Source organism: Halichoerus grypus, chromosome 13, assembly GCF_964656455.1.
Source record: "Halichoerus grypus chromosome 13, mHalGry1.hap1.1, whole genome shotgun sequence".
NCBI classification, from domain to species: Eukaryota; Metazoa; Chordata; class Mammalia; order Carnivora; family Phocidae; genus Halichoerus; species Halichoerus grypus.
Genome location: NC_135724.1, coordinates 67,541,012 through 67,767,637, shown reverse-complemented (window position 1 = coordinate 67,767,637; position 226,626 = coordinate 67,541,012). Strand labels below are relative to the sequence as shown.

Genomic DNA, 226,626 nt, shown 5'->3' with positions numbered 1-226,626 from the left:
CAGCATGAGGGCGTGGGCCACTGTGAGCCTGTGCAGGGGCTGACAGGAGAGGGGTGAGGCCCCGGGGGGGCACCTCACAACATGGGAGCCTGGGGCAGCCGGGAGTGGCCCAGAGACACAGGATGGGGACCCTCCCAGCAAAACACTCAGATGGGAGAGGGCAGGCCAGCAGCTGCCAGGGGCTCTCTTGTGCTCCTGGCTGAACTCAGACTCCAGGGAAACAGGAAAACATCCAGAATGCCTCCATGCAGACACTGCTGAGCCATGGCCCCAGAATGCTGCCCGAACTCCCCAAAATGTAAGGGAGGCACCTGTGTTTTGGGTTAGTTGGGGCCAGCTAGCCAGATTGCTGCGTCCCTGCCCCCCTCCCCCCTGAGCCCTGCCCTGGATGCCAAGCCTTTGCCCATGTTTGGGCCTTGCCAGACCAGCTTCTAGTCCCTTCTCAAATCACCCTGAGAGCTTTCCGTGCCCCTCCCACTCCAGGCCTCATTGCAAGGGAGGCAGCTTTATCTGTCTCCAACATGTCACCGAGAGGGGGCTGGGGCTCCCAACCAGGCCCTGAGCACCACCCCCCCAGCCCCGCCTACTCACCCATCTGTCTTCCCCCTGCCCGGTCCTCTCCGCCTCCTTGGCGGCTCCCTGCAGAATCTGCCCAGCAGAACCTCGTTCTTAAGTATATGCTGTCTTGATTGTTCACAAACGAATTGCCTCATGTGTGAATCTCATTGCTACAGCCAGATGGTGGCTCCACACTGCCCCCCCACCCCACTGTCACTGAGCTTCGAGCCCCAGAGAGCATCCTCTCTGGGGCCATTGGGGAGCGAGAGTGGGGGGAGGCCTGAGGGACCAGGCACCAGGCAGGCAGGGACTGAGTGGTTTCTGGGGCAGCTGGGTGTCACTCACCTGCCAGACCAGCCCATCGTGATGGCAGGTGGGAGCTGGGGATATCAGGCTGTCTGCCAGCAGGGAGACAGACCTGCACGCAGAAGCCAAGTCTGGCACAGAGAACTGTCTGCCTTCAGGAAGTGTGAGAGCAGGGTGGTCAGGACTGGGTCTTATGCCCCGGGGGTGGGGGGTGGGTGGCGCTCAACCTGGGGAAGCAAGCTCAACAGTCAACAGAGCCAGGGAGACAGAGACTGGAAGCCAGCTGGGAGGGCTGATGACTACCTTGCCCCCAGAGTTCCCCTCAGAGGGTCCCAGAATGCCTAGCTACCTCCCTCTGGTCCTGCGTGGTGCTCCCATTGTTGGCCGGCTGGTCTGGGGCAGAACAAGGTTCTGAACCAGTCAATGACAGGGCCTCAGGCCCACACACAAAGCCACATTTCATCTGGGGTCTGCTTCTGGGGACTTGGGCCAGTGGAGTCCCAGACATCTGAGTGCCCAAGGCCAAGCAGTGGGCACAACCTCCTCAGAGCAGCCCTGGGGTTGCTCCAACCCGGGTAGAGGGTCCTGGGCAGGTACCAGCTCTGGCCACAGCGCAGGGGGCCTCGGTGGCCCCGCTGCCCATCCCAGGCAGGCCCCTCAGTCATTACGGCTGTGGCATCCTGCCCCTCCTTCTCCCCCCTTTTTTTCTCCCCCTCGCTGCTCCTTCCTGAAATTATAAAAGTAATAGAACAACATGACAAAACTTGGAAAAAAGAGAAGAGGACGAACAAGATTTGATTTCGGGTGTAGAACAAAATAACTAAGGTAAGTGTTTAGAACTGCAGCTTAAAAAGGAAAACCTCTTGAGGGGCGCCGGGGCGGCTCAGTCCATTAAGCATCTGTCTTCAGCTCAGGTCATGATCTCAGGGTCCTGGGATCGAGCTCCCGAGTCAAGTTGGGCTCCCCGCTTAGTGGGGAGTCTGCTTGTCCCTCTCCCTCTGCCCCTTTCCCACAGCTCGTGTGCGTGCACTCTCTTTCTCTCTAATAATTAAATAAGCTTTTTTTTTTTTTAAAAAGGAAAACCTCTTGAAATGAAAGGCACCTTTTTGCCCAGAGAGACGAAAACAATATAAAGTCACTGACGATGAAACATAAAATACAAAAGCTATAAGTCGTGGAGTCAGAGCTATATGTACACAGACTGCCACGTGCCCCATTTACTGTCTGTTTTGCAGCATTATGTTCTCGGGGAACAGAGGCCTCCCATCAGGAAGCTGCCACTCGAACCACCCGTCTCTCCATGCCCGATCCTGACAGCGCAGCACGCCCAGGTGGGTTCTTCCCTGGTCAAAATACGCAGTATTCAACCTAAACAGCTCGAGAATCGATGTCCTAGATATAACGCAGAATAATTACAGACCCACCGACCAAACTCAAGAGGGTCTGGCCAACAATGTCAAAGCTCCACATGCGCCTTTGAGGGCCTACCTCTCTGCATCATCTTTATAAAGGATTTTTTTTAAGATATTATTTTTATTATTTTTTTATTATTTTTTTTCTTTTTAGATTTTATTTTTCGACAGAGAGAGAGACAGCAAGAGAGGGAACACAGCAGGGGGAGTGGGAGAGGGAGAACCAGGCTTCCTGCTGAGCAGGGAGCCCGATGCGGGGCTCGATCCCAGGACCCTGGGACCATGACCTGAGCGGAAGGCAGACGCTTAACAACTGAGCCACCCAGGCGCCCAAGATTTTATTTTTTTAAAGATTTATTTACTTACTTTAGAGAGTGAGAGTACACAAGCTGGGGGAGGAGCAGAGGGAGAGAATCTCAGACTCCCTGCTAAGTGTGGAGCCCGATGTGGGGCTTGATCTCAAGACCCTGAGATCATGACCTGAGCCGAAATCAAGAGCCGGCCGCTTAACTGACTGAGCCACCCAGGCGCTCCATGATTTTATTTTGAAATAATCTCTACACCCAACGTGGGGCTCGAACTCACAACCCCGAGATTAAGAGTCACACGTGCCACTGACCGAGCCAGCCAGGCGCCCACCACAACACTATTCTTTTTGCTTGTCTTTTTTATGAAAATGGGACTTGGCTGTGTGCGTCTTCCCATTTTTGTCACTCAGCATTCTGTTTCTCCAATTCATCCATGCGGTGTGGGTCTCTGGCCGTTTGCAGAGATGGAGCTGCTCTGAACATCCCTGCTGGGTCTCCTAGTACCCGCATGCAAGTTTCTCTGGGGTGTATACCCAGGAGTGAAACCAAGGGACATCACCTCTCTGAGCCTCTGCCTTCTCATCTGCAAATGGGGATGATGACAGCCCCCTCCCAGGGTTGCAGCAAGGATTAATTTAGATGTGGAAGCCGTGGTTACTCTTTTCACCCCGCCTCTGGAATTCTAGGATGCATCCCCCAGACCCGACCTTGAGGGGTCACTCTTCTCTCTGGGCATCAGATCTTTCCTCTGTCAGTGAGGGGAGGGGGCCGTCATTGATTCCCCACCGATGGGCCACTGAGTTACAGAGGCAGAGGTTCGAGGTTGGAAAGTAAAGCCGGCCAAGCTAGAGCTCCAGCTGAGACAGCCCCTTTTTTTGGACTGAGGTACGGGTTATAACAATGCTGTATTTCAGTGTTGACCATCTGAGACCTGTGTGTGATAAGCTTAGGGGAAGGTCATGATAAATTGCTGGAAACTTCAGTGTCCCGTCTCCTCCCCCTCCCCCACTCACTGGTGCCCTAACACAGGTGTTGGTGAAGTGCTTGGGATGGCTTCTTCCTTCCACCGAGCTGCTGAGCAATCCATGGAAAGCAAAGTCCACCCCCCACCCACACCGAGTGACCTCTGCTGGGTGAGGAATGGGTCTCCAGCTGCCCCTAGAGAATGTCCTGGAAAGTCTCCTGGACACTTCTGACTCAACCTATCCAAACCTCATCACACTCCCTGCAAGCTCCACCACATCTTAGGGACTGGCATCACCATCCTCCAACCAGGTGCCCACAGCATAACCCAGGAACCACCTCCATCTGCCTCCCCCCACCCTGCCAACCCCTTCTTCCCTGTGGTGCCTGAGTCCTCCTAGGGAGGTCCATGTAATCTATTCCCCACAAGGTGATACCTCTGACAGTGAGCGAGGGCCCTATTAATGACTGAACTGGAACAAGATGCAAACACTCCCATGTCTGAGTGCCTAACTGTATCACAAGAGGTGAGGACAATGAGTAACATAATTACCAGCGGCTGCTACTGTAGCCGAGGATGGAACACAGCCTAGATCTCCACCAGCTGGAGTTGCTCATAGGGTGGAATCTTACTCAGCCTTTGAACTGCTGTTCCTGAATTTTAGAAGGCTTACATAGGAAAATAGGAAATTTAAATAGTCAGAAAAATAAAAATTAGGAGAAAAATGATGTTAAATGACAAAAGCAGAACACAAAGCATATGAAAGCATGTGCTAATTATATACATAAATGTACAAATATACAGAGAAATATATATATATATAGCCTACAGACACATAGAAAAGGCTCAAAGGAGGGGTGCCTGGCTGGCTCAGTCAGTAGAACATGCCACTCTTGATCTTGGGGTTGTGAGTTGAGTTCAAGCCCCCCGTAGGGTGTAGAGTGAGTTGAGTTCAAGCCCCCTGTAGGGTGTAGAGCTTACTTCCCAAAGGAAGGGGCACCTGGGTGGCTCAGTCAGTTAAGCGTCTGCCTTCAGCTCAGGTCTTGATCCCAGGACCCTGCTTCTCCCTCTCCCTCCGCCTGCTGCTCCCCCTGAATGTGCTCTCCCTCTCTCTCTTTCTGTCAAATGAATAAATAAAATCTTAAAAAGAAAAATAAAGACCTAAAGGAATTACCACAATTGGAGTCACAATTACCTCTGGGTGGTTGGATTTCTATTTTGGTTTTGCATTACTATTTTTGTATTTTCCAAAAATTTGGTAAGTATGTTGTACTTTTAAGATCAGAAGGGGGGGAAAAACTTTAATGTTATTTCAGGACACCAAAACGGTTCATTCCTTCACAAGTGCTTGCTTGCTGAGTCCACTCAGACTTCAGAGTGCAGAATCTGGGGACAGAGGCCCCTTCTTCTGGGTGCACACCTTGATAAAAAGTAAAAAGGCTCTGGGGCGCCTGGGTGGCTCAGTCGGTTAAGCCTCTGCCTTCCTCTCAGCTTATGATCCCAGCATCAAGCCCCTGCTCAGTGGGGAGCCTGCTTCTCCCTCTCCTGCTCCCCTTGTTTGTGCTCGCTCGCTCTCTCTCTTTCTCTGTCAAATAGATAAGTAAAATATTAAAAAAAAAAAAAAAGTAAAAAGGCTCAGGCCAGACTTTGGGCTCCCCTGGGGTAGTGTGGTTGGGAGAATCCAGAAAGCTGAGAGGGAAGGCCTCCCAGGGAGGGAAGTGCTACAGTAGGGCTGTGCATGGAGCTATGAGGTGGCCACAGGGGCGGTGGTCAGCAACATTCAGTGGGCCAGCAGCCCAGGGTACAATGGTGGTTAGACCATGGTCTGTGTGGAGAGATGACCCCTGGGCCAGGAGAGACAAAGGGAATCCGAGTGAGCCCCTGAGGAGCTTGGGAGGGAGTTAGCACTTGCTGAGCGCCCTGGGCTTGAGAGGCTGTGCCGGCCTCATTCATTCATAACCGTGGCCCTGATGGTCTTCGTGATCCCTGGGGAGAGGCTCCCGGCAGCAGGGAGGCAGCCAACTCAAGGTCATGGCCAGTATGCAGCAGAACCCAGGCCGCCTTCTCCCAGACAGTCGGGACTGAGCTTCCCCACCTGCTGTGGCAGGGGCTGCCAGAGAGCTGTGCGGTGCGTGTGTGTGCCCGCGCGCCTTAGAGACCGAGCCCGCGCTGCGTGGCTGTCCATGTGGCTGAGTCAGAATAGAAGAGACCTGTTAGAATTCTTTGTGTGCTGGCAATTAGCCTCAAACATGCTTTACTGAGATCTGACGTCTCCGGGACCTGTTCCCCCTGTGTGGCTGGAGCAGAGGGTGTGGTACGTGCAGACGCCCGGCGGACCAGGGGCCTCCGGTGCTGCCCCCGAGGGTTTTTGTTCTCTATTCTTCAGCAATAACAAGCCCGGGATTGTCTCTCGGGGTGGGGGCGGGGCAGTAATTGCATGCACATTTTAGCGAGCCCTCGGTGGGTGGAACTGCTTGCCATGGTGTGTGTGAGCGCTTGGCAAACGGTCCCTGAGACCATGCTGTGCTGTCCCCATGTGCAACCGTCCCGCACATGCAAATAAGCTAATCTGAGTTTGATAAAGGGACTATTTACTCAAGTGTGGGAAAGGTGGCGGGAAACCACAAAGTACCGGGCAGTGGCTGTAGCCCTCCCTGGGCCTGGAGGGATGCGAGGAGGAGCTGTATGGAGAGCGCCCCCTGCAGGAGCTGTGAGGGTCATGGCCGGCCGGGTGCAACCCTGCGGAGAACCGAGGTAGTAAGCACCCACAACTCACTCTCCTTCCCCTTCCAAATCCCTGCCCGCCTTCCCTAACCAAATCCGGGCAAAAACCCGCCTGCCGATGCTGAACAGGGTTCTGGGGTGGGGTGGGGGGGACAGTGGTTATGAAGGGCATCCGGCACCAGTGAAAGTTACCTTTAAAAACAGTCTGTAGGTCAAAGGATAAATTACTATACATTCTTTTAATGGATTCCAATGTGTTTAAGATTGTGGCAGATGTGTTATGCTCAGACCCAGAAAACAAGCAATGAAAATATATCAAACTAGCCTATGAATATTTAAAATTGTATAAATATACATGAGTGCTCTTAGAAGCCCAGGAAAGAATTCTAGTTCTCTCTTGGAGGTGGAGTCCGGGGGGCGGCTATACATTTTCATGCCTCACTTTACACGCTTTGCATTATTTGAATTCGTAAAGATGAGCATGAAATGTTTTTGTAATTAAAAAAAAATTATAGGGGCGCCTGGGTGGCTCAGTCGTTAAGCGTCTGCCTTCGGCTCAGGTCCTGATCCCAGAGTCCTGGGATCGAGCCCCGCATCGGGCTCCCTGCTCAGCGGGAAGCCTGCTTCTCCCTCTCCCACTCCCCCTGCTTGTGTTCCCTCTCTCCCTGTGTCTCTCTCTTCAAATAAATAAATAAAATCTTAAAAAAAAAAAAATGTTTAAAAAAAAAAATTATAAAGCGCCTGGGTGGCTCAGTCGTTAAGCGTCTGCCTTCGGCTCAGGTCATGATCCCAGGGTCCTGGGATCGAGCCCCGCATCAGGCTCCCTGCTCGGCGGGAAGCCTGCTTCTCCCTCTCCCACTCCCCCTGCTTGTGTTCCCCTCTCTCGCTGTGTCTCTCTCTGTCAAATAAATAAATAAAATATTTAAAAAATAAAAAAATCATAAAATGGAAAGAAAGAAACTCTCTCAGGAGCCAGAAGGAGTGAAGGGGCTGAAGAAGAGGCTGAGGCAGAGAGAGCCGAGGGCCCCTAGCCACAGAGACCTACTGAAGCAGGGGAAGTAGGGATGGAGTGGAGGGCGAGCTTGCCAAGTGCTTGAAACCCTCCTCCTCTCCCCTCTCCTCCCTCCCTCTCCCTTCCTTTCCCTTGGAGACGGCAACATGGCTGGAAGCCAAGAAGGCAGCTGGTATGGTTGGAAAATCAGTTACACACAGGGGATTGAGCAAATCTATTGAGGATAATGGGAGCCAGGTTTTTCTCATTACTGGAGGAGAATTACAAATGTGGAAAGGGGGCAGGCCTGAGGAATTGGAGCTGTCAGGGTGAATTGTATGTAGGTATTTGTATGTATGTGTATATATATATAGGACATAAATTGTGTGTAGGTATTGTATGTATGTGTATATATACACACACACATATAACAAATATATATTATATAATTATATAAATTATATATTATACAAATATATTTGTATATGTGTATGTATATGTATATATGTGTGTTTGTATAGGTGTGTGTATATACATACACATGTGTTTGTATGTGTGCACTTTTCCCCTGGCACTGCCCCCTGAGAGGGCCAAGAAACATTGTTATCCCATTAGCAACAAGCACATCAGAACACCCAGATCCTGGTTTCTAAACATCATCCTTCACCAAAAGGAATTAGGTCTTCTTGAAGAAAAGGCTGATTCCAATGTTAGTGGGGCACCTGGAAAATAAGAAAGCATTCAGAGAACTATAGTGACAGGGCACCTGGATGGCTCAGCCGGTTAAGTGTCCAACTCTTGATCTCAGCTCAGGTCTTGATCTCAGGGTTGTGAGTTCAAGTCCCACATTGGGCTCCATGCTTGGTATGGAGCCTACTTTTAAAAAATAAATAAAAATAAGAGAATAAGGGGTGCCTGGGTGGCTCAGTCATTAAGCGTCTGCCTTCGGCTCAGGTCATGATCCCAGGGTCCTGGGATCGAGCCCCGCATCAGGCTCCCGGCTCGGCGGGAAGCCTGCTTCTCCCTCTCCCACTCCCCCTGCTTGTGTTCCCTCTCTCGCTGTGTGTCTCTCTGTCAAATAAATAAATAAAATCTTAAAAAAAAAATAAAATAAGAGAATAATAATGAGATGCCAAAAGGACATAAAGGGGCTCCCACCAACCAAGTCTGGGGCAATTAGAGCATCAAAATAAAAATGATGATAACCAACTACAACACATTGTAACTTAGAAATCCATGAGTCATATTGTTTAAGGAGAAGGGAAACCTCTTCCTTACAGTACAAAGCCAACCAATAAAAATAGAGGGAGTGATGGAAATAGAGAAACCATCATAGTTGTTGATTGATTCAGGCCGGAGACTTCATGGATGCTCTAAGGCTGGTAGGTGAAGATTTGATGAGGAACAGAATACTGCAAAATACAGAGTGTATTTTCCAAAACCAAAATTGATGTCAACAAAATCTCCCCACCCCACATGCTCTTTGGCACACCCCTATCAGAAGGTGAATAGTTTCCCTCTCCTTGAATCTGGGCGGAGCATAGAGATTCACCGGTAACCAAAAGAACATGGCAGGAATGACACTGTGAATTCTAAGGCCAGACCAGGAGAACCCTGCAACTTCTGCCCTTGTCCCCTGGAACCTCTTTCTGGTGTTCTTGTGAACTCTCAGAACCACACAGTCATGCTGTAAAAAGCCCAAGCCACAACAAGAAACCACATGTTGGTGACAAGAATCCCCACCGAGCCTATCTGTCAGCACCCCCCAGCCTGGGTGCCATCTTGGAAGTGGATCCTCCAGCCACCAGCCATTTAAGACACTTCCGGTAGTTTAAGTCATTTCAGCTGAGACCCCAGATCATGGAGGAGCAGAGACAAGGCAGACCTGTGCTTTGTCTGAATTCCTGATCCACAGAATCCAGAAGCACAATAAAATGGTTTTTGTAATGGCAGTAAATTTGAGGGTAGTTTATTAGGCAAATAGAGACAACTGGAGAATTGGCAAAGTCTCAGATATCTCCCCACAAAACTTATCTGGCACAAAGGAGAAAATGTCCAGCAGGCAGCAATTTGACAATGGAACCAAGGTTCCTATGACCAGTCGAGGTTTCCATGATGATCAAGTCATCTTGAGATTTATTTATTTATTTATTAGAGAGAGAGCATGAGATGGGGGAAGGGCAGAGGGAGAAGCAGACTCCCCGCCGAGCAGGGAGCCCGATGTGGGACTCGATCCCGGGACTCCAGGATCATGACCTGAGCCGAAGGCAGTCGCTTAACCAACTGAGCCACCCAGGCGCCCTGATCAAGTCATCTTGATATGCTGAGAATAACACAGTATCATTTCAGCAGTACCCTGACACGTTCTGGGTCTAGTCTCGAGGAAACATTGAACAGACCCAGACTGAGACGGCGCCAATTTATCCATGATATTTTTAGAGACCCACAAAAATACTTTAGTCTTAATTTATTTTGAAATCAGAAGAAATAAATGAATGTTAATAGTAATGAATCCAGCCTGGATTATGTTCATCTTTGTACCAAAGCGATATGAAATGTATTTTATTTTTCTTTTATAGAGGAAGGAGCCCACAAATGCAAAAGTGTCTAGGACCTACCAAAGTCATAACGCATCCCTGTGTTGGGGACATCCTACAAAATGAAATGTTCCAGATGAGATGGAATCAGCACACTCCACCCTGTCTCTCCCACTGAATGCAGATATAAAACCTGGAGAGAAAAAATAAACCATAATGGGCACATTGGGGAAGAATGCCAGAATTCGAAGTATTACTGGACCAGCAGTGAATTTCCTCCTTTTCCCCCTCAAGTATCCCCTAGTCTAGACTCAACACAGTCTGAAATCTGGAAATGCACACAGCACGAACGGAGAGCTCCAGGAGCTAGAGGAGTGGGAAAGGGCACTCTAAACATGGAGAGAAATATGGGAAGATACCATTCTTCTTTTTGTCTTTTTTCTGGTCTTTCTTTTCTCACCCCCTAGGCAATTTTGAGTTGATGGTGGCAGCAGCAGGAGCAGTGACAGCAAGGGACCTTCGGGAGCCTAAATTCTGAGTGAGGAGAATCTTCATCTCTGATCAGAGGGGCTGTGATTCCCAAGAGGGAGAGCCTTAATCTCTCTCCCCCACCCCGCCCCCCACCCCTTGGCTCCAGATATGGGTCCAGTCATGGGAGAATGTGGCAAAATGGGGGAAATAAAGCCGTACCTTTCTGGCCAGAGGACCACAAAAGGGAACCAACCCCAAGGAACTGGAAAGGACTGGGAAGATTGCAAAGTGGTTTATTAACTGTGTGGGTCTGACTCTACACAGCACACCACAGATTTTGAAAACTAAACTAGGGCAGACACCACCCAGGTTCCAGATTGGCCACTGGATGGTGCATCTGGAGGACAGAGCTGAATAGCACTGCGAAGACTTTGTAATGGAACCGATACCAATTCACAACCCACAGAAAACTGGATAAAACTTGCAGCCTGAACTCAACCAAGTCAATTGCCTATTTAAACGAGAATAACAACATTCTCATAGGATTTAGACAGAACGCCGAGTCCCATGACATAATATTCAAAATGTCCAGGATACAATCCAGTGATTTTGTAACAATGAACATGTATCACTCAGCCCAAAGAGAGCCAGGAAAATCTCAATTTGCCTGGCAAGCGGAATCCATAGATATCAACACTGACATGGCATAGAAGTTGGAAATGTCTGACAAAGACTTAGAAGCAGCTGCTATGTCTGTCTGTATGCCAGTATGTGTCTATGTTGTTTTGATTACTGTAGCTTTGTAGTAAGTTTTAAAATCAGGATGCATGAGTCCTACAATTTTTTTTTTTTCTTTTTCAAGGTTGTTTTGAGTGGTTGAGGTACCTTGGAATCCCCTGTGAATTTTAGGATGGATTTATCTATTTCCGCAAAAGACATCATTGGAATTTTGGTAGGGATTGCATTGGATCTGTATATCATTTTGGGTAGCATTGACATCTTCACAATATTGTCTTCCAGACCACAAACTTGGGATGTCTTTACATTTATTTGTGTCTTCTTTACTTTCAGCAATGCTTCATAGTTTTCAGCATACAAACCTTTGGTCTCCTTACTTAAGATTTTCCTAAATATTTCATACTTTTTGTTTTTTTTTTTTGTTTGTTTGTTTGTTTTTTTAAAGATTTTATTTATTTATTTGACACAGAGAGAGAGAGAGACAGCGAGAGAGGGAACACAAGCAGGGGGAGTGGGAGAGGGAGAAGCAGGCTTCCCGCGGAGCAGGGAGCCCGATGCGGGGCTCTATCCCAGGACCCTGGGATCATGACCTGAGCCGAAGGCAGACGCTTAACGACTGAGCCACCCAGGCACCCCTATTTCATACTTTTTGATACTATTATAGGTGGAATTGTTTCCTTAATTTTCTTTCTGAATCATTCATTTTCAGTGTATAAATATGCGATTGATTTTTGTGTGTTGATTTTGTATCCTGCAACTTTACTCAATTTGCTTATTGGTTTTAACAGTATTCTGTACGATCTTTAGGGTCTTGTACTTGTAAGATAATGCCATGTACAAACAGAAAATAATTTTATTTCTTCCTTTTCAATTTGGATGCCTTTTTATTTCTTTTTCTTGCCTAATTTCTCTGGCCAGAGACCAGAGAATTGATGTTGAATAGAAATGTTGAAAGCTCACATCTTTGTATTGTTTTGATTTTAGAGAAAAAGCTTTTAGTCTTTTACCATAAGTATGAAGTTAGCTGTGAGTTATTGTGTGGCCTTTATTATATTGAGGTAGTTTCTTCTATTCCTAGTTTGTTGAGTATTTTTTAAAAGATTTATTTATTGGGGTGCCTGGGTGGCTCAGTGGTTAAGCATCTGCCTTCAGCTGCAGTCATGATCCCAGGGTCCTGGGATCGAGCCCTACATCGGGCTCCCTGATCAGTGGGGAGCCTGCTTCTCCCTCTTCCTCTGCCCCTTCCCCCCTGCTTGTACTCTCTCTCTCTCTCTGAAATAAATAAATAAAATCTTTAAAAAATATTTATTTATTTGTAAGAGAAAGAGAGAGAGAGAGACAGTGCATGGGGACAGAGGGAGGGGCAGAGGGAGAGGGAGAGAAGAAGACTCTGCTAAGATGGAGCCTGACATGGGGCTCGATCCCACGACCCCAAGATCATGACCTGAGCCTAAATCAAGAGTTGGATGCTTAACTGACTAAGCTACCCAAGTGCACTTTGTTGAGTATTTTTATCATGAGGAGTATCAGATGATCATGTAGTTTTTCCTTTCATTATATTAATGTGATGTATTATATTGATTGATTTTCTTGTGTTGAACCACGCTTTCATTTCAGGGATATTCCCACTCAATCATAGTTAATAATCCTTTAAATGCTGTTGGGTTTTATATACTAATATTCTGTTGGTGATTTTTGCCTATATATTCATAAGGGATTTTGGTCTGTGATTTTCTTTTTTGTGATACCTTTATTTGGCTTTGGTATCAGAATAACGCTGGCCTCATAGAATGAATTAGGAATTGATCCCCCCTCTTCAGTTTTTTTTAAGATTTTATTTATTTATTTGATAGAGAGAGAAGGCAGATGCTTAATGACTGAGCCACCCAGGCGCTGCCCCCCCCCCTTCAATTTTTGGGAAGAGTTTGAGAAGGATTGGTGTTAACTCTTTTTTAAATGTTTGGTAGAGGCAACCCTGTCGGGACCCCTCTCACTCTTGAGAGCTTTTTCTGTATCTTCACTTAATAAACTTCTATCGGTTTACTCACACACACACACACACAAGGTAGAATTCATTCGCAAAGCCATCTGGTTCAGAAGTTTTGTTTATTGGTAGGTTTGATTTTTTTGTTTTGTTTTGTTTTTTTAATTTTAAGTACGCTCCATGCCTAACATGGGGCTGGAACTCAAGACCCTGAGATTAAGAGTTACATGCTCTTGCTCTACCAACTGAGCCAGTCAGCTGTCCCTGTTTATTGGTAGGTTTTGATTACTGATTCAATCTCTTTACTTGTCTTAGGTTTGTTGAGATCTGCTATTTCCTCTTGAGTCAATTTAGGTTATTTGTGCGTTTCAGGGAATTTGTCCATTTCTTCTAGGTTATCTAATTTGTTAACATACAATTGTTCACAGGATTCTCTTATAATTCTTTTCCTGTCTTTAAAGTCAGTAGAAATTTCCCCAGTTTCATTTCTTTTCTTTTGCTTTCTTCTTTTAGAGAGAGAGAGAAAGAGAGCCCACATGAGCAGTGGGAGGGGCAGATGGGGAGGGAGAGGGAGAGAATCTCAAGCAGACTCTAAGCTCAGCATGGAGCCCAGTGTGGGGCTCGATCTCACAACCCTGAGATCATGACCCAAACCAAAACCAGGAGTTGGTTGCTTAACCAACTGAGACACGCAGGCACCCCTTCCCAGTTTCATCTCTGATTTAATTTATTGTCTGCTATCTTTTTTTTTTTCCTTTGTCAGTCTAGCTAAAAGTTTGTCAATTTTGTTGATTTTTTTTCAAAGAACCAACTTTTGGTTTCATTGATTTCTTTATTGTTATTCTACTCTCTATATCATTTATCCTCATTCTATTTGCTATTATTTACTTCCTTCTCCTAGTTTGTTCTTCCTTTATAATTCTTTAAGGTTTCCAGTTGATTTGAGATCCTTCTTCTTTTTTAATGTAGGCATTTATAGCTATAAATTTCCCTCCAGGGGCTCCTGGGTGGCTCAGTCGGTTAAGCGCCTGCCTTTGGCTCAGGTCATGATCTCAGGGTCCTGGGATCGAGCCCCACATCCCTGAGCAGGGAGCCTACTCTCTCTCTCTTTCTCTCAAATAAATAAACAAAATCTTAAAAAATTTTCCCTCTGAACACTATTTTCACTGCATCCCTTAAATTTTGGTATGTTGTGTTTTCATATTCAGTCATTTTTTTTTAAGATTTTATTTATTTTTTTGACAGAGAGAGACACAGCGAGAGAGGGAACACAAGCAGGGGGAGTGGTAGAGGGAGAAGCAGGCTTCCCACAGAGCAGGGAGCCTGATGCAGGGCTCGATCCCAGGACCCTGGGATCATGACCTGAGCCAAAGGCAGATGCTTAACCGACTGAGCCACCCAGGTGCCCCCATATTCAGTCATTTCAAAGTATTTTCTAATTTCCCTTGTGATTTCTTCTTTGACCCATTTTTTTTTAAAGATTTTATTTATTTATTTGACAGAGAGAGAGAGAGAGACAGTGAGAGAGGGAACACAAGCAGGGGGGAATGGGAGAGGGAGAAGCAGGCTCCCTGCTGAGCAGGGAGCCCGATGCGGGGCTCGATCCCAGGACCCTGGGATCACGACCTCAGCTGAAGGCAGATGCTTAACAACTGAGCCACCCAGGCACCTCGACCCATTGGTTTTTTTAAGGGTATATTGTTTAATTTCCACATATTTGTGAGTTTTCCAGTTTTCCTTCTGTTATTCATTTCTAGTTGTATTTCATTGTGATTGGCAAAGATGTTCTGAATGACTTTAATCTCAAAATTTATTAAGTCTTGTTTTGTGGCTGGGATGCCTGGCTGGCTCAGTTGGTGGAACATGCAACTCTTTTTTTTTTTTAAGATTTTATTTATTTACTTGAGAGAGAGCAAGGGAGTGAGTGAGAGAGAGAGAGAGCATGGGGAGGAGCAGAGAGAGGGGGATAAGCAGACTCTGTGCTGAGCACAGAGTCCTATGCGGGGCTTGATCCCAGGACCCTGAGATCATGACCTGAGCCGAAATCAAGACTCAAACACTTAAGCAACCAAGCCACTCAGGCACCCTGGAACATGCAACTCTTGATCTTGGGGTTGTGGGTTCAAACCCCACATTGGCTGTAGCGATTACTTAAAAATAAAATCTTTTTTAAAAATGATCTCTTTATGGGCGCCTGGGTGGCTCAGTTGGTTAAGCGACTGCCTTCGGCTCAGGTCATGATCCTGGAGTCCCTGGATCGAGTCCCGCATCGGGCTCCCTGCTCAGCAGGGAGCCTGCTTCTCCCTATGACCCTCACCCCTCTCATGTGCTCTCTCTCTCTGTCTCAAATAAATAAATAAAATCTTAAAAAAAAAATAAAAAAAAAAAATAAAAAAATAAAAATGATCTCTTTATTTACTTTGGAGAGAGAGAGAAAGTGTGTGAGTGAGTGGGGGAAGGGTCAGAGAGAGAGAATATCCAAGGAGACTCCTGCTGAATATGGAGCCTGATGCAGGGCTCCATCCCATGTCCCATGAGATCAGGACCTGAGTGGAAACCAACAGTTGGACACTCAACCGACTGAGCCACCCAGGTGCCCCTTAAAAATAAAATCTTAAAAATAAAAGAATTTTTTATTTGTGGCCAAACACGCAATCTATGCAGGAGAATGTTCCATGAGCACTTGAGAATAATGTGTATTCTGCTGTTGTGTGGTGTTCTATTTATATAAGGTCTAATTGGTTTATAGTGTTGTTCAAGTTCTCTATTTCTTTATTGTTCTTCAGTCTGACTATTCTATACATTTTTGGATGTGGGTATTGATGTCTCCAGCCATTACTGTAATACTGTCTATTTCTCCCATCAATTCTGTCAATTTTTAAAAATTCTATCAATTTTTGCTTCATATATTTTTTAACTCCTTATATATATATACTTTTTTAAAAAAGATTTTATTTATTTATTTGACAGAGAGAGACACAGCAAGAGAGGGAACACAAGCAGGGGGAGTGGGAGAGGGAGAAGCAGGCCACCCACCAAGCAGGGAGCCTGATGTGGGGCTCGATCCCAGGACCCTGGTACCACGACCCGAGCCGAAGGCAGATGCCCAAAGACTGAGCCACCCAGGTGACCTGAAGATTTTATTTATTTATTTGAGAGAGAGAGTTTAACAGACTGAGCTGCCCAGGTACCCCTATGCATTTACCTTTACATATATAAGAAAAAGAGGTAAATTATAAGTCAAACCAAGAGTATTAGCTTTTATATTTACTTTTGAAATTATCATTACCAGTGTTCTTTAATTTTTTCTGATGTCTTCAAGTAACTATCTTATTTTTTTTCATTTCAGCCTGAAGTACTCCCTTTACCATTTCTTTTTTTAAAAACATTTATTTATTTATTTATTTATTTATTTATTTATTTATTTAAGAAAGAGAGAGAGAGAGAGAGAGCATGAGCAGGAGGGGCTGAGGGAGAGGGAGAGAGAATTTCAAGCAGACTCCATACTGAGGAGCCCCACACAGGGCTCAACCCTAGAACCCTGAGATCATGACCTCAGCCAAAACCAAGAGTCAGATGCTTAACCGTCTGAACCATGTAGGTACCCCTACCATTTCTTGTAGGGTAGGCCTACTCTAATGAAATCCCTCAGCTGTTGTTTATCTGGAAATATCTCCATTTCTCCTTCATTCTTTAAAGATAATTTTGCTGGATATAGAATTCTTAGCTGACAGTATTTTTCTTTCAAGGCTTTAAATATGTCATTCCGCTGCTTTCTGGCCTGCATGATTTCTGATGAGAAAGGAGCTATTAATCTTATTGAGAATCTTTTGTACATAATGCATCACTTCTCTCTTACTGTTTAAAAAAAAATTTTTTTTTTCATCTTTGAGTTTCCACCATTTGAATATAATGTGTCTCAATGTGAAACTCTTTGAATTTACTGTGCTTGGAATTCATGGAGTTTCTTGGATGTATATATTCATGTCTTTCATCAGATTTGGGAAGTTTTCAGTAATTATTTCTCAAATATTTTTTCTGCCCCTTTCTCTCTTTCTTTTCCTCCTTTAATTCCTATAATGTATATGTTGGTATGCTTGATGGTATCCCACAAGTCTCTAGGCCTGTTATTTTTCTTCATTCTCTTTTCTTTTCTTTTTTCTTCTTTTTTCTTACTTTCCTCAGACTAGATACTTTCAAATGTCTTATTCTCATGTTCAATGATCCTTTCTTCTGCCTGCTCAAATCTGTTCTTGAATCATTGTACTTTATAGTTCTAGAACTTTTGTTTGGAACCTTTTTTATAATTTTTTTAAAAGATTTTATTTATTTATTAGAGAAAACGAGCAGTGGGGAGGGGCAGGAGGAGAGGAAGAAGCAGACTCCTTGCTGAGCAGGGAGCCCAGTGCGGGACTTGATCCCAGGACCCTGAGATCATGACCTGAGCCAAACGCAGACGCTTAACTGACTGAGCCACCCAGGTGCCCATAATTTCTTCTTCTTCTTTTTTTTTTAAGATTTTATTTATTTATTTGACAGAGAGAGACACAGCAAGAGAGGGAACACAGCAGAGGGAGTGGGAGAGGGAGAAGCAGGCTTCCTGCTGAGCAGGGAGCCCGATGCAGGGCTCAATCCCAGGACCCCAGGATCATGACCTGAGCCGAAGGCAGATGCTTAATGACTGAGCCACCCAGGTGCCCCATAATTTCTTCTTTTTTTTTAAATTTACTTATTTGTTTTAGTAATCTCTCCACCCAATGTGGGGCTCGAATTCACAACCCTAAGATCAAGAGTTGCATGCTCTTCCAACTGAGCCAGTCAGGCACCCCTTTTATAATTTCTATCTCTTTATTGATATTTCCATTTTGTTCAGACATAATATTCCTGATTTCCTTTTGTCCTTTTTCATGGTTCCCTTTAGCTCATTGAACATATTTGAGACAAGTGATTTAAAATCTTTGACTTATAATTCCAATGTCTGGACTTCCTTGGGGATGAGTTCTGTCAAATTATTTTTTTCCTGTGAATAAGCTATTTTCCTATTTCTTTATATGTTTTGTAACTTTTTGTTCAGAACTGGACATCCTGAGTACTGTTTTGTGGTAATTCTGGAGATCTAATTCTCTCACTCTTTAGGGATTGTTGGTTTTGCTTGTTGATAGCTGGAGCCATCCTTTTATGACTTTTCCAAACTATTTTTTCAGTGTGTATTCCTTGTTGTGGTGTCCACTGAAGTTTCTCTTTCATTGTTTCTAAGGTCTGCTAATGATCTGATGAAATTTCCTTAAATGTCTGGCTCCCAAGAGAGGAAAAATAAATAGGTCCTATCTCTTTAAATACTCTCAGAGTTGGGAAGCTGCTTCAGCCTGTGGGGGTTGAAACAATGGCCAAACTCAGTGCTGGCCTCTCAGCAATCAAAAGCAGCAATTAGTAGTCAGACCTCACAATCTCAATTTTTGGAGGACAAGGTTGTTGTTGATCACCTTGGGTCCAAAACGCTGTGCCAGGAATGCAGGCTACAGTCCCTGCAGCTTCCTGCTACCAGGACAAGGGAGAGGGATGGCATCTGCTACCATAGGAAAACTGAAATTGACTGAAATTTACCAGACTTATCAACCCCTCCCCTTGCTACTGCAAGGGTTCTATTAGACTCCAGAGTTCCAAAATAGTTGCTTCAGGCAGTTCTGCCACTTCAGTTTTCTGTAAATAGATGGAGTCCTGAAACTTCCTACTCTGCTATCTTCTCTGATGTCACCTCTTGCCTATTGATTTTGACAAAGCTGCAAAGGCAATTTAATGGCAAAAGGACAGTCCTTTCAACAAATGGTATTGGAATAACTAAACTTCCATAGCAAAAACAACAACAACAAACAAACAAAAAATGAAAAACAAAACAAAAAAACCCTCAATCTAAGCCTCACATGTTATGCCAAAATCAACTCAAAATGGATCATAGATTTAAATGTAAAATGTGAACCTATAAAACTTATAGAATAAAACATAAATGATACTACTATACACCTATAAAAAAAAAAGATGACACTGTAGTGAAGGAAAATAGATCAGTGGGTTGGAAGGGTAAGGGATGGGAGAGAGTTTAACTATAAATGGATAGCACAAGGGAATTTTGGGGGGCTAATGGAAGTGTCCTATAGCTTTATGGGGGTAATAGATACACAAATCTATATATTTATTAAAATCCATAGAGCTGTACATTTTATTTTTATTTTTTTTAAGATTTTATTTCTAAGTAATCTCTACATCCAACATGGGGCTCGAACCCACAACCCCAAGATCGTGTTCTACTGACTGAGCCAGCCAGGCACCCCAGAGCTGTACATTTTATTTATTTTTTATTTTTTAAAAGATTTTATTTATTTGAGAGAGAGAGAGAGCATGAGCAGGGTGGGGTGGTGTGCAGAGGGAGAAGGAGAAGCAGACTCCCCGCTGAGCAGGAAGCCCAGTGCGGGGCTCGATCCCAGGACCCTGAGATCATGACCTGAGCCGAAGGCAGACGCTTAACTGACTGTGCCACCCAGGCGCCCCAGGGCTACACATTTTAAAAGTTAATTTTACTGTATGTCAACTTAAAAGATTACAAAAATTTAAAAAATAGGTCACTAAGCATACAAACAAAACAAAACACATGGTCATGAATGGTAGGGAAAGACCAAGGACTGTTACATACTGAAAACTAAAAAGGCACAACAACTAAATGCAACTTATGGTTCTGGATTGAATCATAAACCAGAAAAATAAGAGACATTGTGCAGCTATCGGTGAAATTTGAATAGAATCAGGATTGGATGCCAGTGTTGCCTTGGTATTGAGTTCCTGATTCAGATGAGTATACTGTGGCTATGTAGGAACCTTCTTGTTTGGGAAATACACTCAGAGGTATTTCGGAATGATGAGGGCATCAACTCTTTAACTTTCCCTCAAATAGTTCATGAAAGAATTATGGTAATAATTATATATATTAATAAGTAATATATAAATTATATATCTTTATATATTATATTGTATATATGTTATGTGTATTATATATTAATATATATTAGTGTATGTTTATTAAGCTATACATATATTATTATATGCATAAATTATATATATGTATATATGGAGAAAGGAGCAAAGAAAGGAGATATGGAAGTTTTTATACTGTTCTTGTAACTATTAAGTTTGATATTATTTCAAAATAAATTTGGGTGAAGATGATGGCTACTCTGGGATGAGTACATCATGTGAAAGGAGTGGGATAACCCTTTCGGTGGCCTATCTATTCCCTCTTTCTTGCTGAGTACCCTGATATGATTGGGGTGTCTACCCTTCCCCATGCAACTAGGGGAGAGTTACCCTCTTCTAGGTTCCAAGGGTAAACCTTGATTGGCTTAAGGCACTCATGATAGTCTCCTTATTCTTAAAGATTTATTTATTTATTTTAGAGTGGGGGAGGGGCAGAGAAAGAGAGAGTCCCAAGCGGACTCTAAGCTGAGCACAGAGCCACACACAGGGCTTGATCTCACGACCCTGAGATCACGACCTGAGCCAAAACCAAGAGTTGGATGCTTAACCGACTGCACCACCCAGGCACCCATCCTTCCTCAGGATGATTAGATATGGTGCGCACATAACCCCATCTGTTGATGAGGCATGAGCAGAAGCCTGCTAGGTGGCTCTGTGGTTTCCTCACTTCTAAGGAGACTCCCAAAGACACAATCCCTTTTCTGCCTTTGAATAGTGTAGCACCATGTGCAGTCTGGAAATGCTACAGCCATCTCCCTGTTTGCCTGAGGATGATGCCAATGCACAGAATTGGGCAGAGGCTGGAAAAGGGCAGAGAGGAGGAGCAAGAACCTTACCTGTGGGATTCCTGTTAGATGAGAAAGTTCTTACTGTTTATAACAATTTGGTTTGGCAGGGCCAGGAATAGGGTGAGGCAATTGAGGAACCCAGGAGGCAACATTTAAGGAGGCACCCTCCCTCGGACGCTGTGGCTATATTTGCCTGACCCTGGGAGTGATTGCCTCCTTAAATATTGCACCTTAGGTGCCTCGCAAACCTTATCCTAATCCTGACTCTGTGTGATTCCAAGTTTCCTGAACCTACAACTGAAAGCTTCTATCTGGCAAGCAGAGGATACTGATATTTAAGGAATGGACAGATAAAAGGAACCCAGAAAAGGAGATGAAAAATAGCTGCTCTGTTTGGGCCAGAACGATGTTACATAATAATGGTGCCCGTGGCCAGCCCAGCCTTCAGCCTATTATTAAAGAAATTGCCCTCCAAGCTTTCAGTAGTAGCCATCTTATTTTCATGATTTTCTTAAGTGTGTGACTGTGATCATGTTTCCTCCCTGACTGAAACTTTATTTAGTAGAATGTTTGTTAATTTCCCACTGGTTGGGGATTTTGAAATTTAAGTTTGTGTTATTACTTACTTATTTGTTAAGTTGTGCTGACCAGAGGGTTTTACCTGAACAATATTTGCTTATTTGAATTTGTAAAACTTCTGGTGGTCCAGTGTAGGATACTTTTTTATATTTTATGTAGGTGTAGAATTCAGCCTGTATTTTTATGCCTTATCAAGTCTATTATTGAATTGATCTTTATTGTTGTTTTATATGTCACAGTCTGAATGGTATATAATATAGTTTACAATAACTGTGTTTCTATTGTATTTTAAAAAAGATTTTATTTATTTATTTGACAGAGAGAGAGAGAGAGCACAAGCAGGGGAAGCAGGAGAGGGAGAAGCAGGCTCCCCACTGAGCAGGGAGCCTGATGCAGGGCTCAGTCCCAGGACCCCGGGATCATGACCTGAGCTGAAGGCAGACGCTTAACGGACTGAGCCATTCAGGTGCCCCCATTACTTGTATTTCTAAAGATTATTGTTTCCTATTTAATGTTGCTATGTTTCTTGGTACATTTGGTTTCACAATACCATTTTATTTTATCTTATCTTATTTTATTTTATTTGTTTGTTTTTAAGTAGGCTCCACATCTAGCATGGAGTCCAATGCAGGGCTTGAACTCACAACCCTGAGATCAAGACTTGAGCTGAGATCAAGAGTCGGATGCTTAACCGACTGAGCCACCCAGGTGCCCAGTGCCTTTCTTTACTATATGTATTTTTTTTTTTTAAAGGTTTTATTTATTTATTTGAGAGAGAGAGAATGAGAGCACATGAGAGGGGGGAGGGTCAGAGGGAGAAGCACACTCCCTGCCTAGCAGGGAGCCTGATGTGGGACTCGATCCAGGGACTCCAGGATCATGACCTGAGCCGAAGGCAGTCGCTTAACCAACTGAGCCACCCAGGCGCCCTACTATATGTACTTTTTAGCACTTTTTTTTTTTTTTAACAACAGTGCATATTCAGAGTTTGTCTTTTGATCCATTCTGAGATTTTCCTATTTTTATATGAGAACATTAGCTACTTACATTTTTCTTTCTTATTTTTTTTTTCAAGATTTTATTGATTTATTTGACAGAGAGGGAACACAAGCAGGGGGAGTGGGAGAGGGAGAAGCAGACTTCCCACGGAGCAGGGAGCCCGATGTGGGGCTCGATCCCGGGACCCTGGGACCATGACCTGAGCCGAAGGCAGACGCTTAACGACTGAGCCACCGGGGCGCCCCTATTTACATTTTTCTATTTATTTGCATTTGCCTTATTTGTTACACCTAGTCTAACTTCCATCATCTAATACTAATATTCTGGTGTTTTGATTTTTTTTTTTTTTTTTTTTTTTACTCTTCATTCTGTGGTGAAACTCTGTCTTCAGTGATTTAAAAAAATTTTTTTGGGGCGAGCGCCTGGGTGGCTCAGTCCATTAAGCGGCTGCCTCGCCTCAGGTCATGATTCCAGGGTCCTGGGATCGAGTCCCGCATCAGGCTCCCTGCTCAGAGGGGAGCCTGCTTCTCCTTCTCCCTCTGCCTGCCGTTCTCCCTTCTTGTGCTCTCTCTCTCTTTCTCTGTCAAATAAATAAATAAATAAATAATCTAAAATAAATAAATAAATAAATAAATAAAATTTTTTTGGGTGCCTGGGTGACTCCGCTCAGCAGGGAGTCTGCTTCTCGCCCTCTCCCTCTGCTCCTCCCCACCCAAGTTGTGCTCTCGCTCGCTCTCTCAAATAAATAAATAAAATCTTTACATATAAAAAAAGAGTCTGTTTTTTTGTCTTTTTTATTTGTTCATTCGTTTTGGTTCTTAAATTCCCCATATATGAATGAAATCATATGGTATTTGTCTTTCTCTGACTGACTTATTTCACTTAGCATTATACCTTCTAGGTCCATCCATGTTGTTGCAAATGACAAGGTTTCATTCTTTTTTATGGCTGAAGTAATATTCCATTGTATATATACCACGTCTTTATCCATTCATCTATGGAAGACACTTGGGTTCCACATCTTGGCTATCATAAATAATGCTGCAATAAACATAGGAGTACAGGTATCTTTTCAAATTAGTGTTTTCATTTTCTTTCGGTAAGTACTCAGTAGTGGAATTACTGGATCATATGATAATCCTCTTTTTAATTTTTTAAAAAAGATTTTATTTTTAAGTAATCTCTACACCCAACACAGGGCTTGAACCTAAAACCCCAAGATCAAAAGTCACATGCTCTACCAACTGAGCCAGCCAGGCATCCCTCTTTTTAATTTTTTGAAGAACCTTTAACTTATACCATTTTCCACCATAGCTGTACCTCAATTTGCATTTCTACCAGCAGTGCATAAAGATTCCTTTTTCTCTACATCCTTGCCAACACTTGTTTCTTGTGTTTTTTATTTTAGCCATTCTGACAGGTGTGAGGTAATTATCTCATTGCAGTTTTGATTTGCATTCCCCAGATGATGAGTGATGTTGAGCATCTTTTCATGTATCTGTTGGCCATCTGTATGTCTTTGGAAAAATGTCTATTTATGTTCTCTGACTATTTTTAAATAAGATTATTTATTTTTTTGGTGTTGAGTTGTATAAGTTCTTTTGATATTTTGGATATTGACCCATTATTGGATATATCATTTGTAAATACCTTCTCCCATTCAGTAGGTTGCCTTTTTGTTGTTGATGGTTTCCTTTGCTGTGCAAAAGCTTTTTATTTTGGTGTAGTCCCAATAGTTTAATTTTGCTTTTCTTTCCCTTGCCTTGAAGTAATTTTTTATGATTCCTTGCTATTTCTTTTCCATTTACAATGTGACAAAAGTGTCTGGTACACTTCTTTGTAAAGGCTCTTGATTTTTGCTGCATGAATTACATTTTCCCTTTTATCTGTTATAATAATTTATAAAACAGACATATGGCTTCTTACAGTGAAAAATATGTGAAATTACACTATTTTTAAAATAACTTTTGGGGCGCCTGTGCGGCTCAGTTGTTTGACGTCTGCCTTCGGCTCGGATCATGGTCCCAGGGTCCTGGGATTGAGCCCCGCATCGGGCTCCCTGCTCCGCAGGAAGCTTGCTTCTCCCTCTCCCACTCCCCCTGCTTGTGTTCCCTCTCTTGCTGTCTCTGTCAAAAAATAAATTAAAAAAATTAAAAAATAAATAAAATAAAATAAATTTTATCTTCACTGTATGTAAAACAAAGACTTAATGACTTGCTTTTTCTACCCTATTTCTTCCTTTCTGGTTTTCATTGTATTAATCTGAGGTTAAAAATCCAATTTTTACAAAATCCTCTTACTCAGTTTTTTCTTTTGCATTTTGTTTGTTACCATAGCAACAAAGATTATTTCAACTTATCAGCATCAAACAGTCTCTACTGAGTGGTGTTTTTATTCCGTTATCTCTCTATCTTTAGCTAGTTTCAAGGCTTATTGCCAGTTCTTTCCCCTCATTTAATCATTCATGAGTTTCTGATTCATGTCTCAGTGGCTTATTATACAATTCTGAGCAATTTTTGCAGAAAAGGGAGTTAATTGGGTAGTGTATTAATCAGAAACTCTTGTGGTTTCAAGTGACAGAAACCTACTTCAAACTGACTACAGTAAAAAAAGGAATATATTGGCTCATGATCCTGTGAAGTCCAGATTCAGTTGAATATGGCCTCAAAATGTGTCATCAGGAAATTGTCTCCATTTCTGGACTCTGCTTTCCCTATCTTGCCTTCATTCTCAAAGGGCATTTTTCACATCGTGGCATGTTTTGCTCCAACTCATACTCACTGCCCTAGAACCCCAGCAGAAAGGGAGCACTCTTTCCAATTGTTTCTGTAAAAGTCTGAGCCAAGTGTCATTGGCCTGGATTAGGTCACATGCCCATCCTTTGAACCAATGTCTGCGACTCTGATTGGGGAGCCCTGGGTCACATGCTTACACTTCATTTGGGGGTGGGGCCAGCCCTCCAAACCATATAAGAGTATAGAAGGGACAGTTCACCAAAGAAAAATTGGGTTGTTGCCTCCACAAGGAGGAGTTGATGCTGGGCAGGCAAAAATAACAGACACCCATGGTTTTCTAAGATTCTACAGATCTGTGAATTGTCACCACTCTAGACAGACAACACAGAAGACATCCAGGTGGTCAGCTGCCCATCTAAGCAGGGTTTTGTTGTTGTTGTTTTTTAAAGATTTTATTTATTTATTTGACAGAGAGAGAGCATGCGCAAGAGAGCACAAGCAGGGAGAGTGGCAGAGGGAGAGGGAGAAGCAGGCTCCCCACTGAGCAGGAAGCCCGATGTGGGGCTTGATCCCAGGACCCTGGGATCATGACTGCAGCTGAAGGCAGATGATTAACTGACTGAGCCACCCAGGTGCCCCTCTACGCAGGGTTTTGTACTTAGATAGTGATTTCATATGGTCTCACAGTGTTCCAGAACCTAGTTCTCAGCTTTGTGCTTCCAAATATTTGTTGCTGTCAGTGTAGCTAGATGGTTGTTCCCTCTGGGCCTGGCTCATGCTAACCTGACTCAGCAGAGACTGATGTATATCTAATTCCCATCTTAGAATAAATAGTAATTGCCAAAGGACCTGAACAGGGCTGTCCTCTGGTTAGTGGACTTAACCTGTTGAAAACCACAACAGGCCAAACTCTAATCATAAGTTTACTGAGCACCCATGGAACCAGGCAAGAGAAGTTCTCTGGAGAAAATTAGTGGTCAGATGCATCATGCTATGATAGTGTGGTGGCTTTAAAACTTCCACAAATGCTGGAAGACTGAAAAGAGAACATGTTACAGGAAGAGAGATTGGTATGTGGTGAGAATGAAAGACAAGAGAGAACTGAGAGTAGTCCAATCTGGCCAAAACATGGAAAGTAAGGAGGGCAGATTAAGCTGAGCTGGGGTGGAGGGGTGGTCGGCAAAGGCCTCACTCTGAGTGCAATGGGGAGCCACTGATTTGCTTTAAGAAGGAAAAAGACATGGTCAAATTTGTCATGGAAAGATTGATCTGGGTACAAAGAGAAGCAATTGGAGATGGGCAACACTGAAAGCAGAAGGACTAAGGTTATCGTGGTACTCTAAGGTGAGAGAGTTGATGCAGCAGGCTTTAAAGTAGCAGAATGGCAGTGGGGATGAAATGGGTACGTTTAAAACAGTGCTTTTCAAAAGTCTGTAACCATGTGTGATGCTTGGAGTTAACTAGACTTACGGTGATCATTTCACAGTATTTATACATATTGAATCATTATGTTGTACACCTGAACTAATGTAATGTTGTATGTCAGTTATACCTCAATAAAAAATAAATAGTGCTTTTCGAAGTTTAATATGCACACAAACCACCTGGGGATCTTGTTAAAATGCAGATCCTAATTCAGTAGTTCTGGGGTACGGCCTGAGATGCCACATTCCCAACAAACTCCCACATAATGCTGATGCTGCTGGTCTGGACACCACACTTTGAGTAGCAAGGATTTCAGAAATATTATTATTATCTTTATTTTTAAAGATATTGTTTATTTTTAAAGACTATCTGTTTATTTATTTGCCAGAGAGAGACACAGCGAGAGAGGGAACACAAGCAAGGGGAGTGGGAGAGGGAGAAGCAGGCTTCCCGCGGAGCAGGGAGCCCAATGCGGGGCTCGATCCCAGGACCCTGGGATCATGACCTGAGCCGAAGGCAGACACTTAACGACTGAGCCACCCAGGCACCCAAAGATTTTATTTTTAAGTAACCTCTATACCCAACGTGGGGCCTGAACTTACAACCCCGAGATCAAAAGTCGCATGTTCCACCAACTGAGCCAGCCCCAGCGTTTCAGAAATATTAAAGAAACAGAATTACAGGAGTTTGTGATTGATTGGTTGGATGGGGGGAGAGTTGGCAACGAGGGAAAATGAGTTGTTCAGGATCATACTCAAATTTCCAGTTTGAGTATCTGGGTGGTGATGCTATCCACAGATACAAGATGAGGAACAGGTTTGGGTGGGGTAGATAACAATAATAGATAACATTTATTGAGTACTTGCTATGTGCCAGGTTCTTTACATATTTCTTCTGTACAAAAAACTTATGAGGTAGGTACTATTGTGATCGTCATTTTAAGAGTGAGGAAACTGAGGTCAAGGTCATACAAGTAGTAAGTGGAGCAGCCAAGATTGAAACCCTCTGGCACTCTTCCTGCAGCTAACCATGGGCAAGTTGGATATGTGGAGCTGAAGCACCCGTGGAGATGTCACATAAAGATGTTCAGGTAGACAAGCTGGCCTGGAGTTCAGGAATGAGATTCTGAGCAATGGTTGAAGACCTGGGAGGAATTCAGGATTGGAGAGAATGAAACCATCCAAGGAAGGTTACAACCTACCACCTCAGAGTGCTGTCAGTCTTGTCCCGTTTTCCTTTTGCTTGATTATTACAAAGGAAGAATCTGAAAAAAAGTTTTTAAAATAAATATATTTTTTTCTTATTGGATACTGTGTTTGTTCTCTATCCCTGAAATTTAAGAAATTTTCCAGATTACGTCTTGAAGTTGGTTTCTGCTTATTAATTTTTCTAGATCCCAGTGAATTTACTCAAATTTCTACCTGCACTCAGATCTTTTTAGACCTAAGGAAAATTTTATTATCATTTAAATTATTGCCTGTAATTGATTTACTCTGTCTTCTTTTGAGGGATGCCTATAGCTTGAATCTTCATGACATTCTCCTACTCATTTTTTCTCAAAGAATTCCACCACTTTGAGTATTTCTTATGTTTATCTTCTATATTGCTGATGTGCTCTTCTGCATTGTTAAATCTACTTTTTACTGCATTAACTATTGAATTTTACTTTGGTTATTGTGGTTTTAATTTCATAGTACTCCCCATTTATCTTGGCCTGTTCTTTAAAAGATGCAATATTCTCTTATAAGCAAGAATAAAAATTAGGTGTATTCTAAAACTGCGTTCTGCTTAGTGGACTAAATATATTTCAAAGGAGTAATTTTTGGCGCTAGCACTTTTCTTATTTCATGTGTCACATATTTTTTTCCTACCAGGTTTTTACATGATTTGCCTATTCACCTTTGAGACTGAACTTTGCTGACATCTAGAAGTCCAGAGTTGAGGGCTTTCAAGATCACAGTGTGGGATAATTGAGATGCAGGATCTTACATCCTTATTCCCCCTTCAAAGATGGCCTGGGAAATGCTCAGAAGCAGTGGCTGTTTCATTGTCTTATTGTCTTAGCTATTCTTGGTATTCTCCTGCTTTAGGATTTATTTTTATTTTTCATCCTCTGCTGTTTTTGAGTACTTCAGGGCCCCAGTGTGTCTCATTTTCTCTAGATCTTAATGTTTTGGTTTTGGTGTTTCCACCTTTGCATTCATGTTTTGGTATGTCCTGAGATTCTGCCCATCTGTACCAATCTGGGTCTCAGTCTCTGAATCTCCAGGTCTTTCTCCACTACCCTCTGACCCCTTACTCTGCTTTATATTTCTTCACAGTACTTATCACAACTTGAGTATTTTTTTTTACCTCTCTTCCTTCCTTTCTTTCTTATCTACCTGTCTATATCCTCACTCTAGAATGTGGATGCCCAGGAACGTAGATGCTCAACAACACTGGTTCCTGAGTCTCTCGCTTTAGTCTCAACCTTTGCGTTTCACACTTTCTCGGTATGCAAATATCTTTCGCGGTCTCGGTCTTGCCTTTCGGTTCCTGTCCTTGTCTCGAGGCCTCTAAGTTTGTGTGTGGGGTACGGAGTCGCGGAGGCCTGCCGCAGGCCTGCGGCCGGTGTGTGGCGCGTCGGCGTCCCTCACGCGCGGTCCCAGGTCGTTCCCTGGCTCAGTCAGTGCCGCGCTCCGGGGTTTTCCCTGCCCCGACAGTCTCTCAGGCTCAGTGTTACCGCTCCCGTCCCGAAGCCTCGGTGTCCTGCGTCTCGAGAGCCGCCTCCCGCGCCAACTCCCCCGCGAGCGCACGTGACCAAGCAGGGCGGTGACTCTGTCGTCGCCGCCGCAGTGCTCCGCCCCGACCTCCTCGCTTCCGCCGGCCCGCGCAGCCCCGCCCCCAGACGGCGGGGAGCCAATCCGCGTGCACGCTTCTTGGCTCCGCCCCGGCGCCCTCCTCGGCGCGCGCCCCTCCCTCCGCCCGCCGGCCCGCCCGTCAGTCAGTCAGGCAGGCCGGCAGTCGGTCCGAGTAGCCGTAACCTCTTCAGCTGTCCTAAGCCGTGCCCTCCTTGCTCCTTCCCGGTCGGCGTCCGCAGCTGCATTCGCAGCGGCGCGGTCCCTCCGGGAGGTGCGGCGTGGGCCGAGCGGCGGCCGCGGAGCGTCGAGCCCTTCGCGGCGGAGGCGGCGGCGGCGGCCCGGCAGCCAACATGGCGGCGGCGGCGGCGGCGGGCGCGGGCCCGGAGATGGTCCGCGGGCAGGTGTTCGATGTGGGGCCACGCTACACCAACCTCTCGTACATCGGCGAGGGCGCCTACGGCATGGTGTGGTGAGTGTCCGCGCCCGCCCGCAGGCCCGGCCACGCCCGCCCACCCCATCGCCCGGGGACGCAGAGGACGCAGCCGCGGCCTCGTCCGCGCCCCGGCCTCCCGGGCCGCCGCGACCCCAACCCTTGGTTTCACCGTCGTCGGTGCGCCAGAGGCCTCGGGCGGGGCCCGGGGGCTGGTCGGGGTTTGGGTGTTGCTCGCGGCGTTTCGCGGGCCGGCCTTCGCTTGCCGCGGGGAGGGGCATAGGGGGCGGAGGCCAGTACCCGGGGACCCCCAGATTCAGGCGCAGCGCGGATTTTAGAGCCAGGACGCCGGGAAGGGAACGGAAGGGGTCCCGCGTCCCCTCAACCCCCCGGTTTGCTAGCATCGTGGCCTTCTTTTTGACATCCAATTGTAGAGCTGGGAATTCCTTCAGAAGCTTGTCGGTGGTGGTGTTGGCCGCGGTCTTAAAAGCGCTTCGCCTCGGCATGTGTGCAGAACGCCGAAATAATTACCTTCTTCCCCTCGCCTGTATTTTGAGAACGGCTTTCATTAAATATTTTCAGTAGTGCTAACGGTGTTCTCCTGCGCAGACTTTCTATAAAAAGCGTCAGTAGCATCACTGTTAGTTGTGAAATATTTTAATCTTGAAGTTTTTAAAATGGATTTTAATACCCTACTGTTTGCCTTTCAGGAAGGATAAGCCCGCACTGCTCTCTTGATTTATTAAAGAGTCGTTTGGAGTTGGGCCTAATTTCACTTTTTTTTTTTTTTTAAAGATTTTATTTATTTATTTGACAGAGAGATAGAGAACACAAGTAGGCAGAGGGAGAGGGAGAAGCAGGCTCCCGCAGAGCAGGGAGCCCGATGCGGGACTCGATCCCAGGACTCTGGGATCATGACCTGAGCCGAAGGCAGCCGCTTAACCGACTGAGCCACCCAGGCGCCCTAATTTCACTTTTTTTCTTTACCCCGAGTGAGCTCTCTTAACAGCGTAAATGTATTCAGACGTTTTAGCACAATTGTTGTGGACTTTTCCTGTTAATGTTTTAGTGGTCAGTATATATGCAGCTTTAATGGAGTTCTTGCAGAATTACATGCACCCTCCCTTATCTTGATCCATATCCCCCAGAAACGTTCCTGGTTCTTTTTATTAGAATTAGCTGTATTTTGTGCTGATGAAGACTTATGGAAGTGTAGACTCCCTTACACCTATTTCTTCTTGTGAGTGTGTCTTGTGCTGAGTGAAGGAGGCAAACTAATATTTATTGAACACTTGGTGGCAGGTACTGTACTAGGTATATTATCTCATTTTATTTGAACAGCCACCTCGAAGGAGGAAAGGTGGTGATATCCCTCTTTCAGAGGAGAAAGTATTTCGAGGTGAAGCAAATTCTTCAGGTCATACAACTAGAGAGACTGGAGATCGTAGACTGAGATCCTGTCTCAAGTGCTGCAGCTCTTTCCATTATACCCTGCTGTCTTTAAATAGTGTTATTAATAGCTTTAGAGTTTGGCATATTTTACTGTTGTAAGCAAGTCTATTTTAGAAATGTATTCAAATTTGAATGATTGTGATTAGAGAAATGCCATAAAGGGCATGTTTTAACGAGTATCTTAGATAGACTAGTTAAATTTTAAAAAGACTAATTGAATCTTGACTATTTTCATTCTCTTGAGCAAAATGCTTCACATATACAACTGTGAAAATTAATGTGAACTCAGAGGTTTAGGAGCCAAAAGAGGAATTAAATTAGGTCTAAAAGAAATAAGGCCCTAGAAAGTACTGCCCACAGCATCACTTCTCTGTCATACATCTGATTGCTATTGCACCAGCTGGTAAGTATGCTAGTAAACACGTGTCAGGAGAGGTTCAGAATTGTCCATAATGTCCTTCAGCTTTCTTAAAAAATTTAACATCTAAAATATGGACTGAAAAAATCTTTAGGTTTAGGATACTTTAATTGAAAGGGTTTTTTTCTTTTTTCTCCTGATGAGATTCTTACTAGTCTGAAGATAATTTAGATAGGGTAGCTATTTCTGTCATTGCTGTAGACATATTTGACCTTCCAAGTCTCTATCAGGGGAGATGCTGAGTACTTTTACAGTAATTTTCCTTTCCTAAAATCCAAAAACAAGTATAATTGGAAGTAGAATCCTCGGTCCAGGTTATAGCTTTTAATCTTCATCTTAGTAAGAATGTAATCTATGTTGCACATTATTAGCATTTAATAAATGTTGATTAAGAATGCTGGGTTTGGGGCGCCTGGGTGGCTCAGTCATTAAGCGTCTGCCTTCTGGCTCAGGTCATGATCCCAGGGTTCTGGGATCCCCTGCATTGGGCTCCCTGCTCTGCGGGAAGCCTGCTTCTCCCTCTCCTACTCCCCCTGCTTGTGTTCCTTCTCTCACTGTGTCTCTCTCTGTCAAATAAATAAAATCTTAAAAAAAAAAAAGAAGAATGCTGGGTTTATGGAGGGTTTCTTGAATGAAATGTTATTTAAATAGCGATATTTTTAAAAATGTAACGCTTCCAGACAGATTTGAAGATTTTCAGGTAATTAGGAATTTTTCCTTTTTTGTGCAGAGCCCTTTCCTAATCATTGTATGGAGGGTATTAAAAGATGAAGAGTGGAGTTTGAGTTGGGTATTTTAAGAGTGGTTATGATTTTGATGGATGATAGGCTCAAGTGACAGTTTGAGCTGTGGAATCTAATCCTGGAAAAGTAGGTAGCAAATGGTAGAGGACTCTAAAGGCAAAACTGAGTTTGATTCTATATTTGTGCAATGAAGAAGCATCAATGATTTTGAAAACAGGCAGTCATATGGTCAATTCTGAGATTTTGCGGGGGTAGATCAACACTGGTGGAAGTGATATAGAAAAAACTGTGATGTTACAATTAAGCTATTGTAACTGTCTAGAGGTGAAGTGATATAGTGGTATTGGAAGGTAATAGATGGAGATGTTGAGAGACCTTATTAAGATAGAATCCATGGGGGGTGCCTAAGTGGCTCAGTTGGTTAAGTGTCCAACTCTTGATTTCAGTTCAGGTCTTGATCTCAGTGTCGTGAGTTCATGCCCAGCATGGAGCCTACTTTAAAAAAAAAAAAGAAAAAGAGGGGCGCCTGGGTGGCTCAGTCGTTAAGCATCTGCCTTCGGCTCAGGTCATGGTCCCAGGATCCTGGGATCGAGGCCCGCATCGGCTCCCTGCTCTGCGGGAAACCTGCTTCTCCCTCTCCCACTCCCCCTGCTTGTGTTCCCTCTCTCTATGTCTCTCTCTTTCAAATAAATAAATAAAATCTTTAAAAAAAAAAAAAGAAAAAAAATTCATGGAGTGCCTGGATGGCTCAATCAGTGGAGCATGTGACTCTTTATCTCAGGGTTGTAAGTGTGAGTCCACCGTTGGGTGTAGAGATTACTTAAAAATCAAATCTTAAAAAAAAAAAATCCATATGGGCTCTTTATCAGAAGAATGGTAGAAAGACTGAATTATGGCAAGTATGGGAGGAAGCAAAGGATGATGAGATCTAGAAGGGTAAGAGTCTTAATGAGGTGGGATTTGGATTTAAGAGGGATTTCTGAGACAAGGATTTTTGAATTTGGATATGGGTATATTTGTTAATTCCAAGGCTTCTATTTTGGGAGCCTGGGAGGATGGTTTTGCTGTTATCAGGGAAGAAATACTGCAGACAAAGCAGGTTTATTAGGGAGAAATAGTGAGTTGAGACTTACTAAGTTGTGATGACTGTAGGCCATTTAGGCTATTTCCAGGAGGCATCTTGAAATTTAGAAGAGGGAAGTAGAATCTGGAGATGAAAATTTATGAAAGTGGTAGTCTTGCGTGGAAGAGCACAGATTCTTATCTGAGGTGACCGTCGAGGTGAAATTGCAAGCAGATGTGTATATTCATCTTTTTTTTTTTTTTTTTAATGTTTTATTTATTTATTCATTAGAGTCAAAGAGAGAGAGAGGCAGAGGGAGAAGCAGGCTCCCCGCGGAGCAGGGAGCCCGATGCGGGACTCGATCCCAGGACCCTGGGATCATGACCTGAGCCGAAGGCAGACGCTTAACCATCTGAGCCACCCAGGCGCCCCTATATTCATCTTTTTAGTAAACACTCCATACATTCAGTAGATTTTCAAAGGGATCCATTGTCCCAGAAAGGTTAAGAACTACTGAGGTAGAACAGGAAGACCACAGAGGTAAACCAGACAAATTTTTTTTAAAGATTTATTTATTTATCTTAGAGGGAAAGGGAGAGAGTGAGTGCAAGCGTGCGCAAAGGGGAGGGGCAGAGGGAGAGTCTTAAGCAGACTCCTTGCTGACTGCGAGTGTGACTCAGGTTTCAATCTCACGACTCTTGAGATCATGACCTGAGCTGAAACCAAGAGTTGGATGCTTAACCGACTGTGCCACCCAGATGCCCCCTTGACAAATATTTTTTTTAAGATTTCATTTGTTTATTAGAGAGCACGATTAGGGGGAGGAGCAGACTCCCCATTGAGCAGGGAGCCCAATGTGGGACCTGATCCCGGAACTCTGGGATCATGACCTGAGCTGAAGGCAGATGCTTAACCGACTGAGCCACACAGGCGCTCCCCCTTGACAAATATTTTTAAGAGGTAGGCAAAGGAATGAGAGCCTTAGGACTGGTGAGACATATTACAGTCAGGAAAAAAAAATGTATGAGAGGAGAAACTGAAGCTGTATATGCTTGATCATTTATTAACTAAGATAAGTATTTTGAGTAAGTTGAGTTTGAAACACTTTCTGAATATGATTGCGAGGTCATCGGGTTATCTCCATAGAGATACTAATTGAAATAGAGATACTTTGAGAGTGGATAAGATGGGGGCGGGGGGATGTGAGAACTGAGCCAAAGGAATGCCTGACTTTAGGTGTCAACAGAGGGCCAGTTACAGAAGAGGACAGAGGAAGTGTGGCTAGAGAGACCAGACAACCAGGAGTGCAGATCATCAAAGGAGCCAAGAAGACTGTGGTCATAAGGGATTGACCTTGGATACTATAGAGGACAGACAATGCAACTTGAAGACAAGCTATTGGACTTGTTGATTTTTAACTCTCCTAAAAAAAGATGGTTGCAAGCAAAATTTCAGTGTGATCACCTTCCGAATGGTACAATATCCTGTCTTATTAAGGCTTTTTGATTATGGCAGACTAGTAGAACTACCATTTAGTCAACACTTTGTTTTATATGTGTCAGTTAATCCTCACAACCACACTGCAAACATGGTTACTTTGTACAAAAGTGAGGAAACGTGAGACAGATTAGTTAACTTGCCCAAGGATACCCAAGGATAAGTGATAGTGCATCCCAGTCTGTCTGGTTCCTAAATGATACTCAACCAAAGGTCAAAGTTGAGAAAGTGTATGTTTTCATACACTTTTCAATAGGAAATACCTATTACCTGCTTTTCCTTGTATCACATTTTAGCCTTGTATTTTTTTATTTTTTAAATTTTTTTATTTTTAAAGATTTTTTATTTATTTATCTGAGAGAGAGAATGGGAGACACTATTTTTTAAAGATTTTGCATTTAGAGAGCAAGTGAGCACAAGTGAGAGGGGCAGAGGGAGAGGGAGAGAGAATCCCAAGCAGACTCCACACTGAGCCTGTAGCCCGACGTGGGGCTCAATCTCAGGACCCCAGGATCATGACCTGAGCTGAAACCGAGTCAGGTGCTCAACTGTGCCACCCAGGCGCCCCACTTTTTAGCCATTTATTTATTTATTTATTAAAAGATTTTATCTATTAGAGAGCGAGCGTGCGTGCACACACACAAGCAGGGGGAGGGGCAGAGGGAGAGGGAGAAGCTGACTCTTTGCTGAGCAGGGAGCCTGATGGAGGGCTCCATCCCAGGACCCTGGGATCATGACCTGAGCCAAAGGCAGATGTTAACCAACTGAGCCACCCAGGCGTCCTCTTTTTAGCCTCTTATTTTATTTTAAAGTTTTTAGTTTTTTTTAAGATTTTACTTATTTATTTGACAGAGAGAGAGACAGCGAGAGAGGGAACACAAGCAGGGGGAGTGGGAGAGGGAGAAGCAGGCTTCCTGCTGAGCAGGGAGCCCGACGTGGGGCTCGATCCCAGGACCCTGGGACCTGGGACCGTGACCCGAGCCGAAGGCAGGCGCCCAATGACTGGACCACCTAGTGCCCCTCTTTTTAGCCTTTTATTTTTATTTATTAAGATTTTTATTTATTTATTTGACAGAGAGATAGCGAGAGCAGGAACACAAGCAGGGGGAGTGGGAGAGGGAGAAGCACGCTTCCCGCGGAGCAGGGAACCTGATGCGGGGCTCGATCCCAGGACCCTGGGATCACGACCTGAGCCGAAGGCAGACAGTTAATGACTGAGCCACCCAGGCGCCCGTCTTTTTAGCCTTTTAAAAAACTTTCCACTCGGGGCGCCTGGGTGGCTCAGATGGTTAAGCCTCTGCCTTCGGCTCGGGTCATGATCCCAGGGTCCTGGGATCGAGCCCCGCATCGGGCTCCCTGCTTGGTGGGGAACCTGCTTTTCCCTCTCCCTCTCCCTCTACTGTTCCCTCTACTGTTCTCACTCTATCAAATAAATAAAGTCTTTAAAAAAAATAAATAAAAAATAAAAAACTTCCCGGGACGCCTGGGTGGCTCAGTCGGTTAAGCGTCTGCCTTCAGCTCAGGTCATGATCCCAGGGTCCTGGGATCAAGTCCCGCATCGGGCTCCCTGCTCCGCGGGGAGCCTGCTTCTCCCTCTGCCTCTGTCTCTCTCTCTGTCTCTCATGAATAAATAAATAAAATCTTAAAAAAAATAAAAAAAAATAAAAAAAAAAAATAAAAAACTTCCCACGCAAGGTCATTCACTCAGAAAATATTTATTGAGCACCTGTTATGTGCCAGGATTTACACAGTCCCTGCCTTTTAGTATCCTTTAGTCCAAGTGGTTGGATGGAGTAGTAAAGAGAATATACCAGTCCATTCAGAAAGAATGTGTGTAGTGCTGTGAGAAAAAGAAGGCCTGAGTGATGTGGGACTGTCTTTGTATGGCTTCATAGACTTTTGACCTGGGTGTTGTAGTATGACTAGGAATTCGCCTTGAGATGTTCATTCTAGGTAGAGGAGAATGTACATGCAAAGGCAGCACATCAGGTCAGGAAAACCACAAGTTTTTTGGGATGGCAGGAGTGTAGCGTGTCTGAAGGACAAAGCTGTTGACAGCTGGGATGGACAGGGCCAAATCCTAAAGGACATTGTTTACTGAGGAGTAGACTTGATTTTGTAAGTGAGAGTTATTAAAAGATGGCCTTGTCTCTGCCAGTTCCTCGTCAAATTTTGTGAATTAAGTTTCCCTCTTTGTGTCTCTTATGCTTTCCACCTGCTGTGCTTACTTTCTCTTCCTTCTGCTTATCTTGGGTTACTCAGTGGGTGTAACTTCTATCCCTTTTCCAGGGGCATTTTGAAATGTATATGGGTTTTGTTTTTTGGTTGTTACATTGATTGGGGAATATTATAGGCCTTCCATGTGTATATGGTGGAGGCAGGTATGCTAAACGACCTACAGTGCATGGTACAGTCCCTGTGCTGGAGAATCATCCTGTCAAGATGATAGTAGTACACCCCTCCAGTCCACCCCCAAGAAACATTGGGCCCTGTTCAAGTCCTGTGTTCCTCTAAGGCTCATCTTCTCCATAAACTTATCCTTACTACTGTCGGCTGTAGCACTCCCTCCCTTCCTGAAACTGTTGGGTATTCGTACCACCTGTTTGAAAGGCAAGACCAGCAATAGTATGTATCATCTGTAGAAGCTCAAGACTTAAAAGTGGATCTGGATTCAGATTCTTAGTTTTGCTTGTTAACATATAATAAAGAAGTGTCTTGTACGATTTTGGGAGCTCAAAGATCTGAGTACACCATTTTACATGAGCAATTGAAAATTCAATGTTTCTGAACAGTTTTGAGTACAAGTAACTCAATGAAATTAATTTTGATATTAATATCCCTGTTGATGGTAGAAATCTGGTGGTTAGCTATAACTGATAAGCCATTTCCATGAATTTAATTTGTAGGTTTTCACTTCTCAAGTATTTATGAAAAGTTTTTTATGAAAAGCATCCAAGTTTTCTTAGAAACCATACATAATTTATTCTCTACCTTGTTCACATTAAGGTACCTGCTAATTAAAAACTGATTCCCCGGGGCGCCTGGGTGGCTCAGTCGTTAAGCATCTGCCTTTAGCTCAGGTCATGATCCCAGGATCCTGGGATCGAGCCCCGCATCGGGCTCTCTGCTCAGCGGGAAGTCTGCTTCTCCCTCTCCCACTCCCCCCTGCTCGTGCTCCCTCTCTTGCTGTGTCTCTCTCTCTGTCAAATAAATAAATAAAATCTTAAAAAAAAAACAACAAAAAACTGATTCCCCAACAAACATCCAGATCTGTTTCACCCTGTATCCAGTTCACTCTACCTACTCATCTAACCCTGAGATGCTGTTTTTTCCCCTTTGTTTCTCTTTCACTACTTGGGGCTTCCTCACATTGGAAAGCCAGCAGGATAGATATTCTCCAAGGTCCTTTTCGGATTCTCAGTCTTAGGACAGTCTCTGTGTTCTGAATCCATGGCCAGTAGGAGCTGGGAAGTAGGGTGTAGGGGTGTGCCACGATCAATTAACTGACATTAGTTGCATGCCTACCTTGTTTTAGGTCACTGTGGTTCCAAGTTCATTTTCATTCTCATCTTTGAGGTAATTTTTTTTTTTCTCACTTTATAGATAAGGAAACCAGGTCTCATGTAATTTGTCCAAGGTTCACAGCCAATAAATATATAGCAGAACTGAGATTTATCTCGACCCCAAACCTGTGAGTGGGTTATTTATTTATTTATTTATTGGGGTTTACTCTGTTATACCAAGCTACCTGGAAACATGCTTCCTATAGCCCAGATTCTTGAATGCATTGGCACCAAAGTATGAAATGATAATTGTCATAGATGACTTGGGCCTGTAGAGAGGTAGAAGAGGGAAAAACTGGATACCTGGAAAGGATGAGAGAGGTAGGGTCAAACTTACTTTTTATCCGGAGGGTAGTGTTGATTTCTTCTCATCCATTCTGCTTACCTCCGTCCGTTTCTTTTTTTTTTTTTTTTTTTTTAAAGATCTATTTATTTATTTATTTGAGAGAGAGAGAATGAGAGAGCAAGCACATGAGAGGGGGGAGGGTCAGAGGGAGAAGCAGACTCCCTGCCGAGCAGGGAGCCCGATGCGGGACTCGATCCAGGGACTCCAGGATCATGACCTGAGCCGAAGGCAGTCGCTTAACCAACTGAGCCACCCAGGTGCCCCCTCCGTCCGTTTCTTGATTTCCATTCACTTAATAGTATTAAGTGGGTAGTTGACCTATGTGCTAGGCAATAGGATCAAAGTGGTGAACAGAAGAGGTAGTTTTACTCTGTGGTGTTTACTGCAACAGGAAAGGAATAACTTTTTTTTTTTTTTTTTAAAGATTTTATTTATTTATTTGAGAGAGAGAGAATGAGAGACAGAGAGCATGAGAGGGAGGAGGGTCAGAGGGAGAAGCAGACTCCCTGCCGAGCAGGGAGCCCGATGCGGGACTCGATCCTGGGACTCCAGGATCATGACCTGAGCCGAAGGCAGTCGCTTAACCAACTGAGCCACCCAGGCGCCCAGGAAAGGAATAACTTTTACTGAGTTTGATGAGGTGCACATTGCTACTGGAGAGTATAAAAGGTGGAGCTAGGATGGTTTTGAGTAGTCCAGGAAGATGTCCTCGAGGAAGCGGTATTTAAGTTGGGACCTGAGGAATGACTTGGAGCTAGCTAATTAAAAGGTGGTGTAAGGGGCGCCTGGGTGGCTCAGTTGTTAAGCGTCTGCCTTCGGCTCAGGTCATGATCCCAGGGTCCTGGGATCAAGTCCCACATTGGGCTCCCTGCTCGGCGGGAAGCCTGCTTCTCCCTCTCCCACTCCCCCTGCTTGTGTTCCCTCTTTCGCTGTGTCTCTCTGTGTCAAATAAATAAATAAAATCTTTAAAAAAAAAAAAAGGTGGTGTAAGGTGCTGGAGTGTCTCATGTACTATCTTGTAGAAAATAATTGTGGAAAGTGAGTTTATGATTAAGATTCAGGGATCTTTCACATGGTACTGCAGGGATGGGAAGTGCAGTTAAAGCTTCAGGATACGGTTGTAACCAAGAACTAGAAAATAGACCAACTCCCCTACCTCCCTCTATCTTGATGTTTACAAAATCTTCTTGCACTCTGCATCTCTGCACAGCTGGGGCTTTTTCTTTTCTCTTTCACCACATCCCCATGCATTTGGCAGAAGAGCGCTTATCCTAGCTTCCTCAAGGTATGTGTCTTTAGTACATTGACAACCAGAGGCTGAGAGCACTCTGAATCCAATTCCTGGGAGAGAGAATTTGATCCAGCTTGGGATAGTGTCCATCTCGGGTCCAGTCAGCTGGTGGAGTCATTTGAAGAGGCTGAACTTCTCTAAGGTAGGAGGAATGAGGTAGGGGTAGTCAAAAGATGTTTCCTATTGACTGCTGACTTGCCAGGTTCAAGTTCTTGGTGCTGCTTCCCCTGCTGTTCTCCAGGCTGGAATTTTCCCCTGCTTTTTGGAGCCTGTGGGGAAGGAAGAGAGGAGAGGAGAGGGAGAAGTAGTTGAGACAGAAGAGCTTTGCTTTGCTTTTAGAGTTCTTTTGTTTTTCTGTCTCTGGTATTATGGGGGTGGCAGCTAAACTGGGTGGTATCTTTAAACTTTATTTGGTATTTGATACATATGTAGCATGTGTAAGTTAGATAGCCTAACAGTAAACACTTAAGAACCTACCACTCCGTGAGTGACTTTTTTTTTTTTTTTCCCAAGATTTTATTGATTTGCACAGCGGCGGCGGGCGGCGGGGGGGCGCAGAGGGAGAGGGAGAAGCAGGCTCCCCACTGAGCAGGGAGCCCAATGCTGGGGGGCTCAATACCAGGACCCTGAGATCATGACTTGAGCCAAAGGCAGAGGCTTAACCCACTGAGCCACTGGGGCGCCCCTTCCTCAGTGACTTCTTGACCACATTGTCTGAGGTCAACATTCTGATCTTCGGCCACAGTCTTCACTCCAAGGTTTAATTTCTTTCTGGGAGCCTGTACAGTGGAGCGGGTAAGGGCATGGTTTTTCACCATTTATATATGTGGCTATGGCAGGTTATCCAACCTGAGCCTTGTTTTCCTCATCTGTAGAAAGGGAGTAGTGGTGTACACCTCAGTATTGTGAGGATTAAATGAGGTATGTAGGTGAAGTGCTGAGTGCTCAGTATCTGGTTAATGCTCTAATTATTCCCTTGAAGTAAATGGGCCTGGCAAGACCTGGATCCTCTCTCACCTCAGTCTCTTTGAATATCCTTTTCTTTTAAAATATATATATATAGAGAGAGAGAGAGACAGAGAGACAGAGAGGGCGCGAGCGCGCGCGCGCGACTGAGCGCGTGAATGGGGGAGGAGCCTGGGGGAAGGCAAGGGAGGGGGAAAGAATCTCAAGCAGACTCTAAGCTGAGCTCATGGAGCCTGACGCTGGGCTGGATCTCATGACCCTGAGATCAGTCATGGCCTGAGCTGAAACCAAGAATTGGATGCTCAACCGACTGAGCCAGCCAGGCGCCCCATGCACAAGCCTATTTTTTAAGTGGGTTATTCTTTTTTTTTTTTTTCTTAAGATTTTATTTATTTATTTGACAGATAGATAGAGAGCACAAGTAGGCAGAGAGGCAGGCAGAGGGAGAGGGAGAAACAGACTCCCCGCTGAGCAGGGAGCCCGACGCGGGGCTCGATCCCAGAATCCTGAGATCATGACCTGAGCCGAAGGCAGCCGCTTAACCGACTAAGCCACCCAGGCGCCCCTATTCTTTTTATTATTAAATGAAAATAAAGCATCTCTGAGCAGTTTTTATACTAAGCAGATATTTGTTTTTTTCTCACGTCCCCTAAAATAATTTTTGAGAATTTGAAGCCATATCAAAGTTGTCCTCCCTATTTAAGAATCATATTCTATTGTAAGAAATAAAACTGTGGTTGACAACTAGAAGTTGGTAGGATAGCCTAACTAAGAAAATTAATAGTTTTTTTCTCAGCCAGTCAGTATCCCGTACACAGATTCAAACTCTTTAGCTCAATTTTGTAACGTTATTTCAATTACTAGCATTAATGGATTTGTTTTTCCAAGCATAGGTACTCCCAGAATCTCTTATCCTGGGTGTTGGAGAGATGGCCAGGTATGACTCTGATGCAGATTCTGAGAATTCCCTTTAAGGCCAACTTGAGGGGTCAAACAAATGGACAGAATATGAGGGTTGCAGCTTCTACTAATTATTAGGGTCTCCGGTTTTGCAGTTTGGACCTTAATTTGGTTTAACGAGCTCTTTTAAAATGTTGATATCCCCTTCCAGGATGTAGCCCTGTTCATCCTTCTATACGACACTTGATTTTTAAAAAAAATTGACCAAACAGCAAGCAAAAGGAGGCTGTGTCTAGCTTTCATTCTACCTTTTTTATTTTTTATTTTTTAAAAAGATTTTATTTATTTATTTGACAGGGAGAGACACAGCGAGAGAGGGAACACAAGCAAGGGGAGTGGGAGAGGGAGAAGCAGGCTTCCCGCAGAGCAGGGAGCCCAATGCGGGGCTCGATCCTAGGACCCTGGGATCATGACCTGAGCCGAAGGCAGATGCTTAACGACTGAGCCACCCAGGCGCCCCATCGTTCTACCTTTTAAAATAGCTGTATCAATATACTATAAAATTCATAATATTTTAAGTGTTCAGTTCAATCATTTTTAGTAAATTTACTGAGTTGTGCAGCCATCACCACAATCTAGCTTTAGAACATTTCCATCATTCCAAAAAGTTCCTCCTTGTCATTTGCAGTCAGTTCCCACTCCTACTCCCACCCCCAGGCAACTCCTGATGTTTTCTGTTTTGCCTGTTTTTGAACTTTCATGAAAATGGAATCATGCAAGATACAGTTTTTTGTATCTGGTGTTTTCTTCACTTACAGTGGTTTTGATATTCATCCGCGTCATTGCCAGGATCTGTAGTTTATTGGTTTTTTTTTTTTTGTCATTAAATAGTAATTACTTGGATAGATATACCAGATTATGGACATGTGGAAGTTTTTGGGTTTTGTCTGTTATGAGTAATGCTGTTATACATTCATCTATAAGTTTTTGTGTGGACATTTGGTTTTATTTCTCTTGGTTACTTGGGAGTTGCTGGGTCATAGGACAAGCTCTGTGTGTGTTTTTGGGGCAGAGGATGGTAAAATGATTTTAGTTTAAACCATAATAAGAGTACAAATTAATTCATTGAACAAATCTGAATACCCTGTGTACTGGCCTTATTCTAGGTACTGAGAATGGTGTGGTAAACAAAACTTAGTCCCTGACCTTGAGGAGTTAGCTCTTCAGTGAAGGTAGACTAATGTTTCACTTACTGATAAGTGTTATGAAGAAAACTTTTATAAAATAGGTTAAGAGTATAGAGTGGAAAGGGGAAGGCATTTTTTTTTCTGTAAACATTTTTAATGCTACACACTTAAATTTTTTTTACATGTAACTTTTTTTTTAAACAATCTGAAATGTTTAGAAATATTGTAAGGACAGTACAAAGGTTTTTCCCTATACCAGTTGAGAGTAAATGGTTGATACAGTGCCCCATTCTCACCAGAACACTTCAGTGCGTATTTTTACCAAACAGGAAATGTCTCCTACGTAACCATAATATAACCATCACTATCAGGAAATTAACACTGACACATTATTACTTCTTACTCTTGAGACCCTGTTCAGCAATCTTGTTTCATTTAGTTGTCCTGTCTCTTTGGTCTCCTTCTGGCTCATCAGTTCCTCAGACTTCCTTTGGCTCTAATACCTTAACACTTTTGAAAATTGTTGTATTTTTACTTTTGAAGAAACCATCAAACTATTTTCCAAAGCAGATACACCATTTTACATTTTCCTCAGCAGTGTGTGAGGCATTCCATTTCTTCACAGCCTTACCAAAACTTGGTTTAGTAAATCTTTGATTATATCCTATCTATTGAGTTTATAAGTGGTATTGCATTATAATTACACTTTTTATTTTCCTCCCGATTAATGATGATTTTTTTCTGTGCATATTAACCAATTGTATATCTTCGTTGATGAAGTGTCTGGTCCTAACTTTTGCCCACTTAAAAAAAAAATCATGTCTTTCATTTGGTTTTGGTATATATAGTTCTGCTCTCTCCATGTTTTCCTTTAGAACAGGGACAGCTAAAATTTGAAGCATAATCCAAATCTAATCATGAGGCAACACCAGAAAAACCTGGTGTAGGGATATTCTACAAAATAAACTAGCCTATAATCTTTGAAGATGTTAAGGTCATGAAAGTAAAAAAAAAAACAAACAAAAAACCCAAGGAATTGTTCCAGACTGAAGGAATCCAAAGAGATGTGACAACTAAATATGATCAGTGAATCTGAATAGGCACAACAGAATGGGGCCTGGATTGTAAGAATGTATCAGTGTTAATAATTCTGATATTTGCAAATTGATTATGTGGGAAAATGGTCTTGTTTTGTTTGTAGGAAATACACACTAAAGTATTATGGGTAATGAGGCATCATATTAGCAAATTTACTTTCAGATGCTTCAGAGTACAAATTTGATGAACTAAATTTACAATTTTTCTGTAGTTTGAGATTTAGTTCCTTTTCACCGAAGAGTTCTGTCTCTGGAAGGTGCTTGTGTGAGGGTGTGCTGAAATTTGGGGCAAGTCACGAAAGGCATCTTTCAGCCAAGTGAAAGAGTACTGGCCGGGGTGTCAGGGGACCAGAGTCTCCATCCCTGCCATCATTGGCATGTTTCGTGGGCTTATGCTAGTCACTTTGCTTCTGCAGATTTTAGTTTTTCTCATCTGAAAATTAAGGGATTAGTAAAACTCTATAAAGTCCCTTTCACCTCTAATGTTGTCATGCCCTCAGAGACCTTCCGTGAAGTTAGCGCATATATATATACATACACACATATACATGTACATACACATATATAAAGAGGACTCATGCACAGATTATTTCCCTGTTATTGGAAAGCTATCTATTTTAGTGTAGTTTACTAGGGAAACCTCTGGGTAGTCATTACTGAGATCTAAAAGAAATGGGGAAACTTCCTATTAAAAACTAACAAAATAGGGCAGTCAATAAGTGGCTGCCTTCGGCTCGGGTCATGATCCCGGGGTCCTGGAATCAAGCCCTGCTTTGGGCTTCCTGCTCAGTGGGGAGTCTGCTTCTCCCTCTCCCTCTTCTTCTGCCGCTCCCCCTGCTGTGCTCTCTCTCTTACTCTCTCTCTCTGTTAAATAAATAAGTAAAATCTTAAAAAAAAAAAAAATGGAATTAAAAAAAACGCAACAAAATAATTTAATGTTAAGCTCAAAATTAAACCCTGAGGAAAATGATTATTTTTGTGCTCTTAAGTTGGAACTTTCTATACAGAGTACTGGTTTACCTCAAGTGATTAGATTATTCACGTGTGTTTGAAGAGAGTTTTTAAAAACTTGGTGACTGGGATGAATGTTAATGCTGTCATAGGCATTGGGAACAAACAGGTAATGAAAATGTAGAGTTTCAGAGATAGGAAATACTTAAATAGAACTGATTATAAGTAAATCTTTTTTTTTTTTATGATTTTTTTATTTTGGGGCATCTGGGTTGGGTGGTTCAGTCCGTTAAGCATCTACCTTTAGTTCAGGTCATGATCTCTGGGTCCTGGGATAGAGCCCTGCAGTGGGCTCCCTGCTTGGCAGGGAGTCTATTTCTCCCTCTCCTTCCCCCCCCACCCCCCCCCCCACTTCGTGTGTGTGTGCGTGCGCTCTCTCGCTTTCAAAATCTTAAAAAAAATTTTTTTTTTTTATCTTTAAGTAATCTCTACATCCAGTGTGGGGCTCAGATTTATAAGTCTGAGATCAAGAGTCACATGCTCCACTGACTGAGCCAGCCAGGGACCCCTGATTACAAGTAATTCTGAAAAAGAGAAAACTTAGTACAGTATTATTTATAGAAGAAATAATTTTAACTGAACAGCTAAAGAAAATAAAGCAAAACCAATACATTTTCCCAATTAATATCTAAATTTCCACTGAATACAGGTCAGGCTTGCAAAATAGGGAGCAAAACCTACAGAATTTACTTTGGCCACAGGGTTTTATCTTGAGTCAGTAACTGAGTTGAGGGTACTGCTATTTATTGTTTCAATAGAATGTGAAAATGTTTAGTTTGGGGCTTATTTGAAATGTTCCTTCTCTTTTCAATCTAGCAATGCTGAATTTACCTTCAAATGAAATTTTATTTCCTTCATTAAATCATCTTTGTTTCTGTCCCATAGTTGAAGCAGATTTTTTTTAAGATCAATGTAATCCTTTCCCGTAAGTTAATTTTTGCAAGACCATATAGGCATATAAAAATATTTGATATGATGTTTCACATAGTGAAAAACCAGTTGACAGCAACACTAGATTAATCTAAGACTATTGCCAGGAACGTTTATCCCCTTTTTGGGCCATTCTGCCTGTCATGTATTTTGCTAATGTTTTCAAGCGTCCTTTTAGGACAACTCTGATTCCTTACCATCCATGTGATAAAAGTGATATTCTTTAGAAGTGTTGTAAATTCTTTCTTTAGTCCAGGAGGAGCTGGAAAGAAAGGACATTTGTGATTCTTTGTCCACTCTGATGTAACTGCTCGGAAGAGCCATTTATTTCCTGCCACCAAGAAAGTATAAGACAGACTGGTCGTAAGAAGTTTATAGAAACTTCAAGAATGTTTCTGGTTAACCCAGCAGGCAGAATGTAGCTTTCAAGAACTGGTAAATATGTGTGTAGCATCCTAGAATTTAATGCTAATCTATACAAATGTAAATTGGATAATATTTTGGCCTTACATGGTTTCTGACTTCAACAGGAAAGTCTCATGTTTCCCTACTAAGTAAGCTGCTGGCATTGGGCCGAGGTATATTTTATTTATATAAGGAAGTACCCATCACTTCCTTTTTTTGTTGGTTTTTAACATAAATGAGTGAATTTTGTCGAATGTCTTTTCTGCCTCCGTGAAGATGATCATGTGATTTTTTTTTCTCTTTAGCATTATTATATCCATATTAATGGATTTCCTTATATTGAACCTCCTTTATATTCTTAGAATAAATTCTGCTTGGTTAAGCTGTATTCTTCTTTATAATGTACTGTTAGATTCTGTTTGCTAATGTTTGAAGATTTTTGTGTTGATATTCACAAGTGATGTTAGTCTACATATCTTTTTTTTGTGCAATCTTTTGGTAGGTGTGGGGGTTACTGTTACACTTTCTTCGTAAAGTGAATTTGGAAGTTTTCTTTTTCTGTGTTCTGAGATAACATTGGGATTACCTTATCTTTAAGTGGTAGAATTTCCCTAAGAAACCATTGGCCTGGTGCTTTTTTGTGTTTCCTTGAGGTTTTGTTTCTGTCTGGTCTCTTTGCCATCACTCTCTTGCTCCTCCAGTTTGTTCTGCACAACTGCCACCATGACTATCATTTCTTTGAGAGCTTATTATTCATTAAGCACCATCATATGTATGAGTGGAATCATACCATACATATTCTTCAACTAGCTTTTTTCACTCATTGTTAGGTTTTTCAGTATAGTTACTCATTTTCATGGCTTAATAAGTCTCATGTATAAATATACTACAATTTACCCATTCAGGGATTAATGGACATTTGGGTTGTTTCTTGTTAGTACAGTGGTTCTGGTGTATAAGAGTTTCTTTAGACACATCTCAGTAGTAGAATTGCTGGGTGGTAGGGCATATGCCTAACATGTTCACTAGGTAATGCCACCTTGTTTTCCTAGCAAATTTTTGTGCTATTATTTTGTACATCATTTGAAATGATGTGCAAAAATAATAGAAAACGATGTAAAATGATGTACAAAATAAATTTAATAAGTTAAATTTATTCCTGGGCTCCTGGGTGGCTCAGTCGGTTAAACATCTGCTTTCGGCTCAGGTCATGATCCCAGGGTCCTGGGATCGAGTGCCGGGTAGGGCTCCCTGCTCAGCAGGGGGTCTGTTTCTCCCTCTCCCTCTGCCCTTCCCCCCTGCTCATTTTCTCCATCTCTCTCTCTCTCAAATAAATAAATAAAAATCTTTAAAATAAATAAATTTATTCCTTGGTACCTTATATATGTTGTTGCTGTGGTAATTTGTATCTGTATCTATGCATTTGATTTTTATAGAATTGATTTTATGTCCCACAACTTCGCTAAACTCTTATTGCAATAGTTTGTGTTTAAATTCTTTTAAGACAAGCGTATCATCTGAAAATACTGAAAATTTTGTTTCTTTTCATTACTTAGATTTCTTTTATCTTTTTTTTTTTTTTTAAAGATTTTATTTATTTGACAGAGAGAGAGATAGCAAGAGAGGGAACACAAGCAGGGGGAGTGGGAGAGGGAGAAGCAGGCTTATGTGGGGCTCGATCCCAGGACCCTGGGATCATGACCCGAGCCGAAGGCAGATGCTTAACGACTGAGCCACCCAGGTGCCCCAGATTTCTTTTATCTTGAGAGCAGTGGTGATAGTGGCATCGCTAACTTGTTCTGATGTTAAAAGGAAAGCTCTTACCCTACGACCCAGCAATTGCACTGCTGGGTATTTACCCCAAAGATACAAATGTAGTGATCTGAAGGGGCATGTGCACCGCAATGTTTATAGCAGCAATGTCCACAATAGACAAACTATGGAAAGAGCCTAGATGTCCATCAACAGATGAATGGATAAAAAAGATGGGGTGTATATATATACAATGGAATATTATGCAGCCATCAAAAAATGAAATCTTGCCATTTGCAACGATGTGGATGGAACTAGAGGGTATTATGCTAAGTGAAATAATCAGAGAAAGACAATTATCATATGATTTCACTGATATGAGGAATTTGAGAAACAAGACAGAGGATCATAGGGGAAGGGAGGGGAAGATGAAACAAGATGAAACCAGAAAGGGAGACAAACCATAAGAGACTCTTAATCTCAGGAAATAAACTGAGGGTTGCTGGAGTGGAGGGGGCTGGGAGGGATGGATGGGTGGCTGGGTGATGGACATTGGGGAGGGTACGTGCTATGGTGAGTGCTGTGAATTGTGTAACACTGATGAATCACAGACCTGTACCCCTGAAACAAATAATACATTATATGTTAATAAAAAAATAAAAGTCTTAGCAAAGGAGAAAAAAAAAAAGGCAAGCTCTAATCAAATGGAGGAGGGGCTGTTTTAGGGTAGTTTTCCTTACTAGGTTTTCTTTTTCAAGGTTTGTTGTTGTTGTTGCTTTTATCCTGAGTGATTGTTGAATTTCCACATGCTTTTTTTTACTGTATCTACAGAAATTTTCATGTGATTTTTCTCCTTTAATCTGTTATAAACTTCAGATTACATTAATAGATTTTTCTAATGCTGAACCAATTTTGCATGTCTGGGATTAAACCCAGCTTGGTCATAATGTATTATCATTATTATATATTGCTGTATTTGGTTTGCTAATAAATAATTAGGGTTTCCTCATTGTATTCATGAATGAAATTGGCCTGTCGTTTTTCCTTTCTCATGCTTTCATGCTCACCTCTAGCTTGGGTATCAAAATTAGACCACCCTGGGGCACTTGGGTGGCTCAGTTGGTTAGGCATCCCACTCTTGATTTCAGCTCGGGTCATGGTCTTGGAGTTGTGGGATTGGGCTACATCTGGCTCCCCACTGCTGGGAGTCTGCTGGAGATTCTTTCTCTCCCTGTGCCCCCCCCTTCACATTCTTTCTCTCTCTCTCTCAAATAAATCTTTAAAAAAAAATTAAACCACCCTTACAATATTAGTTAGGAAGTGTTTCTTCTTTTTTCCTATTATTCTTATTTCTGTAAAATTGGAATGATTGATTGACATAAAGTTTGGTAGAACTTGCCTATAAAGAAGTCTGGACCTGAGTGGTTTGTTGTTTTGCTTTTGTTTTGGTGTTTTTGTTTCTGGTGGGAACATGTTAAAGTACTGATTCAGAGTTCTTTTTTTTTTTTTTTTTTTTAAAGATTTTATTTATTTATTTGACAGAGAGAGACACAGTGAGAGAGGGAACAGAAGCAGGGGGAGTGGGAGAGGGAGAAGCAGGCTTCCCGCTGAGCGGGGAGCCCGATGCGGGGCTCGATCCCAGGACCCTGGGATCACGACCCGAGCCAAAGGCAGACGCTCAACAACTGAGCCACCCAGGCGCCCCCTGATTCAGAGTTATTAAAAAAATGGTTAGATGACTTTCCATTTTCTATTTCTTCTTAATGATTCATATTTTTCTAGGAATTTGTTTCTGTATTTATTGGAGTATTGTATTTTCTTACCTCTTAATTTTATTTTGAGGTATTCAAACATATGTACTGTTTGAAGAATAATAAGTTAAATACATGTAACCATGCAAATTATAAGCTAGAACATTGTCAGTACCTTAGGAATGCCTCCTAGGGGGCGCCTGGGTGGCTCAGTTGGTTAAACGGCTGCCTTTGGCTCAGGTCATGATCCCAGGGTCCTGGGATCGAGCCCCCCATCAGGCTCCCTGCTCGGCGGAGAGCCTGCTTCTCCCTCTCCCTCTGTCTGCCGCTCTGCCTACTTATGCTCTCTCTCTATCTCTGTTAAATAAATAAATAAAAATCTTTAAAAAAAAGAAAAAGAAATGCCTCCTAAAATCCCCTTCTGGAGTCAACCACTATCCTCAAAATTTTGTGATAATTGTTCTTTTCAGCCTCCATCCCCTTTTTATCTTTTACTTTTATTGAAGTATAACATATTCAGAAAAGTGCACATATCATAAGATTACAGCTTGATAAATTTTTGCAAACTAAACACACTCATGTAAATAACCAGTGTCCAGATCAACAGTCAGAACCCCAGCAACTCAGAAGCTCCCCTTGAACTCTCTTCCCATCAGTCTCCATAGGTACATAGGTGACCTCTATCCTGACATGTAGTATAGATTCATTTTGTTTTGTACTTTACTTGAATAGAATCATATAACATTTTTTTAAAAAGACTTTATTTATTTTTCGACAAGAGAGACAGCGAGAGGGGGAACACAAGCAGGGGGAATGGGAGAGGGAGAAGCAGGCTTCCCATGGAGCAGGGAACCCGATGCGGGGCTTGATCCCAGGACCCTAGGATCGTGACCTGAGCCCAAGGCAGACGCTTAACGACTGAGCCACCCAGGCGCCCCAAATCATATAACGTATTTGTTTTCTTTTTTATCTGGCTTCTTTTATTCAGCATCATGCTTTTGCAGTTGTGAATTATTCATTCTCATTGTAGTATTAGTATTCCATGGTGTGACTATACCACAGTTATTCATCCTGTTAATATTCATTTGGATTCTTCCTCGTTTTTGATCATTATTAGTAGTGCTACCATAAACATTGTAGTGCAGTGTGGTTTGGTGAGCATATGTGCACATTTCTGTTGGGTATATACCTGGGAGCAGAGTGGCCGTGCCTAGGGATGCATAGGTTCAGTGGGGAGTCAGCTGTGGCTATTGCCATACAATTTTCCAAAGGGGTTAAATCATATTCACACCCACTAGCAGTGTATTAAGTTTGGACCACTCCACATCCTCAACAGCATTTGATATTTTCTAAAACTGAGGTTTGAGCCATGCTGGTGGGTGTGAAACGGTATGTTTGCACTGTGGGGTTTGTTTGCCATCTCCCTGATAATTTTAGCTCTTCAGATTACTTTTTGGTTAATAGTCTTTTAACCATCTTCTTGTGACGTGTTCAGGTTTTTTGCAGATTTTTATATTGAGATTTCTTTTTTTTTTTAAGATTCTGTTATTTCAGAGAGAGAGAGAGTGTGCACACAAGCATGGGGAGGAGCAGAGGGAGAGGGAAAGAGGGAATCTCCAGCAGACTCTATGCTGAGCTTCATCTCAGGACCCTGAGATCATGACCTGAGCTGAAACAAAGTTAGACACATAACTGACAGATTTCTGTCTTTAGTAAATAACAGGAGTTCTTTATAGGTCCTGGACATGAGTCTTTATAGATTTATGAATTACATATACCTTCTCCATTCTGAGAGTTGCCTTTTCATGCTCTTGATGGAGTCTTTCTGATTCTGTTTCACAGATTCAGGTTCTTTAGTGAACTTCATCATCTTGTCATCTATTTTCTGCTGGCTAGTTTGGCGGTGTTAGAAGAAGGGATATTTGTGGGAAGAAGGCCCCAGCGAAGGAAGAAGGAACAGGCCTTTGACAGTTGTACCTCCATTATCTCTGGTGCAGTTTTGCAGGGTGCTGTGGGAACAGATGTCACTGTAAAACCATGCCAAACTGAGTATATGTAAGAGATTTTTTATTTGCCAGATAGCCTTAGCTTCTGAGACCAGTAGGAGGTAAGGTCAGGCATCTGTTAAGAGTGCATTGCATGAAGGGTCAGAGGCTTAGAAAGTGGGAAGAAAGTTTGAGACAGCTGTTTTGTGCTTGAAAGTCAGCTAGAGATGAATCACTGGACTGGCCCTACTCCTTGAGAGCGACGACTTTGTTCCCTGATGTATCCCCAGCACCTAGTACACATATTGCACATAGTAGGTGCTCAGCAAATACTTGTGGAATCAGCCAGATATAATAGTACCAGTGATGGTACATTGAGGCTGGCTAGCTCTGTGCTGTCCTTACAGTTTCCACCTTCTCACATTTCCATTCATTTTCCTGTATTTGAAAATTCCCTCAATTTGAATTCAGCGAAGAAATAAGTTCCTTACTCAACTATAAGTCTCTTTAAGAGAGCAGGGAACCAGGGGCACCTGGGTGGCTCAGTCATTGTCTGCCTTCAGCTCAGGTCATGATCCCAGGGTCCTGGGATCGAGCCCCGCATCGGGCTCCCTGCTCTGCGGGAGGCCTGCTTCTCCCTCTCCCACTCCCCCTGCTTGTGTTTCCTGTCTCACTGTGTCTCTCTTTGTCAAGCAAATAAAATCTTTAAAAAAGAGAGAGAGAGCAGGGAACATATCTCATTTATCAATTTAGAAATTTCATTTAAAATCAGCTTAGGCATTAATAGCTGGGTGACTTAGAGCATGTCATTTAACTTCTCAGAGTCTCATTTCACTTTTCAGTGAAGCAGGGATCATGCCTTATGAGTGTTGAAGTGAACACATCAACTAAATCACTATATAATCCTGAGAGCAATTTTTCTTGCATCCCAATATGAGACCAGAGAATAAAGCATTGAAATGAAAACTGGGGGATATAGTCTGGACATCTGTATAAGTAGGTAACTTGTAAGGTTGGTTTGGGGGTTTTTAAATTATTATTTTTTAGTGGTAAAATGCACATGACATAAAATTTACCATTTTAACCATTTTTGGTTAAGTATATATATAAGAGTGTATATATATAAGTATATTCACATTATTGTACAACAGATCTATAGAACTTTTCACCTTGCAAAACTGAAACTCTGCCCATTAAACAACTGCATTCTCCCCTCCTCTCAGCCCCTGGCAACCACCATTCTACTTTCTGTTTCTGTGAATTTTTACCTCATAAGTGAGCATAATGTCCTCAGGGTTCTTCCATGTTGTTGCAAATGGCAGGATTTCCTTCTTTGTTATCCATTCATCCACTCATGCACACTTGGATTGCTTCCACCTTTTGGCTATTGTGAATAATGCTACTTTTAACATAAATGTACAAATGTCTCTAAGACCCTGCTTTTCACTTTTTTTTTTTAAAGATTTTATTTATTTATTTGACAGAGAGAGACACAGCGAGACAGGGAGCACAAGCAGGGGGAGTGGGAGAGGGAGAAGCAGGCTTCCCGCAGAGCAGGGAGCCCAATGCGGGGCTCGATCCCAGGACCCTGGGATCATGACCTGAGCCGAAGGCAGACGCTTAATGACTGAGCCACCCAGGCGCCCCCTGCTTTCACTTCTTTTGGATATGTAGTCAGAAATGGAATTGCCAGATTGTTTCATAGTTCTAGGTTTAATTTTTTGAGGAACCACCATACTGTTTTTCAAAGCAGTTGCACCATTTTACATTCCCACCCAAAGGTTCTGATTTCTCCACATTTTCACCATCACTTATTTTTGTTTTTTTTGTTTTGTTCTGTTTTGTTTTCTTTTTTGTTTTGATAGTAGTCATCCTAATGGGTGGGAGATGGAGAGCTTGTTTTGATGGGTCTTGTGCCCTGTATGTTTGATGTGCTTTCGGTCAGCAGTGGCTATTTGGCAGTTAAATGGGAGTGACTCTTTCAATAAATAGTGTTAAGCACTTGCTGGGATAAAAATATGAGTCAGGCCCAACCCTTATCTCAGAGGAGCCTTTTGTAAATAAAGTTAGGCCGCTTAAAATTTAGAAGTCTGTGTGTGTATGACTGTGTGTTTTCCCTAGCATGTCCTTTGTTCCTAGACAATTATAAAAGTACTTCTCAAAGTAGTGGTCATATAGTATCACCGTGGTTAGTGAATTAATGACGTTAAACATTGAAAGTTAAGGAATATTTTATTTTTATTCCTTGGGTTTTCAATGGAATTTTAAAAGACCTTATGATAAATTTTCCAATTATTCAGACTGTACTTCATAAATACTCTGAGACTCATAATCTTAGAATTTCCATTTTCCTCAGCCTTGTGATGGAGCCTTCAGGGCTTAAAACCTCCCTGAGGGTGGAGAAGGTAGGCATTGCCCTCAAGTTCTTTATTATCACTTAATGGGGCAGAGGGAGAGGGTAGTAGTATTCAGAGGGTAGGGGAAAGCCCAGCCTGCTTTATCTGGGGGGGTGGCGGGTGGGGGTACAGGTAGAGGTGGAGAGGTACTGCTTTCTTCCCTAAGTCTCAGAATTTTCTGCATAGAAAGCATTCTCCTTGCTGCTATAGTAAGTATGAACTTGATTATTTTTTATGGCTTAATGCATAGGATGAAACTGTCAAATTCCTTTGTGGTAGTCAAGTTTTTTATGAGAAGCCTGTAGCTGAAGAAAAGCATTAATTATGGGTTCAGTTATTATTCCTAGTAACAATAATAAATAATATTTTATCTGCTCAAAGATTTTTTCGATGATGTTTTATTGAAATACAGTTAGCCAAGTGCTATACGTATCTTAATTGTTCAGCCCAATGAGTTTTTGCAAACTGAACACACTTAGGTAATCAGTAGTCAGATCAAGAAACAATGTAATTGGCATTATAGAAGCCTGCTTGTGTTCCGTTTCAGTCACTACCCACCCCTCACCCACCAGAGTAACTATTATCGTGACTTCTAACATGCAGATTAGTTGCCTGGTTTTGTACTTTATTATTTTTTTTTTTTAAAGATTTTATTTATTTATTTGACAGAGAGACAGCAAGAGAGGGAGCACAAGCAGGGGGAGTGGGAGAGGGAGAAGCGGGCTCCCCACTGAGCAAGGAGCCCCATGCAGGGCTCGATCCCAGGACTCTGGGATCATGACCTGAGCCGAAGGCAGACGCTTAACGACTGAGCCACTCAGGTGCCCCTGGTTTTGTACTTTATGTAGATTGGTCCTACAGTATGTTTTCTTTTGTGTCTGTTTTATTTGTTTTTTATTCAGCATTGTGAGAATCATCCATATTGTGTATGTCTGTAGTTCAAAATTATTTTACTTTTTAAGGCATACTACTGACAGCCTAGGAAAAGACTTTCTCATTTTTCTGTCATTGATCCTGTGGCTTTGCAGTGCTGTTAATGTTCCGTATCTGGAGGAAGTTCTTGGGTACTCTTCATATTCTTTCCCTTTCTTTTCCAGACCACATTGTATCTATAAAGTTTTCCATTATCTTGTTTTCCTCATTCCATTGCTGTGTTGCTAATCTAATGCTATGTAATAAATGCCCTACAACTTAGTGACTTAAAATAACAATAAATGTTTGTTATCTCACACTTTCTGTGGATTAGGAATTGAGGAGTGGGCCTAGCTGGACAGTTCTGCCTCAGGGACTCATGACATTGCAGCCAGTTGCAGCCAAGATCTCAGTTGGGGCTACAGAATCTGAGGGCTTGCCTGAAGCTAGGAGATCTGTTTCTCACTCACATGGCTGGCAGTTTTTTTGGGAGGGGGGGGTAGGAGGTTAGGCCTCTGTTTCTCCCCCTGGAGGCTTCTCCCTAGGCTGTTTGAGTGCCCTCCCCACATTGTGGTTGGCCAGGCTCTCCCAGAGGGAAAGAATACCTTTATGACCTAGCCTGGAAAGACATACCATCACTTCCACCCCCCAACCCCCGCCCCTTTTGTTGTTAGAGGCAAGTTACTGAGTTTGGCCTGTATTCCTTTGGAGGTTAGGACAGTCATCCACTGTAAGATTGTCATGTAATGGAATTGTAACTAACACAGCAGCTATATTTGCCTTTTTAAACTCTCCTAAATAGAATAGAGGTTTCAGAGATTGTTGGAAATATAATGTCCACCACCTTGAGTGGACACCGCGTTGCTGGTTGTAGCAAAGCCATGTTAAAAAGTAAGCCTAGGGGCACCTGGGTGGCTCAGTTGTTAAGCGTCTGCCTTCAGCTCAGGTCATGATCCCAGGGTCCTGGGATCGAGCCCCATGTCGGGCTCCCTGCTCGGTGGGAAGCCTGCTTCTCCCTCTCCTGCTCCCCCTGCTTGTGTTCCCTCTCACACTGTCTCTCTGTCAAATAAATAAATAAAATCTTAAAAAGACTATTGCAGGGACGCCTGGGTGGCTCAGTCGCTTAAGCTCTGACTCTTGATCTCAGCTCAGGTCTTTTTTTTTTTTTTAAGATTTTTATTTATTTGACAGAGAGAGACAGCGAGAGAGGGAACATAAGCAGGGGGAGTGGGAGAGGGAGAAGCAGGCCTCCCGCCGAGCAGGGAGCCAGATGCGGGGCTCGATCCCAGAACCCTGGGATCATGACCTGAGCTGAAGGCAGACGCTTAACAACTGAGCCACCCAGGCGCCCTTCAGCTCAGGTCTTGATCTCAGGGTTGTGAGTTCCAGCCCCACGTTGGGCGTGGAGGCTACTTAAAAACAACAACAACAACAAAAAAAACACACAAAAAAAGTAAGCGTGTTGCTACAGTGTAAGGGTAGGTAATATTTTATTTACATTCTATCTCTATAAATATCAACACTGTGAAGGAGGTAAGTATAAGCTGGAAGGTAATGTTAAGTGTTCGTCTTCTGTAACCATTTGAGTGCTACATTTATTCTACATAAATCTCACTTGTTCTTAAAAATGTGCTAATAATTCTTAGGATTTTGAATCTTTAATAAATGGGTCTGTACATCTAAATTTTTAAAAATATATATGCATTCTGGCTAAATCTCCAGGGCTCAGCAGGGCTGTAAAATGACACAACTCAAGTAAAATATCAGACATATCAGAAGTATAGTCTCGATGGGCTTAGTTGAGATAATGATGATCTTCAGAGAGCTGCCTGGTAGCCCTTGTGCTCTTCCTCTGACAGGAGACCTCTGCCTTGCCCTTTGCTCAAGTGCATTCTCGCGTCTGCCTTCGGCTCAGGTCATGATCCCAGGTCCTGGGATCCAGTCCCGCATCCGGCTCCTGCTCAGTGGTGAGCCTGCTTATCCCTCTGCCTTCCGCTCCCCCTGCTTGTGCGCTTGCTCCCTGTCTCTCTCTCACAAATAAATAAAATCTTTGAAGTGTATTCTCTTTGCCCTTTTCTATTTCATCATCTCCGAATATTGTCTATACCTCTCACGCTTGGAACTACCGAGTTCTTGTTTCAGCAAAGCCATGAGGGGAGGGGCTGTTAATGCTGGAATTGGTTCTATGGGTTGGAAGTCCTCCTATGGACCAAAAGCCTCTTACAGGTCCACTGTCCTTATTCACATAGTTTAGAGTCTCAGGCCTTTTTGGATTCTTTTGTAACTCCTTCAGGTTAAAACATGACTTGAACTATGATGAGGCTATTTATAGCCTTTATTTTTCCCGTTCAGTGTAATTGTTCATATAATTTGCTGCAGAAATTACATGATGGATATGGCACCAGACCTTGCCAGGGGTGTCGTATGCTGCATCTATATGCATTCTATTACCTTTGTAAAATCTGAAAAGTACTAACTTCTGAAACACCTCTGATTCCAAGGGCTTTAGTAAAGAACTGATGAATGTGTACTTCTTCTGAACTTGGTACAATTTGTAACATCCAAATAATATGATTTGAGAATTGTGTCAGCTTTTTATTATAGAGAATTTGGAAATATAGAAAGGCACATATACCCCCAAAATTTCACCTGTAGTGCTAGTACCCAAGGATATCTGCTGTCAACATCTTGGCACATTTTTTCCTAATAAAATTGGGATTACATTACAGTTGACTTTTGAACAACATGGGGTTCGGGGTGCCAACCTCTTACATGTTCAAATCTGCATGTAATTTTTGACTCCCCCCAAACTTAACTACTGATAGTCTTAACTTTGAACCGGAAGCCTTGCCAATAACATAAGCAGGTAACACATATTTTATATGTTATATGTATTATATACTGTATTTTTACAATAAAGTAAACTAGAGAAAAGAAAATACATGTATAGTACTGTACTGCATACGAAAAAAAAAAACAAACCCACGTGTAAATGGACTCATGCAGTTCAAACCCGTGTTGTTCAAAGGTCAGCTGTATATAGTTTGGTGTCCTAATTCTTTCATCCAACATGATGTATTTTCTAAGCACTGAACATTTCCTGAAAACAGTCAAAATTTTAAAACCATATCATTCATGCATTGCAAAGCAATGTATTTAAATACTAAAATAAAAAGGGCTTAACTTTAAAAAAATAGTTTTAGGTATATAGAAAAATTATGAAGATAGTAGTACAGAATTTTCCCATAAACTCCACAACACCCAGTTCCCCCTTTTATTAACATTTCACAGTTGTGTGGTGCATTTGTCACAATTAAAGAATCAATATCGGTACATTAGCTAAAGTCCCTACTTGATTCCTTTTTCCTGAGTTTTTACCTAAGATTCTTTTTCTTTCTTTCTTTTTTTTTTTTTTTAAAGATTTTATTTCTTTGAAAGAGAGAGACACAGTGAGAGGGAGGACAAGCAGGGGGAGTGGGAGAAGCAGGCTTCCCGTGGAGCAGGGCTCGATCCCACGATCCTGGGATCATGACCTGAGCCGAAGGCAGATGCTTAACAACTGAGCCATCCAGGTGCCCCCTAAGATTCTTTTTCTTTCTTTCTTTCTTTTTTTTTTTTTTAAGATTTTATTTGTTTGACGGAGAGAGACAGCGAGTGAGGGAACACAAGCAGGGGGGAGTGGGAGAGGGAGAAGCAGGCTTCCCGCGGAGCAGGGAGCCCAGTGCAGGGCTCAATCCCAGGATCCTGGGATCATGACCTGAGCCGAAGGCAGATGCTTAACAACTGAGCCACCCAGGCGCCCCACTAAGATTCTTTTTCTGTTTCAGGATCCCATCAGGGTGCACCACATATTTAGTTGTCATTTCTCCGTAGGCTTTTCTGGGTTGTGACAGTTTCTGTTTGTTTTTGATGACCATGACTGTTGGGGGGAGTATTGGTTGGATATTTTGGGATTTATCCAATGTTTTTGTTGAGATTAGACTGGGGTTTTGGGAGAAGGACCACAAAAGTAAAGTGCTGTCTTACTATGTTATATTGCTGTCAACATGACTTAACACTGTTGATGTTGACCTTGTTCCACTGAGGTATTGTTTGTCACGTGTCTCCATCATAAAATTATTTTTCCTTTTCCATAATGTACTCCTTGGGAGCAAGTCATTTTGTCTACCCCTTAAGTAGTGGGAAGTGTGCTCTACCTCCTTGAGAGTATTTACATAAATTATTTAGAATTCTGCTTAGAAAGTTTGTCTCTTCTCATTTATATCAGTATGACTCGTGGCTATTAATTTTACATTTTGGGTTATAATCTAATGCTACTTTGTTTATTTTGTTCTCAAATTGTTGGCAGCTTTGACCATTGGGAGCTCTTTCAGTTGGTTCCTCTGTCCCTTTGACTTACTCCTTTATTTATTTATTCATTCATTCATTCATTCATTCTTTGAGAGAGAGAGAGAGAGAATGAGAGAGAACATGAGAGTCAGAGGGAGAAGCAGACTCCCTGCCGAGCAGGGAGCCCGATGCGGGACTCGATCCAGGGACTCCAGGATCATGACCTGAGCCGAAGGCAGTCGCTTAACCAACTGAGCCACCCAGGCGCCCCTATTTTTAAGCACCTTACTTTCTTGTACTCCAAGATGTTCCACGCTCACCTCATACATTTCCTGCCTCAGGGACTTAACTTAAAAAACAAAACAAACCACACTTTTGAAATAAAATTCATGGGGTGCCTGGATGGCTCAGTCAGTTGAGCGTCCAACTCTTGATTTTGGCTCAGGTCATGATCTTGAGGTCCTGACCTCAAGCTCGAGTCCTGCTGTATCGTTGCATTGCCCCCCCCCTTCCATGCTCAGTGGGGAGTCTGCTTGGGATTCTTTTTCCCTCTGCCCTTGTCCCCCTTCATGCACGTGTGCTCTCTCTCAAATCTTTTTTAAAAAAAGAAATGTAATTCGCATACTGTACAATTCACCCATTTAAAGTGTATGATTTGAGGAGCACCTGGGTGGTGCAGTGATCTCAGGGTTGTGAGATTGAGCCTGATTGAGCCCCCCCGCATTGGGTTCTGTGCTCAGCTTGGAGTCCGCTTAAGACTCTCTCTCCCTCTCTGCCCCTCCCCCCTGCTCTCTCTCTCTCTCTCTCAAAATAAATAAGTCTTTAAAAATAAAGTGTATAATTTGATTTTTTCTTTAGTATTCGCAGATATGTGCAATCATCATGAGAATCAATTTTGGAATGTCTTTATCATGAAACTCTGTACCCTCTAGCTGTCACTTCTCTACTATCTCCCCCTTGTCCCAGCGCTAGGCAACTAATCACATGCTTTCTGTCTGTATAGATTTGCATATTCTAAACATTTCATATAAACAGCATCATATAATATGTGGGTTTTTTTGTGACTGGCTTCTTTCATTTTGCATGTTTTTAAGGCTCATCCATGTTGTATTTATTAGTACTTCATTACATTTCAGGTTAAATATAATACTGCCACGAACATTTGTGTGCGTTTTTGTAGACCTATTTTTCATTAGCTAGGTTAATATGATAACTTGATGTTTAACCATTTGAGGAACTGCCAGACTGTTTTCCAAAGTGGCTACACCATTTTGCATTCCCACCACCAGTGTATGTAATGATATCAAACATCTTTTCATGTGTTTATTGGCCATTCATATTTTGGGGGGAGTGAGAAATGTCTATTTATTTAGATCCTTTGCCCATTTTAATTTTATTTATGTATTTTAAAAAAATATTTATTTGACACAGAGAGCACAAGTAGGCAGAGCGGCAGGGAGAGGGAGAAGCAGGCTCCCCGCCATGCAGAGAGCCCGATGTGGGGCTCAATCGCAGAACCCTGAGCTGAAGGCAGATGCTTAACCAACTAAACCACCCAGATGCCCCTCCTTTGCCCATTTTTAAATTGGAATATTTGCCTTTTTATTATTGAGTTGTAAGAGTCATTTATATATTCTAGGTACAGATTCTTTATCAGATATATGATTTGTAAATATTCTCTCCTGTTCTATGAATTGCCTTTTTACATTTATTTATTTTTAGGTAAACTCTACCCCCAACATGGAGCTCAGACTCACGACCCTAAGATCAAGAGTCACATGCTCTACTTACTGAGCCAGCCAAGCCCTCCCACCTTTTTTTTTTTTTTTTTAAGATTTTATTTATTTGACAGAGAGAGACACAGCGAGAGCAGGAACACAAGCAGGGGGAGTGGGAGAGGGAGAAGCAGGCTTCCCGCCGAGCAGGGAGCCCGATGTGGGACTCGATTCCAGGACTCCGGGATCATGACCTGAGCCGAAGGCAGACGCTTAACAACTGAGCCACCCAGGCGCCCCCTCCCACCTTTTTACTTTGATATTGTCGTTTGAAGCACAAAGGCTTTTAATTTTTTTAAAAAATATTTTATTTACTTACTTGACAGAGAAAGACACAGCGAGACAGGGAACACAAGCAGGGGGAGTGGGAGAGGGAGAAGAAGGCTTCCCGCTGAGCAGGGAGCCCGATGTGGGGCTCGATCCCAGGACCCTGGGATCGTGACCTGAGCCGAAGGCAGACACTTAATGACTGAGCCACCCAGGCGCCCATCATCTAAGAATTTATTGTCAAGTCTAGGGTCATGAAGATTTACTCCTGCGATGGTTTGAATTTTTGTGTCCCTCCCTTAACCCCCAATCCAAATTTATTTGGTGAAGTCCTAATGCCACTGTAATGGTATTCGGAGGTAGAGCCTTTGAAAGGTAGTTAGTTCATGAGGGTGGAGCCCTTGAGCTCTCCTGAATGGGATTAGTGCTCTTAAAAAAGAGACCCCACAGAGCTCCCTAGTCCCTTCCACCATGCGAGGATACAATGAGAATTCTGCAAACCAGGAAGAGGGCTCTCACCCTGATCTCAAACTTTGAGCTTTCAGAACTGTAAGAAACTGTCAGAACTTTCTGTTTATTAGCTACCCAGTCTGCGATACTTTGTTTTAGCAGCCCAACTAGACTAAGGCAACTATTGTTTTAAGAGTTTTATAATTTTAGCTCTTAGATTTAGGTCTTTAATCTATTTTGGGTTTTGTTTTGTTTTCTCAGGATTTGTTTTTATTTTTTATTTTTTAAAAAGATTTTTTTTTTTAAGATTTTATTTATTTGAGAGAGAGAGAGCATGAGAGGGGGGGAGAGAAGATAGATCATGAGCAGGGGGGAGGGGTAGAGGGAGAAGCAGACTCTCTGCTGAGCAGGGAGCAGGACTTGGGAATTGATCCCAGAACCCTGGTATCATGACCTGAGCTGAGGGCAGACGCTTAACTGACTGAGCCACCCAGGCACCCTAAAGATTTTATTTGTCAGAGAGAGAGAGCAAGCACAAGCAGGGGTAGTGGCAGACAGAGGGAGAGGGAGAAGCAGCCTCCCCGCCAAGCAAGGAGCCCCATATGGGACTTGATCCCAGGGTCATGACCTGAGCCGAAGGCAGACGCTTAACCCACTGAGCCACCTAGGCATCTCTGGGATTTCCTATATACAAGATTGTGTCATCTACAAATAGAGATAATTGTATTTCTTTTCTACTGTGGATGCCTTTTATTTATTTTTTCTTGCCCAATTGCCTTGTCTAGAGCCTCAGGTATAATGTTGAAGAGAGATGGTGAGGCCAGACTTAGACATCCTTGTCCCTTCCTATCCTTTCTTTTCCTTCCGTCCGTCTGTCCTTTTCACTTAAGTAATTTACATACCTGGTGTGGGGCTCAAGCTCACAACTGTGAGATCAAGAATTGTATGCTTTTCCAACTGAGCCAGCCGAGCTCCCCTGACATCCTTGTCTTGTTCCTGATCTTAGAAACCTCCTAAGTGACTAGGGATTTGTACAATACTTCTTTTTTATTTAAGATAATAATTATTTTTAAATTATATTCTTTTTCAGGGGCGCCTGGGTGGCTCAGTTGTTAGGCGTCTGCCTTTGGCTCAGGTCATGATTCCGGGGTCCTGGGATCGAGCCCCACATCGGGCTCCCTGCTCAGCGGGAAGCCTGCTTCTCCCTCCCCCACTCCCCCTGCTTGTGTTCCCTCTCTATGTCTCTCTGTGTCAAATAAATAAAATCTTTAAAAAAATAAATAAATTATATTCTTTTTCTGAAGTTGTGTTAGCCAATTTTATGGTGAAAAAAATTTAAATCAACAAAACAAATCTTTTGCTGTAAAACGCTTATTGAAAATATCAGTTTTTGTTATTCTATCCAGTACTTTTTCTTTGTTTAATTTAGTCTTGAACTTTCTTTCACTCTGCCCCAGAATCTGGAAGATGGAGAAAGGGAACCTTTTGTTCTTGCTACACTCAGATTCTCTCAGGAATGGTCTACTTCTTCCTTGCTTTCTGATACTTTGGGCTTGCTTCTTGTGTTCACTGCAGCCAGACTTCACACCCAGCACTTCATTCAGAACTGATGCTGTGTACATTTTTTTTTGTTTAAAGATTTTATTTATTTATTTGACAGACATAGCAAGAGAGGGAACACAAGCAGGGGGACTGGTAGAGGGAGAAGAAGGCTTCCCACGGAGCAGGGAGCCCAATGTGGGGCTCGATCCCAGGACCCTGGGATCATGACCTGAGCCGAAGGCAGAGGCTTAACGGCTGAGCCACCCAGGCGCCCCTGATGCTGTGTACATTAAGAAATGTGCAGGGCGCCTGGGTGGCTCAGTTGGTTAAGCGACTGCCTTCGGCTCAGGTCATGATCCTGGAGTCCCGGGATCGAGTCCCGCATCGGGCTCCCTGTTCGGCAGGGAGTCTGCTTCTCCCTCTGACCCTCCCCCCTCTCATGCTCTATCTCATTCTCTCTCTCAAATAAATAAATAAAATCTTTAAAAAAAAAAAAAAAAAAAAAAGAAATGTGCAGTATTTTTCAATTTTGATCCTTCTGGATTTGGTGGCTTTTTCCCGAAGGTCCCCATATCCCCCTGCCAAGATTTTGATCATTCTGGAGATGTGATGTTGTAAACCATTTCCTTTTTAAAAAGTTACCTTCACTCTTTCCTGAAATACACTGTTTTTTAGTCTTTGACCTTTTGTTCTTGGTTCTTGGGCTTTCACATGTTCCATACAATCTGTCTGGGTGACTTCATCCAAATTCCTATGTATTGGTGACTCTCCACTCCTTTTAAAAAAGGTAGGAGAGAATCATGCTCCCAGTTCCTTCCAGACACTGCCGTGCTTCTCTCTTCTCCAGGTCCTGCCTCCTGCTCTGCTCTCCTTCCCACATCGGGCTTTACCTCCCTCTGCTCTGCTGGACCTGTTCTCAGCAAGGTCTTTTTTTTTTTTTTAAGCCTGCCTTATGCTTATACTATAGGATTGTGTCCTTCTTCCCTCCCCTCCTTTTCATGTATCTATGAATCCAACATTTAATGTCAACATAGCATTAAATTTAAAAAAAAATCTTTAAGAAAAGATTTTTTTATTTTTTTTTAAAGATTTTATTTATTTATTTGACAGAGACACAGCGAGACAAGGAACACAAGCAGGGTGAATGGGAAAGGGAGAAGCAGGCTTCCTGCAGAGCAGGGAGCCCAATGCGGGGCTCGATCCCAGGATCCTGGGATCATGACCTGAGCCGAAGGCAGATGCTTAACGACTGAGCCACCCAGGCGCCCCAAGAAAATATTTTATTTTTAAGTACTCTCCACATCCAATGTGGAGCTTGAACTCACAACCTCAGAGAGTTACATGGTCCACTGACTGAGCCAGCCAAGCACGCCAACATAACATTAAATTTTATTAAAAACAGGTAGTTTATGTAACTGTTACCTAGGCATTTGGATTGATTCAGTTTTTAACTATTTTTAAGTAATGCAGCTTATAAACATTTTTAGTGCAAACCTTCTTTGAGGAATTTTCTTGAAATCTGTTTTTCAAAAATGGGATGACCAGGTCAAAAATAGGATTCTAGTAGTATGTGGCTAGATTGATCTCTAGAAATAGCATTTAAATTAATGCTTTTACTATTAATCTTCTAAAGTTCTTCTCCCCTCCCCTTCCCTCTTGCAGTGGGAACATGGTATTATTTTTTTACTTACAATGTAATAGAAGTAAGCTAGAACCTTATAGTTTCCTTGTCTGGTTTATTTCTAAGGCAAATAAACTTTTTTTCTAGGTTTTACTTATCTGGTGTTTCAACTGTATTAAAATAATTGGACTATTTATGCACAACAAACTGGGTATTAATCCTTATTTTCTGAAAGCTTTAAAAAATTTAATCAAATTCATCAACTAATTCTTTGATATGTTGTTTTTATTGCTTCAGAATTAGTGAACTATGCTAAGGCTTTTAACCTTTAACCAACCAGTGGAGAAATTACTGTGGAGAAAAATACTGCATTTAGATGCTTAATTTTATTTATTCCATTTAATATTTTAGGTTTTATTAGTATTTATTGCTTTCAACATAGTTGACTTTCAGTTTTCATATTAAACTTATAGATACCCTTTACTTATTATGTCTTTCTGGAACCTATTTGTTCTATCGGTCTAGTTTATTATTTTGAACTATACCTGGCATTATAAGGCTTTTTACTCTTATTTCTCCCAGATACCTTTTTTTTTTTTAAGAACTTCTATTAATTAGCCTGAGAGCACAAGCAGGGAGAGGTTCAGAGCGGGAGGGAAAAGCAGACTCCCCACTAAGCAGGGAACCAGATGCAGGGCTTATCCCAGGACCCCTGGATCATGACCAGAGCTGAAGGCTGATGTTTAACCCACTGAGCCACCCAGGCACCACTCCCTGCCCACCTACCCCCCGACCCCGCCGCAAGATGTCTTTTTTTAATTTCTTAGCAGGGCTTCTACCTTGAGTCCTTGTCAGTTTCTCTACTCTATAGTGAAATGGTCTGCCAAGATAAAAAAATAGCATGAAGATGTCTTTTCTCTCCCTTTTCCCTACCCTCAAAACTCAGAGCTGGTTTGTCTTCTTGCTTCAGGCTCTTGTGCCTTATCTTGGTTGCTGTTAGCTCTCCAGAGTGAAGAGGTCTCTCACATTTAAAGTGTTTTGTTTTTTGTTTTTTTTTTAATTTGAGAGCGAGCGTGCGCATGAACACAAGTGTTGTGGGGGGGGGGAGAGGAAGAATTAGACTCCCTGCTGAGCAGGGATCCCAATGGGGGGGCTCAATCCCAGGACCTGGAGATTATGACCTGAGCCCAGGGCAGACGCTTAACCAACTGAGCCATCCAGATGCCCCGAAAATGGAATTTTTTAAAAAATGAGACCATGCTTTTGTGGGGTGGGAGGACATATCTAATATGAGAACATTTTCATCACCCCAAAAAGAAACCCTGTACCCATTAGTGGTCACTCCCTTTTTCTTCCCTAACAGCCAACCCCTGTTTCTTTAATAGTACAGAGCCTGCCCTGCTGCTGTGGAGCTCTTTGAGTTTACTGTGTTATCCTTTTGCACTCTTGCTTCTTTATCTTTCCACATGCTTGTCAGGATTTACTTGTTACTTGTCAGGATTTGCTTTTCAGAGTTATTAGTTACTATTTGTCAATGACTCCATAAAATCTACTTGGAGAATAATCATCATAACTTGCTTTTAATTTTCTTTAGTTGGGCAGAGGTGTGTTGTCTTTCAATTCTCTTTTTACATTCTCAGATCTCTCCCCCGCCCCCGCATTTAAACTTTGTTATTTCCCCCTTTTTTGAGCTTCTTTCTCTTAGGTTTAACCCTGATTGGTAGGCACACTCTGTTCTTTCATTCTTGCCAATGATGCCCTTTGTTTTTTTTGTGTTTTTTGTTCAAATTTGAAAAATATTTGATTATTTTCTTTGTGAGTCTAAGCAGTTAATCTTCACTTTGTTTATGGGCCTCTGTTATTGTAGGTTAATTCTTTTTTTAGTGATTTCCAGCTCTGATGGTTTCACTTGCTTTGTCTTCTATTTAGTTGCCTGATTTCTGTCATTGTATAAATTGTCATCTTATAATTTATATTCTACTTGGCTCATTCCTTTTTTTTTTAAATCCCATTCTGCTATTTGCTGCCTTCAGAGGTGTTTTAAATTATTTTGTAATATGTCATGATTCTGCAATATATATTGTGGTCTGTTTTTATTTAGCATCCCCCTTACGTGTAACACTTTAAATGTTGTTAGTGAATCCCATTCTTTCTTTATCTCCATTCTTGTAGACTTGACTCTGCCAAGCCTTCTCCTTTTCTCCTGGGCCTTTATAGTTTGTACTTTGTTACCCCTCCCAGCTCCTGGGTTGCCCTTTAAAATATGCTTGCTGTGTTCCTTCATTTGAGTCTCATCTTTGTTCTTTGTTTGTAACATGTTTATTTATTTTGTTGGGTTTTGAAGGAGGCATTCTGTACCATTTCTCATTTAGCGCTTCCCAAAGTTCTGTTGTGTAAGACTTTCTGAGCACATTCTTGTATAATGGAAAGAACACAGTATTCAGAGAAAAGACCAAGTGTTGATCCTAGCCCTCTGGTTGGGTGACTTTGGCTGTCACTGAGACTCATCATATGATAGGACTTTAGCTCTTTTAAAGTTCTGTATTGTTGTGTTCTTAAAAACAAGTGTATTTTTTATATTTAATGGAAATGTAATGAAAATTAAAATATGCAGAGTTTATTTACAATGGCCAACAGAAAATTGATATTATTAAGTGATTTAATGGTTATTTTTAAATGATAATAAAATAATAACAGATTGTTGGGGCTGGGACTCTGATAAAAATTGTTGTCTTCTAGGTGGCAATGGTATTGTTTGCATATGTACTGAATTTATGAAGTGAGTTCACAGATACTTATTCTTCCAAATAACCCTATACAGTATGTGAGAGGTAAGTAGTATTTACATTTTTCAAGGGAAGATACTGAGGTTCAGCAAGGTTAAGAGACTTGACCAGTGTTACAAGTGTAGAGTTGTGGGGCACCTGGGTGGCTCAGTCATTGAGCCTCTGCCTTTGGCTCAGGTCATGATCCCAGGGTCCTGGGATCGAGCCCCGCATCAGGCCCCCTGCTCGGTGGGAAGCCTGCTTCTCCCTCTCCCACTCCCCCTGCTTGTGTTTCCTCTCTCGCTGTGTCTACTCTGTCAAATTAATAAATAAAGTCTTAAAAACAAAACAGGTGTGGGGGTGCCTGGGTGGCTCAGTAGTTGGGCGTCTGCCTTCGGCTCAGGTCATGATCCCGGGATCCTGGGATCGAGCCCCGCGTCAGGCTCCCTGCTCAATGGGGATCCTGCTTCTCCCTCTCCCTCTGCCACTCCCCCTCTGTCCCTCTCCCTGCTTGTGCTCTCTCTCTCTCTCTCTCAAATAAATAAAATCTTAAAACAAAACAGGTGTGGAGTTGTGACAGTGCAAGATCTGGAATTCAGATTTCAGGACTTCCAAGACCAGCCTTTGTAACTTGACCCAAAATAAAACTTGGGTAGTTTTAAGGTTATTTCTTCAAATACATGCCGCTCTATCATGTCAGTAGGTTTTCTGGAGTGAGTAAAGGCAGGAGTTTCAGCCGTTGTCCTGTAGATCATTAGTTACTTTGAATGTGCTGTGGGTCAGTATTGGGAGTTATCTGGGGGCAGCCACTCTCTGGCAGTATTTCCCTGCCTTGATCTTTGATTGTGTTTGGGCACAGATATATTTATGGCTCAAAGGTGAAAGTGAGGAGATAATACGGAGAGAAAAGGAACTGATTTCAGAAATAAGATTTCCACAGTAACTTGAGCAATGAAGAATTTGAGTAATTTCACAAAATTCATAATTCTGCTGACCGGTATCCTACGGAATTCTTGTAGGTCTCTGAAGTCCTCAGGGGACCCTGTGTGTACACTCTCGGATTATTGAAACAAACTCAGGCCAGGACCTGAGGGATGGAGGACTAGATTGAGGAATTGGGAAGTCATCAGGAATCAAGGCAGTGCTCTTGTCATTGTCTCTGGAGCAGCCGGCCCTTTCTCTGTGGCTCTGTCTGCTTCATACTCCTCTCTCTGCAGAATGAATTGTGAGTATGCGTGGCCCGTCCCAGCATTCTCCACCCTCCAAACATACATTTTCTCAGAAGAGAAGCTAGTTGGTCCAGCTCAGCCTTTGGATGGTTTCTCCGTATGCTGGGTATTACTTCGTCAGCCATGGCAATGGGGCAAATCTGTGTAGGTGAGGAGAATGTGAGCTGGCTGGGTGCCCTAAAAGAGGTCTCACAGAAAGTCACCTGGGGGAACTTTGTGCAAAGAGTTCCAGGCTCCACTTCCCAGACATTTTGTTCCCGTTAGTAGGTGTGGGATAGAAACGGGGTGCCCACACTTTTAAAAGCTCCCTCGGTGACTCTTAATGCCTACTTAGGTTTGGAAATCACTTTATTCCCAATACATGTAAATAAATCAATATGTGTTTGCATAAGGAAATAATGGAAGTATAAACAGAAAACTCAAAAGGTTTATGGGGTAGGAGTGGATAAAGACAGGGATGGGAACAAACAATTAGAAAACAAAACCCAGGGGGCATCTGGGTGGCTCAGTTGTTAAGCGTCTGCCTTCGGCTCAGGTCATGGTCCCAGGGTCCTAGGATCGAGCCCTGCATCGGGCTCCCTGCTCTGCGGGAAACCTGCTTCTCCCTCTCCCACTCCCCCTGCTTGTGTTCCCTCTCTTGCTGTGTCTGTCAAATAAATAAATAAAAAATCTTAAAAAAAAAGAGAGAGAGGGAAGTATCTTATTCCTTCCTCATCTGTATCACCCTGCTCCCAATCTCTGCTTTGTCTCTTTCCCACTCACCCCCCTATAGGTAGCCTGTCTCTAGTTTCTGGTTTATCCTTATATTTCTTGTATAGATAAGTAGATACATGTATATTTCCTTATAACCCATCTCCTCTTATATGAAGAATAACATAGTATAAATTGCTTTTGTACTTGCTTTTTTTTCTTTAACTTTATATCTTGGAAACCATTCTATGATCAGTTCTTAGGGATCTTATTTTTATAGCTGCATAGTACTCCATTGTGTGGATGTACCATAATTTATTCAGTGTTCCTCCAGTATATATGGGTATTTAGGTTATTTCCAGTATTTTGAAACTACAAATAATGCTTCCACAAATAACCTCTAACATCTATATTTTCATATTGTTGGAGGTGTATCTCCAGGGTAGACTATTAGGAGTGGGATTGCTGAATCAAAAGATAGGTATAGATACATAATTTTGTGGGTATTGCCAAATTCTTCTCCAGAAGATTGTACAGTTGGCATCCCCTTCAGCAACATAGAGTTAATTGCATACATTTTATAACTTGACATACATGTGAGAGATTATCAAATTTTGCCCAAGGTATTCCTTTCCTTGTCTGCTGCTTTTATCATGATGGGTTTTGTAAAACAACAACAACAACAACAACAACAAAAAACAGAGACAAACTTTTAACTGCAGAAACTTTTTTAATGAAAAAAAAGTAAATTAGTTTTCCAGAGCTGACTGGAGATTTTCTGACTGACATTTTAGTTATAATTACATGTTACATTTTTCTACTTTACCTACTTTAGCATCTGTTATATAACATCTCACCACCTGCTTAGTTGTGCAGGCAGCTCTTTTCAGTTTAGATAATAATACTGTATACTTCAAGCTTAAACATTTCCCCATCTTAGTCATTTTTTTTTCCCCATCTTAGTCATTTTCCACATGTCTGAGGCAGGTGTTTGATATTTCTGACAGTGACAGTTCATAAGAGACTTGCATTTCTTGACTCTGAAAATTAATAAAGGCAAACCTTGCTAAAGTGGAGTTGGGAGGCTAGAGCCAGACAGTACTACTGGATGTCAGTTACAGGAAGAATTATCAATTACAGATCCCAACAGAAGAGCTAGACCGGAAAGAATGCTTAGAAGCCCCAGCAGAGAAAGATACCTCGCATCTCCTGTAAGAAAGCAGCTACCTCTGCAATCAGCCAGTGAGAAACCATCCTTATCCTGGACTTTTGCTTTTCTCAAATGGACTTTTGTTCAAAACAACCCTTCCAACTTCCTGCTCCATAAAATAAAGTTTCTTTCTTTTGTCTGATTTGCCTGTGGTCTTACTATAGTTTGTATGTCCCAAATTATAATTCCCTGCTATTCCTGAATAAACCCATTTTTGGTGGTGAATTGACTCACCGTTTTATTTTTAAGGGTAGCAATTCCTTTATGTTTTAGTGATGGGGACAGTCTTCTGAGCTTCTTTTTCTTTGACTTGACTCGTCAGGGTACAGCTTACAAAGGTGTGCAAGGGTCGCCCTTGTGAAGTAGGTCATCCTCTTGTAGACCGTAGCTCTGTTGTGCCTTCTTTCCCCTGTGCCCCTTGGCTTGAGATCTCTATGGTTTTCCCTGTATATTAGTCTGGTCTGGCATTGGTTTGGATTCTGTCTGCTGACCTCTTTGACCAGATTCTCAACTTCTTATGATCTTTCCACTCCCATTTTACAAGAACCCACCTGTTTATTTGCCTGATCTTGCACAGGGGTAGTATGATAGATGCTAGAGACAATCACTTAATTGTCATGATTGGCACCACTGAAAATCTTTGGATTCTAATTTCTGTGGTTTTCAACATGATTTTTTTGCTTGTCTCCATTCAGGCCCCTTTCTCACCTCCCTTGTGTCTGGTTTGCCTTTCTATCTTCTGCCTTCAAGTCTACTCTCCCATCCCCACACCTCATTTTCAGCATATATTTGTCTGTTATTTCGGGGAGATGGATTTTGACTCATCCCAAAGAACATCTAAATAGCCATAACCATCAAAACAGGTAGACCACTTTGGGAAGCAGAGCATTTTCTGTATTGTAATCATGATTATTATTTTTCTTGTCTTCATTGTCTGCCTTTTTTTCAGTTGACCTGTCAAAATCTGGCTCAATTGTGGCCCTAATTTTGGTTCATCACCACTAAGAGGGCATGGCTGGTGAGGACTATTGGTCCTTGTTTGGTGTAGTGGCTGAGAACATGGGAGGTCAGCTCACCTGGGTTTGAGTCCCAGTTCTGTTAACTATTGGTTAAGTAATTACACACAACTTACTTGACTCTTCCCATCTGCCTCAGTTTCATCATCCATAAAACAGGGGTTACTTCATAGGGTTGTGGTAAAGACAATATGTAAGGAATTTTTTAAAGCTCTTGCACTGGGCCAAGTGCTAAGGACTATGGTCCTTATGAGTAACGAGGTCCTTTCTCCTTTTCTTAGTCTACTTCAAGTCCAGAGGCACATGGAGCTGCCTGTGCTACCATTCAATGCTCATCATTGGAAGAGACTTGATGCTCTTGGTCTTTGTTGATGACTTCTAGCTGTTATCATAGCTCACTACTAGTCATCTTGACCTGAACCATTACAAAATTCTTGCCTATGAAGGTAGGAGAGAATAACTGAGGAAGGAAATATAATAATCAAAAAGTAATCGGCCCATCTGCTTCATCAACGTTTCTGTCTCTTTGTCATGACAAGTTCAGAGCACAGTGGAATTACGAAGATGACTTTTTTTTTTTTTTTAAGTTCAGCACAGGGCTTGAACTCACAACCCTGAGACAGACAAGACCTGAGCCAATATCAAGAGTCGGATGCTTAACTGAGCCACCCAGGCACCCCGAAGATCACTTCTAAATAGCATTGCTTTCGATTAGAGTATCTATTGCAAAGAATACTAACTCTGATTTTGTGTTACCCTAACATGCTTCAACTTAAACAAGATTTCTTGGTTGTGAATTTTTAGGATGATGATAGTCACATTGGTACCTATTACAGTACCTTAGATCTGGTAGCATAGACTCATTTTTCCTATTCCTGAGGAGAGAAATGTTAGTTTTTCATACTCTTTCGGTAATTTGTGTACTATTTTTTTTAAGATTTACTTATTTGAGAGAGAGAGAATCCTCAGACTCCCCGCCGAGCATGGAGTCCAACATGGGGCCCGATCCCAGGACCCTGAGATCATGACCTGAGCTGAAACCAAGAGTTGGACGCTTAACCAACTGAGCCACCCGGGCGCCCCAATAATTTGTATACTTCAGTCCACCAAAAATTTGAGGAAACTTTACAGAATATAAGTCACTACAAATCTCCCATCTTTCTTTCTTTTTTTTTTTTTTTTTTTTTTTTTAAGATTTTTATTTATTTGACAGAGACAGCGAGAGAGGGAACACAAGCAGGGGCAGAGAGAGAGGGAGAAGCAGGCCTCCCACAGAGCAGGGAGCCCGATGCGGGGCTCGATCCCAGGATCCTGGGACCATGACCTGAGCCGAAGGCAGACGCTTAACAACTGAGCTACCCAGGCACCCCCGAATCTCCCATCTTTCTATGTTTATTTCTATGCATACATGTGTATATACATCCACATTATTAGGTGTGGGTTTTTTTTTTCTATTGTATGCATATTAGTTTTTTCCACTTGCTATGTTTAGAAGAAGCCTGAACACAGAATAATAGAATCTTCTCTTTTTTGTAACTTGTCCAGCACTGTCAGAGCAGACATGTAGGGCATAGCCAAGTTAGGACTAAAACTCAGACCTCCTAATTTGAAGTCTGGTGTTCTTTTCTAATGTTACTTCTTTTTTAGGATTCATGTGATAAATACAAAAAAATATATAAATACATATTATTTAAATATAAGTGATAAATATAATGAATAATATAATAAAGTAATAAGAATTACTTTACTTTTTTTTTTTTTTGAAAGCCTGATATCTTTTAGGCTTTGCATCTGCTATTTCTGCAGTCTTCACAACCCTTGGCCTTTCCTCATTTTTGATCCAAACAAATGGTTGTTCAGAGATACATGTTAGGTAACTCAGTGATGTCTCAGGAAGGGATAGGGCCAGAATGATATTCTTTGGCTCTTGGCTCCTGTTTTATTATTGAAGAGTGAAAAATGCATATATAGACAGCCAAACTTTTTTAATCTCTGGGCAGTCCAGAGCACGTTTTCTTGAGAGGTTGCATATGTGTTAATGATATCAGATCCTAAGCTGTGATACTATATTGGAACACTGTTTTTTTTGAAGGGGGGGGAGAGGGGGAACGGCAGAGGGAGAGGGAAAGAGAGAATCTTAAACAGGCTCCACACCCAGCATGGAGCCTGACATCTCGATCTCACAACCCTGAAAGCATGACCTGAACCGAAATCAAGAGTCAGATGCTTAACCAACTGAGCTACCCAGGCGCCCCTGGAGCCTTAAAATGATGATGGTTTTATAGCTGAAATGACTTTAGACTAGCTGTTTTTTGCTCACCTAATGGTTTGCACCCTCTTAAAATCTTTGCACTGGTTTTCTTGGTTAGTAAATTATGAGAGAATCAAGCTGAGGTAAGGAATACATTTTCTTTTAAAGCAGTCATTTGTATTATCTATCTTTTTATTTTTGGAACATTAATTTGGATCAGTCTAACTTACTTAGCATCTGAAGACAAGTTAATTTTTATCTGTGAAACGAAATGAAATACTGTAGTTTTGTTCAGATAATTAAAGTTCACCAAAATGGGTAGCTTGGAGAACAGCTTAATAGCTTTCCCTAAAAATAACCCATTCACAGTTGATAGGTAGCATTTTAGTTGCTTAACAACGTGTACAGTATATGGTGCTTGTGCTTGATAAGATACCTACTTTATTTAGACAAACTTATTATCCACAAATATTATTGAGCTTCTGCTAAGAAATGACTATAATGACAGGGGATTGGGGAGGATTAGAAAACCTGAACATACCAGAAATTTTATATATATATTAAAGCCTCAGAAATGACTGTGGAAGGCTGGGCATTTATTCTAATGATCCTGCCATTGCCCAAAACCTGTTTGGAACATTTCCCTTGGAATTGCCTTCAATATGAGCATATGAACTGTGAAAGAAAACCAACCGTATAATTTTGTAGCACAGCTCAATTTTTTTAATCACCTTTGAGGTATAATTTATATATAGTAAAATGCATCTTCTCTACATGTACAGTTCAGTGAATCTTGGCAAGTGGATAGACTTGTGTAGCCACCATAGGAAAGATAAAGAACATTACATAACCCTAGAAAGCATCCTTGAGCCCCTTTGCAGTCAGTCTTCACCTCAGGTAACTACAGATCAGCTATCACTGTGGCTCAGCTTGAGCTTTTCTGGAAGTTCATGTAAATGGAGTTTGAAAGTCTGTACTCTTGGGGCACCTGGGTGGCTCAGTCGGTTAAGCGTCTGGCTCTTAATTTCAGCTCAGGTAATGATCTCAGGGTTGTGAGATCGAGCCCAGTGGGCTCTGTACTGGGCGTGGAGCCTGCTTGGGATTCTCTCTCCCTGCTCTTTCTGTCTCCTTCTCAAAAAAAAAAAAAAAAAAAGGAAAAGAAAAAAAAGTCTGTACTCTTTTTGTGCCTGGCTTCTTTCACTTTACATGGTGTTTTTCAGATTCATCTTTGGTGTTACATATACCAGTGCTGTAGTTGTTTCCTTTTTTTGTTGCTGAGTACACTTCCATCATGTGGAGATGGAGCAGTTTACCCCTTCCTTGTTTTGAGGAACATTGGGTTGTTCCAAGTTTGTGGCTACTTGCATAAAGCTCCTACAGACATTTGTATACAAGTCTGTGTGGACATATATTTGCATTTCTCTTGAGTAAAGGTTTAGCAGTGGAATTGCTGGATTGTATGATCAGTGTACATTTAACTTTTCAGAAACTGCTAAACTGTTTTCCATGGTGGTTGTAAAGTTGCACCTGCAGTATGTGAGAGTTCTAGCTTTTATACATCCTCATCAGCACTTGGTATGACCAGTCTTTTTTATCTTAGCGATTCTAATGGGTATGTGGTTTTAATTTGCATTTTCCCCTATGATTCATCAGTCATTTTTTCATGTGTTTATTGTCACAAAAAATGTTTATTTTAAATACTGGGTTGTTTGTCCTCTTGTTTTGAAGTTGTGAGAGTTCTTTATATATTCTGAATACAAGTCCTGTGTGTTGCAAAGTTTCTTCTTACATCTGCACAGCTTTTTTTTTTTTTTTTAAAGATTTTATTTATTTGACAGAGAGAGACACAGCGAGAGAGGGGGAACACAAGCAGGGGGAGTGGTAGAGGGAGAAGCAGGCTTCCCGCGGAGTAGGGAGCCAATGTGAGGCTCGATCCCAGGACCCTGAGATCATGACCTGAGCCGAAGGCAGACGCTTAACGACTGAGCCACCCAGGCGCCCCTGCACAGCTTCTTTTGGACCCCAGTGGTATTATCTGGCTTGCTTACCCATCACGTTGGCCAGATCGTACTTGGCAAACTTTTCAGTCTTGCGAACTTCTGTCTCTGTGCCATTGTTCTTGTACATTCGGGGGGCTTTACCATTCCCCTGAGAAGGTGTGGTAGTTTTTCTTTTTCTTTTTAAAATTATTTTTCCTGGGGCGCCTGGGTGGCTCAGTCGTTAAGCATCTGCCTTCGGCTCGGGTCATGATCTCAGTGTCCTGGGATCAAGCCCCGTCTCGGGCTCCCTGCTCCGTGGGAAGCCTGCTCCTCCCTCTCCCACTCCCCCTGCTTCTCCCTCTCCCACTCCCCCTGCTTGCGTTCCCTCTCTCGCTGTCTCTCTCTCTCAAAAAATGGATAAAATCTTTAAAAAAAAAAATTATTTTCCTGACTTGGGAATGCTGCAGGTTCATAGTGCCCTTTGGCCTGGGATGCTAAATGTCCTGCAGTAGGTGGCACGGTTTTACACAGTAACTGACCTGCTTAAAGTGCCACTGATACACTTGTTGCTTAGTCCAAGCTGCTGTTCTCTCTCACTGGTACCATTGGTACCATTGGAGTGCTTCAAATGGTTTCTTTTTTTACTTTTTACTTTTTACAATTCATTCTGCGTATTACAGCTGGAGAGATTGTTTAAAAATATAAATTGGGCACTTTTAGTTCCCAGATTAAAGTGGAAGAACACTTAAGTTAAATCTTAAGTCCTTAGCAGAACTGCCAGGTCCACTGACTATTTCTTCAGGCTCATCCTGAAGTATACTGTGTTTAGTATGCTTCAGGCACAGTGGCCTTCTTTTGAGTCCACAAATACTCCAGCCTAACTCCTCTCTGCTTGTAGAATACTTGCTTTCTCTGCCCTTCTTCAACTTGCCTAATTCCCATTCATCCTTCAGGTCTGTTTTAAATGCTGCTTCCTTAGAGAGGAAAAACCTTCTCTAAACCATTTAAACTAAGTTGTCTAGTTATCCATGACAACATTAATTATACCATTTGCATTTTTCCTTGGTATCCATCATAATTTATATAGTCATATAATATATATCCTATTATGTAAATATATATTAATGCAGTTTCTTTATAGTTCCCCCATATTGTATAAGGTTAATGATAGAAGGGAGCTTTCTATTTTCACTGCTGTTTCCATAGCAGTCAATGCAGTGTGGATGGTTAATAGATATTTGATGAATAAATAAAATTAATTTTAACATTTGAATGTTAAACACATGTTTTTAAGGTTATCCAGTATGCCTCCTTCAAGATCCTAAACTGTCCTTTCTCTCTCTCTCTCTTTTTTTTTAAGATTTTATTTATTTATTTGAGAGAGAGCATTGGGGGGGAGAGGGAGAAGCAGACTCCCCACTGAGTCGGGAGCCCAGTGCAATGCGGGCCTTGATCCCAGGACTCTGAGATCATGACCTGAGCCGAAGGTGGGGGCTAACCGACTGAGCCACCCAGGTGCTCCTGTCCTATCTCTCTCTTTTTTTTTTTTTTTTTTTAAAGATTTTATTTATTTATTTGAGAGAGAGAGAATGAGAGACAGAGAGCATGAGAAGGAGGAGGGTCAGAGGGAGAAGCAGACTCCCTGCTGAGCAGGGAGCCCGATGCGGGACTCGATCCTGGGACTCCAGGATCATGACCTGAGCCGAACGCAGTCGCTTAACCAACTGAGCCACCCAGGCGCCCCCCCTGTCCTATCTCTCTTGAATATAAATTTCTATATTAGTTTTCTGTCTTTGTCACTTGCAGTGAATCTGTAAATTGCCATAGTAACAAGACTTCTTAATCTTTTTGTGCTGTGGATCTTTTAGGGAGTCAGTGGAACAAACTATGTAAGATTTTATTTTAATTCCAGTGTAGTTAATATGTGGTGTTATATTAGTTTCAGGTGTACAGTACAGTGATTCAACAGTTCTATCCATTACTCAGTGCTCATCATGATAAGTTGTACTCTTAATCCTGATATATGTGCCTTTTTATTAATGCCTTAAATAACAAGATCAAGCAGCAGGTCTAATAACTACTGTAATTTCAAAGTAGTGAAAAGTATAAGTATTTCAAGAATTACAATTGTAGTCTTCTCATTGGTCTTCCTGTTTCTAGGTTTAGCCCCCTTCATCACTTTATTTATTTTTAGAATTTATTTATTTATTTATTTATTTGTCAGAGAGAGAGAGCACAAGCAGAGGGAGAAGCAGGCTCCCCACCAAGCAAGGAGCCCAATGTGGGACGCGATCCTAGGATCCTGGGATCATGACCTGAGCCGAAGGCAGACGCTCAACCTACTGAGCCACCCAGGCATCCCGTTCTTCACTTTTATACCATATTTCTGATAGTGTCACTCTCAGGGCCTGAGGATTCAATTAGAAGAAGAAAGTACAGATTTCTCAGCTTTCTCAGTCTAACATCACATTTTGCTCTTTCCTTAGTTGGGTCCTAAGCTCCAGCCATATGGAAGGACTCAGCACTTGTACTCAGCCTTCCATGCTTTAGCTCCTACAGCTCCTTCCTACAAGCCTTTCTCATATACTGCCTATTTTTAAATTGTGCCTGCTTTTTAAAAAAATACCACCTTCTGAAAAAGATCCACAGATAGTAACACAGAGCAATGCCTGACATACAATAAGCACTCAATAAATTGTAGCACTTATTAAAAAAGAATTGTTCATAAACTTTTTATTATCACCACCACTTAGTTCCTAGTATAAGTAAACTATAAACATTTTGAGTGATGTACATGAAGGAAACAAGGCAAAGCAATATATCAGTAAGTATAAGCAAGCATAATGTAAAGTGAGTGCATAAATGATTAATACTTAGAATATTGTTTTGATCTTGGTTTGAATGGTTATCAGTTTTACATCAGAGCACAAGAGCACAATGAGAAAATGATTTAGTAGATATTTCTTATCCTTTATACTTGGTCACCCAAAAACCCACCTTGAATCCTGATAGACATGGTAGATTTAGAGTACTCTCAGTCATTTAAAAAGGCTCCACGTCCAGCATGGAGCCCAACATGGGGCTTGATCTACAACCCTGAGATCAAGACCTGAGCTGAGATCAAGAATCAGATGCTCAACCGACCTAGCCACCCAGGCATGCCCATTTTTTTATAAAACAAAGCCATCAAGTTCTAAGAATTCTTTTTCCTCCACATTTTTAATGTGCTTTAATTGCTGATCAGTACTTACTGCTTCAAATATAACATACACGGAAAACAGAAACCTTGAGGTGGGGCAAGCAAGAGTTGAAAATACTGTAGCAACAATGTTAACTGTTGTTGCTTTTTACACCATAGTAAATATGACTTAGAACGGAGAGGAGATGTGATCAGAAGCCGGCGGTATGAAAAGTTCTGCGGAGCAGTTCAAAGCCTAGACAGCTTGTGTTAAGAATGCAGTTAGCGGTATTGGAAGTGTAGCTGTAGGGATCAAGTTGGCTTACTGCTTGCTGAGCTTATACGGGCACTACTAGCACTGGAAAATGGTAATAGTGTGGAGCACCCTACTTTCAGGCCCAAATGTACCTAGGAAAAAGCAGGTACATTCAAGATAGCAAGGGGGAGGGATACTAATGTTGTAAGAAACAAAGAAATACTATCAGTGAAAGGAACTATACCACAAAGGTAAAGCTATCCAAATGAATAACGTCTTAAGAATAAAATTTAGTTCCTAAACTCTTAAGAACCAAATAATTAGAAATCTGAAAATATTTTAAAGATTTATTTATTTATATGCGAGAGAGCGGGAAGGGCAGAGGGAGAGGGAGAATCTCAAGCAGACTTCTCCCTGAGCATGGAGGGGGCTCGATCCCAAAACTGCAAGAGTAGACACTTGACTGACTGAGCCACCCAGGCGCCCCTAGAAATCTTGAGATTTTGAAGTAATGCTTTTTTAAAGTATAAAAGGTAAAGTTTTCATATGGCAATTTAGAGAAGGCTGTATTTTCTCCACTTGTTTTTCCCCCCAAAGAAGACTGTTGCTGTCAGTCCTAGTTGGCAAACAGCAGATTTGAAATGGTTCTTCTGTTTCTCAGAGTCCAGAATATATAAAAGTATTCCTGTGTGTCCAAGTGGGAATCTGTAAATAATTGTTTCCTTTTATAGTCCAAGATATATATTTTAAGTATGCAGCTGCAACCACTCTGGGCTTTTACTTGGACGTCAGAATACATTTTCACTCTCTGTTGTAATGACATTGTCTTTCCTCTTTTAGCTAGTGCCTATTGCTTAGTTTTAACCAGTGTTGAGAGAGAACTTGTGTTTCTTTTTTTCAGTACTTTTATAGAAATAAGTATTTACTTTCTCTCAGATTTTATACTTGTGAAGGTGTTAGATTCCAATTAAATGTATGTGAAGCCACTTGATCTTGTCCCACAGCTCACTGGTGCTGTTTTTCTCTCATGCCCAGTCTTTTTTCTCTTGGTATTACATTTTGACTAGTTTCTATTGCTGTGTCTGCTAAGTCACCAGGTTTTTTTTAGTGTGTAATCTGTTCCTAATTCCAACCATTGTATTTTTTTCATCTCTAGAAATTCAGTTTGAGTCTTTTATACCTTCCATTTCTCTTTATCATGCTCTACTTTCTTTTTCTTGTTATTTTTATAATTGTTTATATTCTTGTCTATTCTATCACCTCTAATTTCTGGGTCTTTTTTTATTACTGGCTTTCTCATTATGGATGTATTTTCCTACTTTTTTGAATATTGGTAAGTTTTGATTAGGTGTAAGACATTGTGGATTTTACATTACTGAGTGCTAGATTTTTTTGGTATTACTTTAAATATTTTGGGGCTTTTTCTCTGGGATGCAACTAAGGTACAGTTCAATTCTTTCAAAACTTACTTTTAAGCATATTTTTGGGCCTGTGTGGCTTCTTCCCCAGCCTTGGAATTTCATCATGCATGTGCTTCTGATCATTACTCAGCTGAAGACTCGAAGGGAACCCATCTGCTGATCTCCTCAACCTTCTCTGAGGTTCTCTCCTGTCCTAGACTTTGCCTGGCAAATTCTTTTTTTTTTTTAAAGATTTTATTTATTCACTCAAGACACAGGGATACAGAGAGAGAGAGAGAGCACGAGCAGGGGGAGAGGCAGAGAAAGAAGCAGGCTCCCCGCTGAGCCAGGAGCCGGACGTGGGGCTCGATCCCAGGACCCTGGGATCATGACCCGAGCCGAAGGCAGATGCTTAACCATCTGAGCCACCCAGGCGCCCCGGCCTGGCAAATTCTTACCTGACTTTTCCAAGTTTGAATTCTGTCCTAGACTCAGCCAGGCTCCATTGGTCTTCGCCTCTATGCATTGCAGTCTGGAAACTCCAGGCAGTAAGCTGCCCTGTGTTGGCCATTGTTGGGTGTCCAAAAACTTGTTTCACATACATACTGTCTGGATTTTTTTCATTGTTTAAGGTTGGAGAGTAAATCAGCCTGTGTTCCTTTGTCATGGCTAGAAGCAAAAGCCTGTGAAGGTATTTAGAACTTTAGGAATTCATTTAAATCTCAGGTTATTGCCTTATTTTAAGCTGTCTTGTTTTATATAACCTACACTTTATTGGTTATTTTTTTCTCCCAATGGAGTAGACAGAAATGGTGAGACAAAAGATAATTTAAATTATGTCTTAAATCACTCATGATGCCATCATCTTAGCTTGTTTCATAAATTGCCTCCTCTAGATATTTTAAGCTTCAGTCTTTGATTTTTTTTTTTAAAGATTTTATTTATTTATTTGACAGAGAGAGACACAGCGAGAGAGGGAACACAAGCAGGGGGAATGGGAGAGGGAGAAGCAGGCTTCCTACAAAGCAGGGAGCCTGATGCAGGGCTCAATCCCAGGACCCTGGGATCATGACCTGAGCCGAAGGCAGAAGCTTAACGACTGAGCCACCTAGGTGCCCTTCAGTCTTTGATTTTATTTTGAATCTTACCTCTAGTTAATATGGTATTCATACTCAGTTTAATAGCTGCACAATGACCTGTTAATATTCCATAATGTATTAATCCTTACGTTTGGCAATACAAGCTTTGTTCTTTTAGGTAGTGCTGCAGTATATATCTTCATTTATTGTCCCTATTCTTTTTTTTTTTAAGACTTTACTTATTTAACAGAAAGAGAGAGAGCACAAGCAGGGGGAGAGGGAGAAGCAGGCTCCCCGCTGAGCAGGGAGCCCAATGTGAGGCCTGATCCCAGGACCCTGGGATCATGACCCGAGCTGAAGGCAGCCGCTTAACCAACTGAGCCACCCAGGCACCCTATCATCCCTGTTCTTTTTTTTTTTTTTTTTTTAAAGATTTATTTATTTATTTGAGAGAGAGAGAGAGAGAGAGAAACAGCATGAGAGAGGAGAGGGTCAGAGGGAGAGGCAGGCTCCCCGCTGAGCCGGGAGCCCGATGCAGGGCTCGATCCCAGGACTCCAGGATCATGACCTGAGCCGAAGGCAGTCGCTTAACCAACTGAGCCACCCAGGTGCCCTCCTATCATCCCTGTTCTTAAGGATGCTCAAAGGGAGAAAGACAGGTGGAATGTTTTATTTATTTCAATTTGCAATGAATAGGCTATGTTAGATATTTATTAGTAAACGTTTATCAAATGATTGAGGTGGAATTTTTTTTTTTTTTTAAAGATTTTATTTATTTATTTGAGACAGAGAGAATGAGAGAGAGAGAGAGAGCACATGAGAGGGGGGAGGGTCAGAGGGAGAAGCAGACTCCCTGCCGAGCAGGGAGCCCGATGTGGGACTCGATCCTGGGACTCCAGGATCATGACCTGAGCCGAAGGCAGTCGCTTAACCAACTGAGCCACCCAGGCGCCCGAGGTGGAATTTAACTTACAAAGTTCAATTAGGGTAGGTAGGGGTGCCTAGGTGGCTCAGTAAGCGTTTGCCTTCGGCTCAGGTCATGATCTCAGGGTCCTGGGATCAAGCCCCGCAGCGGGCTTCCTGCTCAGAGGGAAATCTGCTTCTTTCTCTCCCTCTGCCCCTCCCCACCGTTCGTTCTCTCTCTCTCTCTCAAATAAATAAATAAAATCTTTTTTTTAAAAAAATTCAGTTAGGTAAAGTTTTCAGTTACCTTTTTAGGAATATTTTAATTCTGTCAAACATGCACTTATAGGAGGTTAAAATATGTACTTATGAATTATTTATTAAATTTAGCCCATATTATCTACATGCTAATCACTTCATTAGCTTTGGAGTTATCATTTAGTGGAATACCTTTTTCAGATGAACTTTTTTTTTTTTTACTTTTTCAAATAAATTATTTTTATTGAATTATACTTGATAAACTTTTATGTTGGAGTAAATTTAGGTTTGCAGAGAAGTTGCAAATATAGTACAGAGGGTTCCCATGTGCCCCCACCCACTTTATTTCTCCTGATGTTGACATCTTACATTTCTATAGTAAGTTTATCAAAACTAAGAAACCAATGTTAGCATGTTCTAGCTAAACTCCAGACTTTATTCAGATTTCACTTTTCTGCTCTGTTCCCAAGGTACCATATGCATTTAGTTGTCATGTTGGCTTCATCTCCTCTGGTCTGGGACTGTTTCTCACACTTTCTTTTCCTGACCTTGATGGTTTTAAGGAGTACTGCTCAAGTATTTTGTAGAATGTCCCTCAATTTGGGTTTATCTGATGTTCTCATTATTAGACTGGGGTTATAGGTGTTGGGAAAGAATATCACAGAGGTGAAATGCCCTTGTTTGACAACATTCACGTGTTACCACTAAGGGTATGAACTGTTATCACTTGGTGTAGGTGGTATCTGTTGGATTTCTCCACTGTAAAGTTACTGTTTCCCCCATACCAAATTCTGTTCTAATCTTATACCTCCAGCCTCAACCCCAGCATGTCCCCCCATACCCCACACTCCATTGCCCCAGGTTCCTTCAGGCCTCTGTACCTTTGCACATGCTTTGCTTGAAAAGCACTCTCTCTCATCCCCCTGGCTAGCTCTAGGGGGCCTTTTCCTTTCACCTCACCTGGTCCCCCAGCCTCCGACCACGCACTGCTTTCATAACACCCTGTGCCTCTCAGTTGTTCACCTGGATTTGCTAGTTGTTCTCCTCCTCCTTGCCTTCTTTAAAAAACAGTCAGCTGTACTTTTCCCACTGCTGTCGCCATTCCCCTCCATTTACTTACTTACACCCACATTACCACACATCATCTCATTGCAGATTCAGTAACTGCTTTGCAGTTTTTACCTTTCTTAGTCTCTCCTGTTTGGAACTCTTTCCTTCCTTAGCTTCTGAAACACCACCCTCTCCTGGTTCTTGTCTGTGGTTTAGCATGTGGTTTTGGAGTTTTACAACAAGGGTTCTCATTCCATTATTACTTACACTACTTTCTCTCTTTAGCCAGTTCCTCTTCACTGTTGTGAATTCTATCCTCAGACCTCTTTTCACGACATCTCTCTCCTCAGTAGTGCTGCCCAGTTGGCTTTTTTTTTTTAAGATTGATTTATTTGAGAGAGTATGCATGCGTGTGCATGAGCAGGGTGAGGGGCAGAGAGGGAGAGAGAAAATCTTAAGCAGACTCCCTGGTAAACCAGGAGCCCAATGCGGGACTCGATCTCACGCCCCTGAGATCATGACCTGAGCTGAAACCCAGGGTTGGATGCTTAACCCATGGAGCCACCCAGGTGCCCCTACCCAACTGGCTTCTGTTAAAGATTCCCATACCTTATTCTCAACTTTGATCTCTCCTTAATGCTCTTGGAAGAAGAGAACCTTCATTTCTCCATCTGAATCACCCACAAGCATTCTTAGATCTTTAAAATCAGGAAGTTCAAGACTGTCCTTGTGCCCCCCCCCCCCCCGCCCCAGTCTTCATTGTGTACTTCTCAAACCCAGCTCTAATGTGTGCAAGGCCTGTGTCAAGAATACAACTGGGGGGCGGGCGGGGGGAGGCGCCTGGGTGGCTCAGTCGTTAAGCGTCTGCCTTCGGCTCAGGTCATGATCCCAGGGTCCTGGGATCGAGCCTCACATCCCTCTCCCACTCCCCCTGCTTGTGTTCCCTCTGTCACTGTCTCTCTTTGTCAAATAAATAAATAAAATCTTAGAAAAAAAAAAAGAATACAACTGGGGGAAAAAATAATACAGATGGAGCCCCATGTACCATATACATCAAATTAAGAAACCTTAAATATAATATAGTCTCTCCTGCTATCACACAGATAAACCTTTTAAAGACCTGTAAGATCAGCTTCAAATTGGGGCACCTGGGTGGCTCAGTCGGTTAAGGTCTGCCTTCCACCCGGTCATGGTCTCGGGGTCCTGGGATTGAGCCCTGCATTGGACTCCCTGCTCAATAGGGAGTCTCCTTCTCCCTCTGCCCTCTGCCACTTCCTTTACTTGTGCTTGTGCTCTCTCTCTCAAATAAATAAATAAAATCTTAAAAAAAAAAAAAAAAAAGATCAGCTTCAAATGGAAAATTCTTGAGCTTCTTGGAGTTCCGTGCCAGCAGTTCCAGGAAAGCAGGCCTCCAGCACAGCCCTCTTCTCTTCCCGGCCCGAGCCTGCCCTGCCATGAGCTTGAGCTTGTGTGTGTCTCATAAATGGGACACCCAGCTTGACATGACAGTCCAGGTGCAGTGCACACCCTGCAAACAGCTGCCCTTTGGCCACTCTGTGGTACAGAAACTGGAGGAACATTCTCCTCTCAGCAGAGCTGCTGTGTAAGAGGCTTGCACAGCCTTGGAAGCAGACTCAGGCAGTAGGGAATTCTGGGGCTCCAGATGGGCATGTTCTCCAGACCCCATAAATACCTCCTTGTGGAGAGGGGCTCAGTTGGGTGTGGCCAGGGGTCCCCATAGATGTTCTGCTTGTTTTCCTCTCCATGTGTTACCTCTTGCCTTTCTTGGTGCCCTTGCACCTCTTTCAGAAGCCTGCTCATCCTTCAGGATATGGTTTCTATAGGTCTCATCTTTTAATCCTCTCCTAATACCCTTGTTTCCAAATCCAGCTTTGCCTTTTGTTTCAGAAGTGCTTTACTATGTTAAAGGCAGTCTATGTTGTCTGTTCCTGTTCATGTTTCTTAGCTTCTTAAGGGCAGGATCGTTACTTGTTTTTGTCACCAATCCTAACATGAAATCTCATAAATGGGAAGTACTTGACAAGTGCGGCTTGAGTCCACCACAGCTCTGGCGTCATTCTCGTGTTGTTGTGGTAACCCTATCAAAACAGGAAATGAAGTTAGTTTAGCATGACTTGTTCATAATTGACTCATGCTGGTTCCCTTTTCTTCCCTAAGTGATCACAAAACATCTGTTAAATAACCTACTCCAGAATTTTGTGGGCTTCTACTTCCACATTCACTGATCAGATATGTTTCTGGAATCTATCTGTTCCCATCCACCCTGTCCCAGGAATTGACCACATATCCAGGGAGCACATATTTAAAGTGTACAGTTTATATTTTGACATATTATACACCCATGAATCTATCAGCACAACCAAGATAAGGAACATATTCATCACTTCCAAAGTTACTTGGTCTCCATTTGTGTAGTTCTTCCATCCCACCAGCGCCCCTCCTCACCAGCTCCCAGCAACCCCTATGATCTGCTTCTGTCCCCAAAGATTAGTTTGCATTTTATATGAATGGAAGTACTTTTCTGGTAGTCTGGCTTTACTCAGCATAATTATTTTGAGATTCCTCTGTGTTGTTTATATCAAGTTCATTCCCTTTAATTGCTGAATAATAGGAATTTGTTTTGAATATTGAGTGTGCTCACCTCCAGCCTTGACCTATGCCTGTTCCCCACGATTTATGGATCTCAGGATTCATCTGGAAATTGAGGCTACATTTACATAAGATGACGGCTGTCAATAGCTTGAGTTCCTCAAGAACAAAGTACTATTTAAAATGTTTGTATCCTGTTAAAATAGCCCTCGATACATAGCAAATATTAACCCCAGACTGGATAAAAGTTCCCCCTTTTTGGGGGGAGGTGTGAAAGAGAGAGAAATAATATACCCAATTCCAATTTTTTTAAAGATTTTATTTGAGAGAGAGAGAGCACACTATTCTCTCAGGTGGGAACAAGGTTAAGTAAAGATATTTTGCACCTCGGGGCGCCTGGGTGGCTCAGTCGTTAGGCGTCTGCCTTCGGCTCGGGTCATGATCCCAGGGTCCTGGGATCGAGCCCCGCATCGGGCTCCCTGCGCCGCGGGAGGCCTGCTTCTCCCTCTCCTACTCCCTCTGCTTGTGTTCCCTCTCTCTGTGTGTCTCTCTCTGTCAAATAAATAAAATCTTTTTAAAAAAAAGATAAAATAAAAAGATATTTTGCACCTCTTTCCAATAATTATTTTTCAAGTATTTTTGTATTGGTCAGGAATTTCAAATAATTGTGCTTCCTCCTTTAAAGGTATTCCAGTATTCCACTAGTATTTCTCCTGTACATTTTTTCCCCTAATTAAGAAGTTTGTTTGTTTGTTTGATTTGAAGAGGTTCACATGGCTCTTCAATCAAGAGGTGTACAGTGAAGGGTTTTGCATAGCCTGGCATTCTGTGTCTACACCACCACTCGTTTACTTCCTTGTGTATCCTTCCAGACTTCCTTTATGCAAACACAAGCAAATACTAATATATATCTTTTATTATTTACTAGAAAAATATAGCATGTTATCCACTGCTACACCTTGCTTTTTTTCCACTTAACAGATCTTGGAGATCTTTATATGTCATTCCTTTTCTTAGCTGCAGAGTATTTCACTGTATGGAGCACCACTCCTCTGTTGATGGATGCTTTTTTAAATTAAACTTTTTATTTTGAGATAATTGTAGAATCACATGCAGTTGTAAGAAATAATACAGAGAGATCCCAGTTTCCCTCTCTGGTAACATCTTGTGTTACAGTCATACATTACAGCATACATTAATTACAACACAATACCATAGCTGGGAGATTGGCATTGATACAATCTATAGAGCTCATTCATATATCACTAATTTTATGTGTACTCATTTTTGTGTGTGTATTTTCTGTGCAATTTTATCACATATATAGGTTCATAAACCACTATCATTCTTTTTTGACATCTTTAAATGTTAAATTTTTTCTTGTTAACATGTCTTTTTTTCCCTTAAATTTTTTTTCTAATTTTTAAATTTTTTTATTTTTAAGTAGGCTCCACACCCAGCGTGAAGCCCAGTGCAGGGTTTGAACTCACGACCCTGAGATCAAGACCTGAGCTGAGATCAAGAGTCGGACATTTGACTGACTGAGCCACCCAGGCACCCTTTAAAAAAATTTTAATTGAAGTGTAATTGACAGTATTTTTTTTTTTTCTTTCTTTCTTTTTTTTTTAGATTTTATTTGAGAGAGAGCGTGTGCATGAGTGGGAGGAGGGGCAGAGGGAGAGGGACAAGCCGACCCCCCACTGAGCAGGGAGCCTGATGCAGGGATCAGTTCCAGGACCCTGAGACCATGACCTGAGCCAAAGTCAGACGCTTAACCACCCAGGTTCCCAACTATATTCTGTTTCATGTGTATACCGTAGTGATTCAACATTTGTATACATTGCTAACTGATTAGCACAATAGGTCTGGTTACCATGTGTTACTGTGCAAAGTTAATACAATATTATTGACTATTCCCCATGTTGTACATCACATTCCCATGACATATTTGTTTTATAACTGAAAGTTTGTATCTCTTGATTCCCTTCACCCATTTCACCCTGCCCCCAACCCATTCCCCTGTGGCAACCACCACTCAGTATCAATGAGTCTGGGTTTTGTTTTGTTGTATTTTGTTGTTTAGATTCCACTTAAAAGTGAAATGTATGTATACACATATGTACGTATATATTCATACACACACACACACACATCATCTTTATCCATTCATCAGCAGACACTTAGGTTGTTTCCATATCTTCACTGCTGTAAATAATGCTGCAGTGAGCAATGGGTGCACAGTGCACATATCTTTCTGAATTAGTGTTTTTTTTTCCTTAGGTAGATACCTAGAGTGGAATTGCTGGATCATATGGTATTTCTATTTTTAATTTTTTGAGGAACCTTCATACTGTTTTCCATAGTGGTTGTGCTCCTTTTAAAATAAAAAAATTTAGGGGTGCCTGGGTGGCTCAGTCGTTAAGCGTCTGCCTCCGGCTCAGGTCATGAGCCCAGGGTCCTGGGATCGAGCCCCACATCGGGCTCCCTGCTCCGCAGAGAGCCTGCTTCTCCCTCTCCCCCTCCCCCTACTTGTGTTCCCTCTCTCGCTGTCTCTCTCTCTGTCAAATAAATAAATAAAATCTTTAAAAAATTAAAAAAAAAATAATAATAAAATAAAATAAAAAAATTCAACTGTAGTAAAAACCACAACATTTTAACCATTTTTAAGTATACAGTTCAGTAATGTTAAGTATATTCACATTATTGTGCAACAGATCTATAGAACTTTTCATCTTGCAAAACAGAAACTCTGTAACCTTGCACACCATCTCCTCATTTCCTCCCTCCCCCGAGCCCTTAGTAACCTCTGTTCTACATTCCATTTTTTTATGAATTTAACAACTTAGGTACTACATATGAATGGAATTATACACAGTACTTTGTGGCTGGCTTATTTCAGTTAATGTCCTCAAGGTTCATCCACATTGTAGCATGTGATAGAATTTCCTTTTTTTAAGGCTGAATAATATTCCAGTGTATGTATATATCACATTTTTAAAATTTATCCATTCATCCATCAGTGGACATTTGTATTGCTTCCACTTGGCTATTGTGAATAATGCTGTGGTGAACATGGATGGGCCAATATCTCTTCAAGATCCTATTTTGATTCTTTTGGATATATACCCAGAGTTGGGATTGCTGGGTCTTATGGTAATTCTATATTTAATTTTTTTTTAGAAACGTCCATACTGTTTTCCATAGTGGCATTTTACATTCCCAACAATGCACAGAGGTTCCAATTTCTCCATGACCTCTCCAACACTTATTTTTTATTTTTTGATATTGGCAGTCATGATGGGTATGAGGTGATATCTTGCTGCAGTTTTTATTTCAATGTCCCTAATAATGAGTGATGTTTAATAACTTTATATGCTTGTTGGTCATTTGTGTATCTTGTTTGGAGAAATGTCTGTTTGACATGATGTCTCATTTTTAATGTTCTTTTTAATTGAACCATTCTTAAATTCCTAAGATTAAATATTACTTGGACATAATGGATTTTTAATGTGTTATCAAATTGTATTTACTCATTTTTTGTTGATTTTCAAGCTTGTGCTTATAAAAGAGATTGGTCTTTTTTTTTTTTTAAGATTTTATTCATTTATTCATTTGAGAGAGAGAGAGAACATGAGCAGGGGGAGGAGCAGAGGGAGAGGGACAAGCAGACTCTGTGCTGGGCACAGAGCCTGACATGGACCTCAATCTCACAACCCTGAGATCATGAGCTGAGTCAAAATCAAGAGTCAGATGCTTAACTGACTGAGCCACCCAGGTGCCCCTGTCTTTAGTTTTGGTTTTAGTTCTTTCTCATCATCATCAGTTTTTATTTATTGTTAAAGATTATTTGCTTTATAGAGCTGAGTTAGGAAGATTTTCCTTTTTTTTTTTTTTAAGGCTTTATTTATTTGAGAGAGAGAGGGCACAAGCAGGGGGAGAGAGAGAAACAGGCTCCTTGCTGAGCAGGGAGCCCAATGTGGGGCTTGATCCCAGGACCTGGAGATTATGACCTGAACCGAAGGCAGACACTTAACTGACGAAGCCAGGCACCCCAAGATTTCCTTTTTTTTTTTTTTTTTAAAGATTTTATTTATTTACTTGACAGAGAGAGACACAGTGAGAGCAGGATCACAAGCAGGGGGAGAGGGAGAGGGAGAAACAGGCTTCCCGCGGAGCAGGGAGCCCGATGTGGGGCTCGATCCCAGGACCCTGGGATCATGACCTGAGCCGAAGGTAGACGCTTAACGACTGAGCCACCCAGGCACCCCTAGATTTTCCTTTTCTTAATGTTGAACAACTTATTTAAATTTTTGTTTTTGAAAAGAGCAAGTTTATCAGTTCAAAGAAAAAAATATGAATATCTAAAATTAACTCATCCAAAAACTGTATAATCGCATACTGGATTTAGATCCTAAACTGCACCCATAAGTTGTTTACAGAGACACATTTCAAGCAAAAGTTGTAGCATGGTATTAGTTGTGGGGGAAATGGAGATGAGCAAAGATTAAATTCTTAGAGGAAAGAAAAAAAAAGTTGGTAATGCCAAAGTGATTTTAAAGCAAAAGCTAACACCAAAATGTCCATGATAGAAAGTATTGCAAAATAAAATAGAGAAAACAAAACTGAGAAATCCAAGGAGAAATCAGGAAATATAGAGTTGTTATGGAAGAGTGTAAACTATTTGTGATCAGTTCTATGACAGATTATATAAAACAAAAAGGAGCTGGAAAACAGATAGGAAATGACCCAACTCCATGGACAGGGTCATACCTTCTTTTCAAGTGGGAACCAATGAGGAAGATCTCATGCCTTCTCACTCAAAAGGGGTCAGTTGGTTATTTCATCACTTAGTGTTGGTAACAGTTGGAGGGGTACATTGACCATAACCCCCCCCCCCAACAGTCTTATGCTCAGAAGCAAATTTATGGCCATGTTTGACTACCCTGCTTCGGTAAAATAAGACATTTATAATGTTGATTTTAAACCAATATTTTAACCTGTATTCTCTTTTGGTGGACTCATGCTCTATGATTTTAATTACCCAAAAAGAATTTTAATTTCTAAAAATATTATCAATATTGAATTAGGTTGTGTGAATGACATATCCCTCTGCCTGCCTAACTGAAAATCGGTGGTTTAGGCCCTCATGCAGCAAACCAGAGCAGAATAAGATTTGAGTAGTGATTCTTTTTTTTAAGGAAATATATTTCATTTCAAAGTATTGGGGGCACCTAAGTGCAATATATTAACAGTAGTGTGGGAGAATTGAAGTTGAGTAGAGTAAGGTGCCTCCTACAGCATAGTTTTGTGATGGAGTCAGACAAATGCATCAGTAATTCTCAGAATAAGCAGACTGACAAATACCATATAGAAGCACAAACTTGAGAAAAAAACTTATTTTATTGTTTTCTATTTCTGGCACTTGAGGAAACAAGCAGTGTTTTATTCCCTGTCAATGTTATTTCATTGCTTCAGTCAGTGGACCAGGCGTTGATACTTATTAAAATGGAAAGCTCTTATAGAAAAGATTAAATAGAATATTGATCATAAAGACAGTAGTAACATTCAAGATTAAAATGCATCACAGTGGGGTGCCTGGGTGGCTCAGTTGATTGAGCATCCAGCTCTTGGTTTCAGTTCAGGTCATGATCCTCAGGGTCATGAGATCAAGCCCTGCGTAGGGCTCCACACTCAGTGGGGAGTCTACTTCAAGATTCTCTTCCTCTGCTTCTCCCCGACTCGCTCGCTCACTCTAAAATAAATAAATCCATCACAAAATTGAAGACATAATTACTGCTTCTGCTTGGAATTCTGTTAAGTCAGACCTTGAGGTCAGCTTGGAAAAAACTGGTCCCTGTATAACAGCTATGGAACTCTTTTTTTTTTTTTTTTTTTTTTTTTGTAATCTCTACACCCAACGTGGGGCTCAAACTCATGACCCTGAGATCAAGAGTCGCATGCTCTGCTGAGCCAGCCAGGCACCCCTGGAACTCTTTTTTTGAAGAATACTTTATAGGTTTTGTTATAAATTACCCAAATATTTTGGATAAATACCTTGGAAAAAAAAAAAAAAGGAGCCACCCTGGAAAGGAGTATGGAGGTTCCTCAAAAAATTAAAAATAGAATTACCATATGATCCAGTAATTCCACTACTGAGTATTTACCTAAAGAATACAAAAACACATGGGTAAAGAAGATGTGGTCCATATATACAATGGAATATTACTCAGCCATCAGAAAGGATGAATACCCAACTTTTACATCAACATGGATGGGACTGGAGGAGATTATGCTAAGTGAAATAAGTCAAGCAGAGAAAGAAAGTCAATTATCATATGGTTTCACTTATTTGTGGAACATAAGGAATAGCATGGAGCACATTAGGAGAAGGAAGGGAAAAATGAAGGGAGGGAAATCAGAGGGAGAGATGAACCATGAGAGACTATGGACTCTGAGAAACAAACAGGGTTTTAGAGGGGAAGGGGGTGGGGAGATGGGTTAGCCCGGTGATGGGTATTAAGGAGGGCATGTATTGCATGGAGCACTGGGTGTTATACGAAAACAATGGATTGTGGATCACTACATCAAAAACTAATGATGTATTGTATGGTGACTAACATAATAAAATTTAAAAAAAAATACAAAAACACTAATTCGAAGACACGTGCACCCCTATGTTTATTGCAGTATTGTTTATAATAGCCAACATATGGAAGCAACCCAATTGTCCATCGATAGTAGATAAGTGGATGAAAATGTATGTATATACAATGGAATATTACTCGAGTAGCCATTAAAAAAGAATAAAGTCTTGGCCATTTGCAGTGACATGGATGGTTCTAGAGGGTATTATGCTAAGTGAAATAAGTCAGAGAAGACAAATACTGTATGATTTCATTCATCTATGGAATTTAAGATACAAAAGAAATGAACAAAGAAAAAAGACAAAAAAATAGACTCTTCCTTCCTACACCCCTCCCACCAGTCTTAAATATAGAGAACAAATGTTATCAGAGGGAGGTGGCTGGGGGGATGGATGAAATAGGTGCAGGGGCACTTATGATGAGCACTGAGTACTATCTATATAGAATTGTTGAATCACTCTGTTGTACACCTGAATCTAACGTAACTGTACCTTAATTATACTGGAATTAAAATTTTTTTCCAAAAAAGAAGGCCTAGGATGCACAGAAACTAGCTTTTTTTTTTTTTTTTTTTTTGAGATTTATTTGAGAGAGAGAAGGAGAGCACACGTGAGTGGGGGAAGAGGCAAAGGGAGAGAGAGACTGTCAAGTAGACTCCCTGCTGAGCACAGAGCCTGTCGCTGCGGGGCTCAGTCACACAACCCTGAGATCATGACCTGAGCTGAAATGAAGAGTCAGATGCTTAACCACCTGAGCCACCCAGGTGCCCCCAAACTAGCATTTTTAACAGGAATGTCTGGTGATCCTGATGCAGGGGTCTGGGGACCACAATTTGAGCAGCACTTTAGTTGAGTGATGGGGGTCATCCACTGGTGGCAACGTATCAATGCAACATGTACCCAGATAGAGTGAGATAGAAAGAGAACTTCCTAAGAAAAGGATGTAAGCCTAAGGTACTTTGGAAAAAGAAGGCCTAGGGAGATTAATCCTTTGGGTAAATGAATTATCCTCTCTATAACTAAGGGAGTCTTACCTGGACAGTGTACATGAAAACATTGCTGTCCTCTACTTTTGAAGGTATTGTGAAGACAAAATGTAATTATGTATGTGAAGAGCTTTGAAGAGCAAAGTTTTTTTTTAATGTGTTATAATAAATTTCAAAACCATGTGGTATTTATCAATACCATCTTAAAATGTGATTTTTTTTTTCCTTATGGCTTTTGTGTTTTATGGTTAAAAACCACTTTAATACATATAGAACCATCATTTTTCTTCACCAAGAATAATTTGCTTATTTACATGAAGGTCAGTCCTGGAACTATATGAGCCTACATAAATTGATTACTTGAAACAGTTAAAAAAGAAAAAAAGAAGAAAGAAAGAGTCATGTCATTTTGCAAATAAGACAAAGATGCAAGCAATCAAGGCGTCCTCTTGGGTCCATTTTTGTTAGGGCTAAAGATGTGGTTGATGGTCATTTGAATGTTTCTGCTGAGTCAGAGGAATCTGATACAACAAGAGGAAGTTGTTTTGGAGACAGAAATGATTATTCTCACCAAAATGCAGTTGCTGTTAAAAACTGGGAAAATGTTTTGTGCATGTGTGTGTGACATAAAACCATGTTCCTGGGCTTGTGACAGTGGGCATCCACACATTTACCAGGGCTGGGCCCTCTTAAGTTTGAGATTCAGTATGTGCTGCATTGCGCCAGCTGCATCCTTCCTGCCTTGAGTCTTTTTTGTGGGTAATATACGTGCTGCCTTCATGTGTATGAGACAAGTATTTACCCAGAATGCTAAACATTTAATACTTTACCGATTTTTATTCTTTCTGCCAAGATGTTCCCAAACTATTCTAAATGCCATCTCTCTCTTCCCCCATTTTTTTTTTTAGCTCTGCTTATGATAATGTCAACAAAGTTCGAGTAGCTATCAAGAAAATCAGTCCTTTTGAACACCAGACCTACTGCCAGAGAACCCTGAGGGAGATAAAAATCTTACTGCGCTTCAGACATGAGAACATCATTGGAATCAATGATATTATTCGAGCACCAACCATCGAGCAAATGAAAGATGTGTATCCTTTTCAGACAGCTGACTCCACTGATTGGTCACTGTTTAGGAACTGTAACTTGAAATACCTGGATTTATCAGAGTAAAGGAAAAGTATATAAAGCACATTAAAGGGAAAATTATAATCTGCTTGCTATTTACTAGAAGACTTGTATAATTTTTTTCTTTGATTCATTTTTTCAGTTGTCAGTAACTATTCTTAGTGTCTTTTAGCAAATCCAGTATTTTCTCTGTCCGTTTCGGTAAAGATTTTGTTTAAGTGTAGTTATGGAAAATCTTAACACCATTTCTAGTCATGTTTTTTCCATTCAAGGTATGGTTTGTTATGGTAAAAAGAGAAGGAATGAACAGTAGACTAAGAAAGAGGGTGCCCTGGATATCACCTGGTCAAATCCAGACTATCCTGATCTTAGACAATGTCATTCACCTCTAGGTCTGTTTTCTCATCTTTAGAATTAAGGTACTAGCCTAGCCTTCATCATCTTTAAAGCTGACTCAGCTCTGAAATTATGTTATTAACTATCAGCAACATTTAGAAATCTGGACTAAGCAGATCCAGAGGATGCTGCCTGATTAAAGACTGCATTTGATAGATAGAAGCATTAAGTATACTGAAGAGGGTCTGCCAGAGAAAAGTTACTATTCGGGCTAGTACAGCATTCCTACCAGTTTTCCCAGTTTGCATTCTGCCCCTCTAGGGATAGGCAGCTCACTGTCTCTAGGCAGCCCTTTCCATTTTTAAACAGCCCTGTTATCAAGTTGTAGTGTTATTTTAAGTGAAATGCCTCCTGCTGCTACCACTTGTTGTCCTCCTTTACCTTTTACTAGGGAAATAAGTCTCTTTCAAGATGACAAGTTTTCAATTTCTCTTTCCTCTGAATCCCATACTGTGTCTCATCTAGCATGAATCTATAGGGGACATACAATAATATTTACACAGAAATGAATAAGAGAAATGCAAAAACACTGTTAATGAAATAATCTGGTGATGTTAAAGCTAAAGAGTTACAGAATTTAATTTCTGTAAGAAGGAAGTCAGCCACAGATAAAATTCTAGGTGGCTTAGATACATGGATCTAAGAAAGAAAGCAAGAAGAGCAAAACCAGCATGAGCCTCTTAGCATGACTTCCCAATACTCTCATTTATTTAGAGTATTGGGCCTTAATTGAAGAGTCAAGCACATAGAAGGCTGAATTTAGTAGCGATGTGTTCTAGGGCTGTATTTCCAAAGGTTTTAAAAGCCCTTTGCAGTAATCCTTGGAGAGGATTTGTTGATGGTGGACTAGGAGGTTGAGACTTAAAGATTAGCCAGTATTTCCATAACAGCATGTCTCATCTCAGTCTAGGCCTGTTATTGGTCACATCAGGTAGATATTAGTGCCTGTTGTTTCATAGGACCTAAGAAGGGGTTAACTAGGGGCGCCTGGGTGGCTCAGTCCTTAAGCGTCTGCCTTCGGCTCAGGTCATGATCCCAGGGTCCTGGGATCGAGCCCCGCATCGGGCTCCCTGCTGCATGGGAAGCCTACTTCTCCCTCTCCCACTCCCCCCGCTTGTGTTCCCTCTCTCGCTGTGTCTCTCTCTCTCAAATAAATAAAATCTTAAAAAAAGAAAAGAAGGGGTTAACTATTTTAGATTCCTTCCATAGACGTATACTAATTTTTCATCAGTTTCTCATTTTCCTTGCACTCCTCATGATATAATAACAGACCGTTTGGGGAGAGGGTTCATTTTGATTTCAGTGTACTTTGCTAAGTGTAACCAGATATTTGTTATGTTACCTTAACCTGTCTAAACAGATATATAGTACAGGACCTCATGGAAACAGATCTCTACAAGCTCTTGAAGACGCAACACCTCAGCAACGACCATATCTGCTATTTTCTTTACCAGATCCTCAGAGGGTTAAAATATATCCATTCAGCTAATGTACTGCACCGTGACCTCAAACCTTCCAACCTGCTGCTCAACACCACCTGCGATCTCAAGGTCTGCCAGGTTACTTACTCCCCTAGGGTGATATATGTTGGAAAAAACTTTCACTGGAGCATATTTATATTGTTACTCATATTTAAAATCATACCAGAAATACATGAAGACATTTTTATGCCCTCCCCTATGCAAGTAGGAAGTGCTAGTCCTCTTCTTCTCCATCCAATTGTTCCTTCCTCTCCAGAGGTAACCACTATAACATACTGGTATATTTCCTTCCAAAGTTCTTGCTATTCTCTTACATATATGTGTACATTTATGCTTACATATATAAAAGCAGGATCATGTGCATTATGTGTAAGTTAAAAAAATCATCCATTTCATTGGTAACCTTTTTCTTCAATAAATTTTATACAAAGAACGCTTAGAAAACAGCAGAAAACTTAACCTTAATGACTTTAGTACCTAAGACATTCCCAATAAATAGGAGAACCCTAGATCCTTACAGTCCTCAGAGTTCTCTTAAAAATGGGCAGCATTTGCATACATATATTTCTATTTTAATAGTAGCAGAGCTAAGCAAGGAGGGAAATCTAAGGATGGATTAGATATGAAGGGATGTGGATTCATCTAATAAAAATGCAAGGAGACCTAGATAAATGGAAAGATATCCAATGTCTGGATTGAAAGACTTAATACTGTTTCGAAGGCAGAGCTCCCCCAAATTGATCTACACAGTAAGTGTGATCCCTGACAAAGCTCTAGGTGGCTTTTTTGCAGATATGGACAGGCTGGTCCTGAAATGCATATGGAAATTCAAGAGACCCAAAATAGCCAAAATCATCTTATGAAAGAACAAAATTGGAGGACTTATTACACTTCTTGATTTCAAAACTTACTACAAAACTATAGTAATCAAGACACTGATATTGGTATAAGAGTGGGGCATATAGATCAATGAAATAAAATTGGGAGTTAATAATTAAACCTGGGCGCCTGGGTGGCTCAGTTGGTTAAACAACTGCCTTCGGCTCAGGTCATGATCCTGGAGTCCCAGGATCGAGTCCCGCATCGGGTTCTCTGCTCGGCAGGGAGTCTGCTTCTCCCTCTGACCCTCCTCTCATGCTCTCTCTCTCTCTCATTCTCTCTCTCAAATAAATAAATAAAATCTTTAAAAAAAAAAAAAAAAAAAAAAATAATTAAACCTGTATGTTTATGATAACTGATTTTTGGTGAGAGGGCCAAGATCATTCTTTTCAACAAATGATTGAAGTGCTGGGACAACTGGATATATGCTCATACCATGTATAAAAATTAACACAAAACAGATCAAAGACCTAAAAATTTCTTTGTAAGATTTTAATTTGAGGCGCGCCTGGGTGGTTCAGTCGGTTAAGCATCTGCCTTTGGCTCAGGTCATGATCCCAGGTCCTGGGATTGAGCCCAGCATCATCAGGCTCCCTGCTCAGTGGGGAGCCTGCTTCTCCCTCTCCCTCTGCCACTCCCCTTGCTTGTGCTCTCTTGTGCTCTCTCTCTCTCTCTGTCAAATATATATATAAATAAAAGCTTAAAAATTTTTTTTAATTTGAGCAAGCACATGTGCGCACATGCGTGCGTACAAGCCAGGGTAGGGGCAGAAGGGGAGGGAGAGGGACGAGCGGACTCCCTGCTGAGTGTGGAGCCAGTTGCCAGCCAATCCCAGGACGCTGAGCCAAAGTTGGACGCTGCTTAACCAACTGAGCACCCAGGTGCCCCTAAAGACCTAAATTGAAGAGCTAAACTAGAATAGGCTTGGAAAACCTAGGAGTGAGTCTTCGCAGTCTTGCATTAGGCAGATCCTATTAGACATGACACCAAAAGCACAAGCAACAAAAGGGGAAAAAAATTGGATTTCATCTAGATTAGAAACCTGTGTTACAGAGCAAACCATCAAGTGAAAAGACAACCCACAAAATGAGAGAAAATATTTATAAATCAGTTATCTGATAAGAGACTTATATCTAGAATATATGAAAAACTCTTGTAACTCAATAATAAAAGATAAATAGACCAGTTTAATATTCGGCAAAGGATCGGGGCGCCTGGGTGGCTCAGTCGTTGGGCGTCTGCCTTCGGCTCAGGTCGTGATCCCAGGACCCTGGGATCGAGCCCCACATCGGGCTCCCTGCTCCATGGGGAAACCTGCTTCTCCCTCTCCTACTCCCCCTGCTTGTGTTCCCTCTCTCGCTATGTCTCTGTCAAATAAATAAAATCTTTAAAAAAAAAAAAAAAAAAAAAAAAAAATATTCGGCAAAGGTTCTGAATGGACATTTTTCTAAAAAAGTTATGCAAATGGCCAGTAAGTACGTGAAAAATGTTTGGTATCATAAGTCAGTCGGGTAATGCAAATCAAAACCACAATGAGATACCAATTTATACATACTAGGATGGCTATAATCAAAAAGTCAGGTAAGTGTTGGTGAGGATTTCACTCCTAGGTGTATACCTAAGTAAAATGAAAATATGTCCACACAAAAACTAGCATACAAGTAAAGTGGAAACAATTTGAATGCCCATTTGATGATGAATAAATAACATACGGTAGATCCATACGATGGAATAAAAAGGAATGGAATACTGATACATGCTACAATGTGGATGAATTTTAGAAAATTATTATGTAAGTGAAAGAAGTCAGTCATAAAAGACCACATATTACGTGGTTCTATTTACATGAAATGTCCAGAATAGATAAATCTGTAGCACAGAAAGTAGATAAAATAAAATAAAATCCTAGGCAGCTGGGATTGGGGAGGAATGGGGAGACTGCTAATAGGTATAAGATTTCTTCTGTGGTTACAAAAATATTCTAAAATTAGATGGTGGTAACGGTTGTGACCCTGTGAGTATAATATCAAAACCATTGAATTGTATACCTTAAGTGGGTGAATTATATGGTATGCGAATTATATCTCAAAGCTATTTAAAAAGTGCATTTAGATGTATAGCAATGATCATTTCTTGGACTTCAGTTTAACAGACATTCCTGTGAGAAGCCCTTAGGGAATACCTGGCAAGGGAGACGGAGGAATGTCTGCCCCTGCAATCTGAAAATTGATAGGTCAGAAGTCTGATAAACGATAGATGATTGTAATAATATCTGCTGTAACTGAGATACTGAAAAGAATAGTGTACAAATGTAAAGGAGAGAGGTGGGTTAGTTCTGGCTTTGAGAGGCATCAGGAAGCAGGTGGTGTCCATGCTGGTCCTTTAGAGATGGGCAGGCTTTCAGTAAGGGAGTGGCTGTGTTGGGCAAAGAGTATCATAGTAGGCAAAAGGAACAACAGAAAGGGAAGTAAGTTAAGGGATTAGTGCATAAACACTGAGGCCTGCTTTGTGTGGCTGCAGCTTTGGATGAGTAATAGGAAGTCATTGATGCTAAGCTGGAGCTGTTGGTTGGAGGTAGATCTTGGAGAACCTTCTGGAACTGTCTAAAAAAAGGCAATGGGTTCTGTTACCAGGTGGTCGGTCAGCTTATTCACTATCACTGAGTGTCTGAAACAGGGTGACCAGCGTTCTGTGAGATGTGATAAAGGGTAGCTTCCTACATTAGATACAGTTGGGTTGGACTCTGTCACCTCTTGGGATCCTACAAAGTTAGATTCATGTCTTTCATGGGGTGTAACCAGATCCTTTCCCATGGATCTGCACCTAAAAGCCAGGTGGGCACAAAAGGAATGAAGCTGCTTGTAGAAATGGCCACACTTCGTTGGCTCTTAGTGATTTTCTTGAAAAATTACAGTATTTTTATGTCTCCTAGTTCTTTTTTCTTTCTATTTCTTAGCACAACTCTGTTACGATAGATTGCTTTTGTTTGTTTTTGGAGAAACATTCTCAATCAGTATTTTCAGTATGTAATATTTCTGGGAAAAGTTGACTCCTAACTTTTGTTTGAAAATGCTCATCCTTAAGAAGAAAACAAACAGAACCAGACTACTTTGTTGTCTGTTCACTCTTTGTGAGCTTGTCTTTACCTAGGGCCATTTTATTCATGCTCACCAAAATTTACACCCACGTTGATAGATCTGTGTTGTTGGCCATCTGCACAATCCATGTATTGTTTTCAAAACCCAGAATAACACAGAGATCCAGAAACACAATAGGATAATTTAGATATTTACAGCGGTACAATTCACCCACATTTTGAAATGTACATATGGGGTGTGCTTCATTCACATGGGCATAAATATTCAGGAGAGAATCTCATTGTAAAGATGAGTATGGTATGTCGTCTCTGATTTGTCATGGTGAGCATGTCCCAAAGGTAAGTCAGGGTACGGTGGCAGTTTAGTTGCGTATATGAGGGTTGAGAGAGCACCAGTGAGGAAAAGGGTCTTTCTTTTTTTTTTTTAAGATTTTATTTATTTATTCATGAGAGACAGAGAGAGAGAGAGGCAGAGGGAGAAGCAGGCTCCCAAGGAGCAGAGAGCCCGACGCGGGACTCGATCCCAGGACCCTGGGATCATGACCTGAGCCAAAGGCAGATGCTTAACCGTCTGAGCCACCCAGGCACCCCGGAAAAGGGTCTTTCTTGCTTAAGCCCTGAAATCACTGTATATCATTCACATCCTCAGTACCCTGGGGTGACCATGGTGCTTGTACCACAGGCCCCCGTGCCTAGAAAGTTTGTAACCGGTGATCTTACCTCTTGTTATTTAGGGTTTTTTGAATTTTCAAGGAGATAGTTATGTCATTTCTTCCTTTTTCCATGGCTTCTGTTACTAAAGTATTTCTTACTCTTGAGCCCTTGGGATATCAGCTGTTATTAATGTCTTTAGACCGTTAACTTTTGACTTTCGTACTAGTCAAGGTCAACAGCAATAAGATTTCTTTCTCACTTCCATAAACATGCTTTGCACTTGTTATTTGAAGCCCTGAGACAAGTAGATGTTGACCTCTTAGAACCCCTCTGGGAGCCTCTCTTGTAGACTCCTATTTTATTTCTCAGGGCCACAGAAATACAAGGATTATAGATCCTATTTGGAGATTCTGCTAGCATATTTCTAGTGGAACTACCAGGGGAATGAGGTCTCTAGCAGTCTGTGTCCTTGATGTTTGCTAGACAGAGCCCACAGAAATCCCAACTGGAGTCCCAGGGTGCTAGGATCACAGTGTTATTAGTTCGGGTTATGCCTGGGAAGGACTCTGGAAGATAGGAAATGAAACCTGACTTTGCTGGAAGTCAATTTATGTTTCTTGTACCATATGCTACTTGTCCATACCTTCCTTTGTATGGAATTATAATATTGTTTTTTTTAATTTTGTAGCCTTCATAGTTTTTAGTCAGTGCCATATAAATATGGCTAGCCTTCAATGTTGTGGTGTTTTTTGTCTGGTTTTTTTTTTTTTTTTTAGATTTTATTTATTTATTTGACAGAGAGAGACATAGCCAGCTAGTTAATGCAGAACAAATAACAAAACTAGAAAAATCACCATTTTGCAACTTCCAATGAAATAATTGGTTTATACAGTATAATCCGTGGATCCTCTGCTCACTTTGCTCAGACTCTCAGACCCTAGGTGGGCTGCTGCTGCCTCCCCACATGAATTCCCTCTTCATCTCACACATAGACTATGCCCTGATCTGGAGCTCCCTCTTACCTCCGCTTGGGTGCCTCACACCCACGTGGGCCACTGCGGTTCTCCCAACCCCACAGAGATCCTTATGTCACATGACCTCCCCCTTAAGGGCTTTTGGACTGGATTTCCTGCAGGGAGAGGATGAGGAAGAACAACTGCACATTTAGTTTTAATCTTAAAGAAATAGCTATATTGCAGCATTCAGCATGAGAGGTTATGTTGTCCTTCCTAGTGAAGGAATACTAGGAATTCCAGTTATTAATTTTTCCTTCTTCCTCAATATTGCCACTTTGGTGTAATTTTACTAATGTTGTTTAACATAAGATTTTAACCCTGGTAACTCTGTACCCTGATTTTTATTTTTTAAAAGATTATCAGTAATTCAGATATTGTGAAAAAAGGTCACCACTAGAGTCTGTGCCAATTAATCCACCCCAGTTGTTGTGCTTCCTATAAACACATAAAGTAAGTCATTTATTGACCAAACATCAAGTGTCCACCATGTATGTGACATTTAGAAATAACAGGTCAGTCAAGTGCTGCCTTTTTCTAGGGACTTGATTTTTAGCTGGGGAGATAGGCATATGCACAGCTATCAATCATGGATTGTGGGATGTACTTTAATATGTGTCTAACAAAGTATTAGAGGAGTTTAGGGGCGCCGGGGTGGCTCAGTCGTTAAGCGTCTGCCTTCGGCTCAGGTCATGATCCCAGGGTCCTGGGATCGAGCCCCGCATCGGGCTCCCTGCTCCGCAGGAAGCCTGCTTCTCCCTCTCCCACCCCCCCTGCTTGTGTTCTCTCTCTCGCTGTCTCTCTCTCTCTGTCAAATAAATAAAATCTTAAAAAAAAAAAAGTATTAGAGGAGTTTAGAAAAGTGAGCAGTCAGTTCTTGGGTGGAGGTGTTGTTGACTTCTGGGAAACTTCTCAGAAGGGGTAACTTTCAAGCTGGGTTTAGGGTAAGGGAATGGCATGGATAGGGCACTCAGTGGAGAGGTCATTGCATAGTTAGGTCATAAAAGCAGGTGTAGTGTGGAGTCAGTAGGAGCAGATGTGGGCAGAGAAAATGGTGGGAGAGGAGATCGGGAAGGTAGTTTGGTGGCAGCATGTGAATAGTCTTGAAGGTTACACTTAAATAATTTGGGTTTCGGGGCACGTGGGTGGCTCAGTTGGTTAAGCATCTGATTTTTGAGACAGAAAGGTGACTTATATTTTAGAAACAACATTTAGGCAGGAATTTAGAGGATGAATTAGCTTGCAGGTGGGTAACCAAGCTAGTCTCCCTAATTCCAGACAAACTAAACTGAATCTCAATTAAGGCCGTGGCAGTTGAGATGTGGAAGCAGTCAATTCAAGAGCTGTTTTAGGAGGTTTCAGGTCTAGTTGCCACCTCTGCCCCTCACATTTGCCTAGCTAGACTTTTTAGGGCATTGCTCTGGCTTTCCCCAGGTCTTTCCGTGGTTGGCATATTTTCAGTGGCTCAGTATCACTTCAGTGGGGCCTCCTCAGAGAGTGCCTGTCCCACCACAAGCACTGTGTTCACTACCACTGTATTAGCTGTTTCTTGCTCTGTAAAAAATCACCTGAAAAGGTAGTGGTCTGAAACAAGAATAATCATTTATTAGCTCATAGTTTCTGTGGGTCAGAAATTTAGTCAAGGGGTAGCAGTGATGACTGGTTTCTGCTCTTATGTCTGGATCTCAGCTAGAAGATGCAAAGGTAGGGGCTGGAATCCTTTCGTGTACCTGGCAGTTGATACTGGCTGTCACCTGGAACACCCACATATAGCCCACATGTCGGTTTCCTCCTGAGGTGGGCAGACGGTTCCAGGTATCCCAGTAGAGAGAGAGCCAGGTGGAAGTCATGTTGATTTTATGATGTAGCCTCTGAAGTCACATAGTATCGATTCTGCTATGTTCTCTTAGTTCAAGCTGTTTTAAAGGTTTGCCCAGATTCAAGAGGAGGGAAGATAGATCCTACCCTCTTGATACAAGTTCAAAGACCTTAAAAGAAGAGCATGGAGGATGGGGTTATAATGATGTGTCCCTTTTTAGAAAATAAATCTGCCATAGTTATTCCACTTATCCCGTGTCTTTGTAGTTATTTAGGAATCTAATCACCCCCTCTAAAACACAGCTTCCATTTCTTTGTCCACACTCTAAGAGGAGCATGGAAACATCAGCTTCAATACATGGCCTCTCTCATATGTGAATTTCTTATATCTGGCTCTCTAAATCTATCTGGGACTTATTTTTTTATTCAACTAGCCAATGAAAAGCTGTGTATCAAGTCTGGACCCATCCAGTCTCTGTCACACCGGGCACGGGGGCGATGAAGGATCTTTGGCCATGGTCTGGGGTTTGTGATGGTTTTGCTCTGCTGACAAGATGCAGTATTTCTTCTCTGTACAATTCAAAATGTGGCTTTTAGATGTCCATTTATACAACAGAGGGCAGACTGAATGGTGAGCTTTGGTTGAATTTGAATCAGATGACGTGTTAGCCGTAAAAAATAAGAGAAACTATGCGTCACAGATATATTGAAGAGTTCAAGCCACAGAATTAAAATGGATTGGTGGTAAGGCAACGTGGCAGGTGATAGCTCGAATGGCTTAGATGACTCGCCTCCAGATGTAAGAAGAAATCATCAATAGTTGTTTCTCTGAGTTGGAAATCATGCCAAAGAGGACCGTGTTGCATGAGCCTCCTGGGCATGATTACTAGGAAGCCTTCTGCAGTTGGTGTCACTGGAATTGATAGAAAAGGCTTGAAAGAAACAAACAGGGTGCCAGGTACATTGAAAGCCTCAAGGTCAGCCAGGCCAAAGTTAGAACTTACTATGATCCCGCATAAAAGCTTATAGCCATACATCAACCAGGTCCTCTGACAGGCCCATAACAATTGGAAGTGTAATGGCATCAGCAAGCAAGCCAGCTTTGAAAGGTGATGGTGGTGCTTATGGTGGAAGTTATCATAGACCAAAGTTAGGAGAGTACAGTGGCCAGAGTTAGCATCAGAGCTACGGAGCAGGACCCAGGGTTTCCTCACCAGACGACTCAATACACATAGAAAATGGCCTCTGATAGAGTAACTAGCAAGCAAATATGACATTTGCTTCTTTTGAAGACGCAGTAAGTTGGTGGGAATTGTGCAGCCGCAGATACATAACTCTTCCTGATGAATGGTATAGTTGAAATCTGTTGCAGGACCTGTGGGATCAGAGGCACTATATGGTGATGTCGGTGTCCAAGGCTAGAGGAAGACATTTGTGAGGTGGATGGGAGCTTTCTGAAGTTGAGTTGAGACACCCAACTCTGGGGTATTTAAGCAAAGATTGATGTCCATTTAAGTCCTATGAATATCTCTTAAGCGTGTCCTTTTCTTGTCTCCATTTTTATGGCCTGAGCCCAGGCTCTTACCATTTCTTAACTGAATTAGAGCAGTAAGGCTCCAAAACAGTCTGTTTTCCAGGCTGCCTTGTCCTATACTCTGGCCTGTCTTTATTAACATGTCTCTCTCTTTCTCATGTTAGTTCTCCAGATGCCAAGGAATTAAAATATCCTCCAATTGTATGAGTCTAAGTACAGTTGACCCTTGAACAACACAGGGATATGGGGCACCAACACCTGCCCCTCCCACACACAATAAAAAATCTGCATATAACTGACTCCCCCCAAGTTTAATAGCCTTCTATTGACCAGGAGCTTCAACTGACAACATCAAGTCAATTAACATATTTTGTATGTCATATGTATTACACACTATTCCTGCAATAATACCTAATTTAATTTTTTTGGTATTTCTAGGCCACACAGTTCATCTGCGAGTTTTTTCAGATTGTTGCAAATCTCCAAAAAGTTTTCCAATATGTTTATTGGAAAAAAAATCACATGTGAGCAGACTTGCATAGTTTAAACCCATGTTCTTCAAGAGTCAACTGTATATTATAGTTAAATTTTATATGTGTTGGAGTCTGGAGTAGCACCAAAATATTGGATGGTAAAGTACCAGCAGGTACTTTTGTGAGTCAGGAGAAATTAGAAGCTGGATATTTACCTAAAAAAAAAAATCACCTTCGGGGCACCTGAGTGGCTCATTCGGTTGGGTGTCTGCCTTTGGCTCAGGTCATGATCCCAGGGTCCTGGGATAGAGCCCTGCATCGGGCTCCCTGCTCAGTGGAGAGCCTGCTTCTCCCTCTTCCTCTGCTATTGCCCCTGCTTGTGCGCTCTCTCTGTCTCTGTTAAATAAATAAAACCTTAAAAAATAAATTCATCTTCAGTATATGAAACCTCTTGTAAGGCTTTGGGAGTGGATTTGACTACATGGAAGAGAAGGAAGTGGGAAGAATCTTTGGAGGTACCTGCATTTGTGGAACAGGTGGAAGAATGGCAGGAAGTGAAATCTGAGAAACAAGGCAAGTGCAGGTCAAGGAGCTGATCTAGCAGTGTTGATCGTCAGGGGGCCAGCAGGAGTAGGCCCAAGAAATGACCCTGGCAGTTTCTGGTGACTTCATTTTTACCCAGAACAGTTTTTGTCAAGTGACCTAGGCAAGATTTCTGTGGGATAAGCAGATAATGAAAGATGAGGATGCCTCTTAACAGACTCCTCCAGCCTGTTTCTCATCTCCAACATGTTGGATGGTCATCACTGCCTTCCAGGTTGTTGTAAGGATTATATAAGAATGAGTATATAGAATTCCCAGTGAAGCTTCTGCCACATAGTAATGGCAGCAACTGCTCATCATCATCATTATTGCTATTATATTTTTTATTTTTATGATGTTTTGATATTAATTTTATTAGAGTCTCTAAGGTGTCCCATTTTTTTCTCTCTTAGATCTGTGACTTTGGCTTGGCCCGTGTTGCAGATCCAGACCATGATCACACAGGGTTCCTGACGGAGTATGTAGCCACACGTTGGTACAGGGCTCCGGAAATTATGTTGAATTCCAAGGTAAGGATCAGAGGTTTGCATAAAAAGAAAACCAAGAAGCGAAAGAACTTTGGATGTGTGGTGCAGTAAACCTCCCTCTCAGTAAGCCTGTGTCTACTAGGTTGAGGCTTCACCTGTCTGGCCAGAACCAAGCTGCTGTCTTAATCTCCAGTTCAGCATCAACCTTCTGGGCCCTGGGATTTGGCCTCTCTACCTCTGCTGGAGTAGTGCTGATTTGTTGTAGAGTTGGGGGGACATGCCTGTCTGGTCGCTGTTCACAATAAATTGTCTGTGTCCTAGCCCTTGGTCAACTTTCCTGAAGTCCTACCTATGGCAGCTTTTACACCTGCTGCTGCCACAGCTGAGTGCAGGCTGGGTTTGTTAGAGGTTATCTGATAGTGCATATTTTTTCTGAAGGTGGACCAGCGCTGTTATAAAGGTCAGATTTATCTGGTAGTGAAGAATGTCTCTTCAGCAAAATTACACCATAGTTTGAAGAAAACGTAGGTGTGACAATAAAAAATTAAAAAAAAAACAAAACAAAACATAGGTGTGGAAAGAATAGGAATTACTATGGATTCTTTCAAAATTATTTGGTAGTCCTGCTTCCATATGCACCTCTTCATCTCAGAGTGGCTGTGGAGAGTGCATACAGGTGGGAGGCAAACATTTCTAACAATATCTGTGTCTTGGTTGTAAGAAATGATTGAATAAATTTATAAAAGCAAGAAAAAGTGAAGTATGACATCTTTGTTAGGTTTATGAGCCAGGTGACAATCATTGAGGACTGCTATGGAGATTGAGATTCAGTATTTTTAATATATCATTTGCAAATAGTATTGAATGAAGTGCCAGATTTAAGAAAGTAAATGGACCCAACATACTTCTATATCTAATATCTCAAAATTAGGAGATTTTGAACTTAATTCCATCTCTTGGTTTGCAAACTACCCCCAGTACAAGGTGGGCAAAGAAAACCTGAAGAGGCAGACCACTCCAGATTGGTAGTGGCAGTCTTAATACGTAAGGGAACTTATTACAAGGCTTGTCTTGGGCAGCCACAAGGTGAGTAAATCTTGGTACTCATCTGCCAAGCCTTAAAAGTTTATATAGAAGCCTTAACTGGGCTCAGTCACATATACTGCCCAGATGGTCTCAAAAACATCTATTCTTTCAAGGCTACATCCTTGAAAATGGCTCCTGCTGCGGGAACGCTGGGCAGAGCACGTATTCCAAGGGTAGAGGAGGGGGTGAGGAGCTTCCTATTGCCAGGGTCCAGCTCAGGGATCAGCTGGGAGTCATGGCATTATGATGACCTTCTTCAACACCATCTGTTGTTAGTGTAATGTTAAGATACATGAAGAAAAGCAATAGAAGTAGGCATTGGGCCTTGTGTCTCAGATCTAGGAACCAGAAATCGACCCAAGAAGCTTTAAGGGAATTAGTGAGCCCATGGGCTTCACTCTCTTCCTCCATCCTTTATAAATAGAAGGGCTTGAGATAAACACTAAGTTGCTTTGTGAGGAGATGGAATTTGTTTAAAGCAGTTAGTTATTCTTGATATACATTTGTTCAGTTTAGTTATAAAAGTAAAACTGCATTAAAATAAATTCCATTATAAAGAAGGATGTAGTGTAACAGATGTTTCAGAGAAGAAAATGCCATGTTGATTCTCATAATTCTGTATTACACATAATCCCAAATAGTAGGTTCTTTCTTTGGACTGGCCATGTGACAGCCATTCCAAACCAGAAGCATTTGCGTGCGTGCGTGTGTGTGTGTGTGTGTGTGTGTGTGTGTGTGCGCGCGCGCACTCTGCCTGCCGGTTATAAAGGAGAGCTGACAGTGTGCTTTTTATCCTGGTGCCTTGGTGGCCCTGCAGCCTCCATCCCGACTTGAGATGACTCCACTGTCTTCACCCTCTGGGGGGGAAATAACTAAACAGGATGGTCTCTGTGTTCTACAAGGTGCCCAGCACTTCTTGCTTGTAGAGTAAACTGTAATAACTGAGCGCGAATTCGTTTTATTTACAGCACCTCTAGCCTGAGAATGTTACTTCTAGGACCATATTCATTTTTTTCTTTTTATTAATATAGAACATTTTCAAACCTATAAAGAATTGAGAGTACAGTGAACACCCTTACACCCCTTCCCTGGGTTTACCAGCTATTAACACCCTACTACTCCTTCCCTGGCTGTCTCTGCCTGCCTCTCTGCCTTCTTCTCTCTTCCCTTTGGTCAAACCTTCTGACACTTCACCAACATAAACTGACTTTACTTGTAGACCCTTTGGGCCATACTAATACTCATTAAAGGCAGAGGGGTGTTTTTTCCCCATAGCCATAGTACCCTTAGCACACTGAGACAATCAGCATTAATTTAGTGACATCCCAGTTATCCCACCCAAAAGTATTTTACAGCTGTTTCTGTTTTATTTTCAGTCTATGATCTAATTCACGTTTGATGCATTGTGCTCACTCTAGAATAGTCCTCCCGCCCTTCCTGTCTTCTTCATGACATTGAATACTTTGCAGAGTACAGATTGGTTCCTTATGATTAGATTTAGGTCACACTTTTCTGGCAAGAACCCCTTGGATTCTTGGAACTCATGTATATGGAGCTTCTGTTTCCCAGCAGTCTTACCCTGGTGGTTTACCCCTGGATGACCCCTTGCTTCTATCATTATATTGGGGGTTACAAAATGGTGATTTCCAAATGTATTATTCTTTCTACATTAATTCACTGCCATTCTTATATGAAGAGCTTTCCATTTTTTTTCTCTTTCTCTTCCTGTCTCCCACCTTTTTTTTTTTTTTTTTTTAAGATTTAGTCATTTTAGAGAGAGAGTGTGCACAAGCAGGGGGGCAGGCAGAGGGAGAGAGGAAGCCAACTCACCACTGAGTGGGGAGCCCAGTGGAGGGCTTAATCTCATGACCCCAAGATCACAACCTGAGCCAAAACCAGGAGTCCGACACTTAACTGCACCACCCAGGCACCCCTCCCACCTTTGTTTTTAAAAACATTATTATGGACTCATGAAATATGTGCTGTCCATTATCATGTTTTTATTTTTATACTCATATTGTCCCCATTTTGGCTAGAGTGCTGTGTGTGTATTTGTAACATTTTATTTTCATAGAATTTTCAGCTTGCAAGAAAAGTATAAGGCAGTGGTTCTCAAATATTTGAGCCCCAAGATTCCTTCACTCTCTTAAAAAGTATCAGAGAGGGGCACCTGGGTGGCTCAGTCGTTAAGCGTCTGCCTTCAGCTCAGGTCATGGTCCGAGAGTCCTGGGATCGAGTCCCACATTGGTCTCCCTGCTCGGGGGGAAGCCTGCTTCTCCCTCTCCCACTGCCCCCTGCTTGTGTTCCCTCTCTCGCTGTGTCTCTCTCTGTCAAATAAATAAAATCTAAAAAAAAAAAAAGTATCAAAGATTAGGGGTTCCTGGGTGGCTCAGTAGGTTAAGCATCTGACTCTTGGTTTCAGCTCAGGTCATGATCCTGAGGGTCGTGGGATCAAGCCCCGTATCGGGCTCTGCACTCAACGTGGAGTCTGCTTGGGGCTCTCTCTGTCCCTCTGCCCCTCCTCCCTGTTCGCTCACACAGACTTTCTCTAAGATAAATAAATATATCTTAAAAAAAAAAGAAAAAGTATCAAAGACCCTAAGCAAGATTGTTTATGTGGGGTTATATATAACATCAGTATTTACTATATGGAAATTAACACTGAAATTTTTAAAAAGTATTAATATCTAAATAACAGTAATAAAGGTACTGCTTGTTAACATAAGTATTTTTTATAAAAAAGTATGTTTACTTTCCACAACAAAAACATTTTAGTTAGAAGAGCGACATTGTTTTCATTTTTCAAATTTCATGGGGCCTAATAGACTGTTGCTGGACTCTCGCCTAGTTCTGCACTCAGTCTGTCCAGTAGGTTGTTTGGGTTTAAATCCGTGAAGAAGAGTCTTCACATAGATACGTAATTGGGAAATACGTATGTTAGTAGTCTTTTCAGCTACTTGTGACTATTCCTTTTTAATATTATGGTGAAGCTCAACAAAATGAAAGATTCATTGTGGAATCTGAAACCATGCCACTGAACTTTTTGTACAGTCTTATTAAAACCCATTGGTCTACCTTACATTCACTGATGCTTGGTTTTATAATATTTAGCATTTGGAAAATACTGGTTCACTGAGTTAAGCAGATCTTCTAGATATTGTTATATTTCCTGTACAGTATCGTCACATGTTGTATAGCCTCTGGAAAAATCTCTTGTGCACTTGTGAGAGAATGAAAAGGAAAACACCTTAGTAGTACAAAAGTAGTGTCACCCCTCAGATCCTTAGAGGGAAGCCACCGGGGCTCTGGACCACCTGGGAGAAATGCTGGCTAGAATTTCACCTCAGATTCAGACTCACCAGTTCTTTATCCTTTGTCTTGTTCGTTGTATCATTCTCTCTGTATACATGTGTAGATTTTTTTCCCTCTGAATCATCTGAGAGTAAATTGTAGTTGTGCCCCTTTACCCCTAAGCATTTCAGCATGTATTTCCTTAGAACAGTGTTTCTCATGTTCCTGAGGACATCTGGCAGTGTTTGGAGACATATTTGGTTGTCACAACGGGGAGAGGAATGCTACCTACTGGCATGAAGTAGTTAGAGGTCAGAGATGATGTTAAACGTCCTACGGCACACAGGATGTTCCTCACAGCAAAGGCTTATCCAGCCCAAAATGTCAGTAGTGCCAAGGTTGAGAAACCCTGCCATAGAAGAAGGATATTCCCTAATATGACCATGGTGTATTAATCAAAAGTGAGAAATTAAAAAGAAAAAAAAAAAAGGTGGGAAATGTAACACTGATCCAATATCTAGTGTATTATTTATATTTGGATTTTGGATATTGTCCCAGTAATCTTTATAGCTTTTCTCCCCCTACTCCAGGCTCACACATTGTGTTGTTTCTATAGTCTCTTTCAATCTGAAATAATTCCTCGGCCTTTCTTGACCTTGATCCTTTGGAAGGGTACAGGTGGCTGTTTTGTAGAATGCACCTCAATTTTGTGTCATGTATTCTGGGCATGAGTACCACAGAAACAATATTTTGTTCTCAGTGTATTGTATCAGGAGGCATAGATAGTTTATGTCCGCATTGGTGAAATTCATGTTGATATTTTGGTTAAATGGTGTCCTCTGGTTCTTCACCATGTAATGGTGATAATTATTATTAGGTGAGTAGGAATTTGTGGGAAAATACCTTAAGATTGTGTAAGTTATCTTCTTCATCATACTTTCAATCACTACTTTTACCATCCATTGATGATTTTGTAGCTCTGTCGTTCCTTCTTTGTTTTAGTTCTCTCCATTTTATTAATTCATGGTTATCTTATTCAGTGGCTTCAGTTCCATAGCTAACATTCTGTATTTGATGTTCAAATTGTCCCAGGTTTTCTAATGGGAGCCGCTGTGACATGTCCCCACTAATGTTGAGCACTTCCTTACTTTGTGGCACTAGACACTCTAGGCTTACCTCATAATATGTTCCCTGTCCCAGACTTGGAGCAGCCATTTCTCCAGGGAGCCCTGGTTCCTTTTAATTATTTTGTGTTTGTTTTATTTATTTATTTATTTATTTATTTATTAAGATTTTATTTATTTGACAGAGAGAGACACAGCGAGAGAGGGAACACAAGCAGGGGGAGTAGGAGAGGGAGAAGCAGGCCTCCCGCGGAGCAGGGAGCCCGACACGGGGCTCGATCCCAGGACCCTGTGATCATGACCTGAGCCGAAGGCAGACGCTTAACGACTGAGCCACCCAGGCACCCCTGTGTGTTTTAAATGTTCCTCTTTATTTAATTTTGGCTCAAAGCAAAAGCTATTTTGGATTACAGGAATTTGGGGAATAATTATCTTGAAATTCAACCCCAGTTTATCATAGCTGCAGATCTGTTCATTCTGTGTTGATTTTTCACTATGTTTCTCTAAACTTTAATATTTGGCTGAAGTTTTTTTCTCTGTTCATTTATCACTATACCTAGCATTTTCCATAAAATTCAACTTACACTCCTTGGAGAGTTATCTTTTTTTACACTATTGTATGATTTAGATAATTATTCCAAGTCTTTTCACAGAATTCCTTTAAAAGAAAAATTATATCTGAAAATTGAATAGAAAAAGAAGACAAGAAATACGGATTGGTAAAATATGATGGAACCAGCACACAATACCCCCCTCCTCCCCCTCCGCTAGAGATGATGGGTTTTCAGCCTGACTTTTTTGAACATGATTTGCAGAATGGATAAAGATATTATGGAAGTATAGCAGTGCCTCTTTTTTTGAGTTGGTTTCTAGGTTTTCAAAATGAATAAATAGGCCACAGATGTCCTAAAGCAAGGGCTGTTAATGTTTTTTCCTTTTTCCAGCTTCAGCTTATAAGGATGCTTTCTTTCAAATCAAAGGAATGAAGTATACTTTGGAAATTCTCATTTATTAATAAGCTAATCAACTTTGAAGAGAGAAATAAAATCACGTAATCTTGGTTGTCCAACAACTTATAAGAAAGCCAAATTATTATGTGTATCTGCACACTCTCTTCTCTTATTTCTGAATTTAGAGCCAAAGGAGAAGGTAAAATTCCTGTCAGCCATGTACCTGTCCTGTAGGAGGATCTTACTGTTTCCGGTAACATTACATACCATTCTCAGTCTTTTCTCCCTTCCCACTACAGGGCTATACCAAGTCCATTGATATTTGGTCTGTAGGCTGCATTCTGGCAGAGATGCTGTCCAACAGGCCCATCTTCCCGGGGAAGCATTATCTCGACCAGCTGAACCACATTCTGGGTAAGGTTACCGAACATTTTAGGGGCTAGATTTACTCAGTTCACCTGCCACAGTTTACATAAAAGTCACTTTATGAAACTAGAGTAGTTCTGACAACAACTTAACCTATGAGTTTGTAATCTTGCTTGATTCCAAATATTAAGGATCCTTGTAAAAACTTTTAAGAAAGATAAGCATGGGGAGATGGTGAGAAAACAATTATCAGGGCCCATTGTGCCCTGCAGCCAAAAGGTCAGTCTACCTGGGTCTGGATAATTAACAGCTAATTATTTTATGTTGTAGGTATTCTTGGATCCCCATCACAGGAAGACCTGAACTGTATAATAAATTTAAAAGCTAGAAACTACTTGCTTTCTCTTCCACACAAAAATAAGGTGCCATGGAACAGGCTGTTCCCAAATGCTGACTCCAAAGGTAAATATTTTTTTTGTTGATTATTTTTCTTAGACTTAGCTTTTTGTTTGTTTGTTATATTGGTTAAATCATTAGGTCCCTAGCCTGAAAAGTTAGTCTGTGGCAATTGGGTAATACCTTATTTAGTACTCACTCTGTTGCTTTCTTCCCTTTTATTTATGAGCAGGGGCAGTAGGGTACGGGAATCTGGGAATGATGGTGTAGTTTTCCACCTTTGCTTTTTGTTTTTAATTTATTTTTATTTTATTCTTTTTTTTTTAAAGACTTTTATTTATTGGGGCACCTGGGTGGTTCAGTCGTTAAGCGTCTGCCTTCTGCTCAGGTCATGATCCCAGGGTCCTGGGATCAAGCCCCTCATCGGGCTCCCTGCTCAGCGGGAAGCCTGTTTCTCCCTCTCCCCCACTTGGGTTCCCTCTCTCGTTGTGTCTCTTTCTGTCAAATAAATAAATAAAATCTTTAAAAAAAATAAAGACTATTTATTTGAGAGAGAGAGAGAGGGCGCATGAGTGTGGGGGAGGGGAGCAGAAGGAGAGGGACAAGCAGACTCCAAAAGAGCATGGAGCCTGACGCGGGGCTCGATCCCACAACTCTGAGATCGTGACCTGAGCCAAAATCAAAAGTCGGACACTTAATCAACTGAGCCACCCAGGCGTCCCTTATTTTATTCTTTTTTAAAGTATGCTCTACACCCAACATGGGGCACGAACTTAACCATCTCAAGATCAAGGGTCACATGCTCTACCCATTGAGCCAGGCAGGTGCCCCTCTTTGCTCCTTTCAAAAAAGTTTTTTTTTTAATGTTTTATTTATTTATTCATGAGAGTCAGAGAGAGAGAGGCAGAGGCAGAGGGAGAAGCAGGCTCCCCGCCTAGCAGGGAGCCCGATGTGGGACTCAATCCCAGTACCCTGGGATCATGACCTGAGCTGAAAGCAGACGCTTAACCATCTGAGCCACCCAGGCACCCTTTTTTTTTTTTTTTAATTGTAGTTGACATACAATAAAAAATTAGTTTCAGGTATACAGCATAGTGATTCCATAATTATATACATTATTAAATGCTCACCATGATAAGTGCATTACAATATTATTGACTATATTCCCTATGCTGTGCTTTTTGTCCCTGTGACTTATTTATTTTTAGAATGGGAAGTTTGTACCTCTTAATCCTCTTCACCCATTTTGCCCACCCCTCAAGCCGCTGCCTCATTGCTACTTCTTAACTTGGATTAAGTTCACATTTTTAGGATTCAGAAAATTTGGGAGCCTGCAAAACAAATTATACTTTTTTCATCTTGTCATTGAATAATTTTTCAAGTCAAGTTTTTTCAAAGAATAACTTAGAATAAAATTCACCCTTTTTAGTTCTGTGGGTCTTTGACTTTTAACTAATATATGTAGTTACATAACTGCCACCAAAATCAATATATGGAGTATTTTCATCACCCCCAAAAGTTGACTTGTACCCCTTTGTACTCATTTCTCTTTAGTCCCTGGCAGTCCCTGATTTCATTTCTCTCTGTTACAGTTTGCCTTTTCCAGAATGTCCTAGAGATGTAATTATGTAGTATGTGGCCTCTTATGTCTGGATTCTTCCACTCAGCATAATGCATTTGAGAGTTACCAATTTCTTTCCTCCCTTCCCTTCCCTCCCCTCCCCTTCCCTTCCTCCCCCTCTCTCATCCCTTCCCTTCCCCTCCCCTCCCCTCCCCTCGAGAGAGTGCACACGTGAGCATGCAAGTACGGCAGGGAGGGGCAGAGGGAGAGAGAGAATCTTAAGCAGGCTCCATGAGCCTGATGCAGGGCTCCATCTCAACGACCCTGAGATCATGACCTGACCCGAAATCAAGAGTCGGACTCTTAACTGACTGAGCCACCCAGGCACCCCAAAAGTTATCAGTATTATTGCTTGTATCAGTCTCTTCAACAAATGGTGCAGGAACAATTAGACATCTATATCCCCCCCCAAATAAAAACCTAAAAATGGAACATAGGCCTAAATATAAGGCCTAAAACTATTAAGCTTTGAGAAGAAAACAGAACAAAATCTTCATGACTCTAGGTTAGACAAAGATTTCTTAGATAAATTACCAAGAGCCCTCATCCATAAGAGAAAAAGGTGATGGATTTCATTTTACTCTTTTATATTTTAAGTTAACTTTGTTTAATAATTGTGTTATCCATTAGGCCTATTTAGCATGTATCTGTTAAATATATTAGGTGGTTGGTTTTTTTGTTTTTTAATAGGTGCCTGTTTTTAAAGACTTTATACTATTACAGAATTGTGGTAGGCAGAGTAATGACCCCATCCCAAAGATGTCCACATCCTGATCGCGAGGATCTGTGAATATGTTAGGTGACATGGCAAAGAGGAATTAAGGTTGCAGATGGAATTAAGGTTGCTTATCACCTGATTTTAAGAAGGAGGAGATTGTTGTGGATTATCTCAGTGGGCCCAGTATAATCACAGGGGTCCTTGAAAGTGGAAGAAGAGGGCGCCTGGGTGTCTCAGTTGGTTAAGCGACTGCCTTCGGCTCAGGTCATGATCCTGGAGTCCCGGGATCGAGTCCCACATCAGGCTCCCTGCTCAGCAGGGAGTCTGCTTCTCCCTCTGACCCTCCTCCCTCTCATGCTCTCTGTCTCTCATTGTCTCTCTCGCAAATAAATAAAATCTTAAAAATAAATAAATAAATAAATAAAAAAAAGAAAGTGGAAGAAGAAATCAGAATGGGAAACCAGAGAGAGAGCAGCTTGCCAGCACCTTGGTGCTTGTTCTTCCGCAGCTTTCTTTATCTTCATACATATCCCTATTTTTACCTAAAATTTCCTTTCTATAAATAATTATTATATAAGCTAACATTTTTGGTAAAAATTCAAAAGTTTTAGGAATATTCAACTAAAAGTGAAATTCTTTTATAATTATTCCCTAAAGGTCACTGTTAATAGAATTGTATCTGAGTGTCTTTCCATGTTAATACATAGATCTGGCTTTTCTTTAATGATTTTAAAACATTTCATCCAGGGGTGCCTGGCTGGCTCAGTCAGTAGAGCATGCGACTCTTAACCTCAGGGCGGTGAGTTCAAGCACCGAGTTAGGCATGGAGCCTACTTAAAAACAGCAACATGTCATCCAGTCTTCTTTTGGAAATTCAGCTTTTTCTAACTTTTGCTCTTATGTCTGTATATGTTTACTTTAATAACTGTCAGCTTCGATGTTGAATTTGTTTTATGTACTGATCTGAGTCAAGGTTCAGAAACACTTGGTTGTTTAAAATTAAATTCATTTTTGATGTTGGAGGAACTATCTTTTAAAATATTTGATACAGGGGCGTCTGGGTGGCTCAGTCCTTAAGCGTCTGCCTTCGGCTCAGGTCATGGTCCCAGGGTCCTGGGATCGAGCCCCGCATCGGGCTCTCCGCTCTGCGGGAAGCCTGCTTCTCCCTCTCCCACTCCCCCTGCTTGTGTTCCCTCTCTCGCTGTCTCTCTCTCTGTCAAATAAATAAATAAAATCTTAAAAAAAAATCTTTGATATAAAGGTATAGTGTGTTATCATGGGAGACAGTTTGAAAGTATAGAAAGAATAGGTAAAAGAAACACGCTTAATTACCAGAATCCCAAAGTAATCTTTAACGTTTGCTATTCCAAGGTGTGCACAGCTTTTACCTATTTAGTTATAATTCTGTAATTACACAATGCATTATAATTGTAAGATTTTAAAAAATTATACCTTCATTTGCATTGCATAGGTTACTGATTAGATTGGTTTGTATTCTGTGTTGTCCCAAGCATGTCACCTAAATCTTACTTCCTAAGTTGCCTTTTTAATACATAACAAAACTACATAATTAAGACTTTATAGGGGCGCCTGGGTGGCTCAGTCGTTAAGCGTCTGCCTTCGGCTCAGGTCATGATCCCAGCGTCCTGGGATCGAGCCCCACGTCGGGCTCTCTGCTCTGCGGGAAGCCTGCTTCTCCCTCTCCCATTCCCCCTGCTTGTGTTCCCTCTCTCGCTGTGTCTCTCTCTGTCAAATAAATAAATAAAATCTTTAAAAAAAAAAAAAAAAAAAAAAAAGACTTTATAATAAAAAGACCTCCAGACTTCCCTGCTGTTTGTTTCCTCACTCTTTTTTATTGTTAGCTGTGATTTGTATCAAATTATTTGAGACTTAGTTAGCTTATTGTCCTTAGGTTAAAGCTATGAACTTTGAGATTGGTTCATTTAGATAATAATTAACATTACTAAAATCCAGAAAGTTAATTTTGAAATGTAGGCCTTGGATGAAAATAATGAAGCAGGGAGGGGTTATAACTAGAATAAAAAAAGTGGAAAAATGGGAGTTGGTAGTGCTGGAGTGAGCAATATAGCATCATGTGTTAGAAACACGGTTTCTAACAGAAACAGAGTTTCCGTTCATAGCCAGCCACTTACTAGCTGTGTGAACTTTAGACAAACTACTTAACCTCTCTGGGACTCAGTTTTCCCATTTATTTATTTAATTTTTTTTTTTTTTAAGATTTCTGTCTTTATATTAGAGAGAGCGTGCGTGCCGGGAGAGGGGCAGAGTGAGAGGGAGAGAATCTCAAGCTGAGATTCAAGCTGAGAATCTCTGACCTGAGCTCAGAGTCTGAGGCAGGGCTCAATCCCAGGACCCCGAGATCCATGACCCGAGCTGAAATCAAGAGTCAGAGACTTAACCAACTGAGCCACCCCTCCTATTTTACAAAATAGAGTTAGTACTTGCATCACAGGGTCATATGAAAGTTCAGACCACTGGAATTTGTAGGTCTAGATTCTGAGATCTTAAGACTGATTTTTTTTTCATTTATATATCTTGGAGATCTTTCTGTATCCCTAGTTATAAAGAGTGCTACGTATTACTCCCTTGTATGGATGACTCATAGTGTCTTTAACCAGTCTCATATTGGGCATTGAAGTTCACTTCAGTTATCTGTTGCTGTGTAACTACTCCACAGTCGGGCCTTAAAATGACCACCATGTATTTGTTCATAAGTCCATTGGCCTGGGTGCATCTCAGTGGGTCTGCTCAGCTTGCCTCAAGTTGCATGGTCTGAGGTGGCCTCACCACATCTTACGGTTGCTTCTCCTTTGTGCCATTGCCTGTCATCTTACAGTAGACCCAACTGGGCTTCTTCTAATGGCAGAAATATTCCAAAAGAGAAAGAGCAGAAACTGCAAGGTCTCAGAATAGCAGTACACTTCTGCCACAATCTGTTGGTCAAAGCAAATTACAGGGTCATCCCAGATTCAAGTAGTGGAGAAATAAATCCACCCATTGATGGGAGGAATTGCAAAGAATTTGTGGCCATATTTAATCTGCCACCAGGTTGTTTCTAGTTTTTTACTATAACATGCATAAATTCATTTATTTAATAAATAGATCTGAGTGTCCTGTGCCATCAGGGTTCTAAGGCCTGGACTTAGAACAGCAATAAAACTGACTACCTGCCTGCAGGGAGCTAATAGTCTGGGTTTGTGCAAAAATGACATAAATAGAGGGGCGCCTGGGTGACTCAGATGGTTAAGCGTCTGCCTTTGGCCTAGGTCATGATCCCAGGGTCCTGGGATCAAGCCCCGCATCGGGCTCCTGGCTCAGTGGGGAGCCTGCTTCTCCCTCTCCCTCTGCCTCTCCCCCTGCTCATGCTCTCTCTCTCTCTCTCTATCTCTCTGTGTCTCAAATGAATAAATTAAAAAAAAAATCTTTAATTAAAAAATGACATAAATAGATGAATGGGAGACTTCAGGGAACTCAACACTGAAACTTTCAAGCTGAAACACTGGCACTTTTAAGTCTGGTTAATGATAGTTTACAAAAAAGGAAATGTAAATATCTCAAATATTAGGAAAAGGTACTCTTTTTTTTTTTTTAAGATTTTATTTATTTATTTGTCAGAGGGGGAAAGAGAGAGCGTGCAAGCAGGGGGAGGGCAGTCAGAGGGAGAAGCAGGCTCCCCACCGAGGAAGGAGCCTGATGCGGGACTCGATCCCAGGACCCTGGGATCATGACCTGAGCTGAAGGCAGACACTTAACTGACTGAGCCACCCAGGCGTCCTGGTACTCATTTTTATTATATGAGATATGAACATTGAAAGATCAGTAATTCCTTTCTTTTTTTTTTACCCAGTAGAAAGCATCAAAAGTTTGATGACCCACCATGTGGTCAAGGCTGTGGGGAAAACGGATGTTTTCAGAGACAGCTGATAGCATGTAAATTGGTTGAGCCTCTCTGGAGGGCAGTTTGGCAGTTTGTCACATCTTTTGTTCCAGCAATTTTGGGTATTGAACTTTTGGATCTGCCAACCAAATGGGGGAGAAGTGGCATTTTAATTTGTTTTTCTTTTTCTTTTTCTTTTTTTAAGATTTTACTATTCATTCGAGACACAGAGATAGAGAGAGCACGAGCAAGGGGAGAGGCAGGCTCCCCGCTGAGCCAGGAGCCAGACGTGGGGCATGATCCCAGGACCCTGGGATCATGACCCGAGCCAAAGGCAGACGCTTAATCATCTGAACCACGCAGGCGCCCCTTAATTTGTTTTTCTTTAATTAGACTGAGATGGCACACCTGGCATGCAACTCGATCTCAGGGTCATGAGTTCAAGTCCCACGTTGGGCGTAGAGCTTACCTTAAAAAAAAAACCTGAGATTGAATATTTTTCACGTATTTGGTAGAAATTTCTTATTGCTGAGTCCTTTGAACAGTAGTATTGTAGATTTTTCTTCAGAGGAGTCTAGTTTAGGATTCTCTCCAAAATTACTCCAGTGAGGGGGAAGAAATTATTATTATTCAACAGATGGTACTGGGCTAGTTGAATAACTGTTTGGAAGAAAATCAATTTAAATCATTACTCACACTTGAAAGTGAATTCCAGAAGAATTGATAATTTAATACAGTTTTAAAAATCATGCCATTAAAGGCCAGTGATACTTAGCATATTCAGTATTTTTCTGATCTCTGAATGGAGAAAGACTTTCTTCCTAGGCTGTGAAAATACGCAAACCAAGAAAACAAACATAAGAGAAAAATGGTAGATTTGATCACATAAAAGTTTAAAACTTAAAATAGATTAGATAGGTCAGGTGTGAGCAGTAGGTATAAAATGTTCCAAATTGAAAAACATTTGAAGGATCCCTGTCCTAAAACTATTAATGTTAAGGCAGCTCAGCACCATGGTTTAGGCCTTGTGCTCTAGAATTGGCCTCCTGAATTCAGATGGACCCCACCACCTCAAATCTTTGACTTTGGACAAGTTATTTAACTTCTCTGTTTCACAATTTCCTCATCTCAAAATTGGAACAAGTTGCATTTCCCACCTCATAGGGTAATTTTGGGAGAGTTACATGAATTATTAGTTTATTGATGTTAGACTCATCATTAATATTAGTCATGCCTGAAGAACAGAGAGAAATCTAAGACCTCAGTGGATAAATACATGAGCAAAGGACAAGAACACAATTACATGAAGAAAATAGTGAGATGAGGAAAAGTAGGAGGAACATTTTAAAGAGTGGCAGTTGAGACTTTAGTTTGGGCATATTAAATTTAAGGACACCTATGTTAATTGAGTGGTTGAAGAAACTATGATGCCTCTGCTTAAAGGAATATCATAAAGTCACTAGAAGTGATTCTTAAAAAGTTTTTATAGCATGGGCAAATATTAATGAGCAATATTTACTGGGGAAATAATACAGCATTTTTTTATATAAGGTGTGATCTGAGCCATGTAAAAGAACATGCAGAGAAAAATTCTACAAAATTTGTCAAAAGATAGCAGTGGTTACATTGAGCGATGGGGCTGTGGGTGCTGGGGCTGAGAGATGGGATCTTGGATGAGTCATTCACAGACTAGAGGGTCAGCTGTTTGAGGCTTTCTTGGTTCCACCTCACAAGAACCTACTGCCAATGGCTTAGGCCTGAAGAAGGACTGTACTGGCTCTCATAACTTGACAGGTTCAGTGATGTTTGGATTCCAGATCATAGCCACTTTGACCAGAATCTGGACCTCTCTGTCATTCAGTGTTGCCTTCCTCTCTGATGTCTTTATTGTTAGTTAGCTCTTTTCTTGTGGTGACAAGATGGCCACCGGCAGCTCCAGGTCACTCTGACCTGTTTCCTGATAGTTTCAACCCCGCTGTGGGACTCACTGCTTCTTTGTATTCATCCCTGACCAGTCTTTGTGGCCAAATAAATCTTTTTTTTTTTTTTTTTTTTTAAAGATTTTATTTATTTATTTGAGACAGAGAGAATGAGAGAGAGAGAGCACATGAGAGGGGGGAGGGTCAGAGGGAGAAGCAGGCTCCCCGCTGAGCAGGGAGCCCGATGCGGGACTCGATCCAGGGACTCCAGGATCATGACCTGAGCCGAAGGCAGTCGCTTAACCAACTGAGCCACCCAGGCGCCCTGTGGCCAAATAAATCTTTAAAAAAAAAAAAAAAGAGTTGAAGCACTCAGTGTGAATGGGAAGTTTGAAATGGAAATTGCTTCTGTTTATTTTTTAAAATAAAAGTGCAATTTGTGTAAGAAGTCTGTCTCCATTTCTCAGATAACCTGTTTGAAAGGCTTCCAGACTCTGTAGTTGCGCCTGTAAATACATATATTATATATTATGACCCCTGTGAATGAGGTCATAAGCTATATACTCTTTTATTGCCTGCAGAGAGTTGTATTTATCAATCTGAAACTTGGGTCAGCGCTCTAGGCTAAAGATAGATTTAGGAATTTTTTCACAGATGGCATTTGGAATCATACAGGAGGTTGAGAGGCTAAGAAGAATGACATGTGTCAGAGCTAGAGAACATGAACCTTCAATGGCCAATGGAATAGGAGTAGGAACTCTTGAAAACCAGAAAGAATGATGGACAAAGAAAATAGTGCATATTTCACAGAAGCAGTAGATGGCATCATGAGAAAGTGGACATGCTCAGCAGTCTCCGTGGAACAGAGGCTTCCAATTAAGGGATCATTGGTGACTACATAAGAGTATTTGAGATGGTTAAGCATCTGCCTTCGGCTCAGGTCCTGATCCCAGGGTCCTGGGATCCAGCCCCGCATTGGGCTCCTGGCTCAGCGGGGAGCCTGCTTCTCCCTCTCCCCCTGCTCATGCTCTCTCTCTCTCTGTATCTCTGTGTCTCAAATAAATAAAATCTTAAAAAAAAAAAATCAGGTTTTAAGAGCAGGGTTCTAAGACTGGGAAGTTTGAGAAGCATTGTTGCAGTGGCACAGTTTGAACAGCTAGGTCTTTTTCTCTGGCCCTACTCAGAAATTCAGGCCAAGGATGGGAGTGACAGGTTGCAGCTTTGATCTCGGATGAGACTTGTGCTGGATAGGTAAGATGGACGTGCAGTGGTGCTGTAGAGAGCCAGTCATATGACTCACCCAGGTCTGGGCTGAGATGGGAAAGAAAAAAGGCTGATGTACCAGAAGGGCAGGGTCATGTTGCCGTGTACCCACTGAAGTTAAAGAGAAGGTGTGGGTTCTAGGAGGCTACCAAGGAGAGTCAGGGATTGTGGTCAGATGTAATCCCAGCCTTGAAGAGACTTCCAGTTTTTAGGGGAAATAAAACCTGTATCAGAGGAAGCATACGCACAGGCAGAGTGATTCATGCCATCTGAGCAGTGCCAGTGGATTGCTGTGTGGTGTGGGAGGAGGGAGGCCGGGCACTCTGACTGTGGGATCAGCACCTGCCAGTGGCTTCCCGTTTCTGTCCTTCTCCCCCTCTGTAGCTGTGAGTAATGCAGAAATAGCGCTAGCAATAAAAGGGAGTTGGAGATCCAGTTATTTTTCCGGTGGCAAAATAAGCTATCTTCCTTTGTGATTTTTGCCTGTAGGTTTAAGGGCCTAGAATTTAACTTGAAGGAACTAAAAGGTCTATTTTAGAGCTGCTTAAGTTGCCAAATACCAGCTGCCTTGAAGTGTTTCCCTACTTAGTACCAACAAGATTTGGAGGGGAAAAGTATCCCCCAGTGGCTGAGAACTAATGCTGTTAGAATCTGACTGTGGCCAGACCCTTCTGGATTTTTCCTGACAGACGGTGTCTAATTGGGCAAAAGGCCAAATGGCTTCTAATCTCTCAAGAAAGTTCTTGGGGAGGGGTGCCTGGGTGGCTCAGTTGGTTAAGAGTCCAACTCTTGGTTTTGGCTCAGGTCATGATCTCAGGGTCATAAGATTGAGTCCCACATCCGTCTCTGCACTCAGTGTGGAGTCTGCTTGGGATTCTCTCCTACCCCTGTGTGCCCCTGCACACACACGCTCACACTCTCTCAAATTAATAAATAAATGAAATCTAAAAAAAAAAAGTTCTTGGGGAATGTCTATGATGAGTTCTTTTGTGGTGAGAGGGATGGTGTGGAGGGAGCAGTCCATGGTTGGGAACAGTAGATAGGTTAGGTTTATTATCTGGGTTACAGATAGTAGGACTGTAATGCCCAGCAAGTGGTTATGTCATATGTTCACACATCTGCCAGGGGTTCTGTGGGACTTGCATTGGGGCCAGAGGTGCCTGAGTTATTGACCATTGTGCTACACTATCCTGACTTTTGAGAGAGCTGCCTCTGAAAGCCTGTTCGTGGGCCCCTGAGACCCCGTGTCATGGCTGCAAGGATGAATACCTCTCCTGTCCAGACAGTGCTTTAGTCAACACTCTAGATTCCTAAAACCTCCTCTGCTCCAGAAAGTTCTCTAGCCCATAAAGCAAAATGTCACTGTTCCCCAATTTCCTATAGTACACTCGTGTGTATTGAAAAGATTATAGAGGCAAAAATAGAAAATGGACTATTTGTAGAAGTGCACTATGTAAAAAACTTTTTTACAGTTTTGTGGACATGAGAAAAGTTCTGTGTTGCGTGGAATTTCTCAGGTGTCCAGCATGTGGTTTACCATATTTATCATCTCCCAGTTGTCTTGAAGATTAAGGGTGGGTGACATGCAACAAGGGAAGTCACAGTAGGAGCCAGAGCTGAGTATGCACACACAGGCACGCACACACACACACGTGCACGTGCACACATATCCTCTCATGCCTGTGCTTTCAGTCACCTGAGGCAGTAAGGTGCTGCCTCCGCGTGCTCTCCCGGGGACTTTCTGGCACACGAGCAGTCAGGCACTTCGGATTCAGACTGTGTACTGGCCTGCTGCTCTCCATAGTTGAACAGTTTTTAGTGAGTAAATGATTAAAATGATTTTCCTTTACCATTCTACTCTCAGGACTAAGTGATATGTGCTAATTTGCAGGTGGATGAGGTCGATGATCTAATAAGTTATCACTGTAAGAAATAAGGCTTCGTTGAGATGGCAGTGTTTTCATTTTTGGTTTTGTATATTTTATTGATCATTTATTTTTTGTTTATTTTATTGATACGTTCTCTAAAAAGTGTTCTTTATATCGCCTAGTAGTTTTTCAGGCTTGGAATACATTATCAGACTTGTTCCTTGGAGTCCTTAGATTTTTCAGGGGTGCCTCAGAGCTGTGAGCTAGGAATTAAGAGAGCTGGGTAGCTCCTTACTTACTCCCTGTCGAGAGCCTTCAATTTGAGGAAAGGACCTGCTACCTAAATTGGAAACCACTGTTCTAAGCATCATTAAATAAAAGCACGCTTTTTTTTTTAAGAGCAATAATGTCTTTTCTAGCATTTATTCTTTCTCATTGAAACCTGCTCCTGATACTAAATACAGGAACTGTTCAGTCACATTTCCCTTAACCCATGTTCTAGCCGCTGTCACCCATGACCTTTGGCTTTCCTCATGGCTCGAAGTAGTGCCTGGACAATAGTTATGGAGACCACTAGGGTAAGCTATTCATTAGCTGTCCCTCCCTCTTGGTCCTTTTGATCCCACACTTGCTTCTATTCCTCCACTCTCTACATAGAAGAAATGTTCAGCTGCTGACTGCTGACCAGATCGAGAGAATACTTTGGGGGCGCCTGGCTGGCTCAGTCGGAAGTGCATGTGACTCTTGATCTAGGAGTTGTGGGTTCAGCCCCATGTTGGGTGTAGAGATTAGAGATTACATACATACATACATACATACATACATACATAAACAAATAAATAAGAAAGAGAATGAGAGAAAGAGAATACTTTGTTTTGGGCTTTGGAGAAAGATGTCAAGCTGCAGAGTGGGCCAGGTGGCCTGTGCTTCACACATGGATCTCAGCCAGGACCTGGAAACCACATAGGAGGACAAGTGACCATTGTCTTCTGTGACCTTGGAGGCCTACTCTATGTGTTGAAAGATAAATTGGCCATTGCAGAGAGGGCTTTGGAGTTGATTTAAGAGAAATACATATATAACACTTTTCCTTCAGATGCCTGCAAAGCAGAATAGTGACTTAGGAAAAGTCCAGGTTTTGTAAGCAGAGTTGGATTTGAACCTTGGTCTTCCACTTTCAGCCTTTGGCTGATCACATCACCTTTCTGAGCCTGGGTCTGCGATTGTCAGATGGTCACAGTCTCAAGAAGCTCAGAGGGATAATAGGCACCCAGTGTGCGGGTTCTTCTCCCCATGGCGATGCTTAGTTCCATTGTTTTGTGGGTCAAGTTTACTTAAGCAGGAAATGGAAAGTAATTCAGTAAATGTTCCTTTGGCTTCTCACCAGTGCAAAACCTTTCTCTTTGTAGCTCTGGATTTACTGGACAAAATGTTGACATTCAACCCTCACAAGAGGATTGAAGTAGAACAGGCTCTGGCCCATCCATATCTGGAGCAGTATTATGACCCAAGCGATGAGGTAAGACCCATACTCCTGGCTGCTTCTTCAGGAATATCTATCAGCCAGCAGCAGGCCCAGCCAGGAAGGGCCCAGATGTCATGCTTAGATCGATCCTGAGAGGTATATGGTGCCACACCTGGTCCTCTCAGTAGCCCACATCATCTGCCTTGAGGACTAGTGCTGTCAGCATGAAACCTCTCCCCACCCCATCCCCCAAGCCCCTTCTATCTTAGAAAGCTTCCTCCAGGCCACCTGCAGCAGGGGTGGGCCTGCGGAAATGGATGAATAAAGGGGAGCACAGATAAACAAGGGGTCCAAGGCTAGAGACCATTGTCATGGTTTGTGGCAGGAAGAGGTGCCTAAATCAGAGTGCCTGCCTGAGGGTGGAAAGGAGGCCAACTGCCTGCTTGGGGAGGGGCATTGCAAAGGGGGGCGGGTGGGCAGCTTGGACAGTTCCCACTGTGGCTTCATGACTTCGTGTCTGGTGTGCCTCCTTGGGGATGGGGACACAAGAGCCTTTTGTGGTGAGAAATGAGTCCAGAGATGGATGTGGCAGGCCTCTGGAGCATGCTGGACAGCCAGGTAAAGATACTGTGTGTCATGTTCTCTCTAGGAAAGTCCCAGTTCCCTGGCCTCTTCGAGTCTTCTGGGGCTTTATTCTCTGGACGGTAATGAAGAAAAATGCAATATAAACCAAAGTTTGGATCTTTCTAGTTGAGGCTCATGTATAGACAGCAAGCCTTCACACTCTGGTTTTAAAAGGGGGGAGAACCAAGTGGAGCGTGTTAAAGGGGAAAATGGAAGATGATAAAGAGAAGAAATCAAAAAGAGGAAGTATTTCCTAATCAGTCCCCTTCCATCTCTGTCTCCTTCCCTCAGAAATAATGGGGGCAGCTTGCAGATACCTACAACATAGTAAATAACAGGAAAGGAGAGGAGAGTGTAAGGTTTGGGGCTCTGACTAGCCCTGTGAGCCCCCTATGTCCTAATCGCAAGCCTGGGTGGTACCCCAAACCCAGTTAGGAGGTTGGGAAGACCAGAAGGATGGCATATGTAGGACACCAATGTGACCCCACACATGGAGCTGCCCTTCAAAGAGGGCTAGCTCCTTGTTTTTCTCTCATGGACATGAATCTTTTTCCCCCTTTCAAGAAACCAGTGCTTAGCGCAGAGTTTGGTGTCTTATGTTTCCTTACCCTAAAGGCCTGGTTGTGAGGATTACATGGATAAAATCTAGGAGTGCCTGGTAACTACTAGGCATCCACTGATTAACAGCTGGAATCCTCATCAGATTAGTTCTAGAACATTGTGTTAGTTTGGGGGTACTTAAAAATCAAAATATAAATAATATCAATTGACTGATTTCCTTTTTCATCATTATATATATGGGAATTCCTTGACAGAGACATTTTAAACATGTACTGTTTTTTTTTAAGATTTATTTATTTGAGAGAGAGAGCAAGCACGTGAGCGAGGGGGAGGAGCAGACTCCACACTGAGCCAGGGAGCCTGATGTTGGGCTCGATCCCAGGACCCTGAGATCACAACCTGAGCCGAATGCAGACACTTAACCGACTGAGCCACCCAGGCGCCCCTTAAATATGTACCAGAGCCTTCTGATTAGTTACAGAGTGTGCTGAAAAACAAAAATGAAAACTTGCAGAAAACTATGACACAGATCACTTTGTAGTCTTGTTACACAGATATTAAGATTATGGAGTATTTTCTTCTCGGTTTTATATTTCTGTATCTAAATTTTTTTTTTTAAATAGGATTCATTTTGGGGCGCCTGGGTGGCTCAGTTGGTTAAGCGGCTGCCTGCGGCTCAGGTCATGATCCCAGGGTCCTGGGATTGAGCCCTGCATCAGGCTCCTTGCTCAGCAGAGAGCCTGCCTCTCCCTCTCCCTCTGCCTGCCTGCTGTTCCGCCCTTGCTTGTGCTCTCTCTCTCTCACTCTCTCTCTCTGTGTCAAATAAAATCTTAAAAAAAAAAAAAATAGGATTCATTTTGTTTAACCCAAACATGCACATTTCCCCAGATACTAATCTTCCTTACAGCTTCATTTTTTATTGGCTCCATAATATCTTTTCATGTGAAGATACTGTAATGTATTTAATCAAGTACATTGATTTGAGTATTATCATGGCTTTTGACTGTATAAACGTATCACCACCACCCCCACAACAGCAAATTTCTGTTACTTCAACACTTAGTGCCTTAAAAATTTGAAAATAATTTTGGGATTAGTGATAAATTCAGAAGAATGCTCAAAATGGATTTAGTTGTTCCCCATTCGTTTACTACATGTTCATACAAAGTGCGCCTTTTGGAGCGCATAGATGGGACATGGGTGCGTAGATACTTTATCAGAGCTCTTGGTTTCCGTAGATGTCAGTGCTGCTGTATACATTTCAGAGTCTAAGCTACAGACATTATGAATCAGTACATGACTACCTCAGCCATAACCACTCTTGTCTGTCCCATGTTCTGTGTTCTCCTATAGCCCATCGCTGAGGCACCGTTCAAGTTTGACATGGAGCTGGATGACCTGCCCAAGGAAAAGCTCAAAGAGCTCATCTTCGAAGAGACAGCTAGATTCCAGCCAGGATACAGATCTTAAATTTGTCAGGTACCTAGAGCTTTAGCCACACGGTAAACCCTGGTGAGGGAGAGAGAATATAAATTAAATGTTACTAAAAAGAAAGAAGGATTTCCTTGAGTTCCATGTGGAAGCTTTCCATGCGTAAGTCAGAAAGTGTGGTGAACAATGCAATGGTATCAGTAAGATTTTCAAAAAATTGTGTTCAAGAAAAAAGGAAATGCAGATCTTGATTTTAGAGAACATGCGGAAAGAGGAGAGAGAATAGTGTGGGAACTCGAGTGAGTGGTGGAGTGAGAATTATGTTCAAGTCTGCAGAAATGAGCAGTGAAGTCAAGAATTACAACCAAGGGCTGAAGCATTTTCTGGAGAAATGCTGTGGACAGACAGCCCGGAAGAGGCTGGAGGTGTTTTTCCGCAGGCAGCAGTGTCATGTGCAGCCTGCCGACAAGTGGCCTCGGGGCTGCTGCGCTTGCACCAGAACAAGAGGCTTCCTGAGGGCGGGGAGAGAAGAGTGGGTTCTGTGGCAGTATGCGTCTGATAGAACTGTATCTCTGCTCCATTCTTCCTGCCCTGTCCATTCTGTTTTCATACATCAGGATCTAGAGGCGATGGTTCAGGCTGAGGGTTGGCAATACCAAGGCTCAAAAGCAGAACCTGCTCGGGTGTTTCACATAGAGGGCATATAACTGGTCAGAGGGCATTAGAAGGGCCGGAAAGCAAAGAGTGGGGTTACCTGCAGATTAGTAACCCCAGGAAGCTCTTCCTGGGGGCCTTCAGCTAAAGGAGCAAAAGTAAAACGGTGTTAGCCAGGGTCCTTGATCATCACACAGCGAGGATGCTGGGCAGCTTCTGTAACTGCAGCTGTTAGAGCATCACCATTGCTGAGAAGGGGTCAGGAGCCTGTACTGCTGCTGGTCTGGGGGATCTCTGGAGCCTGAAGCTGCCATTACCATCCAGTGCCTCTGAAACCAGGAGCCTCCTTCCTCCTGAAAAGTCATGTGTCACTAAGAAGCAGAAAAAAGGAAACCTGGCTTTTCCTGTGTGTGCTGGCCATTGGCAGAATCTCATCAGAAGCCAGTCACCAATGAAGTCCCAACAGTGCAGTTGACAAGCTCACAGCTCTGTCATTAAGAACAGAGGACAGAGGAAGGGTGGAAAGGATCTGAGAACAGACTTGGCCAACTCAGCCTCAGAGAGCCATGGAAGCCAGGCAGAGGAAGGCTGGGAACTAGTAGGGAGTACACTCTGCTAGTGTGGGGTACAGAAAATGGGGTTTTCAGAAGTCTGGTATCTAAGCATGGAGGGTTGGAGGAGAAGACTGGGTGGGAGATGAGCTCAAAATGAATCTGTTAGCTTCCAGACCAGAGGGCTAGAGGCTTGGACGAGGGCTGTGAAGGCGAGAAGCGGGGTTTAGGAGAGTGGAGGAAAAGCAAAGTCTGAAAGACCAGACTTCCTAACACTAGCACCTGACACTGGACATTTCCTAAAAGACAAACTCAAAGCAAGTGAAGTGTGGAAGAAGCACGGGCTTATGGGACATTGGGAGCATGCTCATAAACAAGCCCTTGGGGAAGTGTCTGAATGAGAGAGGGAAGGTGTCAACAGGAGGCTGAGGAGGACAGAGTCTAGCAAGGTTTGGATTCATTTATTCTTTCATACCTCATGATGTGACAGTCTGTTAAAGTATTTGTTATGTATAATGATCTGCAAGGTCACTCACTGACAGAAAGTCAGACCCCAGGGACCCAACCATTTTTACTCCTTAACTTGAGTCTCCTTGGGTTCTCCTTCCTGGCCCGTTTGCTTGGTGCTCACAGTGGAAGGGGTCCTCTCTCTCCCAGAGCCTGCTCTCTCCCTTCCCTGTGTCTGCACAAGGTCAGATCAGCTACCTCAGCATTTTGTAGATAAAGTTTTATCTGGCCCTTTACAAGAACAGGTTTTCTGACCCCCTGGCCTAGCATATTGAGCTGAGCTACTTCGGTTGCTTTTCTTCTTTCACCATCCCTTTAACAGCTCATTTTCCTGAAGTCCGTTGGTGGCCTCTGTTTTTCCCCATCTTTTTTTTTGTTGAGCTCACACATACTGCATGCTTCCTCTGGGACAGGCACGTGTTAGACTCTCTGGGGAGCAGAGCAAACAAACCTGAACCTGGCCTCAAAGGAGCACACAGTTTAGTAGGGGACAAAGACACACAGAACTGCCACGCATATTTTTAGTGTGAAAGAGAGTGCCGGGAAGGGGGCATCCTGCTGTCTCGGGAGGCGCTCGGCAGTGCGGGACCAGGGAGTCAGGCCCGTGTGGGAGGCTGAAGCCCAGGCTGACCAAGGAGCCTGCCTCTCCCTCACAGGCATCTTCAGGTTCCTGAAGCATCAGGGCAGGTGACTCTAGGGCAATAAGGATGTTGGGTAACCTCAGAGAGCAGGTACCCTTGGGACCACTGGCGAGGCTACTGGAGGAAAAGGACAGTGCACCCGCCACAGGGGAACGAGTCAAAGGCAAGTGTGCTCCTGGGGCTACAGGGCGCAGCTACTGGCCTGATGGCTCGTGATGGAGGCGACGGCGACTGCCAGTGTCCACCCGCGTTCTGAGAGTCCAGGACTGGGGCTTCTTACCAGGGACAGGGGTGGCAAAGACGGTCACTCTGTGTTTAGTTCACTTTCTCCACGGGAGCAAAAGGCACAGTACGTTATAGCGTGACTTTTTTTCCCAACTTTTTGTTACTGAATTACAATTGACATACTATATTAGCTTCAGGTGTACAGCATAATGATTTGATTTTTATACATCACAAAATGATCACTTCAGTAGACCTAGTTACTTCCAATGTTTTTTAAATTACTATTTTCAACTATTCTGAAAAGTTGAGTTTTACAATTACAAACCCACATTCCCACCACCTAGATTCTGTGACTGACATTTTGCTCTCCATCTTTCTCACATATCTGTCCATCTGTTCTTCCATCTACCTGTCAGTCTATCTTATTTCTTTCTTACACATTTCAAAGGAGGTTGCCAGCATCTAGATTGGCTTATAATTTAGTCATCTAGAATATAAAAGTGAATCCAGAGCAAGGTGGGGCTGGGGGCATTCATTAAATTCTGGGCCAAGTTCTTTCACAAACATTTTATTCTGATGCTCACAGCAACATTGTTTGAAGTCAGCACACAGCCCATGTTTATGATTAGGGAAACTGAAGATTGCACGTGTTTAAGCGTTTTGCTGAAGATTAATCGCTGTTGGCAAAGTTAGGTAGCTCTGGGTCTTTGGACCCAGAATCCATTTTCTTGTAAATTCTGTACACTGCCTTGGAGTAGTTCTGTGCCCTGGAAAAGGTTGAGGAACTCGTTCACAATACTATGGCACAATGTTACTGAGTTCCCAGCCTGCAACAGTGAGATTAGAAGCTACAAACTGGAGACTCAGGGAGGTGCAGGTGCCGGAACATACAGGGAGGTTAAAGAAAGGTGATGTTGACTGCCCAACTACATAGGAAAGAACTGGAAAACATGCCCACACAGGACCTCAGAGCATAGCTATGGGGCCCCTTTGCGGGAGGGGATGGCAAAGACTACTCCAGAGGAAGCCCCAGGTATCCCCTGCTTGCCTCGGCACAGACTTTACTGATGCCCTGAGTGGTCTGAAAGGATCAGGGGTTGTTCATTATATTTTGTTTAAGTGGGTCAGTTTTAGATATGTGTCCACTGAAAAGTTAAAAATGTGTCTGTGGTTAGCTTTGTAACAAGCCTCCTGTTGCGTGGTTAACTTTGTGACAAGCCTCCTGTTGTGAGAGGCTGGTGAAGGTAGGTGCCTGACTTCCTTCCTCCTCTGCCTGTTGGTGCATTTTCTCAGACTGATTAATTTCTCCCAGCCAGTAGATTTGGCTGCAATTCAGAACAGCGTACCTCTAGAGGGAGGTCATTTCCCATCTCTGAGTCCATCTCCTTGTCACAGAGTTGGGTTATAACAACCATCCTTCCTGCCCTGACTCTTGAGTGGTAGATGAACTCCATCTTGCCTGAAAGTGCATTGTGAAATACGAAAGTGACATTCTGCTAGATCATACTAGCAAACATTTCACAACAATAAGGGTCTCTCCAAAGAGAAGATCTATTTTGTTTGCATTTTGACACACTTAGTTATCCTCCCAGCCATCTCAAGCAGGTTTCCTCATCAGAACCAAGAACACAACCTGATTGGAGTGGTAATGTTTCACTTCTCCCTAGGATGATACAAAACTAATAGAGACCTGGGGTTGAACTTAATTCATTACATATAGATGCCTTAGGCAGTGGTCCTCAAAACTGTGGTCCATCTGTGCCTTACCCTCCAACAGTCTGTGTTTTAACAAGCTCTGCAGAGGATTCTGATGCTCACCCTTGAGAACTATTAGCCTATAAAGGGTTAGAGTAGATTTGATTTGTAATATAATCTCTTCAAGTAAAATAGAGATATTACAATAACGAAGGGGGGACGTGTGTGCTTCTTGTACTTTGATGGTGTGACACTCCTAGTAGATCTCCTGCAGGTGGCCCATATTGCAGACATCTGGAGAGCCAGGTGGGCCCTGTCAAGTGTAGTAAATGAGTGAAGGCTGTCTTCAGGGTGCCACCTGCTGTCTCTCAGGGTGCTATCCTGCAGGCCTGGTTGGGCAATAGCTGTCAGATCACCTCAGACCTAGGCGATCAGAACCATCTTTTGCTCGTGGGAACCATGCCATGGCTCCCTGCCTCACCAGAATCCAGGCCCGCCAACCTCACACTTCCAGCCAGTACTTCATTTTGCTTGTCCTTCTTTGTTGCAGTCGCAGGAAACTTGAGTGTTACAACAACACACTTGGCACTGTGTGGTTGATTTCTGTCTTAACTGGACATCCAGAGAGAGAAAGAGATTTGGTAAGAATAGGAGGCAGCAGGAGTGCCTGGCTGGCTCACTCAGTGGAGCATGACTCTTGATCTTAGGGTTGTGAGTTTGAGCCCCACGTTGAGTGTAGAGATTACTTTTAAAAAAGGGGGGGGTGCACCTGGGTGGCTCAGTTGTTAAGCGTCTGCCTTCGGCTCAGGTCACGATCCCAGCGTCCTGGGATCGAGCCCCGCATCGGGCTCCCTGCTCAGCGGGAAGCCTGCTTCTCTCTCCCTAGTCCCCCTGCTTATGTTCCCCCTCTCTCTGTGTCTCTCTCTGTCAAATAAATAAATAAAATCTTTTTTTTTTAAGATTTTTTATTTTTTATTTATTTGAGAGAGAGAGAGCATGGGGGGGGAGGGTCAGAGGGAGAAGCAGACTCCTTGCCAAGCAGGGAGCCCGATATGGAACTCGATCCCAGGACTCCAGGATCATGACCTGAGCCGAAGGCAGTCGCTTAACTGACTGAGCCACCCAGGTGCCCTAAATAAATAAAATCTTAAAAAAAAAAAAAGAATAGGAGATCGCAGACAAATGTCTTGCATAAATGTGTGTTCTTTTTTTTTTTAGGACAGGGAGGGGAGAGGGAGAAGGAAAGAATCTTAAGCAGGCTCCATGCCTATTGTGCAGCCGATATGGGGCTTGATCTCACAACCCTGAGAACATGACTTGAGCCAAAATCAAGAGTTGGACACTTAACCAATTGAGCCACGCAGACTCCCCAGATGTGTGGGGTTTTTTTCCCCCAAGATTTTATTTATTTGAGAGAGAGCACGAGCGAGAGATTACAGGCAGAGGGTGGGGCTGAGGGAGAGGGAGAAGCAGGCTCTCCGCAGAGCAGGGAGCCCGACATGGGGCTCAATCCCAGGATCCCGAGATCATGACCTGAGCCTGACCGACTGAGCCACCCAGGCACCCCCCAAATGTGTGTTCTTTTTTCTTTCTTTCTTTTTTTTTTAAGATTTTATTCATTTGACAGAGACACAGTGAGAGAGGGAACACAAGCAGGGGGAGTGGGGAGAGAGAAGTAGGCTTTCCACTGAGCAGGGAGCCCGATGTGGGGCTCGATCCCAGGACCCTGGGATCATGACCTGAGCCGAAGGCAGATGCTTAACGACTGAGCCACTCAGGTGCCCCTCAAATGTGTGTTCTTTACAAAGACCTTCAGATTCTGGTTTTGACCATTAGAGTGGCGAGTACTGTAGTTAATAAAAAGCGTCTTAGGAACACTGAAGCTTGCCGAGCTGCGAGTGTGCGTACATGCATGTGTTCCCGCCCCAGTGGTTCCAGGTGAAACGATTTTTTTGCAGGAGTGTTTTTTCCTTTGCTTCCCCCGCCCCTTCCAGTTTCATAATGTTGGTCCATTCTTTTCACTTCTCCGTTTTCCTAATGTTGCTGCTAATGTTGTTTTAACGTGGGTCATTCTTAACTCATAGGCTTGTTTGTTTGTTTTTCAATAGGACAAGGGCTCAGAGGACTGGACGTGCTCAGACATCGGTGTTGTTCTTCCCAGTTCTTGACCCCGGTCCTGTCTCCAGCCCGTCTCGGCTTATCCACCTTGACTCCTTTGAGCCGTTTGGAGGGGCGGTTTCTGGTAGTTGTGGCTTTTATGCTTTCAAAGAATTCCTTCAGTCCAGAGAACTGTTCCTGGCATCCCTGTGTGTGTCACCCACTGGTGACCTGTGGCAGTATGTACTTTCAGTGCACCTACTGCTTACCGTTGCTTTAGTCACTAATCGCTTTCTGGTTTGAAAGATGCAGTGGTTCCTCCCTCTCCTGAGTCCTTCCTCCGTGCTGCCCTGCTGACCCTTGCAGTCACACCAGAGATAGTTCTTTCCAGAATGGCTCTCGTCACTGGCATCTTACTTTATGATAGGGAAGGCTACTACCTAGGGCACTTTAAGTCAGTGACAGCCCTTTATTTGCACTTCAGCTTTTCACCATCAGCGTTTCCCCAGAGCAGGAGCGTGTGGAAACACCTGGGATGTTGTTGCAGCCTGCAGCGAGTGCTCCCGTCTCGGGAACCTTTGGGGGCACTTGCCCATGTCTTTTCTCATATCATGTTAGTCACTAGCATATTTAAGGTTTGTGCTGTTTGCCCAGCTTTTAGAAAACTCAATCATTTTTCTTAATAAAAGAACGAAGTACTGCACCCAGCAGCTTCACTCCGTAGATTTACTGTGGTTTCTTACACCATTTGTAGACGTATAACACTTGCCCAGATGTGTTATCTGCAGTACTAACTGTTTGCCAGGCTTACACAGAAAGATTTAAAGTGGCAGCTGCACTCGGGATTTAGTGAGAGAGGGACACAGGTCGCAGCAGGGCGCTCAGGCAAGTGCGTGAAGAAGCAGCCAACAGGCCAGCCGGACGTCTCGGGGCTGAGCTGCACACGCGGGTGTACGCATACCCCCGAGCGCTTCACATGGCCTGCCGTGTTCAGTGTAGCCACATTCAATGCCTCAGGATTTAGCAGAGAGGAGCCCTGCGTCTTTAAATGAGAAAGTGTACAATTCTTTTTCCTCCTACAGCATGTCAGCATCTCAAGTTCATTTTTCAACCTACGATATAACAATTTGTAATAAAGCCTTCATGAGCTCATGACGTGAAGCGCTGTTCTGTCGTCAAGTACTCTCAAATGTTTCTGATACTGCTGAGCTAAGACCATGAGAAAAAGCTAGCACTAAATCATGTTTGGAGCTCTATCCCATATTATCCTGATCTCTTTAAGTATTTGTTCCTGCCACTGTACACTGTGGCGTTGACTTGGTGTTCTGTCCCAGTGCGGTGCCTCCTCTTGACTCCCCCACTGCTCTCTGTGGTGAGAAATTTGCCTTGTTCAATAATTACTGTACCCTCGCATGACTGTTACAGCTTTCTGTGCAGAGATGACTGTCCAAGTGCCACATGCCTATGATTGAAACGAAAAATTTATTGTTACCTCTGAGTTTGTGTTCCACGGAAATGCTATCCAGCAGATCACTTAGGAAAACTAATTCTATTTTTAGCTTTTCATTTCTCAGCTATCCTTTTTTCTTGTTTGATTTTTGACAGCAGTGGAGAATGGGTTATATAAAGACTGCCTGCTAATATGAACAGAAATGCACTTGTAATTCATGAAAATAAATGTACATCTTCGATCTTCATATTCATGTTAAGATTCAGTGTCGATTTCCTCTGGATCAGCGTGTCCAAATGGACAGTCAGCTTCAGTCTATGCTTGGAGCAGAAATGCTTGTGGGCTCCCCCCCCCGGCCCCCGGGGAACTGCCCCAACACTGGTTTACATAAGATGATTTAGAAGGCATCTCTGTAGGGTCCTAGTTTCCCTTTGCACAGCAGAGAATCAACTCTGACATGTACCTTTACTCAAATCATAGGTCTAAAATATTATGTCAAACTCTCATGAAGACTCCCAAACGTCTCAGGTTGGATTCTCTGGTTCTTTCTAAAGAAGACCTGCCTGTGTGCCCCAGAAATGCTGCTGGGCACGGCTGGGTGCTGGGAAGGACTGCCCAGTGTCACTTGGCCCCACACCAACCGGCCCAGGGTGCTGATGCTCACACCTCACAGGTTAACAGAGGACGGCTGAGTCAGCCTCAGAGATCGGAACCACATCTAGATTCTTGCCCTAAAATCCGTGATTTTCATCTGCGTGCTCAGAGCTGCCGTGTAAAGGTCTGCACAGCTTTGATAGGATAGAGGTTTGACTGTTAACTTGATACATTGGTGAGTCAGTTTTCATTTTCAAAGAAGCATTGACAGTTTTCTTACTCTTGTTTCTTTGTCCTTTTTAAATGGAATGTTAGTATTACGAGGTTAATCTGCAGTCCTCTAAATAGAAAGCCATAGCCTTGGTTACTAATGCCTGAGGACTGTAGGCTGTCCCATCCCCCTCGCTGGTACTGTGGAGTCAGATTGGCATGAAACCACTAACTGTGTTCTAGAATCACTGTAGCCCTAAGTTGTGTGCTTTTTATTAATCATGCCAAACTTGGTTCAACAGGTCAGAGATTTATAATCAAGGTACCTGTGAAAAGTACTAGCTATTATGTGTGATAGGCTTGTCATTTGGATCTTCTTACATCTCTAAAAATGTACCGCTTAGGTCATCCAGATTACTTATTGGTGATACTGAATGCATCCATTCTTAGTATGCTCAGATAAGCTTTCAGACTAATGGTTTTTTTGGTGTCTAAAAAGTAAGCAAAAAAATTCCTGTTGAAACATTCCAATCTCTTTGTTTAGTATGAGACAAAATACCTAACCAAGCCAGTGGGATGGATTTGAGAGAACTCATGACGACTCTGTGCTGACACAAGTCTCCAAAGCTGATGGAGACACGCAGACCATTTTGATGCATGGGTAGAAGAATATCATTGTGTTTGTGTGCAGTACACAGTGCGTCGTGTGTTCACAGTCTGTCCTGCTGCAGGCACAGGTGATGGGTGTGCAGGGTCCTGTCGGCTTTTGGAGCCACACGTGGCTCATCACTGGTGGTATCTCAGTAAGGAGTCACACACGTATGCTGCCCACACCACATGCCACCTAATGTTCAGACCATTCAGAGGAGACTGTTTTACCTTTATTTGCGTATATGTTAATACGGTTTTTAAATTGGTAACTTTTATATAGTACGGTAACAGTATGTTAATACACACATATGCACACATGCTTTGGGTCCTTCCATAATACTTTTATATTTGTAAATCAATGTTTTGGAGCAATCCCAAGTTTAAGGGAAATATTTTTGTAAATGTAGTGGTTTTGAAAATCTGAGCAATTCTTTTGCTTATACATTTTTAAAGCATTTGTGCTTTAAAATTGTCATGCTGGTGTTTGAAACATGATACTCCTATATTGCAGATGAGAAGCATGTAACAGTAGATATGTGGTCTCTCTCACTGTAATCCAGTTTGGCATCATGGATCGGAAATGACTGGGAATCCAGAGGGAATTCTCTGGGGTTGCACCAGGTTTACCTAAAGCTCGTTGCCTTTTTTGTGCTGTTCATCCGTGTAGAGCACTCGAGAAAGTTCTGAAACTGCTTTGTATCTGCTTTGTACTGTTGGTGCCTTCTTGGTATTGTACCCCAAAACTCTGCATAGATTATTTAGTATAATGGTAAGTTAAAAAAAATGTTAAAGGAAGATTTTATTAAGAATCTGAATGTTTATTCATTATATTGTTACAATTTAACATTTATTTGTGGTATTTGTGATTTGGTTAATCTGTATAAAAAATTGTAAGTAGAAAGGTTTATATTTCATCTTAATTCTTTTGATGTTGTAAACGTACTTTTTAAAAGATGGATTATTTGAATGTTTATGGCACCTGACTTGTAAAAAAAAAAACTACAAAAAAAAATTAGAATCATTAAATTGTGTCCCTGTGTTCCAAAATAACAGTACTGCGCATGTATAGCTTAATTGGAATTTCACATGTGAACATAGGAAGTCGCCTAGTCCTTTATTACAGTGTTTCCCAAATAAGTGTGTTTGTAATTTGACTTTGCTTATGGTAATCAGGTATAGAACCAGAAGCTGGTGCTCTGAAGGCCAGTGGGATTTTAGTGCTCCATCAGGTTTTCCAGATTGTTCTTCAGATGCTTGGCTATAGAGGGGGGAAGAAGGCAGTGCTGGGAGTCCTGACACAGTGCCCATGTGCGTCTCTTCTCATTTTCCTAAACTTCAGCAACTGCTGCCAGGGCAGGTGTCCTTGGCAGCCTCTTTTTTTCAGACCAAGATGTCACGAATGTATTAGGGACTCTTGGACACTTGGTTCTTCTCAGTATTGGGCATCATGCAGTGACTTACAGGACAAAAATATTGGAAAATGTTCTGCTTTGGTGGTATAGAGAGAGCACAGGCTTTGGGCCCATAAATCTGGGTTCAAAACCTGCCCTCTGCTGATAACACAGCTGGCTTTGGGCCAGTCGTTGTGCTGTTCACTCAGACCTTCGGCTGGAAAGTGGAACTGTGCATGTCATAAAGATTGTGCAAATACATTTTAAGTTTCTAGCCCAGTACCTCAAAACAAAGAGTAAATAGCAGATCTTCCTAAATGCTTTATTTATTTATTTGTTTTTACTTGTTTGTTGTAAGGTAGTGCTGAGACATCTGCTGACTGAACTCTACCCGCTTTCTATTAATCTGAGCGGGGAGGACTTTCTTCAGGGAAATGCTGATCTCGCCTAAATTGCTGGGTAATGCTCATAGGATTATCACATTCACTTTCCCTTTAAGAGATCAGCACTCTTTGTTGTCCAGATCCTGTAGAAATCAGTTATAACAATCATCTTCCTTACCCAGCACAAGGAATTAGTAATCCTGTTTTTCCCACGTTAATAATGCTGAGCTCCTTGCCTTGGCAGTAGGGCAGCCATGCAGTTGGCGGTAGAGCCTCAGACCTTGGTTGGTTCTCTGTATTTAATCAGAACCCGAGCGTTCAGAGCCGACCAGTGGCCACAGAGCACCTCTCTGGGAGGAGCAGAAGCCAAGCCCAGGTCACGGGGGTACGGAGCGGGTGGAGGCAGGTGCAGACCCCCCGGAAGCCCCAAGTGTGGAGGAAGGACAGGGATTGGGTGTGTCCACAGGGAAGCAGTGAAGGGATGGTTTTCGTGGGTGATGGGCTGAACCACACTTGAGTCTGAGGAGGGAGACCCAGAGAGGGGACAGGGTTGCTGGGCCTCATTAGGCCCGAGGGCCAGGGAAGGGGTGGGTCAAGGTGGACGTGGCACAAGGGGCTCTTTCTCTGAGGCTGGCACCAAGGAAAGCTGAAGACGAGGGTCCTTTGAAGAACAGGTAGAGAGGAGGAAATGGAAGGAGGTTGTGCCCTAGGACAGGTGTTTTTTAGGTGGAGTGGGAGTGAGAAACAGGGTCTCTGTTGAGAACAAGGAAGAGCCAGCAAGAGAAGGAAGTAAGAGGAATGCCTGTCACTGGGAGGCCTGACAGGTGACGCCCGTACGTCTGTCGTGAAGGACTGCTCTGTGGGGCTTGGATGTTCTTGCCGCACAGTGCTGTCATTAGCTGCAGTGCCAGGGTTGGGCAAGACAGAGGCCCGAGGAGGCTGAGGGGAGACTGTGAGGTGATGGAGCACGAGTCCCCTCACCTGCTGGGTGTAGAGATGCTTTTTCCCTTTTAGTTTCTTGGGCAGAGGAGCAGGGAAGCCATCGCCCCATTTTTAGTAAGACCAAAAGGTAACAAAGCCTCTTGTCAGCTGTGGAAATGGTGGGAGGGCACATCTGTGGGGGGAGGAGGGGCGAAGGGATGTGCAGTGACCTGGAGCACGTGGGACACCAGGGCCAAAGCTTCCAGGCCCAGGCGCTGGCGGGAGGTCTGCTGCAGACTGGCGGTGTGGACACACGAGCTGGCCGTCTACTCGCAGCAGGTCACCAAGCCTACAGAAACCACCTTGGAGAGTCCGGGACCAGTGGTCCTGTTACCACTCCCAGAAATCCAGGTCCCCTTTTTTTCCCCTTCTAAACCCTAGAGAGTGCCTCTCCTTCCTTCCCAGAGTTGACTTCCGCACTGAAGTATTCTGTTCCTTGGGGAGCCAGCGGACTCTGGAGGCTAGAGGTATGGGCTTTCTATGATTGAGCCGACGGCCCAGTAGGGAGGACCGCACTAGTGCAAGGCACAGGATGGGGATGCACACATCCCACACAACAGTGACTTTCAAGTATTTTAATCACCAGAGCCGTTTGTGAAATCCAGGAAATCCGCCCACTGTGAATAAGCAAGGGTGGGGCAGCCCAGCGCGTCTCCCTCCCGGGGATAGCCTCATGCTTCTACCCGAGAGGAGTCCGAGATCGGTCAGAGGCCCTGGAGAGCAGAGCAAGGCCACAAAAGGGCGGCATTGAAGAGGTGGAACGGGCCCCAGGTGACCGTTAGCACTTCCCCAGTGGGCCAGCGGCTCGGGGGTCTTCAGCGGGAGGGCCCCGCGAGTGGGTATGGGAAGGTCACCCTGTTTTGAAAGTGCAGGAAGATGAAGATCGTATGGATGAGGTTGGGTGTGGCCGCAGAGAAGAAAGATGAGCTTGTAAGGCAGCGGGGAACAAAGCCAGGGCTGACGCTGGCCTCGGGCGCGCGCCCCATGAGGATTGCGGAGAACAAAGCCGGCAGAGCTGCCTCGTGGTGCCCATCCCGTGGCAGGGAAGACGGGCATTGAATAGTTTTTATAAGTAAAACTACAAACATAAGTGCTTAAAGGAGAACAGGAATGAGAGGCGCCTACTCTCGCGGCATTAGAAAAGGCACTGTCACTGCTAGATTGAAAAGTCTGCCAAGGCAGCTGCATCGGCCGAGTGTGTCTCTTAGGACAAAATGCGGGGATGTTAGGACAGGATGGCACCACGGGGACCGTGTGTGCATTGGGCCCCCAGAAGGCCGGGACGGTACCCAGCGGGGAGCACGGGACCAGGAGAAGTCACAGGAGGGCCCAGGCTGTCAGAGTGCATCCTCTGAGGAGACAAGTAGCTACTGCCGGCGATGTGTGGACGAGACAGGATTTCAGGGAGAGAAGGACGGAAAAGGCAGATGATGTCATGGCCAAAGAGGACACAGGATGCTTCAGCCCCTGTCCTGTCCTGTTTTCTCTCTCAGATGCAAGCAGCGGCGCCTGTGAGTCCGTTCTGTGGCCACTCCCAGGCCCGCCAACCGGGATGCTGGGCGGGGACGGGGCGGGGGGTGGCGGCCCTGGTTGAATTCTGTCCAATTTAAGATTCAATTCGGTCCGTAAGCGCGAGTCAGACCTTCTCCTTGCTCAGCTGTGGCCATGAGACTGGCCTGCCCGGCAGACACTGGAGATACTGTCTGATGGCCGACAGGGAGCCCACCGAGCCGGCCCGGACACCCCCTGGCACCCCGTGTTGCGCATGCTTCCCACGTGCTGCAGACGAGTGTGTGTGTGTGTGTGTGTGTGTGTGTGTGTGTGTGTGCAAGCTCCCGTCTTGATGTAAGGACGTGCTGTCATCAAGATAGCATGCCCCACCTGAGATGGGAGAACACACGTTTCCCCCCAAAACCCACCCACAAAGTCGCTCGTGGAAGGAAGGCAGACATGCACCCCACCACCTGAGTGGCCCCTGTCAGATCGAGTCCTAAACTCAACCCCGCTGCCGAGCAGCCAAGGGACTTCAGCCAAGGCCATGGGGGCCCCCAGTCTCTGCTGGTGGAATTGGGATGGCAGCACCTGCCTCCCAGTGGCTCCCAGGACTCCCGAGGACAGGTGTGTCCCTCGCCCCAGCGGCTTCCGCACCAGCGCTCTCCCTCCCCTTTCGTTTCTGTTTTTTGTTGGTTTGGCTTTGCATTTTGTTTTTCCTTGGCAGTAACAGGTATCCATTTCTGGTTCTGGAGGCCTCACCAGGCCCCCAAGGGTGCCCCCTCAGCCCTGGTCCTCGGCACCACGTCCCTGCCTCCGTCTGACCTTGCTCCCCGCCCGCTGCCCCAGCGCGCTGACCCCACACCCTTCTGGGCTTGGCCCGCCTGCACCCAGCCCTGAGGGGGAATTGGCAGCGTGTGTCCACCCAGTGGCCCGAGACCACAGGCCCAAGGCCCCAGAGCAGAGAGGTGAAGCCCCTCCCATGAAGCACCTGCCACTTGGGCTGCCGGTCCCACTGCCCCCCAGATTCAGGTAGCACTCCTGGTACACGGGAATTTCTAAAACGCAGTTGACAGGTACCAAGAGGTTTAATACTTTGTGTTAGTCTGGCAGTTAGAGAAGGGCAATTATTATAATTAGAAAACATTGCGTGGAAGATGCCATGTCTATGACCGGGGAGGCTGCAGACAGGTGCTGAGAATTTCAGAACATTCTGTCCCCAAAAATCATTTTACTTCTTCCCATTGCTGCTTCCTTATGTTTACTCTGTGCATAAAATAGACCTTGAGCTGTGTATTTATGACTACATTTTTGCTCCCCAGGACTCTAACACATGCATTAAATCCGGAAAGCAGTTAACTTACCCCTCCCGGAATCCTCTTGGATCATGAGACACCCTCTCTCTCACTGGTGGTTCTCAAACCAGCTTAGTCACTTCCTGACCCCCGCATCTCCCGAGAGCTCCTCTCCACCAGTTCACGCCACTCGGTCCCTCTTGCTCATATCCTTATTATTATTATTATTTTTAGTAGACTTTATTATTTTTAGTAGTTTAAGATTGACAATAACTGAGTAGCTAGCACGCAGAGCTCTGAGTGCCGGCCCCTCCCCTCCCCACAGGCAACCACAGACCCTTTTGCTCTGTTGTCTCTATACTTTTGCCTTTTCCAAAATGTCATGTAATTGGAAATATGAAGAATGTAGCCTTTTCAGATTGGCCTCTTTCATGTAGCAATGTTGTGTTTAAGGCCACTTAATGTTGGTTTATGGCTCGATAGCTCATTTTTCCTCCAACTTGATTGAGATACAACTGACAAATAAGATTGTGTATATTTAAGATGTACAACATGATAATTCAAAATACATTTACTTCGTGGAATGGTCACCACTACCAGGTTAACACATCCATCACCTCACACAGTTACCGTGCGTGTGTGTGTGTGTGAGTGATGGGAACACTTAAGATCTACTCTTAGCAAATTTCCAGTATACAACACAGTATCTTTAACTACAGTCACCGTGCTGTGCATCACATCCCCAGAACTCATGCATCTTATAAGTGAAAGCTTGGACCCTTTGACCAGCATCTCCCCCTTTCTCTCACCCCCTAGCCCTTGGTAACCACCACTCTCCTCTCTGTTTATGACAGCACATTTCTTTTCATTGCCAAATAATGCTACATTGTATGGATGTACCACAGTTTGTTTACCCATTCACCTATGAAGGGCATCTTGGTTGTTTCCCTTTTGGGGCAATTATGTGTAAAGCTGCTATAAACCTTCGTGTGCACATTTTTGTGTAGACGTAAGTTTTCAACTCATGGAGGTAATACCCACCCTGTGGTGCATGACTGTACCAGACACATACATTTAAAGGAAGAAATGATATGATTTCTCTACAGTCTCTTCAAAGGGAACACACCTGATTCTATGAGGCCAGCATTACCCTAATGTACCAAAATCAGACAAAGACATTGCAAGAAAAGAAACTATAATATCTTTCATGGCCATAAGTGCAGAAATGTTCAACAAACTATTAGTCAAATCAAAAAAAAAAAAAAAATCCAACAACGTATAAGAATTACAGGGGAGCCTGTCTGGCTTGGTTGGTGGAGCCTGTGGCTCTTGATCTCAGGGTTGTAAGTTCGAGTCCCATGTTGAGTGTAGAGATTACCTAAAAATAAAACCTTAAAAAAAAAAAAAAAAAAAGAATTACACTCCCTGAGCAGTTAGGATTTATTTCAGGCATGCAAGACTGGTTCAACATTAGGAAGTAAATGTAATCCATCATATCAACAAGTTAAAGAAGAAAAATCACGTGATCATATCAATAGATGCAGAAGAAGCATTTGACAAAAATCCAACACCTTTCCTCATAAAATCTCAGCAAAGTAGGAATAAAGGGGACTTTTCCCAACTTGACAAAGAGTATCTACAAAAACCCCATAGGTATGTGTCAACTGTACCTCAATTAAATGATCAACAACTACAACAAAACCTATAGGTAATATTATTAATGATGAGAAGCTTTCCCAAGGTCAGGGACAAGGCAAGGGTGTCCCCCCGCACCACTGCTGTCAAACATTATATTGAAAGAGAAAAAAACACCAACCTAGGATTTTGTATCCAGTGAAAGTATCCTTCAAAAATGGAGAAATATTTTCTTGGGCAAAAGCTGAAAGAATTCAGGGCGCCTGACTGGCTCAGTTGATAGAGTGTGCGACTCTTGATCTCAGGGGTCATGAGCTGGAGCCCCACATTGGGCATAGAGATAACTTAAAAATAAAAATTTTAGGGACACCTGGGTGGCTCAGTTGGTTAAGTACCTGCCTTTGGCTCAGGTCATGATCTCACGGTCCTGGGATCGAGCCCCGCATCAGGCTCCCTGCTCAATAGGGAGTTTGCTTGTCCCTCTTCCTCTGCCCCTCCCCTTGCTCATGCTCTCTGTCTCTCAAATGAATAAATAAAATCTTTAAAAATAATAAAAAATAAAAGTTTTTTTTAAAAAAAGCTGAAGGAATTTGTTGCCAGTAGAGCTGCTTTGCAAGAAATGTTAAAAGAAGTTCTTCAGAGAAAAGGAAAAGTATATAGGTCAGAATATCAGATCTACGTAAGCCTTTTTTTTTTTTTTTAGAGAGAGAGAGAGAATCTTAAGCAGGCTTCATGCTCAGCACAGAGCCCAACACGGGGCTTGATCTCACAGCCCTGAGATCATGACCTGAGCCGAAATGAAGAGTCTGACACTTAACTGACTGAGCCCCCCCCCCCAGTGCCCCATCTTTTTAAATATGCTACTCCCTCTTGCTCTTTGCTTGCATGGTTTCAGACAAGAAATCTTGAGGTGATTTTCACCCTTGTTTCTCTCTAGGTGAGCTGGATTTTTTTCTTTTCTTCTGGCTTCTTTCAAGATTGTCCCTTTGTCTTTGGTTTCCTGCAGTTTGAGTATCATATGCCTAGGTGGAGCATTTATTATATTTACCCTGCTGGGTGTTAGGTCTAAGATTCCTGAATTTGGGATTTGGTTTCTGTCATTAATTTTGGAATATTCTCAGTTTTTTGTTGTTGTTGTTGTTTTGGGGTTGTTTTTTTTTTATGTGTGTGTTTGGGTTTTTTGGTTTTTTCCACAATGGAGACTCACTGAGGCACTCACACTACCTTCTAGGAAGCCAGGGACCCACTCCATTTTTCTCAGCACTTACTTTTTTTTAAGATTTTATTTTTAAGTAATCTCTACACACAACATGGGGCTCCAACTCACAACCTCGAGATCAAGAGTCACATGCTCCACCAACTGAGCCAGCCAGGTGCTCCTCCCACCACTTATTTTATTACAAAAATACTTTGTAAACAGCTTAGCTCACTTATGGAGAACTCATTTCTGTGCTGAGGACAAGAGCTCACCATCACTTAGGGGCTGGTGGTGCCTGGCTAGACGGCCGTGCTGACCTCTGGTTGAGGGGACTCAGGCTCCCACCTGTGGCTCTGTGGACCTCTCTGTCCTTTCCTGTGTCCTGTTCCTGTGATGCATCCATACTGTAGGTTTTTGTGCAGAGAAGGGGCCCAGGATGCCCATTGGGTTTGGGGCACAGGGCCCTATTCTGTTCAGCCATGCATTCCTGGATACCCTTGGAGGACACTGCTCAGAAGGTGAATGGTGAGCACACCGGCCATGCCACCAGAGCTCGGGGACATATCTGGGGCTCACACCGGTTCAGCCACAAAGCCCAGAGTGCCTGGCACCTGGACGCACTGATGCGGCACCCTGAGGCTGGTGCCCACCCTGGCACCACAGCCTGTGAAGGGGTGCTGGTTATCCAGGCTCCGCCCCCAAGAGTGACAGCTGCTGCCCGGGCCTCTGAGCCACACATCCACCACCACTGACCCCACACAACGTTGCAGTGAGTCCCAGCCATTATCACTTTCAATGTTTCTTCTGCTCCTTTCTTCTTCCAGAACTCCGACTCTGTATATGTGACACCTTTTATAATTGTCCTGCAGTTCTTGGGCATTCTGTTACTTTTCTTTTTTACTTTTTTTTTCTCTTTGCATTTTAGTTGGGAAAGTTTTTAGTGACATATCTTCAAGTTCACGGATTCTTTTCACAGCTGTGCCCAGCCCACCTATATGCCCACCAAAGCCATTCTCCATTTCTGTTAGTTTTTTTTTTTTAATTTCTAGCATTTATTTTGATGCTTTCCTAGAGTTTCCATCTCTCTGCTTACATTACCCATCTATTCTTGCCTGTTGCCCACTTTCTCCATTAGAGCCCTTAGCATATTAACCACAGTTGTGTTAAATTCCCCAAACAAGGGGGCACACGGCTGGCTCAGTCAGAAGAGCATGCAACCCTTGATCTCGGGGTTGTGAGTTTGAGTCCCGTGTTGGATGTAGAGATTACTTAAAGAATAAAATCTTTAAATTTCCTGCCCAGTAATGCCAACATCTGTGCCGTAGCTGAGCCTGGTTCTGAGGCTTGCCTTGACTCTTCAGACTGTGCCTTTTCTCTAACATGCTTGTGATTTTTTGTTGAATGTCAGACAGATGTTGGGTAATAGATCTGAGGTAGACAGCACTTTAATGAGAGGTTTGTATGTTTTTCTGTCTAGGAATTAGACTCAGAGGCTGAGGTTTCCTCTTGTGTCCTTGTTTATGTTTCCCCTGTTGTCCTTGGGTGTCCCTAGAGACTCCTTCTTCAGTGGAGTCAGCCTTGCAGCAGGGCTCACTTAGGCAACACGTGTTAAGATTGGAATGACACAGGGGCGCCTGGGTGGCTCAGTTGTTAAGCGTCTGCCTTCGGCTCGGGTCATGATCCCAGGGTCCTGGGATCGAGCCCCTCATGGGCAGGAAGCCTGCTTCTCCCTCTCCCACTCCCCCTGCTTGTGTTCCCTCTCTTGCTGTGTCTCTCTCTGTCAAATAAATAAAATCTTAAAAAAAAAAAAAAAAAGATTGGAACGACACAGGGGCGCCTGGGTGTCTCAGTCAGTTAAGTGTCCAACTCTTGATTTCAGCTGAGGTCATGATCTCAGGGGCATGGGATCAAGCCCCGCATCAGGCTCTGTGCTCAGCAGGGAGTCTGCTCGAGATTCTCTCCCTCTGCCTCTGCCCCTCCCCCTATTTGCACTCTCTCTCTTTCTCTCAAAATAAATCAATAAAATCTTTAAAAAAAGGATCGAATGACACAGAGAAGATTAGCATGTGCAGGGATGACATGCAGATTCATGAAGAATCAACCAGGAAGGCATGGAGGCAGGGGAAGTGTCCCAGGATCAGAAAATTAGGTCTGTCTTCTCGTGGGCTTGTGGCCCGGCCCGTGATCCTCACAAATGCTGCTGCTTGGGGTTTTTTTGCCTCCTTAGGTAAGACAAAGCCTACAGCGGGGCTGGAATCCCCATGTTGGATGAGCCTCTGGGGAAGTTGTCTCTGTTGCTGGCTGGCCTTTTTTTTTTTTTTTTTTTGGAGCATGAACCATCTGGGCATATTTCAAATGGTTACATGTCCCCTCTCCCTTGTGTCAAACACAAAGGAATTTTGTTCCAATCTTCACTGTGAGGACCTGCTGGGGCTCCTTGGAGGTAAAACACTTAAAAGTGTGCCCCCCCTTAGACTGGTTCACTGAGGGTGAATTTTTAATTCTCAAGCTAGTCCTTGCTCAGCCTCCAGCATTTCATGAACATTACCATTTAAGTGGTCATGTAGGTGTTTCTACCAGTTCCTGGCTCCACGGGCTCCTGCTACTGGTGAGTTGGGATACTCTGTCTTTGCCTGACTCTACAGTTTGGGGGAGGGTGTGTTGCCCCGTGACCTCAATTCTCTGATGGATCTAAGAAAAGGTTCTTGATTTTCAGTTTTTTTAGCGTTTTTCTTGTTTTTGAGGGCAGGAGTGATGACTTCTAAGTTCTCTACATGTTGAAGCTAAACCTGAAGACCTTTCCTATCTTTATGCTTGCTTCCCAATGCCTTTCTAACAAGTGCATCTAGAAGGGTGTTTATTCAGCAGGTATGGTTGGAGAAAACTATTAAGAAATAGCTCTGGGGACGCCTGAGTGGCTCAGTCGTTAAGCATCTGCCTTCAGCTCAGGTCATGATCCCAGGGTCCTGGGATCGAGTCCCGCATCGGGCTCCCTGCTCAGCGGGAAGTCTGCTACTCCTTCTCCCTCTGCTGCTCCCCCTGCTTGTGCTCGCTCTCTCTCTCTCTGACAAATAAAAAAAAAAAAAAATCTTAAAAAAAAAAAAAAAAAAGAAATAGCTCTGCATCTGATTTTTTTTTTTTTAAAGAGAATAAGGCATTTTTTTTTAAAGATTTTATTTATTTATTTGAGAGAGAGAGAATGAGAGAGAGCACGAGCGGGGAGAGGGTCAGAGGGAGAAGCAGACCCCCCGCTGAGCAGGGAGCCCGATGCGGGACTCGATCCCGGGACTCCAGGATCATGACCTGAGCTGAAGGCGGTCGCTTAACCAACTGAGCCACCCAGGCGCCCTCTGCATCTGATTTTAACACAGGCCAATGTGGACAACGCGGGGGTTAACCACAGGAGCTGGGGCACATCTGCCATGGGTGCCCAATAATAAAATCTATTTTCCAAATACAAAAAAATCATAAAAATACAAAAGCCCTGCCTCATTCCCAACTGTTAGTCAATCAAAGAGTATTATCTGCTTACATGAAGAAAAGCATCCAGTGCCATTAGAAACTAGAGAAATGCAAATTAAAGATGAAGTGTGGGGTACCTGGGTGGCTCAGTCAGTTGGGCGTCTGCCTTTGGCTCAGGTCATGGTCCCAGGGTCCCAGGATTGAGCCCCGCTCGGGCTGGCTCCCTGCTCAGTGGGGAGTCTGCTTCTCCCTCTCCCTCTGCCCCTCCCCACCCCCCACTCCTGCTCTCTCAAATAAATAAAAATATTTTTTTTAAGAATTTATTTATTTGAGAGAGAGAAAGAGTGAGCACAAGCAGGGGAAGAGACAGAGGGAGAGGAAGAAGCGGACTCCCCTCTGAGCAGGGAGCCTGACCCAGGGCTCAATCCCAGGACCCCGGGACCATGACCTGAGCGGAAGGCAGACACTTAACCAACTGAGCCACCCAAGCACCCCAAATAAAAATCTAAAAAAAAAAAAGATGAAGTGCCAGTTTGTCCATACTCTATAGGCTTTCTGGTTTTTTTGTTTTGTTTGTTTGCTCATCTGTTTTTATCAAAAGCAAAATTATAAAAGCCAAATATTGTGAAGTTGTAAGGAACCATGTGTCCTTTGGCATTGCTAATAGTGCTGTCAATGAATCTACTGAAATCTGGCAAATGTGACAAACCAGTCAGATGTGTTTTGACTCAGTAATTCCATTACTGGGATTTGGGGGGGATTTTTTATTCCCTAGACAATAATCCAAGAGAGAACAGTCACACGGAGAAAGGTATTTGTACCAGCACTATTTGAAATCCCAAAAAGAAGATAAATAGCCCCCATGCCCTTCTTTAAGGAATGGTCTAGCAAACTTGTAAGTCAATACAGCAATTACAGAGTCTTCATGTCACTACCCCCCACCCCCATGCTTTGATCTTCCAACATGCAAATCCCAGCCCCCCTTGTGAATCAGACAGTTTTCTGTCCGCTTCTCCGGAATGACATTGCCCCTTCTCTTGTCCCCAACACTTGCCAGGAAGTTCCTGGAAAAGCACAATGTGTGTCTTGCTCATTTTGGTACGCCTGCCACCTACATCAGGCTCGGGTACAAAGAAAGGCTCTAAAAAGGCTAACGTGGGTCACAGACCCACTACATCACCATCACTGGGAGCTTGTTAGAAATGCAGAATCTCTGGCTTAAGAGGGTAAATTTTGTGTTATATATATATATATACACATATATATATATACACATACATATATATATATGTTACCATGATTAAAAATTAGAATGCAGACTCTCAGGACCCACCCCAGACATACTGCATTTCAGCAAACACATTTTAACAAATTCCCAGGTGATTTGTTTACATTTTGAGAAACCCTGTATGTTGGATGTATAATTACTCTTAAAATATAAATTCCCCTCATTAGTTACTATTTCTAATCATAACGTATACTTTATTTTTCTCCCTCACTGTGGGAGGCTGCTCTTTATCTTCTCTTGGACTCCTTCATCTGCACGAAGAATGGAGAAATCACAGTGGCAGCTGACAGACTCCAAGGACAGCATGATGCCATGGCAACGTCTTCCATCAGTAACTTAATTTCATCTCTGCTTTTACATCTTTCTCTCCTCAGCCCTGAAGCTGGGAATTTTTTAATTTGGAAAGAACCGAAGATGGCTTGTGGTTGCTATGCCGACAGCAACGGCACTCTTCCTAATGGGCTTGAATCTCATAAAGGAAACTTATCAGCAAATCAGAGAATTTTAACCCCAAGGAGCTACAGAGAGACTTGATCCCCTCGCTTCGGCGAGGAGGGCCCTGGGGCTGGGAGCTGAGGCTCCCTGTCTGCTGCATGGCAGCCTGCCAGCCTGCTTTGAAGTCACCCCTAAGCAAGCTGCTCGGCCTGGCCAACCCAAGGGGTTTCGGCAGGATTTGGTGACAGAAGGCAGGCTAGAAGCCCCTTTAGGAGAATTGCTTTAAGTGCTTTTTTTTTTTTTTAAACTGAGCTTTATGCCCAACGTGGGGCTTGAACTCATGACTCTGAGATCAAGAGTTGCATACTTGACCAACTGAGCCAGCCAGGCACCCTGCTTTTGGTCTCTTTCTGCCCCCAAAACCCAGTGTATTCGCTTGCCTAGGGCTGTCAAAGTAACACAGGCTGGGTGGCTTAAACATTACTGTCTCACAGTTCTGGAGGCTGGAAGTCCAAGATCAAGGTATCAGCAAGTTTGGTTTCTCCCGAGGCCTTTCTCCTTGGTGTGTCGATGGACAGTCACCTTCACCCTGTGTCCTCACGTGGTCATCCCTGTGTGTGTCTGTGTCCTAATTTCCTCTTATAAGGACACCAGTCAGACTGGATCAGGGCCCATCCTAATGACCTCATTTTGACTTAATCACCTATTTAAAGGCTATCTCCAGATACAGTCACATTTGGAGGGACCCAACTTAGCATATAACAACCGGCCAGACCAGATCTTCTGGGGAGGCGGACAAAGCCCTAGCCCTCAGCCGTCTCTGAGTGTGAGAGCCTGTGCGGGTCCAGCTCCAGCACATGACCGCGGACGCACCATCGTGTTCACACACGGGGCTGGAGAGTCTCCCATGGGCCCTGAGACAGCTGCAATGTCCTGGATCCCATACGGCAATCCACCTTCGACGTGTATAGCCCGATCCATTCAGCCGTGTCGGGCTCGAGTCCGTGATCACCAGGCAGGCCTGCCAGCAGCTGTACCACACTGCTGAGCACCAAGGCACTGTGCCATCGCGCACCAGGGTCTCGGGGACTCTGCCGTCCCTTCTCCTCCACGGTGCTGCCTCCGGTGCACTGAGCATCCCAGGGGCAAGAGCTGGGCGTCTTAGGGCTCGTTTGCTCTTCAGTCGTCCTGCAGGAGTGGCTCATTCAGCAAATTATGTCCCAAGCACTGCAGACACAGCTGAGGACAAACCAAAACCCTGCCCTCAGGTGGCTCACATACTGGTGAGAGGAGATGGATGATGAACCAAACAGAGGAAAACACAGACCAGTTGTGGTGATGTTGGGGGGGTGTTAAGGCGGAAAGCCAAAGCTGGGTGAGGAGGGAGAGGGAATGGTGGGCAAGAGCCCCTGGTCCACAGGGCCTGGATGAGACTGCTTCTCTGGTGAGGATACATTCGAGCAGAATCCTGAAGAAAGAGGGACCTTCCAGGGGAAGGGACAGAAAGCACAGAGTCCCCTAGAAGGGGCAGCACGGGGGTGGTGTGTCTGAGGAATAGTAAGCAAAGGGAGGTTGTAGGAAAGAATTTAATCTCACCCCCAAAGAGTGGCTTTTGCCTTCTGCTTTTGGGAGGCAGTTACCAAGCTCTCCCAGGAGTGCCTGTTGGCCTGGGGGCCTTGCAATAGCCTAACAATGTGATTTCAAGTAGGGGCACGGCGCCAGATGATATTCAGGCTGGAGCTGAGCACACAAGAAAGACCAGCATTGTGATGAGGGGCTGCAGACTGAGATCGCGAGGAGGACACTCAATTAATCACACCTGTGTGATGAACACCAATAAAAGCTCTGAGCACCGGGCTCTGAGGAGTCTCCCTGTTGGCCGCACTGTGCGGGCTGTCCCTCATGGGTGCCAGAGAGGAGGCTTGCGTGCAGCTCCAAGGACGGAGGCAGCTGACAGCTCAAGTGTGGCACTCCCCTAGACTCGCCCCCTGGGTGCTTTTCCTGCAGCTGGTCTTAATCTGCATCCTTCCTCTGCTGTAAACTGTAACCGTGAGTAAACAGCTCTTTGTGAGTCCCTCCAGGAAGCTGTCAACCTTAACTAAGGGTCAGCTTGGGGACTCCCAAACCTGCCGTTGGTGTCAGAAGTGGAGGTGGTCCTGTGCGGACTGGTCCCCCCAAATGTAGTTGGCCAAATGCAGGGATAGAAGTAGGAAATCAGGAGGGACGGGGAGGTGCCAAGTCTTGGGGGGGGCATTGGAAGGACTCTGTTTTCTTAGTCTGGCACAATGGAAAGCTCCTGGAGGCTTTTGAGGGGTGACAGATCTGGCTTTTGTTCTCAAAGAGTCAATGTGTGAAGAGTAAAGGAGGCAACCCTTGCTGCTCACCTGTGGCAGTCATCAACATGAGAGATGAGAGTGGCCCAGGGGCTGGGCGCTGGTGGCAGGAGAGGGACCTGCTGAGGGGCCACTGAGGCGCCGCCGTGGGGCATGATGGGGAGAGCCGAGGTGAGGGGCTCGGAGGTTTTGGCTGGGCTGGAAGTTTGGCTGTGCCTTTTACTGAGGTGGTAAGAGCTGTAGCTTGATTTAGGGCACACTGGCTTTGAGGTGTCTCCTAGAGCTCCAAGGGTGGTTCAGAGTGGGTAGATGGACTTGGAAACCTGGGATTTGGGGGATGCGGGTCCATGCTGAGGCGCACCCTGGGAGGCATCAGGTTGTGCAGAGTGCTGCTTGACCACCCGTGAGACATGGCTGAACGCAGACATGAGTTCTGGCAAGGAACAGGTGGAGCGCTTGTGGAAGGAGCCCGAGAGTGGGAGGAGCCCAGCGCAGCTGCTCCTGAGCAATCTTGCTCTTGAAGAATTGGAGAGAAGCGTGGTGATGGAGAATGTGGATACGGAGATGACACTGTGTCTCCTGTCCTGATGGGACAGCCCAATAATGTGGGGATTGAGGACGCAGGAGAAAGAGGGCGCTGTGACTGAAGCCGACTGGCCAGCATGCAGGGGGGCAGGCCCCACGTGCAAGTGACATGCAGGTCTTAGAGGACAGAGCAATGTGTGCATGGTGGTGGGGGTGGGCGGGTGGAAGGTTTAGTGTGGAAGCAGCAAGGAATGTTCTCCTGCTGATGTTGACGTCTTCAGTAAAGTAGGACACAGAGCTCGTACAGGCAGAGGGCAGGGGGAGGTATGGAATCATCTTCCCGGAAGGTGGGAATCTGAATAGCCACAACAGGTGGAGCAGGTGTGGGGTTGCCACAAGGACTGTTCTAGAAACTAGTCTCCCCAAGGGAAAGAATTTCTTCGGCCATAGAGAGAGTCACATTTACCCAGGACCAGGGTTCGCTGGGCAAGTCTGTGATGTGAGAAAGGTGCTAAAGGGAGGTGAACAGAGGGAGGAGGACAGCCACCAGGTAGGTAGGTGGTGAGGACAGTGAGTTGTGTGGCTCCCAGCGCAGGTAATGACAGCTGTGGTCCTGCTAACAGGAGGGGGCCAGAGCGCCCAGTGGTGGCCCAGAGTGGGCTGTTTGAAACTGAGCTTATGGAGGGTGGTGACAACAGGGACCAGGCAGTGGGTGGCCGACCGCAGGCCATAGTTGATAGATGCCTCATGAAATCACAGAGAGTCATGTGCAGGATGTCGTCAATAAAATAAAACTGAGGGGCGCCTGGGTGGCTCAGTTGGTTAAGCGACTGCCTTCGGCTCAGGTCATGATCCTGGAGTCCCAGGATTGAGTCCCGCATCAGGCTCCCTGCTCAGCAGGGAGTCTGCTTCTCCCTCTGACCCTCCCCCCTCTCATGCTCTCTCTCTATCTCATTCTCTCTCTCAAATAAATAAATAAAATCTTAAAAAAAAAAAAAATAAAATAAAATAAAATAAAACTGAAAAGGATAGACAGTATTAGGGCATTACACAAGACAAGAGTATGTATTAAATCATGAAACTTTTCTCATGTATGTGTACTAGATCATAATGTAAAATTAGGGTTTTTAAATTTTAATTTAATTTTATTATGTTATGTTAGTTACCATACAGTACATCATTAGTTTTTGATGTAGTGTTCCATGATTCATTGTTTGCATATAACACCCACTGCTACATTTAATACATGTCCTCCTTAATACCCATCACCAGGCTAACCCATCCCCCCACCCCCAAAATGGGTTTTTAAAGCTTAAAATTTGCAATTTTAACTGTTCTTAAGTGTATGAAGCCACAGTGGCATTAGGTACATTTACGCTGTTGTGCAGTCATCCACACTATCCCCCAAATTTCTCATCACCCCAAGTAGAAACTTTGTACCCATAAAATGTATTCTTTACTGTGGTCATAGTTTAAAACATTTGAAAGGCACTGGTCAGTGATCAGGAAGGGGGTCCATCTTAGGGGTCATGTAGAGGACAAGATCCTTGCAGGAGAGGGGACAGTAAGCTGACAGGCCAGGGCACTGGAAGGATCCTCCGTGATTCACATACATCAATTCCTTAGATTTTAAGGGAAAGATGTGTTTCTAAGAATGAAGCTAGGAACCACAATGCAAAGAACAATAGGAAATCTGGTGCTAAATTTTTCAAAGAATGAAGGAATCCAAAGAAACGGAGCAGAAATCATTGATGTGCCTAACCACCACATAGTTATTTGGGTATGTTAAGTTTAATATTATCTGCAGCCACTAAAATCATTCATTAAAAACTGCAATAAGGGAAAAATGCCCCTTCTCAAAGCAGGATACAAAATTATATTTGAATCACATAAAAAATTAGGATTTTTTTTCAACAGAGGACTGGCTGAGAAAAGATATTTGCGGTAGCAAAAACAATAAAAGCTTAATATTTAAGACAATCTAAGGAATCTCTGAAATTCACAAGAGAAAGGAACTCCCCTAACCCCAGTTGGAAACTGAAGATCTGAAAATTGGAAATTGAAGATATGAAAGGCTTAATAATTAAGAGACGCTAACACTCATCTGAAAAACTCATCTTAAAAACGATCATGAGTTCCTACTTTGCAGCCAGGTTTGTAAAAGGAGGAGAGTTGGAGACATTGCTAGGAGAATGGCTAAGTTCTGACAAATGGACAATATCCAGAGACCTTCTAAGTACAGTAATAAATCAGATGCACATCCAAAGACGCTGAGAGATCTTTACAGATACACTGCATTGCAAAAGAGAAGATCTAAAGGATGCTAACACGTATAAAAATGTTACATACATTGTGACCTCAACACTGTGGTTTCTAAAAAATGATGTAATTTAAGAAACAACCTATAAAGGAAAGCTGTGCGACCAACAAAATAATGACATGAGAGTCGTGGGGGGGAACGGAGTGTGGACGTAAAGATGGGACGGTCTGCCTGGGGGGCCGGGAGGGCCACCCGGAGAATGGAGCTTCCTGTCGAGTCCGATTTGGGGGTTCTGGAGCAGAGGAGAGCCAGATGCAGATACAGAGGCTCTCAGGTAGAGCGGCTTGGAGAGTTCGGGGAGGATGGTCAGGGTGGGCGAGCACGGAGGACCCCATATTCTGGGGACCGAGTCTGCGAGTGGTCCGGCCAGGGAAACCCAAGTCCCGCGCACGGCCGGCCCATGCGCCCCGCTTCGGCCCCGGAAGCTGTGGGCCTGGCGTCCCTCGGCCGATCCAGGCGTGCGGAGAGAACGAGTGACCCGCGGGTTTCCCACCGCGGGGTAAGCCTTCGGGCGAAGACGGTGGGCTGATAGCCCCAGTGCGGGCCGACAGCCCCAGTGCGGGCCATCCCGCGCTTGCGCACTGCGATCCTCTTTGAGCCCGCCCCACGCCCCGCCCCGCCCCGCGGGGCCCCGCCCCCGAGCCTTTCAACTCTCATAGGCTGGCTCCGAGGCCGCGCTCGGCAGGCCGACCAATGGGAGCGCGGCGCGCCCCGCGGCACGTGCGCCCCCGCCCAGCCCGGCCGAGTGAGAGCCGGTCGAGCTCCCGCGCGCGGAGCGCGCGGGGAGGGAACGCGCGGGCGGGGCGGGGCGCGGGCGGGGCGCGGGCGGGGCGGCGTGCTGATTGGCCGACGACGCGTTCCGAGGCCGTTAACGGCGGCGCGGCCGGGCCGCGGCTCCAAAACAAAGGGCAGGCGGCCCGCGGGGCGGCGGCGGGAGGATGCCTCGCGCCCTGCCGAGGCGCCAACGGCCGCAGCGCGTCCCGGGCCGCGCCGGCGCCGCCTGAGAGCCGAGCCCGCGCTGACCGGGACCCGGGCCGGATGGGCGCTGCGGGCCGGGGCGCGGACCGCCGAGCGGCCGTGAGTACGGGCGGGCCTGGACACTGTTGCGCGGGCGGCTACTTTGTGGCGACCCGAGGCTCCTGAGACTGCGGGCGGGGCCGGAGGCACCTGTTGGGCGTCCGGGCCGGCGGGCGGGGCGCGAGCGGGCCGCACCTGTGGATGTTTTTGTTCTGATTTGATTTTTTGCTGTTATTTGGCTCACTCCGTATTGGAGCAGACCACAAAGCCTAATCTTTGATTTTGCCCCCCTTTCTTCCCTCCCTTCCCTGTCTCCTCCCCACTTCAGCCACGAAAAAATTTACAGAGAGAATGAACTAGATGCCTGATGATAATAGGCTTTTTCCTTCTTAAAAAAAAAAAAATGTTGCGACCGGGGAGGGAAATGAGGACAAAAGAAGGCTCCTAGGAATGTTTACTAAAAGAGGGGGATGTTTTCAAGTTGCCCACATAAAGATCGTGACTAAAATGAATTGTCCTCCGTATCAGTTCCCTGCTTGTAGCACTAGGCTTTTATTAAAGCACAGCTTGCAAAAGCCATAGCTTGGGAAACTGCTAAGTAAGGTCCCCCTCCCCCAGGCCTGCCTCTGATTAACATCTTTGATGTCCAGATAATGTACTGAGTTCCAGGATGGAGAAAAAAAGGCGGGGGGGGGGGGGGCCTGTAATTTCATTTTGGAAAGATAATGGCTTTGGAAGACATCAGTTTCCCCACCCCCAAGCTTTTTTGTTGAGTTGCATTTCTTCTTCCTCTTTCTAGCCAGATCATACACTTTAACCTGTTGTTTCCTTTGCCAAGAATGTTATTCTTTCCACCCACCTCACTCCTAAACTCCTACCCAAGCCTCAAGAGGAGGCTTACCTCCTCTAGGGAACTCTTCCAGGTGCTTCACCTGAGCAAGCTGTCCCTCTCCCCCCTACGCACCCTCCAGCCTCTGCACCGTTCTAGTAGATGAGTCCCTGCTCCGTGCCAGGAGCTGTGCTGGATGCTGAGGTGGTTGAGTTTTGCAATCGTGCATTGGTTCCCCCCTATCCCTAGCCCCAGGCTCTTGGGTGACAGTAGGGGCACACTTGAGGAATGCTAATACTGAGGCTCTCCTGGACCCTTATGCTCCCTCCCCTTGCATCTCACAGGGTTAGCGTGTCTTCTACTTGCAGGAACCTCCCAGAGGTAGGACCAGAGCAAAATCATCTCCTACCACAGACCTGTAGCTTGGGGTCTGGCCTCTACTGAGCACTTAAGAAAAAAAAAAAAATAACTGAATAATCTTAATTACCAATCTGAGCAATAGCCTTTGCTTTTTTTTTTTTTTTAAGATTTCATTCTTAAGTAATCTCTACACTCAATGCAGGCTCAAACTCACAACCCCGAGATCAAGAGTCTCATGCTGCACCAACTGAGCCAGCCAGGCACCCCAATAGCCTTTGCTTTTTAAACAAACTTCTTGTTTCGGAATAACTTTAGATTTCCGTGAAAGTTGCAAAGATAGTACAGACAGTCCCAATATGCCCCATGCCCAGTGTTCCCCATTGTTAACGATCCTCCACTGCCATGGTGCATTTGCCAACATGACATGGAGACATTCTTGTAACTGACATGGAGACATTCTTGAACTGAAATCCAGACGTTAAATCTTACCATTTTTGAAGCACTGGAATGTGTAAAGCTCTTTCTGTTGGAAGCAGTGTTCCTATAAAGTCTGTTCTGGATTTCCTGCCTGTCGTCCCCAAGTTTCACAAGGACCCAGTGTCCAGGGGGCAGGAACGAGAGTGGAGAGGGCAAGGGACTGCCATAGAGTTTAAATGTATTTTTTCCCCCTGGGAGACTGATAAATGGAAACTAGAATATGAAGAAGCAGTATTCTTAGTTGGTAGCATAAATAACCACTTTAGCCTCCCAGAGCTGTTCTGACGTGCAGAGCTGGCAAAACCAATCCCCAGCCGCTGGGAATGCTTGAAATGCTGAGGTCAAATTGCCAATAGAATCTGCCTGGGTGGTTAATGCCAGGAAGCTATAAAATTGGCATTTCAAGAAGCTACTTTGCTAAACTTGAATAACACAGATTCTGTTAACCTGGGAGCCCCAATTCAAACACAAAGAAGTGAGGAAACCCCTATTGTTAACTAAGCCCATTTTGCCTATTTATTGCTATCCCTTTTAATTTGTGAGGGCACGTCAGACTGCATCGTGACATCTGGTCTCAACTTGCTGGGTCTTTGATTTTTGCCTTTTCCCTGTGTTCTGTTAGATCTAGGGGCCTCATGTAACTTCAGTAGCGACTTACCTACATTTGTAGAAAATATGAAAACTTTGGAAAAGAAAAAAACAATAGAAATCCTCCTTTCAGACCATTCTCTGATGCATTTCATTTGAGTTTAATTTGGTTTTACATTTGTAGAAAAGTAGTTAAATCTGCTAATCAGCAAAACCTCTAGGGAGTGGAAATTTTGACATGAGATTTTGGGGGTGGTTGGGAGAAAGTTCTGACCAACCAAGAGATGGAGGGCTAAGGGTTCTGGGGAGGACAGCATGAGTTGGATTCAGAAAAGAAGTCCCCATTCCTCCCGTGATAGAAACCCTCTGAAAAGCTGTCTGCTGGTGATAGTGAAATGAAAATCCTGGAGCCAACCCACCGTCGTCCACACCCGGGGAAGGGGCCCTTAATCTGGCACCTGAAGAGCCTCAGGACAGGGACCAGGACTCGGTGGGGCTTGTGAGGTGTGGAGATGCGCTTGCCAACCCTCTGTCCCTCTGACATGACCTCTTGCGTGATTGTCTGAACCACCCTGTGAATCGCAGTTTACCCACATTTTAGAGAGAGAGCAACAGCTTGGCTTGAGGTTCCACGCCACCAAACACGAGGCAGGGTTTGAGCCAAGTGCCCTTGCAGCTGTGTCTGCCCTCACTCCCGGCAGCCTGTCTCCTGCCAGACCTCACCTCCTGGCTCCCCCGTGCTGTCACGTGGCTTCCCGGTGTTGGCACTCTCACCCCCGAGCACTGGCCCCCTTCGATTGCTCTTTGCATCTCTGGTTTTTCCTTCTCTTGCCCCAACACAGGCCCTCAAATGTTTGATTATGTCCTTTTTAGCATGTGATTAAATAATTATAGGTTAAGATTCCCACCTTCTGTCCTGCTTCCATCAGCCTTCTGGGTCCCACCCTTTCAAGTGAGAAGGGCAGTGGCATGAGGGTAGCTAGCACCTTGGTCTCTCCCCCTGCTGATAGCAAGCAAGCCAGTAACCTCTGCTAGGAAGTGTCCCTAGGCCCTGACTCTGGGGAACTTTGTTACTAGTGGGAGAAATACAAAGAGTGTGTTACAGGTTGTTGGAAAAGAAGAGCTCCGTGCAAACACATTAATCAGTCTTGCAGACAGGTGGTAGGACTGAAGAAATCTTCTTGCCCCTCCCAGTGGGCCTGCGGATCACCAAGCCTGCAGTTCCTGAAATGTGTGGAGAAAAGCGTTTCATCCTGTAATTCCAGTAAGAAGGCAGACCGTGTGTGTGAAGGAAGCTGGTTCTGCCAAAGGCAAACTAGACTCCTGCTATTGCCCTTTGACGTGAATCCTTCCAGGCCTTTCCATGCCCGTGCTGTGTGTGTGTGTGTGTGTTTGAATAGTCAGTACCTACATTCAGTATCAAAAATCTAAGGTTACCGGGGCGCCTAGGGGGCGCAGTCGTTAAGCGTCTGCCTTCGGCTCAGGTCATGATCCCAGGGTCCTGGGATCGAGCCCTGCATCGGGCTCCCTGCTCAGTGGGGAGTCTGCTTCTCCCTCTCCCTCTGCCTGCCACTCCCCCTGCTTGTGCTCTCTCTCTCTCTCTAGTAAATAAAATCTTTTTTTAAAAAAATCTGAAGTTACCAAAAAGCAGATGGTGAAAAGGAAGTCCCCTTCCCCGTGCTTCTTAGCCCCCAGCTGAGGTGCAGGGGTGTGCGCCCCAGAGCGCTGATGGGTGTTACCAGATGGCTACATCCCAGCCAGTCCTCGCCAGTGGTGGTATGAACTTTTTAAAAATCTTCGCCCACCTGCTAGGTTGTCGGACCTACCAGACTGCCTTTAATTTGCATCGATGAGTGAAGTTCACCCCGGTTCATGTGTCTGCAGGCGCAGTGGTCCAGGGCGTAGACTCTGGCTTTGAATCCACAGCTTCCTAGCTCTGGGCCCCAGTTTCCACAGTGGGACTAATAAGAACCCCCACCTCTGAAGGTTGCTGCCAATTCGTTTGGTTCTCATGGAGTCAGCTGCTTAGAATGGCGTCGGCCTGGGCTGGGGGACTCTGCAGAGCCCCCGTGTTCCCTTTCCCGTGGAGGATGTGGAGCCACCCACCTGGGGTCCCACTTACGCCATGAACTCTGGCTGAACGCTTTGTGTGCCTGGTGCCTCTTTCCTCCTCTCGGGGGAAGTGGAGGGCTGGGACTGAGCCTATCTGCCAGGTAGTGGTGGTGCGGGGCGGTGGCGTGGGGAGTAGAGAGAATGGGTGTCTCAGGGTGTGGGGCCCTCGGGAGCCTCCACTCCATCCCGGAAATGTCAGAGCTGCTTGGTTGGGGCTTTATTTCTCAATGTTTTTGTCTTTAGAAGTGTGGTAACAGCACCATATGGACTTGGGCCTGATTCACGTTCTCTTAAAATAATTATACATGTTTATTTTAGGAGAGAAATTTCTGGAATCCAGAATATTGTTTTTGCTCCAAAAAATTACCCCACAGTAGTATCTTCTGGGGGGATGGTTGCTGCCCTCCAAACCTAGGGGAAACATAATGTCCTGTAATAAACATGATTGACTGGATCCGTTTGCCTTTTGATTACTTCACAGCGGCTCCTAACTTGCCAGTAGATCCTGTTGTAAAAGCCCATTTTGCACACTGGTTGCCTGAAAACTTGGCCATGATTTCGCCAATGCCACAGTGGATACCCAGTTTAAAAGCCCGGTAAAAACACAACCTGATACACTTCTCCGTGACCGCGAATCCAGGACCCCCTTTGCCGGGTGGTGACGGGGCTGGCGGTCAGGACGGAGACGGTGAGATGTGTGTGCATGAGGCCCACTCCGGCCTTGGAAGGGCTGGCCGTGAGTGCTGAGCGCGGACGAGGCTCAGTAAAGGTGACAGGAGCCCATGAGGTGGGCTGTTCCGCAGAGACGGGCCTTCTGGACACTGGCGGCTCCTCAGGCTGAGGTCACCCGGGGTGAGGGCCGTCCCTGGCGCCCTGCAGGGGAAGGCACACAGCCTTGCCGTGGGGCAATTCACAATAACCAGAAAAGCCTTGGCAAGTTGCCACTTTGAAAGGTGTTGTGTTGTCCCATACAAAGGGAACCGCATGTGAGCTAAAAGTGAGAGGTGTTACCCCCATTCTTATTATGAATAAAAGTGAAATCACTTTTTTAAAGTAATCTCTACACCCAGCGTGGGGCTCGAACTCACAACTCCGAGACCAAGAGTCGCACGCTCTGCCAGCTGAGCCAGCCGGGCGCCCTGAAATCCCTTGTTTCAAGGCTGGAGGGCAGTTTCTGTGGGTTCTCCATTTGGCCACGGGGAACCGTGTTTCTGCCACTGAAGGGCAGGACTCTCAAGACCTGATGAGCCAGCTGGTGCATGGTCTGAGATCCCTGTCTCTCGGCCCCTTCACTGCGTGCTTTTAGAATCTTCATTAGAGGGAGTCTGAGGAAAGAAGGGACAAAACTGAAGGCTCCTTTCGATAAAGAGGGAAAAACTCAGGTGAAGGTATTAAAACACTCAACATGAGTTCAGTAAGAAGTCAGGTCGGGAAGTGCCTGGCCGGATCAGTCGGAGCATGGGACTCTCGATCTCGGGGTTGTGAGTTCAGGTGTGGGGCCTACTTAAAAAAAAAAAAAAAAAAAAATTTCCTTCCTTATGGGTCATCACCAAATGGGACAGGGTGCACGTGTGGATTGACAGTGTCTGTGGGGCCCATGTGGGACATGGGGTGGGAGCTGGGCTGCTGCGGGTGGGATCCATCCGAATTGACCCTCATCCCCATGACCTGCCTCCACGACCTCCCTCAAAACTGGGAGGGATGCCAGGGTTCAAATTCACAGAGTGCCCAGTAGTTTGGGGCAACAGATAAAACCTGATAAAATGTATTGGGGCTAAGGTGATGGCTTGAAAAGGTTAAGGTTTGGGAATCACTGGGAATATCAAATACAATCAGACTTCTTCAGAACTCCCTTAATCCTTGGTTGAGAAGACTTTTAGTGGAGAAAGAAACAGAGCTTCGTTTTGGAGGACGGGTGTGTAGGCGTGGGTGTATGTCCCTTGTATGGAAACTTCCTCCACAATATTCTTGCTAGCTGGTTTTCTCTGTTGGGAAATGGGACGAACCATTAATTTTTTTTTTAAGATTTTATTTATTTGACCAAGAGAGACAGAGAGAAGGAACACAAGTAGGGAGAGTGGAAGAGGGAGAAGCAGGCTCCCCACTGAGCAGGGAGCCCTGATGTGGGGCTCAATCCCAGAACCCTGGGATCATGACCTGAGCCGAAGGCAGACACTTAGCGACTGAGCCACCCAGGTGCCCCTGAACCGTTAATTTTTATTTCTGGTATAAAATAGGATCCAATTTTGTCTTTTCCTGTAGATGAGTATCTATAACATCCAGCACCATTTTTGGAAACCTCTCTTTTCTGCTGTCGCTGTATCTGGTGTCCATCTGTGCATAGGTCTGTTTCTAGGCTCTCTCTTGGGTCCCATCTGCCCATTTTCCTGTCCCCCACCAGCAGTGCCCTGCCCCATGACTGTGGAAAATGGCAGGACTGCTCTCTGTCAGACTCAGGTATCAAATGGGCTTCCTTTGTGCTATTCAAGAGCATCCTCACTAGTTTTGACCTTTGACATGATGGGGCTCAGGACATATGTCACCTTGGCATATTGAATATCTTAAGCTGGAGAAATTTGAGAAAATGCCAGAAGGAGGAAGGTCATTCTGACCTCCTCTTTTGCCCTTATTCCCCGGCACAGGTCATAAGACCCCCCCATGGGAAAGGTGTCCTCCCTGTACCAGGAGGAGGGAAGACATCCTCATCACCAGAGACAGGGAATTTGGGGCTGAGAATTGTGCACAACCTTATTAAACCTACCCTGTCTTTCTAGTTGCTTCCTTACCATGGACTGCCCCCTAGACCAAAGCCATCTGCCTCGTCAGTTCTTCACAAATAGTTTCTTTGTTTAAGTGGTAGAAAAGCTTCCTGCTCGGCTGCTATTTTGGTTCTTCATTCTCTTGTGAAGGTTCCCATGGACATGGAAATGTTCAGTAAAATCTGTGCTTTTCTCCTGCTAATCATCTTTGCCAGGTTAATTTTCAGACCCAGCCAGGGACCCCAAGAGGGTTGAGGAAAACTTTTCCCTCCCCTATAGACATTTGTAGGGTAAGTTTTAGAATCCAATCTCGCTGCCTCTCACTGGCTCCCTGGCTTGCATATGCGTGCGTACACACACGCACACCAACACACACGCACACCAACACACACGCACACCAACACATCTTTCTGGATTTTGATTTGAATTGCATTTAATTTAAAAATTACTTTGGGGGGCGCCTAGCTGGCTCAGTGAGCAGAGCGTGCAACTCTTGATCTTGAGGTCATAAGTTTGAGCCCCATGTTGAGTGTAGAGATTACTTAAATAAATTTTAGGGGCGTCTGGGTGGCTCAGTTGGTTAAGCATCCAACTCTTGGTTTCGGCTCCGATCATGATCTCAGGGTCATGGGATCAAGTCCTGCATCAGGCTCTACACTCAGCAAGGAGTTTGCTTGAGACTCTCCCTCCCCCACTGCCCCTCCCCCTGCATGCACTCTCTCTCTCTCTCTGTCTCAAATAAAGAAAATCTTCCAAAAAAAGTTAAAATAATAAAAAATAAAAACTACTTTGGGGAGAGTTCATATGTTTACAATATCTTCCGGTCCTGATCTTGGTATATCTCCATTTATTTACGTATTCCTTATTGTCCCTCAAAATTTTATACTCTTCTCTGTCAAGTCTTTGAATTTATTCTTAGATACTTTGTACTGTTACACTGTTGCATAAGTCTATATTTTCCATTCTAATCTGTATGCCTTGTTGCCTTGCGGAGCTGGCTGGGGCTTGTGGTAGGGCTGTGTGGAAATGGTGGTGTAGAGGCTCATTCCTGATCTCAGTGAGGATGTTTTCTAAGTCTTACCATGAAGCATGATGTTCATGGTGGGTTGTTTCATTTTTATAGATGTCTCTTAACAGATAAGGAAGTTCCCTTATATTCTTATTTTGCACGGAATGTTGTTAGAATTGAGAATGGAGGGCGCCTGGGTGGCTCAGTTGGTTAAGCGACTGCCTTCGGCTCAGGTCATGATCCTGGAGTCCCTGGATCGAGTCCCACATCAGGCTCCCTGCTCGGCAGGGAGTCTGCTTCTCCCTCTGACCCTCCCCCCTCTCATGTGCTCTCTCTCTCTCATTCTGTCTGTCTCAAATAAATAAATAAAATCTTAAAAAAAAAAAAAAAGAATTGAGAATGGACGTTAGATTTTATCAAATGCTTTCTCTGCATCTATTGAGATAAACAGAGAACAATAGGTGGTACATTGTATTAACTACATTTTCTGACGTTAGATGATTTTGTATTCCTGTGATAAAGTCAACCTAATTGTATTTTATTATCCTTTTAAAATAGTATTAGATTCTGTTTGGTAAAGTGATTTAGGGTGTTTGCATCTTGGTTCATGAGAAGAAAATTGTAGTGAATTTCATTCTTGGCACTGCCCTGATCAAGGTTTTGTATCAAGTTAAGCTAGCTGGTTCATTCCCATTTCTTTAATGTTTATCAGATTGTTCAGGTTTGCTGTTTCTTCCAGAGTCCCATTTTTCAGTTAATGTTTCTTCTAGGAATTTATCTGTGTGGTTTACATTTTCAAATATATTAAATTGATCACAACATCCTCTTACCCACAAATCTCATCCAAAGAAAGTGATATTCCATTTCCATTTCTGCCAGGTTATTACTTATATCCGATCTCTCCCCAATCAGTTGAACAAAGCTCTATCAGTTTTATTAGTCTTTTCCAAGAACAAACTTTTGGCTTTGTTGATCCTCTCTTGCATATCCGTGTTTTCCTTGTCTGTTGCATAAAATTTTTTCCTGTTTATTTCCTTATATTTTCTTTGGGTTGTTTCTCTGTTATTTTTTTAACTTTTTTTTTTTTTTAAGATTTTATTTATTTGACAGAGACACAGCGAGAGAGGGAACACAAGCAGAGGCAGAGGGAGAGGGAGAAGCAGGCTTCCTGCTGAGCAGGGAGCCCGATGGGGGGCTCAATCCCAGGACCCTGGGATCATGACCCGAGCCGAAGGCAGACGCTTAACGACTGAGCCACCCAGGCACCCCTATTTTTAACTATTAAAGATGGGTGTTTACTGTTGGTGGGAATGCAAGCCGGTGCAGCCACTCTGGAAAACAGTATGGAGGTTCCTCAAAAGGTTGAAAATAGAGCTACCCTATGACCCAGCAATTGCACTACTGGATATTTACCCCAAAGATACAAATGTAGTGATCTGAGGGGCACCTGCACTCCAATGTTTATAGCAGCAACGTCCACAATAGCCAAACTGTGGAAAGAGCCCAGATGTCCATCGACAGATGAATGGGTAAAGGTGATGTGGTATGTGTGTGTACACACACACACAGGAATACTACTCAGCCATCACAAAAATGAAATCTTGCCATTTGCAATGACGTGGATGGAACTAGAGGGTATTATGCTAAGTGAAATCAGTCAGTCAGAGAAAGACAATTATCATATGATCTCACTCATATGTGGAATTTAAGAAACAAAACAGAGGATCATAGGGGAAGAGAGGAAAATAAAACCAGACGAAATCAGAGAGGGAGCCAAACCATAAGAGACTCTTAATCATAGGAAACAAGCTGAGGGTTGCTGGAGGGGAGGGAGGTGGGGAGATGGGGTAACTGGGTGACGGGCATTAAGGAGGGCACGTGATATAATGAGCACTGGATGTTATATAAGATTGATGAATCACTGAACTCTACCTCTGAAACTAATAATACACGGTATGTTAATTAATTGAATTTGGATTGAAAAAAATTCTTGGGGGGGAAGAAAAGTCAACCTTAAAAAAAAAAAAAAAAGGCATCATCACAGCAAGATTCCCTGTGTTGCCATTTGACATCCACACCCACTTCCCTCCCCTCCTCAGCCTACCCCTTAACCCCCGGCATCCTCTAATCAGTTCTCCATTTCCATGATTTTGTCACTTCAAGAATATTATATAAATGGAATAATATAGTATGTCACCTTTGGGGGTTGGCTACCCTTTTTTTCTTTTTTTTTAAGCATAATCCTCTGAAGATTCCTTCAGGTTGTGTATGTTAATAGTTTGTTCTTTTTTATAGCTGAGTGGTACTCCAGGGTATGGATGTACCACCTTTAGTTGATCTGGCTTGTTTCCAGTTTCTGGCTATTATGAATAAAGCTGCTGTATACATTAAAATAAATAAAGATAGGTGTTTAAGGGCGCCTAGGTGGCTCAGTTGGTTAAGCGTCTGCCTTCGGCTCAGGTCATGGTCTCGGTCCTGGCATTGAGCCCCACATCGGGCTCCCTGCTCAGTGGGGAATCTGCTTCTCCCTCTCCTTTTCCCTCTCCCCCTCAACTTAGGAGCTCTCTCTCAAATAAATAAATAAGTAAATAAAATCTTAAAAAAAAAGATTAGCTCATCAATTTCACCTGTCGTATTTTCTCATCTACATCCTATAAGATCATACATTTCCCTTTAAGTACTAGAAAGTAGTTATTTTATTATTGTTTAATAATATTAAAAATATCTTCTAATTTCCATTCTTAGACACATGGGTATGTAGAAGTACATTCCTTTCTCTCCTCAGGTTATACTTTTTTAAATATCGGAGAATCATTGACACACAATATCCTATTAGTTTCAACTGTACATCATATTGATCTTTTTATTGATCTGGATATTTTTATACATTATGAAATGATCCCCACCATAAATCTAGTATCCTCTGTCCCCATACAAAGTTATTACAAAGTTACTGACCATATTCTCTATGCCGTACATTGTATCTCCATGACTTCTTTATTTTATAACTGGAAGTTCATACCCCTTAATCCCCTTCACCGATTTTGCCCATCCCCCCACCCAGTCCCCTCCGGTAACCAACCATTTGTTTTCTGTATGTGTGAGTCTGCTTCTGTTTTTTCTTCCATTTTTTTTTTGTTTAGATTCTATATACAAGTGAGATCGTATGGTATTTGTCTTTCTCTCTGACTTATTTCACCTAGTGTAGTACTGTTGACGTTGATCCATGTAAGATTTCATGGTGAGATGGCTGCATAGTATTCCATTGTGTATATACCCCACATCTTCTTTATCCATTCTTCTATCACTGGACACTTTGGCTGCTTCCATTGCTTCCCTTTTCTCCACATCCTCGCCAACTCTTATTTTTTTGTCTCTTTGATAATAGCCAATCTGAAAGGTGTGAGCTGATAGTTTACTGAAAACTACAATAAAATCAAAACTAGATTGGTATTTCCCAGATGATGAGTGATGTTGAGTCATCTGTCTTTTCACGTGTCTGTCGGCCATCTGGATGTCTTCTTTGGAAGAATGTCCATTAAAGTCTTCTGCCCCCCCCCCCCTTTTTTTTTTTTAAGTAGGCTCCACACCCAACGTGGGGCTCGGACTCACAACCCCGAGATCAAGAGTCACATGCTCTTCCAACCGAGCCAGCCAGGCACCCCCCTGCCCATTTTTAATCAGGGTGTTTGTTTTTAATTTGTGTTAAGTCCTTTGTATATTTTGGCTATTAACCCCTTATCAGATGTATGATTGCAAATATTTTCTCCCATTTCCTAGGTGGTCTTTTGTTGATGGTTTCCTTTGCTGTGGAAAAGCTTTTTAGTTTGATATAATCCCATTTGTTTATTTTCTCTTTTGTTGCCCTTGTCTGAGGAGACTGGTCCAAAAAAACATACTGCTAAGAATGATGTCAAAGAGCTTACTGCCTATGGTTTCTCTGAGAGTTTGACAGTTTGGGGTCTTACATTCAAGTCTTTAATCCATTTTGAATTTATTTTTGTGTATGATGTAAGACAGTGGTCCAGTTTCATTCTTTTGCACCTAGCTGTCCAGTGTCTCCAAGACCATTTATTGAAGAGACTCATTGTATATTCTTGCCACCATTGTCCTAGATTGGCTGTACATGTGTGAGTTTGTTCTGGGCCCTCTATTAAATTCCATTGATCTGTGTGTCTGTTTTTGCGCTGCCTTGATTACTGTGGCTTTGTAGTATAGTTTGAAATCAGGGACTGTGATACCTCCAACTTTGTTCCTCTTTCTCCGGATTGCTTTGGCTATTGGGGTCTTTTGTGGTTTTATACATATTTTAGGATCCTTTGTTTTATGAAAAATGCCACTGGTATTTTGTTAGGGATTGCACTAAATCTCTAGATTGCTTTGGGTCGAATGAGAATTTTAACAGTATTCTTCCAATCATGAGCACAGAATATCTTTCCATTTATTTGTGTTAGAAGTACATTTCTGAATTTCTAAGCATACAAAGATTTTTCTTGTTCTGTTTTCCTATTGATTTCTAACTTAAGTGTACTGTGGTCAGAGAATATACTGTGTTTTCAATTTTTGGAAGTTGGTTGAGACTTGTTGTAGGGCTGGCTTTTGTAAATGTTTGTGTGCTTTGAATGAATGTGGATTCGGCAGTTCTTACAGTTTTCTCCATGTCTTTTAGGTCCAGTTTGTTCATCACATCGTGCACATCCTCTTTGCCCGTAATCATTTGTGTTTGTTCTATCAGTCACTGAAAGGCATAGTAAAATATAAATATATTTATACTATATATGCTATATTTTAAGTATAAGATAAATATGCAATAAGTATACTACATTTACACACTATAATCAGTAATCTTATTTTTTTTTAAACTGAGCTTTATGTCCAGCATGGGGCTTGAACTCACGATCCTGAGATCAAGAGTCGCATGCTCAACAACTGAGCCAGCCAGACACCCCCAGTAATCCTATTCTGATTAAAGATTTATCTGTTTCTCTTTGAAGTCATGTCAGTGTTTGATTTACATATTTTGAGGCTATGTTATTAGGTGGTAAGATTTACACTTGCTATTATTTCCCTGCTATTTTTATCATTATGAAGTAACCCATTTTTCTATCTAGTAAAGTCTTCCCTTAAATATTATTTAAGGGAAATGTTAATATATTAATATAGTTTTTCTTTTATTATTTGCATGTTGTATCTTCTATCCTTTTACTACTTTTTTAAGATTTTATTTATTTATTTATTTGAGAGAGAGAGAGAGAGAGAGAAATAGCATGAGAGGGGAGAGGGTCAGAGGGAGAAGCAGGCTCCCCGCTGAGCCAGGAGCCCGATGTGGGACTCGATCCCAGGACTCCGGGATCATGACCTGAGCCGAAAGCAGTCACTTAAGCAACTGAGCCACCCAGGCGCCCCTTTTACTACTTTTTTTTAAAGTAATCTCTACACCCAACATGGGCCTCAAACCCACGACCCCAACATCAAGAGTCACATATTATACCGACTGAGCCAGCCAGATGCCCAATCCTTTTACTACTTTAACTTCTTTATTGTGAATCACATACATATAATGTTAGTAAAAAATTATAAACCCTATGTCTGTGTTGCCACCATCCAGGTTTCCAGCCTTATCTTTCAGCCACTCTGTGTCCTTATTTTAAGGTATGTCTCTTGTAAATTGCATCTAGATGAATTGTTGAACTCACAACTCCCAAGATCAAGAGATGCAAGGCTCCACCAGCTGGGTGCCCCCTTTCTTGTGTCCTTTTAGACTGACATTTTATCATTCACTGATACGCCCCTTTGTAGGTTTGGAAGTTACAGAGTTAGGTTTTGTTGTTATAGAAATTTCATCAAAATCACAACATGTATCCTTACTTTACCAGAATCTGAAGCTTAACCTATACTTTTATCTACTTTTTTGAATAATACAAGGACTCTAGAAATTTTTCAGCGGAGCTCCCACCCTGAGTTATTGTGCTCATGTATTACAGTCCTGTCTTTTTCTTTTATTTTTTTAGGGGAGGGGTAAAGGCAGAGGGGGTGGAGGAGAGAGAGAGAGAGAATCTTAAGCAGGCTCCATGCCCAGCGCGGAGCCTGAGGCCGGGCTCAATCTTAGGACCCTGAGATCATGACCTGAGGGGAAATCGAGAGTCTGACAGTTAACTAACTGAGCCACCCAGGCGCCCCCTACAGTTCTATCTTTTCAAAGCTCTATGAGATACTGTTGGTCTGTTTACCCAAGGACTTACCATCTTCTTTATTCGCCATTCCTTTTTTTAGACTCTAACGTTCTGTGTTGTTTTTCTTCTGTCTGAAGCACATCCTTGTACTTCCTTTAGTGATATTTTGCAGAAGTCAAACTTTTTAGTGGTCTGAAAATGTCATTCCGGAATTCTTGAAAGATATTTTCACTGGATATAGAATTCTGGAATAGCCATTATTGCCTTTCAGGACCTTAAAGGTACCTTTCCCGGCTGCCTTCTGGGTTCTGTTGTTCGGTAATTTTCCCTCCCCTTCTGGATCCTTCTAAGACTTTTATTTCTCTTTCTTTGGTGTTCTACAGGTGCTCTGCCCACATTTTTCTCTCACTTTACCTTCTGTAAATTTAAATATGTGTCTGGGCCTTTGTGTCATTTGCAGGAAATCAAGCCACGTCAGTGTTGTGGACACTTTCCCCTCTAGTTTCATCTAACAGTTTATAGTTTTTATTTTTACATTTAGGTCTTTGATCTACTTTTGAGTTAATTTTTATATAGGGTGTTAAATAAGGGTCCAACTTCATTTTTTTGCATGTGGATATCCAGTTTTCCCAGCACCGTTTATTGAAAAGACTGCCCTTTCCCCATTGAATCATCTTGGCACCCTTGTCGAAAATCATTTGACCATATAAAGGGTTTGTTTCTGGATTGATATGTAACTTCTTCAGGATTAATTAAACTGGATCCCTCACGCATATTCATAAATGTCATGGTGCTTTGAGTCATTAATTCCAGGATTCGGGACAAGCTGTGTGCAGTGCTGCTGGCCTCACTCAGACGGGAGGCTTGTTGGCTGTTCTTTCTTTAAGGCCTAAAATATACTTAATCAGATGTTTTTCTCAAAGTATTTGTATGTAAAAGTAGTTCACTTTGCCACTTCCAGCGACATTTAGAATGGTGAAACAGTGACTGATATTAAAGAATCCGATCTTCTAGTTCTGCCCCCCCAACCCTATTCCTCAAAACACACACATCCTAAACACGCCTCCTTGAAGTATTTCGTTCCCTCCATAACCCTCTGCTTTGTCTTGATTCGTTGACAGGTTGTGACATTTTTCTCTCGTCCCAGCTGTGTGGACAGTGCCACACGCCCTCCGAACAACGACGGCTCTTGCGTGCATCTCTCAGTGTTTCTTTTGTCAGAGAGCCCAGCAGAGCCACCAGCCTTCCAGTGCCAGCCCTGAGCTGAGCGAGGAGTGCCCAGCCGAGATGGTGAAGATGACAAAATCCAAAACTTTCCAAGCTTATCTGCCAAACTGTCACCGAACATACAGCTGTGTCCACTGCAGAGCCCACCTGGCCAATCACGATGAGCTGATCTCCAAGGCAAGTGGTTTGTGTCTGGGAAATGATGAGATCCCCTTAAGGATGATCGTACCTACTCCGTGGACACACAGTTAACCATCACATGACTTCCTGGGTCGGTTGTGTTCCTACAAGTCTAGAGCCTTCTGGGCAGCGTTGATGAAAGTTTTGTGCGTGATTGAGTGTGACTGCTCTGTGATCCTGGTATGATGTTGGTCATGGTGTTTGCACAGTGGGTGGGTTTTGAGGGCTAGGCAGCTGGGACAGAAAATTACAAAAAGCAAGATGAGTAGGTTACTTGCCAGAGCAGTAAAGTTCATGTAAAACCAAAAAACACTGAAGGAACAAAGGAAGTCTAGAAAATCTGGGGAAATAGTTCAATAATAGGGAAATTAAGAAATGTTAACTCAGAATGCTTAAGAAGAAAACAGGCTATCATGGAGGAATGGGGGCAATTGGATCTTTTAGAAAAATACCCAGGAGGGATGCTGTGAACAGGCCCACAGCAGCTGCTCTGGGCACTCTGCAGGGCCTGGAACAGCCTCGTGGATGTGAAAAGAACAGTCCAATTCATTATTATTAAGTTGGACTTCTTTTTGGCAACACGTGAGGTCTGTGATCAACCACTTGTGAACATCCAAAACGATAGATGAGCGAGTGTGCCCCCGGGAAACTGGGGCCGTTCTCTCCTACCCATCCTCAAGGGTCATGACCACCGCCCCCCCCACCCCCCCAATCCTCACAGGTCTCCCTTGCCGGGGCTATGTGAGCCTCCTGCTCCTTCAAAAGCAAAGTCTATCAGGAAGTTGGGCCTCTCGGGAATCTCTGCTTAGGCTTCCTGTTTCACTCAGAAGAACGCTCACCTGCTTGGGTTTTAACTAGGTGATCATGGGCGGCATCTAAACCTAAATGCGGTGGAACAAGGCAGAGTTTCTGCCGTGGCTCCTCTGTCCATTCTCGGTGGCCTCCGAGGCAGGCTCCGGGTGTGTCACGGTGTCCGAGTTCACGGAAGGCAGAGCCGCTGCGGGGCCTCCCCGGGGAGCCGCGTGGCCTGCTGACCCCCCGGAGCCCGGACGGCGGCGTCGGGCGCCGTCCGGGCCCTTGTTCTGAAGCGCACGGCGCGGACCGGTGCTGAGGTGGGCCCGAGGGGGTTTGAGGTGCTGCCTTGAACGAGCCCGAGAGCCCTTACGCTGTTTTCTGATGCCACGGGGCGCAGAGGCCCGCTAGGTGGAAACAGCCGCGGCCTCGGCGGAGCAGCCCCGGAGGAGAGCCCTGCCGGGAACCTGGGCGCCCCCGGCGCATGCGCGCTGCCGAGACGCGTCGGGCCTCGCGCTCCGGTGGGCGGTCCCGGAAGCGGCCGCTTTTCCTTCCGCACGTTGTTTGCCCACAGCACTTCCCACGTAGAGCAGAAGCGGGTTCACGTGAGGGCGGAGGTCCGGACAGGGCTTCCCCCGCATCCGGGTCCATCTTAGTCGGTGATGCCCTGGCCCAAGGGAGCCGTTCTCGGGGCGGGCGGGTCTCGTTGGCAGGCTCTGGTTTTACCTGTGGGCCACGGCCGGCGCGCCACCTGTTTCCGTGACGTGTTATCGGGCCGCCGCCACGTTCGTGGGTTTGCACAGCGCGGACGGCTGCCGCCGTGCCCGCCGGAGCGCCAGCGTCCTGACCGCAGGGGCTGCGCGGCCCCAGAGCCTAAAACCCTTCTCCGCGGGCCCGCATTTAGGGCGGTTTGCAGACCCCGCTCTAGTGTGACTTCCGTCTAAAGCCGAGCCACAGATCTGGCCACATCACTGATCCCAACCCTGTTTAAAAAAAAAATAAGGATTTGGCGGGGAGGGGGGAGAATTTGCAGAGTAGGCAAGAGGATTAGGAAAATTGGTCTACAGAATTGAAGGCTGATAAGGATGTGTGGGGAAGCCCGTAAGTGGATTATTTGCTAAATTGGACATCAAGTAATATTCCTAATTCTAGAAAGCCACTTGAAAGGGAAACTCTTATAAAGGGTTTTTCTCTTTTTCTTTTTTCTTTTTTAAAGATTTTATTTATTTGAGAGAGAACGAGAGTGTGAGTGAGAGAGAAGGGCGGGGGGGAGGGGCAGAGGGAGAAGCAGACTCCCCACTGAGCAGGGAGCCCGACGTGGGACCCTGAGATCATGACCTGAGCCAAAAGCAGACGCTTAACCCACTGAGCCACCCAGGTGCCCCTCTTTTTTTTTTTTTTTTCTTTTTTCCTTTTTCTTTCCCCTTTTTTTTCTCTGAAAGCTGTATATTTCAATCAGAACACTGCTCGCCTCAGGCTAGGTTATGCCGCAGTAACAAAGAGCCCCCAAACCGCAGTGGCTTAGTAGCTTAGCATGAGGGTCTCTGTGTTGCTCCAGCGAACGCGTGTCCGGGGTCAGCGGGGGGCACTGCTCTCTCTACTCGTGGAAGGGACTGCGAGTCCTGGCACAGCTCAGTGTCACGTGCACATGAGGCAGGGACGGATCTGCTTTCCCCTCCTTACCCCTGACTCCATTCCTTCTGCTTGTCTCTGTTAGTCGTGTGGCATATGGTCTCTCTCTCTTCTATAAGAACATGGTTTTCCATTTTCCCTTTTTTTAAGATTTTACTTATTTGAGAGAGAGAGCGCATAAGCAGGGGAGGGGCAGAGGGAGAGGGAAAGCAGACTCCCCACTGAGTGTGGAGCCCAATGCAGGGCTCCATCCCAGGACCCTGAGATCATGACCCAAGCTGAAGGCGGACACTTAACAACTGAGCCACTCAGGTTCCCTATGGTTTTTCCTTTAACTGAAGGGCCCCCACGACATGGCAGTTTATGGCTAGCTCTCCTTCACTTCCCAGGGTCTCTGACTTTCTCCCCATACCCTCTCGTGCCCAGCTGCTTCCGTCCCCCTCTTAATGTCTGCATGAGTCCTGGACGTGAGTGCCCTTGTTTGCTCACTTGTCAGTGGGTATCGCTGTCCCACCTTTTTGCAACTGCAAACACTTACCGGTGACCATTCTTGTCACACGTTTCCCTATGCACTCTGGTTGTTTGTCTTGATAGTGAATTCTTGGGAGTGGGGCAGCTGGTCACACAGTGTGTGCCTCTTATATTTAGATATTGTCACCCTGTGCTCCAGTCAACATTCCTCACCCGTCTTTTGAATTTGTGCTGAGGTGATAGGCAAAAAAAAAAGTTCTCTTGATTTGGTTATTTTTGAGGTCCCTGTGTTCCCCTCGGTCACTTAAGCCTGGCACCAAAGCGGACGAGCCCCCCCATCTGCCTAAGAGGGAACTCACATTCCCTCTTTCGCTGAGAGTGAAGGGTGCGGGCGCTAAGTCTGGAACTGACCCGACCATACCCCATCCTGCCTCCTTTATCATCCCAGACTACATGAGAATGCTACAAGCTGTTTCTTGGCTTATAGCACTTTCCTGGGGGAGATGTCACTGGAAGGTCCCTTCCTCCAAGTAAGGGGTCATCTTGGGATGTGGTTTTGCTTTAAATTTCAGTGGAAAAGCATGGGAACATCCCCTCAGCCCTACTACCTGACCATGGTGGTGCTGCATGTCCTGGCCGGGGGAATCGGGACGCTGAGCAGCCCCCCGGGGCTCTAGGAGCGCTGTGACTTCTGGGTCCTGTGTGGGGTCCGGGGCCCTGAGGGCCTATGGTCACTGCTCCTCCTGAGCACTGCTCGAAACGGCCCACAAGGCGGCCCTTCCACTCAATTTGAGGTCCATGACCTGAAACAGTCTCTCCACCTTCATCCCAAAATGCCAAACTTTCCATCTTACCGCAATAAATCTGTTAAAATCTTTTCTTCTTTGCAGTCTTTTCAGGGAAGTCAGGGACGAGCCTACCTCTTCAATTCTGTGTGAGTACTACTGCCGTTGGCCATGTGGACATGCTGTGTTCATGGTCAGATCCCATCTAGTGCTTCTGTCCATCCCTGCACTTAATTACTCAAAGCCGGAATATGTAGATAGAATTCCCCAGTGGGCTAGAATGACCCAGTGGTTTTGTTTTTGGTTCTTGGGTTTTTTTTCTTAAGATTTTATTTATTTGAGAGTGAGAGAGAGGAGAGAGCACGAGTCAGTGGGAGGGGCAGAGGGAGAGGGAGAAGCAGACTCCCTGCTGAGCAGGGAGCTTAACTGATGAGCCGCTCAGGCGCCCCTGGAAGGACCCAGTGTTTTGATATGATCTTCAGGAATTCCTCTCTCTCTAGTGTGAGAGTTTGGGGGAGAGGTGTGCTCTTACCTGAGAATGAGCTCCCACACGCGGTGTGGTCTGTGACCCATTTGTGGTGGGTTTGATTTTGACCGCGCTCCATACAGAACTGTGGTCGCTGTGAATCCCATGTTGGGATTCTCCTGGGGCAATTCTCCTGGGGAAACAGAGCTGTTCCTTCTCATGAAGGGTGGTGGTGGGCAGGGGGCGGTGCCTCTGGTAACCAGTTAGCTGGAGAAAGAACCACCCAGGGCGGGGCGGAGGGGGGCCGGTGGAGAGTTGGGGGGGGCGGATCCTGAGCGCTGTCCTCGCCTCCTCCCCCGCAGGGTGAATGTGGGCTGCGGCCCCGCGGAGGAGAGGGTCCTTCTCACTGGCCTGCACGCGGTCGCGGACATCTACTGTGAAAACTGCAAAACCACGCTCGGGTGGAAATATGTGAGTACCCGTCCACACCGGCCTCACGGAGACTGCGCAGACTTACCACGATGAATAAAACACATGTCACAAACAGAAACAAAATTTGCAAAGGAATAAGACCTCCCGCTGGAAGTGTCAGAAAATCCGTGTTCCCGTAACAGAATCTCTTTTGAGCTGATTAAAGATGGAGGTCCCCACGTGGGCGCACCTGCGCTCACCTCACTCCCAGGGCAGGGGTGACAGCCACGCTGGTTGGGGGAGCATGTGGCCCCACCCTGCAGACCTGTGCCCTCCGAGGGCCCCCTGGAACGAGGGGAGTGTCCCCCACGCAGGTGGCTGGTGACGTTACTTTGCAGTAGCGGTGACAGCAGACCCCACTGCGGTGCTGGGCACAGTTGCTGCCGGCCCACGGGGGGCTTGGCCCGTGCGCAGCTTCTGCCCACCCCACACACACGCACTCCCTGCTCCTGTTGTTCCCCACCCCTCCCGTTGACTCCCAGGTTTGTCCCCAGTGCCCCCGACCACCCCTGGTGGCATCCGAGAGGTGCGTGTGGGTGTGGCCGGTGCCTGCCTTCATTCAGTTGTCCTCTGCAGCCATTCTGGCCGTCTTGGGCAGGGCCACCTGTGCTCCCTCCTCCTGGAATTCCTGATTGTTCCTGTTCTCCGTATTCCCCATCACACACGAGGAGACACAGTCCCCAGCATGGAGATGGGCTCCGTGAGGCCTGCGCAAGAGCGTGCACGCACACACACACACACACACCCCCACACACACACACATCGCCGAGCCCTATTCCGTTCTACCCTCACTGCCCATCTGAGGGTCTTCTCTTCCTCCAACATCTTGGAGGTACAATCCTCAGGGTGCTTGGTATAGTTGCCTTCACTTGCCTTTTACCTGCAGTCCCTGCAAGGAGTATCTTGCTCCTCTTCCTACCTCCCAGATTGCCTTGCGCATGGTAGATGCTCAGGGACAAACGTGAATTACCCTTCCCCTGTGAGTTGATCTGTAAGGTAAGGAGGAGTAGAGGTGGGCTGTCCTGGCCCACCCGGGCTTGTCACCGAGATAGACCCTTCCCCCGTCCCTGGTCAGCAGAACAAGGAACACCTGGGGAGACTTGATCTCATACACTTATTTTCTTTGCCAAGAGTGTAATGAGGTTGAAAAGTGAAATCGATTCTGCCCTGAAACCTTCTTTCTACTTTTTTTCTTTTTCAAGGAACATGCCTTTGAAAGCAGTCAGAAATATAAGGAAGGAAAATTTATTATTGAGCTTGCCCACATGATCAAAGACAATGGTTGGGAGTAAAGTGAAAACTTTGTTCTCTTCTGAATACTATTTTGTGAAAGAGACTGTAAGCGTAACGGAGGCATCCTGGATGACAGTATTTCTTGAACTCGAACCTTACGGCGGGCTGGCCTCTCCCGGCCGTTCGGGTGGTAAGGTGTCCCTCCAGCCTCTCTCCTATTCACGTACATGGCTGTTTCTGAAATGTTTCAATGACCTTTTTCTAACTTCTCAAGTTCTAGAGAAAGAATTAACCAACTGATGACTTACCTGTCTAGTTAATACCTTCCTTTAAGCTATGCCTTTAAGATAGAGTTTGGCTGTGCTCCTTCATGTTTGATAGAAACCAAACCAAACTTCCGCGGACCACAGGGTTAGGGGCTTTTTGGGGAGCAAGCTCACTCCCCTCTTTTTTTGAGTGAGGGTACTGTAGGCCACTTTTTTTTCTAATTTGTGAAACTACAGATGGGTTATTCCTCTTGCAGATGAGCTGTTAAGGCATAGTGCTCATTTAGGAATCTTCCAGAAACAGTCAAGAAATCTATACACCAAGGGACCATTTTTTTTTTTTTAAAGCCTTGTTGAGAACTAGACGACACCACTGGTTACATTTTAGATAAGCTATAAATAGAGAAATCTGTCTAATGGAACATCTTGTTTATTTAAGCCAACAGCCTCCTTATCTAGAAAGTGACAGCAAAGACTGTCCCTGCGGGCCGCAGGTGCGCATGCGCATAGGGCTGCAGGCCTGGCTCTAGCAGTAGGGCTTCTGTGGTAGGTGCTGATGGGGCGGTCCACGCAGTTAGAGGTTAACGCACTGGACCGAGTCAAATCGGATGTCCTTTTTTATTCTGTTGTACTTGAAGAAAATGAATTACTTTTGCATATGAAAGAGGCCAGAACTAGCGGGATGAACTTCCAAACTTGAGATTTGGGAGATTATTTTAAAATTTTTTTCAGGAAAGAGTCAAGTTCCAAAACAGATTTAAACTTTGTAAATGAATATGGGTCTCCCGTGCCCCACTGGTTCTGTCCCTTGAGCTGACACAGAAGCGACCTGGGCGGTCTTCTATGCCCCGTGTCTCTGCAATGTATTTTAAGTTCCGATCCACCTGTGCCTCCGCAGGGAGAGGGCACGAGGCAGGGTTATGGCCAGTTTTCAGAGAATGGAGGCCAAAAATCATTCCCAAGTAAGTTTTGGTTTTCAATATTCTGACCTGACTCCGGCTGCCGGGCCCGGCCTGCTGCTCCAGGAGTCTGGTGGGGCCTTGCGTGTAGCATGGCATGAAACTCCTGAGACCCCAGTGCTGGGGGGCGGGAAAAGGGCCCAGCGAGGCAGGGGGAGAGAAGGGCAGCGCACCCCGGCCCGCGGCTCTGAAACCACCTGCAGAGAAGGTCAGCCCAGGGGCACGTGTGAGCTGGCCAGGAAGGGTGGGAGAATGGCTTCCGGTCCCTGGGAGGTCCCTTCCCTCCCCCCAGCCCTCCCCTGAGCCCAGAGCCCACGGCCCGGGCAGGCACTGGGCTCCCCTGACTGGTTCTGGCACAGCTGCCCCCTAGAGCTTCCCTTTTGGCACCCTCTTTCTGGCTCAGAGCGAAGCCTTGGGATGTGGGGAGATGCGGCGCCCTGCTCCGGGCGAGGGGACAGGCGCCCGAGTTAGCGTACGCACGTCTCCAGGTGTCAAGGGCAGGTCTTCGTACAGCTGTGTGAGCCTCTGCGCGTGCAGGTACTCCAGCAGGCTGCTCTTCCCCGAGCTGGCGTCCCCCGCAGATTCCGGTTGTCCCAGCACAGCCCCCGTGTGTCTAAGTTCATGTTCAGCTGTACAGCCTTCAGGCGCCCGGGCCCGCAGGCGCGGCGCACTCGCTGCCGTGCTCTGAAATCCGAGACGCTTCGCCCTCGAGCTGGCACGTGCAGCGTGGACATCGGCTTCCGTCCTTAGTGGCCACCTTGAAGGGACAGAAAGGCCCCTTCATTGAGGAGTGAGTACTCATCATTGAAAACGTCGCCTAAACTGACATTTCCCTTCTCGTCTTGGTTCCTCCATGAGCCTCCGTGCTGCGCCCGAGGCCTGGAGAGGATGAGGGCCGGGGGGTCCCGGGGGCGCCGAGGGCAGGGCTCCTGAGCGCTCCCCAAGCTCTTCACTTAAACTGAAGAATCTTCTCAAATTCTTCTGACCGAGTTTTGTGTATACTAAACCTATATTTAAAGCTTTTGTATGTTCTGGGCAAGTTTACTGCTCCTTCGATTTGAGCACTTTGGTTTTTGTATTGTCTTTTGTGATGGCATTGAAACATTTTTACTAGTGGTCTTCTGCCTTATTTTGTATTTTTTTTTTTTTGTAATTGATTCCAACGAAAACTCTTACCACTTTTTTTGTTGGTCTTCTGAGAAATCCAAGCTCCTTTCGAAACCAAATGAACGGACCGTGAGCTGGCTTCAGGGAAGGACATTCATGAGACCACAACCAGATGTGCTGGTAAAGTGTTGGAATGTTCCACCCTCTTAAATTCCTAAACAGTAAATATCATCCTGTGACTTTTATTTAAATTATTTAAAATATTTTTTTCCTTAAAGAATGGGAGGTGATGCCAGGATCATAAATGCATTTAACTTGAACTATGTAGTGTTCTCTGGCACAGCACATCTGCTTTAGAAGTGTGGTTTAGTTTTGCCGTTTTATATATACATATATATAGTATTTTTGTACCTAATGCTTATTCTTGATGGCATCTGTCAGATATTAGGCAAGATCAGACATGGGAATTTTTCCAAAAGCCCTTTAATTTACCTGAGGACTTCACCAGGTACTTATAAAATCCAAGTGGTTTTAATATCTAGAAAACTAATTTAAGTTCCAAAACGACCTACAGCAATGTAAACCGTCCTTTGTGAAAGGCTCTTGGGTGGACCTGCAGCCCAGGGTGGCCTGGCCGTCATTGCCTTGGGCCAGGTAGGTGTGGCCGCTGGGCACAGCTGGAAGGACGGACAGATGGACAGCAGCCGGGTTTGCCCCTTGGAGCAGGACTGCCACGCTCACGTGCACAAGCCTCCTTCAGCCTCCGTGTCCAGCCCTCTGTCCTCTGCGTCTTTGTGAGGTTGAAAAATAAAGCTTCCACTGTCAGATGGTGTCCTTCCCCGTAGCGCCTCCTGTCTCGGGCGCTCTGCTCTGATGCTGGGAGCTTTGGGTCTGGGGTCTCCGAGCTCCTCCTGTGACCACTCCGGTCCCATGTGGTGACATGCAGCCCGCCGTGTCCCGGAGCACTGAGCCACCGGGCTCCCCATCCGGCAAGTCTGGGAGGAGGGTAGGGGGCTGGTGCACGTAGCCCGAGAAAGCCTCACCTGAGCTCCCCCCGCCCCCAAAGGCTGAGGAGTCCGGGAGCCTTCTGGGACCCTCCCTCTCCAGGGCCTCCCTCCACCCACACCCTGAGCCACCAGCAGCTGTGTGTTGTTTACACGGCTGTCCCTGCGCGCAGCCCTCTCCTGGGTGAACAGGCTCTTGGCGGCATCCTGGGCACAAACACTGCAGTGTAAGCCTTTCAGCAGCTACCTGATGTCTCGGTGTAGCCGGGAGGGGTCATGGTGAGGAGGTCGTGAAGGACGACGAGGGCCTGGCCCCGGGCAGAGGGGTGAGCGGGCGCTCTCTAGAGCCCCGGCCCCCAGCTGCTGCCACAGGCAGAGGACTGCGGAGGGACAGGGTGCGTGGGGAGCACAGCCCTTGTTCTCCACACACAGGACAGCCCGTGACTGGTGTGAAGCAAGAGGACAACGGGCAGACGAGCTCTGGGAAGGGGGCCCAGATGGCACCTGCGTGGACGTGCACGAGGGGCTTGAACCGAGGCAGCGAGAGACCAGGCTTGGGTCTGGGGTTCAGCATCAGAGGTGGAAAAGGGGGAGCCCAGGTATGTTCTGGAGCTGCTGTGGACATTTGAGGGTTGGGTGAAGGAAAGAAGAACCAAGGACCGAGCCTGAAGTTTGCAGTGTGACCAGCTGGAGGGGGTCGTGGCCCGTGCCGGCCCGAGGACGACAGGCCTTGGGAGTGGGCGTGAGGGGTGGACAGCTGTCACCACGCTTCTGCAGAGGTGCTCTGGGAAAGCCGAGGTAGTGGCGTCAAGGTCAGGAGCAGGGAGCCACGCTGGCACGGGCTACAGAGCGAACAGAAAACAAAGGGCGGGCCTGCAAACGTTAGCGTTTTTTTTTTTTTACATTTATAGAAAAATAAAGTCAAGGGAAGGGATTCTTTAAGTCCGGAAACGCTGGTGAGGCCGGTCTGGAAGCCCTAGTGCTGGGGTGAGGGGTCGAGTGTTTGAGCACGAAGTCAGGCCCGGCGGGCGGGGGGTGGGCAGCTGCTCCCACGTGCACTCCGCTTACCATCCTGAGGCAGAGGGGCAGGGGGTCCTGGGCACAGCCCCCACCTGGGCCGGGCGGCAGGAGCTCCCCAGCGTGGGCAGCACGCAGGTGCAGCGCCCACCCCGCGGCCCCAGGGGAGGAGATCCAGGCTCTGTGAGCCGGTGTTTCTAACCAGGTCCCAGGTGCCCCACTGAGTAAACAGTCCCCGAGAGGAGGACGCAGACGGGGTGGGGAAGGGTAGGAGAGCCAGAGGCAGGAGACTCTGCCTTCCTCCCCGGCCCGGGCTGCAGGCGGGCCTAAGGGCAACAGCCCATGCCCGGCAGTCTGAGACGTGGGCTCGGGCTCGGCCCGGGGCCACTGTACCGAGTGAAGGCTGGGAAGGCCCGTGGACTCCGAGGGCCAGGAAAGGGGACTCGGGCAACAAGTAAGAGCTTTAGTAAGCTGTAGTCGGAAGGGCAGAGAACTCTGTGGTGTGGACACAGGCCCCCAGCCCTGAGTCCCTCCGGGGCTCCAGAGGGGCCGACCTGCTGCTACCATGAGCTGAAGTCCCCAAAGCCTCGGCTGGGCTTCTTCTTGGCCACAGGGACAGCTGTGCTGGTGGAGGGCTCTTCCTCTGCTGCCCGTTTCCTGGAAAGCGGAGACTCACTCTGGCTGCTAGGCGTGGACCAGTCCCCCGCGCTGGGAACCCACGCTCTCCCGCAGCACCTGCTCGGTGTGAGGTCACAGTCACATACGCACCCCCCCCCACGCCCGGGGTCCTCGTGCACGGTGGCGCTCCCCCCCGGCACCTGCTCACCCCCCATGCCCGGTGCTCGCTTGCCACGGGCAGCGTCTGACCCGTGGGCACCGGGAGGCTGGGAGAGCAGCACGCAGACGGGACGCGCGCCCTCACTGCACTCACGTGGCTGCTGGATTGATGTACTTGCCCACCCCCTGGCGGTACGTCTGGGGGCCCTGCCTCCCCGGCTTGGGCTGGTGGGTTTTTCCTGTGTTTTCTGGGGCTGCCTCCTCGAGCTGCGTCGTCTTGCGCTGCTCAGCAATCTGTGACGGAGCACGGCGACGGCTGGTCCGGAGCCCCGCAGGCCGGGCAGGGTCCCCGCAGCCCCTGCCCGCCTGGTGTCCCCCTCACCTGAGCGTCGGCCTCCTCGTAGGGGTCCACAAACACCGTGGTGGAGTCGATGCGGATCTCCTCCTAGCAGCAGAGGGGGGCAAGTGAGGGGACGGCAGGAGGCAGCAGGCCCCTCCAAACCCGCCTGCCCGGTGCCCAGCCTGGGCGGCGAACCCCCGTTCTCTCTCGGCACATACCTTAGGGCGGTCGGTTTTGGGGTCGCTCTCCACGTTCTCCATGGCTGTCAGTGTGTCAAAGCCCCCAACAACCCTGCGGCCGAGGGACAGGGGTACCTCTGAGTGTGCCCCAGGGCAGGGCACCCCCAAAAGCCAAGTCCCTGTGGCATGGCAGGAAGAGGGGCAGAGGATGGGCCTGAGAAGGTGCCACAGGGATGAGAGGCCTGGGGTTGGGGGGGGGCGGTCAGAGCAGGGCCAGCGGGCCACAGGTACTCGCACTGCTTCCGTGCACCCTAGCGCTTTTTGTGTGACAGGCTGCCGAGCTGAGGGGTGTGACACGCCACGAGGCCACAAGCTGGAAATACCATCTGGGCCTTCATAGGACAAGAGGACAGAGGAGAGGACGTGGCCCAGACTTGCAAATTGGACCCAGCCAGAGGGGAGCCCGAGGGGGGCGAGTTTGGACACGGCAGCTGGCCAGAGGGGGCTAGAGCGGCCCACCCCTCGGCTGGCAGGTCTGCGGAGCCAACCATCCCCTGGCCAACAGAAAGGCCCAAGTCCCCACTTCTGTGTGGCCGTGACCGCAGCAGTGATGGTTGTGGGGGCAAGCAGGCACTGAGCCAGGTGTGGGGGCAAGGCAGTGAGAGGGTCCCACTGGGGAAGAAGCCCACCCGCACCAGCACCGCAGACCTCTTACCGCCCGAAGATGGTGTGCTTCTTGTCGAGGTACGCGCAGGAGCGAAAGGTGATAAAGCTGGGCGAGGAGGAGAAGGGGAATCAGGAAGAGCCTGCGAGCCTCCCCCCCCAGCCTGCTGGGCCCCCAAGACTTCTGGGCACACACCAGGCATCCCCGTCCCCCCAGAGCCGCTCTGGGAAGCTGGAGCTCCTTGTGTGCGTGGCCCCCACACCCTGCCTGGTCAGGGCAGGCCATCAGCCAAGGCCGCCCAGGGGACCGGGACCCCAGCTCCGCCTCCAGCCCCGGCTGCGGCCCGCTTCTGGCGGACAGACACTGCCAGAGGCCACGGGCAGAGGGGGAGACTGGACACCTGAGCCCGTCCCATTGTGACAGCAGCTGAAGAAGCAGGGATGCTGAACTTAAAGGAGACGGGCAGGAAAGGGAGCAAAGACGCCGAGGAACGTAGGTAAAGACCCCTAAATGCTGACCTACACATCGAATTTGGTGTAGAAATGAGTGAAATTTAAATGTCCAGCTATCTGAACATGGGAACTGGCTGGGCTGGGGGGACGGCTCGGGCAGGGTCTGTCTGCGAGGAAGGGAGAGAGAGATTAACTGGTAACTGCAGACTTTAAATCTACTTAAAGCCAGAAGTGACACTTAACTTCCAAAGCAGGAGAAAGAGAAAAGAAGAAATGAAAAATTTAAAAAAAAGCGGGGGGAAAACCAGGAAGTACAAATTAGGATAACAGAAAATATGGATACTGACTGGAAGTATGCACCTAAGACTGTCAGTTTGAATTAAAATAACCCCAAATCTAAGTGTGTGTCATTAAAAAGATGGCCCTAAAGCTTCAAGAATCTGGAAAGCTCCAAGTAAAAGAAAGGAAAGAGAGGTCTAACAAGAGATGGAGAGAAGCAGTGTGGGCGGGGCTGCCCTCCCGGGACACCGAACGATGCCGCCCACATCCCGAAGGCCCACGGCACGCACAGTCAGCAAGGGACAGAGGCCCTTTCCAGAAACCCACTCCACCGGGGACAGCACCACTTCCGAGCCCACTAGGCCTGACCAGACACGGCCAGCGGGCAAGTCTCCACAGACGCCAACGCCCACAAGTGTGCAGACCTGAACTCTGGCCACCAGGTGGGTCTCTCTGCCATGCGTTTCTAACACAGGTTGGGAAGCTTAAAAGGGAATGAAAGAGTCCTGAAGAGAAGGAAAGACAAGCAATAACAGGGCAAACAAAGATATACCAAAACGGAAGTAAAGTCTACGATTCGTTCTTTGACCTAAGAAGACAGTGAAGCTGGGAAGCGCGTGCGGTCAGGATGTGCAGACCCGGATGTTTGCGGAGGCGGAGCCTGAGAAAGGAGAGAAACCGGAGGAAGCCAGTGAAGATGGAAACAGAAGGAAATTACATAAAATAAAACCAGAAAAGCCCTCCGTAAACCATTAAGGAGAGCGGGAATGCAGACACCACAGAAGTTTGGAAAGCTAGAGATGGACCAGTTACATTCTGGCAAAACAGAAGCTACCCAGATGGCACATAAAGTGGAACCCGACTAAGGAATTAGCGTGAAGAATCCGCAAAAGCTGTCCTTGGCAAGCTACCTTACCAAGCAGACCCCAATGTAAGCTAACCCTCCCCAGGCTGTGCACGCTGGGCCTCAGGTCCGACCAGCCAGCCCCGACTCTGGGGTGAGGACTGCGGCACACGGCCTAAAGCAGTGGCCGGCGGACCACCCGGTGCAGCGAGGACCAGCCCAGGTTTACTCCAGGACAAAACAGTGACAGCAAGGCTGGTCAACCCAGAGCTTCTATCCACAAATTCCAGAAGGAAGAGAAAACGGTCTGACCAGAGTAACAGATGCTAAGAGAAAAGCATCTGGAAACACAGCCTCTCCCAAAAAGTAGGCCCAGCAACAAATTTGATCAGATGGCAAAAGAGCATGTAACCTGGACAGCAGGACGCCCACGTCCTCTCCTTACAGGTCTGACCGTGAGGGGACTGGTGTTCACGCTGGAAGAGTGGAACACCACCTTGTGCTGATAAACATGAGTATCTAGGAAACCCAAGACACTCTTAATAAAAACCATTTGAATTTTAAGAGAATTTAATAAAGCAGTTAGATCTAAAATCAATTTTTTAAAAAAAGGTTGTTTCAGAGAGAGAAAGAGAGAGAGTGCGTGCATGCACACAAGCAGGGGGGAGGGGCAGAGGGAGAAGCGGACTCCCCGCTGAGCAGAGAGCCTAAGGCGGGACTCGATCCCAGGACCCTGGATCATGACCTGAGCTGAAGGCAGATGCTTAACTGAGCCATCCAGGCGCCCCCAAAAATAGACTTTCTCTATATGAGCAACAGAATTGGAAAAGAATTTTGATTTTAAAATATCAAATTAGGAGCACCTCGGTGGCTCAGAATATATACTGGAATATATTTTAAAGTACTATGGGCGATTTTTCCAACTGGAAATACCTGGAAAAAAATATCTGGAATACAGATGCCTAATCTAAAAAGCTCTGAAGAAAAATACAAACCTCCTCATAAAAAACAAAGAGGAAGGAGTCGACAAAGAACAAGCAGAAACAAAGAATTTTTAAAAATCAGAAATAATGAAACTCAGGTGAACTCCTACAACTCCCAGAGAGGGGACGACAGACAGGTCAAGAGAAACCCTGGCTGGATGGGCACCCCCATTCCACCCAACCGGACGGTTCTTCACGGGAATCCCATCAAATGTGCAGGAAAGCCGTCACCCCCGATGCCACCATCACCAGCCACCACGTTGCGCAGACGGATCTCCCCTGTCCTGCCCACCCCATGGTGTGAGGCTCCTCCAGAAAACTGTCTTGCTACCACCCCGAAGACGCCCCTCCACCCCTGCCCTGCCAGGCTGGGTCTGGCCGCTCCCCTCCCCACACTCACTCCCGTTGGGCCCTCACCCCCTGCCTTTCCATCAGAACACGGGGCCACCCGGGCCCGTACTTCCAGCCCATTCTCACCCCCTCGGCTGACCCGCTAGGACCAGCCTGGGTGTTGCACGCATCAGACATTATCAGCGCTGCAAGCACAATTCTCATGCCCTCCCCAGGTCTCCCCGTTTCTATAAATGCAGTGCACATCCTAGGCCACCCCCTGCCCCCCACCCCACCCCTGCCTGGGGCCAGCATCTGCCACCTCCCGCGGCCTCCCTGGGTCTCTGAGCAACCACCCACGTTCCTTCGTGGGCACGCGCCACAAGGCACACACATGGGGGGGTAGGAGTCTCCTCCAGGGCGCTGCCCACTTTCTGGGCGAGATTCTTTAAGACAAAGCTGAGAGGGAGGACCCACCCACAGGTGCCCGCTGACTCACAACTGAGACTTGTTGGCGTTGGGCCCCGAGTTGGCCATGCTGAGAATGCCCCGGCCTGTGTGCGAGAGGTTGGGCCGGAACTCGTCTTTGAAGGGCTTTCCCCAGTACGACTCCCCGCCTGCAAGAGAAGCAGCATGGCTGGGAGCACCAACGCTGGGGTCCTGGCCCAGTGCCGCCAGTGGGACGCAGCCCAGCTCCAGAAATGTGTGCTGAGTGCCGAGGGGCACCGCCGAGTACTTCAGAGGGCAGCCCTGGCCCCGAGGGACCCTCGTCACCATCTCCCCACGGATCCCTCCCCAGCCCCCCGGCCCCTCGGAGCCCTGCGTGGGGCTGGACCCCTAGTTCAGGGAGTAAAGGGTGGAAGCTGCAGGTCATGACTGCTCACGCCACACTGGGTGAGGGAGCGGTCTGGGCCTCGGAGCCGACAGGCCCAGAGGGGTCTCTAGAGCGGCCAGAGGGCATCGTGTTGCCTCTCCCCGTCCATCTAGGCCTTGCAACCCTCTCAAAGTGAGAAAACTGACGGATGTGCCTGAGGTCACACAGCAGGTTGGTGGCTGGCCTATCAGATTCCACATCTGGAACTCTCAACACGGCCCCCCCCCCCACCAGCCCCCACCCCCCCATGGCCTACAGAGAAGCCAAAGCTGCCAGGGAAGCCCTCGGCCTACCTGTGCCTGTGCCGGTGGGGTCACCCCCCTGGATCTGTGAGAGGAACCAAAGCCAGTCAGCAAGCCGTGCCCCATGAGCCCGAGCCCCCGCCCGGCCCTGCGGCCGCTGCCCACCTATCTCTGGTGAGGAGAGCGCCCTCCCGGGCCACCTCCCTCAGGAGCCCAGCGCGGGGGTCAGCCCCCCGCACGTTCCCCGCCCGAGGAGCAGGGGCTCACGGGTACGACTCCCAGGAGTCGCCTGCAGCACGCGCCCCGGCCAGGAGTCCCACGGCCTCCACGGACGCGCAGGTGTGCGGCCAGTGCGGACTCTCGTCACTCACCACAAAGTTCCTGATGGATCTGTGGAAGATGGTGCCGTCGTAATACTGCTTCTTGCAGAGCTTGATGAAGTTTTCACAGGTCTTTGGCGTCTACAGAACAGCCCAGATACTTCTGTGAGGTGAGGAGCAGCCGACGGGAGGAGCGCAAGCACCACCCGGGGCCCCTCTCCGCAGGGCTGCCGGTCAGCTGCACGGCCCGGACGCGGTAAAGCAGGACCCGTGAGGCTGAGCTGCGGACACCTGCATCTGCCGTGACCCGGAGCGAGGGCCGCCGAGAGACACTCGAGCAGGTGGGGGGCAGGGGGGTGTGTGTGTGTGGAGCCTGACCCCTTCCGTGTGATGGGTGCACACGCCCCTGCCCAGAACACGGGCCCAGGAAACAGTGCGCGGCTAACGGGGTCCCTTCCGGCGAGGGAAGTGCGGGCCCCAGGCCTTCTAGGGACCAAGTGGGACGTTCATCCTGCCACAAGCGCATACCAAGGGCAGCTACGGATTTAAGACCCTGGAAGGGAGCGCGGGCTCGGGGCGGGGACGGCGGCCACACGCACCATGTCGCAGTGCAGCTCCAGGTTGAGGTCGCCCTTGTTGGTGTGCAGCCGCACGTAGCCCTTCTTCTTCACAAACTGGTAGCGCAGTACGTCCTCGTCGATGGCAGCTGCAAACCGAGGCCCGAGCTCTGTGCTGCCCTCTGGCTGGGGCAACACCCCCCGACCCCACACACCAGGCTCTGGGGAGAGCCCAAGGCTCGGCCCCGGTCAAGCCCGGGCTCACAGGATCCTGGCCGCAGAACAGGGTGGGTCTAGGGGACAGGGGGATGGGGGGGGGGGGCTCGGCAACTGGGGGCGTCGGTGGGGAGGAAGGGGACCTGTTAGGCCGAAAACACGAGAGGAAGGGGTGCAGGGCCGGTGCTGAGGTGGGACGTGGGCTGGAGCCCAGGGTGGTGCAGCCCCGACGGGTAGAGGGAGGACCTCCTGCCCCCGGCCGGGCCCCTGCTGCAGCCCCTGTCGCTGCCTGACCACAGGGTGGGAGCTGCCGAAGCCCCCGTGAGCGCTGGGCACGATGGAGTGACGCTTGGGGGGGTGTGGGGGGGGCGGGACGCCCGCCCTCGGCCGCTGTGAGGCAGCACTGCTGCGGACGCAGGTACACGGGCAGCTACCTGCTTCGTGCGTGGTCTCCGGAACCATGGCGGTGGAGGTGAAGGAGGCGCTGACCTTCCCGGTGGAATAGTGCGCCTGCACAGGAAACCAGGGGGCCCATGAGCAGCGGTCCGGGAGGCCGGGACCCCACGGCTCGGGGCCACTCGGGGCCCTTCCTCCAAAAAGCTGTCCCTGGCCGCCACCCACAGAGCCCAGCAGGGGCTTCCGGGGCGCTTGGCCCTCTCCCTAAAGGCTCAGGGAGTGAGGGGACCGAGCGGGGACACGTGCGACGAAGGCCTGGACCGGGCAGGAGGCTGAGGCCCAACTGGCCAAGGCTCTCGTGGCAACTGAGACCCTGGACTGAACTAGGAACTGGTCACTGCTGAGGTTCACAGTACGAGGGACTCTAATTCCTTTTCAAAGGTTTCAGTCTTCTACAGTAAACAGATTGCTTTTTTAATCAGGAAAAAATAAGCCCCAATATGTTGTATTTTTATCCAAGACAGAGAAGGAAAAAAAAAGGGGGGATTTCTCCCCATCAGAAAGAAATACCCCAAAATGCTAAGCGCTATTGTTTTAAAGGGGTGGGACTGTGAACAAACTTTCTTTCCTCTTGCAAGTTCTCCTGGATAATTCTCTGGGAGCCACGGAGCCCCCGCTACCCCCCACAGCCCTGCCTGAACAGGGGAAGGAGCAGCTTTGGGGCCAGACAGGCCGGGGCACAAATCCTGGCACCATCACTACCAACTGGGGGCCTCGGGGCCAACCAGTGGGTGTTGCAAGAAGCAAACGTGACACCCAGGCAGTGGGTACCAGCCATGCCCTCCTCTCAGCACCACGGCACCTTCAAACACCGCTGCAGTCTCTCCCTGGGTTTCCTCTGGGCACCAAGTGACCAGCTCTGTCCCTTCCCCACTGTCCCGAGGCTACAGTGTCCCGTGGTAACCAGGCAGAGGTCCACCCAGCCTACCCACTCCAGGCTGCTGAGCTCGGGCCAGGGTGAGATACAGACCCCGTGTGGCCCCCAGCACACGCCCTGCCACCCCCAGCCTCAGTGCAGGCCACCTCTGGGCCCCCAAGGGGCAGCTGGGCTCTGACGGGTCCTGGCCACCTCCCTCCAAATGTATGCCAGGGCCCCCGAGCCCCTTCCCCCAGGACCCCTCTGAGGGGCTGGGATGGGCAGGCTGGCTACGCTGGCAACTGTGTGGCCCTCGGCCTACTCACAGCATTCAGCTTGTCCACTTTCTTCTTCTCGGGGACCTTCATGGTGGCCGCCAGGACCTCGTCCCCTTTGAACTCCTTATAGAGCTCCTGCAATGTCTCGCGGGTCTCGGCGTTCGTATTTTTCAAATAATAAGATGGGTCCTGTCTGGCCTTTTCTTCATCTACAAAACAGCACAGTGGCCCTGCTCAGCCAGCCGATCCCCCAGCAATGTCCCCAGACAGGCGTGACGGGGACAGGAGGCCAGAGCCAGCAGCAACAGCAGAAGCCTGGAACAGGACGCACGCCAAGTAACCCAAGCCTCCACACAGTGACACTTTCCTGGTGGCCACGATGCAGGGGAGGGGGTGCGGGGAAGAGCTCGAGGCAACAGCCCGCAAGGATGGCAAGTCAGCCCGCCCACAGTTTCGGCTGTGGTCAGCTCTGGACTCCGTCCCCAGCTGTGCCCTGGCCCCAGTCACACCCCCTCCCAGAACCTGCGTCCACACCAGAGGGACCCAGCAGCCCGCAGTCATCACCTGTCCCCGCAATGGGAACAGAGACAATTTCTAAGGAGCGAGAGGAGGACCTGGGAGAGGACGTGGCCTCAAGGGACCCTGGGGCAGAGGCAGGAGCCAGGCCTCCACTGCATGCGGCTGTGGGCACCAAGCATATGGGCCCCAGCTGGGACTCCCCACATCAGGCCCCTGTGGGCGGGCGTGGGCGAGTGCGGTCCTGCGAACCTTGGCACAGAAGCGAAGCATCAGCCGGTCTGGGATTGGGCAAGGCTCCTGGGTGCTCCCGCCGCCAGCAAAGGTGAGGGCTTTACCCAGAAAGCACTGACCTGTTTCACCCAAACCCTGGCACCCAGGCCAGCTGTGGTTGTACCTACCAGGATCTGTTATTTTTATGTTATTCTTCACATGAAAGAAATTGGAGACGTTGAATTTGTCCAAATTGGTGGGGTCCTGCAGCAAAAAGAACACACGCAGCAGAGTGAGCCGGGCAGCAAAGGATGGGCGGGCGGCCTGAGGGTCCTGGGCCCGGAAGGAGAGAGGCCGGGGGCAGCACAGAGATCTGGGCTATCGAGCAGGGAACGGAGGGCACCAGGGGTCAGGAGCGGGCTCTGCCCAGGCAGGGCCACAAGCAGGGGTGGGGACAGCGGCACACTGTGTCCTCTTCTCCCCGGCACACGGCTGATGAGCACGAACGGACGTTCATCTAGGGGATGTGGGCAGGCATGGGGCAGCCACCTTAGGCCTCCCACAGCCCCCCGCGCTCCCTGCAGCCCAGATGCCACAGAGCCCGCAGTGCCTCGGGCCCTGGTGACGGCAAGCCCACCCCGTGGGAGGGAGCACACGTGGACCGCTGATGAGGATGGGACATGCCAAGGACAGGAACGGCCCACGAAGGCCATCTCCGGAGTTTCTAAGTCCAGGTCTTTCAGGAACCCACTCAGGGCTGACACCTAGAGGCACGCCTACGCTCGACGCTGGGGCAGGGCACACACCAGCCTGTCCTCTCCCACTTGGATACGGACATGGCTTTCGGGGCAGAGATGAGCGGCCCTGACGCAGCAAGGACAGGCATCGGAAGGAGAGATGGGACAGCCAGACAGAAGCGGCCGTGTGAAGACCTGGGCTGATAGAGAGCAGGGGCGCTGGGGCTGGGGGCGCTGCCAGGAGCTGGGGGCAGCTGGGAAACCGCAACCAGTCAGGCCCTAGAGCCTGGGCAGGGAGGTGGGATTGGCAGAGGGCACCCACCTGGAGGGTGATGATGTCCTGCCGAGAGAAGGGCTCGTCCGTCAGCAGGTCTCGGAAGTTCTTGGCCTTGATATTTAGCTGTTCCACTGCCTGCAGCCAAGAGGGAGCCCACCGTTATGGTGCCTGCCCCAACCCTGGCCCTGGGTGGGTGCCAGCGCCATCCCAGGGGTGAGGAAAAGGACGGCCTGACCGCGTACCCACTGCCGAGAGCCCCACCACGGAGGGCAGAGCCTGCTGAGCCCCCGGACACTCGAATCAGCCATCTCAGCAAGGCTCACCGAAGGACACTCCCATTACACACGTGACATCAGCAAACAGGCTCAACAAGGCCAGCCATGCAGCTCTACCAAACCCCTCGCACCAAATCTGTGCACTCTTTGGGTAAAAGCGACCCCGGAGCCCCTAGGGCAGCGCTGGCCACCCAGACCCTGCCAACGGCCAGGGACAGGTGGGAAAACAGCTCAGAGGGGGCTTCCCTGCCGCACGGCGCCAACACGGCTGCTGCTGTGCCCTCTGCCGGCCCACCCGGAGCAGCAGGCTTGGGGCGGGGAGTGGGGCCTGCCCACCATCCTGCATCTGCCCCTCCGGGGGATGCCAGCGGCGGTGGGGGGTAGGGGGTCCTGGCTCAGCACTCCCCTCAGGCCTGGGCCTGCCCTCACAGCACAGATTCCCTCCCAGGGCCTGATCAATGAAGACAAAGACTGTGGGGCAGACCCCTGGGGTACAAAACCACGCCCCAGGTTTCCGGTCTGGAGGCTGCAGGAAGGGCACACCTCTTCCCGACTGCACTGGTACGGGGCCAGGCTGTGCCCACGGTGCCTGGTGCAAACTCAGCGCCAGCCCAGGGTCGCCCTGAGCCACACACCTGAAAAGCCTACATGTGACACAGTTCCTGAGAACCCACCTCATAGGTGTAGACGTTACCAGTGGTCCTGACAGCTACGATGTGGGTGTTGTTGGTGAACACGGTGAACAGCACTGGGCAGTGGTACTTTCCTAGAAAGAAGGCCCATGCAAAACCAGTCAGAGAAAGGGCTAAGGTCAGAGCAAGGGAGGAGGCAGAACCCCGTGTCAGCAGGCCCAGAACGGAGACCCAGAGGGACAGTCAGCCGCTCACACCCCCTGCTCCAATCCCAGTGGGAAACTCCCAGTCATCCTGCAAAACCCAAGCCCTGCATGGCCTTCCCTGGAAGAGTCTGCACCATCAGCCCCCAGCCCGCTGCTAGCAGCCACCACCCTGGACTCTTCCTCCTCCATCTCAGACCTTGCCACATTCCCTAACCTCCTACACCCTCGCCTGCATTACTGCAACAAACTCCCACTGCCCTCCCCGCCCCTGCCCCGCTGACTCCACACCAGGCAGCCAGGAAGCCCGTTCAAGTAAGTCCCAACGAATACATTGTGGAAAAAAAGTGGGGGGAGGGGGGAATATTTACAGATCAGAGATTTAGGAGATAGCAATCACACGGATTTGTGTGGACTTTTAAAAACTCTTGATTTGAGGGGCGCCTGGGTGGCTCAGTCATTAAGTGTCTGCCTTCAGCTCAGGTCACGATCCCAGCGTCCTGGGATCGAGCCCCGCATCGGGTTCCCTGCTCCGCGGGAAGCCTGCTTCTCCCTCTCCCACTCCCCCTGCTTGTGTTCCCTCTCTCGCTGTCTCTCTCTCTGTCAAAGAAATAAATAATCTTAATTTGAAAACTATAAAAAAACGATTATGAAAGCATTCCAGAATTTTGACTACGGGCTGGATATCTGATGATACTAAAGAATTCCTGTTAAATTTTTAGGTGTGATGATAGTACTGATTACTTTTTAAGTCCTTATCATTTACAGATACACACTGAAGTACTTAGGCATGAAATGACATGGTATCTGATACTTGCTTCAAAATTACTGAAGCAGGTGCCACAGGGGAGCAGATAAAATCACACAGCCCTGAGTGGACAGGAACTGAAGCTGGGTGATGGCTACGGGGCAGGGGATCACCATACTAATTCTCTCTACTTTCATGTGTCTGCAGTTTTCAATTAAAAACAAAGCCAAAGGGGCACCTGGGTGGCTCAGTTGGTTAAGCGTTCGATTCTTGACTTCGACTCAGGTCATGGTCTCAGGGTCCTGGAACTGAGCCCCATGGCAGGCTCCGTGCTCAGCATGGAGTCTGCTTGAGGATTCTCTCTCCTCCTCTCCCTCTGCCCCTCCCCCTCCTCACGCACATGCCCATGCTCTCGCTCGCTCTCAAATAAATACATCTTTTAAAACAACAACAAAGCAAAAGGGGTGCCTGGGTGGCTCAGTTGGTTAAGCATCCCACTCTTTTTTTTTTTTTAAGATTTTATTTTTTTTATTTTTTTTAAAGATTTTATTTATTTATTTGACAGAGAGAGACAGCGAGAGAGGGAACACAGCAGGGAGAGTAGGAGAGGGAGAAGCAGGTTTCCCGCCGAGCAGGGAGCCCGATGCGGGGCTCGATCCCAGGACCCTGGGATCAGGACCTGAGCTGAAGGCAGACATTTAACAACTGAGCCACCCAGGCGCCCCAAGATTTTATTTATTTATTTGACAGAGAGAGACACAGCGAGAGAGGGAGCACAAGCAGGGGGAGCGGTAGAGGGAGAAGCAGGCTCCCCGCAGAGCAGGGAGTCTGACTCAGGGCTCGATCCCAGGACCCTGGGATCATGACCTGAGCCGAAGGCAGACGCTTAACCTACGGAGCCCCCCAGGTGCCCCAAGCATCCAACTCTTGATCTCAGCTCAGGTCTTGATCTCAGGGTTGTGAGTTCCAGCCCTGCACTGAGCTCCATGCTGGGTGTGGAGCGTACTTAAAAAAAAAAAAAAAAAAGTGCTTGCTGGTAAAAACTGTTAAAAAAATCCCAGGTGAATGGTCAGATCTCGTCTCTCCTCTGTGGCTGGCAGCTGAGAGTCCTGTGGTTGCCCATGCCCTGCACGACTGCTCTGCTCGCCCCAACCCAGACCCCTCTGACCGTAGCCCCCTGCTTCCACCCCTCACACTGTTCCAGCAATACAGGCCTCCTCAGGGCCTTTGCACTGGCTGTGCCCTCTGCCTAGAATGCTTTCCTCCACATCCCCTCATGCCTCCTCTCTCATCGGACTCCCACGCAAACCCCGTCAGCGTGTCTTGCTATGACTCTCTCCTCCCCGCTCCTTATCTTCGGTTGCTGGAAGCAGCAGCATCTGACGCACTATGGGGAACTATTTTCCAGTTTCCTCCCTCACCATAACGTAAGCTCCTTTTATTCCAGGAGGGATGTGGCCTGTTTTGCTCTCTGCACATGGCAGGCACTCAGTAAATATGTGCTAAATGAGAGACACACTGTGGGCCTCTGAGTTAGCCGATCTCAGAGCGGGGGGTCTACAGTGCTTGGCTACCAGCGTGGAGCTCCCTGACCTCCAAGACCGTCCACAAAGCGCTGTGCTTCTGTTTTGTCGAGGCCACTCCCTCATTTACGGTGAGCCGGCACCGGCTCTGGGGCGAGACAGGCGTGTCGGGCCCCAGCGTCAGGTGCCTCAGCATCTTGCCGGGAGCGCAGACAACCTCAACCGTGGCATCTACACGGGCTGAGAGAACTGTGCCAGACCCACAAAGAGCCAAGAGCAAGGTCGGTGCCTGCGAGGGTCACCTCAGCTCTGGTATCTGACAAGAACAGCGGAGGGTGTGGAGGACTACAAAGCAAGATCCCTGGGCTGGGGTGGGGCTTCACAAGCAGTGGTGAGGAGAAGCCCAGCCGAAGAACCTGGCAAATCCATCACACCCCCACACCTACCTGCCCTGGGCCTCTGAGCAGCTCCTGCCCCCAGCAATGAGCAGACCAGGGTCGCAGCTAGACAGGGTCCATGCCCACAGGGCCCAACTGTATGCACAAAGGCCATCAGCAACCCTCACGGCCCCACTGCCCTCGTGGGAACAAGTGCCCAAAACTCAACATTTCATCCTCCACCCCATCCCCAGCTTTAAACTACCTGGACCTTTAAGGAGAAATTATGTTACATCTTTTTTTTAATTGGGGTAAAGTACACATAACCTTTGCCACTTTAACCATTTTATTATTTTAAGTAATCTTTACTGCCAGTGTGGGGCTTGAACTCACATCCCCGAGATCAAGAGTTGCGTGCTCCACTGACTCAGTCAGCCCAAGGCGCCCCTACATATTTGAAAAATTAAGTGTCCAGCTTGATCAGAAAGGAATGATGGATTCTGCAGAGAACTTGGTGAGAAGCAGGGGCATTGGGGTCTGTGGCACAGTCTTTGAATTGGCTATAAAAGAGATCACTCACCTTCCTTGTTCTTTGCAAAGTTCAGCTTGATCAGGGACCTCCCGTCCAGTTTCTGGAAGAAGAAGAATTAATAATTAGTAATAACGAGTAAGTGGCTGATGTGAAGAAACGCGGAGCCTATGAGGCTGGGTGAAGCAGAGAGATGGGCAAAGTCTCTGACCACGCAAGCCTTCACAGCTGCAGGCAAGAGGTAAAGCCGCAGGGGCCGCCCCACGGAACCCCCAGCCTCTGAGCGGCACACTGACCCGCTCACAGGGGCGACCCCCACCTAGAGGCTGAGGGTGGAGGTGTGTTTTATTTTTCTCAAATGTTGACACGTTTTTATTGTGAGCCCTGATGCACTGACTACTTCTGAAGTTAAAAATGAATGTATTTCTTCATCTGGCTGGGGGGCACACAGGCGTGCCCCTACTGTTCTGCTGTAGGACTATTTAAGAAAGACAGAACATTAAAAAGTGTGGGGGGGGGGAGGGGGGTGGGAGGATGGGTTAGCCTGGTGATGGGTATTGAGGAGGGCACGTTCTGCATGGAGCACTGGGTGTTATGCACAAACAATGAATCATGGAACACTACATCTAAAACTAATGATGTAATCTATGGGGATTAATATAAAAAAAAAAAATTTTAAAAAGGGGGGGGAAGGAATCAACACCCCCACATGCTGAGTGATGGGCCCTCTATTTTTCACAGTTCCTGCACTGTCTGCGGTTTACCTCTTCTATGGCAAACCTTACAATAAAACAAAGTCCAGACAGCCAGAGGAAAAAAGCTGCCCTGGAGTCGGGGGCCTGGGTTGGAACAAGTGAAGGGGGCCGTGGAGAGACCCCAAAAGGGGGAGGCAAGGCTGCGTGCCCAGGAGCGCCTGACTGAGGGCCCACATCCCGGTGGCCCCTGGCCACTCTGGTGCAGGCCCGGCCCTGCCTACCCGAGCGAGGCACAGAGGAAACGCTGGTGGGCATCCCAGGGCCGGGCCCCTGTGTCCTCGCCCCACCCCCCACCACCACCCCCCCCCCCCGGCCCAGTGCAGGTGAGCATTCAACTCAGGGCAGACAACAGAGTCCTCGCTCCGAGGCTGCTCCCATCAGATAGTCCTCCTCCTTCAGGCCCAGGCGGCCTGGGTGCATGACCCTGCACATAACATGCTCCTCCTGGGTCCCCGAGAAGTGACATGGGCCAAGCCAGCCCTTGGTGAACTGACCTTGGTTAGCTGCCATATTGGGCCTGGCCAGAGGCCGAGGTTTTGGGGCCCTGCAGAGCACCTGTGAAGCAAAATGCCCAAAGCAACAAAAAGCGCCCAGAGGCAACCGAATGACAATATCCACGGGGAAGGAGACCGAGGCCATGAGGACAAGCATGGACAAGAAGACATGAGGGAGTCCAGGGGCACAGTGGGGCCGGAAAGCCACCCCTGGGAGTGCAGAGTGCAGACCCTCAGCCTGACCCTGGCTGTTCCACTGAGGCAGGCATGGCATTCGCATCAGGGAAGGCAACGGACCCCGAACACAAGCCAATCACGGGGCACAGGCAGGCAGCCCGGACCCCACAGGAAACCCCTGGAAGCCCACAGTGGCTCCCAGCAGAAGGCCTCACAGGAACACTGCCAGTCACGCTTCCAAATGACCAAAACTGAGAAGGACACAGCAGACACCCGAAGGACAGCACTCTCCTTAGGGAGGCCAGGCTGTAAGCATCACCCCAACCGTCTGAGAAAAAAGCCCACAGGCTTTTTCTGGTGGCCGGGCCCAGAACGCGCACCCCCAGTCTAGCCCCCTTTCTTCCAAGGACAGGGAAGGACCACTGGTGAGTCACCCACCTGACGCGAGGGGCCCACAGCACCCTACACTCTGTCACAGGGGCCAGCGGAGCCCAGACAGCACAGAAGGGCCTCCAGGAATCAGGTAACAAGACCTTGGCTAAGTAAAGAACCAGTGACACTTCACCTGTCCTACCTACGCTGGCAACCAGGACACGGTTCACACGGCTTGGCCCTCACTGCCTCCCCGTCAAGCCTCACAGAGCCCAGGTCCTCCTGGGCCTCCCTGACGGCGGCCTCCACCCTGCACGGCCTCCAGGGTCTCCGTCACAGAACTGACCTGGCCTCACGCAGCCTGCTGCCTTCCCCATCAGGACAGGGCCTTATCCTAGCAGACACGGCTCCAAGGCCCTGGCTCCGGCCAGCTCTCAGCTCCACGGTGCCAGAACCGGCCCCCTCAGTATTTCATCAGGTTAACCTCTCAGCCTCACGCACCTCCCCAGACACCCTGGAGCCGACTGTCCTCCAAGGTCACACAGAAGTCCCCACCCTCCCTGCTGGCCCTCCTCATCCCACCTCCACCCCAACTGCCTGCCCCTACTCGTGCACCCAAATCCCTCCTGCCGCTCGGGGCTCTGCTTCTGAGGGGTCCGCCTTCCTGCTGAAGCCCCACTGGCCCGGAACACCAAGCACAGGCTAGATCACCTGGTTCCACCCGTCCGTCCCTGGCATCCCCGGCATAGGACATGCTAACTGATCCAGTCCTCCGAAGATGGGACTGCACTAAAAGGCCCCTACTGGGCTCTCCCCGGCCCCGGGGAAACACAGACCCTGATGTGATGGCCCCACAAGGCCCACAGGTCCATTTGTAACAGCAATGGTGGGTCCGGCCTCTCTGTGCCACCTCCTCAGCCTTCTTCTTGGTCCAAGTTTGCACAGCACCTCTCGCGCAGACAAGTGCATAGCTCCCTGGCTGCTCTCCCACCTTCCACCCTTGCCTCCCTATAGTCCCGTTTCCCACACCGCAGCCAAGGTGAGCCTTTAAAACACAGTCCCGATCGTGACACGCTTCTGCCCGAAACCCTGCCCGGTTCCAGCACCCCCAAAACAAACCTGAGCTCCCCCAGGGCCTTCAAGGCCCCCGTGACGTGGCCTCTATCTACCACCATCTCCCCCCCAACCCCGGTCTCAGCTTCGACAGCACTGCTCCACAGACGTTCCCCAAGACCACCCCCCCCCAGCTCCCTGCCGGTGACCGCCTCCGCCTCCCACAGCCGACAGCTCACAGGCCCTGCACGCGGCACAGGCTCACACCTCGCTGAAGAAGTGGCTGCAACTGAGGAACTGAAGAAATGGGCCTGCAGTGTGAGGGAACGCGAGGGCTCTGAGAAGTAAAGGGACCACAGGAAAGTGGGAAACGTAGCAGCCCCACAGGTTTATGATGGAGGCAAGGCCGGGGGGCAGAAAAGGCGACTAAGCTGGAACTTGGCTCTGCACCCAACCCGTGCTGGGTGCAGAGATTACTTAAAATCTTAAAAAAAAAATTAATGCTTTCATACTGAGGCGAGGCAAGGAAAATGTCTAAAACCTGATGATACTCGTTGGGGGAAAGGGGAACAGGCGTTTGCAACTTCCCTGGAGGACAATTTGCCAGTAGCTACCAAAACAGAAAATGCACCCACCCTGTGACCCAGCAGTCCTGGGAGGACACTCGTATATGTGTCCAGAGAAACGTGCACAAGGGTAGTCCCTGTCCGCCGTAACAGCGGGTGACTTCAAACACGCTGCGGCAGCCCCCCAGGAAGACGCGTGCAGCCACCACAGAACACAGCAGGGCTCGACGCACGGGTGTTCAGATCTCCAACACTCCAAGGGGTGTGAAAGCAAGGTACAGAGGGGTTCGCGCGTGTGACTGCATCCATGGCCCAAGGAAAGAAGATGTACACCTGTACAAAAGTGTGTACGTGAGGGAACAGTTCCAGAAAGGAACAGTGTGGGGAAGGGAGGGGAGGACAGTCCCATTCACAGTGCCCCGTGAACGGTCCTCTACCGCGCTTCTGTGTACGCGAAAACCACAGACCCAAAGGACAGACGCGAGGATAGCGTTCACTCGGCATCACTTAAACTCCTGCCCGGCCACCTACCTCTCCATTGCTGGGGTTGGTCCCATACTTCTTAAGCCAAGGGACGATGTTACTGAAGGGAAGAGAAGAGAGAATGTCGGCCAGGCGGACAGGTGCAGCCCAGTGGCAAGGCCACCATCCAGGAGGGCCCCGTCCGGGTGAGAGCTGCGAATGGGCTTCGCTCCGCTTCATTTCTGCTAGCACCTTGCCTTGACCAAGGAAGTGAGGAGTGTTTCTGGATACGTGGGTTTCAATAAAAACACGCCCAGTGTTTTTATTGTGGTTACGGATAAACAACACAAACCAGCGAGAAAAGATACATGTAAATGTTGATACGTCCATCCAGTGAGATACTGGGCCAGCATCGAAAGTCAGGCTTCCAGAGAATTCTGAACGACACAACTGAGTGAAAAATGGATTCAGAACTATCTTCGCATGGGGCGCCTGGGTGGCTCAGTCATTAAGCATCTGCCTTCGGCTCAGGTCGTGATCCCAGGGTCCTGGGATTGAGCCCCACATCGGGCTGCAGGGAGCCCGCTTCTCCCTCTCCCACTCCCCCGCTTGTGTTCCCTCTCTCACTGTGTCTCTCTCTGTCAAATAAATAAATAAAATCTTAAAAAAAAAAAGGAACTATCTTTGCGGTATTATCTCAACCATGTACCACAAATAAACTCACAGAAAAAGAGGAGTATAAATGTTGACAGTAGTTATCCTGGATAGTGTGATTATGATAAATTTTTCCTTTTATTTTGAAGTATTTTCCACATTCTCTAAAAAGAGACTGAAGCATAAAAAAGTTATAGAAGCTGGTTTATGTTGGAACATAAAACTGAGCATCATGCTTCAAAACACAGCACTGGGAAAGTATGTACCTAAATTATGGCTCTGCTTTCATAAAGTGAAAAGTACTCAAGTTCATTAACATCCAAAACAGGTATAGGTAGGCCAATTAGAACCCTAGGCTCCCCCATGCACGGGGAGAGGTCAATGCCACCCCAGGCAGGGACAGTAGTGCCTGCCAGCAAGGCTGCCTGGCCAGGGGTCACACCAACACTGCGGCCTCATCCCCGAGGCTCTGGAAGTCTCTCCTGGGTCCCCAAGAGGCCACCCAATGCTCCTGAGGCTGCCAAAACCCCAGTGTGTGGCCTGGCTTGGCACTACCTGAAGCCACAACCCCTCCAGCTGGTCCCATACCCCCTTCCTGAGTGGGTGTCAACAGTCTCACCCCTTTTGTTAGCTCTAAAGTCAAGGGAAAACTCACAGCAAGTCAAAGACGACGCCTTCAGGGGTGCAGACTGGGTAGACGAAGGGCTGCAGAGAGAGACTGAGAAAGGACAGAGTCACTCCGGGTCACCCAGTGGCTCCCGTGACTTCTCCCTTTGTTCCTCCCTGCTTCCCTCCAACAATTCCGGGGCTCCTCTGCCCAGCCGGGGCCAGGTGCCAGTACAGAGGTGACCCCCACATCCCCGCCCCTCAGAAGCTCCCTGCACACACCAATCAATACAAGGCAAGGGTCCCAGGAGGTGCTGAGGGGGCCTTGGGGGGACAGCAGCCGAGTTCTCCCCACTCTCTCTACCGTGTCACCTGACATGTGTCATCATGTTCGAGCCCAAAAGAGGTTCCTGAGGGTAGCCTTGGGGCAGCAGGACTGGAATTCACTCCCTAAAACCTCACATGGCATGCAGGCCATACTATTCTACTGAGAGCTGCCCTCTCTCGTCCCAAGAGACTCTGGTGGACCTATCCTGGTCTGGGGGTGCCCTGCTTGCTCCTGCTTAGAGTGTGCACATAATTCCCCCCACATTTCCAAGGGGTAGGCACATGACTCAGGCAAGTGCCCTAGGAGCCCTGGGTAAGTTCTAATACATGGATATGGGGGTAGATGGGTCTGCAGAGACCCAGACTGCCACAAGCCATTTACCACCTCGTGGAGGGTCTACTTGGGAAAAGCAGAACATATAGATGAAGGGAGACTGTACATGGTGACCTTGCTTGAGCCAATACCCTTTTTCCTTGCACGGGGTTTCCATCGCTAGCCATCAAGAGCCCTGGCTGACCTGGCTTGTTTGTAAATCGGTCATCTCTAAGTTTGGTCAGCACAGGTCAGTCCCCCGGACCTGGACAGCCTGGCAGTGACAGGGTCACCTCCCCAGATGCTGCTCCAGAAAGCCCTCCCTCTCTGGCCCAACCTACTACTCTAACCCAGTGGTGATCCTGCTGGGGACTGATGAAAACAGGACCCAACACCAAAGCAAGCTCCAAATGGCAACACACCGTACATGCATCTTCTCCCAAACGGGTCTTAAAGGGCATATTCTCAAAGCACATTTTTACCCAGAACCCAAGGTAGTTAAAAAGTGGGTGAAACACAGTTTAGAGACCTCTTGGAGGAACTAGGAACCAAGGATGAAAGTATTTCCATAAAATCCATTCATATACACTCTGAATGAGAACAGATTCCCATGAGGCTGATGACAAAACTTGGTGGGGAGAAATCCAGCCAATGATGCCTGGGTCTCACTTGTTGACCCTCCCTGAGCAAGTGCCAGGAGCAGGGAAAGCCCTCACTCAGTGCTCCAAGGGAGCCTCCAGGGGCAGACCGAGTGGCTGCATCCCTGGCCCTTCCTGCCCTGTGGTGTCTGGCGGAGAACACTAGGAGCGCTGTCAGTTCCCAAGGCTCATCGTGACCTACGGAATCAGAAACCAATGGGACACACACACAGGATGCATGTGTCCAGAGCAGGGATGATCACAGCTTGAGCTTGGGGAAACTCAGGCCCAAATGGACCATCCCCAAACCCCCAATGTCTTGGGGTTCATTAATGCTAGCCCCACTTCTCCAGCAGACCCACCTTCTGTTCATACACATACCAACCATGGTAGGAAGAAGCCTCTGAGTGTCTCTACAGCTGGGTCTCTCCCCATCCCCACCAGTAACCTGTGTTCCCGGGGGGGGGGAGGGGTTCACAGTATCATGACTATTACTGATGCTGTTACTACCTAGACTCTGGACTAAAAGTAAAGCATGAAAGACATGGGCCCGGAGTCAGTCCACCGGGTTCAAGCCTCGATGGCATCACTTTCTAGATGTGACACCGGGGTGAGGGACTTCCCACTTTTAAACACTGATCCTCTCAAGTGTAAAATAGGCTTAACGACAGAGTCTACTTACCTTGGAAGGTAAAAAAGAAGCCAAAAGAAACAATGCATAAACATGCAGACACAGAATGAACACAAAGTAAGTATTAGTTCTTATCACTGTTAGGTCACCTTTTCTCAATTCAAGGAAGATCTAGGTAGGGGAACACAGACAGAACCCACATCTACATCTCCAAGGATCAGATTCACTGTCAAATAATGAGTATCAGAAAACAACTAGGAGGGACAGATTAACACTCGAAACTCTTACCTGCAGTGATCAAAAGGTAAACGACGAAAATTTGCTTGTGGAATATCTGTTTAAGATGAAAATAAAAGAAAGTTTATTCTGTGAATAACCTCATGGATGTGTTCTTACCAATAATTCAATCCCACGTTAAGAAAAGGTTCATGTAAACTACCTAGTACAAAAACTAGTGTAGGTTAAAAAACCTTTCAATAAGTAGAACACATGGAGTGCATCAAGAACACACTTAGAGGAAAAAGCACGTACTTGCTTAAGCCACTGCGGCTGGGTTTCTCCCACAACCCTAACACCTTTGCTGTGGGGTCTGGCTTGGCTTTCCAAGACGGCTGTGCTGGTTTTATCCCCAACAGCAATTAATGAGAACGTACTCTTTTTACTGCAGCCTTGATAGATTTGGGTATTATCATTCTTTTTATTCTTTATTAACTTGACAGAAAAAAGAACGTTATTTTAATCTATGTCAAAAAGTATCACCACTGGGGCGCCTGGATGGCGCCGTCGGTTAAGCGTCTGACTCTTGATTTCAGCTCAGGTCACGGTCTCAGGGTCGTGAGATCAAGCCCCACGTCTGCTCTGTGCTCAGTATGGAGCCTGCTTGAGACTCTCTCTCTCTCTCTCTGTCCCTCCCCCAGCCTGTTTTTGCTCTCACACACAAAAAAAATATCACCACCAAGATTAAACATTTTCTCATGTGTTTAGCGTATTTTCTCTTTTGTGAATAATCTGTGTTCTCAACCTATCTGTCTGCTACACTTTCTGTGTTCTTTTTTTTTTTTAAAGATTTTATTTATTTGACAGAGACACAGCGAGAGAGGGAACACAAGCAGGGGGAGTGGGAGAGGGAGAAGCAGGCCTCCCGAGGAGCAGGGAGCCCGACATGGGGCTCAATCCCAGGACCCTGGGATCATGACCTGAGCCGAAGGCAGACGCTTAACGACTGAGCCACCCAGGCGCCCCTCTGTGTTCTTGTTCATTATTAATTTTTACAGTCTTATTGTATAGTGAAGACATCATTCCTTAATTACACCCCACACACACACACACACATACATCCACACCAAGGGAAACAGAAGGATTTCATGCCTTACCTGGTTTCTTGCCACCATAGAAGTGAGTGTATTCGGCACAGGTAATGTACCTGAAGAAGAGAAAGAGAATATTACTACCACCTCCCTTTATAAAGAGGACAGTCTCTGGAAGTAAGTAATGACTGAATCGTTTCACTCATTCAGCAAATGCTTATGAAACACCTACTGTGTGTCAGACCCATAGTGGTAAATACAACAGAACACAGGGATACACAAGTTAATAAGCAAATACAAACAATCCTGCTTTCCTCCGAAGAAAATGAACAAAACTTAACAGAAGGCTTGATGATGCAAAGGAGCTAGCCATGGGAAGATCTGGGGGAAGAACTTTCCAGGCAGAGGGACCAAGCAGGCTTATCACATATAAAAGCCCTGAGACAGGAACAGCTGTTGTGTTTTCAGAAAAGGGTGAAGTCGCTGAAGAAGAGTGTGCACACGGGCATGGGGCAGCAGATGAAGAAGGGTGGTGGTCGGACCACTCGGTCTTACCCAGAAGCTGGGTAAGAGCTATGGATCAGCTTTAAGCAGTATGGAAAGCTGCTGGAGGGTTATGTGCAGGGCCCTGGCATGATCTAACATAAGTCCTCAAAGCATCACTCTGGCACCTGTGTAGAGAGGGACAAGCAAGAGAGGCAGCAGAAAACCAATCAGGAGGCAACTACAAAGGTTCAAGGAGGAGCGGACATAAACTCCACCTACGGGACGGTTGGTGGATGAGTGAGAAGTGGTTCCTGGAAGAACCACAAAGACTTACCGATGAACAGGGGGAGGAGAGAGCCGCAGGAGAGAGGCACCAAGGCTAACTCCCAGACTTCTGACCTAAGAAACTAAATGGCGGTGTGACCACTGAGAGGGGGGAAATGAGGGGGGAGCATATTAAATTTGAGATGTCTATCAGACCTCCAACTGGAGATGTTGAGTAAGCAGCTGACTATTTTAAGAGAGGAGACTACAAAGAAGAAGGTAAAGGGAGAAAAAACGTGGAGAACATGGATGTATGAAGTCTGGGAGAGAGGGAGGAGGATCCAGCAAAGGAGACTGAGAATAGAGAGGCCACTGAGGCAGACATAAAACCAAGACCATATGGTGTCCCACGTACCAAAGAAGGGCTTCAGAAGGAGCGAGAAGGTCAGCTGTGTCATATGCTGTTGAGAAGCCCAACAAAATGAGAATTGTGAACTGACTACTAGACTTAGCAACAGAGAAGTTACTGGGATCCTGACAAGAGTAGTGCTGCAGAGTAAAGCCTGCCTGGATTGGTTTCAAGAGACATCAGAACACAGCAAGCAGATGCAAGCCTTTCACGTCTTGTTAGAAAAACAACAACAAACCACAGTGGCAGCTGGAGGGGAGCACGGGGCAAGACTAGTTTGTTTTAAACTGCAAAACTCGGAGCATGAGTGCAGCCCGACGAACCAGCACGCAGGGAGACTGGAGGCGCAGGACAGGAAGGGGCTGATTCAGGAGCAGACCTCAAGAGTGCAGGGGCCCGTGCTCGCCCAGCGCCGAGGTGGTGGGTGGGCCACGCTCGGATGAGGACACCTACGGTGCGTTAGAACCGGGAGCCCGGGAGACCTAGGCGCCGGGGGATGGGGTGGGGGGTAATTCTCCGCCTGGGGAGGGGGTCAGAGGCTTCTGGGACGAAGCGGCATTTGAGAGTGGCTCTGGGAACCAGCTCTGAGAGAGGGAAGGGGGGCGGCGCGGAGTGCGGGACAGGCGGGCACCGAGCCGAGCGGGGCTCCGCTCCCGGCTGCGGCTCAACTTACATCTTGTCCTTCTGATGCTGTCGCTTCCCCATGGCGGCGGCTGCTGCGGCTGCGCTGGCAGTGCCAGGAGCAGCGAGTGCGGAGAAACGACGGCAAACAATCCAAATTCCGACTTCCGGGCCCAGCTCCTTAATTACTTCCGGGTCCCGCGGACCCGCCCCGGAAGTGGGCGAGGGGCGTGAGGCAACTGTGGCGCCTGGTGCCAAGTGCGCATGCCCAACAGGTACAGCCTGGTCCTAGGGTGCCTGGGCGGAGCTCGCGGTAGGGCTTAGGTGCGGGTGGGCCGAGAGGCCTCTGCCTCGAAGCCCCACTTTCCCGGGCGGGGGTGGGGGATGCTCTCTCTGGACCTTTCGCATACCAATCCAGCCCTGGCTATGTGCCGTCCCTGCTCAAGCCCGCCCTGGTTTCACCTGGATCTTTAAAAAAAAGTCTGCGGGGCCCCGCAAGTCCCACCAGCGTCTGTTTCCTTCCGCGGCAGACGCCTCCAAAGCCACGTCCACGTTCGCTGTACGCCCGTTCTCCTCCCATTCAGTCTCCACCACCTCCAGGCCCCTCTCCTGGGCGAATTAGGGGCAAGTGGCCATTAAGCCCGAAAGTCCAAAGCCCTCACTCATCTGTTCCCCTTTCTTAAGGACCCTTCCCTCGACCAGATCACTATGTTCGTGTGCCCCAGCCTAAGCCCTGGGCCTCCGTCTACACCCAAGCACTGGGTGATCTTGCCCAGGCTCGTGGCTTTAAATACCACTTGTATCCCTTGATTCTCATCATTAAACGGCCAACACTCCAGATTCCTGACCTCTACTTAGGTACCACTGATCTCAAATTTAACATGTCTGGTCAAAACAGAATTCTCCATACCCCCTGTACCCCCTACTAGTCAATTGTACCACTAGCCAATCACCCAAAGCCAGTTGTCCTTGTCCTTTCTCATTTCGTGGCTGCCTCCTTATAATTTTCTAGGTTTCAATATAAAGGTCATCTCCTCAGAGACGCCTTCCCTGACAGCCCACCACATACAAGCCCAACTCAGCTCCCACAGGACTTACCACAACTTATAACCCTGTTAATTAGATCTATGCACTGGTTACACACACACACATGAGGATAGGATGTGAGCTCCTTAAGAGCAGGGACCCCAACCACTTGGTTTATTATCTCCAGTCCCAAGCAAGGTGTGAGGCATACACAAGGGTTCAATGAATATCTGCTAATGTCCAGCAGTCCCCAAGCATTTTGTGAGGACTCACATCTCACATGCAGGTTTGATTCTCAGGTTGGTGTGTGAGAGGAGTCACTGTCTCTGAAGCTCCTTAGGGAGGTGCCAAGTTGGAAACTAATACACCAGCTTATTTTACTCCAGGGTGGGAACAGATCACGGTTTCTAAACCCACACCAGGATAAGGCTTGAGTTTAGGGGCCAAGTGCAGGAAAAAATGGTAGACTTGCAACTCAGTGGGGTCAAGTGAGGCCCAAAGGGGCCACAGACACTGTAGGGAAAGGCAGCACTGTCTCATCACTCATTTCTCTTTCACACCGCCGTGGCTGGGGCACCTGGGTGGCTCAGTTGGTTGAGCAGCTGCCTTCGGCTCAGGTCATAATCCCAGGGTCCTGGGATCGAGCCCCACATCGGGCTCCCTGCTCAGCGGGGAGCCTGCTTCTCCCTCTCCTCCCCACTCATGCTCTCTCTCACTATCTCTGTCTCTCTCTCAAATAAATCTTTAAAAAAAAAAAAAAAAGTACCATGGCTGAATTCCCATGTTAGAGTGCAAGCGAGGGGACTTCACAGTAGCACTGACCTGACCAATTACTGTATGCAGGCTCAGGCTGAGGGGGGCTCAGGCTTGCACTAGCCTGAACACCTCTTTCGACTGGAGGAAGCCCATGGGATTGTACAGCCTCTAGGGAGCCCAGCGCAAATAAGGCACCTCCGCGGGAACTTTATTCATTCCTTTAGCCACCTTCTGTAGGGGAGAGGTTATGGGCCCCTCTTGTGGGGCTCAGGCTCTGTGCTGCTAGGGTCGTTCTCAGAGTCATCTTTGGGTCTTGGCACAGGCTGGAACTTGAGCAAGACAGGCGGGGTGAAGATGGAGGCCTTCACAGGAGGGAGTGGTGTCTCCTCAGCATTGGGGGGACCACCACAAGCCGAGGTCCTGTGCAGGAGACAGCCAAGACACATCCGTGAGGTGGGATACTGGCACAAAGAGCCGCCAGAAGTACACATGACAACGCTTCAGGCTGTGGGATGGCTCGCAATACATTTCTACTTCCAGAACTCTCTCCCATGGATGGTTGTTCCAGGCTGTTCACTGCAGCAATGTTTGTGATTGTGAAGACCTGGAAACAACCTAGACGCTCCTCGGGGGATGGCTAAAGGAACCACAGGCGCCACGTGGCAGGCGGTTCTGCAGCTGTTGAAGGGCTGACGTAGGTCTGTATATCCCAGCAAATAAAGATGCCCCAGTGGCACAGTAGTGGAAAACAGCAAGCTGCTGGGAAGTACGTGCAATATATAATCCTGCTTTGGTTACAGAATTAACCAGTGTATATTTGTGTGGGTGTCAGAAGGGTACACGTGAAACTCTTAGCAGTGGGACTCCTAGGAGCAGGGGCCTCTTATATTACACGTATTCATTTCTCTATTGTGAACTTTTTCCCATAGAACATGTCCTGCTTTTGTAAACTTTTTAAAGCCAATGAAAAATAACCCACTTTTGATGATAGCATCATGAGAACACAGCTCACTCAGAAAGCAATACGTAACAAGAGCCTAAAATTGTCCCCATCAGTGCAATGTTTCAACGAGCAAGAATGGTTGAGGAAATATTCCATCCATACAATGGAGCATTTTGCATCTATTATTATTGGTGAACTTAAGTATATTTCTAAAGACCTGAGGAGAAACGCATTCCACAGCTGGCTACAAAGCTGCCTAACAGGACACTCCCAGTTAGGTAACAGACTACCATATGTGTATAGACATGTGTTTCCACGGGGAAAAGACAAATATATGCCAGTGCTGGTTATTTCTGGCAGTGGGCATAAGAGTGATTTGGTATGGCTTTTCCTCTCCTTTGTGTGCGGTTTTCAAATTATCTACAGTAAATACATATTTTTTAGAATCTGAAAAAAGAGTCGTTTTGAAAACTGTTCAGACCATTTCCCTTATAATTCCGCTTCAGGAAATTCATCTGAAGTTCAGGAACAGCTTCGCACATAAAGACTTTAATCCCAGCACTAACTATACTCGTAGAGAAGACAACTAGAAGCACCTCATGTGTTCGTGGAAGCCTGTGGAGTTAAGTGATAGCCCTACATGCACAGGGTATTTATTATGCAGCCAACGAAGCTCAGCTTCAAAAGACCATCAAGAAGTGGACCAGTCCCCATGGCCATCATGGTAAGTGACAAAGGCAAGATAAAAGAAATGACATTGTCTAATTGAATCACACCCTTATAAAACTATGCCTAGGGGCACCTGGGTGGCTCGGTCGTGAAGCGTCTGCCTTCAGCTCAGGGCATGGTCCCGGGGTCCTGGGATGGAGTCCCGAATCGGGCTCTCTGCTAGGCGGGGAGCCTGCTTCTCCCTCTCCCTCTGCTGCTCCCCCTGCTTGTGCTCTCTCTCTCTCAAATAAATAAATAAAATCTTAAAAAAAAAAAAAAATACCAGAGCAAAGAATTTGAAAACGTCTATGGCTCCTTTCTAAACTGCCTTTCAAAAGGACTAACCTTACACTTTTGTGCTTCAAAAGACACCACTGAAAAAGTGAGAAAACCACCCACACAGTGGGGGGAAATGTTTGCAGATCCTATGTCTGATGAGGGACTTGTGTCTTCGGCAGTTCCTCAAGATACAGACTTACCATATGACCCAGCAATTCCACTCTTAAGGGTATACCCAAGAAAACTGAAAACTATGTCCTCACAGATACCTGGCCACAAATGTTCCTAACAGTATTATTCACAAGAGCCAAAAAAATGGAAACAGCCCAAATGTCCATCGACTCATGAATAGAGAAAATGTAATATATCCATACAATGGAATACCGTTCAACCATAAAAAGAAAGTCAACCCATAGAATGTACAGCACCAAAAGGGAACCCTGATGTAAACGATGGACTTTTGGGCGACTAGGATGTATGAGTGCAGGCTCATCAGTTGTGAACACACGCATCACTCTGGAGGGGATGTTGATAATGAGGGAGGCTGTGCACGTGGGGGGGTAGGGGGCGTATGGGAACTCTCTGTACTTTCCTATCACTTTTGCTGTGAACCTAAAACTGCTCTAAAAAATTTTAAGTCTTAAAAAAGAAATTTAAGGGGCACCTGGGTGGCTCAGTCGTTAAGCGTCTGCCTTCGGCTCAGGTCATGATCTCAGGGTCCTGGGATCGAGCCCCGCGTAGGGCTCCCTGTTCAGCGGGAAACCTGCTCTCTCTCTCCCACTTCCCCTGCTTATGTTCCCTCTCTCGCTGTGTCTCTCTCTGTCAAATAAATAAAATCTTAAAAAAAAAAAAAAGAAATTTAAAAAACAGGAAATTCATATGTTAACTAACTCAAATTTAAATAAAAAATTTTAAAAATAAAAAATAAATCATTCTGGAGGCACCTGGGTGTGTCAGTCAGTTAGGCATCTGACTCTCGGTTTGGGCTCAGGTCGTGATCTCAGCGTTGTGAGATCGAGCCCTGCGTCGGGCTCTGTGCTAAATACAGAGTCTGCTTGAGATTCTCTCTCCTTCTCCCTCTCCCCACCCACTACCACTCACAGGAGTGCACTCGCTCTCACTCCAAAATAAATAAATAAAATCTTTAAAAATAAATAAATAAAAATAAATTATTCTGCCAGGAAATTCAGCAGTAACACATGCTATGACATGGATGAACCTTGCAAACATTATGCTAAATGAAAGAAGGCAGTCACGAAAGACCATGTTATTGTATGGTTTCATTTATATGAAATGTCCAGAACAGACAAATCCACAGAGAAAGTAAGTTAATCGCTGCCTAGGGCTGGGGGTGGAGGACCTGGGGGTGACAGCTAAGTGGTGCTAGGGTTTCTTTTTTTTTTTAATTGTAGTAAAATATACATAACATTTACCATTTTAACCATTTCTATGTGTACAATTCAGTGGCATTAGATACATTCACAATGTCCTGTGACCATCACTGCTATCTATTTCCAGAACTTTTTCATCACCCCAAACAAACTGTACAATTAAGCAACTCACTCCCTTCTCCCAGTTCCTGGTAACCTCTCATCTACTTTGTCTTTAGGACTCTGCCTAAAGATATCTATTCTAGATATTCCATGTGACAGGAACCATACAATAATTTGTCCTTTCGTGCTGGCTTCTTTCACTTGTTTCAACATTCTATTACATGGCTAGGTCACATTTTGTTCATCTTGGATACACTTGGTTTGTCTTCTCCTTTTGGCCACTGTGAAACTGGTGCTATGAACATTCACGTGCAAGCATCTGTTTGAGTCTCTACTTCAGTTCTTTCAGCCATATACCTGGGAGGGGAATTACCGGGTCATATGGTAATCCTATGTTTAACATTTTGGGGAACCGCCATACCTTTTTGCCATGATGGCTGCACCATTTTACATTCCCACCGACCACACACTAGAGTTCCAATTTCTCCACATGCTCATCAACACTTGTCATCGTCTGTCTCTACGATGAGAGCCATCCTAGTGGGTGTGACGTGGTATTTCACTGTGGTGTTCATTTGCATTTCCCTGATGTCTAATGACGGGGAGCATCTTTTCCTGTGTTTATTGGCCATTTGTATGCCTTCTTTGAAGAAATGTCTATTCAAGTCCTGTGCCCATTTTTTGGAATGGGTTTTTTTGTGGGTTGTCTATGGGTTGTCTTTTCACTCTCTTCTTTTTGACATGATGGAAATATTCTAAAATTGGACTGTGGTGATGGTTGCACAAATGTGAATATATAAAAGGCCACTAAAGTGAACACTAAATGGGTGAATTCATTATGATGCTATGCAAATTATCTCAATAAGAGAATTTTTAAAAGGACAAAGCCAATTTATAGTATTTTCACTGCTAAAATGAGTCTCCTCCTAAAGCCTTGATAGCACAGGATTCTCTTTACTTGGGGCTTTTTGATAGGTATAGAGCATAAATCTTAGTAACCTTAACGTGTACATCTTTCATTACTAAGGAAGCCAAAAACATTTTTAGAGGTTCGCTTACACTTTGGGTGTCTTCGTGAATATACTTTCCATCAACTAAATTTAGAATCATCTTTACAGAACTGTGTAGGTTTCTTACACATAAGAAGTCATTTGCATTCTCACTCATTGGTAGTGGGAATACATAATGGTACAACCACTTTGGTAGTTTCTTTAAAACTAAACATATTATCACCATATGATCCAGCAATCATGCTTCTTGGTAAGAGAGTTGAAAACTTATGTCCACACAAAACCTGCATGTAGATGTTTATATAGCAGCTTTATTCATAATTACCAAAACTTGGAAGCAACCAAGATGTCCTTCAGTAGGTGGATGGATAAATAAATTACAGTATACCCAGTTACTCAGTGCTAAAAAGGAACTAGCCAGCCATGAAAAGACATGGAGGAAACGTAAGTGAAATAAGCCAATCTGGAATGGCTATATACTGTAGGATTCCAAGCATATAACATCCTGGAAAAGGTCAAATTATGGACACAGTAAAAAGATCAGTGGTAGTCAGGCGTTAGGGGAGAGGGATAGATGAACAGCTGGAGCATAGAGGATTTTGAAGGCAATGAAACTGTTCTGTAGGACACTACAATAGTGGATACCTGTCATTATAAATTTGTCCAAGCCCATAGAATATACAACGCCAAGAGTGAGCCCAAACATATGGACTCTGGGTGATAATGATGTGTCAATGTAGGTTCACCAACTGTAAGGTGGGGCATGTTGATAGTGGGGGAGTCTGTGCCTGTGTAGGGGGGAGGGGGACATGGGAACTCTCAGCACTTTCTCAGTTTGCTGTGAATCTAAAACTCCTCTAAAAAATAGCTATTTAGGGGCGCCTGGGTGGCTCAGTCATTAAGCGTCCGCCTTCGGCTTGGGTCATGATCCCAGGGTCCTGGGATCGAGCCCCACATCGGGCTCGGCGGGAAGCCTGCTCCTCCCTCTCCCACTCCCCCTGCTTGTGTTCCCTCTCTCGTTGTGTCTCTCTCTCTAATAAATAAATAAATATTTTTTAAAAAATAGCCATTAAAAAAAAAATTATCTGATGCAATGAAGTAGCCAGTCTAAATACATACTTTGAAATAACACTCCATGGAATGACATAGGAAATAACACCACCATAAATGGCAAAAACAGGTGATTAAAACAAACAAGCAAACAAACCACCTATTCAGTAAATCCCTGCTTTGCAAAACACATGTGTATAAACCTTAGGGCTACCCACAGTTGATGGAATTGTTCCCTTTCTAATGGGTCTCTGAGCTGCTTGTTTCCAACTCTCAGCATTTACAAACACTAGGAAGGGGGAGCAACTTTTCCAGCACCCGATTACATTAGGGTCCTTTCATGAAATGCGAAGGACCATCATACAGAACATTTTTCTGGCCCTCGTGCACACTGGCATGATGCCACCATGCCAGGTAAGCCAGGACGATGTCCCACCCCAGAGAGGCCCAGAGGCGTGCTTACCAGGGGAAGCCAGGGCAATGGAGCTTGTGTGCACTGTTTCCAGCCAGGTACGAGAAATGGAAGCCTCCGGGGTTGAGGACCAAGGGGGTCAGATCAACCATGTGTCTGCAAGACAGGGCGGAGAGGGAAACATCAGCTCTGGGCTCCTCCCCGGCAGGCCCTCCCACAGGGACTCCCGGGCCCGGAGCAGACCTCTGAGCCTTGACTCCATCCCTGTACAATGGGAATAACCACCCCTCAGGATTGTGGGGAGGATTGACAACAAGGTGGGGAAAAATTGGGAACCAAGCGTGGCACACAACGTGCTCCCTAAAATGCTCTCTTTTCATTTGCCCTGAGCCTAGAATCAATTCCTTCCACCTCTTTGGGTTCGATGACAGGCCAGGCCAGTTCAATTTCACTTCTGACCTTGCAACCTCCAACTTCTCCATCTGCAGGAAACAAAGAAAATCTTAGGACAAGTCTGGGGGCCCCACTGGAAGAAAAACACCTTACACAAGAACTAGGGAAACTCTGTGACTATCACTCATTCAGCAAATACATCAGGGTCATCCTTAGCGCCCACCTCAAGCTTGGTGTTAGGGACGGGGATCGGATGGGGGCTGGGAGCTGAGGGAGGACTGGGAGCTGCCTGGCATGAGAGTGCAGGAGGAGGGGACAGGAGAGGCATGTGGTTAGGAAGGCACTGCAGAGGCAAGGAGACCACCAGCCACGAAGCGGGGCAGGCATGGGGCTAGAGATGTTGGGGGGCAGGCCATGCTTCTCCACCTGTCCTTTGGGCACCCCAGGATTCTGCCCCATGTTTTGGCAGCTGCTTTGCTCAGCTGAGGCCAAGCAGGTGAAACTCCGTGCCTCCAACCCTTCAACTAGAGCAGACCCCCTTTTATCTGCTTTATCCATCAACATTCTACCCAAGACTTTGCCTCCAGAGAGCATTCTGCCGCTTAAAAACAAAGTTCTGACAGTCACTGCCGTGGGCCCGGGGAAGCCGCTGGGGTGGTTCTGAGCAGAGGGGTAGGGGCTGCCGCTCCTGGGACCATGCAGACCGGGGGATGAGCTCACTGACCGACTTGCTGGGCAGCGGAGGGAAGGGGCCAAAGACCCGAGGCATGGTGTAGACAGGGGGTGATGGGGCCACCACGGAGGCCATGGTGGTGGCAGGTGACGGCAGCGGTGGAGGTGGCAGCAGGGCTGGTGGCAGGCATGGGGAAGTTGAGTGGTCTCGCAAGAGGACGGGTTCTGGTTTCTTCGGCTTTGGCTTTCTTCTCTTCTTCTTGGCATCTGTGACAAAAGGGACCAATGAGTGCCTACCCCATGGCCAGAAGAGGGTAGCGTCGAGGCCAAACAATGGTGCAGGTTCTTCACAAGGTTCCTCCCCCAAAGGGCACCACGTAAGAGCGCCTGGAGCCACGGCTGACAGGCACCAACATGTACCAGCTCACCGACCCCACAACTACCCCACGAGGAAAGGCTATTTTTGTCTCTCTCTTACAAGGAGAAAGGGAAGCTCCAAGTGTACGAGGCCCAGGAAGGACCCATACCCCAACTGTCTGACTTCAAGGCCAGAATTTCAGGGGAAGTAACATGAGTATCACCACCAAGGAGGGCTGGGCTTGTCCCAGACAGGTCAGTCGGCCACCTACCCCAAGCTCCTAAGTCAGCCAGCACCTTCCTGGCGTATCCAGGCCCCGGACGGGGAGTTCACCAACGACACCCAGCCCCAGGGCCATCCTGGGGGTATGCAAAGGCCCTTTCCTCTGTAAGGAAACTCTTCTGTAGGAGGTCTTACAGAAGTGGGCTCAGGGAGAGAATCTTTGAGTAGCAGGACTCTGGGGCCTGCCCCCTCTCCTCTTTCCACATTAGGTTTTCTTCCTATATTTGATGAGTCTGGCTATTTCTACTGGACACCAGCAAAGCGGGTATGAACAAGTGCCTCATACAGCCCATTAAAAGGGCTCATCTAGAATGACGATCACTACCACCAGGGAGCACTGACCTGGAGGCTAAGAGCCCGAGCCCTAGAGCAACCCATACCTGAGTTCAAGTCTAGACTCTACTACTTACTACGTGACACTGTTGTCACATCGTTGGCTACCCTCCCTGGGCCTCTATATCCTCTTCTGTAAAATGAGTTTAATAGCATGGACACTACCTTGGGAGGCTGTGTAAGAGCTACACATGCTGGGGGTCCATCAGATGCAATGGTGATGTGGAACACTCACACTCAGCATCATGGAAAGTGGGACCCCCAGGTGAGCCAGGCCTCCTGATACAATGAAGAAAGCCGCTCCACCACTAGCTAGGGTATCACTGAAGACAAATGCACCAAAAGAACTGAACCCGCATCTAACATAAGGCTTTAGAGCAACTGTCCAAGAAATACAGGGAGAGGGGGACAAGACAAACGGCACCAGGGGGCCCTAACAACAGATATAAACCCATTGAGTGCAACGCCCCAAAGGACATCACAGTTCTTCAAGGTGATGGCATGGGGGAGTAAGGTGAGGGCATCCCACCTCAAAGGGACTTCAACAGACGTGGCCATCCCTCACTTGCCATCCCTACGTGGTCATTAGTGTGGCCCCCTTCCATTTCACTCTCACAAGTGTGCCAATGTGGACTCGAAGTATATGGCCATCCTAGTGAAAAGGAACCTCAAAGGACCTAACATCCGAACCAAGTATCAGCTAATATTAAGAAATTGTTGTCGCGGGCGCCTGGGTGGCTCAGTTGTTTAGGCAACTGCCTTCGGCTCAGGTCATGATCCTGGAGTCCCGGGATCGAGTCCCGCATCGGGCTCCCTGCTCAGCGGGGAGTCTGCTTCTCCCTCTGACTCTCCCCCTCTCATGCTCTCTCTCTATCACTCTCTCTCTCAATAAATAAATAAAAAAATCTTAAAAAAAAGAGGGGCGCCTGGGTGGCTCAGTCGTTAAGCGTCTGCCTTCGGCTCAGGTCATGATCCCAGGGTCCTGGGATCGAGCCCCGCATCGGGCTCCCTGCTCCGCGGGGAGCCTGCTTCTCCCTCTCCCACTCCCCCTGCTTGTGTTCCTTCTCTCGCTGTGTCTCTCTCTGTCAAATAAATAAATAAAATCTTTAAAAAAAAAAAAAAAGAAAAAAAAAGAAATTGTCGTCGGGCGCCTGGGTGACTCAGTCGGTTAAGCATCTGCCTTCGGCTCAGGTGGTGGTCTCAGGGTCCTGGGATCGAGTGCCACATCAGGCTCCCTGATCTGTGGGGAGCCTGCTTCTCTCTCTCCCTCTGCCCCTCCCTGTGCTTCTGTGAGCGCGCTCTGTCAAATAAATAAATAAATAAATCTTAAAAAAAATTGTCAATAATATCTAGGTAACATTGTGATTACAAAATGTCTTTTTTTAATATATAAAAAAGCATTCTAAACGATCCAAGAATACAATGATGTCTGAGATTTCCCCCAAAAATGCTCCAGAAAAGGGAACGGGGTAATAGAGAGTGAAGCAAGCATGGCAAGATGGGGATAGTTGCTGAAACTGAAGGGTGACCGGTACCTGAGTGTTCACTGCAGTCTCCAGTTTTGTATATGTTCGTTTTCATAATACTTTAAAAATAAACACCAAATTAAAAAAAAAAAAGTGCCAAGCACAGAACCAGGGATAAGGGAACCTGAGTCAGGTTTGCTGGGCACTGGAGCCTGGCAGAGGCTGAGCCTCACCCTGAGAGTACAGGTGCACGCGGTGAATGCTCCTCTTCAGCTGCTCCAGGCGCTGGTGCATCTCCAGGGCACCCATGCTGTTGCAACAATTCAGCTCCCCCTGAACTGCACAGAAGAACTTTGCCTACGACAAGGGGACAGGCAAGGCAGGAGGAAGCCAGACAGGTGAGACGCCCGCCGGCTGCACTCTCCAAGCTGGGCCGCCTGGGGCTTCTGGGCGAACCCTACTCTGCAGCTCCAGCTAGGCCCGAAGGCTCCCTCCCCACCCAACCCCCGCCCCGCCCCGCCCCGCCCCCAATCTCCTATCCTCACAGCTCCGCCCCAGAGGACAGCGAGCTCGAGCCGTGTGAGCACCCGCCCCCGTGGTCCCCACCCCGCCTCCCCCGTTGCAGCCCCGCCGGCCCGCTCGCACCCAGAGGAAGGAGAGGAGCCCGCGCCCCTCGTACTCGGCCAGCTTGCCCTTGCGCACCACCCTCTCGGCCAGCGCGGGGTTGCGGTCGATGCTGCGGAAGAGGCGGCGCAGCGCGCGCTCCGTGTAGGTGGCCGCCTGCCTCTCGAAGTCCTCCTCGGAGATGAGCTGGCAGAAGGTCACACTCTGGGGGAACTCGCTGTCGAACTCGTCCAGGACCTCCATCCCTGAGCGGCTGCGGGCGGGCCTGGGCGGCCTGGGGGCGGAGCGGCCGTCGGGGCGGGGCCACCGAGGCTCCAGGCGCGCCGACCCCCACCCGCCTCGGGCCGGGGGACAGGGGCAGGTCCCGAGGGCCAGGGATCGGGTCGCCGTGGGCGGCGGGGCGGGCACCGCGAGGACGCACCTGCTCTCTGCCCCACAGCCGCCGCGCCGACGCAGCCTCCCTCGGCGTGCCGCCGCCACCGCCCCGACCGCTCTAGCCAATCCCCCCGGAGCTCGCGGGCGGGGGGCCAATCCGCGCGAGGCGACCGCACGTGACAATGCCCACCGCTCTGGGCATGCGCTCTGGAGCCTTCGACGGGGCAAACGCGGACGGAGCAAACGCTGCGGCGCACCGCGGCGGTCCCGTCCCGCTGGCGTGTTGCAGGCCTTGATGGGGGAGCCGGCCATGGCCACGCAGAGAACATGGTCAGCAGCCATACTCTTCAAACTTCTTTTTTTTTTTTTTAAGATTTTATTTATTTGCGAGAGAGAGAATGAGAGACAGCATGAGAGGGAGAAGCAGACTCCCTGCTGAGCAGGGAGCCCGATGTGGGACTCGATTCCGGGACTCCAGGATCATGACCTGAGCCGAAGGCAGTCGCTTAACCAACTGAGCCACCCAGGCGCCCCTCTTCAAACTTCTTTAAGGCTCTCTCCCCTCCCCATTCCGTGTGCTCGCCCTCCCTCCTCGCGGTCTGTAGACAACACCCCAAGGGCTTCACTCAGTCCCTAACTCCTCTAGTCCCAGACTTCACTCTTCCTCTCCTGATTTACTCTCCAGCATCAAACCCAACCCTCCTCAGCTTCTGTCTTCTCTCTTCCCCTGTATAACCACTCCTTTGCTCTGTACTCGCGGTTTCCTCTTCACGAGCATCTCCAGCTGCTCCTTATGCATTTCAGAAGGCCCCATCTTCACGGTACCATCTGGGACGATCTTACCCCACTTCTTGGTCCCAACTCAGAGCTGACTTAACTAACTCTAACCTGCGTCTCAGGCTCAGACCTCCCTTGAATTCCAGAACCACATCCAAGTTTCGGCTGGGGTCGTTTCTTGGGCGTCTCATGCTGAACATATCCAGTTTGGCATACAGCTTCTTCCCTCCCAACCCCAAACCTGCTTCTCTTCTCCCTCTCCTACTTGATCAGCGATGTCACCACCAACCACCGCAGCCACATTGATAAGGGGGTCCACCCTGGATTGCTTCCTCTCTGTTGCCCTCCACACCCATTCACCCCGATCAACCTGAGATCCATGGAGTGTATCTGAGACGTCAAAAGAGATTTTTCACCTCCCACTGCCAAACCACCAACCCTCTCCCAACGTAGGCCCTCACTTCCTCCTGCTTTGAGGTCAGAGAGCAAGATGGAAACAATCAAGGAGGAAAAAAAATTTTAGCCTAGGGGTGCAAACAGATATGATACACATGGGTTCAAATCTTCATTCTACTTCCTGATGCTGTGTGCTTCTCTCCCACTCCCCCTGCTTGTGTTCCCTCTCTAGTCTCTGTCAAATAAATAAATAAAAATCTTAAAAAAAAAAAAGACTTTACTTTGAAATATATAGTATTTGCCTTTATATACAGCACAAATCCTCTGAGGGGTCAAACAGACCCCTAATTAATCCCCCCCACCATGTTATGCTAATAATACTTCACACTTTATGTACTTATTTGTATTTTTTAAAGTTGTATTGGCCCCCTCCTCTGTGCCAGGCACTGCCAAGAGAGATATAAAAAGGGACATTGTCCCTGCCCTCAGGGATCCCAGTGTAATGAGGACTTCAGCCACAATGAGAAATTTCAATCTAACAGGCTCTGCTGGAGGGATATTGGATGCTGTGGAGCCCAGGAAAGGCTTTCCCTAGGAGGGAACATTTGAGCAAAGCCCTGAGTTCACAAGCATCCCCAAGCAAGGGCCAGAGACAGCTGTATGAGGGTCTCCAGCCAGTGGGCACAGAATCTACCCAGAAATAAGGATGGCCACCTACAGCCATGGATGCCCGGTCTTCTACCCCCCAGGGTGGGGGTGAAGCTGACATCTTGATGTGCTCAGCCAGGGGTGAGAGGTACTCCCAAATGCCCATCTGGAAACGTAGGCCTCCTCTCAAAGGAGACAGGCTTGAATGACTCACTGGGCACACAAAAAAGCCTTTTGCATTGCGGCAGGTCCTGATAGAGGAGGTGGCCTTACAGGCACGCCTGGGGCCTGGCTCCTTGGCAATCCCCCTAATTGTAGCTGTTAGGATGTGCATGCCAGGCACCTCTTGGTTCCTCCTGCAGTCTCAGGGCAGCATACCTCCCTGTAAGAGAACAAACTGGCATGGTTGATGGGTATCACCTATGGGCTTCATAGCCCAAGTCCACCCACCCACCCCAGATAGTGCTGCTCCTAAGAACCTAGGAGAATGTTCTCTCCAGAGTCTGACCCTCCCCAAGCCCTCAAGGAGGGCTGGGTGTAGTTCACCTGCACATGGTCAAAGTTGAGCTGGGTCTGAGCCAGGCAACACAGTGGGTCCCCATTTCTCTACAAGGCCCTGACCGAACCTGGAGTCCCCAGTCTTACCCAGGGAGTTAGTGTAGAAAGATCTTCTTCAAACCAGAGCTTTTCTGAATCCAGGGCCTCTGCCCCTTGCTCCTGTCCAGCCATAACCCAGAAGGAGAATTTATGGGAGGATCCCCCAGCTCTGCACTCACCTAATCCTCTGATGGAGGGTCCAGCCCAGTTCCACACCTGCTCCTAACTGCTAGGAAGTGGAGTGAGGCCCCCAAACTCCCTCCCTTCAGGCGCTATGGGTGGTGGGCTGGGCCTGACCGATGCCCTTTCATCATTGCACTGCTTCCCAGTGGCCCACAGTAGTGCAACAGGGAAAGAGTGTCAGGCAGGCCTGCCAGCGCCTCTCCCGGTGGTGGTCCGGTGGTGGTCCGTGAGGATCTGAGACCTGGAATGCAGGCCCACTGGGGTGGGGCTTCTGCCTGGGGGGAAGGGTGCCCTCTGACCCTAGAGGCCCAGGCCTGGCCAGGATCTCAAGTTTCCATGGAGAAGAGAGTGAGGCCAGGGAGGGGGGGGGGGAGGGCCTGCAGGCCCAAGGGGCCCGGCCTGGGGAGGGGGTTGGTAGTGTGGGGAAGGAGGGGTTCCCAAGGCTGGTCCCAGATGCTTTGACAATATCATTGCACTGCTTCTCAGAGCACAGTAGTGCAACCTCGTCAGAGCACCTGGGGCCAGCTGGGGGGACCCCCACGGCCCCCAGTAAGCTCAAGGCGGGAAGCTCAACCGTGGCTGGCTGGGGTGGGACTAGGGGCCCTGTCCTGGACCTCAAGGCGGGGAGGATTTCGGCAGGGCTGTGGTCCTGGAGGTCGTCAGAAATGTCCCGGCCCTTCCCCAGCACTCTCCACATTGCGGTGCGGGAGAGACCCCAGACTGAGGGGTAGCTCCAACCCAGGAGCGGGAGCGGACGGGGGAGGGGGCAAACACACAAAGGAGAGGGACCCGCGCTCCACCGCAGTCCGAAGCCCACTCGCGCACGGAGCGAGGGTGGATAGAGCCCGACGACCCTACGCCCTCACTCGGTCTGCGGCTCCGAGAGAAAGAGGGTGGCCCGGTTCCGAACGACGCTCCCCTGCCGGCTCAGGCCCCCATCCCTGGCCCCTAGCCCCCAACTTGGGCTCCAGTCCTAAAGATTCTCTTCCTGGCGGC

The 226,626-nt window shown here is 45.7% G+C and overlaps 4 protein-coding genes and 5 long non-coding RNA genes across 16 annotated transcripts; 4 read left to right on the top strand and 5 right to left on the bottom strand.

The window, feature by feature from the left end:
• The first annotated feature begins 1,701 nt into the window (after positions 1-1,701).
• On the top strand, positions 1,702-10,053 carry LOC144379907 (uncharacterized). The gene is made up of 2 exons (XR_013443437.1): positions 1,702-2,195; positions 9,843-10,053. It is a non-coding gene; the product is annotated as an uncharacterized LOC144379907 (long non-coding RNA).
• Positions 10,054-27,362: 17,309 nt separating this feature from the next.
• On the bottom strand, positions 27,363-29,379 carry LOC118525669 (uncharacterized). Its single transcript, XR_013443436.1, has 2 exons — positions 29,071-29,379; positions 27,363-27,809 (listed from the first exon to the last, which is right to left on the bottom strand). It is a non-coding gene; the product is annotated as an uncharacterized LOC118525669 (long non-coding RNA).
• Positions 29,380-29,499: 120 nt separating this feature from the next.
• MAPK1 (mitogen-activated protein kinase 1) lies at positions 29,500-139,164 on the top strand. The gene is made up of 9 exons (XM_036076465.2): positions 29,500-29,854; positions 95,876-96,058; positions 97,852-98,041; positions 108,436-108,552; positions 115,261-115,375; positions 115,658-115,789; positions 128,420-128,529; positions 131,014-131,139; positions 137,473-139,164. The coding sequence occupies exons 1-8, from the start codon at positions 29,736-29,738 to the stop codon at positions 131,128-131,130; spliced, it is 1,083 nt and encodes a 360-aa protein (XP_035932358.1). The 5' UTR covers positions 29,500-29,735; the 3' UTR covers positions 131,131-131,139; positions 137,473-139,164.
• LOC144379906 (uncharacterized) lies at positions 39,883-85,406 on the bottom strand. 2 transcript variants are annotated; one of them, XR_013443435.1, is made up of 3 exons: positions 85,338-85,406; positions 81,897-82,121; positions 39,883-40,457 (listed from the first exon to the last, which is right to left on the bottom strand). It is a non-coding gene; the product is annotated as an uncharacterized LOC144379906 (long non-coding RNA). The 2 variants fall into 2 exon arrangements; XR_013443434.1 differs by lacking the exon at positions 39,883-40,457 and adding an exon at positions 51,107-52,196.
• Positions 139,165-172,761: 33,597 nt separating the features above from the next.
• LOC144379904 (uncharacterized) lies at positions 172,762-176,976 on the bottom strand. The gene is made up of 3 exons (XR_013443432.1): positions 176,674-176,976; positions 174,497-176,068; positions 172,762-172,992 (listed from the first exon to the last, which is right to left on the bottom strand). It is a non-coding gene; the product is annotated as an uncharacterized LOC144379904 (long non-coding RNA).
• On the top strand, positions 175,699-184,841 carry YPEL1 (yippee like 1). Of its 2 annotated transcripts, XR_004912279.2 has the most exons (5): positions 175,699-175,831; positions 179,620-179,663; positions 180,343-180,451; positions 181,654-183,699; positions 184,110-184,841. XR_004912279.2 is itself a non-coding variant. In XM_036076462.2 (4 exons), the coding sequence occupies exons 1-4, from the start codon at positions 175,715-175,717 to the stop codon at positions 181,741-181,743; spliced, it is 360 nt and encodes a 119-aa protein (XP_035932355.1). In that variant the 5' UTR covers positions 175,699-175,714; the 3' UTR covers positions 181,744-184,841. The 2 variants fall into 2 exon arrangements, 1 of the variants encoding a protein (XP_035932355.1); XM_036076462.2 differs by having other exon boundaries at positions 181,654-184,841.
• On the bottom strand, positions 184,036-211,057 carry PPIL2 (peptidylprolyl isomerase like 2). Of its 5 annotated transcripts, none has more exons than XR_013443431.1 (21): positions 210,902-211,057; positions 209,136-209,185; positions 208,051-208,096; positions 205,903-205,965; positions 204,663-204,714; positions 200,766-200,817; positions 197,377-197,468; positions 196,473-196,562; positions 195,602-195,677; positions 194,733-194,893; positions 193,529-193,604; positions 192,921-193,027; positions 192,373-192,462; positions 192,053-192,086; positions 191,385-191,502; positions 188,049-188,105; positions 187,373-187,445; positions 187,197-187,259; positions 186,969-187,108; positions 185,174-186,772; positions 184,036-185,011 (listed from the first exon to the last, which is right to left on the bottom strand). XR_013443431.1 is itself a non-coding variant. In XM_078060688.1 (21 exons), exons 1-20 carry the CDS (start codon positions 210,931-210,933, stop codon positions 186,598-186,600), a joined length of 1,647 nt encoding a protein of 548 aa, XP_077916814.1. In that variant the 5' UTR covers positions 210,934-211,057; the 3' UTR covers positions 184,036-185,862; positions 186,592-186,597. The 5 variants fall into 5 exon arrangements, 4 of the variants coding, with proteins under 4 accessions (XP_077916814.1, XP_035932353.1, XP_035932352.1 ...); XM_078060688.1 differs by having other exon boundaries at positions 184,036-185,862; positions 186,592-186,772; XM_036076460.2 differs by having other exon boundaries at positions 184,036-185,862; positions 186,592-186,694.
• LOC144379905 (uncharacterized) lies at positions 192,453-198,170 on the top strand. Its single transcript, XR_013443433.1, has 2 exons — positions 192,453-192,662; positions 194,905-198,170. It is a non-coding gene; the product is annotated as an uncharacterized LOC144379905 (long non-coding RNA).
• A 949-nt stretch (positions 211,058-212,006) lies between the features above and the next one.
• On the bottom strand, positions 212,007-223,446 carry LOC118525662 (uncharacterized). Of its 2 annotated transcripts, none has more exons than XM_036076458.2 (7): positions 223,076-223,434; positions 222,676-222,928; positions 222,264-222,387; positions 219,644-219,858; positions 218,938-219,008; positions 218,578-218,682; positions 212,007-213,051 (listed from the first exon to the last, which is right to left on the bottom strand). In XM_036076458.2, exons 1-7 carry the CDS (start codon positions 223,369-223,371, stop codon positions 212,877-212,879), a joined length of 1,239 nt encoding a protein of 412 aa, XP_035932351.2. In that variant the 5' UTR covers positions 223,372-223,434; the 3' UTR covers positions 212,007-212,876. The 2 variants fall into 2 exon arrangements, with proteins under 2 accessions (XP_035932351.2, XP_077916816.1); XM_078060690.1 differs by lacking the exon at positions 212,007-213,051 and adding an exon at positions 215,173-216,411 and having other exon boundaries at positions 223,076-223,446.
• Between the last annotated feature and the right edge of the window lie 3,180 nt (positions 223,447-226,626).

Excerpts from the sequence above, each read along its gene's own strand:
- MAPK1 (XM_036076465.2), top strand. The coding sequence starts at position 29,736 with ATGGCGGCGGCGGCGGCGGCGGGCGCGGGCCCGGAGATGGTCCGCGGG. Across the intron at positions 96,059-97,851 it reads ATCGAGCAAATGAAAGATGT|ATATATAGTACAGGACCTCA; the intron begins GTATCCTTTTCA and ends CTGTCTAAACAG. Across the intron at positions 128,530-131,013 it reads ATTATGACCCAAGCGATGAG|CCCATCGCTGAGGCACCGTT; the intron begins GTAAGACCCATA and ends GTTCTCCTATAG.
- YPEL1 (XM_036076462.2), top strand. The coding sequence starts at position 175,715 with ATGGTGAAGATGACAAAATCCAAAACTTTCCAAGCTTATCTGCCAAAC. Across the intron at positions 179,664-180,342 it reads GCCTACCTCTTCAATTCTGT|GGTGAATGTGGGCTGCGGCC; the intron begins GTGAGTACTACT and ends CCTCCCCCGCAG. Across the intron at positions 180,452-181,653 it reads CCACGCTCGGGTGGAAATAT|GAACATGCCTTTGAAAGCAG; the intron begins GTGAGTACCCGT and ends TTCTTTTTCAAG.
- PPIL2 (XM_078060688.1), bottom strand. The coding sequence starts at position 210,933 with ATGGGGAAGCGACAGCATCAGAAGGACAAGAT. Across the intron at positions 187,446-188,048 it reads AAGCACACCATCTTCGGGCG|GGTTGTTGGGGGCTTTGACA; the intron begins GTAAGAGGTCTG and ends CCTCGGCCGCAG. Across the intron at positions 186,773-186,968 it reads TACATCAATCCAGCAGCCAC|GTGCTGCGGGAGAGCGTGGG; the intron begins GTGAGTGCAGTG and ends CACACCGAGCAG.
- LOC118525662 (XM_036076458.2), bottom strand. The coding sequence starts at position 223,371 with ATGGCTGCTGACCATGTTCTCTGCGTGGCCATGGCCGGCTCCCCCATC. Across the intron at positions 222,388-222,675 it reads GGCTCCTCTCCTTCCTCTGG|GCAAAGTTCTTCTGTGCAGT; the intron begins GTGCGAGCGGGC and ends CCCTTGTCGTAG. Across the intron at positions 219,009-219,643 it reads CTCCGCTGCCCAGCAAGTCG|ATGGAGAAGTTGGAGGTTGC; the intron begins GTCAGTGAGCTC and ends TGTTTCCTGCAG.